At 45.2% G+C, this 288,358-nt stretch overlaps 5 protein-coding genes across 16 annotated transcripts; 3 read left to right on the top strand and 2 right to left on the bottom strand.

The window, feature by feature from the left end:
• Positions 1–27,455: 27,455 nt before the first annotated feature.
• On the top strand, positions 27,456–43,422 carry DUS3L (dihydrouridine synthase 3 like). Of its 2 annotated transcripts, XM_074978258.1 has the most exons (13): positions 27,456–27,586; positions 31,540–31,849; positions 32,273–32,884; positions 33,982–34,023; positions 34,176–34,328; positions 34,525–34,641; positions 37,269–37,334; positions 37,421–37,531; positions 38,182–38,278; positions 39,800–39,875; positions 40,594–40,782; positions 40,908–41,036; positions 43,263–43,422. In XM_074978258.1, the coding sequence occupies exons 1-13, from the start codon at positions 27,546–27,548 to the stop codon at positions 43,333–43,335; spliced, it is 2,016 nt and encodes a 671-aa protein (XP_074834359.1). In that variant the 5' UTR covers positions 27,456–27,545; the 3' UTR covers positions 43,336–43,422. The 2 variants fall into 2 exon arrangements, 1 of the variants encoding a protein (XP_074834359.1); XR_012642640.1 differs by lacking the exons at positions 40,908–41,036; positions 43,263–43,422 and adding an exon at positions 39,101–39,213 and having other exon boundaries at positions 40,594–40,655.
• A 26,101-nt stretch (positions 43,423–69,523) lies between these two features.
• Positions 69,524–72,803, top strand: PRR22 (proline rich 22). The gene is made up of 3 exons (XM_074977971.1): positions 69,524–69,650; positions 69,906–69,968; positions 71,629–72,803. The coding sequence occupies exons 1-3, from the start codon at positions 69,524–69,526 to the stop codon at positions 72,801–72,803; spliced, it is 1,365 nt and encodes a 454-aa protein (XP_074834072.1).
• A 2,575-nt stretch (positions 72,804–75,378) lies between these two features.
• Positions 75,379–82,566, bottom strand: LOC142002488 (la-related protein 6-like). The gene is made up of 3 exons (XM_074978634.1): positions 82,400–82,566; positions 79,609–79,819; positions 75,379–76,440 (listed from the first exon to the last, which is right to left on the bottom strand). Exons 1-3 carry the CDS (start codon positions 82,564–82,566, stop codon positions 75,379–75,381), a joined length of 1,440 nt encoding a protein of 479 aa, XP_074834735.1.
• Positions 82,567–111,191: 28,625 nt separating this feature from the next.
• On the bottom strand, positions 111,192–255,932 carry RFX2 (regulatory factor X2). 9 transcript variants are annotated; one of them, XM_074978397.1, is made up of 19 exons: positions 227,018–227,132; positions 223,849–223,922; positions 169,052–169,161; positions 161,185–161,274; positions 159,688–159,767; positions 157,780–158,044; positions 152,343–152,417; positions 144,071–144,252; positions 138,596–138,715; positions 135,581–135,696; positions 132,286–132,404; positions 131,945–132,057; positions 125,747–125,898; positions 123,514–123,611; positions 122,622–122,771; positions 119,612–119,820; positions 118,536–118,689; positions 113,136–113,178; positions 111,192–112,872 (listed from the first exon to the last, which is right to left on the bottom strand). In XM_074978397.1, the coding sequence occupies exons 3-19, from the start codon at positions 169,154–169,156 to the stop codon at positions 112,763–112,765; spliced, it is 2,181 nt and encodes a 726-aa protein (XP_074834498.1). In that variant the 5' UTR covers positions 169,157–169,161; positions 223,849–223,922; positions 227,018–227,132; the 3' UTR covers positions 111,192–112,762. The 9 variants fall into 9 exon arrangements, with proteins under 9 accessions (XP_074834498.1, XP_074834502.1, XP_074834497.1 ...); XM_074978401.1 differs by lacking the exons at positions 223,849–223,922; positions 227,018–227,132 and adding an exon at positions 255,834–255,932; XM_074978396.1 differs by lacking the exon at positions 223,849–223,922 and having other exon boundaries at positions 227,018–227,107.
• Positions 255,933–256,125: 193 nt separating this feature from the next.
• ACSBG2 (acyl-CoA synthetase bubblegum family member 2) lies at positions 256,126–287,808 on the top strand. Of its 3 annotated transcripts, none has more exons than XM_074978393.1 (15): positions 256,126–256,144; positions 263,734–263,851; positions 267,578–267,657; positions 268,223–268,464; positions 270,422–270,510; positions 271,040–271,160; positions 271,979–272,059; positions 273,167–273,316; positions 277,699–277,875; positions 278,741–278,922; positions 279,152–279,385; positions 280,497–280,714; positions 282,988–283,127; positions 284,506–284,752; positions 285,916–287,808. In XM_074978393.1, exons 2-15 carry the CDS (start codon positions 263,757–263,759, stop codon positions 286,023–286,025), a joined length of 2,166 nt encoding a protein of 721 aa, XP_074834494.1. In that variant the 5' UTR covers positions 256,126–256,144; positions 263,734–263,756; the 3' UTR covers positions 286,026–287,808. The 3 variants fall into 3 exon arrangements, with proteins under 3 accessions (XP_074834494.1, XP_074834495.1, XP_074834493.1); XM_074978394.1 differs by lacking the exon at positions 256,126–256,144 and adding an exon at positions 262,216–262,234; XM_074978392.1 differs by lacking the exon at positions 256,126–256,144 and adding an exon at positions 263,239–263,365.
• The last annotated feature ends 550 nt before the right edge of the window (positions 287,809–288,358 follow it).

The following is a 288,358-nucleotide window of genomic DNA, read 5'->3' as shown; positions in this document are numbered from 1 at the left end:
CTGCCCCTGGATCTAGACCTGCGGTGTCTGTGTTCAACATGATGAGGACGACCATAGCAGCATGGGCAAGGGCCTGGTGATGGAGACCTGGGCCACAATTGGAGAGTGTACCCATGATGTCTGGGAGAGCGGGACCTCCGCGACAACATAGATAGTGGTGAAGCTGGTTTGTGATAGTACTCAAGGGGATCCGTGCCCAGAAATGGTGAAGGTGGCCCAAGCCACGGCGAAATTGGTTGGAGGAACGGAGAGGGAGGTCCTAGATAAGCCGGTGGAGTCACAGCCCGCCGGTGTGGCGTGTGTATCTCAGGGGGAGGGCTAGGTGAGAAGGGCAGCACAGCCCTGTCTGGAGATGGACTGCAGTGCCGAGCTTTTGCTTTTGCCTTGCCCCTCCCCTGTGGGGTGGGCGCCGCCCCTTCCTGTGAGAGGGATCTTGGCCCTGTTGTCAGCACCGCGCTCGGCACAGTCAGCGGCGGTACCATGCGGGTAGCTTCCTCCAGCACCGGTAGGCTCCGTGCCGGGTACCCCTGCACCATCGGCGCTGCCAATTCCGGCACTTGCCTTGCTGGCGCTCGCAGCGCCTTGCGTGCCGTCTGTTGTGTAATCGGAGGCTCAGCCTCTGCCACATGCGCTGCTGCGCTGCTGCTTTCATGAGCTCGCGGCTGGGGACTCTGTGTTCCGCTCGTCCTGCCCGCTGGGCCCGCCAGCAAGGATCGAGCCGGTGAGAGTTTCCTCCTCTTCTGCACCGAGGGGGTCAAAGAGGCTGCCTTCCTTTTATGCAACCCAGAGGCCCTTCTGCGTGAGGCTTCTCCGGCGGTTCCGGCTGGAGAGCCTTATCAAACAAGAGCATTTTGAGCCTCATCTCTCTGTCTTTCCTGGCCCTGGCTGTAAGCTTAGCACAGTGAGAACACTTCTGGGTAATGTGTGATTCCCCCAGGCAGTGAATGCATTCACTATGCCCATCGGAGGCCGGCATAGCCTCGCAGCATGACTCACACTTCTTAAACCCCGATGAGGCCATCGCGGTGAGTCTTTACTGTTAATAGGGTACTTAGCCCGTAACCAGTGCCTTTTTACCCCAAATAACAGTCACCGGCCTGCGGGGCAGCGGACGGCTTAACTAGCCTTCTTGTCCGCCCCTCTCTCCTTCGTTCCTCTTCTTTCTGCTAGCTGATATTCTCTCTCTCTCTCTTTTTTTTTTAGTAACAAAACAAACAAACTACACATAAAAACAACTATCTTATCTGTCTCTGGCTTTAGCCTGAGCGGATTCCGTCTGCAGCCGATGGCGGTTGAGAAGGAACTGGCAGGGACCGGATCACACACATGGCCGGGGGCGCGCAAGGGAGCAGCGCGCGTCGGCACATGCACAATCCAACAGAAACTGCTAGAAGAATTCCGATCTGCGGTGCCAGGCAAGCCCGACACCTATTGTGGAGCACCCACGGGGACCACTTGAAGAAGAACAGGATACTCCATTCCTTTGGTTGCTCCATAGTTCCATTTCCAGGAAAGGGAAGCCTAGATCCTCCTTTAGCCTAGGTCTGTCCCCCTTGAATTTCCACACACTTCACTCTCCCCCTCCTTCTGGATCTCAGCTTCTTCCTTTAGGAAGCTGCCCCAGTTCCTCCCCAGCTCTGGCTGCATAAGGAATGGAGATGTGACTACGTGGGCAAGATTTACACTCCATCACACCATGACAATGCCTGACAATATGGATTTAGATGGTGAACATAAGCACCTAAGCTTGAAAATAATGGGATCCCTTGTTCTGTCTCACTTTACCCATCTGTTTATTTGTGCTGCAGTAGTGCCTTGGGTGCCCCACCAACACCAGGGCCATGCTGTGCTAAGTGCTGTATAAACACATAGTATAGTCATGGCCTCAAAGAGCATGCAATCTAAAAAGATAAGATGGGAGGGCAAACAGATGGGAAGGGAGTTGCCCAAGGTCACAAAGCAGATCAGTGGCACAGCAAGGAATAGTATCCAAGTTACCAGGCTCCCGTATCAACACTGTACCCTGACTGCCAAGGTTCCCTTGATAAGGCCAGAATCACTGTGGTTTCATGGCCCTGGAAAGACATGGGCTTTGCTAATTACTGTGGAGACACTTCACCTTAGGATGTTTGGGGAGAAGCAGAAACCTCAAGAGTTTCCTGCTAACTTCTGAGATAGTTCTGGAGCCAACAGCAGGCACTAATGAAAGGGGTTTTTAATCCTCATCCTTCCTGGACAGCAGGAAGGAACTTGCATTACTCAGATTTCTGTCTCCCTGTCAGCTCCCTTGTGAGCAGTTCCAAGGGATCATTAGGAAACAGATCTAATCATATTTGATTGATTGGTGCTACGGCCTATTACTTGCCCATGGGCTGGAGGCTGATTATTATATCTATTTCACAGAAGAGCTCAAGCTGCTGTCATACATGACATGCTGGATTCTAACCTCACACAGATTTTACACCGTCTTCGGAGGAGAGTTACTCCTGATTTGCACCAGCGCAAATAAGATCACAGTCAAGCCCCTTATGTCCCTCTCCATGTTATTAGCCCTTAAGTTTTGCATCCTCCCAGCCATATTAACCTCTGTGGATTTGTACTATGGTTGTACACATGTAACCCATCCATCCACCAGCAGCTGATAGGAAACAATGCCATCTAAACATGGCTAGAACTAGAGACTCACAGATGGAGCGTGCTGAGGTCAGAGAGACCTCTGCTTACCTATGGCACATCTAGAACAATCCAAAGTGAATGAGGTGCCGGTACAAATATGGAAAAGCAGTTTATCAGCAAAAGTTTTCAGTCTTCCTCCAGAACAGAATGACTAGGGAAAAAAGTCTGCTTATCATTCCTACACTTCTAATTCCATCATATGTATCTCCCTTGAGAGCCCAGGTTTTTGTCTGAAGAAAGGGGAACAAGGTCTTAGCAGAGCAGGAAAGGTGTGTTTAAAATTGGGGTGGGAACCTTTTTGGGTTGGGGCAGGAGCACTGACCTACTGTAGGGTGGGGGAAGTCAGTCAGGGGACACATGAAAGCGAGAAGCAAAATAACAAAACCTCTCTGATGTGGCCCCTGACAGATACCTCAATCCCCTCATGCTCCAGCAACATGAGCGGGGGTAGAGAAAGGGGAACTGAGTTCAGAGCTTACTTCAGGCCAGAGGACATCATCTGGGGGCCTGGGGTGGGAACAGAAGTGTGGGGGGGGTTCAGCATTTAGTATGTGGGAGAGGGCTGCTGGAGAGCAGCGGGGTATCTGGATGGGAAGGAGGGTGCAGGAGCATGATGGTGCAATCGGTCTGGACAGAAGGGGTACAGGAGCAGCATGGGGTACTCGCCTCTATGTGCTGCTATGCTGCCAGCATCCCTTCCTTCTCCTTCTGGGAGAGGCTTTTCTCCTACCACTCATAAGCTCTGCCCAGCCAGAGTGGTAGGGAAGCCTCCCTCCAGACAGTGATATGTTGCAGCTTCCCCAACCAATGGAGGAGGAGTAGCTGCGCCACTGCTTTCTGCACCCACCAGGCCGAGCCCTTGGGCCAGATCCAGCCCTAGCTTGCCTGACTCTCCCCTGCGAGGCCCAGTGCTCCACACTCACCACAGGCTGGATGCTGGGGAGGAGAGCCCAGAGCTTCAGGGGCTGGGACCAGGCACGCTGCAGTCTGGATCTGGACCGTGGACCAGAGGTTCCCCACCCCTGTTTTAAATAGTTAAAATAATAATTGGTATGATGTTAGTCAGACTGGGGCCTCTCTGTGCTCGGTGCTGCATAGATGCACAAGAATGAATACAGATATGCAATTCCTGCTTGGAAACACAAGCAATTTAAAACAGGCAAGCCAGAGAGATGGGTGAAACAGACAGGGACAATGGGACTAGCAGAACCAGAAGTAGAATGGAACAGAGGTGATGTTGTAGTTGGTGTCAGTTATAGGCCGCCAGATCAGGGAGAGGAGATAGATGAGGCTTTCTTCAGGCAGCTCAGTGAAGCTCCCAAATCACAGGCCCTGGTTTTCATGGGAGACTTTAATCATCCAGACATTTGTTGGGAGACCAATACAGCAGCACACAGACAATCCAGGAAGTTTTTGGAAACTATTGGGGATGACTTCTTGGTACAAGTGCTGAAGGAACCGACCAGGGGCCATGCGCAACATGACCTGTTGCTCACAAACAGGGAAGAACTAGTAGAAGAAATAGAAGTGGGGGGGAACCTGGGCTGCAGCGACCATGAGATCGTAGATTTCAGGATCCGGACGAAAGGAAGAAGGGTGAGCAGTAACATAACAGACCCTTGATTTCAGAACAGCGGACTTTGACTCCCTAAGAGACCAGATGAGCAGGATCCCTTGGGAAACAAAGATGAAGGGGAAAAGAGTTGAAGAGAACTGGAAGTATTTTAAAGAAGTCTTACTGAAGGCACAGGAACAAAACAATCCCACTGCATAGTAAGAAATGCAAACATGGTAGGCAACCAGCTTGGCTTAACAGGGAAATCCTTAGTCAGCTTAAATTCAAAAAGGATGCATACAAGAAATGGAAACGAGGACAGTTGACTAAGGAGGAGTATAAACGTATGGCTGGAGAACGCCGGGCAGCAATCAGGAAAGCGAAAGCACAATTGGAACTGCAGCTGGCAAGGGATGTGAAGAGTAACAAGAAGGGTTTCTACAGGCATGTGGACAATAAACGGGTTATCAGAGAAGGTGTGGGGCCATTACTGGATGAGGGAGGTAACCTAGTGACAGATGATGCAGGAAAAGCTGAAGTACTCAATGCTTTTTTTGCCTCAGTCGTCACAGACAAAGTCAACTTCCCAATGACGGTCCTAGATGATGCAGTACAGGAAGGTGGAGGGCAGCCATCTGTGGGGAAGGAACAAGTTCTGAGCTATCTAGAAAAACTAGATGTGCACAAGTCCATGGGTCTGGATTTAATGCACGCCAGGGTACTGAGGGAATTGGCAGAGGTCATTGCTGAACCTTTGGCCATTATCCTTGAAGACTCTTGGAAATCGGGGGACATACCGGATGACTCGAAGAAGGCAAACGTAGTGCCCATCTTTAAAAAAGGAAAGGAGGACAATCCAGGGATCTATAGACTCGTCAGCCTTACCTCAATCCCTGGGGAAAAAATGGAGGGAATCCTCAAGGAATCCATTTTGAAGCACTTGGAAGAGGGGAAAGTGATCAAAAGTAGCCAACATGGATTCACCAGGGGCAAGTCCTGCCTCACCAATCTGATCAGCTTCTATGACGACGTAACAAGCTCTGTGGACATGAGGAAGTCAGTGGATGTGATATACCTTGACTTCAGCAAGGCTTTTGATACGGTATCCCACAACATTCTTGTCCATAAATTAAGAAAATATGGATTGGATCCTTGGACTATAAGATGGATAGAAAGCTGGCTTGATGGTCGGGCCCAATGGGTAGTTGTCAATGGCTCAATATCTGGATGGTGGTCTGTTTCAAGTGGAGTGCCGCAAGGCTCGGTTCTGGGGCTGGTGTTATTCAACATCTTTATTAATGACCTGGATGAGGGACTGGGTTGCACCCTCAGCAAGTTTGCAGATGACACAAAACTAGGGGGAGAGGTAGATATGTTGGAGGGTAAAGAGAGAATCCAGAGGGACCTGGATAAATTGGAGGACTGGGCCAAAAGAAATCAGATGCGGTTCAATAAGGAGAAGTGTAGAGTCCTGCACCTGGGGCAGAAGAATCCCAGATATTGTTACAGGCTGGGGACCAACTGGCTCAGCAGCAGTACGATGGAAAGGGACCTAGGGGTTATGGTGGATGAAAGGCCGGATATGAGTAAACAGTGTGCCCTTGTAGCCAAAAAAGCTAACGGCATACTGGGGTGCATTAGGAGGAGCATTTCAAGCAGATCTAGGGAAGTAGTTATTCCTCTTTATTCGGCACTGGTGAAGCCACATCTGGAATATTGTCAAGTATCAGAGGGGTAGCCGTGTTAGTCTGGATCTGTAGCAGCAATGAAGGGTCCTGTGGCACCTTATAGACTAACAGAGAAGTTTAGAGCATGAGCTTTCGTGAGTTAATATTGTGTCCAGTTTTGGAACCCCCAGCATAAAAAGGATGTGGATTTGCTAGAGCAGGTTCAGTGAAGGGCAACAAAAATGATTAAGGGTCTGAAGCACAAGACCTATGAGGATAGGCTGAGGGATTTGGGCTTCTTTAGTTTACAGAAGAGAAGACTTAGAGGTGATTTAATAGCAGCCTTCAACTTCCTGAAGGGGAGCTCTAAAGAGGAGGGTGAGAAATTGTTCTCAGTGGTGTCAGATGGCAGAACAAGGAGTAATGGTCAGAAGTTGAAGAGGGAAAGGTGTAGGTTAGATATTAGGAAAAACTTCTTCGCCAGGCGGGTGGTGAAGCATTGGAATGCGTTGCCTAGAGAGGTGGTGGATTCTCCATCCCTTGAGGTTTTTAAGTTCCGGCTTGACAAGGTCCTGGCTGGGATGACTTAGTAGGGCTTGATCCTGCTTGAAGCAGTGGGCTGGACTAGATGACGTCCTGAGATCCCTTCCAGCCCTATGATTCTGTGATTCCCCTAGCTCCCCACTGAGAGGCCTTCCTGCCCGATTTAATCCCCAACCCATGAAAGCCAACAATTGTACGGGATCTTCGCTCCCAAGATCCACAGCTTTGTTTTTCCAGCGCCTGATCTTTAATGCACACTAAACTGTCAGGTAGTGGAAAGAGCATCCTAATGCCTGGGTTTTTTGTTTTTTTTTTTTTAATTCAATTCCCATCCTCATAGTAATACTGAAATATCCCCCGCCTTGGGTGGTTTGGCATGGGAACTGTTTGGCTTGCACTGGCAAATTGGAGCCTTGGATTAAAGCGAACTGCAGAACCAAGTCCAAAAGTTCAGTACATGACATATTTCTTCCCCCAGACAAGAAAAACACTGCGTAATTAATGCCAGGTATTTGCTTTCCCACTCTCCAATGCTCCCACAAGGCAGCTCAATGGCACAGAAATGCACCTCTGGTGAACAGAAGGGACATTTAGTCAGAGGAGGAAGTGTCTTGATACTGAACTGGATGGTTGCAAAGCACTGCAGAGGGGGAAATACGAGATTTATACCACAGCAGAGCTATGAAAACACATTTACAAGCAGTTATTTAATATATTGCGAGTGCTTCTGAAGGCCTCAGCAAGGTTAGGTCCCATCATGCTAGGTGCTGTACAAGCCCTAGCTAATAAATGTCTTTGCTTCTAAGAGATGATGCGAAACAAGTAGACTGCAGAAAACAGGGTAACAAACATATGCAGACGTGCCCAGTTTTTTTGCCATTTAGTAGCAGTGATCACATACACTACCTCCCAGCTCTTCAAGAGGATGGCACCAAGCATGGGAGACTTGCAGAGATTTTGGCAGTGCCCAGAACCCAAACCCCTCTCATTCAACACCTCTCCATGCTGCTGTCTAAGGCTCTAGGAGGGAGTTTGTGTGGGGGAGGGGTACAGGCTGTAGGAGTGAGTCTGTTCCTGGCTCTGGGATGTGACAGTGCCAGGAAGGAAGAGTCTGTGGGGTAGACAGGGTGCCCCAGGGCTAGGGCAGAGAGGAAGATTCTCACCAGCCCTCTTCCCCCTGGCCACAGCAAGCTCCAGGACAGGTGCCCTCCTCTTGCCCTGCCAGCAGCATACTCACCTTGTACCACTGTCACTGCGGGTGCTCCTAGGGACCCTCTCTCCGGTCCATGAAGTGGCCTCCCCTGTGCAGGATATTCCTTCCAGGATCACTCCCAAGGTGGGCAGTACAGCCACAGCCCCTCCGCAGAGGATATGCTGGGGCCAGGAACTGCAGCCCACCCCCCACCCCCACCAGGGGAGATGCCAGGGGCAGGGAGCACATCTTTGCCCCCACACCAGACCCAGCACGCTCTTTGCTGCCCCAGGTGGCCCCAGTAAGTCCTATCAGACTTCCAGGACCCTGCCCTGATTGCTGCACCCCCCCAACCCCCTGCACTGAACCCGTCCTCCCCCCACACACACCCAACTGCCTGGTCAGTCATCCATCCCCTCCCCTCTCTCTGGCACCCTCCACCACTTTACCTGAGTCCCTCCAACCCTCCCAGCACTCACTTCTGCTGACAAACACACCCCAGCCTTCCCATTCCCTGTCCTGAGCCTCTCAAGTCCTGCCCTGACTCCTGCACCCACCATCCCCTGCCCTGAGACACACACAACTCACCACCCATCCTGACTCCTGCTCCCCTCCATACCCTGCCTTCTGCACCCACCATACCCTACACTGAGCCCCCACATGGACTCCAACAATACCAGGTAAATCCTCTAGTTCCTGTGTAAGAGACAGATAGTAAACCCTCTCAGCTCTAACAATAACATGTTCTGACATTTGTGGCAGATCACTCAAGGGGCACTGTTAGGGTTCAAATTTTAATATACAGTAAACCCTCAAGTTACGCAGGGGTTGCGCTTCTGCAAATCCTGCATAACTCGGATTTTCATGCAACTCCCCTGGGCTTGCAAGAACTGGGAAACAGACCAGCCCAGCCAGACAGGTCAGTTTCCTGGCTCCCAGAGTGGCAGGGAGCTGGCAACCAGGGGGCAGCCTAGTTCCCCTTTTCCCACTGCTTGTGAGACCCAAGAAATTGACCATCTGGTCCTAGGTCCAGCAAGTGGCAAGGAGCTCAGAACCATGCAGTAGCCTGGCTTCCGGCTCCCCTCTGTTTGCAGAGCCAGGAAACTGAGCAGGGCAGCAGCCTTGGTCAGTTTCCTGACTCCAGCCAGTAGAAGAGGAGCTGTGAAGCAGGGACAGCCTGGCTTCCAGCTCCCCACAACTCCTTGGAACCAGGAAACTAACCAGGGCTGCTGCCCTGCTCAGTTTCCCAGCTCTGCAAGCGGCAGGGAGCCAGGCTGCTGCTTAGTTCCAGTTCGTGGAGCAGTGGGGAACCGGGAAGACTACTCCGGTCGGGGCAGCAGCCTGACTCTCGGCTGCTTCCCCCGACAGGGGCAGTTTCCTGTGAGGGGCAGCAGCTGTGAGTCAGGCTGCTGCCCCTGAAAGGAGCGGTTTCCCACTCCTGTCAGGGGCTACAGTTGCTTTAACCCAAGACATGCACATCTTGATTGTATGTATCTCGAGGGTTTACTGTATATATTCTTACAATGTTATTAACTCTGTGCAGGTAGAGATGCTATTAAAAGTCTATCAGCCACACCATTGTGGGTTCATTCAGCTGCACATCTACCAATATAATTTATGCCATCATGTGCCAGCAATGCCTCTCTGCTATATACATCAGACAAACTAGACAGTCTCTACGTAAAAGAATAAACGCACACAAATCAGATATCAGAAATGGCAATATGCAAAAACCCGTAGGAAAGCACTTCAATCTCCCAGGCCACACAGTAGCAGACTTAAAACTAGCTATCCTACAGCAAAAAAATTTCACGACCAGACTCCAAAGAGAAATTTCTGAGCTACAATTCATCTGCAAATTCGACACCCTCTGGCTCAGGCTTAAACAAAGACTGCGAATGGCTGGCTAAATACAAAAGCAGCTTCCCCTCCCTTGGTGTTCATACCTCCAGATCAAGTGCTGATAATAAGCCCCACCCTTGCTGACTGAGCTAACCTTGTTATCCCCACCCTTGCTCTAGCTTATTTATACCTGGCCCTGCAGATTTCCAAGACCAGCATCTGATGAAGTGAGTCTGTGCTCACGAAAGCTCATGCTCAAAACTTTTCTGTTAGTCTATAAGGTGCTACAGGACCCTTTGTTGCTGTTACAGATCCAGACTAACACAGCTGCCCCTACGATATTAAAAGTCTTGGGTTCTACCTCAGCTCCAGGAGGAGAGTGGGGTGGGCTACACATGGGGCAGATACATTTGGGTTCTATGTAAGAACATCAGAATGGCCACATCAAGTCAGACTAAGGTCCTTCTTGCCATCTTCTGCCAGTAGCAAATGCCAAATGTTCATTCCCTCTGAAATACAAACAGGCTCCATCCTGTTCCAGAATCTGGGCATAGGTATGTCCCTCAACTGTTTGCCAGAGCACAATGTGGGCTCTGTGCCCAGAATGGCTAACAGCCCCTGAAGGACCCGTTCTCCATGGACATAGCTAGTTCTTTCCTGAAGCCTGTCACATTTTCAGCCTTGAGCACATCCTCTAGCACAGAGTTCCACAGGTTGACTGTGAAGAAATACATTTTCACTTGTTTTTGTGGCAGGGTTAGTACCACTGGCAGGCCACAGACCTCTTCTCAGTCCACAGTATGGGGCCTGCTTGCCCTTGCTGGGGTTCAGGCTTTGGTCCCCTGACTTGAATGGCAGCAGGCAGGAGCTCCCCTGATCCAACCTGGCAGAGTACCCAGTCCTTCCCAGCCTCTGAAGGAGCCCAAACGCTGCCTGTGGGAACCCTCCACCCTCCCTGCTGTCTCTGGCATTCTTTTCCTCTACTTCCTCTCAATACAGCTGTCATCACCTTCCCAACTCCTCCTTCCACCCTCCTCCCCTTCCTCCAGCAGAAAAGTGCTTTTAAACAGTCCCATGGCAGCCCCAAGTGAACTCAGCTGGGCCCAATTGACTTATAGCAGCCCCTTCCACAGGCCAACTGCTCCTCCCTGCCCTGCAATAACCATCTGCTAATTAGCCAGGCCATGCTTGTTTTGTGTTGCCTCTCTCTGGTTCTAAGCTAGCCCTCTGGCCTGACCCTGTCACAGCTGTCTATTAATTTCATCAAGCGACTCCTAATTCTTGTGTTATGGGAAGGAGAACTTTTTTCCCCCCTTTCTCCACACCACCCATGATCCTACAGACCTCTGTCACATGCCCCCCAGTCATCTCCTTGCACCTGAGCTCCTCAGAGCTCACCATCGGTGCGTCTACACTAGCCGGCTACTTCGAAGTAGCCAGCACAACGTCAAAATAGCACGCGTCACGTCTACACGCGCTGTGTGCTATTTCAACTTTGAAATCGACGTTAGGTGGTGAGACATCAAAATCACTATTCCCTTGGGAAGATGGGAATAGCGCCCTACTTCGACGTTCAACGTCGAATTAGGGCATGTGTAGACGATCCGCGTCCTGCTACTTCGAAATAGCCGGGTCCTCCATGGCAGCCATCAGCTGAGGGGTTGAGAGATGCTCTGTCCAGCCCCTGTGGGGCTCTATGGTCACCGCTTGCAGCGGCCCTTAGCCCAGGGCTTCTGGCTGCTGCAGCAGCAGCTGGGGGTCCATGCTGCGTGCACAGGGTCTACAACTGGTTGTCAGCTCTGTGGATCTCATGCTGTGCAGGCCGAGTGTGTCTGGGAGGGCCCTTTAAGAGAGCGGCTTGGGGCTTTGCTGGTCCCTTATTTCGACGGGGAGCACTTGTGTGTGTGGACGCTCAGCATTTCCTTCCGGGGCGGCTCCTTTTGACGTTCTCCATCACTACTTTGACGCTGAACGTCGACGGCACCAGCCCTGGAGGACGTGTAGACAATATGCGTCGAAGTAGCCTATTTTGATGTTCTTATGTCAAAATAGGCTACTTCGATGTAGTGTGCTAGTGGAGCCATAGCCCATCTGTGTGGCGCACATCACTGCCACTGTAACCAGGTAAGTCAGCACTGGGCTCGTTAGAGAAAAACGGGCCCTAGAATATCATAGTTACCCTAAGCCCTCACTTGCCCATTTCACTTTATTTACACAGATTGGGGGGGGGATGGGGTGGGAAGGTGCCCAAGCTCAGGGCCCCAGTACCAGTGTCTCCCCTTCTGTCACGCTGTAGTGGGCACCTGCCTCATTATGCCCAGAGGATATGCTGCTCAATGCAAACTACTTTTCCAGGTTCTGTGGGATCTGACCTACCCTCTCCAAGGCACTTTAGCCCTTATTGCCACAGCATATGCATACCCCTCCAATCTTCAGGTGGCAGGGCAGAGCTAGTTGCCCCCGCTTTAACAAAAAAGGGAGAGCTGAGGACCTGGGAGACTAAATGACCCACTCAAGGTCACACTAGAATTCTGTGGCAGAGCTGGGAGTTGACTGTCTCCAAAATTCCAGGCCACCAGTGACCATTCACACACACTGAAGAGTAACCCTGACCCAGTGCCAATCATTAAAGCAGATTGAAACAAAGAGGGGAGCTCTCACTGCCCCAGCCAGGTAGAGCTCCGCTCTTTACACAGGCTAGGGAGCAATGGAGGTTTCAGCTTCTCAAGGTCAGATGGTGGGAAGTGGGAAATCTGCTATCCAGGCCAGGGGGGAGTAGCAGGAGACATCCCCCTGTATAATGAAACAGGGTCACAACCTGCACTTCCCTTCATGCCCCTTTCTTTAACTCCGGGTAAGGGTTTATTAGGAGGAGATGACACCCCCGCCCCCCACACACAGAGCATATTAAAGGCCTGGACCTTCCCTTGCCTTGTCTGCTGTCTCACTGCATTACTCAAGGCAGGTGCCTCTTCTGCCAAATGCCACAGTCGCCCCAGCACATAATCCCCACCCATCTGACACAATCAGGGCACATCCTTCCCTAATCCGCCATCATCCCCTTCTCAGGGAGAATGGGATGAAGCTGCTGCAGGGCAAGATAAGGGAAGGAGGCTCCTGCAACTCATCTCAGCTGCCTTCCACAGCCCCTCTCCGAATGAGAACAGATTCAGCAGCTGAAACCTGGCTACAGGTGAGGCTGCAGGGGACAAGCTGCTCTTACAAAGCGCTGTCAGCACACCACAGTCCTGCCCTGCTGGCAGGTCTCTACTACACTCATAGCTCCTATTTATGGCATTAAGCCACCTGCTACTCACTGAGCCCCCTACCAGCATCTCAGCACCTCGCAGGATCAGGCCTTCCTCTGATCCAGAGCTATTTAGAACCTCTGCAACACATTAATATTGATGATTTGCAGAGACACAGCAGCGGAGGGAGCTCTGGGGAGACAGACTCCCTGGAGCCAGAGTTTAGAAGACGCTGCCCAGTGAAATGTGCCCCTCAAGTGGTTCTCATTTTAGGGAAACCACAGAGTTTCAAAGGCACCTGGGGAGCATGGATACCAATCTAAATCCCCTCAGATTGCTTTGAAAGCAGCCTGCATTTAAAACAAAAAGGCAAATAAAAGGATCTGAAGTGTGTGGCTGGGAAAAAAAATCACAGATTTAAAAAGAACAACAAGAAGTCCTGTGGCACCTCATAGGCTAACAGTTATTTTGGAGCATAAGCTTTCACAGGCAAAGACCCACTTCATCAGATGCATGAGTGGGGAAGGTTTCCAGAGGGGTATTTAAAGAGTGGGGCTCCAGTGAGAGGGAGGGCCAGAGTTGACAAGGTCTATTCAGCAAGGTGGGTATGGCCCATTATCACTAGCATTTATCAAAAGAATTAAAAACAAGCCAGATCAGACAGGACCATTGTCAGAGTCTAATGGGGGGATATTAACACCCAGGGCTAAGAAGCTGCTTTTGTAAGGGGTGAGCCACTCCCAGTCTGTTTAATCCTGTTTAAGGTTTAAAAGCTGATCTCATGGCTTGGGGAGCTGGGTGCTTGATATGTGAATGCTGGGGGTTCAGACCGCTACTGGGAGAGCGCAGCATGGACAGGCGCTGCTGGGTTCATATCTATGCTCCTTTCTCTCTGTGCAGCCCTTAAGCACGCATGCTTAATTTTAAACACATGAACACGCTCTGGGACTTGCTCTGATGCTCAAAATTAAGCACATGCTTAATTGCTTTGCTGAGCTGGGGCCTCAAGTTGGCTGAGCATTAAAAAGTCAATTGCAGCCTGTCCAAGAGGGGGTGGGGGCAAAAGGAGAGAAATAAATGGCTAATGGACCTCTCTGCTCAGCAAAGCCAAGGGAGCCATCCTGAAGTGTTCTGGTGACACAGCTCATGTTCAGATACCAAGACCCCAGCCAAAGCCCTTTTACTTGCTGCTTGACTTCTACATCCCCCAGCTTGCCAAGGCCTAATTGGAAAAAGCTAAGGACTGTTTCCTGCGCTGCCAATTCCTCACCCTCCAGCAGCAGCAGCAAAGCTGCCAGCAGCTTTAAGAGGAGAACAAAAGCCAGAAAGGATAGCTCGCCTCACATAAACACTGGGATCCTAAACCCACCATGTGATATTTATTAGGGCTGCTCTGCCTATGCAATTTCACTGCTCTCTGAAGGCCTGGGTAGGAGGTCAGGTGACATTCTGCTGCCTCAGTAAAAACTAAGTTCACTGCAAAACACTGGCTTTTCATTATTCCTTTTTTGCATTTGCATATAATTGATTTTTGCATTATATGGAATATAGTCCCCACCCAGCAAAGGAATTAACTTAGTATGTGCTGAATTTTAAGCATGTGAAGTCATTGACATCAGCTAGCCATGTGCTTGGGTGCTCTGCTGAACTGGGCCCTTTACATGACATTTCATTTCAAATGCTACAATAAATTGGTGACCACCTAGGACTTCAGAAGTGTTGTTTTGCTGCATTCTGCAACATACCCAATCTCATGGCACAGTGGACAGAGAAATAAGACCCTCAAAACTGAAGTCACTCAAGGTAAGGTGGCATCTCTATTTGCAAAGCAAGCCCCACGCGACACACAAATTCCCACCCTGCAGAAAAGGGCAGTAGGGACAGAAATACAGTTCATCAGAATACATGCAGATGGCAGACCACCACCACAGCCAGGAGTATAGCTGCCACCAGTCAGGTACATGTATACACACTAGCTCTGCTAGAGGTTTGCATGCTAAAATAGCAGCGTGGCTATGGTAACGTGCGGGACTATCCTCCTCAGACTGCACCTAGGATCTCAGAGTTGTACTCGGGTAGCTTGTCTCAAAAGCTGCGTGTGCAGCTACAGCCACATTGCCCTTTTTCCATGGGCAAGCTTAACAAGAGCTGTATGCTGAGCCACACGGGCAATGACTTCTTCCCACAGCAATGTAAACAGCCTGAGTTGGATTTTAAAAGAAAACAAAGATATGGCTAAGTCACCTAGGCTACATCTCCACTACAGCAGTGTGTGACATACTTGGAGTCAACACACCTAAGTTGAGTTACCCTGTGAGGAGAAGGCGGAGGGTGATGAGAGAACCTTCCCTGACTCTTCTTATCCAGGATAGTAACAAGGTTGGCAGGAGAGTAATCTGTGGTCAATTTTGCAGGTCTAAGCTAAACCCACGAAATCACTTGATCTCAGAGTGTGGATCCAGGCTCCCTAGCCCTACTATGTTATTTTGTCCTGGAGGACACAGATATGATAAGAAGTTGTTGCGTCACTGCATTTGGAAAGTGAGACGACAGAGGCAAAACTGGGACCGCCCAGTGGGTGAAGAGTGTACAGCCCAGGGTTCAGATAACTTTGGGTCTATACTTCCACGCTTTTCAGTCCACTAGGAAAAGAGAAGCAACTGGGATTCCATCCATCTGCTGCTCCCACAAAGCCAGAGAGAGGAAGGGGTTCTATAGAACCATCAGGGTTTACCTCACCTCTAGGACTTCTTTTCCAATTTAAATCATATTTTGGAATTTTTAATTGTTAGTTTTGTAAACTCTTACCCCCCGGATCAAGTTGGCCTGCAGTCTGGATGAATGTTTCCATGAGTTACACAAGATAAAAGAAGAGGAAGACAAGAGATGGGATGAGACATCCTGTGACACTGTGCAGATGCCTTGCAGGACAGCTGTTTTGGGCTCAGTTCTCCAAGCTGCACATGGGAGTAGTGGGAACAAGCTCATGCAGTCAGTGCAAAACTCACCTTCCACACTGAATGACTCTAGGAAGGAAGATTGTACATGGGAAACCTAAGGCACCATATGCTCTCAGCTCTATTAAAACTACAAGCAGGAGTAGTAGCAGGAAGAATAGTGCTTTTGGGGGGCGCTGCAGTTTTCCCCTTTATAGCTGGCTGGTGTGGAAGTACAGAAAGGGGACAGTCATGGCCCCATTCTTTCTGGAGAAGTCAGTAGCCATGAGCAGGTCAGGGCATTGCAAGGGCTGGAGTTGTGGCCAGAGACCATCCAGACTTGATCAACCAAAACAGATCTATAACTCTTTGAAATTTGGGCTTGGAGTCCCCATCGCTGGAAATGCCACATCAGTCTGGATGGCCATTTCACCCTCTTTCTTTGATGAAATTAAATCAAACCATGTGCATTTCTTTAAAAAGAAAAAGAAAAAAAAAGAAAATCCTTCAGCTCTGAGTTATGACAGCAATACAGCTGCCTGATGCAGTGTCATAGGCTGTAATGGAGACATGCTCTAACTTCTAGCAAGACAAAGGACACACAATGTCTAATGTGTTGAACACCCAAAGCACTAGGCTGTGCAGTTTGTCTGAACATTGGAGTACCAGGCACTAAAGGTGTCAAAAACAGACAGCCAGGTTTCTGTTTCACTTCTAGAGCCTCTGTGGATGCCCCCAAGTGGCTCATACAGATGTGTGTCTCAGCTGAAGTTTGCATGCAGTTGAACTTGGGGGTAACATGATATGATGTCACAGACATGTTGGTCTCCAAATATTACAAAGGGGTGAGGTCATATCTTTCACTGGACCAACTTCTCCTGAGAGAGACACTAGTTTTCAGGCTTACATAGACCTGAAGAAGAGTTCTGCCAGAATTTGAAAGCTCATCACTTTCACCTACAGAAGTTGGTCTCATAAAAAAGTATGACCGCACCCACCTTGTCTCTCTAACATCTGCCTGCTGCCTGGAAGTTGGCAGAAGGTATATTTTCATTAGTTAGCATGTCTAGTTTAACTTGTCCATTTAAATGGCTGAGCTCTTTCTAACAGGGTTCCCTTTGCACATATCACACGTGCCTGTAACTGACCTTTCCCTTTTCTGACTTGGCATTTCATGCTTTAGTGCTGATGATGTTGGGTTGGGACAGCCCTGAAGAGCCAAGAACCACATTTATCCACAAAACCAATACAGCATAGGTACCAGTACTGGATGCTTCGTACCTCATATGCTCCATCCACCAGCCCCACAAGCCCAGTGGGGCCTGAATAGGGACTAAGCAGGAGTTAACTCTCTAGGGCCCTTTCAACTGTGCATGTGCATGCTCAGACTGCCAGCAAGAAGGGCAACAGAGACCCACCACTGACTCCTCATTTAATTTATGCCACTTGAGCAGCCATTGATAGTTTTGGGCATTTTGGGGGCATGGGCATTAGCAGCTTAAGTTGAACTGAACTGGACATGTGTAGGAGCCTTATTCTGTTCTCAAAGATCCCAGGCCAGAGGCCCTCTGGAAAGTCACTTTAGATTCAGTTTCCTATGCTGCACTGGAGGGGATTATATGTGGAGGTCTGTGACCTCAGCCAACCACAGATGAGTCAAAAGTTGATTGCTCTGACTTTGGGCTTATTGCTCTATAATAACACCAGTGAAATTACTTATAAGTCCCCAGGGCCCCATTTCCTTCCTTCCTTCCTTTCCTCGGTCAAACTGAATCTTAAAAATAATGGTTTGTATTTCTCATATTTCTCTTCAATACTAATTAAGATCTAATCAGCCAAATCCTCTTCCCTGGAAGTCAATTCTAAGCATATGACCTATCCACTCTCAGAGAAGGAAAGCACTTTTCTGCTACGGCAAAAATTCCATCAAAAATGCAGTTCTGATGGAACATTAAGGGCATATCATTAACTACCATTAAATCCTCAGCACTCCAGAAATACCAGGGATAAAGCTGCAGGGGCAAATCTTAACTCTGTCCCTGTGTGCATGTACAACTGGAGCTGCTAGTTCTGGAACCCTCCCTGAGGGGAGAGGTGATTTAGTTCTAACTGAAACACAGGATCTGGTCCAAGACATAACCATAGCTGAAATGCTCAGGAATAGTGGCCATAAAGTAATTAAAACTGAACATCGTTGAAGAGGAGATACTTCCAAAGAAAACCACCAGGGTTACATTTAATTTTATAAAGGGAAATTTCACAAAAACAACATTAGTTAGATGGAAATTAAAAAGGACCTGTAGTAAGGTTTCCATGCCTGACAGCAGCAAAGAGACTATGTAAAGACACTGTAAGAGAGGTTCAGACTAAATGTTTACCCCAAATCAGAGGAGACACTAAGAGGATCACCTAGGCTAACCTGCAGAGTCAAAGTTGTTAGAGTCAAATCTGGAAGCTGTTAGCATCAAAAAGGCAACTTTTAACATTTGGAAGTCAAATCCTTATACTGCAGCAGGCCAAGAGAGAATTTGAAAAGTAACTTGCTAAAGATGTAAAACCTAAAAATACATCCAAAGCAGGAAGGTTGCCAAACAGATAGACAGTGAGGCCACTAGAGGACTAAGGTGTTAAAGAAATACTCAAGGAAGACAAGCCACTGTTAAGAAACTATGTTAATTCTTTGCATTGGTGTTCAGGGCAAAAGATGAGGGTAGAGGGGAAAAGATATCCATGCCATAGCTCTCATTCTTGGCATTTCATAGCTTTAGTGCTGATGAATGACAAATCTGAAATATTGTCCCTACACTGTCAATAGAAGAGGTTTACAACTAACTGATAAATAGTACTAAGTAATCAGGTCCAGATGCTATTCACCCAAAAGTTTGAAGGAAGTCAAATAAGAAACTGCAAGATGACTAGCTACGGTATGCAACCTATCATCACTGAAATCAGCCTCTGTACCAGGTGACTGTAGGGTGGCTTATGTAACAGATTTTTTCTTCTCCCCCACCCCCAAGGTGCAATCCTGGCCATTACATACCAGTAACTCTGACTTCAGTATCAGGAAAATTGGTAGAAAGTATAGTAGAGAGCAGGATTATCTGACACAAACACAACTGGTTAGGGAAAAGTCAGCTCAGTTGATGTAAGGTGCTTGGATTTTCAGAAAGCCTTTGACAAGGTCCTTCATCAAAGGCTTAAGTTAACTAAGTAGTTATGGGATAAAACAGGGAAGGTCCTCCCATAGATCAGTAACTGGTTAACAATATGAAACAAACATAGCAACAAATGATTGTTTTTCACAATGGAGAGAGTTAGACAGTTGGGTCCCCTATGGCTCTGCACTGGCACTTATACTGTTCAACACCCTCAGTGATTTGGAAGCAAGAGGTGAAGAATAAAGTGACAAAATCTGCATATGATACAAAATGAATCAAGATAGGTTAAGTCCAAAGCTGACTCCGAAGACTTTCAGGGGAATTTCACACACTGGCTGACTGAGCAACAAAATAGCAGATGAAATTCTACACTGGTAAGTGCAAATTAATGTAAATTGGAAAAAATAGTTGACTCTACATGTATAGCAATTCTACACTAGCTGTCACCACAAGAGTTCTTGACATCACCACAGTTAGCTCTCTGAAGACTTCAGCTGAATGCACAACAATGATTAAAAAGACTAGAATGCTAGGAACTAGCAAGAAAGGGATTAAAAAAACAAAGAGAAAATATACACCACAATCAGACATGTAGGGCTGGAAGTGACCTCAAGCAGGCCTCAGATCCAGTGCTCACTGCTGAAGCAGGACCAAATAACCCTAGACCAGGAGTCGGCAACCCCCTGCACACCTGCCACTTTTGGAAAAGGAGCCAATTTTAGGCAGCATCAGGCTATATCTCCGTTCCTCCCCTCATGCCACATAGAAGAGGGTGGGAGCATGGCGCTTGGGCCAGACCCCCTGCTGAGAAGGCCACTGTCACAGCACAGGGCTGGGGCCCCCACCAGAGACAGGGTTCTGGAGCCCAGGGCCCTGTCTAGCACAAGACTTTCTGAATTCCACCTCAGTCAAGATAGAGCCTTACTGAGACCTGACACCAAGGAGTGCACTCAAAGACCAGCAAGGGGAGAGATGCAGCCAGCCTGTTATGTTAAGGGCTGTTATAAAGAGACCTTTAGTCAGTTCTTCATGTCCACTGAAGGCAGGACAAGAAGCAATGGGTTGAATCTGCAGCAAGGGAGATTTAGGTTAGACGTTGGAAAAGGATTTCTAGCTATAAGGGTCATTAAGCTCTGGAGCAGGCTTCGAAGGGCATTCATCCTTGGAGTTGTTAAAAAATAGTGTTGGACAAACACCAATCCAGGATGGTGTAGGTCAGAGGTCAGCAACCTTTCTTAAGCAGAGTGCTGAAATTGGACCTTTTGACCTCCATGTATGGCCCAAGTGCCGGTGATACTCCTTAACGTCACCAAAAGTCCTATGTACAAAAGCTTCATTAATAAATAAAGCCCATCCTCTGCAATGTCCCTTACTCAGAGCTAGCCATGCCCAGTGTCTTTTCGCTCTCTCATCACCTCAGGTTTTCAGAACTTTATTTTTTCCATTTTTGGTTCTCCGCTGGACTCTCCAAGTGGTTTGGTATTTTTCCTACAGTGCAGCACCCAAAACTGGACACAGGGCTCCAGCTGAGGCTGGAACAGTTCCATGTGGAGCAGGACAATTACCACTTGTTTTACATACAACACTCTGTGAATACACCCCAGAACGATCTCAGCCTTTTTATGCATCTGTATCACATTATTGACTCGGATTCAGTTTCTGTGATCCATAATAATGCCCACATCTTTTTCAGTGGGACCACTGTGACTGGGGAACAATCCCAATGGGACTTCTGTGACTGCACCCTATGTGCTAATCATGCCACTGGTGCTTGCTTTCATGGACTGTCCACCACCCTGTCCTGCTGGGCCAAATCCTCCAGTCTCCTCCAGACAAGGCACAGAGCTGGGGTTACCAGTACTACCACCGCCCCACACAAAGAGCAATGCAGACACTGAACCACTTCTGCTCTGGGAGAACACAGTTCTAGGGCACAGTGCTCACGAAGCCCAGCCTTGAAGGGATCAAACTCCCAAATAAATCTCTCTTTTGCTGCCTAAAAGTTAACAGTTGTCGGGTAAGTCCCCTTTATCAATGAAAGGGATATATGCATATTGGTGTGTGGGGAGATGTGCTAACCAATCACTGCATCTGATAATAAACAAGTGTATTTTGTTAAGTATGAAAAGTAGGCCTTAAGTGGCTGCAAGTGGAAAAAAAATTAAAGTAAATCACTAAATTTGACCTCCTGAGGTCCCTTCCAGTCCTAGGATTCAATGATTAAATTACGATGAATAGAAAATACTTAGGTAGTTCTAATTCACTAATAAACTTGTTACATGCAAAATCTTACCCTTAGCAGCTGTTACTTCAGGTGCAAGCTTCAAGTCAGAAACAAACTCCTTTACTCCAGACTGAGTTTCCAGCCCATTTCAAAGTTCTTTGTATCCTGTTAGGCTGTGCCAGGCAGTTTTCAAGGCCTGACAAAGACAAACAGCTGACAGCCTCCCATTGCTTAACTAAAATATTCCTGTCCCATAGGACAGTGTTTGACATCCCTTCTGACATGGAAAAATACCAAATTCACAGTGATTTCAATACCAGGTGGTATGGTCAGATGTCTTTCTAGAACCAACCACCTTCTAGACTTATAGGACAAACAAGGAGGTTTACAAGTCATTAGGCTTCCAAGGCACCAGTAATGGCTCTCATTAGCACATTTAAGCCGTGTCTACACGTGCACGCTACTTCGAAGTAGCGGCACTAACTTCGAAATAGCACCCGTCACGGCTACACGTGTTGGGCGCTATTTCGATGTTAACATTGACGTTAAGCGGCAAGATGTCAAAGCCGCTAACCCCATGAGGGGATAGGAATACCGCCCTACTTCAATGTTCAACATTGAAGTAGGGACCATGTAGTCATTGCATGTCCCGCAACATCGAAATTGCGGGGTCCTCCCTGGCAGCCATCAGCTGAGGGGTTGAGAGACACTCTCTCTCCAGCCCCTGCGGGGCTCTATGGTCACCGTGTGCAGCAGCCCTTAGCCCAGGGCTTCTGGCTGCTGCTGCTGCAGCTGGGGATCCATGCTGCAAGCACAGGGTCTGCAACCAGTTGTCGGCTCTGTGGATCTTGTGTTGTTTAGTGCAACTGTGTCTGGGAGGGGCCCTTTAAGGGAGTGGCTTGCTGTTGAGTCCGCCCTGTGACCCTGTCTGCAGCTGTGCCTGGCACCCTTATTTCGATGTGTGCTACTTTGGCGTGTAGACGTTCCCTCACAGCGCCTATTTCGATGTGGTGCTGCGCAACGTCAATGTTGAACGTCGACGTTGCCAGCCCTGGAGGACGTGTAGACGTTATTCATCGAAATAGCCTATTTCGATGTAGCGTTCACGTGTAGACGTAGCTTTAGAATTATAAACAGATTCACACTTTATATTTCTAACATCACATGCAAGAATAATATATGCACAAAATGAAGATCTATGGATTCAGATTGTAACATTAAATTGAGAGGTTACATAAGGCATTTTGTCTAAAGCACCTTTGCATTATGTATATTTATATTCATAGTCTAAGGTGAGGGGACTGTTGCAATGAATACCCACAAATGATTTCCTGCATGACCTATTCTACACTTGTCTTTATTGTATTTCATCTTTTTGAATTCAGACCAATTCTTCAATTGGAGGACAGGATTAGAATGTAAAATGACCTTGGCAAAGTGCATGCTATCCCTCTCAGCTTGGAGTCATGTGCAAGTGTTATAAGCATATTCTCTATTCCATTACTAAAGTGATTAACAAAAAGACTGAATACTAGCAAGCTCAAGACTGACCTCCATAGGATCCCACTAAATAAACCCTCAGTCAGAAAGCAAACCATTGAGAACTACTCCTTGAGTATGGTCTTTCAACCAATTATGAACCCACCTGTGGGCAGGAGCCAGCATCTCATGCCTAGTGGTTAGAGACCAATGTTCATCTTGGGAAGATCACAGGTGGCAACTGAACTTATCAGGCCCTGCCACTTCACCATTTTCAACCTTAGCCCCTGGCAGGGTGGTTCAGCTTCACTCACTGAGCAGCACCTTGCATCAGCCTCAAGTCACCTTCTCTGGGCCACTTCCTACTTCATTCTGAGGCTCACAGTCCACCCATGGTTATCACTGCATGCTAGGCTTCCAGCCCAGCCTCCAGGAACTGTGGCTCTCCCATTCCCAGGCTTAGTGAAGCAATCAGATCACTTCCTAGCCTAGAACTCCCAGAACACACCCTTCCCTCTAGCCTAGCTTGATGACCCCAACTGAGCTGTCTGGTGGCTTTTTAAACCCCACCTGCAACCCAAGCATGCTCAATATGGGCAGAGGGAGAGTGAATCCTGAGCCTGGAGAGACTCCTCTACCCTCACCTGTCCAGTGAGGGATTTACACATCTCCCCACAGTAATTTCACCTAGGCTGCATTTCCCTAGTTTGCTAATGTCACCTAGGATTGTCAGAAGACTAACATATAGGAAATTGTACACCACTGCATTTACTCCTTCCCCCATCTGGCCAACTAGCCTGTCAAAAAAGGAAATTAGGTTGGTTTTTCATGATTTGTTCTTGACAAATCCATGCTAGCTATTCTTCATAACCATATTATCTATCTTCTAGGTGCTTACAAAGTAATAGTTTAATAATTTGTTCCATTTCTCTTTCCAGACACTGAAGTTAGGCTGATAGGTCTCTAGTTTCCAGAGTCCTTATTATTCCCTTTTTTAAAAATATAGGTGCTATATTTGGCCGTCTTCAGTCCTCTGGGACCTTGCCCATCTTTCAAGAGTTCATAAAGATAATTGCTAACAGTTCCCAACATTGCATCAGCAAAGTTTCCTTAAGTACCTCAGGACAAATTTCATCTGGTCCTGCCAACTCGAATATATCCAGGTTACCTAAATATTCTTTAATCTGTTATTTCTCCATTTTGGCTTGCATTCCTTCCGCCAAGTCATTAATATTAATTGTGTTGAGTATTGGTTATCATTAACCTTTTTAGTGAAGAACGAAGCAAAAATAGGCATTAAGCACTTCAGCTGTCTTGACATCATCCATTATTTGCCCTCTTTCCTTCCCTAAGTAGAGGTCCTACTTTTCCCTTTGTCTTTCTTTTACTCCCAGGGCTTGTCTACACCTGCATTCTTTCTATTCTTTTATAATGCTTTCCAATTTGTCCATACTACCACATTTTGTATGATTCCTTTTTTTTAAGTCATTAATGAGTTCCTGAGGGAGCCATATTGGCCTCTACCTATTCTTCCACTCTCTCCTAGGTACTGGGATAACTTGCAGGTGTGCCTGTAACACTGTCTTGCTGAGAAATTGTCCACTCTTCTGAATGTCTGTTTCTCTTAGATTTTCTTCCCATGGAACCTTACTTACCAGTTCTAGGAGTTTGTTAAAGATGCCACTTATTCTGCTGCTCTTACTCCTTTCTTTCCCTAGAATCATGAAATATATCACTACTTTCACCCAAAGTGTCTTCCACCTTCAATGTTGTTACCTCCCTACCAGTCATAATCAAGTCTAAAATTACTCTTCTCTAGTTACTTCATCCATGTTGTGAAACAAAATGCTGTTCCTAATAAAATCCAAGTCTTTAGTGGAAATTTTGTTTTCTATATTATTGCGGGGGCAAGACAGTGGTTTGTGGCCATAACCACTGGGAGGGTAATTGTTTGGGGGATTTTCAGGAGGGCATCAGGGCGCCCCCTGCATGGTGCTGTGGCCAAGTATAACCCTTGGTTTAAATTAGGGCAAGAGGAAGCTGCAAATCAAATTTTGTGGTCATAGCTCTTACAATTTAAGAAGAGTTCTTAAACAAACATACAAGGAGAGGCAGACAGACAGACCCACTATAAAATGTATAGTAGATTAGGTCTCAATTCTCAAAGGTAGGTGCCTAACTCCCACTGATTTCACTGCTTAAATATCCCGAGACTTCTCAACCTATCTTATTATCTAAGCAGTTTGGGCATCACCTCTAAGAGGAAAGCGAAAAGCCAAACAGGTCACTGAAAGGAGCATAGAGAGAGCAGACAATCTCTTCTCATTGGCCATCAGGGACAGAAATACACATTTCCTACTTATTACTTGGGCTGAAATGGAAAAAGTTTTTAAATGGTAATATGGAAAATTCTGTTAGCAGATCAACAGTCAGTAAAACCCTACCTACGGGAACGCTCCAGTTGGATTTACTTTTCTGCTCAGTGTGGAATAGTTCATACCCTCAGTTTAGACAAAAGATTAGCAACTGGACCTTGTCTTGCATTTGCCACATTAAAGAGAATGGTTTATGAATCATAAGCAATTTTAAAGGGAACTAGAAATTTGGGAAATCACCTTTAAAAGGGACAGGGTTAGACAGAGTTCAGCCTACACAAAATGCAGCCTGTGGAGCTTCATAATATAGGCTGAAGCTGCAGTAGTCTTTAATGAGAAGCAGAAAGGAGCCTTGCAGCTCAAGTGTAGTACTGAAAGTCAGAGGATCTATGTGCTATTCTCAACTCTGCCACTTACTATTTGAAATGGGGCAAGTTATTCTCTCTCTCTTTATCTTAAGTGGGGATAAGAGCACTTTTGTACTCCACAAATGCTTTCAGGTCCTTCGAGGGTAAGTTCTTGAGAATTGGGAAATGTCCTTATTATTTAATAAGGAGAAGCAGCCCATGGAGAGAACAGTCCACTCAGAGACTTACCTTGAACATCCCTTCTAAATTAAACATGAAGTTGACTGCATTCTGCTCCACTCTTTGGGACACAGACAACTACTTAACTCCTGACCAACTATCAATACAGCAAAGCATCATCCATATCATACTTGAGCCAAGTTTGGACACTCAATGATTTTATTGAACAATCAAATATTCTTTGTGGTGGTGTTTTAGATGAGTGGGCCCCAGAATAGAGACAAGGTGAGTGAGGTGATATCTCTTATTGCACCAACTTCTGCTGATGAAAGGCAGCAGTCATTGCTGGTTGTGTAAATTGCCCTTGCAGCTCACCTCTACCATCCTGGACCAAGATGTCAGTGGGCATTAGGATGCTGCACAGAGATACACTAAGAGGTGAGGTGTTAGTCTGTATCTTCACATGACAAAATGAAGTATATGGAAATAGACCCATCTCATACAACTAGAGAAGACCTTAGCAGGTCCTTGAGATCAGTCCCCTGCATTTACAGCAGGACCTATCACCATCCCTGACAGTTTTTTTTTTGGCTATGGATCCCTAAGTGACCCCATCAAGGATTGAACTCAAACTCCTAGGTTTAAGAGGGCAACACTCAAACCACTGACCTAACCCCTTCCCCACTGAAAAAAAAAGCACTCCTGTAGCACTTTTAAGACTAACAAAATAATACAAACAGCTAAACACCATGCCTTACATGGTGAGTAGCTGTAGCTATTTTGCTACGGCTTTAACCCGGGCATCCAAAATCATGAGTCAGGTCCCACAAAATCAAGAGATTTCTTTAAAAATCATAAGATTTTTGTTTGTTTGTTTGTTTTAAAGTTGGGGTTTTTCCCCACCTGTCCTGGTTTTCGGATGGGCAGCGGTCATGTTTCCGAGCTGACCCTGTAGCCAAGAAGGCTAATGGTATATCGGGGTGCATTAGAAGCATTTCCAGCAGATGTACAGAAGTTATTATTGCCCCTATTTGGCACTGGTGAGGCCACAAAGAATCATAAGGGTGGAAGGGACCTCAAGAGGTCATCTAATCCAGCCCCCTGCTTCAAGCAGGATCAACCCCAACTAAGTCATCCCAGCCAGGACACATCTGGAGTATTGCGTCCAGTTCCGGGCCCCCCAGTATAAAAAGGATGTGGATGTATGAGAGCAGGTTCAGCAGAGGGCAATGAAAATGACTGAGGGGCTGCAGCACGTGACCTACCAGGAGAGGCTGAGGGATTTCGGCTTATTTAGTTTGCAGAAGAGCAGAGCGAGGGGCCATTTGACAGCAGCCTTCAACTTCCTGAGGGGGCTCTAAAGGGGACGGAGAGAGGCTGTTCCCAGTGGCGACACACGGCAGAACAAGGAGAATGGTCTGAAGTCACAGCGCAGGAGGTGTAGGCTGGATATGAGGAAAAACTCTTTCCCCAGGAGGCGGTGAAGCACTGGGCGGCGTTGCCCAGAGAGACGGTGGAATCTCCATCCCTGGAGGTTTCTAAGTCCCGGCTTGACAACGTCCCGGCTGGGGTGATTTAGTTGGGGTAGGTCCTGCTTTGGCCCAGGGGCTGGACCCGATGACGCCTGAGGTCCCTTCTAGCCCCGGGACTCTGATCTCCCGGACCCAGCAGGGCGAGGCCAGCGGGGAGACGGCCCCGATCACGGGGCTCCACAGGCGGGAGCCGGAGGGGAACCCGGATTCTACCCGCCTCAGAACGTGCTCGCGCCCGCTGGCAACGCCGGGTTCGGCTCCGCGACGAGGAGCCGCGTGCGCCTCGCCGCAGCGCCCCTCCCCCCACCTGCAGGCTCGCAGCACCCCGGGACCCAGCCGCCTCCGCCACCCGCCGGCCCCTCGAGCGCTGAGCCCGCGCCAAGCTGTCACCCCCTACTAGCCAGGCCAAGTGGTATGACCTGCTTCCCAGCACCACCCGCGGCCGCGTGGTACGGTTCCCTCTTCCTTTCCTCTCAAGCCAACCCCGCCCCGTCCCTCCCCTCTCTCCGCGCGCGTGACCCGGTCGGGGCCGCGCATCGGGTGGGTGAGCGAGCGCGGGGCCGGGTTTTCTCTCCCGCTGCGGCACGCGGCATGGAGGCGGCGGGAGCCGGCGTGGCGCCCATCAGAGCCCAGTGAGTACGGGCCGCCCGGCCCCGGCCCCGGCCCCGCCTCCGCCTCCCCGGGAGCTCCCCCCCACCCGCCCAGGCATCCTGCTTCCCTTGGATCCCTCACCCCGTCAGAGACAGCCCCAGGGCCTCCCCAGGAGCCCCTCCCCCTCAGAGACACCCCCCCCCCCCCAATCTCGCTTCCCCACGTGCCCCCGTCCCCGGAGACACCCCCCGCCCTGCTTCTCCAGGATCCCTCCCCACTCCCTCCTTCCTGAGTCCCCCCCTTCGTCCTTCCCAGCACCCTTTTCCTTTGCTCCCCTGCGAGCCCCCCTCTGCAGAGACATCCTGCCCCCCCCCCGCGCATCCCCTTTCTTCCCCGCTACCCCAGAAACTACCTGCTCCCTTCATGGCAAACTGGCTCTGGCCTATGGGTGCCAGATGCGTGGTGGAAGGAGCCCTAGGCCCTGCAGAAGCTGGGCAGGTTTGGGCCGGGTGCTTTGGTTTCCCAGGACAACGGGGTGTGTCGCTTGGAAGAGAGCATCTCTTACTGCTTCTGAAAATCACAGCTGCTTAGCACTAAGGGGAAAAGAAGACTGAGCTGACATAGGACCTGCTGCGCGATTCAAATCCTGCAATGCCTCCTTCCCACCAGCCCCATGGCAGATGACCCCTGAAGTCCACATAGCCTATGACTCTGTAGTGTTGCGATAGTTCAAATAAAGCAGCTGGCCATTCCACACCCAACAAGTATCCAGAGGTGCCTTTTACGAAATGTGTCACTGTTCCCAGGAGGGCTGATCAGAGGCCTTATAAGCTATGGTGAAAGAGAGCAAATGAGGGAGGAAAACTGGAAAATGGCATTTTGGCAGCTGTACAGCTATGGCCCAGGATGAATTGAAAGTTACTGTCATAAGTTTACCAGTAATTTGGTGAAATCTGCGTGAGACGCCTTGGAAGCTTTGCAAAGTTACATGTTTAAAGGTCACTATCATAAATAAAAATGGCTAAATTTTTGGAGTTCATGAGCATGCACCATTACCCTGGGAAGTTAGTGAAAATTACATCAATTTTATTTAGGTGTCTGTGTATGGAGTTTTAGCCCACTCTTCTGTTTGAGGAAACCGACCCAAAATACCTTCCAAAGTTCAGTTTACAGTCTGCTCCACTGTCATTAAGCAGCCACTTTTGTCAGTTCTGTGAGTAAAGATTGGGGCACTGTTCTTTATGCTGTACAGACACGTGTGAAAAGAGTCTCTGCCCCTGCAAGGTCATAATTTAGGATTATAACAAAACAAAGCAGGAGGAAAAATGGACAAAGTGGTAGAAGGATGAGGTATTGATAAACTTGGCCTATCTTGCATGAGTGGTCACTTAAGATGAGTTTACCTATCTCACAGAACTGGAAGGGACCTTGAGGGATCATTGAGTCCTGTCACCTGCATAGCTGATCACCATCCCTGGCAGATTTTTTTTTTTTTAAATAAAATTTATTTACCCTAGATGACCCCCTCAAGGATTGAGCTCACAACCCTAGGTTTAGTAGGCTAATGCACAAACCACTGAGCTATCCCTTCCCCTAAATTTTTAATTGTATTTTGCTATTCTGTGTAGAAGATGCTAGTAATAAAGACTATTCTACTTGTAGAGGTGCCAATGGCACTTCTTCAGTTTTTCCAGCATTAAAGACCTCTTTCCAACCAAAGAGATGAGGAATACACTGTACATCAGGCTTCACCTTTAATATAGAAAGGCTGTTCACAGATGCATCAGCCTACATTGCACTAGCTTTATCCATGTGGCTTTTGAGCCTGTTGTGTTTGTGTGAGGAAGGCAGTTGGGGATTCCCAGGGGAGCTGTTTTCCTTTGCCAGCTATCCCCCTAATCTCTGGTATAAAGTGAAGAATTCAGTGGAAGGGGTCCTGAGCCCTGTTGTGCCTGATCTGCTCCATCATGTGGCATAAGTAGTACAAGTGAAAGTAGAACCTGTATAACTTCCCATTAGCTGTGTCTGCACTTGCATTCCTCTTAAATGATGGATGCAAATGAGGATTGCTTTACAAGACCTTTGGCACGTGCGTTGACAGAATCACATGCCGCTTTGCTGGGTCCCACTTCAGAGAGGACTATAGGAACATCATTAAGAGGATCTTGTAAAGCAGTGGGAAGGGAAATCATTGGTGAAAACCAGCCTCAGCAAATCATAGAATCATAGAGCACTAGGACTGGAAGGGACCTCAAGAGGCTATCGAGTCCAGCCCCCTGCCCCAATGGCAGGACCAAGTACTGTCTAAACCATCCCTGACAGACATCTATCTAACCTGTTCTTAAATATCTCCAGCGATGGAAATTCCACAACCTCCCTTGGCAATTTATTCCACTGTTTGACCGCCCTGACAGTTAGGAACTTTTTCCTAACGTCCAACCTAAACCTCCCTTGCTGCAGTTTACGCCCGTTGCCTCTTGTTCTATCCTCAGAGGCCAAGAACAGGTTTTCTCCTTCCTCCTTAAGACTCCCTTTTAGATACCTGAAAACCACTAGCATGTCTCCCCTCAATCTTCTCTTTTCCAAACTAAACAAGCCCAATTCTTTCAACCTTTTTTCATAGGTCACATTCTCTAGACCTTTAATTATTCTTGTCGCTCTTCTCTGGACCCTCTCTAGTTTCTCCACATCTTTTTTGAACTGCGGTGCCCAGAACTGGACACAATACTCCAGCTGAGGCCTAACCAGCGCAGAGTAGAGCGGAAGAATGACTTCTCGTGTCTTGTTCACAACACACCTGTTAATGCATCCCAGCATCATGTTTGCTTTTTTTTTGCAACAGCATCACACTGTTGACTGATATTTAGCTTGTGGTCCACTATAATCCCTAGATCCCTTTGTGTTGTAGTCGTTCCTAGACAGTCTCTCCCCATTCTGTAGTGCTCTAGCAGTGACTGTGCAAGAAAAAGGTTTGCTTTGACAAATCAAATGAGTACCTTAGTCACTTGGGCAAAGCCAGTGAAGGAAGCAGTGTAGGAAATAAGGCAGAAGGCAACTCAACGGGGGACCAATGGCTGACAAACAGCACAGCATCCAAAGAAAATGCAAATGAGGTGCAGATTTACATATCTGGTGCCTCATTTGCATAATCTTTCAAAAGAAAAAAAGAAGTGTAGATAATCTCTTTTGAAAATAAACCCCATCTTTGAAAGAACCCTTCTTCCTATTTTGTTTCAGGAAGAAGGGTTCTTTTGAAGATGGGGTTTATTTTCAACAGAGCCACATCTACACTTCTTTTTTTCTTTCAAAAGAAGCTCTTTTGAAAGAATATGCAAATGAGATACCAGATATGTAAATCTTCACCTCATTTGTATTTTCAATTTCCCTCCTTTGCATGCCTCTTTCAAAAGAGGAATACAAGTGTAGACACAGCTATCGTGTCTAGGCATAGCCTCAGGGCAGGTCTACACTACAAGGACAGGTGCTATACAATTTGAGTTACATTAGTAGTGTAACTCACATTGGTGTAACTTAGATCAACTTACTGCAGGGGGTCAACAGAAAAAATGCTCCCATCGACTCCCTTTACTCTTCTTATTCTGCTGAAGTACTGGTGGCGACAGGAGAGTGATTGGCAGTCAGTTTTTTGGATCTTCACTACACGTGCTTAATCTACTGAGAGTGGATCAATCACTGCAGCATCAGTGCACCTGATAGTGGAGACAAGCTTTCATCAGAAGTGAGGCCCTGACTTGTTTTCCAAAAACCCTGTGAGCACAGTGTCCATGGAGCAGATTAAAAGAATGAACCTACATAGTATGTTGCTTTGTGGCACACCTGTGGTCAAGAAAGTTAACGTTGTTTTTAATGTCCTTTGTGTAGAATATGCTCCTTTCAGTCTATCTGTTCTCTCATCAGTAAACTTTGCCATCTGACATGGCATATGTTAAATGACCAGTCAGAAGTTTAATGAGAACTTTCTCTTGCTCCATAGGTATCTCACCTCAAAAGAACAGTTCCATGCATATCTCAAGGCAGAAAGGGAATTCAGAAATCAGGAAAACAATCAAGATGATGTGGAGGAAGAAGATTCTACCAGCAATGACCAGACAGAACCTCCAGCAAAACAGATGAAGTTAGATGGTGATGATCAAGTTAGGAAGCAAGGAAGCCAAGAGAATGTTGTGGAAGTGGAGAAGGAGAAACTCCAGGAACGGAAGAGAGCCAGGGGACAGAATAAGAGTCGGCCATGTATGAAGCCAAATCACTATGAAAAGGACAGGCTGTGCCCATCAGTAATCCAGGTAGGTAGCTGGCCTGCTATGGTTGGCAACTTCAGGTTCTTTAGATAAGAATATCTTTAGCTGTAAGGCACCTGATGTACATTTGGATTGCCATTAATATTTCATGAATGAGCCATATATTTACGTATGGAATGGATGATACTTATTCTCAGAAGGGGGTAATTCAGCTATAAAGCCTTAAGGAGCTTGCACCTTATTTAGACCCCCATCTAGTCTTATGGCCTTTGGGCTTGCATATCTCTTATGTCCCCCCGTCACGATGCAATGAAAGAGGGTAATATGGAATTTGCAATAGTGCAGATTATTCCTGTATATAACTGGGGTAAGTTGCAATAGTGCAATTCCCATTTTGCGCTGGTCCAGTGTGTCTACATTCGGAGCTTATAATGGCATAAACATTGAAAGTGTGGCTTTATTTTTAAGGAATGTGCAGAGAAGTGCTACTTTGGCTCACGGTGTCGCTTTCTGCATGATATTGGGGAGTACATGGCTGTGAAGCCCTCAGACCTCGGGGATATCTGTGTGCTGTACAAGACCTTCGGAAAGTGCGTTTACGGAGTCACATGCCGCTTTGCTGGGTCCCACTTGGGCGAGGACTATAGCAACATCATTAATGAGGACCTTGTAAAGCAGTGGGAAGGGAAATCATTGGTGAAAAACAGCCTCAGCAAAGAGCTCCAGCAGCAACTGCGCAAGAAAAAGGTTTGCTTTGAAAAGTCAAGTGAGTACCTTAGTCACTTGGGCAAAGCCAGTGAGGGAAACAGTGTAAGAAATAAAGCAGAAGGCAACTCAATGGGGGACAAATGGCTGACAAACTGCACAGCATCCAAAGAGAATGCAGAGGACATGGATGTCAAACCTCTTGGAGAAGAGGCACCAGAATGTGTGTCAGTGTCAGAGAAGGGAGAAGGTCCTAAATCAATAGCCCAGCAGCATCCCTGCCTAGCAGATGAATCAAAGGATTCCACTCTCAAAACAACAGGTCCAGTGACAGATGAAGATGTTATAAAACTGCGGCCATGTGAGAAAAAGAGAGTAAGTATGAAAGCTGAGGATGGAGCCTTATCCAGTGTGTGTGTTATTGGAACTTGGACTTCTGTTGGGCAGCAATCAGGTGGTTTAAAAGCCTCAGCCAGGATGACAGGCAATCTTGGCTGAGCTGAGTGGGGCTGAGGTGCCTTGTGTGCTGATGAAGAATACTTCGTGTACATGCCCTTTGTCTTTGGGTGACGAAGTAATCTTTCTGGTCCTGTATTTAATAAAAAAAAATCAAGGCGGGGGTACTTGTGAAGTCATCCTGTAGGGGAGATTGATCTCTCAGACCACCCCATTGAGGGGAGAGGCCTCAGTATGCAGCTGTCTAATGGTGTTGTCTGCGATGATTAAAGAACTCCCAGGTGTTACAATATATTGCAGTGATTCTGTCTTTATACACAGAGTAGCTCCAGTTATTCAGCCTGAGTGTCAGAAAACAGGTGCTGCCCCCATTTGCAGCAGTGTACTTCATGCGATTTTTTCTGCTTATCCAAAACCCTTTCTCTAGCACCCCCAAGTTTTGTTCTCAAACCTGGTTAGCCAATTAATTATTTGGATCTTTAAAGATTGGAATGTTAATTGTCATTTTGTAATAAATGCTTTTCAGGTCCACTACTCACAAAAACATTTTGTCTTATCCATGTGGAAAACACCTAGCTGTAGGTAATATTAGCCCTGCCTGATCTGAGTTTATGTGGCACATTACTCAGGAGCTTTACAAAGAAATGTAGTCAGAAAGACTGTCAGACTAAGAAAACAATCATTGCTTTTCAGAAAAACTAGCTCCCATCTGTCTTTTCTGTACCACCACAATTACAAAAATGTTGTTTTCCCCATTCCTATAGCTGTTTTTCCCTTCACTCAGGTTCCAATAGATTAGTCAGTTTAATTTTCTAGTCCATGTGCCCTAGCTCAGTGTGAGATTTCAAATGCTGCAGAAGAATGCTTAAATTTTTAAAAAAATACCATTTTTATGGCAACTAAAAAGAAATGTCATAAATTCTGTAAAAGCCAAACTCTGTGTCTAGCTGAAATTGCCCATTTGGCTTTTGCTACTTCAGCTCTTCTAACATGTTTTTCTGACCTTTGCGTTTCAGTTGGATATCCAAGGCAAACTTTACCTGGCTCCCCTAACAACGGTAGGTAGAGTAGTTCTAACAACATATCTTCTTCCACTTGGGAAAATTGGCTGTAAAACCACTTTGATGGGACAGGATCGTCACATGAGTGGTGCACGTCAAAAACTTTGCCAACATTTCTCCTTACTCTCTCCCGTTGCTCTGGGTTTCAGTGTGGTAACCTCCCTTTTCGGAGAATATGCAAATGTTTTGGAGCAGATGTCACTTGTGGAGAAATGGCTGTGTGCACAAACTTGCTCCAGGGCCAGTCATCTGAATGGGCTCTCCTGAAGCGACACTACACGGAAGATATCTTTGGAGTACAGGTCCAGTATGCTCACATCAGCAGGGAGGGGAACCACAGACAAGTCACGTAGGGGGGAACATGGCCCAGTGGGCATCTGCAGGGAGTATCTTTCCCGGTGGGTGAACTGCCCTTGTGTTTTTGAGCTGAGACGCCTTAGCATTTCCTTGGGAGAGGTCAGCTCATTGTGGCTGATTTTGTCGTGTTTTCTCTTTCAGCTGGAGGGAGCATTTCCAGACACTATGACAAGATGTGCAGAGCTTCTGAACCAGACCATTGAGATGGATTTTGTAGACATCAATGTTGGGTGCCCTATAGACCTGGTATATAAAAAGGTAACATTTAGCAATATGCTCTATCTTTTCTCTGTGTGGGTGTCTTTCCTTTGTTTTACGTCCTACTCCCTGCATTATTCACAACACAGTTTAAATGTTGCCACTGCCTGTTCAGTCTGAGGACCATCATTTCTACGCATGGAATAACCTCTGTTCCAGGGTTTGTATTAATGACTTCATGTCAAATGAGTTCATCTTGTACATAATAAGATGGGTTTTCTAACTGTCAGCACTTCAGATTCAGCCTCAGATCTGAAAGTCAAGCTTAGGGTTATTCTGAATCCTGCAGCACCTCAGCAACAAAGATGCTTCAGATGGAACCTAGGTCATAGAAAATAAGGCCAGAAAGGACTGTTAGATCATCTAGACTACCCTCTTGTTCCTCACATGCCATGGAATTTCAGACAGTTACTATTGTAGGAAGCCCAATTCCTTGTGTTAACAATTAAAGGTTGCACCTCCCAACACTGGTATTCTCTGATCTGGCAACATCGGACCACAGGTGTTACTGGACCAGAGAGCCCCAGCCGGGAGGCTAATGGGAGGAGGGATGGCAGGGCCAGCCAGGTGGGAGCTCAGTTATAAGGAGGCTGGCAGCCCTGTGTAAGGGGAGTATGGCAGGGCCAATGCTTCATTCAGCAGCCCAGCCCAGCCCAGGTCAGAGCTGGGGCCCCTGGGCCAGAGCCAACTGGGGATAGCAGAGCGTGGAACTGCAGCAGGGAGGAGCAGCAGGCTGGGGAGGCAGGGACCTACCTTCATCTGGCAAATTCCTGTGTTCAGGACTCATCAGGACCCAAGGGTGCCAGATGAGGGAGGTATAGCCTGTAGTTAGTTCTGTTGCTGGTATGCAGCTTCTGTTCTGCAGGCCTAACACACTGAGGCTACGTCTACACGTGAACCCTACATCGAAGTAGCCTATTTCGATGTGGCGACATCGAAATAGGCTATTTCGATGAATAACATCTACACGTCCTCCAGGGCTGGCAACGTCGATGTTCAACATCGATGTTGCGCAGCACCGCATCGAAATAGGCACTGCAAGGGAACGTCTACACGCCAAAGTAGCACACATCGAAATAAGGATGCCAGGCACAGCTGCAGACAGGGTCACAGGGCGGACTCAACAGCAAGTCGCTCCCTTAAAGGGCCCCTCCCAGATACACTTTCACTAAACAGCACAAGATACACAGAGCCGACAACTGGTTGCAGACCCTGTGCATGCAGCATGGATCCCCAGCTGAAGCAGCAGCAGCCACAAGCCCTGGCCTACAGGCTGCTGCACACGGTGACCATAGAGCCCCGCAAGGGCTGGAGAGAGAGCGTCTCTCAACCCCCCAGCTGATGGCCACCATGGAGGACCCCGCTATTTAGATGTGGCGGGACGCGGATTGTCTACACGTTCCCTACTTCGACGTTGAACGTCGAAGTAGGGCGCTATTCCCATCCCCTCATGGGGTTAGCAGCTTCGACGTCTCGCTGCCTAACGTTGATTTCAACTTCGAAATAGCTCCCAACACGTGTAGCCGTGACGGGCGCTATTTCGAAGTTGGCGCTGCTACTTCGAAGTAGCGTGCACGTGTAGACACGGCTTGAGTGTTTGTTTTATCAGTGACGTCAGCAGCTGCAGTCCTAAATTTTACACCAGAGCCAGATCTGTTGAAGAGAGAGGTGTAGTTTGTAAAGTAGCTTTTCTAATTGTCACGGTTTTGGGGTTAACTGCACCCTGACACTCTTCCACCCAGTCTTTCTGAAGAAATTTTACTTAAAGGTTTCAGGCTTGCTATGTGTCTCTGCTCTCAGGTGGAAATCTGTGTCTCTCTCCCTCCAGACCAAAGGTTTAGGCTTGAAGTCCCTCTGCACTTCACTGTGATTTCCCAGAGGAGTCTGTTTGGTATCCAGCCCTGTGGTTAGGTTTTCTCCAGGTGTTTCGACAATGTATATCATTTACCAGCCAGCTGTTAAAAAGCAGCCAACCTTCACGGAGCAAAATATGTTTATTCTTAGGGCAAAAGCATTATAGAGAAAACATGTAAAAACAGTAGCTCCCTATCTGCTTTCTAAAAGCTTACTAGTGGTTACCCTTCGGTCTCATGGGGCATGCCAAAGTGTCTCTAGACCTTCCTTAAGGATGGGGATCCTCTGTAGACAGAAGATCTTGTCCATTTGCTGAATCAAAAATAATGTTCTGTGTCAATTTAAATTCAGCTTTTTAGTACCAAACTTTTGTCTGTTCATCTCTGGAAAACACAGTTTGATCCAGTGTATGTGAACCACTTGTAGGGGTGGTCCAACCTCTCTGGAGTTGTTTACCATTCTGATATCTCACCATAATCACACACAACTGGTTTTTGGTCCTGGAGGACTTATGGTAATGCTCCCACCAGAGTTCCATACAGGCCCTGGTTCACAATAATACATACACCATTTCTATACTTTATACCATATGGTTGCCCTGAAGAAACAGCATGCAGTTGTGCTATCTGTCACAATTAGACTGCATTTCCCGATGAAAGTGTAGTCTTCTCCAATTTGTACAAATAAAAGGCAGCAGTCTGGTAAGTTCCAGTAAGGGTCTCAGGTTAGCTGAAAATACAAGGATCTCTGATTCTGCCTATTTTATCCCACAGGGGGGTGGATGTGCCTTAATGAACCGTCCCAACAAGTTTGAACAGATAGTTAGAGGAATGAATTCGGTGAGTACCAAACATCTGGCTGAGAAGGAAGAATATCCAAAGAAAGCTCTTTTGTTTGCTTTAGCTTTACCCCCCCCTCTCTGCAGGTACTCGATGTTCCTCTGACAGTGAAGATACGGACTGGTGTTCATGAAAAAGTCAACCTGGCTCATAAAGTAATCCCCAACATCCGGAAGTGGGGAGCTTCCATGGTCACGGTATGGGCCCCTTTGTGTTTAATGTTAGGAATTTGGCCAGGGTCCATCATGTTCTGCTTGTCTGTCATCCCTTAGGTGCATCTAGTCCAATAATCCTTTTGCTAGTGGCCTGTACGTGTTACTTCAGGGTACAGGCATGAGCCCAGCCATCTGTTCAAAGTTGTATTGTGTGGGGAGGAGGATGGCAATGCTCAGATACTACAGGGAGGGACGCATTATTATTAATACCACTCTGCTCTCTGCCTGCATTGATAATCCCTATAGCTGCTTGCTCTAGCTTGCAAGAACTGACAATGTTGTGTTTGTTCATAATGTCTTTTTGGCTTCTACTAACAGTTCTCCCCACAGTTTACTGCAGCACTGACCTCTGCAGATTGCTCAGGCTCTGCTATCAAAGCATTTCACTCTTAGCCATTTAGCACTTTAAAGACTAACAAAAAGTATGTCAGTTTGTATTGGAAATGAGATTGATCTGAAGAAGTGGCTCTATCCCACGAAAGCTCATCACTGAATAAATCATTTTGTTGGTCTTTAAAGTGCTACATTTCTGCTGCTTTGTTTTGTTGGAGTAAAGACTAACACAGCAACCTCTCTGTTACCATTTAGCACTCGTTGGGTGAGGTACTAATTGTAACTCTTTTTTCTGTTAGCTTCATGGCCGATCTAGAGAACAGCGTTACACAAAAGTTGCAGACTGGGACTACATAGCAGAGTGTGCTAAATTAGCCAGTCCTATGCCTCTGTTTGGTATGTTTCTTTCTGCTGATTTTTTTAGACTCTTTAATGATTAGATTATTTTAAATCAGTCTGTTTCTCTAAAATGTGATGTGTATGGTTAAAATGTTCTTGGTCTAATTAATGTAAAATCCACCCCCCAAACTTGAATCTTTTTTTTTTAAATAGATCTGTTGTTACCAATAGTGGTTGGCCACTTAGCTTAAAGGGCAGTTCTGCTCTGAAAAATTATACAGCTACTTACACAATTATGTCGTTTTACTGCTGAAACCCTAGGGCAAGGTAATGCAGTTGCATAGGTGTAATAGACAAGAATTTCAAAGTTACTGGCAGTGGCTTGCCTTGTAAAATATTCCCTAGTACTCTGTAATCATCTGATTTTTTTAAATAAAATTACTAATTTATAAGAAATTACTCTTTCAGTTTTAAATCTACCACTTTTGCAAAGCATACACCTACACACGGACACATGTATATCAGTCACCTCCATTCAGGTCTGAGAACATGGCAAACAGTGATACAGACATGAGGCATATTGTTCTCTGCCACCCCAGTGGCACGTGCACAAACTGTTTAGTGAGGGTCCAGTAGGAGGTAAGCTGCAGTGATTTTGCATGGCTTGGGACTCAAAGGGATTTCACTGCCAAAGTCACAGGCTGTGTACTGCAATTCAGCTGCCCCATACAGACCTTGCTGGACTATGCTAACACATTCTAGAGCACACCAGCAGGATTAATACTGAGCAGTCAGGGCACAACACATAGCTTGGGCCTTGGGTAATGAATCCAGCACCCCAAATCTTACAGACAATTGGTGTGGATTGCTTCCTATCAGACCCTCACTGCTTGGCCTGTGGAGGAAGAGAAGCCAGAGGGGCTGGAGGCAGCAGTGGCAACAGAGAGGGAGTATAACAGAGGAAGGAGACGATCAGGAGGATCAGACAGGAAGTAAGTCCAGGCCTGGCACTAGCCAAGGTAATTGTGGGCTCAAGGAGCTGTAGGAGGGCAGCTTTCCTAGGGCTGGTCCTTCCCTTCTCCCAATTTGGGGATGGGGCCAAGGGTGTTCTTCCTCTTCTCCCTTAGCCATATACGGTGAGGAGACAAAGAAAAGGACATATTTCTCCAGGAAGGAGAGGAAAGGAGGTCCTGGTTTCTCTGGGGAAGGCAGAGCAGGAAGAGGGGTCTGAATAACCTCCCTAATTTTTTCATTTTTTTCAAACATTCTAAATATGGAACTTGCTTTGAAACATCTGATGCGGCATAGTGAGGCACAAGCAAAAAGAACCTATTGTGATTTTCAGATCCCAGGTTGAATTTTCAAGATGGGCAATTAGAAAAAACATCCTTTTACTCATAAAGGGAATAAGTGTAGCCTGTGGTACTTGTGAGAATATGAACACAGATCCCCCAAGGCCATTTTACAGCATCATTCTTCAAGGAATAGGGGCACCTAATTTTCATCTTATGCCAGTTAATTGTGAGCTAATCTGGTATGCCACTCTGACATCTGGGGACTCTTCGCTTCCCAACACAGGAAATGGAGATATTTTGTCCTATGAAGATGCTAATCGAGCCATGCAGACTGGAGTTTCAGGAATTATGATTGCAAGGTAAATGGCTACCTTCCTACTTAGGCCTTGTCTATAGTACTGCGGGACATCGACTTAAGTTATACAAATTCAGATATGCGAATAACATAGATGAAGTTGACATACTTACGTCTGATTACCATGGAATCTTCACAGTGTTAAGTTGACAGCTGATGCTCTCCTGTCAACTCTGCTTACTCTTCTCATTCTGGCAGAGTGCCAGAGTCGACAGAAAGCACTCTACAGGCATGATAAATCAACCCCCTCTGGATCGATTGCTGCCTCTCAATCCAGCTTGTAGGGAAGACATGCCATCAATTTTTGATGCAAAAATGAAAAAACGAAACAAGCCTGTGAGAGCCATTGTTTCCTCTTGGCAAAGCTACCCTTTGAAACTTATCATCATGTATCTGGTGTAAGAGAGGACCTCCGCTGGAGTTGAAAGCTGCAGCACTATTTGCTATTTCTGATGCAGCCTTTAAAGAAGGTGTCATCAGGTTACAGAGAGCTGGAAAGTCTGCTTGAATTGTATGGAGGTGTTTGTAGGAGCCTTTAACTAGAAAATGAAATGCACTTTTCCTGTGCCCACTGTGTGGTGTCTTTGTAATGCAAATGCTTTGTGACTAGAGTCCCACATCTCACATGTGCAAGTCTGTACATAAACTTCAGTTTTATAGCTGAATAAACTTTCTTTGGTTACAACCATTTTTCCTTCTGGTCTGATCCTATTGAACCACAGAGGGGCTTTGATCAAACCTTGGATCTTCACTGAAGTTAAAGAGCAGCGACATTGGGACATTTCATCCAGTGAAAGATTTGATACTCTCAAAGACTTCACCAATTATGGGCTCGAACACTGGGGTTCAGATACCCAAGGGGTGGAGAAAACCAGGAAGTTCATGCTGGAATGGCTGTCATTTTTGTGCAGGTAACTTGCTTTCTCAAACATCTTTGTTATAAAGGTTTTTCTTTCTGGATTTCTGCCTCTACTGTAGTATTTTGTAGAATAATAATGTCCAAAGTGGTATTTAATATATATATTTGCATTGTGAGGTATATTCCAGTTGGCCTATTGGAGCACCTGCCTCAGAAAATCAATGAACGGCCTCCTTACTACATGGGGCGAGACCATCTGGAGACCTTAATGGCAAGCCAAAACGTGGATGACTGGATTAAAATAAGGTACGTGACAAACACAGTTGTCTTAAAAAACACATTTGGTCATAGTGATTTCATCCTGCAAACTCATATTCAAATCCTAGACAATACACAATCATACTGCCATGGAACGATCATGGAACCCTCATATTTAATAGTTAGTTTGTCCCATGTTCTTTCCCCACCTTAACATGATAATTCTGTAGGGTTGGGTTAGGATCAAGGTCTGCTTTCCCAGCCTAGTTAGTGACTGAGTGATGAAGTGCCCTCACTTTAGTAGGTTTCAGTTCAGTTTCAGCCTTGTATTTCCATATTACAAACAGGGATAAGAGCAAATGCCCTCAAGTGCCTATATTGTGATAAGTCTTATCCGAGATTCTAATGTAAACCTAGAGAAATTTAACTTTTTAGTGATACACACTATGCCTCCCAGCCCAAGATTTGAAGGCTGTTACCAAGGGGCAAAATTAATCTGCTGCTTCAAATTTACTGGTGACACAGTATCTAGTATATTATTTATCTCACTTGCAGGAGCACCAATCATTGTGCTAGGTTCTGTAAAAACAGAACAAAGAGACTTCCCCTGTCCCGAAGGGCTTCCAAGCCAAGTAATTCCACATCTTGTCTTTCCCCTCTCTAGTCCCCTACAGGTTTTCAGAATTAAGCTGACAGACTGCAGGAGACTTTGTTGCATCCAAAAGTCTATAGGCTTTCCTTGGAAAATGACACAGCAGACATTCAGTTCAGCTGAAATGGTATTCTGAGGGTAGGCAGCTGCTACTTCCCACCCCCCAGGAAATAGAAAATATTAGCAGAAGTGGAGCATGGCTGCAGCCTTGTCACCTTCCTCCCTTCCCCCTGCTAATCCGTGTCTCTTTTGTTAGTAATGGAAACAGCTGCCTAACAATCATGGTACTAGAACTTCCAAACATTTCAGTCAAACTTGGTAAATGTCATTTTCTAAGCAGAATCTGCAACTTCAGTGCCAGTTAGTTCTATAATGTTCACTGGGCATTTGAAAACTTTATCACTTTATATTTTAAGTCATTTTCAAATTAATATATTTTTCATGATGAATGTTGAGAAAAAAATTAGACAAGCAATAGCCTGCTTCCAGAAGTGTAGTTATAGCATATACAGAGCTGCTCTGAATTCAGGTAGCTTTACATTCAGGGCGGTGACCTGGAGTCTGCTTGTACCTAGTTTCCCATCCTGCTTGGGTTCACTGGCTACATGGCTCATCTTGTAGAAAATAACAATATGGTATTAGTAAAACATTGGTGTCTTCGTAATTTTGGTTGTAAATCTTTTGTACTTAAAATATGTCATTTAAGTTCTGAAATATGAAATATTGGATACATTAGTATTGATAGGCCAGATCCTCAGCTCAGGAAAGTCAATGGGGATACACAGATTTACAGTAGCTGTAAGAGCAGGGGGTCTTTAATATACCAGCACAAACACTTTGTCTAGCTCTGAGGCTATGTCTAGACTGCAGGGATTTGTCAGCAGACGTTTATTTCAGAAGATATCTTGCAATAAAACTTCTGTCGACAGATTGCATCCAGACTGATCTGCTCTGTTGACAGAGAGCAGCCAAACTGCCTGGCTGTTCTGTCAGCAAAACAGCCTTTGAGAACCACAACAGACACCAGATGCATCTGACAAAGTGGGTCTTTACCCACAGAAGCTTATACACCAATAAATCTGTTAGTCTGTAAGGTGCCGTGGGACTTCTCATTGTTTTTGCAGATACAGACTAACATGGCTACACCTCTGATACAACAGATAGGGTTATATGGCATCATGGAGGCCTTGTCTATCAATAGAAGGACCCCTGGAGCGTCCAGACCAGCATTTTGTTGATAGATCTCTGTCAGCAGCAGTGTTCTTCCAGATGATGAGTGGAGTACGTCTGTCAACAAAAGCACTGCGTTCTGTCGACTTACTGTCAACAGAACACGCTTGGCAGTCTGGAAACTGTGGGTTTCACCAACAAAACCTGTAGTCTGGACATAGCCCAAGCTAGCAGAAAGATAGGTGGTATGGAGAGAGTCGAAGAGACAGATTCAGTGGCCTTATTCTCACTAAGTTGAAAGTCAGTGGGAATTTAGCACCTAAGTTGAAAAATCTACCCCATGACCCCTCTGGAAAGGAAAGCACAGCCAGAGTGTATCTTACATGGTGAGTGTTGATTTGAGGTATTATCTGAATGTGAGTGTATTTGAATACAAATCTGTTTTGTTACAGTGAGATGCTTTTGGGGCCTGTACCTACAAACTTTACCTTCCTGCCTAAACATAAGGCAAATTCTTACAGATAGGACTGACTGGAGAAGTCGATAAACTGGCAGAGCACAAGAAGGCAATAGAGCTGTATTTGGTGAGACGAGTTATCTGCCTGTGGCTGCTGGGAATTAAATAAAATTTTATATTTTTTAAATGTTTATTTAATGTTTGTTTTTAAACAGTCTGATAACTGGACAGTTGTGGAAGAACTCAGCCTGTTATGGCTGGGAAAGCTGCCCATCTTCCATGCAAGGATCTCTCTATACAATACTACCGTGGTCCCCAATACCCACAGTTTCTGAGAATCTCATGATCTTAAGTATCGGAGGGTAGCCGTGTTAGTCTGGATCTGTAACAGCAACGAAGGGTCCTGTGGCACCTTATAGACTAACAGAAAAGTTTTGAGCATGAGCTTTCGTGAGCACAGACCCACTTTATCAGATGCATCTGATGGCATCTGATGAAGTGGGTCTGTGCTCACGAAAGCTCATGCTCAAAACTTTTCTGTTAGTCTGTAAGGTGCCACAGGACCCTTCGTTGCTGTTACATGATCTTAAGTGTGTATGTTCTCAGCACCCAACAGGATAGGCATTATTTACATTTTATATGTGCGAAACTGAGGCAGAGATGCCAAGTGATTTGCCCAGGTTGTCACAGGACGTCCATAGCAGAGCAGGGACTTGCACCTGTATCTGTCAGGCCCTAAGCTAGTACCCAACCACTGGATCATCATTTGTATAACTTACATTTTCTCCAAAGACTTCTTGCAGCCTTTGCTGAAAAAATAGTGTCGTTTGGTCAGTGGCTTGCCTCTTTTCACCACTTGAGGTCTATAAATGTAAAAGAAAAGGTCTCGTAGGTCCTTCTGTACCATGAGCTGATAAAAGCCTTGAGGGTGTGGTCACCAGCACCAAGGCAGTTTTACTTGATCCATCTGCCGTAAATACACAAATGCCCAATTCCCTCTTTCCCTCCCTTCCTTCAACCACTGCACACTTGCTTGCTTTTTTTCTGTAAGCAGGATTAGCACAAACATTAAATAACCCTAAGGGAGCCTTCTCCTTAGTCAATCTTGCCTAGTTTTATTCAGATTTATATTATTTTGATACATTTAGTAGACATTACATAAATTCCCATTGTTGTACAAATAATGTCCCAAATACACTTGATATACTGCAATAAAGATCCTGCACCTGGGTTTTGAACAGCTCTGTCAAGTGTATGGGCTTAGAACAGAATTGAGCTCATACTGCAATATCTTTGTCATTGGGTTTGCAGGGCTAAACATGAGGCAAGGTCATAGAAATTGACTTTAGAAAGTCAGTTTGTTAGATATGATCCCATCAGACCTAGAAGATCTCTGAAATCAGAAGGCACCATTTTTACCTACATCCTAAGTAATGATTGACATCTATGTACAAGGAGTCAGCAAACACTATAGAATCAGCCTTGCGCTAGCTCACTTGCATGGTGATTGGATTGTAGTGGGAGAGGTGGGTACAGTTCCAATCACACACTCTCATCCACACACACATAATGCCGTACTGAAGCAAAAATTGCACTGAATAGGATGAGACATGTGGATGGAGGCATGGTGTTCTTTCTCCTAGCAAGGATTGTTGACCACCCTTCTAGGTTCCTCTTCCTTTCCAGAGTTAGTTGTAAAAGGGTGGTCACGGTCTAGAAGGGTTCTCAAGTAAAACTGCAATTGGACGCATTACTCTTAGAGCATGTTATACAAGCATGGTGTACAAAACAGATTCATTTGGACCTGATAATTTACATTTAAGAAAATCAGTCTCTGCACTGCAGAGTTGGCAATACTTAAAATAAACCTCACAAATAACAAGCAGTTGTATATAGCAACTAACAAATTTACGAGGACATGAGCTTTCATGGGTAAGACCCATTTCTGAAGTACTGAAGATACATTTACAGAGCTGCAATCTATCCAAGCTGGTTGCAGATTAACAAAACAGGTCAGAACTGCTGTCCCAGCTTCTGTGGCATGAGTTGTACTCCATTTTCATCTGAGGAAGCAGGTTTTACCCACAAAAGCTCATGAATATATTTGTTTGTCTCTGAGGTTATGTCTACACTATTATTGCTATTTTGGGATAAAAATGTGTCCTGAAATATCAAACCTGGGGCTTCTCACCACACTTAAAATAGCATGGCTATTTCGAGCCTGGTATTCCATGTTCACTACCCCTCCCCTTGAAAGGAAACATTTTGGATGGCACCAAGTTCAAAACAAGGTAACTTGAAATAATTTATGCAATTTGCATACATTATTCCACGTTAGGGCTACAGCCTAGATGTAGCCTGGGGTTCTACAGGACTGTTTGTTATTTTGAATCTACAGACTAACATGGCTGAAATTAAAATAAACCTGTTACAGCTCCTGTCTGTACAAGCAGCTTCGGATTTTAATGACATCCTTGTGCCCTGCTCACACACAAGATTGTATTTAGGCTCCTAAATCACTTAATTCCTATTATAACTTTCAAGACCTGGGCTCCTAAATGCTTTTGAAAAATCCCAAGACTCCTCACAATATAAAACACTTGCACAATGCCTTGGCTAGCTCCACACACAAAGTAAGAAGTGACTAACAAGTAAGTCTGTGAATTAAAGAGTTGATTTGGTTTTTCCATTATTCTGCATATGTGTCCTGCACCAGGTAAAGTAACAGTGCTCCCAGGGCCAGTTTGGAGTTTTTTTCACTCACTTTGAGTAGGTACAAATGACAACAGATGCAAGCAAACGGAGAGCCAGGCCAAAAGTATTCACTTGCGCATGTTAAACAGCAGTGAGTCTGGTTTGCAGGGAGGCAGTGCACTTACAGCTACCAGTGACTTAAACTGGAGTTGGGGGTACTTAGCACTTCTCACATTATGGCCCTGTGTTCACCTGTAGCGTTGTCTAAATAAATGGTTTCCCTGTTCTCTCTGGTCTTCCAACAGCCCACGAGCTGGCATATTTCCATATTATTTTTTCAGGAAAGGAAATTAAATGTAAATCATTATCCACAGTGACTAGATTGTAGTTCTTCATGGGAAGGGAAAAACAGTAAACTTTGCACATTTCACAGTCACATCGTAAATCTTCCATAAAAGCAACCCAGGCAAGAACAGGGGATGATGCACCATGAAAACTTAATGACATCAATCAAAGGTGTGAGATTTAATGGGGGGGGTTTCCCTTTCCTTTCTTTAAAAAATAATTTCCTTGTGTTTAATATTAAAAGTCAATTTCTCATGCCTTGAAGGCAATGAGTTCATAAAAATGATGCTGAAATTGCAAGTGTGCGGGTGTCATATAATACAGCAAAACTGCTAGCAGTGTTGGTGCTTGTCTGGCAGGGGAGAGAAGCTGGAACAGGAGTTTTGACCTTTTTTATTAATCCACAACCAGCTTGGATAAACTGCAGCTCCACTAATGCACTTTCAGGGATGCTTCTGGAAATGCTCTTGGAGAGGGTGGTTTTAGATCATCTTGTCTAATGTCCTGTATGTCATGGGCCACCTGTGCCACCCAGCACCTACACGCTAAACCCACTGACCAAAATGAACCTGAAGTATGGCAGTCACAGGAGACTAAATTGCCACAGATAGAGAACAGGCAGGGGTGAGAGGCCCAAGACCTCCTGGAATGGCTGGGAAATAAGCATTTACAGCTCAGATATAAAAAACCTCCCTTGAAAGGCCTTGGATTCCAAGTAGATTCAGCTAGAGTGACTGCATTCCCCTTGGCCCCTTTTTTCAAGGGAGGGGGAGACTGAACTCCTTCCTGTCACCCCAGTTCACTTCTGCTTTGCTCTCCTACAACAGGATACTTCCCAGAAAGGAACTTGGCCTGGGGGATTTTTGCAGTGATGTTTATAAGATGCGAACACTGCAATAGGATTATTATTAAAAGGCAGCACCCTGGTCCTCAGAAGAACTTAATTTCTGGTTCTGCCAGATTCAGGTCTCCAATATGAGGATAATAATCCTTCCTGTCTCCCATCTTTGCCTGTCTTCTCTAGATTTTAAACTCATTGGGGCAGGGATTTGTTTTTACTCTGTATTGGTACAGTGCCCAGCACGTGGCCCTCAATAATAGTCAAGGCTTCTAGGCACTACTGTACAGTAAACTCTTCCATATCCAGCATTCTAGTATCCAGAACCCTCAAATTATCAACATTTTAACCATCAATAAATTTTAGTTACCTTTTTCATAAGTACAATATTGTGAAAGTAAATACAAATAAATACAGCAAATTACAGTGTACACTACCATTGGTAAAGTACTCTGCATACATTGTTTGTTTCTTAATATCTAATCTTGTTTTTTGTTAGTGTTATGCATTGCTAGGTTTACCTCTGTGATCCAGAATATTAGAATATCTGGCATGTGCCGGGGCTACCGGATACAAAAATGTCTACTTTAGTATTGTTCTGAGAATTATTTTGCTTGGAGTATGAGTGCAGAGAAAGGGAAAGAATGGGTCTAAGGCCAGCATTTTCCAAAGTGATCACTGCCTCCACATGCCTCCAATTTTGGGTGTCCAGACTGAAGACCCTTTAAGGGGTGCAGTCAGATACTCAAGACCAGTTACAGTAGTGCTTTAACAGGCTGCCTGGCCCCAGTTGTGGGTCACTGACCCGATCCCACCTGAACCAGCTCATTCCCAACACTACAAAAGCACAGAGCATGCAAATGCTTAGATTGCAGTCCCATTGTGTGAGATCAAAGGAGTCCATGGATGAGTAGGTGTTTGCTGGATCAGCCTTTCACGAAATAGAAAGAGGTGATCCTCTCTATCCCAGCGTCTCCTGTTTCTCTGGGCCTGTCCAGAAAAGAACATAATTTCTGACTCACTGCTGGCTACCAAGATCATAAAATCATAAAATCCTAGGGCTGGAAGAGAGCTCAGGAGGGCATCAAGTCCAGCCTCCTACCCAAAGCACAATCAACCCTAACTAAATCATCCCAGCCAGGACTTTGCCAAGCTGGGACTTAAAAACCTCTAGAAATGGAGATTCCACCACCTCTTTAGGTAACTCATTCCAGTGCTTCACCACCCTTTTAGTGCGACAGTTTTTCCTAATATCCAACCTAGACTTCCCCCACTATAACTTGAGAGCATTGCTCCTTGTTCTGCCATCCATCACTACTGAGAACAGCCTCTCTCCATGCTCTTTAGAACTCCCTTACAGGAAGTTGAATGCTACTATCAAATTGAACCTCACTCTTCTCTTCTGCAAAATAAATCACAGAATCACAGGGCTGGAAGGGACCTCAGGAGGTCATCTAGTTCAGCCCCCTGCTTCAAGCTGGATTAACCCCCACTATGTAATCCCAGCCAGGACCTTGTCAAGCCAGGATTTAAAAACCTCGAGGGAAGGAGAATCCACCACCTTTCTAGGCAATGTATTCCAATGCTTCACCACCCTCCTGGTGCAGTAGTTTCCCTAATATCCAACCTACACCTCTCCCTCTTCAGCTTCAGACCATTACTCCTTGTTCCTCCATCTGACACCACTGAGAACAGTTTCTCACCCTCCTCTTTAGAGCTCCCCTCAGGAAGTTGAAGGCTGTTATTAAATCACCCCTAAGTCTTCTCTTCTGTAAACTAAACAAGCCCAAATCCATCAGCCTCTCCTCATAGGTCTTGTGCTCCAGCCCCTTAATCATTTTTGTTGCCCTCCGCTGAACCTGCTCCAGCAAATCCACATCCTTTTTATACTGGGGGGGCCAAAACTGGACACAATATTCCAAATAAGCCCAAATCCCTCAGCCTCTTCTTGTAGGTTATTTGCTCCAGCTCCCTAATAATTTTTGTTACCCTCCACTGGACCATCTCCAACGCATCCACATCCTTTCTTTATTGGGGGGCCCAGAAGTGGACACAATATTCCACATGTGGCCTCACCAGTGTTGAATATAGTGGAATAATAATGCCTCTAGATCTGCTGGAAATGCTCCTAATGCACCCCAATATGCCATTAGTTGGCTACAAGGGAACACTGTTGACTTGTATCCAGCCTCTCATCCACTGTAATCCCCAGGTCCTTTTCTGCTGCATTGCTACTTAGCCAGTCGGTACCCAGCCTGTAATAATGCTTGGGATTCTTTCAACCTAAGTGCAGGACCCCACCTGATTTCTTTTGGCTCAATCCATCAATTTGTCTAGGTCACTCTGGACCGTATCCCTACCCTACAGTGTATCTACTGACATGTCCTCCCAGATTAGTGTCATCCATAAATTTGCTGAGGGTGCAATCCATCCCCACATCCAGGTCATTAATAAATATGTTGAAAGAAACCGGCCTTCGAACTGATTCTTGAGGTCCTCCACTTGAAACCAACCGCTAGCCAGACAGTGAGCTATTGATCACTACTCGTTGGGCCCGACCATCTAGCCAGCTTTCTATCCACCTTACGGTTCATGTATCCAATCCATACTTCCTTAAGTTGCGGGCAAGAATGTTGTGGAAGACTATCAAAAGCTTTGCTAAAGTTAAGGTATAGCACATGCATTGTCCTCCCTATGTCCACAGAGCTTCATCGTAGAAGTTAATCAGTTTAGTCAGACATGACTTGCCCTTGATGAAACCATGTTGACTATTCCTGATCACTTTCCCCTCTTCCAAGTGCTTCGAAATGGATTCCTTGAGGATCCCCTCCATGATTTTTCTGGGGACTGATGGTTCCCTGGATTGTCCTTCTTTCCTTTTTTAAAGATGGCTGCGCTATATGCCTGTTTCCAATAATCCAGAACCTCTCCCAATCTCCATGAGTTTTCAAAGATAATGGCCAAAATCTCTTCAATGACATTTCCCATCTCCCTCAGCATGCTTGGATGCATTAAATCCAGACCTACAAGACATTTGTAGGCCTGCAAGAGCTTTTTCAAGAGCCTACAGAACCAATCTTCTGAGTCTGCCTCAGTAACTGAAGTGTCAGGGCTCCTCTGGACAAGTGGACTCTGCATTTTTAGAAGGACCCTCCCTTGAGTGGGAAGTGGAATAAGTCTGAATTCCCCTCCCCAACATGTCTTAGCAAGAACAGAAGATGAGAATTTGAATAAAAATAAAGACATGTATGGCTTGACAGTCTGTTGTCATGCTCCTTGCATAAAACACTAACAAATCAGCAGAGCAGTGTTTTATGCCAATGTTGTACTGGTGGCCATACAGGCATCAAGAGCACCTAGAACTCTGTGAAGTTCTCTGTGAAGTTTATGCAGAGATATGGAGATCCTGAGGAAACCCTCAACTCCATTCCTTCCTTTTCATAAAAAGCATAACTCATGCAAGCTGGGCTTTGCTTTCAACTAAAAAAGCTTTTGCCCTTCTTCTTCCCAGACATCATTGCATCCGTTCCACTCCTGCACTCAGAGTACAGGAGAAATTGTTCCTCTCGTAGTTGGGCATCCTTTAACTTCGTCTGTCTCCTCTCTTAGGCACATACACCACCTGGTAGCAATTTGCTCATCACATTACATGTGTTTCCATTTGACACATCCCTTTGTGAATCACTCGGGTGGATAGGAACCAGTAAAACATTTCAGTATTACCTGCATTTGAAATGGATTATGCTGCAAATTGGCTTTCCAGCCACACAGAGGGAAAGCAGAAGAGCTCCTTCAAGTTCAACAGTTGTATGCTGGCCCTACATGAGCCAATGCTGGGGGTGGTCAGGTCTTGCTATATCACCGCATACATTGACCCAGCAGGACCATGTCAGTAGCAGTCTCAAGAGGTAGGAGCAGAACATATGAAGAGTTTTCTTAGAGCTTCCCTTCACTGCACACTATCACTTGGCATCCCAAAGCATTGAAAGGATTAGTGCAACTAGGCAGAAGAGGAAAGAGGACCACATTAATGTCTTCATTAGCAGCTTCTGTGCCACAGAAAAGCATATTTGTTGGCAAGTAACAGAGACATATTTATTGGCAGCTGAACTCCACACACTTGTAGGAGGTGACTGCATAGCTCAACATCTGCCAGAGATACTGATTCAGACATGACCCAGAACAGCAGTGGCCAAAAGTAGTTACCACTTGATGATCTAAGTTAAATGTGTTTCAGGGTCTCATTCTGGTTCCCACCATATTGGTGTTCCCATCATTAATTGGCTTCCTTGCTGGCAGGCAGGAAAGCAGCTTTGGAAGCTCCCAGCAAAGACACTTGAACAGAACCGGAAGCTAGAAAGTAGTTCAAGTGCATGTGAGCTATGAAAGAAATGTGAAACAGAGCAGGCCCTGATTGGAGCAAGTAGATCCAGACTGTTGAGGGTACAATTTGAGCTAGGGGAGGGGTTATTTCTAAAACGAGAAAGGTGGTAAAAGAAACCAGCCGCTGGCTGATGCAGTATGTCCTGCAGTGAGGCTGTGCTAACCAGATGACTTTAACAATAATTAATGAACGAATTATAGTTTTTTTTAGACTGCAGTTCTCTGACAGAGTCAGGCTGAGGTGCTGCATGTGTGTTTTACTAAAGCGAGGGCAAATCTACCCGACGGCACTACATCAGTGCAGCTGTGCCTGTAATGCAGCTGGTGAAGGCATGCTGTGCCGATGGGAGAGCACTCTGCCACTGGCGTAATTACGCCAAGTTAGCAAGAAGCTTAAGCTATGTCGCCTGCAGACAGCACAAAACTCGCAATGATCAAAGGGTCAGGGTGGGGGAGGGTCCATTCCTCGGAGCAACCTAAGTTGCAGCTCTTCCCGAGCAGCATATGCACATAGGCAGGCAGCATTGTCTAGGGACTAGACTGGGGGGCTAAGCATGGATTCTGTACCCAGTTCTCACTAATTTACTGCCAGACCTGAACCACTTGCTGCCTTGGCTTCTCGCTGCAGTAAGCGTCACATTGACCCACCTTCAGCTCTGTGGTGGGGAGTAGCTCAACAAATGCAAATTCCAGTGTTGCTTGTTGCTGGCAAAACGTAGCCCATAAAGTTCTACCATGCAGCTTACAGGCACCCTTGCCCTTAATACAGCGCTGCAGCTTGTGGGGACAGTGGGCCTGCTACCTGACTAGCCTGGTTCTGATCTCACATGGGTCTGAACTCCATGTATTTCTTTCGAGTTAGTCCTTTGCACTGCTGTAACCAGGCAGGGAACCAGGGCCATTCATAAATCCCAGCCTGCAGTGTGGCCAATCTAGTTCAAGGAGGACAGGATCTTGGTAACTAAAGGACAGTTGACATTAGGGGCAGCCCCTTAGGTTCTTGGCAAGTCACCAATGCAACCTTTGAAGGGATGAAACTTTTGCGCCCTCCCATGGCAGGACAAAGCTGCTGTAGCACTGAGGATTGCGTAATGATAATTCTCTGACGCAGGCGGCTGCCATGGAAGTTCCAGTGTGTTCCTCGGGTTGGCAGGGAAATTGTTTTCCTCTCACCACTTTATCTCCATGTCACCAAGCAGTGACGCCCAGGAAAACTACCTGCAGATGTGTAGCTGCTCCTGAGCTGCAAGAAGTTGAGCCCATCAAGGAAGTTACGCCATGAGAATTCTTCTGAACCAGGCCAGCAATGTGAGCTGCAATTAGAGGCCGAAGCGGGGAGCCTGACAACACAGAGGAATGAACGGCGAGAACTACTCTAAGCAGGAAGAATGGTTTGCACATGTTCAAGTTAACAATACAATCACCAGGGTCCAGAGGGACAGAGAAACAGTACAGGGAAGAAAGGATCCTATTAGAGATTCAGGGATTGGGGTGCATTAGAAATACTGTCACAGCTAAGACTGCGTTATGGATCCTTGGACAGGCACTGCATCTGTGCATGAGCAGCAGCTACACAAAGCCTGTGCACTGGAAGCAGCCAGCACCAGCAGGGGGTCAAAATCCAGTTCCCAGAGGGTAGGGAAGAGGATGCTCAATATGCGTTTCCTCGAATCCCTACACCAGAAAGCCAATAGTTGGGGCAGCTAGGGCTGTGGGCTGCCCCTGACGCATCTCACTGTCAGTGCCTGCACACTGTGACTGCAGACCGGATTCTTGCTACAGTGTGCCTCATGCAGTCATTTACACTGGTGCAAAGTGGGGTGCAAAATGCAACCACCTCAGAATGGCAGCATTTCACCACCACTTTGCACTAGGATAACCTATTGCATAAGGCACTGGGTAGCAGAGAATTTTGCTGTCAGAAGAGGCTCATGGTGCAATGATGTCTGAGAACCCTGCTCTAGAGGATGTTAGTTCTGACAGCACCATGGGGCTAGAACAAACCCAAGACCACTTGTCTCCATTAGGCCATATATTGTGTCTGCTGCATGCATCCTTCCACTCCCAGAGAACACAGAACCCACTGAGCTGAAGGAGATTCAGCTAGCTCTTAGTGTGGGTTAAGTGTGACACACAGCTGAACAGCTCTGAGTGCAGTCAGGGCAGTGGCTTTAACTCTTTATAATGCTCTCTTGCCAACAGCGCTAGTTCTCCTAGGCTACGTCTACACGTGAAGCCAACATCGAAATAGGCTATTTCGATGAATAACGTCTACACGTCCTCCAGGGCTGGCAACGTCGATGTTCAACATCAACGTTGCACAGCACCACATCGAAATAGGCGTTGCGAGGGAACGTCTACACGCCAAAGTAGAACACATCGAAATAAGGGTGCCAGGCACAGCTGCAGACAGGGTCACAGGGCGGACTCAACAGCAAGCTGCTCCCTTAAAGGGCCCCTCCCAGACACAGTTGCACTAAACAACATGAGATCCACAGAGCCGACAACTGGTTGCAGACCCTGTGCCTGCAGCATGGATCCCCAGCTGCCGCAGCAGCAGCCAGAAGCCCTGAGCTAAGGGCTGCTGCCCACGGTGACCATAGAGCCCTGCAGGGGCTGAAGAGAGAGCATCTCTCAACCCCTCAGCTGATGGCCGCCATGGAGGACCCCGCTATTTCGAAGTTGCGGGACGCGCAACGACTACACGGTCCCTACTTCGACGTTGAACGTCGAAGTAGGGCACTATTCCTATCCCCTCATAGGGTTAGCGACTTCGACGTCTCGCCGCCTAACGTCGAAGTTAACTTCGAAATAGCGCCCAGCGCGTGTAGCCGTGACGGGCGCTATTTCGAAGTTAGTGCCGCTACTTCGAAGTAGCGTGCACGTGTAGACACGGCTCTAGTGTCCTAGCTTAGTAAACTGTCCTATGGGATTTTAGCCCTCTCAGCCCCCATCTCCTACAGTAATGCTGAAAAAAATCAATTCCTCCAACACACCAGAAAGTTTGGCAGGTGAGCTACATGGGTTCTGCGAACCCTGCAGAAATGGCATCCAACTAACATACGTCACTGCAAGCGGATTGTTCCAAACTAGTTATCCATAGGCAGGAGAGCAGTAATACCCTCATCTTGTCACATGACACTTATGCCCGAGGCAGCATGTGAAACCATCCCAGCCTAATGCAATGCCAAGCAGCGCTAAGAAACAGCTATTTGTTTAGCCTCCCAACACTCAACTGTTCCAAAAGGCCAGTACCAAGAGTGTACGTCTGCATGCCTGGGACTCAGCCAGGTTCAGTCACAGCACTGCTGGTAGGAAGGTGCTTTACCAGGTGGAAAACAGTGATTGGGCTGGAGGCTGTTTGTTCATATGAACCATCCCTGAGAGCAACTGGTGGGGCTCAGAGGAATTCAAAAAGAATGACGGCACAGGGTATCCCACGGTCATTTACTTACCCTAAAGGGAACCAAGGATGAAATACCCATCATGGGGACAGAGAAGTACATAAGAACAGCTGCACTGGGTCAGAGCAGTGGTCCATCTAGCCTCATATCCTATCTCTCTACGGTGGCCAATGCCAGGCGCTACCGAGAGAATGACCAGAACAGGGCAATGTGTCAAGTGATCTGTCCCATGTCACCTGGTCCCAGCTTCTGGTAGTCAGCAGTTTAGGAACACACAGACCAAGTGGCCCCATCCCTGATCATCCCCTGATGGACGTATCTGCCAGGAACTTATCCCATTCGTTTTTGAGCCCTGTGCAAGTCCTGGCCTTCACAACACCCTCTGGCAAGGCGTTCCACAGGATCATTGTGAGTTGTGTGAGGAAAAACTTCCTTTTGTTTGTTTTAAACCGATGCCTATTAATTTCATTTGATGATGCTGGTTGTCATGAGAAGGCGTAAAGAGCACTTCATTATTCAAGCACAAACTGGGCTCCAGCCCAGGGAAGCTTATGCTCAATGAAATTGTGCTAGATTTTAAGGTGCTACAGGACTCCTCATTGTTTTTACTGAAACAGACTACCATGACTTCACTGGTCAGGTTCTCCATGCCAGACATGACTGTGTATAGACCTCTATCAAACCCCCTCCTCAGTTGTCTCTTTTTGTCTTTTAATTTCTTGCCATATGGAAACTATTCCAACCCCCTAATCGTTTTATTGCCCTTTCCTGTACCTTTTCCCACTCTAATACCTGCTGCCATGCCCAACCTTCCTCCTCCCCAAATTGACCAAGATTCCCCCTTTTCAGGACTTCACTCCAAAGCACACACATGGCTTGGGCTGCTTCTTGACACAATGACCTGAGCCCCCAACAGACCATGTAAAAAGGACTCCCCTCTCTACCCAGACCTCCAGCTCCAAGACTGGAACCCTCCCTTTCAGGGGAGCCCAGAGTTTTCATGTCAGCTGGAAGGGGAGAAATTGCACAAAAGGACCTGCCCTGTCTGCAAGAGCAACACAAAATCCCTCAGCACAACCTGGCCTTTGCAGGAGGGAGACGTACAATGGTGCTTTGTCACAGTGGCTGCTCATGGCTTTACTGGAGTTTAGTAGTAAATCTCCCAAAAAAGTGGGCTCCTCTTTCAGGAAAGCAAACCAATTGTGCCACCAGCCGGCAGCACGAAAGGCCAACGCTTAGTTTAGTTCCTCATAACATGACCCTTCTTGGCTGCTCGTTCATGCGTTGACAAGTCATGAAACAGAACTGTCATTTAAATATTATCACAGGTATTCAGTTAGCATCTACTGCAATGAATCGGGCAAATCACACACCAGAATGCTAGTTTCAGGTTCTCTGCAAATTCAGGTAGACGTTGCTAACGGCTGATGTTAAGCTCAGGTCGTGTTTTAAAGGTTTTCTTGGTAACCATAACAACTAGAAAGTACCTTTTTCACAAAACAGAGGAAAAGAAATCTGAGGCTCTGATAAGAGCAATTCAGAGGCCTGTCCATGTGCCCTTGGCTATGTCTTGATGCCCCCTAAAGGGAGCACACCCCACAATTTGGAACACATTGGTAATAGGTAAGCTGTTAAGGCCACATTCTCACACATACCTCTGCCAACTCATCCATTCATTATTCTCGGCATCACTGGCTGGAGAATGTGGACCTGAGTGGCAATTCTGAACTACCATACTGAGTACTGATAACGATACTCCACGGATATTACATCCCCCTGCAGTTGCTGAGGGACTGGGGCCCTTCCCACTATTAGAGGCCTACCCACTGCTTGGGGTGTTGAGTGCCAGGGTTGCCCCCACAGGAGCCCACCGGTAGGACAATGGGTGGCCGACCACCAGCCTCCAGCTCCCTCCTCCCTGCCTGAGGGATGCCCCACCTTGCCGCTGACCCTCTCCTTCAGTTTGGCTGGGGACCTTCCTCCTGCTCACCCTGCAGCTCTGACTTCATGCAGGCAGGGCACCCTAGGGGTGGTCTGAGCATCCCGCATGCCTGTATGGGCCCTTATAGAACTGGGAAAGCCACAGTGTCCTGTGTGGGGAGGCGGGGGCTGTGGATGAGCCTGCGTGTGTGAAGAAAGAATTAGGTATATGGCTCCCACATCAGGGGCTCCCAACAGAGCAGTCAGGCCATGGGGGCCTCTCCCCACGTAGAGGCAGCACCCACTACCCCTTGGGCAGGGAGGTCCAGGGACCCCATGGGGCCCTCTGCTCCAGAAGGGTCTGGCTGCATCTCCTCTCATCCCACTCCAAGAGGTGTAGAAATGACACCAGCAGTGAGCTAGCAGCCCCCTCCTTCTCCCAGGGGAGTCGGGAGGAGAGAGCAGCAGAAGGCTGGGGCGGAGGAAGAGCAGCCTTAGCAGGGCAGGGAGGAAGGAGCCCCAAGGCCAGTGACGGGCTTCCTCTCCAGCCTGTCTGGCTCTCAGAGGACAGGGAGAAGGAGCAGCAGGTGTGATATCAGGAGCCTCTTGGCCCAGTCTGCCTATGGCACCAGAGCCCTGAGGCTCCAGCACCCAGGAACACCCCTCCAACCTGCAACAGTGGCGTGGGCCCCCCATGCCCAGGTTGCTAACTCAGCCAAGCCAAACCACACATGGGAACCAGGCCCAGGTCAGCCAGCCATCATCTCCCAGGACAATCAGTCAGTGCCTGTCATGCTCTTAGCCCTCTCCTCCAGCGAGAGACCCAGAGAGGGCTGGGGAAGAGCCCACGACAGAATCACTCGTGGTGCTCAGCCGGGGAAGGAGAAAGGAGGAGAAGCAGCCATGATCTCAGCAGGAAGCACAGCAGAAGCTGAGCGGAGCCCAGCTTAGGTGAGAGGTGCAAGGCACAGAGAATACCGGGAAATGGAGAAACCAGTTGAGGGGGAGACTGCAGGACACTGAGAGGGCCATCCCTGAGGGACCAGGCTGTGTCTCTCCCCCATCTGGGCTGCAGGCAGGGTTGCCAGATGTGTGAGCACCATGCAAGATGCATCCCTCTATGGGTTACCCTACACTGCAGGCAGTGGGCCAATCAGGATCAGAACTCAGGCCTTCCAGCCCCAAAAGGGAAGACCCTGCCCCACCAGCCAAAGGAGAATGTATGTTAACAGTTGGGGACCTACGAAACAGAGCAGTTCCCATCCCGTCCAGTGGAGGGCATGGCTGTTCAAGGCCATCAGAACACATGGCAGGCAATTAATTAAACCTGCCAACCACCCTTATGAGGAAGGTAAATATAATCCCCCCCCATTTACAAATATACAAACTCATGCACAGGGTGGTCACCTTCAACTATCGACAACAATGGGGGTAGGTGGCCATTTTGAAATGGAACGTTTCTTTGTGACATTCTCCACAATAGAACTTTTTATTCAGTCTTTGCTGAAGGAAAAACTTTCGTTAGGAAGATCAGTAACAAATCACAAAGAATGCTAGAACTTATTTGCAAAATCTATCCATTGCACTGCAGTCACATCTCCAGTTTTTGAATGAATAGCCGATAAACAAAGCAGAGGTCATATGGGACAAAAGAAGCTACGAACTTTCTCAAAGCTCCCATTTATAAGTTATTTTTAAACTCAAGCTAATGAAGGGGTTTATTTGGAAATTCATTTAGTGCTCAGAGTAAGTGCTGCAACTTCCTTGAGGACACAGGGTGCTTTTCAGACAAAGCATATGAATCTCTGCTTGAAATGCAAAATTCAACACAGCTGTAACCAACAGTACTGTCTCCCTGTGAGAGGGAAATCTTAGCAGTCCAACGTGTTGTAAATTTGGTGTTATTTTGAGAGCGGGATGAAACTGCAGATCTGATTTTAAGAAATTATCTTGCAAAATTGTTCATTCTTATTTTCACCTAATTCCACATCCTCCAATTTTTCATTTCTGCAGGTGCAAGAGAGAGGTTTGCAGAAATAGTTGATTTGGAAATAAACAGATGAAATGACATATTTCACTTTTTTGTTCCTTTCTTTTGTGCAGTGAAATTGATATCACTCAAGGGTTTCACTTCAGTTTGGAAATTTCACATAAAAGTCATGAAACACACACACATTTAAAATTCATCATGAAATACAAAAGAAAAAGAAAGAAAGTAAAGAAAGAAAAAGAAGAGAGAGAGAGAGAACCATTTTTTAGCATTTCACCAGCTCTAATCTCAATTTCTCCATCTGTAAAATGGGATAGTGATTCTGAACTCTTGTATAAAATGCTTTCAGATCTTGATTAAAAAAAAGTACAATAAAAGCCATATATTATAACAATTAATACCATTTGCCTGAACTGTAAAGCTGATATCCCAATGTGTATTCAAGGAATTATTTTACTTTTCCTCTTAAGTATTTGAAAACATTTGTAAAGAAGGCAAATAGAAGCTGTAATTCTACCCTTCATACAGGAATTTGCAAAAACCATTTACAGTGTTTAAGTCAGCTAGCAAGACTAATTTATGTGAGGACATAGTGCCACCCTCTGGCCCCAATTGGACCAAACAGCAGAGTTTAACACACAAGTGTAGGAGACCACCTGCACTTTGGCTGATCATGCTGAATCATTCCACTGGTCTGATAGTTTTAGGGCAGGTCTACATTGCAGCAGAAGGTTGAATTAAGATACTCATTTCCAACTAGGTTAATTGTGTAGCTGGAGTCAATGAACTCCAATAATTCAGGCTTCTGCACCATCTTCACTCAGGGAGGTCGATTTTACTCCTAATGAGGGGCAGGACATCCTGTAAGTTTGATTTAGCACATCCATACTAGGGCCAAGAAATAGAACTCTAGAAGATTGGCTGCAGCACTGTTGCTGAAGCTCAGGGTACTGAGGGAGGTGGCAAACGTCATTGCAGAGCCTTTGGCCAATATTTTTGAAAACTCCTGAAGATCAGGTGAGATCTCAATGATTGGAAAAAGGCAAATGCAGTGCCCATTTTTAAAAAAGAGAAGGAGGACAATCTAGGGAACTATAGACCAGTCAGCCTTACCCCAGTCCCTGGAAAAATCATGGAGGAATACATTTAGAAGCATCTGGAAGAGGGGAAAGTGATCAGGAATAGTCAACATGGCTTCACAAAGGCCAAGTCATGCTTAACCAATCTAATCATCTGCTATGATGAGGTAACTGGCTCAGAGGACATGGGGCAGTCATGGGATGTGATATACCTTGAATTTAGCAAGGTTTCTTGCCCAGAAGTTAAGGAAGTATGGACTGGATAAATGGATTTTAGGTGGATATAAAGCTGGCTAGATGGTTATGCCCAATGGGTAGTAAACAAAAACTCGATGTCTGGGTGGGAGTCAGGTTCAAGTGGAGTGTCCCAAGGATCAGTTCTAGGCCTGGTATTGTTCAACATGTTTATTAATGACCTGGATGAGGGGATGGATTGCACCCTCAGCAAATTTGCTGATGACACTAAGCTAGCTGGACAGGTAGATATTTTGAAGGACAGGGATACAGTCCAGAGTGACCTAGACAAATTGGAGGATTGCGCCAAAACGAATCTGACGAGGTTGAACAAGGACACATGCAGAGTCCTGCACTCAGGACAGAAGAATCCCAAGCATTGTTACAAGCTGGTGACTGACTAGCTAAGTAGCTGTGTAGCAGAAAAGGACCTAGGGGTTACAGTGGATGAGAGGTTGGATATGAGTCAAGAGTGTACCCTTGTAGCCACGAAGGCTAATGGCACATTGGGGTGCATTAGGAGAAGCATTTCCAGAAGATCTAGAGAAGTTATTATTCCCCTTTATTCAGCACTAGTGAGACCACACCTGGAATATTGTGTCCAGTTGTGGGCCCCCCCGGATAGAAAGGATGTGGGTGCACTGAAGAGGGTCTAGCAGAGGGCAACAAAAATAATGAGGGGGCTGGAGCACATGACTTACAAGGAGAGGCTGAGGGATTTGGGCTTATTTAGTTTGCAGAAGAGAAGCATAAGGGGTAATTTGGAAGCAGACTTCATCTTTCTGAAGAAGGATTCTAAAGAGGCTGTTCTCGGTAGTGATGGATGGCAGAACAAGGAGCAACAGTCTCACATGACAGTGGTGGAGGTCTAGGTTGGATTGTTGGAAAAACTATTTCACTAGGGTGGTGAAGCACTGGAATGAGTTACCCAGAGAGTTGGTGGTGGACTCTCCATCCCTAGAGGTTTTTAAGTCCCAGCTTGACAAACTCCTGGCTGGGATGATTTAGTTAGGGTTGACCCTGCGGTGGCCAGGGGGCTGGATTTGATGACCTACTGAGATCTTTCCCAGGCCTAGGAATTTATGGTTCTATGATCTTTCTTATAGTGAAGATGTACCCCCAGTGGCTAAGCTGGTGGCTAGACTGGTGAACATTTGTGACCAGCTGGAGCTGTTGGATACACGTGTGGGATCTGTGAGAATATGTTGTTTTTATTTCTAACCTTTCCAACTTTGCGTCCCTGAGTTTGCAAGAGACCAGCCTTCTTGCTAGGGAAAGATAGTCAGATTTATTGATGTGTGCCTCCCTCTCTTCTTGTTGTTTTTAGCCACTCTCCAAGCTTTTCCAAGGGCTTGTCTACACTTGGCCTCAGCTTCAAAGGGGGCATGTTAATCAGGGTGATGGGAGATTACGAATGAAGTGCTGCAGTGAATATGCAGCACTTCATTAGGCTAATTCTGCCCCGCGACAACTTCAAAGTGTCAAACTTCAAATTGCCGGCACGTGTGTAGTGACGGGCACTTTGAAGGGCCTTTACTTCTCAAAATTTTGGGGAGGCTGAGGGATTTGGGCTTATTTAATTTGCAGAAGAGAAGAGTGAGGGGTGATTTGGTAGCAGCCTTCATCTTCCTGAAGGATTCTAAAGAGGCTGTTCTCAGTGGTGACGGATGGCAGAACAAGGAGCAACAGTCTCAAGTTACAGTGGTGGAGGTTGTCAAAGTTTGACTCAGACTCACAATTTATCAGACCACTCTGTTTTATTAGCAAAGCCGCTCTGCTAATACATTTAGAAGTGAGCCCCCGAGTGGGGCTTGTGTCTCTTAATTTATACAGTTTTTTGGAGAACAAGTTACAGAGAAGTTACAGACAAAAGAAGAAAAAGATTTTAGTCACCACCCTTCGAGATCCCTGAGACCAGTCAGGTATCTTCAATTACCTGCCACCCTTAACAATCTCCTTTAACAGCTTCCAGTTAACTTAACTAATTGCCCTTCACACCTTCCATTCTGATGCCTGCTTCTTAGACGTGCTGGCTCCATCTTAATTGCTTCTCCATTCAAAAGCTAACTGTCCCTACGTGTGCTCCCTCAGATACTTTGTAACATGTTCTGGCATGCCCTCTCATATACAATGTATCCAGCATGTCCCCTTATACAACGTTATACTTATACAATGTTATACTTCCACAAGGTCTAGGTTGGATTGTTGGAAGCCAGACAGAGCAACACTGAGCACTCGAGAGTCCTGATTCTCCAGCCACTCACACCAGTGCCGCTCCATGGACAGCAGCAGATGCACCAGAGTGACGGAATGGAAAACCAGGCCCCTGATCTTCACACTTTCAACATGTTCCTCAGCCGGTGTTCAGGCTCAGGGCTGCCCGCTCTGTTCTACAGATCAGAAAATGGTGGCAGCGAGAAGGGAATCCATTTGTAGCAGGGTGGCAGTATTAGAACCCAGGAGTTTGGACTCCCAGGCCCGCCCCCTTCCCTCCTTTGATGCCTCCGAGGGAAGGGTCAGGGCATCATTGATCTCACTGGCCCCTTTGCAGAGTAGCCTCAACCAGGGAGGAAGCTCCTGCCTGCTGCCTCAGGCAAAGCAGAGGAGCTGAGAGGGCAGTGACAGAACATTAGTTCAGAAGTGGCTCGTTCGGCCCGTTTTGGGCTCTGCTCCTTCCCAGGCATCAAGGGTGATGATCACCAAATCTTTCATCCTGGGAAGACAGCAAAGGGAGCCATCGCTTTGCACCAGTGGACAAGTAATGTGCCTTTTACCATCCCTGAGACCCCCAAGCATCACATGCCACCCCACAACCATTAGCATGGGGCGGTGCATTCTCTAGCTCCTGCAGAAAGGCTTCCGTCCATTCCCGTTTAGTACACCAAGGTTTCTCTGCTCTTCTCATGGGGTGAGGGAGAGTGGACGGACAAGGCATTGCCTGCCCCTCCCCCCAGCCTTATCTGACAGCCTCCTCAAAGCTCCAGGATGGAAGACTGGCCACCAGCACCCAGTGTCTGAAGACCCCAGGCTACAGATGATGCAGTTCCATCTGGGTTGGGGGTAGATCACTAACAGCTCTCTGTGATGGGGTTTTGGGGTCCCCCAAGCTCTGCACCCTGTCCGCAGGCAGGAGAGTCTCTCACTTAGCAGGAAAACAGCAGGTTTATTAGCCGACAGGACACAGCATTGTACAGAGGAGTCAGTACAGCAGGCAGAGACAGCCAGTCCAATTCATGTTGGGGAGAGGAGGCCCCGAGGGGCCCCCAGAGCCAGGGCCTGGCCCCCTCCTTGGTCTCTTTCTCCCTCAGCCCAGACTTACTGCTTCCAACTCCCAGTTCCAATTCAAACCCCTGAGGCTCCACCTCCTCCTTTGTCTGCAGTACAAAGGTGTTACCTGGTCGTCAGGGTTACCCTCAGCAGGAGCCCCACACCCTCTGTGAGCCACTCACACACACGCAGGTATTCCCCACTCCATCACATTTCTCCCCCCTTCCAGACCAAACTGAGCGGGGTCACTCAGCCAGTGACCTGGGGAAGTTTGGGGCCCTCCCCTCGTGATTGGGCATCGGCTGCACCCTCAGTGCTCCCCTTGATGTGCACCACCTCCATGTCATAATCCTGCTGGGGGAGGCTCCAACTTAGGAGCTTGGTATTGGCCCTTTTCATGTGATGCAGCCGAGCAAGTCCCTTTAGTTTCCTCAGGTTGGTCGGTCTCCCTGCTTCTGTCTCTGGTTCATTAGCCACGTTCTTAAGACAGGCAGGCAGAGCCCATACAGATGCTGCAGCACCAACAGATCAAATAGTTCTTTTCTGGGCTGGGCCCTGCCCTGTTTGCCCACCAGTCCATACAGCTGCTCCAGCCAATGTCTGGAATTTAGTTACAGTCCAGTAAAAGAAGGTACAAATGCTTCCACCCTTGGCATTTAGCCAGACCACCAAAATGGTTGTGTGCCTTAGTTTCCCCTTCCATGCCACACAATAGGTTTGGAATGTTCCTCCTCATGTGAGAGGTTGCAAGACTAGTTACAGGGAACAATGGGGACATTTCAGAGTTACAGACTCCTTTAACATACAACTTATGCTTTTACATTAATGTCATCATGTCACATGGCTCTTTCCAAACCTTCAGTACATGGTACAATTTTACAGCTTTTGGTAGCAGCACCCCTTGGTTACAGCAGTTAGCATGAGTAACAGAACAAACCCATTGCAACTGCACATTTACGTTGCTCTTTGGTAGACCACAACCTTTGTGCAACATCCTTGAGAATCTGGTATTTTGGGGATAAATGGCTGAGGCCTTTTTTAGCACCATTAAGTTTTAATCTTTTCTTTTGCCCCCTGGGGTGGAAATTTGATTTTTCTGGCTGTGCCCTCCCTTCTAACAAGAGCTGGGCCATTGATGATTTCAGGGAGACGGCCCCCTTCCAGCCAGTCTGGAAATTTGCAAACCAAACTGCTTTTTGAGAGTTGTTTTGTGAGTCCCAGACGCAGAATCCACATGAAGGAATTCCTGTTTATCCCTTACTGGCCCACCGGGCCCACAGCTCCTTTGTCCTTTTACCTCCAACTTCTGCCTCCCCGTGGAATCAGAATTGGAGTCCAGTGTGAGAATATAAGTGTTTCTAGCATCTGGAGATGGGGAATTGCTGAACCTCTCCTGCATCCTACAGAGATTGGCTGTGCAGTTGTTTTACTTGGTTTTTACAGGGCTGCTCACATTCCCTGATAGTTTTTACTTTACTTGCACCAGCTTTCAATTCCTGAGAAACTTTTACACTGCCTGCTTTGGACCCTTCCAGAGCACAGCCAGTGGTTTCACACTCAGGCAGGTCCTGGCCATCAGGGGCTGAAACAAACTTCTCCCCAGGCAAAGGGCTGCTCTGGCTCTTACAGACATGCACCTTTCCTGTTCACTTTTCTTTACCTCACTCCCATTTTCTGCAGTCCCCACAGACGGGTTAGGAAAAGTTTCAGGGAAATTCTTTTCCTTAAGAGCTTTCCCAAACAATAACTTACCCTGTCTGCCTCCATGGGGGCACTGCTCCCTTGAGCCACAACCAGCTCCTGGGTTTCACCTACACCCAGGATCACTTCTGGCCCATTAGGCAGATTCTCACGTAATCCCCCTCCAGGCAGACAGCCAGTACCACCGGACAGAAGGTTAGGATCCCTTTCCTCCCTTCTGCTACCAGCTCCTTTATCTTCATCAGTCAGCGTAACTCCATTGCCCGTCTGTTCTTGTGTCCTGGCGAGAGGATGACTCTGGTAGGACAGAGTCCTCTCACCCCCTCCCAATAACACCTCAGCATTAGGCAAAGAACAAGTACCAGAATCGTCTGGTCTCTGGGATTTCCTGATGATACTAACTGGATCAGACCGAGTTAAAGCATCATCCCCCCTGAGAGACACAGAGGTAGGCCCACTTCCCACCTGGGCTTCAGCTGCCCTCAGATCCAGCTCTGGGATCTTGGCTCCATCTTGAGCCCCCACAGGCTCAAGCAAAGGATTCACTTCCCCAGAAGCAGAAGCACTTTTCTTGCACCAAGGACCAGTGTCCTTAGCAGGGATACCACTGCCCCATCCCGGAGCCATTCCCTCTGCTCCAGCCCCCATGGCTGGATTCAGAGACACACCTGGAATGCTCTTTTCTGGTGGATCCTTCTCCAGCCACCCCAGGCTGGGGAAGTTTTCCTTAGACAATGGGCTAGTTTTCTCATTGGCACCTTTTCCAAACGCAGGCTCTGCTCTCTCCCCAGGCTGCTGCTGCTGCTGTTTAACACAGACAGACAATGGGAGACACTCTCTCCTTTGTCCCAGCCCCCGGGCTGGTCTCCACACACACACAGAAGGTGAAGCAGCTTCTCTCACAGACAACTTGCCATTCCCAGTGGACAAGCTGCTTTCCTGCACAGACACACAGGCACCTTCCTCGGCCCAGGCCTGGAAAACTTTTCACAGGTCTGTCTTGGCCACTAGTAGATGATGGGTTGGAATTGCTCCTTCCCTCCTTGAGCTGTGGCAGGCCACTCGGTTCAGAGCTCCATGCAGTCCAGGGTTTCCTGCCCCGATCCGGGCTCACCTCTGCAGGATTCTCCCCAGCCATCAGCTCCGCCACTGCACATCCACGCTGCCTTGTTCAGCTTCTTTAATCTTGATTCGGTTTTCAGGTGCTGCCACTTCACAGCGGAGTTGCTCAGCATGGTTGCAGGCTCTCAGGCTGATGCCCTCTGCACCCCATGATTCCTGGAAGAATCCCTTCAGTGTGCCAGGCTCCTTGCGGGTCACAAGCTGCCCAGGGTTAGGCCGTAGGCCCCTCCGCCCTCTGGGACCGACTCCAACAGATTCCCAGCGGAACCCCTTCTTCAGTGTGACACCCGCTCTCAGGGACCATGAGCACACTGTCTTGGGAAGGACTCATTCAGCGTCAGCCTCCTCAGGGGTCACTTGTTCCTGGGGGTTGGGCTCTTGGCCCCTCCACCTTTTGGGACCGACTTCAACAGATTCCCAGGAGTAACCCCTCCTCGGGTGTGACACCCCCTCTCGAGGACCACAACCGCAGTTGCTTGGGTTCGGCCGCAGGCCCCTCCGCCTTGGGGAACTGCACCTCACTGCCCTTCAGCACACCTGGGTCTCGCAGGCCCCACTTCTTTCAGGGCCCCGGTCACTTACTGCTGGATGCTCCATCCTCGGGGTGCAGAACATCCCACTCCTGACACCAGTGTGATGGGGTTTTGGGGTCCCCCAAGCTCTGCACCCTGTCTGCAGGCAGGAGAGTCTCTCACTTAGCAGGAAAACAGCAGGTTTATTAGCCGACACGACACAGCATTGTACAGAGGAGTCAGTACAGCAGGCAGAGACAGCCAGTCCAATTCATGTTGGGGAGAGGAGGCCCCAAGGGGCCCCCAGAGCCGGGGCCTGGCCCCCTCCTTGGTCTCTTTCTCCCTCAGCCCAGACTTACTGCTTCCAACTCCCAGTTCCAATTCAAACCCCTGAGGCTCCACCTCCTCCTTTGTCTGCAGTACAAAGGTGTTACCTGGTCGTCAGGGTTACCCTCAGCAGGAGCCCCACACTCTCTGTGAGCCACTCACACACACGCAGGTATTCCCCACTCCATCACACTCTCCCACTAATTAAAAGAACACTGGGAGCAGAGGGCTACCCAGGGGAGGAGATGTGGCCGGTAGGGCTGGAGAGCACCAATCCCATGAAAAAACATGTGCAGCTGGACCGATATTCAGAGGTCAGAGCAGAAGCAGAACCTGGCCCCTTCCTGGGGGCAGTAGCTGAATTTGGGAAGGTGAACTTGTTGGTTTCAGTCCAGCTGCAGAGGGTCGATAGGAAGTGCCATATGCTAAATTGGCCCAGGGTCCATCTAACCTGACAACAGCCAGAATCAGATGCATCAAAGGACAGTGCAGGAAACCCTGTAGTAGCCAAACGGAAATGGCCTGAATGGAGGGGATGCTGCCTTCCGACAACACTTCAGCGCAGCCTCCAAACCTCATCGGTTAGATGCCAACGTCTGAGTTAAGATCAGAGTTTATTCTATCCCTTATAAAGTTGCTGTCGTTTCTAATGTAACTGGATGCTCTCAACGTGAATGTCGCATTTTTGTATCAGAGAGGTAGACGAGTTAGGCTGTATCTTCAAATCCAAAGTCCTGTGGCGCCTTATAGACTCACAGATATTTTGGAGCATCAGCTTTCACGGGCAAAAACCCGCTTCATCAGACTTCATCTTTTTGTGACTCGCATTAAGCTCTAGCAATACCCTTGTGGCAGCAAGTGCCACTGGTTAACAATACGGAGTGTAAAAATAGAATTTCTTCTTGTTGGTTTCAAATGGGTTGCTGCTCAGTTTGAATGACTGGTGCCTTGAACTTGCATTATGACCAAGGGGAAAGACGAGTGCCTCATCTACCTTCTCTGTCATACCAAATGAGGAGTGGCTGATACCTAAGAGGTTCTCTCTCATTCTTCTGGTCTTGAACCCAAGTACCTCTTTTCATCACACTAACCTATGGAAACTATTAGAACCGTTTTCGCTTCCTGTCTCTGAGCCATCTCTATTTCGGCTAGATCTTATTGTTCAGATCAGCTGACCAGGCTGTGGTCTGTCACCTCTGCCCACCTCGCAGCATGCCAAAGGAGGAATATCATGGGGCTGCCACAAGCCCTTGTGGCCAAGCACAACATTCCCAGCCCTCCAAGCCAGATTACTCATTGGCTTGCCCCTTCTGGGATAACCACAGAAGTTCAAGGGCACATCTACACTTATGTGAAGATCGATGCTTTGGAGGTCAATCTTCCAGGATTCAATTTAGTGCGTCTAGTAGGGATGGGCTAAATTGAACATTGAGGTTGCCTACATCGACTCTGGTACTCCTGGCGGTCACAAGGAGTAAGGGAGGCCAACAGAAGAGTTTCTCCCACCAACCTCCTGCAGTGGGCCCATGTCAGAAATTTGACTTAAGGTACGAACTCCAGCTGCACTATTCTCATAGTTGGAATTCCGTATCGTAAGTCAAATTTCTCTTGTAGTGTAGACCTGGCCTAATTAGCTTAATTTAGGTGTCCAGCTACAGCCTGGAGCTCAATAGCCCTGCCCTGGCTTTGCTCAGGGGCTTACACCCCTCTAGGGGGTAGACAGGAGCAGATCTACATAGGTTACTCTCCCACCCCCAGGAGATGAGCTCTGAGGAAGCATGGGGGATCATTAGTACCCTCCCACTCCTTTGGGGTCCTGCATTCCCCTCCAGGGAATGCCTACACTGGGGAACATTCCAGTGGAAATGCAAGCTTGTGCTTGATCCAGCTGAGAAGGAAGCTAGAAGAGCACAAGTGGGAGTAGAACATGCAGCTGTGCCTGGGAGAGACTCTGGAGCAGATATGTCCCTGAGGAACTAGTGGAGGTGTTGAAGGATTAAATGGAGAAGCAGCATATTTATTTTATGCTGAGCTGCAAGAGAGAGCACTTTCCATGAGCCGCATTAAAGAGGCAGCCCCAGTTTTCATCATGTAGGAATGCTGTGCCCCATAGATCACACCTCAGTCAGCCCCCATTGAAACATCTCATTGGAACACCACTCATCTCCCCTACAACGACCCTTTCCCCAGACAACCAGGATCACACGTCTACTGCCTGTTTTTTTCTTAAATATCCTACCATAAAATTCAGCCATTACCTTTGGAGTAACCTATCCCAGCACTTTCAAGGGACTTAGAACCTCAGTTGTTACCTGGAATTCTTTGCTGAGTAACCATCAAAACAGAACTTCTCAGCCATGGCAACATGGAGCCAAGTCCCTTAGATACATGGAAAGCTCAGTTGCATAACCTGATTGTCCTTCATATTGACAAAGCAACTATGCAGCAACCAAAACTGTTTTATCAGCACCATGATGCCTATGGTCCCAGACCCTTAGATCAAACAGAGAGCCCATCAAACAGGTCACTTCAAACACTTGTCCTTCCAGACAACCCTGCATCAATAGGTAAGCTCCTTAAACCTCTGTGTCGTCGTCTCTTCCCCTTTCAAATGCATTGCCCCAAAGTGGTGGTGGGGTGGGGATTTACCAGTCCTGGGTATTAGCTGTGTGTGATACACAGCTAGGTTCTTGCCTTTTCATTTTCTTTCCATTTTCTTTAATGCTTTGAAGTTGTTAATTTTACACCCTTTCGAAATGTTCACCCAATAAAACACCAGTGCATAATGGAGACGTTATGACTTTTCTGTGTTACTGTTTCAGGACTGCCCAATCTGTACCATCCCCCAGGTCAAGAGAAAGATGTTTTCACAGTACCCCCTGCAGGTATGCTTAGGACCACTGTTCCCTCGAAGTTTTGCTGTCTGTATGGGTATAAATTTTATTCTGGGCACTGCAGCATGTGGGGATGTGGACCACCTGTGGAAATACATAATGCCGGCTGTGGGTGCAACCCCCACACCTCGGGATGTGGCCTCTGTCCTTGCTATTGGCATGAGGATCAATTAAACAGAGAAAGAGGGAACCCCTCTACAGCCTCAGTGGAGAGCCAGATGGCTTTGAAGCTGCAGAGGCTGCTGCACTGAGGTCCCACGTTTTAGTCGGCATGGAGACAGTTACATGGGCACTCTGCTAGTCAGCTAGGGAGTATCTGACTCTCTCCAGCATGGCCACCTGAGCACTCATCTTGCAGGGAACATTGCGTAACCACACCTTCGAGTTAGGAACAAATATGACTGAAATTTTCCTGAGTTGGACGTTGTCTGGGCTGCTCTACTCCCTGGGCAGCTCCTCCTTGTGACACAGAGAATTTGCTCAGCCACCCCGATGCCTCTCCCAGCAGAGACTCACTTCGACTTTCTCTTGGGACTCGTCTGGTCCCTCGTTGTGACTTGGCCCTCAGGCCAAGTCACTTTAGTCCTCTTCTGCTGGGGGTGTGCGCCAATGTGCCACTCCTTTGCAGGCTGAAGGGAACTCAGGCCCAGGCTTGTCTCTGGGTTCCAGCCTAGGGTCCTATGGCCAGCAGCTGAGGTCTACACAGCCCCAACCCTTGCTGCTGTTTTCCTGGACTGCCTCCTGCAGCGCCTCTGTCTGTCTCCACCATCCTCCTGGCATATCCTTCCTTTCAGGCCTAGCTCCTGTCTCTCCTTAGCCACAGGGAGAATGACTGCAAATCTGCCTGCAGCCCCATTCTGCCTTCAGCTGTCTGACTTGATGCACGCCTGGGGTGCTCTCCTCAGGTGAGCTTCAGCCTCATTGCTCCTTAGCACCTCCTTCAGGTGTACCCTGGGCAGTTAACTGACCCATCCAACCATCTTAACCCCTTCCGGGGCTGGTGTGGTGTGCATAGCCTATCACAGGCACCTAACTCCCTTGCAGATCTTCTCTGTAAAAGATAAAGGGGGGAAAGCAAGCAGCAATCTGGCATCCTGTGAGCTCTGCTTTCGCATGCAGCCCACAGGAGCATCCACCTCCTTATACGCCCTTCTTAGCCGGTAAGTGGCCCTCCTTTTGCACGCGTGCACCCACTCGTGCATGCACACACAGCCCCCAGCTGATGCTAAATCAGTGCAACGTACACTATGACATGGTCAACCATTGCAACATGTAATTTACACCATGCTGGCATCCCTGCTGACTTTTGGCCCAGAGATTCCATGACACCTGCACCCTGACACCAAACCACATTTGCTGCAAATGCCAGCTAAGTGCACATTTTTCCATTTGCACCAGTTTCTGACTGGATGTGTCGTCAGTGTGTCACTCACACTCTTACTTGGGCCATAGCTGACCCAAATCCTTCATTCCAGACCCTGATATGGTGTACACCAACATGATCATCAGAGCTGCCCCACCGATTTATGCCAGCTGAGGATTTGGCCTTTTGTAGGTCTTGCCTGGGGGAGAGTCACACACTCCCAGAGGATTTCTTTGCTTGTTGGTTGTGGGGGTCGCTGCTGATGAAGTTTTTCTCTCTGTTGCCCAGGTTTCCAGATGGCCCCCTGTGGGTGCTTTTTTGATCCCCGGATATATCGCATAGAATGGGCAACCACCAATTTTGTGCAACCATCGGTTTACAAAATCACTAGTGGATCGAGTTCATCAAATGCTTACCTTCTGGACACCCAGAGATACATCAAGAGTCCAATCCAGACAGTTCCCTACTCACCTTACCATCCACTCCCAGGCAACCCCCAGTATATCATGCCTTATTTCAATCAGGAGGGCTCTACCCATGGGACAGAACAAGTTAATTTGGTCCCTAACCCACTCCATGAGACTGCATTTATTGAGATGCCTCAATCCCAGGAAGAAAGACTAGTTCAGAACAATGATAACAAGCTGCCCCAGCTCCTTATAACGCTGCCTAGCCTCAGCCAGAATGAGCCAGCCCTCCAAATGAGCACCTACAGCCACCTTAGGGGAGGGCCAAGTCCCCATCAGCCAGAATTCCAAGGTCTTGATGGTTTCCAGGTGGACCGGAAAGAACTCAAAGAAAATCATGTCACCCAGAACCTCCTAGTAAATCCACTGTTCCCAGACACTTCCACTGAACACTCAAACCCCCTTCCCAGTCCCTGTGTTGCAAACACACAGATGATGGCAGAGGTAGCATCACCTTCTTTGCAAGACAGCATCAGAGCTTACAGCAGCAACGTGCTGAACACAGAGGAGCCCTTTGACCTGCCGGAGAAGGTTTTGCTGGAAGATGCAATGAAGCTGTTTGATTGCTCTCCAGCTAACTCAGACAGTGAGATTTCCAGAGACAACCTGAGCAGCACCCTCATGTGCAGCGAGAGCGAAAAAAAAGACTGCTGCTTCCCATGTGATGACTCCTCCAGTGACATACGTTCCCTCAATCTGCCTGATGAGCTGCTGTCTTTTGACTATAGCGTGCCAGAAATCCTAAACACAGTAGCTAGCCTGGATTATTTCTATGACCTCAAAACTTTCAATGAGGAACCCAAGTGGGATTCAGGACTGCTGCAGTCTCCCCAAAACAGTGTGTCACCCCAGGGCCCCCAGCAAGAGCCCCCAGGGAAAAAGAAGCACAACAGTGCATCAGTTAAGAAAGGAAAGCAGACAGTGAGCAAAAATCAACCTGCTTCAGCACTGGACAGGAGCACGGCAGCCAAGTGGGAATGCCCAGTGCCTGACTAGTGCTTTCCAATTAATTCTGGAAGCAAAATTAGGCTGGAGCAGGGCTAGGCAGTAGCATTTAATAACTGAGCATAAAGAACCACCCTCCTATTATTGTATTAAAAGTGACCTGTCTGGAAACCCCCTCTGTGCCCACATTTCAAGATGGTTCTAAGGATGTCACACATACTGCAATCCATAATTGTAGCCTAGTTATGTCCTTCAGTGACAGATTTTTTTTTTTTTTATTGATGGAGGTAATCCACCTGCTGGGAGTAGCAGTGGATAGAAGAATTCTTCCAAGAGCCTGGTTACATCTACACTAAGGGTGCAGTACTCTAGGGTGTGAATTTTTTCAGAAGTTTGAGCAACCCAGTTCAATCCAGTTATGTGTTACCTAGACCAGGCTAGAGAAAGCATTTGACCAATTGCCAATTTCAACTCTATTGTCTCTCTTGCAGGAGGTTCAGGGCAGGTATTGTTCAACATCTTTTTCACTGATCTGGAGGTGGGGATGGATTGCATCCTCATTAAATTCGCAGATGGCACTAAGGTAGCAGGTCAGGTAAATATTTTGGAGGGGAGAGAAAGAGTCCAGAGTGACCTAGACAAAGAGAGGAGAATTGGGCTGAAAGAAATTTGATGAAGTTCAACAAGGACACATGCCGGGTCCTGCCTTTGGGACTGGAAAATCCCAAGCATCATTACAGGCTTGGGACTGACTGGCTAAGTAGCAGTGCAGCAGAAAAGGACCTGGGGATTATAGTGGATGACAGTCTGGATATGAGGCAGGCTGCCCTTGTAGTCAAGGAGGCTAGGGGCATAGTGGGGTTCATTAGGAGAAACATTTCCAGCAGATCTAGAAAAATTATTCCCCTCTATTCAGCACTAGTGAGGCCACATCTGGAGTATTGCATCCAGTTCTGCCCCCTCACTACAGAAAGCCTGTGGGTGCATGGTAGCAAGTCCAGCAGAGGGCAATGAAAATGCTTAAGGGGCTGGAGCACATGACCTAATAGGAGGCACTGAGGGATTTGGGCTTATTTAATTTGCAGAAGAAAAGATGAGGGGTGATATGATAGCAACCTTCAACTTCCTGAAGGGGAGCTCTAAAGAGGATAGAGAGGCTGTTCTCAGTGGTGAGACCATTGGTCCTTGCTCTGCCATCCCTCAAGTTAGAGTGGGAGGTTGGATATTAGAGAAAAAAAAAAAAATGAAGTGTCACCAGGAAAGTGGTGAAGAACTGGAATGCCTTACCTGGAGTTTTTTTAACCCCTGTATAGGAATGGAGATTGAGTCCCAGCTTTACAAAGTCCTGGCTGGGATGATTTAGTTGGGGTTGATCCTGCTTTACCCAGGGGGCTGGACGTTATGACCTCCTGAGGTCCCTTCCAGCTCTAAGATGCCATGGTAGATAGCTGCTGATCCATCCCTATACAGGGACTCAAACATCCAACAGAAGTCTATTTCCGGCCCCCCACCCCACCTTGCAGATCTCCTGTTCCAATCTCATCAAGACCAGATTCAGAAGCGCTGTCTACAGCCACATAATTGGGTTCTATGGAAAAGAACCAGATGTGTTTTTACCAAACCAAAAAAGCACTACTTTGCAGACCAAGTCTATTTGGGTGGAGAAGGGACTCTCCACCCCAAGTCTGTAAAGGGTCTTACGATATGGCAGTTCACTTTGCCACTAGCTGATACAGCAGTTAAACTGTGCCCCGATCCCATCCTCTAGAAAGCAGCACTGCTAGCTGTGTCATAGGACCCATGCCACATGTGAAGATTCTCTAAGTCCATAGGATACACGTCTGCTCCTTTGGGGCAGGAGGACTTGAGCTTTATCCCTGACGGGAGGTGCAGGATGAAGTGAGCCTCCCTTTGCTTGGAAACTCAAAGTTTCCCAAAGGAGGGAGAGTGTTTTTGCAGCCTGCTCAGGAAGGACATGCAAAGAGAAAGCAACAGGACCACAAGTGCCTGGAATACTCTTTATTGATCATTTTAACATTCCATCAGTATAACCTCGTGTCCACACAGATATTGCTTCATTTAGAAGCCACCTATTTATACAATCTGGACCACCACAACCTGGCACACCATCCCCCACCTGCAGGGTATAAACCCACCCTAGGCAACATACTGCTGCAAGCACCAAAGGCTACGTTACTGGATCGGAAAGAGAAGTCCACAAGTCTTGCTGGTGAGAGGTGCAGGCTGAAACATACACGCAGCTCTTTGGTAACCAGTCGCTTGGGCCATAGTGGAATACAAGCATTAGTTACAACATCTCAACAGCACAGCTCAGCTTAGAACGTCTAGATACTAGACAGCAAACGGACAGCAGCCGCCACCCCAGCAAGGGAAGAAATTGTGGTGGTTTGGTACAGCCTCTTCCTTAGCCTCTCACCTCCCACGCCGACCATAAGTGAACACCCCCTCTTAACCCCTAAGCATCTAGTACTTCGCACTGCAGCTTCCCGCAGGGCTGCGTGTACATCATTCGCTATCCCAGTGATCCTGGAAAGAGGTTAATTTACTTGAAGGAAAAAAAAAAAAACAAAAAACCCACAAACAAAAAGCACCGCAACAAGACACACTAGTGCCTTAGGACCAGCTTTCCTCTCCCGATGCTGTTGTAGAAGCCTTTGGTACCATCTGGCCCATGAGGCAGGCGCATCACCCCAGGCCGAAGGCCCAAGCAATCGGGCATCTTTCTTAATGCCAGAGAGCTGCAGGGTAGAGCTTTGGTTTCTGGTGGCTGGGCAGCCACCCGTTGCCGCTGGACCCACGAGCTGCCAGAGCCAATCCCGCTGTCCCAGCAGGAATCGGACGATCTTCGGAACTCTGGACTTGTGTCTGGGCTGGAGGAAGGGCTGTTTCCCAGCTCAGCAGCCAGGGGCAAAGGGCTGTGGGGTTGAGCCAAGCCTCTCTTGGAGAGGAGAGGGCTGCTGAAGAAGCAGGGTTTGAAGCTCATGCCCAGGCTGCAGAGGCTGCTGGAGGACCATGCTGGAGCAGAGATGCACTTCTGCATGAGGATAGGAGGGGAAGCTGGCATACTGTCAGACTCTGAGGAGCTGCAGAAGAAAGAGTCCCCTGTGGGGCAGGCCAGCCTCTCAGACACCAGCTGCTTCCTGGCTAGCTGGTCCACCAGCTCCCCCTCCTCTGCATCATCCCGCTCAGCTCCACTCTTCTTTTTGGACCCCTTCCCAGACAGACGGACCACCTTGATGGTCTCCCCAGCGGGGGGGCCCTGACCATGGTTCAGCTCCTCGTAAGCCTTCCTGGCGCTTTCCAGGCTTTCGTATTCCACCAAGGCACAGCACTTGGTCAGGAGCTCGGGGTAGCGGGAGGAATACTTCTTCACATCGGAAGGCAGCTTCTTGCCTGGCCGCAGGATGCGGATGGAGGTGATGGCACCGAAAGGGCTGAACATTTTGGTGATGGTCTCAATGAAGCTCTTCTGGTGAGACGGCGATGCGCCCTGCTCCCGAGGAAGGAGATTCCAGGCTAGGAGCAGCTTGCTGGGCGGGAGGCTCAGAAGAGACTCTGGGATGGGGATTTTCCTTCTCACCTTTGTCCCTTCTTCATTCACCTCCAGCAGCTCTGAGAACTGCAAGGCATGGAGAGTGATCCTCCAGTCTCGGGTGAGGTATTTCACCTGGTCACAAGGAGGAAGGGAAACAATAGTCTCTGACCACGAGGCTAATCTAACTGCATCTCTTCTTGGTACATACAGACCAGACCCCACACTCTAGGAGCTCTGGTACAGTCCCTGTGAGACATGCCTTTACCCAGAGCCTCTCCCATATGCCCATGCCCTCAACCAGGAGGTCACTCAGAAGCTTTGTCCCCATCCCAGTCCAGGGCAGGATTTCCCCCACACTGCCTCAGTGCAAGAGAGATAGGCAGTGGCAACATTGAGTAGGGAACAGATCTGGGAGGGAAGGGCAAGCGGAAGGTGCAGATAGAAGGGTCAGTCCAGGGGAAGCTTCTGAAAACTGCCCTAAACTGAATACTCTGGAACATGTTCCTCTGCCCGAAGCTGAAATACATGGTGCAGGAGGAACATGCACTAAACTGTCTAGTCCTTGATCAGAGACTTCTGAGTGCAGGCTGCTCTGAAGACAGGGCCTAAGAATTACTGCCCAGGGGCAGAGGCCAGTCCCCTGCTATTGCAGGCAACTCTCCTAGAATCCCACAAGTTTATCCAGCTCCACCTGAAAAGTAGTCCCCCCCCCCCCCCACACACACACACACACCCCCCCCCAGGAGGCTGTGAAATTCCCTCAGCTGCATCAGCCGTGGAAACAGGGCACATTGGGGGAAAACCACTTCTCAGCTACAAAACACGTTTCACCTTGGGGGCCCCTTGCATACAGTAGGAAAGCAAATCGCCCACTGAGGGAGTCATTCTGTACACCAATGCCTCCCACTGGTTACTTTCCTAGTAACCAATGGCCAGCAAATGCCAACAGGCCAAGTGTGTGTGTTTTAATACCATTATTTCCTCCTCCTAAGCTCTCCTTGTTAACTTCTACTGCTGCCCTCAGGCACCAAAGCCCATCTCTTCACCTCTTTCCCTTAGTATGCTTCAGTGACCCCCCCTAAGAAAGGGGCTTCTCTTTGCCCTCAGCTGCCCTCACAGAAGTGTAGGCTAGCATTCAAATCTCCCTCACCCCCCAGCAGGGCCAGAAGTGAGAAGAGCTCACCTATGCCTCAGCCTTGGTTCTCACTTATTTTCACAGGCAGGTGCAGGGAGGGGAAGGGAGAAGAGGTTTCCTAGAGGGCGTGGCCAGAAGGAAACCATTAGATCACTAGGTCTGACCTCCTGCAGCACACAGCTTGGAAGCTTCTGTTCGGCTACACCTGCACCAAGCCTAGTAATGGGCCTGGGACCCCCACCTCTTATCTAGTTTTGATTTGAAGACTACCAAGGGAAGTGCTGGTTTCCCATACACTCCCCACCATAAAGTGCCTTTGCGTGGTTTGAATACCCAACAGCTGGTGTGATCAGGGCCAAGGTGAAGACTTGCTTTCCAGTAGGTCTCCACCCTTAAGAGCAAGGTCCTGCCTGCGTCCCATGAGGGGTGCTGTGTGGCCAGCAGAGGATGGTTCAAACCAATGTGAAGCCATTTGGATGCTCAAGTGGCCTGATAGTATACACTCACATCTCACACAATATTTTCACGCTAGCCAAGAACAGCTAAACCTAGGTTGCCCAAACCCGTTGGGAAGCAGTAGCTACTATAGTAGAGAACTAGCCACATTATTTGACAAGGTACTTATTGTTCAAGCCAAAACCACATGTGGCCAGTGGCTAAGGCATTGGACACCATGGAGCTAAACTCAACTCAGAGCTTGAATAAATCAAAAATTCCAGAAGTGGCAGCCAACACTTGGCCAAGATTGCTCAACATTGGAACTTAAGGTTACTCTCCCAAGTAAAGTGACCAAGTTTCTACGAGCCCCGAGTAACCACTGCTTCCTGGAGCAGTCTATGAACGGTGCTTCTTTTTGAAAGTGGTCTGCTTTTCTCTGCCCAGCTCCGTCACAGGATTTACAAACCTGAGCAGAGGCTCCTACTGTTGAAAACCTTCACGAAAGTTAAATTTTTTTCACCCTGAGAGCCCTTATGTGACTGTTAAGTGCTCTGCCAGGTTTTTTTTTTTTTTTTTTAAAAAAGCCACCACACAAGCCACCATCCATCTTCAAGAATTTCAGCCACCTCTGAACTTATGCACAGCCAACAACAGAACAAGGCTGCACAGCAATTTTGGATGAGGACTGGCAAGAAACCTGCATGCCTTTGAGATGGCCAGGGAGCAGAATGAGACCCAGAAGGGCCAGGGATCAAGCTGTACATTAGCAACCAATGTCATCAGGCTGTTAGCTTAGGCCTTCATCCTAGCAGGGCTCTCTAACCTTTTTATGCCAGAGGTCATGTTTTGAGTTTAAGGGCATCACAGGAGCTACCTCACCCCTCCCATGCTCTCCCCTACCCTCACTTTCATCTAGCTGGGGCAGAAGGGGAGGGGTGCAGGCTGCAGCCAGAAGCACTTACTACAGGTGGCCCCATGCTGCTCCTGGGGATGCTGGTTCTCCAAGTTCAGGCACCTTCTGCATTCAGGGAGAGAGGGACGGGTCTCCATGGGCTGTGCTGCTGCCCATCACCTGCAAGTGCTACCGCTGTTTGCTGGTTTCCGGCCAATGAAAGCTGCTTCACAATGTTGGAGGTGGAGGCAGCACCACTCCCAGGGCTACAGAGACCAAGCCTCCCTACCTGAGGCTCGTGATCCACTGGCAATCACAATTAACATGCTGCTGATCAGCATCCTAAAGGCTACAGCACTTGGACCCAGGCATGGCTTTCCCACTAGTGCTGTGGTGGGTAACCCACAGGCAGTTCATGGCCCATTGGGGTTCTGTGGACAGCCCACGAGATACATGGTTGACTGTTGCCCACACAGGGTTGCCAGATTCTGCTGGGTTTCCATCGGTGTCTTTTTTTCCTACTGGCATTATAAAAGCAACACGTCAAGTGAGGGCATGTAACAGAGATGCACTGCCAGTTGGACACAACACTGGCTGCAAGGGAGAGTATAGCTCAGAGGCAAAGTGCTGTTATGGTTCTGTCAACACAGCCTGCAAGTTTTTGGTACCCAAATGCAGTTAGGAAAACCACCCTATCCCAGGACAAAGTTACCAAAAATCTTGCAGCCCCTGAGATGAAGGAAGGCCACTCACCCAGCCCACTCACTAGCCCAGGTTACCCATCACTGCTGTAGTCTCAGAACCATGAGGTTAGCAGCAAGAAAGAGCCACCCACCTTCTTGAAAGAGGTCAGCAGTTTGATGCTGACAAAGCCCAGTTTGTTCTTCTGCACATGCTTCAGGAGGAAGGCGTCCTTGGCCAGGTTTTCGTCAGACAAGTAGAACTCCACTTGAGAAACAATCCTCTGGATCAACTGTGCGTCAGGCACCGAGGAGTCACACTCAAACGAGTCGGACCCAAGGACATCATTCGGGTCATAGAAGCTCCTACAAGCAAGACAGCCAGGAACCTGCCCAACGTCAACGCACGTGCCGTTGGCATGAACAAGCACATGGGCTCTTTACTAATGGTTGTGCAGCTGCAGCTCGAGGCTAGGGTCACTGCCACTCACAACTTGTCTGTAAGTGGGTGACCCACCTACAACCCCCAGGTACCATCCCACAGGCCAGCCTGGTGCAGCTGCCATGGAGGAGGTCATTGGGTTCATTCATACAAGGCAGTCCCAGGTAGGGCTTCCAGCCTTCAAGGCAGATACACAGTACTCCGTCCACCCCACCATTGCAGATTGGGTCAGCACCACTCAGCCATGGAGAGGGAGGTGACTCAGTGAGAGGTCAGCTCTGGATTGAAGTACTAGCACCACACAAGTGTGGAGAGGTGCCCATGTGCCCTACCTATCTGGGTTACAAAGCTGGTGAAGGGAGTACCGTGTGATGGGTACAGGAACACCAAAAAGCAGGGCTCTGTTCCAATTATCAGCACTTGCATGGACTGGCTTTCCAGGCACTCATCTTGCAAAAGCAGGTCAAAGGCAACACACAAGGGGTGGTTGGGGCGGGGGGGGAAAAAAAAACAAGAGATACTTCGGATTTGTTTCAAGAGGATGGGGAACAGTCTTTGGAATTACTGTGATGCTGCTAGATGTAACCAGATGGCAGTATTGAAGTTTAACCCAAGAACATGGGTGTTTAACCAGACACTGAGCATTCAGATCTAAAACGAAATGCACCACAGCTATCAGCAAGTCCCATTCCTACCCCGACTCCATTGCTGTTCAGCAATCATACCTATGCCAGCAGGGTTACATCTACACTAGCCCCTTCTTTTCCAAAGAGGCATGATAATGAGTGAGGTCAAAAGATGCTAATGAGGCACTACCATGAATATTTAGCATCTTATTAGCATAACAGCAGCTGCAGCAATTCAAAAGTGCAGCTTTCGAAAGGACCCACCAGTCTTCAAAAGTCCCTTATTCCAATATTCAAAGACTGGAGGGTCCTGTCGACATGGGCGGCTTGCAATTCGAAAGGGGGCACTTTTGAATGGCCTCTGCTGCCTTTTGCTAATGAGGTGCTGCATATTCATTGCACCTTATTATCATATTCTGACCTCACTCATTGCCATGTTCCTTTCGAAAAGAAGGGGCTGGCATAGACATAACCCAAGACAGTCATGTGATGCCAGAGAACTACAGTGCTAGAGGGAAGCCCAGGTACGGCACATTTGGGAGGGACATCATGTTGGGTCAGCCAGGGATCCCTCCCACAATCTCTGAAAGAGCAGATTTCCTGATTAACTCTCCCTCTTGATCCCTCTGCCGCCATCATCTCCTAACTAGGATGAGGTCATCTCCCGGGTGATGAAGACAAACCCTCACCAACCAACAAAAGTGAATTTTAGCAAATGCCTTTTTGGAGGCTCACATGAAGCGAGCTGGGGTATTTTGGCATTGCAAAAGGTTCAGAAAAGGGCCACTAGAACAATTAAGGATGTGGAACATGTCCCATATGAGGAGAGGTTAAAGAGACTGGGACCTTTCAGTTTAGAAACGAGGAGACTGAGGGGGTTATGATAGAGGTGTATAAAATCAGGAGTGGCACGGAGAGGGTGAATATAGAAAAGTTATTTACTTGTTCCCGTAATATAAGAACTAGAGGCCACCAAATGAAATTAACAGGTAGCAGGTTTAAAACTAATAAAAGAAAGTTTTTCCACACAGCTCACAGTCAACCTGTGGAACTCCTTGCAGTAGGACTGTAAGAGCATTCAAAGAGCTAGATAAACTCATGGTGGTTAGGGCCATAAAAGGCTGTTAGCCATGGGGTAGGAATGGTGTCCCTGGACTCTGTTTGTCAGAGGCTGAAGATGGATGGCAGGAGACAAGTCACTTGATCATTGTCTTCAGTCCACCCCCTCTGGGGCATCTGGCACTGGCCACTGTCAGCCAACAGGATGCTGGGCTGGATGGACCTTTGGGCTGACCCAGTAATGGTCATTCTTGTGTTATGTTTGGCCTAGCCCCCAGCAGGTCACTGTGGGCACAGCTTGACCTCTCGGTTCAGTGTCTCAGCAGAGACAGGGAACTGGAAGCTTGTCTCTGGGAGCCCGCACATAGGCCTGGTGCCTGTAGGACGGGGGTGGGCAAGATACAGCCCACAGGCCAAATCCAGATCACTAAGTCCCTTGGCCAGCCCCTACCACTGTGGCAGGTGGGAGATCTTGGGCTGCACCGCCCCTGCAAGATCTCTTAGCATCTATTGGCTGGAAATCAAAGCCTCTTGGTGCCTAGGAAACTGACCAATAGAAGTAGAGATTTTGCTAGCAGTACAATCTCTCAGCTACCATTGGCCAGCTTCCCAGGAGCTGAGAGATTCTGCTGAGGCAGGGGCTGTGGGCAACCCCTCCCCTGCCAGCACAGGGAGCCACATGCTGCCTGAATGCACAGCTGGCGAGAGCCTGCCTCTGGCACCCCAACCTGTACCAGGCCACAGCCCCCTTCCTTCAAATTCCTGCTCAGCCCTCACACCCTAATATGCACCACCAGTAAATAGATAACAGACACCTACCCGTCACAGTGCTCAAAGAAGTCTTCCTGGCTGAGCGAGGAGAAAGACTGGCCTTTGCATGGAAGGAAATGCAGAGCAGAGAAGGGGCTGGATTGCATTTGCAGGGGGGTACTGCACCTGGGCAGGGAACCAAGCCCCAGGGCCACCAAGGAGCCATGGGAGGACATAGTGCTGCATCTAGCAAGGTATTAAAAGAGAGAACTGTCACAAGCAACTTCAAATGCCACTTATCAAAGGAGAAGCTGCTTAATGACCACTAGGACTAAGCCCCAGAGCCTCTGGTCTTTGCACAGCTGTTACAAACATAGGATAGTTGCCTGAGCCCCAGCACCTCATCTTATTGATTCAGCCCTGCTAGGAGCTTATGACTAGGAAACAGCAGCACATACACTTTCCCCCCCAGCCCCAACACCAGGGATCACAGAATCCCAGGGCTGGAAGGGATCTCAGGAGGTCATCTAGTCCAGCCCCCTGCCCAAAGCAGGATCAACCCCAACTCAATCATCCTAGCCAGGACTTTGTCCAGGCAGGACTTAAAAGCCTCTAGGGACAGAGGTTCCACCACCTTCCTAGTGAAATAGTTTCCCCCTAATATCCAACCTACACCTCTCCCTCTGTAACTTGTGACCATTGCTCCTTGTTCTGCCATCTGACACTACCAAGAACAGCCTCTCTCCATCCTCTTTAGAATCCCCCTTCAAGGAGTTGAAGGCTGCTATCACATCACCCCTCAGTCTTCTCTTCTGCAAGCTTAACAGCAAATACCTTCAGCCTCTACTCATAGGTCATGTGCTCTAGGCCCCTAGTCATTTTCATTGCTGTATCCCCAGAAATGCACAACAGGCTCTAGGAAAAATCTGGGCCCCTAGGCAAAATAAAACATATAAAAACACCTGCTGCTTACCAGGTTCACCATGTGAAGGCACAGTAAGAGCCCACCAGCTCCTTCTGCTACATTATGAAGGATCCTAAATTATTTCTTTTCCTTCCACCTACACAAACTAACCCTGAAAACAATGCAGAGGAACTCCCATGGGTCCTGGGGGCACTGGTTTATAACAAAAGCCAGAGCCACCCAGCAAACCACACCTCAGAGCTTTGGGGGTGAGAGGAGGCAAACTAGCAGGCAGGTGAAATGTGTCCTTGGGTTAAATAGCTTCACCTGCTCTGTATGAGACATGCAGGAAACAGGGCAGAGCCCCAGGAGAGGCTGGTTATGCAGAGGCTTTTGGCTTTCCAGCACACAGCTGAGCCCTGCCTAGGGCTTGTTATGCATCTCACCATACTATACTGCGAGGAGCTGGAACAGAGGCATGAAATGCAGTCGTAACCCACCCTGTGCGGGCCTGTTGTGCAGCCTGAGCTCCGTACAGGGAGAAGCTGGTTGGCTCTGGCTGTAACTCTGTTGGGACAGGGAACTTTTTGGGAATGGCCCTTTTGCAGCTGCAGCACCCATGTAAACAACTAATGCATCAGCTGCTGAACTAGCTTCTCTGCAAAGGCTGGAGAGGGTCCCATTGAAGCAGAACCATGAGCTCCCAGGCTCCTTCTTTGTCACTAGACTGGGGGTGATGCTGAGGGTAGCCCAGTCCAGGCACAGGGCCCCTGTGCTCCCAGAGGACAGGCTTTAATGGGGCAGGCTAGGACACTGCAGGGGAGGAGCTAGAGTGGAGCTCCAACACTGTCTCCCACCCAAATGAAACCAGGTGCTGCTGGTTTCTGCCCAAACCCTACAAAGGCCCCAGGCTGGCATGCAGCTCCCAGAGCAGCCATGAGACTGTTATCACAGAGGGAAGTCCCCACTGTGACCACAAGGAGCTGCTCCTTAGCAAATACCCATGGGTGCTGCCTGGCACCATGAGCACAGGGCTGGGGGTGGTGTGAAGTGATGTGCGACCCAGGTGTCTTTTCCTGCCCTGTGGGGGTGGGGGAGGAACACGGGCTGGCAGGAAACAGCAGGTGGCATCAATAAGGAAAAGGGAGGGGGAAGAAAAAAACAGACACCCCTGTACCTCCCCCCAAAGGTGGGCCCAGGCTGACCGGTGCCGGGGGGTGGGGGGGGTGCACACACTTTCTTCCCTTTCCCATCTCTCTTGCACCTCTGCATGGGCTGTAAGAACCCGTCTGTTTCTCTCTCAGCTGCTTATGCCGGGGCTGAGGCGTGCATAGTGTGAATCAGGGAGGTGGCACAAATGTGCTCCCTGGGTCCTTGGCCCGAGGCTGGTCTCCCAGTGTAAAGGGATTCAGGGGTCCCCAAGCACTGCACCCCGTCCACAGCCAGAAGTGACCTTCGCTCAGCAGGTAGAATAGAAAGTGTGTTAGTCAACAGAGACACAGGGCAGTGCAGAGGTGTCAGTCCAACAGGCAGAGACAGTCAGTCCAATTCATCTTGGGGAGAGGAGGCCCGAAGGGCGCCCCCATCTGGGGTCTAGCCCCCTTCTTTTTCCCTCTCCCCTCAGCACAGGCTAACCACCTTCCCTCACCTTCTAACTGCCACACACACACCATTCAAACCAGCTGGGCTCCTCCCCGCTCTTTGTTCAGGGACAGAGGTGTTACCTGCCAGCTTGGGTTACAAACAGGAGGCGGTTGTCCTTAGCCTGTTGTTCACACACATCCACCCTCCACTACATCACCACCCCCAGCGCCAAGCAGCTCCCAGGCTGACCTAAATTTCACCATCTTTCCTTCCCCCTCTGCACGCTAAAGGACTTCCCAACCAGCCAGCTCTACCCTCTTGTGAAATACCAGTGCACATGTCTGCCTGGATTCCAGCTCACGTTTAGTAGTGTATTGACAGAACAATAACACAATGAGCTGTGGATCTGTAAGCACATCTGGGACAGGGCGTGTGAATTTTCTGCCGGAAGCAAGGACCAGGACAGATCCTAGGTGGAGTAATAGAAGGGGCTCGGACAAAGAAGGGCTGAAATTCAGACGGAGAATGCAGAGGCTGTGCCACAAGAAAACATTCTATGTGCTGAGCTCTGCCAGGATGCAGAGCAAGTGCCGGGGGGCCGATCCTAGGGACAGGAACCATCCACACTGCTCTGATGGGAAGGCTGGTGAATGGACCTGCTGTGTAACCCTTTTGGTCTCTGGGGACTCTGTGCTTGTTTGCCAGAGCGCCGGGCTGTCTCACAGATCTAGTTATTCAAGAGTTTTCCCACATCAGCTCTAGCCTTCTAAAAGAGGAAGCCAAATTAAAAAACAAGAACTCTGGCTTTCTGTGTCTCTCCGCAGTGCTTTGGTGGCGGCCGGTGGAGATGCTGCATCGCAAGGAGTTGGAGGGCTTGTGCTGCAGCCCTGCGGTGCTCCTCTGCCCGAGCAACTGAGTACCACTCAGCACAGCTCCTATAACAACTGAAGACACAAGGACTCCACAGCCAGGTAAGTGCTGGGGCTCGACAGACATAGTGGGAAGAGCTCTTCCCCATGAGGCGCCAGCTGTCATGTGCATTTTAGCAACAGTTAAAAAATAGAGCTGGAGCCAAGCCAGGCAGGTCCTGGTTTGAACTCTGCCATAGGAAAGGCAACTTTGCTCTGGGATTTTGTGTTGGGCACATCCGAGAGGCCTGGGTCACACTGGGCTGCAGAACCAACCAGCATCAGCAGCTTTACACATGCTACGACCCTAGACAAAACTCCTCTAAAAGAACTGGGAAGAGGACCAGTGAGTCCTGCATCCCAGCCCTCTGCTCTAATCACTAGACAATACTGCCTCCACCAAATCACCTCTCCCTTTGCTACAGGTGTTAAATGGTTACCAGTAAGCTTCCTGGTAAGCAGAAGGCCTTTGCCAGTTAACATCGGTGCTGGCCAGCTGCATTAGGCTGGAGCAGCCCCACCTGCGGAGGGCCGATCAGGCCAGGCAGTGGGTCCCACAGCTGTGGCAGGACCTCACAGTCATGGCAGGGCCAAGGGTGGGACCTAGGTTAAAACAGTTAACTGGTTTGTATTATCGTTTAACGGGTCACCCACTTTAACATCCCTGCCCCTTATGTCCCCCTCCACCCCAACTTGTTCCCTTTTTTAAACCCTCTCATAGCTTCATATGGTTCATGGGCAAGCTTAAAGCTGAGTTGATTCTGTGGTAGCAGCCGGCAGACAGGGACAGTTGCTGTCTTCCCAGCATTGTGCATTTGGCTCCGGAGGGCAGCCTGTGGGCCACATGTGGCGAGAGGTGGGTCCGGTGTTGGACCACAGCAGCAGTTGATGTGAGTTAACTCATGCATCTGTGGCCCAGCCTACCCAGCTTGAGATGAAGCTGGATCATGGGTGGGAGGGGCAGATACACAGCCCAAGTTCAGTAGAAACTGAGAGAGAGCCGTGCTAGTTTATATACTATCAAAAAAAAGAGCAGTCCAGTAGCACTTTAAAGACTAACAAAATAATTTATTAGGTGATGAGCTTTTGTGGGACAGACCCACTTCTTCAGATCATAGCCAGACCAGAACAGACTCAATATTTAAGGCACAGAGAACCAAAAATAGTAATCAAGGTTGACAAATCAGGAAAATATTATCAAGGAGAGCAAATCAGAGAGCAGAGGGGTGGGGGACAGGGGGAGTCAAGAATTGACAAGGCCAAGTATGCATAAGAGCCCCTATAATGACCTATAACAGCAACGAAGGGTCCTGTGGCACCTTACAGACTAACAGAAAAGTTTTGAGCATGAGCTTTCGTGAGCACAGACTCACTTCATCAGATGCTGGCCATGGAAATCTGCAGGGCCAGGTACAAGTAAGCCAGAACAAGGCTAGGGATAGCAAGGTTAGCTCAGTCAGGAGGGGTGAGGCTTACTACCAGCAGTTGATCTGGAGGCATGAACACCAAGGGAGGGGAAGCTGCTTTTGTATTAAGTCAGCCATTCACAGTCTTTGTTTAAGCCTGAGCTGAGGGTGTCGAATTTGCAGATGAATTGTAGCACAGCAATTTCTCTTTGGAGTCTGGTCTTGAAATTTTTTTGCTGTAGGATAGCTACTTTTAAGTCTGCTATTGTGTGGCCTGGGAGATTAAAGTGCTTTCCTACGGGTTTTTGCATATTGCCATTTCTGATATCTGATTTGTGTGTGTTTATTCTTTTACGTAGAGACTGTCCAGTTTGTCTGATGTATATAGCCAAGGGGCATTGCTGGCACATGATGACATAACTTATATTGGTAGATGTGCAGCTCAATGAACCCACGATGTTGTGGCTGATCTGGTTAGGTCCTGTAATGGTGTTGCTGGTGTAGATATGTGGGCAGAGCTGGCAACGAGGTTTTTGCATGGATGGGTCCCTGAGTTAGAGTGACTGTGGTGCGGTGTATAGTTGCTGATTAGGATTTGCTTCAGGTTGGCAGGTTGTCTGTGGGCAAGGACTGGTCTGCCTCCCAATAATGACCTAGAAAATTCCCATCCTGGTTCAAACCATGTGTTAATGTGTCAAATTTGAATATAAAAGGGAGTTCATCAGCCTCTCTTTCCAAACTGTTGTGAAACTTTCTCTTCAGTAAGATGCAAACTTTCAGGTTGTTAACAGAATGGCCTACTCCATTAAAGTGCTGACTGACAGGTTTGTGAATCAGGAATATTTTTTTGTCTGTTTTATGCCCATTAATTCTTTGCCTAAGAGAGTTTGAAGTCTGTCCAATATACAAAGCATCTGCCCCTTCTGCCCCGCTACTCTTTGATTTGCTCTCCTTGAGAATATTTTCCTGATTTGTCAACCTTGATGACTATTTTTGGTTCTCTGTGCCTTAAATATTGAGTCTGTTCTGGTATGGCTATGGTCTGAAGAAGTGGGTCTGTCCCATGAAAGCTCATCACCTAATAAATTATTTTGTTAGTCTTTAAAGTGCTACTGGACAGCTTGTTTTTGTTTTGGTAGTCCATGTTAAGATTACTGAGGGAACCTGGCTTTCAATGGTCCATCTTCATAACTGTTCAATGGTCCTTTATAACCATTCCCATAATGCTGTTGAGTGAATAGACACTCCCCCCATTGTGGTAAGCATTGTTGGGGAGTGGTATCTCGGGGTCGGGGGGGATTGCAGTTTTACTGACAGCTTGGCAGAGACAGGGTCCCAGGAGCCCAGTCAGCTGCCAGCGTGAGGATCCACAGCTGGGCTTTGGTCTGGGGCAGGAAAAAACAAACCAACAGATACCCTGTGAACGAGAGATGCATATTTAACTCAACACTTTTCACTTCCCCATACGGGTGGGTGGAAACCAAAGGTCTGACTGCACTAATTAAAACCTGCCTAATGCCCATCCTGGCAAGATAATGGAAAGGGCAGGGGAGTTTTCCTGGGGTTCAGGGCAGGATCACAGCATTGCCACTAATTCAATAAAAGCCACAGTCCTCATTCCTGCCTCTTGTGTAAAAAAAACCTGTGACCGAGGATTCTTTGTGAGGACAGAGATTCTTTCACCTTAAGCTGTCGGGAGGATTTACCCCCCATAGTCCAAAAAAACCTGTTCTAAAATTTATGCTGTCACTTTAAATTTCAGAGAGTTTGTCTGGTCCTGCTTGCAGCTTTTAGGGGGCTCTGTAGCAAGCCATGTGTTCTGGGCTAGCATCAGGAAGTCTGAAGACAGCCAAGCGACAGTAAGGTGGAGGGAGTTAAGCCTCTCTGTTTAGGGGAGCAGCCTGTTTTCTTGCTCTCTGTTTTGGCGTTCTTGTCTATTCTGCTTCTTTATTCCTAGGAGCAGTGTTATGTTGCAACTGGGCAGCACAAATAGTTACGTATTTGATTTCCCTGTAAGTATGTGATAAACATAACGGTATTCCACACTCAGCGTGTGTGCACCCCACTTGGTAGTGTCCCCAGCATCCATGTGATGCCATGGCCAGGTACCACAAGCCATGGGCCCTTTCAGCAGCTCTGGCCCCTGATGTCCGATTCTTCCCTGGTAGGGTGGGTCAGGATTGAGGTGCTGTTGCAGAACATTCAAGGCTGTAATAGCAAAGGGCTCCAAGTCAGGTATGAAGTGCGTTGGCAGAGCTGTACAGGGGTCCAGAAGAGTAATGCAGGCCTGAGGTGCCTGGGCTGAGCTGTCTGTAGGTGGGGAGCCCAGGGCTGGAAGAGCAGAGTGAGGTGCTGCAGAAGAGGATGGGGGGCACCACAAGGGTCTGTGTGAGATGCTCCTGGACCAGCTGACCACACTGGGCACATGTGGGGCTGGAGCAATGCCACATTTGAACTCCCAAGGAGCAACATGTACAAACCTGGCGCAAAAACTTCCAACCAAGCCAGCTGTAAGATGGGGCTTGGGCGAAGGGAGATTTCAGTCTTCTGAGACTTGAAAACACTCTGCCTTTCCCTCTGGAAGGGCCTGTAGGAACCAGCCCAACAGCTCTGTTGTGAGAGAAATTTGCCCTGCCTTTCATGTGGAGACTGTGTGAGGGGAATCCACAATGTGACCCGTTGTTACTGCAACTTCCACTCTCAGCTGACCCTGGGTGGCATGTGGTTTCCGATGCTGAGGGAAATTGACAAAGCTTTCCTTCCTTTCTCGCCTTGCCTGACTCAGTCACTGAACTGCCTCCCTCCCTGGCTGACGCTGCCTACCTCCACCTGGAAGCGACCTCGCACAGTCATCTAGTTCAGGCCCGTGATGAGGGAGGCCCAAGTCCACTTATGCCCTCCCTGGCAGGACTTTGTCTAACTTGTTCTTCAAAAGCGCCTGGGATAGGGATTCCACTGCCTCGCTAGTAACCTGTTCCATGGCTTATCTAACTTTCTAGATTTACCTAGAGTCAACCAAGGCCTTCCTTGCTGCAAAGTTGATTCTTTCTTCTCCAGCCCTCACAGATATGGAGAACAAAGGATCCATGTCCTCTTTGATGTCAGACTTTTACATATTCGGTTCACAAACATGCTGGAAGGGCATAACAAGTGGGGTTCCACAGGGGTCTGTTTTGGGACTGGGTTCTGTTCAACGTCTTCATCAACAGTTTAGATATTGGCATAGAGAGTACACCTAGTAAGTTTGCAGATGATACCAAGCTGGGAAGTATTGCAGGTGCTTTGAAGGATAGGGTCATAATTCAAAATGAACTGGACAAACTGGAGAAATGGTCTGAGGTAAATAGGATGAAGTTTAATAAGGACAAATGCAAAATACTCCACTTTGGAAGGAATAATCAGTGTCACACATACAGAATGGGAAGTGACTGTCTAGCAAGGAGTACAGCAGAAAGGGATCTAGGGGTCATAGTGGACCACAAGCTAAATATGAGTCAACAGTGTGACTATGTTGCAAAAAAAGCAAACATGATTCTGGGATGCATTAACAGGTGTGTTGTGAGCAAGACACAAGAAGTCATTCTACTGCTCTACTCTGCGCTGATTAGCCTCAGTTGGAATATTGTGTCCAGTTTTGGGCACCATATTTCAAGAAAGATGTGGAGAAATTGGAGAAGATCCAGAGAAGAACAACAAGAATGGTTAAAGGAATAGAGAACATGAGCTCTGAGGGCAGACTGAAATAACTGAGCTTGTTTAGTTTGGAAAAGGGAAGACTCAGAAGGGACACGATAGCGGTTTACAAGTACCTAAGGGTGTTACAAAGAGGAGGGATAAAAATTGTTCTTCTTGGCCTCTGAGGATAGGGCAAGACACAATGGGCTTAAACTGCAGCAAGGGAAATTTAGGTTGGACATTTTCCTAACTGTTGGAGTGGTTAAATACTGGAATAAATTGCCTAGGGAGGTTGTGGAATCTCCATCACTGGAGATATTTCAGAGAAGGTTAGATAAACATCTGTCAGGGATGGTCTTCAGTACTTGGTCCTGCTGTGAGGGTCGGAGACTGGACTTGATGACCTCTCGAGGTGCCTTCCAGTTCTAGTGTTCCATGATTCTGCATTATATATTGAAGTCTGTTGTCATGTATCTGCTTATCTGCAACCTTCTCATCTCTAGACCAGAGAATACTTCTTACTGAAGTATTTCTTTTCTGGTCTACTTTTTTATTTTAAAAAAATCACCCTGGTTCCTGTCTGGAATTCTTTATCCTGCGATCTCAAAGCTTTTATAAATACCATGCTGCCTGTTTTTCAAATGGAGAAACTGAGGCACAGCAAGGTAATGTGACTTGGCTCAGGTCCCGCAGAAGGCCAGTGCCAGAGGCAGGACAGAACTCAGAGCTCTGAAATCCTCATCGAGTGCCATATGAACCAGGTCACTTGATCTACTATCAGCCTAGAGTACGGCAAGTGTGACCTTGAGGAGAAATCGTTAGACTTGCACTTGGAAAACCTGGCTTCTAGTCCTTTCTCTGCTGCCGGGTGATCTGGGGCAAGTCATGACACCATTACGTACCTCAGTTTTCCCATCTGTAAAATGAGAATATATCACAGGCCTCCTTTGCAAAGTGTTTTTAGATGGACTGAGGAAGTGCACTAATTAAGAGGTAGCATTGTTATTAAAGCAAGTTCTGTGAGATGTGCTGGCTTTTCTCCTAGCAAGATGTGCAGGGTAAGGGTTGGCCTGGGTTGCTTGAATTGATGTATTGGACAGGTGTTGAAATGAGCAATTGGGAGGATGATCTAAATTTGCTTCTACTGTCTCCCACACTCAAGCATCCTGGGGCTTTGTCATCTTTGTCCACCAGCTGGATTGTTCCACTCTCTCCTGACTTAGGAAACCCTTCCAAGCCCAAGTATCACCCCATAGCCTGGAGTTCCGTGGGTTGTGTGGATGATCTTATTAGTCAGTAACCAACCCTGGCTCTTTAATAGCATCTCTTACCTCAAGCCCCACACGACAGGAAGGATGTGGATGCATTGGAGAGAGTCCAACAGAGGGCAAAAAAATGATGAGAGGGCTGGAGCATATGACTTATGAGGCCAGGCTGAGGGATTTAGGTTTATATTCAGTCTACAGAAGAGAAAAGTGAGGGGAGATTTGCTAGCAGACCTTCAACAACCTGAAGGGGGATTTCAGAGCATGGAGAGAGGCTATTTTCAGTGGTGACAGATGGCAGGACAAGGAGCAATGGTCTGAAGTTACAGAGGGGGAGGTCTAGGTTGGATATGAGGAAGAACGATTTCCCTAGGAGGCTGGTGAAGCTCTGGAGTGTGTTACCTAGAAAGGTGGTGGAATCTCCATCCCTAGAGGTGTTTAAGTCCCTGCTTGACAAAGGCCTGGCTGGGATGATTTAGTTGGCATTGGTCCTGCTTTGAGCAGGGGGATAGGCTTGATGACCTCCTGAGGTGTCTTCCAACCCTAGGGTTCTATAATTCTAAGGAACAATGGATCTGGAGGCTGATGTCACCTACGCAGAGCTGAAATTTCCTCCCAGATCTCAGCAAACCAATGTGAAGAAAGCAGGTAAGACTCAGCTGCAGAAAGACTCTGATGGGAGCTTCTCAGCTGGGAGCCCTATTGCAGGGCTGGACATATCAACATCTCTGTGTGTGACATGTTGCAGAGAGAGACGGTGTGGCCCAAGGGATGGGTCACTGGTTTGGAACACAAGAAACTGGGCTCGGTTCCCGGCTCTGCCACTGTCCTGCGGGATGACCTTGGGCCTTTGCCTCCCTCTGCCTCAGTTTTCCCTACCGCCCTCCATCCATTTTGGCTCTTTAGATTGGATGCTCCTCAGGCCAAAGACTGCTTCTCAAAAGGTGCTTGTTTATCACTGAGCATATGGTGCCAAAGCTGGGGTGGGATGGGGCAGGACAGGGGGTGGGGAGAGAGAAGGGCTGTGCATGGCACCCTAACGCAGATAATAAGGAGAGCTGAGACACTCTCTTGGGGCCTCCAAAGCACAGCCTATCGCCCCTGGACACTGTCGCTATTTATGAATGCTACAGACCAGCAGGTGTAAATTAAAGTAGCTCCGCTGACACTGCTGGAAGGACCGTGCTGAGTTGCATTAGCTGAGGAGCTGGCTCATGACTGTCTTCCTGCTGCTGCAGAGTCCTGTACGTTAGGTACCACGTGCACTCAGGTGTTTTCGCGTTCTCATTGTACACCCAGAATCAAAGCCCCCTGCCCGGAAGATCTTGCTGTGGCCGTGGCTGTCAATAGTGGTGGTTCTCTGCGTGCTGTTACTGGTGGCACTCATTTCCCTGAGCGTGCTGTGTAAGTACCTTTAATGGAAAGGATGACGGTTTGGTTTTTTTCCCCCGTGCTCTGTCAAATGTAGAGGAAGATGCATTTCCCTGCTGAAGTGTGCTCAGAAGCCTTCAGCTCACTGCGCTCCCTGCCTGCCAGAAACACTTCTCCTTAGTGTGGTTGGTTCAATACGTCACAAATAAACTCTTGGTGTCAGAGAGGGAGCCGTGTTAGCCTGTTTCAGCAAAAACAAGGAGGCCAATGACACTGTAAAGACTAACACATTTGTTAGGCCATGAGTTAGAGCTCAGTCCCTTAGATGCATGCAGTGAAACAGAGGGGTGTCAGCGGGAAGCCTAACATATGTGCTAATTCAGTCAATGTGGATGTGGCTCACCTCCAGCCCTGATGAGAAGGTGAGAGTACTGGAAGGGGAAATCCCACATTGTAATGAGAGACAAGTATCAGAGAGGGAGCCGTGTTAGTCTTTATCTTCGAGAACAACAAGAAGTCCTGTGGCACCTTATAGACTAACAAAGCGGGTCTTTGCCCACAAAAGCTGATGCTCCAAAACATCTGTCAGTCTATAAGGTGCCACAGGACTTCTTGTTGCTCTGTAATGACAGCATCATTCCATGTCTGTCTTCAAACCCATGCTGAGGGTGCCAGATTGGAAAAAGGATTCTAGCTCTGCAGTTTCATGCTGCAATCGACCAGACTGTAAGGGTTTGAGCAGTGGCCTGCTAAACCCAGGGTCATGAGTTCAATCCTTGAGGAGGCCATTTAGGGATCAGGGCAAATAGATGTCAGGGATGGTTCTTGGCCCTGCCAAGAGGGCAGGGGGCTGAACTAGATGACCTCCTAAGGTCCCTTCCAGTTCTGTAAGATGTGTATCTCCATATATTGTCTACACTAGCCCCATTCTTCAAAGGGGGCATGGCAATCAGCCTGAGCAGGAAATAGCAATGAGGTGCTGTGATGCATATAAAGTATAATAAGGACAAATGCAAAGTGTGCTCCACTTGGGAAGGAACAATCTGTTTCACACATACAGAATGGGGAGAGACTGTCTAGGAATCACTACAGCAGAAAGGGATCTAGGGGTTATAGTGGACCACAAGCTAAATATGAGTCAGCAGTGTGATGCTGTTGCAAAAAAAGCAAACATGATTCTGGGATGCATTAACAGGTGTGTTGTGAACAAGATGTTAGGAGTTGTTCTTCCACTCTACTCTGCACTGGTTAGGGCCTCAGCTGGAGTATTGTGTCCAGTTCTCGGCACTGCAGTTCAAGAAAGGTGGAGAAATTAGAGAGGGTCCAGAAAAGAGCAACAAGAATGATTAAAGGTCTAGAGAATGTGACCTATGAAGACAAGGCTGAAAGAATTGGGCTTGTTTAGTTTGGAAAAGAGAAGATTGAGAGGAGTCATGATAGCGGTTTTCAGGTATCTAAAAGGGTGCCATAAGGAGGAAGGAGAAAACTTGTACTTTTTGGCCTCTGAGGACAGAACAAGAGACAATGGACTTAAACTGCAGCAAGGGAGGTTTAGGTTGGACATTAGGAAAAAGTTCCTGACTGTCAGGGCGGTCAAACAGTAGAATAAATTGCCAAGGGAGGTTGTGGAATCTCCATCGCTGGAGATATTTAAGAACAGGTTAGATAGCTGTCTATCAGGGATGGTTTAGACAGTACTTGGTCCTGCCATTAGGACAGGGGGCTGGACTCGATGGCCTCTCGAGGTCCCTTCCAGTCCTCATATTCTATGATTCTATGATATGCGGCACCTCATTAGGCTAATTCTCGCTACAGGAACTTTTTGGGAGTAAGGGCACTTCAAAGTACAGGCAGCTCCATGGCTTGCTGGTGCTTCCAAGCTGCGAACTTTGAAGTTCCCGCAGTGAGAATTAGAACCTCATTGCTATTCCATACTCAGGCTGATTACCGGGGGCTAAGGTAGACAAGCCCTGTCTTTAGTCTTTAAGGTGTCTCTGGACTCTCTGTTGTCATTGCCAACAATCAGTGAGTGGGTGGCAGGATGGATCTGGCCTTTGAGTAGTGTGCTCAGGAAGCTACTGTGTTGAAAGCTGGCAGCGTGACCTAATGTGTGTCATGCAATGGCAACATTTCAGTGGTGAAAAAGTTGTACAATACTTTTTGACTTGGAAAGTAAGGCTGCTCTTTTCCACATGAACCTCCTTCTCTGTCCCAAGGGAGGGATAGCTCATTGGCCTGGTGATCCCAGGGTTATGAGTTCAATCCTTGAAGGGGCCTTTCAAGGTTCCAGGCTAGGTTAGATTTAAGAAAAAAGAACTCTGTCAGGGATGGTGAATAGGTCCTTCTGGGAGTGCAGGGGACTGGACTTGATGACTTCTTGAGATCCCTTCCAGTTCTGTGGGATGCGTATGTCTCCTTGTTTCCAGGCAAACCTCTGCCCCCAGGCATCTATCTCTGAGACCTTAAACCTTCAGCAAATGGACCCTTTCCCCTTAGCATCTCATCCCCTCCCCTCATTTTATCCCTAATTACTCTCCTCAGGCTTAACTGGCTTGTAGTTTGGGTTGCCAATCTGCACCTAGACTGATGGGCACCTCCAGTTCCCAAGGCTGGGTGGGTCAGTTAGATCACCAGACAGAACATAATTTAATGCAACATTAAAAACAGAAGCCTGATGCAGCTTCCACAGTGTCCACTCTTGCAGCCTAACTCCCCCACACTGCTCACACAGACCTTAGTAGCCTCCTGATGAATGGCCAGGAGAGACCATAGATGGATGCCATTATTGGCCTAACTCTCCTATAACTGGTGAAAGGGACACTGAAGTCAACTGCTCCAGTCCAACCTGGAGATATACATACATACATACTTACCTCATGGAGCTGGAAGGAACCTCAAGAGGTCATCAAGCCCAGTCCCCTGCCCTCTCGGCAGGACCACGCACTGTCCCTGGAAGATTATTTGTTTAATCTATTCACCCCAGACCCCTAAATGGCCTCCTCAAGGATTGAATTCACAGCCCTGGGTTTACAAGGCCGATGCTCACACCGCTGAGCTCCCACACGCGTGGCATCTCCTCCCTCTTTTAGATTCCCGGCTCGTAGCTGGCAACATGCAGCTTTCAGAGGAATCCAAGCGAGCCAAGAGCAAAACAGAAGAAAGAGAAGGGAAATACTCCCAGTTACTGCAGTGGGTGTTACGCGTGAAACTCTGCACCCTGGAGTTGCCGCTCTCCAATACCTCAGAGCCCCGCAGTGAGTATGCTACCAGTGTCCCCATTTCACACCCAGGGGAAGAAATGCAGGGAAGTGACTCTTCAGACGGCAGCGCTGGCAGTAGAACAGAGGCCTTCTAGTCTCCGGCTTGGAACGCGCACCAGTTCCGAGGTGGGCAGAATAAATTTTGGTCTGTGACCCCCAGGCATGTGCAGATGTGCACCACCCAGAGAAACACAGGCAGTCCGCTGGGGGTGCTCTGCTAATCAGCTGAATCTCTCGTGGGCAGCTGCCCAAGCGCTCAGCTTACAGGGACCACTGGCTGCTGCGCCTGCTTTCAACTTCAGCTGTGAAAGCCGCTTGCTCCTGCAGTCTGGCCAAAGGCCTAGAGCTGAGGTGGCAGCTACCCAGCCAATGGGAAGGGCAGGAGTACAGGTGCTGGCTGTTCTTAAGTGATCCCCTGTTATGAGCACAACTTGGCTGAGTTTCCCTCTCCTCCCTTCTCAGACATCAGCTGTTCCTGGTGCCCCAAGCAATGGATTTCAAACAGAGGAAGATGCTACTTCTTTTCTCAAAACTTGTCAACATGGGAGAGGAGCAGACACAGCTGCTGGCAGGTGCAGGCCGACCTAGTGATCATTACTGATCGGGAGGAGCAGGTAACTTGAGTCGCTTACCAGCACGGAGACAACTAGGACCATTGGGGTGGCTTTTTCATGCCTGTTTTTGCAAGCCCAGCCTGGGGGTGGGGCTTGAGAAAGTGCCAAGGAGCCCAAGTCAATGGTTTTGACCCCAGGCATTTCCACCACCCTTAGGACAGGGCCAGGTGTTCCTCAGCTCCTGCCTTGGGGCTTAGAAGCACATGCTGAAGCCACTGCTGTGCAGGAGGTGCTGTAGCTGGGGCAGGATTGTGCTCCCCCCCTGCCCTATGGGGGAGGCAAGAGTTAAACCTCTTCCAGCCTCATGCCATTGCAGGCCCACCCCTGGAAGGCATTGAATGGCTCCAAAGGTCAGGGGTAGAGTGAGGGCTGCCTGGAGAACAGGAGCCTGGGGCCCATCAGCCCGTGGACCCAAGCTGATAGTCATGGGGAGGAGCTTTACCTACGTGCCCCAGATCCTAGCTGAGTTGCTCGCATTGGCCCCAGTGCTGAAGGAAGGGACTAGGCTGGACTCCCCTGGTTCTGCTTCGTGGGGCCCTATTGGGTCTGAGCCACTCAGGGAGGGATGGAGGGGCAGCTCAGTGGCCTCAGACCTGAGACCACTGAGGACTTTGCTGGTGGACAGCTTGGCCTTGTCCAGACCAAGAATCCCCACAAGCCCACCTTTTCCCACGCTGACAGACATGGGAAGCAGAGGGCGTGTGTGATCCCTGACACCTGTTCATGACCCGCCCCAGGTTAGAGCCTCTATTACAGAGGAGCCAGTTCTGTCTTCCACAATCCTGGGTGCCTGGGAAGAAACAACTAACTAAAATGGGGTTCAGATCTCTGGGAATGAGAAGTAAGGAGCTCACTCACCCCATCGGAGGACCCCTTCTCCCCCCCCATCACCAGGGCCAGCTGGGAGCTCTTCCCCCAGCTGCCAGTGGGCACTTTGGGGAAAGGGCCTGGCGTCATTTGGGGTTGGGAGCTGAGCAGAGCTTCTCCATGGAACACTGAAGACTCTTTGCGTGGGTTGCAGTGTCTCTGATCTTCCCCAGGAGTTCCTCACCAAGCAGCAAAAGCAGACAGAGTACTGGATTGGCTTGACGGACGGTGAACACGAAGGATCCTGGAAGTGGGTGGATGGTACTGATCTAAACCAAACGGAGGTGTAAGTATGACACCGACAGGGGCCTCCTCTGGCGGATGAACCCCGGGCTCTCTGTGGCTGAAGGACACTCGCTAAAACTCTGCTCACTCAGTTGGGCAGTGCTGGGTGAGAAAGGCTGGAAGGGAGCAGGAGGGGAAAAAAAATGTGGAGGGACACCTGTCTCATAGAACTGGATGGGACCTTCTGAGGTCATTGAGTCCAGTCCCCTGGCCTCAGAGCAGGACCTATCACCATCCCTGACAGATTTTTTTTTTAAACTATTTGCCCCAGATCCCTAAATGGCCCCCTCAAGGACTGAACTCACAAACCTGGACCAATGCTGAAACCACTGAGCTATGCCTGCCCCCCTAGCATGCTCAAGGGCCACACTGAAGGGGGCAAATGGGATCATGAGTCTCCCTCCTCCCCACCCCTCAGAAGGGACCATTATGAGCATCCACTCTGAGTTCCTGCATAACGCCAGCCAGAGAACTGCCCCAGGACAATCCCACTTTGCACGAGAGCCGAGCTTTTGGAAAAACTTCCTGACTGGAGTTGAAAAACGGGCAGTGACGGAGAATCTGCCGCAGCCTTTTCTAAACTGCCCTGGGTTCATGACCATCTCTGACAAGAGTGGGACTTATTTCCAGTCTGCACTTGGGTAGTTTCCGTTTCCAGGCATCTGATCACATTCTACCTCTGCTTTCTACACCAAAGAGCCCATTATCAAATATGTGTTGCCCATCAGGGTCCTCATCGACTGGTCAAGTCACCTCTTGGTAGAGTAACCATCTGTCCCATTCTGGGTGGGACAGCCCCATATTTCAGGCACCAGGAAGATGTCCCGTTTTATTTTAGCAAGGCGGCTGATTGCCCTGTATTTGCATGGCTGCTGAGAGCCAGGAGCATAGGGGCCCAGAAGTTGCCTGGTCAAGCCTCACCAGCAAGGCTGCCACTTGGCTCCCTGCTGCTCACAGGAGCCAGAAAACTGCAGCTGCAGGGAGCCTAAAGGACCACTGGCAAGGGCGTGTTCCCAGTGGGACCACAGCCATATTCCCAGCACCCCAAGGCATGCAGCAGCTGGGAGCCACAGCTGCCCCCCACAGCCAGGGAGTACCCCTACCCACCCACAGGGTGGCAGCCCCCACAGGGCAGTCACTGCTTGACTCAGGGTGATTATCTGTCCTGTTTTGGCTGGGATACCCCACTGCGCAGGGTTTTTCTTTAGGCTCCTACTTTGGGCTTTTTCTTTGTTCAGTTCTAGGAGCACAGGCTATTAGCTGTTCACAATACAGCAAGTTTGCTAATCCATTCCTCCTTCGGGGCTCTTTTCTGATCCTCCTCTGGTCTATCAATCTCCTTCCTCCACTGTGGAAACCAGACCTGGACACAGCCGCTCCCAAGCCAAACGCAGCCTGGACTGACGCTAGGGCTCGCTGCAAAACCCAGCATTATTTCCATTAAAAATGTCAAGCAAAATCATTTCATTTGATTATTTTTACAGAAAACTGAGTGCGTTTTTTTCAAATGGAAATGTGCTCATTTGGAACTTAAAGGTGCCTCCCTTGATTTTGGGCTTCGGTTTTTTTTCCTGTGGAAAAATACAAAATGTGGCCAAAATTGAAAAGGGTTTGTCTCAAAAAACTGTTCTTTGGTGGGGGATCAGGGTGAAGGATTTCAGCAGGCCAGATTATGTTCAGTTACGGTGCTGTCAATGTGGGGGAATCCCAGTGAAACTGGCAAAACAGGAATATGAGCATAGAAATGTGTGGCTGGAAGGGAACTCAAGAAGTCAGCTAGTCCACGCTCCCCCACACATGCACCTTCTGAACCAGGATGAAGTTCCATCATTCCTGTTAGATGTTTGTCTAACCCAGTGGTTCCCAAACTTTTCAATATCACGCCCCCCCGGCTTTTGATTTTTGAGAAACCCGCATGCCCCCCACCTCTTCTTTACTATCATCCAATCCCCCTTTCAACAAAAAATTCAATTTGTAATTTAAAATAAACACAAAAATTTGCTATAAAAACATTATTTAAAATTAAAAAGAAGCCAAAGTAGTTTTTCTTGGTCCCTTGTGGGTGCCTGGTGCAGCCCCAGCTGGCTGGGTGCCTGAGCCCCGTGTCAGCCACCAGGGCTGCCCATACAAGGTATCTACCCACCTGAGATCTGCACTGCCAGAGCTGCCCGCGCAAGCCGCCCGCCTGCCTCCCGCAGTGCCGGGATCAGCTGCCTGCACACCAGCCACTCACTCCAGCCATGTGCCAGCCCCCTGAGCCCCACGCTGCTGGGGCCATCTGCCTTCCCACCAGCTCAAGCCGCCCCGTGCTGCCAGGACCAGCCACCTACTTGCCAGCCTGAGCTGCCCGAGCCCCACAAGCCCTGCAAGCCACCCATCTGAGCCCCTCCCCACCCACAAAGCCAGGCACCACTAGCCTCCTGCTCTTACCCAGCCCCAGCCCCCATCTAACCCCATCTTCATCCCCCTCCTGCTCCAACCCACATTCAGTCACCTTTGCAGGAAGCAGCTAGCTCCACGTGGGTCTTTGCCGACTGCCTGGTTCTTACGGCAGCTGTGCCGGGTCATCCACGTAAAATGGCAGGGGCTGAGAGGTGCAAGCAAAGGCCGGCGCTTTCTTCTGGTGGGGAGAATGCTGGGGCGGGGGGCTGGCTCGCCTCGTGCCCCACTCCAGAATTTCTTCCCACCCCCTCTAGCAGGGCACACCCCGCAGTTTGAGAAACCATAACCGATTATTGGAAACCTCCAACAGTGACAATTCCACAACATTCCCAAGTGACCTGCTCTGGTACTAACTCTGCTGTTTGAAAGCTTTTCCTGACATCTAGCCTAAATCCATGTGAGCTAGACCCAGAAAACTGGGATTGTTTGCCAGGAACCAGTGTGCATCAGCATTCCTTGGGCAAGCGGCTGTATCGGCAGATTCTCCTGAGTTCACCTTACAGAGGATTCTTGAGCCAATGCAACACCAATGCTGTAGGATGGGCCAGGGTTTGGTTTCCCTTGGGTGCTGCAGCTGGGGAAGCCCATCAGGATAGGACAGCTGAGCTGCAGAGAAGTCTGCATCGTTAGTTTCTAAAATGCAAATCCTGATGGTTCATGGTTTGTTTTTCCCCTCTCTAGATTTTGGTCCTCATCCAATCCGGATAACTATTTGAACGAGGACTGTGCATCTCTGGTACGGGAACAAAGGAACAAAGAACAAACCCTGAGTAACTGGAATGATGCATCGTGCACGCGATATTACTCCTACATCTGCGAAAAGGCAGCAGACACTCTCGCCCTCAACTTCCTCTGATTCGGACTCCATTGTGCCATGGACAGAATCTCCTGGACTTCACCTAAACCTGTTAGTCTCCTGCTGAATGAGTCCCCAGGAGAAGGTGCTGAGGACTCACCTTTCAGCTGGCTTGGCAGAAGTCACACGCTGTCCAGCTGCTGTTGTCCAAAGGATGTTTTAGCCCAAATCCACACAAGGACTTAGGTGCTTAGCCCCTAGTTCTAGACGCCACTGTGATCCAAACCCCACGCTCAGCTGCAGCCTAACCTTGTAGGCACCTAAATTCACATGATGCCAGTGTTCCCTGCAAGCTGTGGGATTGTGCAGGAGAGATTCAGATGCCATTCAGTTGATTAGCAGAAAACCCAGAGTCAGGTTTGTGTTTCTATGGGTGGTGCACATAAAAATGTATTCTGCAGATGGATGGGAAAAATTAGAGTATGGGTGGGCAACCATTTTCGATGGGGACCACCCCAAGAATTTGCTAAGTGATCATGGGCCGCATTCTTCCATGATTATTAATTGAGGTGCAGAGTCTGGGGTGGAGGTGAATCATATGGAATCCTAGGGCTGGAAGGGACCTCAGGAGGTCATCTAGTCCAGCCCCCTGCTTCAAGCAGGATCAACCCCAACTAATTCATCCCAGCCAGGACCTTGTCAAGCTGGGATTTAAAAACCTCTAAGGATGGAGAATCCACCACCTCTCTAGGCAACGCATTCCAGTGCTTCACAACCCCTTTGGTGAAATAGTTTTTCCTAATCTCCAACCTACACCTCTTCTTCTGTAACTTCAGACCATTGGCTCCTTGTTCTGCCATCTGACACCACTGAGAACAGCTTCTCACCATCCTCTTTAGCACTCCCCTTCGAAGGCTGCTATTAAATCACCCCTCATTATTCTCTTCTGTAAACTAAACAAGCCCAGATCCCTCAGTCTCTCCTCAAAAGTCATGTGCTCCAGATCCTTAATCATTTTTGTTGCCCTCAGCTGAACCTGCTCCAACACATCCACATCCTTTTTATACTCGGGTGGGGGGGGCCCAAAACTGGACACAATATTCCAGATGTGGCCTCACCAGTGCCAAACAGAGGGGAATAACTACTTCTCTAGATCTGCTCGAAATGCTCCTCCTAATGCATCCCCAATATGCCATTTGCCTTCTTGGCTACAAGGGCACACTGTTTACTCATATCCAGCCTTTCATCCACCATAACCCCTAGAGCCTTTTCTGCCGCATTGCTGCTTAGCCAGTCAGTTCCAGCCTATAACAATGCTTGGGATTTTTCCGCCTCCCCCCCCAGGTGCAGGACTCTACACTTCTCCTTGTTGAACCACATCAGAGTTCTTTTGACCCAAATCTTCCAATTTATCCTGGTGGGTGTAGAAGGGAGCGTGGAGTAGGGGACTGGATACAGGAGGGAGTGTGGGGTTTGGGTGAAGGAGAAGGTTGTGGCCTGGGGCAGGAAATTAGGGTGCAGGAGGGGGTGCAGGGTCTGGGATGGGCTTGTGACCTGGGGCAGGCATGGGGGGGGGGGGGTTGGGTTGTGACCTGGGGTGTGGGATTGTGTGGGGCTCTTTGAGGGGGTGGGGGTGTAGGAGAGGATTCTGACCTGGAGGAGGGGGTGCAGGGCCTGGGAGGTGGTTGTAACGTGTGGCAGCTGTGCAGGAGGGGATGCAGGCCCGTGGGGGGAGGGGGGGCAGGCAGGCTGTAGTCGGGGGCGGGGAGGGGGGGGGGGTTACCTGGCTAGCGCCCAGCCACCAGCCCCACCCAACCATTCCCCAGCCAGCGTCCCTGCCTTCCATGCCTCCACAGGCAGCTCAGAGCAGCCGGCAGGGCCCACGTGCTGCTCTGAGCACTGTGAGCGCTGGGGGGGGGGGGGGGAGAGGAGGCGGGGGTGCTTTAAGTGAGCCGCCTGTCCTGCAAACTGGCCAATGGAAGCTGCAAGATTGTGCTGGGGGGGGGCGGGGTGGAAGCAGCGTGCAAAGCTTCTCTCTCTCTCTCTCTCTCTCTCTCGCTCTCCCCCGCCCCCGGGCTCACAGCCACACATGGCCAGTCTCAGCTGGCCTCTCTGAGCAGCAGCTGGGGGGGCAGGAAGCAGCAGCCAGCACACCCCTGTGGCCTGTGCCACTTCCTGTAGCTCCCACTGGCCAAGAACGGCGACCCGTGGCCGCCAGAAGGCGGGGTGGGAGGGGGAGGCTGTGGACTTGCAACGTAAATAACCCTGTGGCCCACTAACATTACCCTGAGGGGGCCACAGCTAAGCTGCATTATACAGTGTGGCCACAAGGCAGTGTTACGTGTAACCCTGGCTGACACTAATGTCTGCAGCACGTTAACGGTGGCGTGAGCCGTCTGCGGAGGAAGCCCTGCACCTGGGCCATATGTGGTTCGGGAGCCTGACCGTCCAGCAGCAGCCCCGAAACCTAGTGCGTGCAAGGGGCACCTGCCATGGGGTCAGGTGTAAAACTAGTGCCCGAGGAGGAGAAAAACTGGTGGGGTGCACTGAGCCCCCTCCCCGCCCAACGCTGCACAAAAGGACAGATGCCGGCAGAAGACGCCCAGCCAGCTCTTAAACCACAGGTCTGGCCTCTCACCCCATGTGCTGAGTAGGCGGTCTGAGCACCTAACCCAGCATCTGGGGATTCCACTGGTGCTTAAGTTAGGTGTTACACCACCAAGCCCCTTTATGTCTCCAGGCCCTGCTGTACACCTGGGATTGTATCCCCCAAGCCTGCCTTTTACTGCTACATTTTGTTTTGGTTTCAAATAAGGCACAAAGGGCGTCTAATAAAGAAGAGAAGGTGAATTGGAGGAGGGGAATGCTAGAAATTGCTCAGGCAAATCTCTTCAGCTTTTCCCGCGTCCTGCTGGAATCAGCGTCACCAGTTTGCTATGTGTTTTCCACGTGTGTCGGTGATGATCCCCCGGCTCCTACCAATAAAGTGATTTACACAGGAAGTCGGTATCGCAATTTTGCAGAAGGGGAAAACTAAGGCAAAGTGACTGATCAGTGCAGAGGTGGGACTAGAACTCACCTGTAGTGCAGCCAGTCCCCAGCTCTCACCACTAAATTGGAGACCTGAGTTCTGTTCTCAACCTGACCATGCACTGGAGCAATTTGCCTTGCTCTCTGACTCAGTTTCCCCAGGTGTAGAAGAATGGGAGAATGACGCTGTGAGGCTACAGCCATTTACATACAGCTTGTTTGAGCTTGGCAGCCCAGATTGCACCCTGCTGGCACACACAAACTAGTTTCAAAGACTGCAAAGGTTTCAAAATGAAGCATGTGACAGTAGGAAAATGGCAGACTAGACGCTGCTTGTTGCGCAGGGCTAGAGCCAACCAGGAACAAGTGATGACAATCGAACAGAGATAGGCTTTGATGACTTGACAGCTGCTACACTGGACAAATTGAGAAGAGCGGAAGGAGGAAGCAGTGATACAAACCACTTCCCTGGCTTCGTGTCCAAGATTTGCATGCCACTTTGCAGGCTTGTAAACAGAACTGTCCCAGGAACCAGGGTCTGCTGGTCTGCGGTAGGAAGCATCTGCAGCAAATAGGCTCACACCCTGGTCCCTGAAGGTCAGTTTTCTCCTCACCATACACTAACAGGGCTGCAGGATGCCGACTGCTGCACACGGCCTCAGCTCCCTCCCCGCCACCTGTAACTCATTTGTTCGTCAAAAACACCCAGGAGTCCTGTGGTACCCTAAAGACCAACAGATGGATGTAGCATAAGCCTTTTGGGGGCACTCAGTAAGAGACAGACAAGTAGCCATCCGTTTACCAACCACTTCATCACCAGACTCCAAAGAGCAATTCATTTGCAAATTTAACGCAATCAAATTAGGACAGAAGAAGGCCATAGACTGGTTCTCTCACTACCAAGGTGCAGTTTCCCTCTCTTGGCATTCACACCTCGCCATCAACTGATGGGCTTGATCCACAGTTGCCAGGACAGAATTGGCCTCATGAACACTGGTCCTACACTTGATAAGTCACTCCCTCATAGGGGAATACATCCCTAGCACTGTGACTTCCACTCTCTGCAGCTGATGGTGTGTTTTTCGCCCACAAAAGATTATGGCCAAATAAGTCTTTCAGTCATCAGTGGGCCATAGGAGCCCTTGCTGTTTTTAAAGATACATACTAGTGGGCTACCCTGAGACTTGTCAGTTGCTCTTGAGACGCTGGAATTTGGAAGGCAAGCGAAATATAATGGCTTGGGCCCGGGGGTGGGGGGTGGGGGTCTTGTCTGGTGGCGTGTTTCACAGCCAGATGTGCCAGTTGAAAAATGGCCTTTGGCATGGCTGCAAGGCACAGTGCTGGCAGCTATGGGCCTGAACGATCAATAAACAGTCACGCAGTCATTAAAATCCGGCGCAACTTCCTAACCAACAGCTTGAGGAGAGCTGGTTATGAGGGCAGCTACAGCTCTAAAAGAAGTCAGTGTTGCCGAGGGGGGGGGGGCGGGGAATTACCCTCCCCATACTTGTAACCTCAGGCCTGGGGCTTCAGGCAATACCCCCTGCACAGCAGCCCCTGCCCCTTTCCCTACTCTGCCGCCCACCCTGACCCCTGGCTCCCTCCCTGACCAGTCTGGCTGGGGATTACTGGGGTTGGGACCAGATGGTGGACAGCAGTGGCAGCTGCAGGTTGCCTCCTGCTCCCCACCCAGCCTCCTTCCCACCTTTCCCCACACTCACCATGCAGTGCGCCACTCTGCCCTCCTGGCCTGCTGAGCCCCAGCCTGGAGGACCTCCCAGCTGCCCACAGAGAAGGAGGACCCAGCAGGCCAGGAAGGCACAGCAGAGCTCTGCCTGGTGAGTGCTGGGGAGGCCCTATGGCTGCTGCTGCTGCCTGTCCCAGGTAATCCTCCCACTCCTGTCCATAGGGCCGGTGAGGTGACTGTTGTGGGAAGTGGGGCACCCACCTCCACCTCGTCCTGTGGACAGGCCAGCTCAGCACCCCCAGGCCATTAGCACGCACGGATGCTGCACGCTAGGGAAGGCCCCGTGAGGCGTGGCGTAGCGCCAGCTGCAGTGCCAGTGGGGCCACAGCCAGTTTGCTGCATGGTAACACACCACTGGAAATGGGTCCGGACTCCTCCCACGCTGCTTGTTGGCTGGGACATGGCCGGCCGCCCCACGGCGCTGCATTCTGGCTGGCGTGTCCACCTGTTTCGGGACCCAGAACAAACGGGTCAGGGCGGGCTCACGCTGTATGTGAGAATGCAGTGCACAACGCTGGGGAGGAGGTGGGGGAGTGAGATGGGAGGGGGGGTCCCCCTACACCTGCCTCAGGAAGGGTAGTTGCCTGCTGCTGTCTGACCTTACCAAGCTGCATGTGGGATGGGTTCAGGGGGCCCCCAAGCTCTGCACCCCGTCTGCAGGCAGGAGTGACTCTCACTCAGCAGGAGAATAGCGGGTTTATTAGCCGACAGGACACAGCATTGTACAGAGGAGTCAGTGCAGCTGGCAGAGACAGCCAGTCCCATCCACATTGGGGAGAGGAGGCCCCGAGGGGCCCCCAGAGCCGGGGCCTTGCCCCCTCCTTGGTCTCGCTCTCTCTCCTCCCAGACTAACTGCTTCCCAACCCCCAGTTCCAATTCAAACCCCTCAGGCTCCACCTCCTCCTTTGTCTCCAGTACAAAGGTACCACCTGGTCATCAAGGTTACCCTCAGCAGGAGACCCACACCCTCTGTGAGCCACTCACACACAGGTATCCCCCACTCCATCACAGCATGCTTGTGCTCCCCCCCATCCCCAGCCAGCACATAAGTTGGAAAGCAGCTGGCCATGCCAGTGATAACTGGTGCAGAGTTTGTGTCCCTGCCCTGCCCTGCCCCACACTCAGCGCCCCCCCCCCCCCAGCCTCCTCTTCTGTTCCCCTGCCCAGGTCTTCCTCTGGCAGCATTGTGCCATCTCTGTGCATGCAAGGGGGGGCGAGGGGGTTCCCCTCCCCTCCCCCAGTGGTGCAGTCTGAGAACAGCGTGGGGGGGGGTTGGTACTTGGGGGGTGGAGGGTGCATGTGACCACCCCTTGCCTGGGCCAACATAGTACGATGCCGCTGGTGCAATGGGATTGAGAAACCTACAGCATGATGGCACCTGCCCCATGGGGCATTGCAAACCCGTCCCAAAGCCCCCTGCAGTGGGACGGCTGCCGCGGGGTCCTGCTCGCTCTGGCCTGGCAAGAGCTGCTCCTGTGGTTGTGCTTCACCATCACCAGGAGCCCAGCGTGGGGACATAACAACCGGTTCCTCCAGTGCTCGGTGAGCTGCACTGTAAGGGCCAGTACGCCACAGTTGCCAGGGCCGACATTGCCTACAGCAGTGCTGGCTGACAAGGTCCACGCCTCTCTAGAGCAAGCCTGCGACTGGAGGGCAGAGCCGCTGCTGACTCGGTGCTTTTAAAGTCAGAGCACTTCCATGATGTCATTGTGATGGAATTTCAGTGGCCTGAAGAGGCCGGTGGGTGAGCAGGGCTCTGAAAATACTAGTCATCAGGACAAGCCAAGCCGTTGGGCTGGGTGAACAAGGCATTTGCCTTGGGCCCTGCATCTTCAGGGCCTCATGCTTCAACTGAGCAGCCAGTGGAGCTAGAGAAGTTATTATTCCCCTCTGTTCGGCACTGGTGAGGCCATATCTGGCATATTGCATCTGGATATGGGCCCCCCAGTATCGAAAGGATGTGGATGCATTTGAAAGGGTCCAGCAGAGGGTAACAAAAATAATTAGGGGCCTGGAGCACATGACATGTGAGGAGAGGCTGAGGGATTTGGGCTTATTTAGTGTGCAGAAGAGATGAGGGAGGGGCCATTTGATAGCAGCCTTCCACTTCCTGAAAGGGGGTTCTAATAAGGGTGGAGAGAGGCTGTTCTCAGTAGTGATGGATGGCAGAACAAGTTACAGAGGGGGAGGCCTAGGCTGGATATGAGAAAAAACTATTTCCCCAGGAGGGTGGTGAAGCACTGGAATGTTACCTAGCGAAGTGGTGGAACCTCCATCCCTAGAGGTTTTTAAGTCCCAGCTTGACAAGGTCCTGGCTGGGATGACTTAGTGGGGGTTGATCCTGCTTTGGGCAGGGGGCTGGACTCAATGACCTTCTGAGGGCTCTGCCAGCCCTAGGATTCTATGATCCACTGCCCACTGGCCAGCCCCCAGCGTCGATGTGCAGCTAGAAGTTCTAAGCAAGTGTGTGACCTCGGCGTGCTGAGCTGAGCAGGGCGCATTGGTGCAACAACAAGTCCCTCCCACACAAGCCGGCAATCCAACCAGCCAAAACCTGGGTGGAGAAAGAGAAGCAGAGCGAAAGTCACTGAGCTGGTGAGTAACAAGAGCCAAGGAGAGAAGCTGTGATTCTCTGGCTAACCTGCCCCTTTTCCCTGGGCCATTCCTGAGAGTTACTTGTGCGTATTGTCAGTGTAGCTCTGCCATTGTTTCTGATGGAGTCAAGTTTTAGGCATTTTTGCTCTCAATTTTCACCTTTTTTCCTTGCGGGATGAAAAGTTAAGACCCTGCCATATTTGGCCTTTCCTGACACTTTAATCATTAATAATGACTTATCTACACATTTGAGCAGCTGCCTAATAAAAGCGAGAGGCTTGTCACAGCCAGCAAGAACATGCTCTGTAGAAACTACTGGAAGGGTGTAAATCAGCGTACACGGTGCAGGGGATTTACACAAAAGGCTTAGACACAAATGTCTCAGCATCCCCACCCAGCATCAGGAGACTGGGCTGTGTCCCTGCCAAAGGGCAGGCTGAGGGTGATGGGACAGAACAGGAGAGGCCTAGGCAGCCAGTCCCCTCTGCCCTGTCTCCAGAGGCCATGGATGACTGTGGAGTTACACTCAGTGGGAGTTTCTGAGTCAAACCCTGCACTCATCCCCACCCCGAGAAGCTCCAGCAGTTACAGTGTATGTGAAAGGAAGCAGCGGTCTCACACACAGGCCATTTCGCCGAGAGCATTCAGTACGCAGCCAGCACAATAACAAAGGGGAATATGGCTGGAGTCCTGGACCTGAGCATTCAGTGTCTCCTGGGTGTCTGCCAGCACAGCATCACTGGCTTTTTACCATCTGTTCTCTGTGAGTCTGAAAGCCAACATGGACGGCAAGCTTCCCTGGGCAGGTGGAAACACCTGCAGCTGTAGCTATGTCACATGAGGGGCTATAAAAGAAAGTTTGATATAGGTACAAAGGCCCCTCCCGTCCTTCTACCAGCTGCCCCGTGACCTGTGTTTATCCGGCATTTGGAGGCGAACGCATTTCAGGAAGCAGGCAGTGAAAAATCTTGAGCGTCTCTCCCCCACCCCTCTCCCACCCTGTGACAATGATTAAAAGCCAGTGGGCACAATAAGATTTTCTCTGTAATTAAGGCCTTGTTCGGAGGTTCCAGCTCACTGTTTGGTTTTAGCCTCTTCCGTCCCAGCAGGTACCACAGCACAGAACCAGGCAATTAACTCCAGCTGCAAATCAGCAACTGCGTCATGCCAAAACTCACACCCAAAAGGCTAAGCCCTTTAATCTGACAGCATGCTAGAACAGCATCCGTAGATCCCACGCTTGCCCTCAGGCCAGCTTCCACAGCAGCCAGCTGCAGTAGAGTTTGGTTGGGAAAAAGAGGGAATTGGGGTCCTAAGAATTTGTTCTTGCATAGAGTGCTCAGTACGCATTTATTGCTGTTCCTTTTTGGTAGGGATTTTTATGCATGCCCATCTTAGGTAGCTGGAATACCTCAACTGCAGTCTCACCTGCACTTACACAGCAAGCAGAAGACTGAGGTATTGAACAACATGCAACGAATAGCAAGGAGAGGCAATTAACATCAAATTCTTCAGGAGCAAGGCAGTGTGAGGCTTAGTTGGACGTCAGCTTTTTTTACTCAACAGCTGAGTTCCAGACACCGGCTGGGATGCTAGACTGGGTTGGTTGTTCTTCACAAATTTAGCTTTGCAAAGGTCTCAACTTTCCCATGTCTCTCCCTGCATTTGTGACATGAGCAGATGGGAATAAGGGGACTTCGAAGCAGGCACGGTCCTTTTGAAAAGGAGCCGCGCGGCAGCGAGCCGCATCAATTTCGAAGCGCCGCGGCTGCCCACATGCTAATGAAGCGCTGAATATGCATTTCAGCACTGCATTAGTAAACTTCGAAATGGCCATTTGCGTGGCCATTTCAAAGTTTGGGGGTAGTGTAGACATGGCCAATTATAGACACAACCACCTTGCATACACAACCGCACTGTCCTGCAGCGCACTCAACTTTTCCTTACACTTAGCTCTCACACTTTTAAAAAATACTGCTAGTGAAGTGCCAGTACCTTGTGGAATTAATAAGTTTTATGTGGTGGATAGGTTCTACTTTGAGATGCAAATATACACAAGAGTTGGGTAAAGCTCACAGCCAATACCTGTACAAATCAGAAATAATCATGAAATCTAGTTATGACACAGCATTTATTCACAAAGATTTGCATTTTTTTTTCTTTTGCAGTTTGGTTTGATGCTAGAATTTTGTCCCTTCTCACACCATGTAGTTAATGACAAAAAATGAACCTCCAGAACATAGCAGTGCACATAAACACGTTGGGACAAAGTTCTCTAAGCCACACACATTCAGTGTTCGGTCACAGCAATGAGAATGATCTGAAGTGGTAAATGATACAATGCAGGAAGCTGACACTGTAGCGTCGAGCACAAAAATGGCCAAAGTGCCCCATGAGGAGCCCACAAATGCTACAAGGAAAACTGGTTACGTTACTGTTTCCAAATCTCATATTCCGAGCGACAGGCACTACTGTGTCGGTTTCAATGGAACGGCAGAGGAAAGCAGGCGCACTGGCCCTCTCTAAGGCACTGCAGTGTAACCCCAGCATCCATGCTCTTGCCACAGGCTTGTGTCCTGGGTTAGCTGCCCCTCAGGCCCTACATCCACCCTTTGGGCAGCACGGCAGCTTTCATCTCAAAATTATGAACAGGTGCTGTGGATCCTGGCCCAAATCCGCCTTGTGCTGGACTATCCCAGTGGGGACGTACGTGACTTGTGCCTTGTGTTGTCTCCCTACAGATACTGTTTGCATTAGAGCATGGAGGATTAAGAACATTGTGGCCAACTGCTGCTTCCTCTGAGTCCTTTGGTATCTCCAATCAGATGGAAAGGATCCCAGACACTCCCATGAGAGTCAGAGTTCTGAACCATTTACTGGGCAGTCACAGAATTATCCAGGGGCCAAAAGCAACAATACACAGCAGGTAACACAGGATTGGGTAGAAAGCTGTGTCATGCGAAGCCCAAACTACACACTACTCACCACCCTGCATGGGTCAGACAGACACATAGCACGGGACCAGTCTCTCCAGGTAGGCGGAAGGGAAGGTTGTATTGTAATCCCACAGTGCGAACGATTTGTCAAAGGCAAAGCCAGGCTGGAGGTCCCACCCCTAAAGGGCACAGGAGATGAGGCAGGAGGGCAGGCGTTTTCTTCTCGGGCACTGAATGGTGCAAGTTCCTTATCACAGTGAAGTCTGAAAAAGTGCAGAAGAAACCCAACCCCCTTCCCCTGAAAGAGAAGCCCCCCCTTACCCTCTAATCTAACCAAAGCAACAAGATCAGCTGCACTGAACTCAAGCCACCTGCCCTGTGAGCATCCCAAAGCCGGGGAGATCAAGTCATTGTTACTAACAGGGCCACTGTCCTTCATGGATTTTTATTTTAGGAACCGTCACCCTCACCCACCAATTGTGCACCTTCTAAAGGGAAAAAAGATGGAAAAAGCAGGCTTCTAATCTGCTCTATCTGTAAGGACAAAAGCTACCCCTTTCACACACCGTTGCATCCTTTCCACATGCTCACATCGCTTTAGACTCTTCCTCAAACAGAAGTAAACATTAAGATAAACTAAGAGGCACTAAAATCGCCGAGTAGTAGGAAACTCAGGCTTGACTTTCAAACTCAGGTCCAAAGGTCTTCAGACCCTTCATCTGGCTGGAGGAGACCCACAGCCCTGTTCTAGATTTCTTGCAGCGAGTGGCCAGGGTCGCTACGTTCTCGCTTCACGAGTGGTTCTCCAACACTTCGGGAATCTGCGTCTGCCTCGCTTCCAAGGTCACTAATGTCATCTGTGGAGGACAATTCTCAGCATCAGCATTTACACGGGATAGAAAGGTGCAATTCTGTTAAACCAGAGGAGGCTTGTGCCAAGTTTTCCTTTACTCTTCCTTTTAGAATTTTTGAGTAAATTTTCTTCACCTGAAATGGCACTCTGGAAAGCAATCATGTCCCTAGACCACAAGCTCCCCCTCCCCACAACAAATGACCTGAATATTGCTTCAAAGGGTCTTCCTCTGGAGGGGAAAGAGAGAAAAATAGAGCTAGAAACTACCTTTATCCAGCAGTGTTGAGGACATGGATGCCAGATCACTGAACTGTAAGAGAAAATAGCTTGGATGAATGAGGTTTAAAGAGAGTTCTGGATGTACAGACACTGCTCATCTGTCAACTGTGTCAAAACCATTAATTACTAGCTGATTTTAGGCACTTAACGGGAGTTAAAAGCTCCACACCAGGTGTCATCACCTCAGAGGTGGTGCTCAGCCATCAGAGGTTTCAGCTGCCCAAGGCCATTCAGGCCAGATATTGCCTCAGAAGAGAAAGTGTCTAGAGGTCGCATTTATGTCAATGAGCAAACCTGCATCCATCACACACAAAGCCCATACACAGCTCTCAGGGTAGAACTGACTCTATTATTGTAAGAAGATAAACTTGCTTATCCATTTCTGAAATCACAAGCAGACCATCACCATTAATGACTTGGACCTGAATTATTTTTTTTAAAGCGCTTTTAATACCCAGCGTATATTTGTACTATTACGGCTCCCATGAGTTCTGGTAATAGCTAATAATAGCTAGCATGCTTTTGGCACTCTTCCTTAGTAGATCTCAGTCAGTAAATTGCTCTGTCACAAATAAGTGAAGCATATTTCTCTCTTTTGAATATTTATTGCCGCACTCCATCTGCAGATCAGACACTCTGAGCCCTGCAACTCTCAGCGGCTTGAATGGCCACAGTGCCACCTACTGAACAAAGAGGGCTGCTGAGAGTCCGTGTTGGTCAAAGGCACCACGCCGAAGGCTGAAGTTCTTTATTATGCACAGAACAGGCAGCTGTAGCACAAGCTCCTCAGCCTCCCACGCTGTCCGAGTGCCTCACTGCTGAGCTAGAGCAGTGACCAGGACAGAGAAGAGGTTCGGTGTCCATAGCTCATTCATTGCTTGGCTTCTCTCTGGATGTGCCTATTGGGGAGCAGATTAGTGCCAGTGGAGGTGCTTGAGATGTGGACATCTTTCTGCAAGGAACACTGTACCCTCTGCACAGCTTGGAGATGGCCAGGACCAATGAACTGGGCTAGATTCAGAGCAGTGCTTTCAGAAATGAAAAGCTCCATCTCATACTGCCACTCATCTAGGCCACTAAGACATTAGCTACAATAGTTTTTAAACCCAGTTAACTTGCTCGCACAGGACAACAAGAAGTCCTGTGGCACCTTATTGACTAACCGATATTTTGGAGCACAAACTTTCGTGGGCAAAGATGCATGACAAAGCGGGTCTTTGCCCACGAAAGCCGATGCTCCAAAATATCGGTTAGTCTATAAGGTGCCACAGGACTTCTTGTTGTTCTCGAAGATACAGACTAACACAGCCACCTCTCTGATACTTCCCACAGGATAGTGTATCCTGGATTGGATAACCACTTGGACCTGTTCAGTGGCGGCATCCCTTTCAAAGAATGTGCCTAGCTGTGAGGTCCAGATTTCTACCTCATAGGACCTTAAACTCAATCTGCAAATCAGTGAGCTTCTTGTGTAATTAGGCCTAGAGCACTACACAAGAACAAACCTGTCAGCATCAAATGGCAGGATGTTGGATTTCTCTATGCTTTTAGGAACGCACATGACTAAACATGCACTGCACCCTTCCTCTCTGAGGAAGGAGCACTTAATAGAGTGCAATCAATAAGATTCACATTGCATGTGCGTATCCAGCAACTGAAAGAGGCAGCAGAGCTACCTGGCGACCTGTCAACACACTACTGACACTTCACCTGTACAGAACAACTTTCAGTCATCTGCTTTACGTTATAACTCATGTCATCAGATGCACTAAGTGAAAGAAAAAGAAATAGCTAGTAGGGATACCGAGATAGGAGTGTTACACCACAGCTAATTCAATCAGGGTGGATGTGGATAAAAAGGTGACAATATATAAAGTGGAAAATTACTTAATGTAATGAGAGAGTCATTCCCCGTCCCTCTTCAGACCCAGTCTGATGGTCTCAAATTTGCATAAGAACTCCAGCTCAGCAGTTTCACACTGCAGCCTGTTTTTTAAGGGTTTTTTTTTCCTTTGCTTGAGGGTGGCAATTTCCAAGTCTGTAACTGTGTGTCCAAGGAAATTAAAATGTTCCCCCATTGGTTTTTGTATGTTACCGTTCTTGATGTCTGATTTGTATCCATTTATTCTGTTGTGTAGAGAAAGTCCAGTTTGTTCAATGTACATGGCAGAGAGGCACTGCTGGCACATGATGGCATATTTCATGTATATATTAGTACAGGAGGCAGCAGCTCCTGGCACAGGTGCCAATTTTCAGCCCCTTCCCCATGCAGCCGGGAACTTGCTGAAAGTCTGTGGCTTCACAAAAGACCAGCTAATGCCACCAACCCCCACCTAAATGGTAAAGCTCTGCATCTTCATTTACTTATTAATGAAGCTGTTGTGGCTATTAATGACTTTAAAAATATTACCAGCGCTCAGACCATACACAGAGGTCAAAAGGTCAAATTTCGGCACTCAGAAAGGTTGCCCACCACTGTATTAGTAGACGTGTGGGTGAAAGAACCCTTGATGGATTAGGTCCTATGATGGTATAAATAGGATATACGTATGGACAGAGTTGGAAATTGGGGTTCTGGCCCGGATTGACTTCAGGGTTTGTGTTTCTGTTGTGGGGTGTGTGGTTAGTGATGAGTATGTTTCTCCTTCTTATCCACATCCGCCCTGACTGAATTAGCTCTGATGTAACAGTTCCATCTCTGTATCGGTACTAACACTTTCTTTGTCACTTCAGGCATATAGGGAAGAGAATTGCAACTCATAAAAGCTTATGCCATAATAAAATTGTTTGTCTTTAAGATGCCACTGGACTGCTTGTTGTTTTTGCTGAAACCGACTATCTCCAAAACCTGCCTCAAGTTAGTTACTTTGTTTGCCTCTATTATTTTAGTAAGTCACCTGGAATGATAAATACTTCTCTCTGACTTTTCTTACTTCATAATAATGAATCATCAGTTGAACTGCTGAGTAAAACCATGAAAAACAAAGCTGCAGAAAGAACATAATTAGCAAGAGCAATAAAATACTCAGGAGACATACATGAAAATATGGGACTAGTTCTCTTATGCTGTGAAGAATCCAGTTCCTTCCAGAGTTTATGGCACAGACAAATACTTACAAGAGTCTAATGAAGGAAAAATCAAACTGTCAAACAGTTAAAGCTCACAGTTAGGATATGTTAGCTGTATAAACAGAAATAATTCCACACCCTTTTAAAATTCTTCTTTAATTAAAACTAGTTTTTGCGTATTTAAACAATCCACTGCAGTGTTGGGGACCCAACCAAATTAGCAGGGGACTAATAAGTCAACCTCAGAAAGTGAAACTAACTAAACAGATAGCAAAATTTGACTTGTTTAGTTTCACTGTGCCAGTTGCAGGTAGGGTGACCAGACACCAAGTGGGGAAAATCATAGAATCATAGAACACTAGGACTGGAAGGGACCTCGAGAGGCCATCGAGTCCAGCCCCCTGCCCCAATGGCAGGACCAAGTACTATCTAAACCATCCCTGATAGACATCTATCTAACCTCTTCTTAAATATCTCCGGTGACGGAGATTCCATAACCTCCCTTGGCAATTTATTCCACTGTTTGACCACCCTGACAGTTAGGAACTTTTTCCTAATGTCCAACCTAAACCTCCCTTGCTGCAGTTTAAGTCCATTGTCTCTTGTTCTATCCTCAGAGGCCAAGAAGAACAAGTTCTCTCCTTCCTCCTTATGACTCCCTTTTAGATACCTGAAAACCGCTATCATGTCTTCCCTCAATCTTCTCTTTTCCAAACTAAACAAGCCCAATTCTTTCAGCCTTTCTTCATAGGTCACATTCTCTAGACCTTTAATCATTCTTGTTGCTCTTTTCTGGACCCTCTCTAGTTTCTCCACATCTTTTTTGAACTGCGGTGCCCAGAACTGGACACAATACTCCAGCTGAGGCCTAACCAGCGCAGAGTAGAGTGGAAGAATGACTTCTCGTGTCTTGTTCACAACACACCTGTTAATGCATCCCAGAATTGTTTGCTTTTTTTGCAGCAGCATCACACCGTTGACTCATATTTAGCTTGCGGTCCACTATAACCCCTAGATCCCTTTCTGCTGTAGTTGCTCCTAGACAGTCTCTCCCCTTTCTGTATGTGTGAAACAGATTGTTCCTTCCCAAGTGGAGCACTTTGCATTTGTCCTTATTAAACTTCATCCCATTTACCTCAGACCATTTCTCCAATTTATCCAGATCATTTTGAATTATGACCCTATCCTCCAAAGCAGTCGCAACCCCTCCCAACTTGGTATCATCTGCAAACTTAATAAGCGTGCTTTCTATGCTAATATCTAAATCATTGATGAAGACATTGAACAGAACCGGTCCTAACACAGAAGGCTGCAGAACCCCACTTGTTATACTTTTCCAGCAGGATTGAGAACCATTAAGAACTACTCTGTGGGTACAAGTATCGGAGGGGTAGCCGTGTTAATCTGGATCTGTAACAGCAACGAAGGGTCCTGTGGCACCTTATAGACTAACAGAAAAGTTCTGAGCATGAGCTTTCGTGAGCACAGACTCACTTCACCTCTGGGTAGAGTTATCCAACCAGTTATGCACCCAATCAGGACATGGTAATAAGTAATAGGTGCCTACATAAGACAATGCCCCAAATATCAGGACTGTCCTTATAAAATCAGGACATCTGGTCACCCTAGTTGTGTTTGAAACGGAAAGAAAAAGAGCATCTACTCCACAGAATAGATTAGATTTTAAATCTCTTTGTTTTAATCCAGCATGTTAACACTAACAAGGAAACTTTCTTACTAAATAATTTTATATGCGGACAGCTTTAAAGGGACACTAGCAACCAGAGATCCAGTTAAAAAATGGTTTGGAAGAGGCTTTAGCTATAGCCACCTGTGTCAGAAGCCCACTGCCAAATCTTTGGGGCGCTTTAACTAAATATGTGATTTGTGAAAACGCTTTTCCTTGAAAAACCCAAAGAGGGGAAGAAGTTGCCTATGAACAAGGTCTGAGGTTTCTGAGGGGCTGACAGAGCTAAGTGGCCCAGCCCTTTAAAAGTCACTCGAAATCGAGTATGTGGCTGACATGGATGCTGGACACCAAAGTGCCACCAAATGCATAAATGGGGGCTTCCATCAATGGCACCCAACTTGAGGTGCTCATCACCTCTGAGCATCTCAACTCCTAATAATTCCAGAGGAAGAAACTGAAAAGTCAGGCCCAGGGCATCTCTGCCAAAAAAGAGGCACCAAAAATTAGCAAATCCTTTGAAAAACGCAGCTAGTTCATGTTCAGAGCACAATGTAGTTTGGCTGGTGGTGTCCTTTGAACCCCTGCTCAGTTTGGTTAAACTCCACTACGAGGGCATAAATAGTGCTCACCTCGCCCATTACAGCAATTGGTGTCTCCCCTGTTGCCTGGGCAACACGATGCTCTACCAGATAAAACATGTATTCATCGTAGAGCAGGCGAATCAGGTGAAAGGAACCAAAGCTGGCAGCGCTGCGCAAAGTTAGGTCACGGATCACCATGGAGCTAGAGGACAGTTAGGAAACAAAATATTTTAGACATATTTTAGAACCAGACGTTGGCTGGTGGAAATTCTAGAGCAGGGAGAATCGTGGCAACTGCTGAGTCATTCTGAGCTGTAACAACTGTAATCCTTGGGGGTGCCTGTTCAATTCTTCCTTTCACCCAAAATCTCCAAGCACTTTAAGAATATTAGTTCGTTTAACCTCACAAGCCCCCCTACTACAGGAGATGTGCAATAGTGTCCCCACTTCACAGAGGGGGGGACTAAGGGTAGGTCGACACAGCAGAGTTATTTCGAAATAACTATGCTCGCGTCTACACAACTGCTATTTCAACATAGTTTTGAACTAGTGGTTGGCTTATTTTGAAATCAGTAAACCTCATTCTATAAGGTACAGTGCCGATTTCGAAATAGCCACTTCAAAACAGGGGCTGTTTAGACAGGGAATTCAAAAGACGACATAGTGTACCCAAGGGCTCTATTTCTTAATAGGCTCTGTGTGTGTAGACACTGTATTTCGAAATAGCTAAGGGCCTAATTCACCACTGCCCTAAATCCTGTACACAAGGTAGAGTGATCTAGAAACCTAACTTTAGGCACCCAAGGTTTAGGAAATTGACCTTGGACAGCCTTTCTTTTGGAAGTCTGGCCTGTGGAGTGGGGAAATACAATTTAGCAGCAAGTTATTCAGATGCTCCATGCAGGTACATATTTGGCCAGGCTAAATGCAGGGTTGTGAGGTCAATCCTGAAGGGGGCCATTAAGGATCTGGGGCAAATAGATCAAAAAAAAAAAAAAAAGGATGGTGCTTGGTCCTGCCAAGAGGGCAGGGGACTGGACTCAATGACCTCCCAAGGTCCCCTCCAGCTCTATGAGATGTGTATGTAACTCCATATACACTCCCGTGACAAAGGAGGGCTGTACCTATAGAAGGACCACTTCAGTAGGAACTGCCTCGCTGCCTTGGGGAAGCTGGGGCTGCCCTCATGGTGCTTGAGAACTTGGGTGACGACATTATCCAGCCAACTAGCCCACTGATCAAGGGAGCTTTGCTGCTGTAGTGTGAGTTTGAAATCCTGCTCCAGCTTCTGCACCATGCCTTCTTCACACTGGCACACCCACGAGGCTTGCTCCTGCCAAGGGCAGAAGAGGAAGTTAGAAATCGGTATCTACAGCCGCGTCTACACTAGCAAGTTCTTTTGGAAAATCAAGCCCTTTTTTGAAAGAACATGCGGATCATCCACACACAGAATGCACTCTTTCGATCTCAAAGTGAAAGAATGTGGCTTTTCCTCTGGAAGCCCTCTTCTGCTCCCAGATCAGGAAGAGCACCTCCTTTCAAAAGCTTCTTTCGAAAAAAGCATGTGTAGATGTTCCACAGGCCCTTTCTTCGGAAGAGCAGTCCTCATGGCGCTGGATTTTTCAGTCCTGGGCGTGTTGTTTCGAAAGGGCAGGAGCTGCATAGTGCTCTCTATCGAAAGAGCAGATTGTTCTTTCGAGCTTCTCTTTTGTGTGTGGACACGCCCTTTCGAAAGAAGATCTCCCAGAAGAGCCTCTTTTGAAAGGTTGCTGTAGTGTAAACGCAGCCTACGTGTCTGCAGAGAAGTGCTGTTCATTCTATCTCATGGCCTTCAGTGCTTCCTGACTCCCTTCTCTGGCAAAGGAAAAGACTCCACATCGTTGGCAGGGGATAGCTCAGTAATTAGAGCCGTGACCTTGTCAACCCAGGGACGTGAGCTCAATCCTTGAGGGGGCCTTCCAAGAATCTGGGGCAAGTTAGATTTAAAAAAAAAATCTGCTATAGAGGGTGATGGGTCCTGCTGTGAGTGTAGGGTACTGGACTCGATAACCTCTTGAGGTCCCTTCCAGGTCTATGAGAGATGTATACATGGCCATGTTACAGGGTAACATTCTGGCTCTAAGTACTCTATGACTATAACTGCTGAGTGTAGCATCAATGTCTGGGATTCTCAAAAGAGGCCTTATTTGGTACAATAGGCATCGGGTTTCAAACAAAAAGAAGTATTTCTTCACACAACACCCTGCCCCCCAGAGTCTGTTTGCCAGAAGCTGGGAATGGGCGACAGACAATGGATCACTTGGGCTACGTCTACACAGAAAGTTTGGTAGACAACGTGGGGTTTTGTAGACAAAAAATTGCAGAGTGTCTACACACAAAATGCATTTTGTTGACATTTTGATGTTCCAGGGGGCCCTTTTGTGGACAAGTTGGATTAAAAGATCAATCTGCTTTGATAGGTAGACGTGATCTGTTTTGATAGGTAGATGTCATCTGTTGACTGAAATTTTGTCGGAACATCTCTTCCTATAGTAACTTCTGTAGACAGACACTTCTAATGTAGACGTAGCCTTGATGATTCCCTGTTCTGCTCACTCCCTCTGGGGCATTTGGCATTAGCTAGTAACAGAAGACAGGATACTGGGTTAGATGGACCTTTGGTCTGACACAGTATGGCTGTTCTTACGTTCTAAACTGCACTGAGATCAGTGGGATTTAGACACCTAACTCTTTACTCCTGGGTAAGATTTTCAAGAGCTCTTATGAAACTCAGGAGCACAAGTCCTGTAGGTTTTCAAAGACACGTACGCTTCTAAATCACATAGGCCAGCATTTCCCAAACTAACTTGGCCACGCAACACTTTTGGACTTGGAAAATTGATGTACGTGATATTAAGTTGATTTAAGAGTTATTTTTAGATGCCTTTTATTTTACAAAGAACAAAAAATAACAAGAGAAAATCATCTGAATGAACAACTAATGTCCTTCTGATAGGCAGATAGGAAAACAAATTAGGTATGGAAAATATTTTTACATTTTGTGTTTTTATAAATTTGTTATTTTTACAGAAAACTACTGGAAAATAAAAATAAGTAACATTTGACAGCTTTTTTAATGGGAAGAGTGTGTTTCCATCTCTGTTTCAGCATGAGTCGCAAAATAACAACTACACTATTATGAATGTGTTATAAATATGAATATACCTACAATCTAAATACTATTGGAATACCTTAGTATTTTTGGTACACACATACAGTAAGCTCTTTCATATCCAGCATTCTCTTATCCAAAACTCTCAAACAACCAGCATTTTAACCATAAGTAAATTTTAGTTATGTTTTCCATAAGTCCAATACAGTGAAAGTAAATACAGCAAATACAGTATTTATTTACGGTGTACAATACTAATGTTGCTGGTAAATAAATTACTCTGCCTACTTTTTAGTTTGTTTCTTAATATCTAATCTTGTTTTTCTTTAGAGTTATGCCAGGTATACCTCTCTATTATCCGACTATTTGAATATCCAGCAACCTCCTAGTTCTGGGGCTGCCGGATATGAAAGAGTTTACTGTAATTTCTTATGTAATATGTTAGAATAAGAAATATGGCTAGCACCAAATATTTTTCACAGAACACAGTTTGGGAAACACTGACATGGGCACTTCCAAAAAATCTCACCCATCAAAACTTTCACCAACCAATATCAGAGTGATGTTTAAATGATAAACCTTTCAACCCACCTTAGGCTGGTCTGTACTAGTGTATCTGTTTCATTGGGTGGGAAATTGAAATACAGAAGAGTTGTGATCTGCTAAAAGTCAGGACTGGGACTTAGGTGTCATGATTCCCAGTTCCATACCCAAAGCACTAAAATCAGGACTTCTCAAACTTATCCACAGCATGAGCTCTGCTGCATAAAGTGATTGTCTTGGGGACACCTCCTGTTCTATTCACAACTGCATGTCACCTCTCTGGCATCTATAGCAACTGCTTACCTAGGAAAGTGATACTGGGAAAGCATTTAATTGTCTTGTTGTGCAACGCGGTAGCTGGTGAATTCTGCAGGGGGCTGTAGTTTAAGAATTCCTGCACAAGAATCACATTGGCCTCAACTGGAACATCAAAACCTCACCTGCACATTGGCAAAGTCCACTCGATTGAGGTCGCTGAGCATCTGGTTTATCTGGGAGGTGTTCTGGAGCACAGCACGAGCTGCCTGAGCCAGATGGTTCAGGGACGTGTATCTTCGTAAGGTCTGCGCAAAGGCACTTACTACTCCAACCTGTAATGGGAATACCCACCGCAGGGCCATACAGATCTGGGACACAGTTCGGAGGTTCTCAAATTTTATTCAACTCTGAGCCCTTCTAACAAAGAAAATTACTACATTATTCCCAGGAGGGGAACCAAAGCTTCAGCCTGCCCGAGTCCCACTGCCCTGGCCATGGGATCCAAAGATCAAGGACTTCAGCCCTCCCAACCAGGGCTTTAGCTCTTAAGCTTACCCCTCAGGCAGTGGGGCTTAGGCTTCAGCGGGACTGAGCAAGTCTAATGCCAGGCCTGGTAACCCCATTAAAATGGGGTTCCAAGCTATTGTGGAGTCCCAACCTCAGTTTAAGAGCCATTGATATAGCTGATGGTGCCTCAGCACAGGAGCTGGGCACTGTGACTTCTCAAGATCACTTTCAGTCCTACATTGCTGTGACCCTCCCAAGGCAAACCTGTCACTTCATGTGGTATCAGCACATCCATGTGTCCATGGACCTCTCTCCCCCACAACAACTTGCTAGTCTGGCTCAATATTGCCTCAACACTTTCTGTTTGTTATGCCTAGCTGAGCATGGAGTACGTGCAATGGGCCAAGAAGTGAGCAGTGATCGTATAACAAGTGCCAGCAGAGATATGTGCTGAAGGTGAGCCCAGAGTGCAAATCACCGAAGCCTGAAATAGCCGTGCCTCAGAATCACCAGACAAAACCATAACAAAACCCCTCCCACTGTTTGCAATAAACTCCCGCTGTTTACCTTTGTCTGGACTACCTGTGGGGGGAAATCACTCATTGCATTCATCAGCCATCCTTCCAAACTCTTTGCAAAATTGCGGATGGCTTGCGTCAAGGTGCCTGCAAGAGAGAAGTCGGAACAGCTCAAAAGACTTTTCTAAATCACTTTAACGAGACCTGTCAGCCTAGAGCCACTTTGGGATGTACTAAATCAAGATAATAGTCGCTGGATCAGAAACTGTCCCATGGGTGCCTACTGCAGTACAGATTAATCAGCTGAATTCAGTCCACTGGGGTCTTGCAAAAAAAATGGAGACTGAAATGAATTAATCAGGCTGAAATTTTTAGCCAATAAATTAAATAGTCCCTCATTTTTTGAGGCTTATGCAAAACTTTTCTACGACTCTTGGCTTCAGCAATATTAATAATGTTTAAGCACATGTGTGGTCCAGGCTATGTAAATCACAGATGAGTAAAGGTTCCCAGCACTGAAGCTATCAATTACCTTTTTGAAACAAGGTGGGATACTTTTTTAAAAGATCTGCTCTAATTCAAACAGGAAGTATTTTGGGGCAGTTCTTGGCCTGAGTGATACAGGAGGTCAGACTCCATGACGGTCATAATGGTCCCTTCTGGCCTTGGAATCTGTGACTCTGTGTGGTTTGACTTGCACATGTAGGCCATCTCTACACTTCAAAAAGAACTTCGAAGTTGCTTACTTCAAAGTTGAGAGTCTACATTCACCCTACTTCAAAGTTATACTTCGAAGTATGGCTCTACTCCATTCCCAGGAATGAAGTAAGGACTTTGAAGTTAGGGAGCCCAACTTCAAAGTAAGGGAAAATGTATGCAGACTCTCTGGTGGCTACTTCCAAGTAGTGCCTAACTTTGAAGTTAACGTTGAAGTTTGTTCCTACTGTAGATGCACCTGTAGAGTAATTAGCAATGAGCTAATCAGACTCCTTTCTCTGGTCAGCAAGAAAAATTAAGCTTCCACAGTACAGATATACGTGGAGCCAGACTTTTACTGTTAAATCCATAGTTAGGCAAGTAAATGAAAGTAGCCCAGTGTTCAGGGATGGAATGAAGTAAATGGAAGCTGCAGAGTCTCAGCATGTCTGAACACTAAGTTGCTTTTATTTATTGCCTTGCTGTACCCAGGTTTACAAATGTTTAGCCCATTATGATAGTATTTGAGCATTTCACAATGATTTGTGTATTCATGCATGTGCGTGCACGCACACACACACACCCCTATGCTCACAGCTAGGGAAACGCTATCACCCCCATTTTACAGAAGGAGGACCAAAGGAAAGAAAGACAAAAGATTCAGCTTTTTAAAAATATTTCAGGGCCTAACTCATGCTGATTTCAATGGCAGTTATTCACCTCAGTACCACCGAAAATCTGCCCCCCACCCAGTGACTTTCCAAACTCACACAGAGAGTCTGTGGCAAAGCTGGGAACTGAATTCGTGTTTTACGATTCCAGTTTAGTGCACAAGCCTCCAGATCAGGCTTCCTGCCCTGCTAACACAAGGGCAGACAGTGCTGGTTTTCTGCCTCTAGTGACTGCCCAGAGGCCACTAGCTCACCAAAGAGACGCCAGCTGGTAGTACCTTTGGGTCACTCTTGACCTGGATAGAGTCTGAGCTAGTGAATGAGAGACTGATCCAGCAAAACACATAAATGCACAGCAGTGTCATTGCTTTCAGTGACTGCTGAATCAGGCCCTTGGAGGTAAAAGCTTCTGCAGCCCATGCTAACCTCCTAACCACTACCAATATATAAAAAGAAAAAAAACAAAGTGCAGGATGGGCTGGAAAGATGTAACAGAACAGAAAGACACACATCTCTAAGGAAGCATTCAACAGGGATTAATTATGCTTAAATACAGCTTGGTTCCTGGCCAAAGCCTGAAGCTGTGATAATGTGATTCACTTAATTTTTAAAGAAGGAAAAAACATCTAGGCACCCAGGAGCCAGGACATGATGCCCAGACAGGAATCATTCCATATATAGGAGACTGCGGTTGCCATAACATACAAGCTCTAATTTTAAACAAAACCCTTCTACGCCAGCCTTTATAATGGAAGCCTTTGGGGCAAGTGGTAGTCAACTTTTCAAACTCATTGATTTCAATCACACAATATGCAGCAACTGGGGCGGGAGGGCTGACACAGTATAAAACATGAAAGAAGACAGTTAGGCAACAGGGCTCCCTGTACCATTCTGATCACTTCACAACAAACTTACCAGGCACTGGCCTTAGCACGTCAGGGATGAGGATCTCCACCAGGGCCTGATACAAAATGTGATCACAGCTCCTCATCCATTTCAGAATAGGGTCGTATTTACATAGGGTGATCAGCTTGTCCTTTGGGATGATTCCTTCGTGTTCTTCTTCACTGCATGGCAAGGAGGAATGTCGTGTTAACAGCGTGATTCATTTTATGCATGTGCAACTCTTGCATATTTCTCATTAGAATAACATAGTTCAGGATAGTAACAGAGAAGTAACCATGGTAGTGTGTATTCTAACAAAGCAGAACAGCAGAAATGTAGCACTTTATAGACCAAAAAAATGATTTATTCAGTGATGAGCTTTCATGGGACAGGCCCACTTAATCAGATCAATTTCATTTCCAGTACATACCGACATCTATAAGTACAGAGGTCCCCAAAAAATTACAGTAAAAACCGACAAATCAGGTACATAGGACTGAAGGAATGGAGTGAGGTGTTGGGGGATGTTAATTTTCTTGCCTGAGATAATTACAAGTATCAAAGGAAGGGAATGTAATGTCCTTGTAATGCATGAGGTAATTGTTGTCTTTGTTCACACCAACGTTAATGTGTCAAATTTGAATATGAACTCCAATTCACAACTTTCTCTATGCAATCTGTTTTTAAAGTCCCGTTGTTGTAAAACACAAATTCTCAGGTCTTTAACAGAATGGCGCACTCCACTGAAGTGTTCACTGACCATCTTATGTGCATTGAGATTCCTGATGTCTGCTCTGTGTCCATGCATTCTTTGCTGAAAAGTTTGCCTGGTTTGTCCACTCCAGAAGGCCCTAGGTGACAGACCTGTCCCCACCTACAGACAACCTCCTAACCTAAGAAAGATTCTCACCAGCAATCACAGGCTAAACCACAGTAATACTAATCCTGGAACTTTTCCTTGCAACAAACCCCGCTGACAACTTTGTCCACATATTTATTCTGGGGATACCATCACTGGACCTAACCATGTTAGTTACAAGATTAAGGGCTTATTCTCTCATACCTCAACCAATATTATATACGCCATTATGTGCCAACAATGCCCTGCCACTAAGAACATTGGGCAAAGAGACTTTAAAAACAGATTGCATAGAGAAAGTTTTGAATTGGAGTTCATTTCAAATTTGACACATTAACAATAGGTTTAAACCAATTAAATTGAGTCTTATTTCAGCACAGCAGGGCACTGGGAGCCCCTACCGGAAGGCTGGGTGGAGCTGCGCAGATGTGGTGAAGAGGAGACAGCCCAGTAAAAGATCAGTGTGTGGAGCTCTGAGTCCTGGTTAAGGTGAGTGAATCCTGGGTTTGCAGGGGAGGCAGTTTGGGGCTGTGGAGGGGAGGGGTGTGGTTAAGCTGCCTAGGGCAGGAGGGGGGTGGTTTGGGGATGTGGGGGGGTATTAAGCAAACTGGGGGGGCAGTGTGGGGCTGTGGGGGGCACTAAGCCACCTGGGGAAAGGAGGGGACAGTTTAGGGCTGCAGGGGACGTTAAGCCCTCTGAGGGTAGGAGGGAGCAGTTTTGGGCTTGAGCGCTGGTTGTGGGGTGGTTCGGGGCTGCAGAGGTGGGAGTTAACCTGGGGGAGGGGCAGTTTGAGGCTTGATTTCCAGCACCATTTTTTTCTAGAAAAAAAGCACTGCTTAACCATCTCTGTGAGCTCAACTCTCGCCAGTTCTGGCCAGGATCTCACCCCCTGTCTGCACATATCATTTGATTAACCCTGATCTTCTCGCATTCCTCACATCCTTACTCAGAAGCTGGCCCTTCATTAACACCGACAAACATCCACATCAGTTGCCTGCCTCCTTCTTATTCGGTAATCCCCCATTCCCTTCTTTCTAAAACAAATGCAGCTCAATCCCCAATTTTTCTCATTATACTGCTAGAGCCTCTACCTTTGTGTATTGGCAAATAAAATACGCAAAACTTTGCAGAGTTTTAAAATATTACATGTAGAATTTATAACTTTTGTGCAGAATTCCCCAAGAAGTAAAAATCTTATTAGACTGTAGCCTCCATGAATCACACAGATGTTTGTATCTTCCCTGATTGTGCAGCCCACCTGTCAGAATTTTCTCAGTGTTCTAAAACTTTTAACAATACCTCTACAGAAGAAAAAGAACTGTCAGCTATCTAAACTCGTACTTTCCACATGGGGCTACAATAGTTGTACCCTTACCTCACCCAGCAATACTGTCAATCTATCCAACTACACACTCAGCCTGGCAGAAGATCTGCCCATTCTCGGGGACTCTCTTTCTGCACCCCCCACCCCACAAACTTGATACAGTTCTGTGGTGATCTGGAAGCCTACTTTTGCCATCTCTGACTCAAGGAATACTTCCAACATGACACAGAACAGTGCACTGACCCACAGGTACCCTCCCACCTACAGTACAAGACCTCGGGGACTCCCCCGGCGGTTGAAATGACAAAATGGACCTATACATAGAATGCTTCCACCGACGTGCACAGGCACATATTGTTGAAAAGCGGCATCACTTACCGCATAACCTCAGCCGTGCAGAACGCAACGCCATCAACAGCCTCAGAACCAACTTTAACATTGTCACCCAAGAGGCCGACAAAGGGGGTGCTGTTGTCATCATGAACGGGACATACTACCACATTCTACAGGCCTCTGTCCCATGATCCCACTGAGGAATACACAAAGAAACTACAGCATCTACTTAAGACCCTCCCTATAAAAATACAGGAACAAATCTACACAGACACACCCCTTGAATCCAAACCAGGTTTATACTATCTGCTACCCAAGATCCATAAACCTGGGAATCCCGGATGCCCTGTCATCTCAGGCATTGGCACCCTCACCAGAGGATTGTCTGGATATATGGACTCTCTACTTAGACCCTATGCTATCAGCACTCCCAGTTTTCTTCAAGATACCACCGACTTCCTCAGGAAACTACAATCCATTGGTGATCTTCTTGAAAACACCATCCTGGCCACCATGGATGTAGAGACCCTTTACACCAATATCCCACATAAAGACGGACTCCAAGCTGTTAGGAACATTATCCCTGATGAGACCGCGGCACAAATAGTGGCGGAGCTTTGTGACTTTGTCCTCACCCACAACTATTTCAGATTTGAGGACAAATTGTACCTTCAAACCAGTGGCACTGCTATGGGCACCTGCATGGCTCCACAGTACGCCAGTATTTTTATGGCTCACCCGGAAAAATGCTTTCCCAGTTCTCATCCCCTTGTGCCCCTCCTCTACCTGTGCTAAATTGATGACATCTTCATCATCTGGACCCATGGGAAGGAGGCTCTTGAAGAGTTCCACCATGATTTCAGCAGTTTCCACCCCACCATCAACCTTAGCCTGGACCAGTCCATGCAAGAGATCTACTTCCTGAACACTACTGTGCAGATAAGCAATGGTCACATAAATACCACCCTATACCAAAAACCCATGGACCGCTATGCTTATCTACACACCTCCAGCTTCCATCCAGGGCACACTACACAGTCATAGAATCATAGAAGAGTAGGAGTGGAAGGGACCTCGAGAGGCTATCGAGTCCAGCCCCCTGCCCTCATGGCAGGACCAAGCACATCCATTGTATACAGCCAGGCATTAAGGTACAACCGTATTTCTTTGTGTATTCCTCAGTGGGATCATGGGACAGAGGCCTGTAGAATGTGGTATTGGAGAGTTGCCTGGCATCCTCCTTTTGGTAGTATGTCCCATTCATGATGACAACAGCACCCCCTTTGTTGGCCTCTTGGGTGACAGTGTCAGAGCTGGTTCTGAGGCTGTTGATGGCATTGCATTCTGCATGGCTGAGGTTATGCAGTAAGTGATGCCGCTTTTCAACAATTTGTGCCTGTGCACGTCAGCTGGAGCATTCTATGTATAGGTCCATTTTGTCATTTTGACCATCGGGGGAGTCCCCGAGGTCTTGTACCGTAGGTGGGAGGGTACCTGTGGGTCAGTGTGCTGTTCCGTGTCACGTTGGAAGTATTCCTTGAGTCGGACAGAGACAAACATCTACAAGACTTTTACCAAGCTTTCCTCAAACTACAATACCCATGTAAGGAAGCGAGGAAACAGATTGATAGAGCCAGAAGGGTACCCAGAGGCCACCTGCTACAAGACAGGCCTCACAAGGAAAACAGTAGACCACCACTGGCCATCACATACAGCCCCTACCTAAGGCCTCTCCAACGCATCATCAGTGATCTGCAACCCATCCTGGACAATGATCCTTCACTCTCACCAACCTTGGAAGGCAGGCCTGTCCTCACCTACAGACAGCCTGCCAACCTTAAAGAAATTCTCAGCAGCAACTATATATCACAACACAGAAAACTCTAAATCTGGAACCAATCCCTGCAACAAACCTCGCTGCCAACTCTGCTCACATATCTACCCCAGTGATATCATCACAGGACCTAACATCAACCATACCATCACGGGCTGCTTTACCTGCACATCTACTAATATAATATATGCCATCATATGCCAGCAATGCCCCACTGCAATTTACATTGGCCAAACTGGACAGTCTCTACGTAAAAGAATAAATGGACATAAATCAGACATCAGGAACGGTAACGCACAGAAACCTGTGGGAGACCACTTCAATCTCCCTGTAAAAGTAGCAGTCCTAAAACAAAGAAATTTCAAATATCAAATGGAGAGAGAATCTCTGAATTGCAATTTATTTGCAAATTTGACTCCATCAACTAAGGATTAAACAGAGACTGGGAGTGGCTCACCCCTTACAAAAGCAGCTTCTCAGCCCTGGGTGTTAATATCTCCCCATTAGACTCTGACAATGTGCCTGTCTGATCTGACTTGTTTTTCCCTCCTTTGATACATACTACTGATAATGGGCCATCACCTTGCTGAATAGATCTTGTCAGCTCTGTCACTCCCTTTTACTGGAACCCCAATCTTTAAATAACCCTCTGGAAACACTCCCACTCCACCTCATGCATCTGATGAAGCAGGTCTTTGCCCACGAAAGCTTATGCTCCAAAATATCTTAGTCTATAAGGTGCCACAGGACTTCTTGTTGTTCTCAACAATACCTGTGTTCCATGACTGTATCCTTATTACTATGCACTATTTTTTCTGTTTCCTATTTGTGACTCTCTAAACTAAGCATCTAAAAATAAATCTGCAGTTACAGTGTTTCTTTACCACAATCCATTCATTGAGTACTGTCAGAGGAAGATAATTGGGTTAGAATTTTAAGACTTTTAGAAGCACGAGGGGATTTTTTCCCCATTTCCCATTATTTACAGTCCATGATCTGAACATAAAACATTAGGACTGGAAATCTCTATATACAGTGGCTCCTATTTAGACTTTCATCATAACGCCACTCATTTCTGTTTCCTCTGTTTTCACTCACTCACTGTTCATTTCCCTGTCTCTTGGCAGAAGGTTACTAACACATAAACAGGAAATAATAGGAAACAACAGAGAACAACGCAAGAATAAATTAAAAGATCAAAGCAGCACAATTTGTCACTACATTCTTAGACTGTGATCTTATTGGCTTCCTGAGATGCCATTCTGTAACAATGTGCAATGGTATGCAGTTCTAAATGTCTGCTTATATTGGGCTTCTACAGAAGCAGTGACCTATTCCTACCTGCCAAAATAGCACATTTTCGATTAGTATCTATCATCAAAGGTCAAATAAACAGATCACAAAATCCTCTGCTTCGCTATTTGATTACGATAGTGTACTATTAGTACTGCTAAAACAGGGTCTTCTCCAGGTAGGTCGTTAATGTCCCTAACACGTACAGAGCAATAAAACTGCATCGCTCTAAGGTAAAACACTAGCAAAACTAAGGGCAGGTCTACACTACAGCAGAAGGTCAAATAAAGACACGCAATTCCAGCTATGTTAATTATGTAGCTGGAGTCGACATACCTTAATTTGGGCCTCTGTGCTGTCTCCACTAACAGAGGTTTTACAGGGGCATTCCCTCCCATCAACTTCCCTTACTCCTAATGAGAGACAGGAGTAACTGGCATCAATGCATGTTCAATTCGGTGTGTTCCCCCAGGCACACTAAATCAAACCCCAGAAGATTGACTGTGGCAGGGTCGATCTTTCCTGTAGTGAAGACATATCCTTAGGCCATCCAAAGGTGAGCTAGGTGAGTGTGTAACCACTTACCTGGAAGGCACGGTGGTGGAGCTATCACTAGATGGTATTTTGGAACTCCAGAAGGACTGCCACAGCTTCTCAATGTAATGAAACTGAAGGTTCATTACAACATCCAAGGTTGCCTAAGAATAAAAGATGACAGCTCACAAGATGGTCTGAGAACACACACTGTGTAAATGGAATATCCTACCAGCTGATCACACAGGGAGAAAATATCTTGAACAATGCTCTCAAGCCCAACCAGAAACATCTCTCTTCAGAACCCGCTCTGCAGGAGAGCGGGACTGGAGCAAGAGGGCCTCACTACAGAGCCAGGTCCTACATCAAGGAAAGAGGGCCTACTTGCTTACCTCACAGTGCCGTCTGTAAAGAAGCTGTAGAGTCTTGACATCATTCATGGTGATCCCCTCTTGTAGGAGGACATTTCCTATATCAGGTGCCGGGAAGTCAGGAAAGACATGAGACACATCTAGGAGAAAATTTGGGAAAGATGGCAGACTTTAACACAAATTCATCATTATGTATGAATGCCATCAGGCAGTTTTGCAGACGTCAATTGCTTCATTTCATATTTCAGATAAAAACAAAAAAAGCAGTCATGTAGTACTTTAAAGACTGGTAAAATAATTTATTAGGTGATGAGCTTTCATGGGACAGACCCACTTCTTCAAACCATAGCCATACCAGAACAAACTTTGTTCATACCAATTTAATGTGTCAAATTTGCCAACCTTCGTAACAATTCTTCTCATTTGTCAACCTTGATAACAATTTTTGGACCTCTGTGCTTAATATATTGAGTCTGTTCTGGTAAGCCTATGACCTGAAGAAGTGAGTCCGTCCCTCAAAAAGCTCATCACCTAATACATTATTTTGTTAGCCTTTAAAGTGCTACATGACTGCTTTTTTGTTTTGATAGAATACAGCTGAACACAGATCTCTCTGTCATATTTCAGGTAACTAACAATGAGATTAGTGAATTGAGACTGATTATCCAATACCTCAACATCTCAATTCCAAAGAAGAACATCGCTGTCCAATTATCCTTTGTAGAAAAGAGAATGCTTTTATTGCAACTAGGAAGAAAGAAACATGAATGCTTTGTATCATTATAATGTGCATTCCCATTAGATTTTCTCTGAAGTCTGAATAACATCCCCTTGGTATTTTGGGACAATGGAAAATTTAATTGGATGGCAGACATAACAGGTACAACTGCATTTTAAGGAATGCCCAGAGATGGCCATGTTCTTGTGTGTCATTAATCAGAAACACAGGGGATACAGTTACACTAATGAGTTTTGCTGACAAAACCCCAGTTTTATCGATAAAACCGGTGGAACGTCCACCCACAAAATGCAATTTGTCAGCAGTTTGTTCACAAAACTCTGCATTCATGCTGGCAGCGTTCTGCATCTCAGTTTTGAAGCATAATGCTACTGTTGACAGATTCTGACAACAAAATAGCTGTGTGGACACTCTGGGGGGCCTTCTCTCGACATACAGAGCATCCAGAACCATGGGCAGTCCTGTCTGCTCTGCTTCTGGGTACCTGTTTTGTCGAGAGAGAGGCTGAGCAGTCCGGTGCGCTCTTCTGATAGGCTTACGTGTGTGGCCACATACTGTCAACAGAACTTTTGTCAGGAAGGGTCTTCCCACAGTGTCGTCTGTTGACAGATCGTTGTAGTGTAACTGTCACCAGGGAAAAAAGCCCCACACCTACAGTTTGCACTGGGAACTAATTGGGTAAATTTTTGGTCCCACTTGTCTTGGACCCGCTTTCATTCATCTTAGTGGCTGTGTCTGCACCTGTATTTCTCTTGCGAAAGAGATATGCAAATGAGGTGAATAGAAATGCAAATGAGGTGCAGATTTGCATATCTGACACCTCATTTGCATATTCTTATTTTAAAATAGCTTCTTTCGAAAGAAGAAAACCAGTGTAGACATTACTCTTTCGAAAGTAAACCCTATCTTTGAAAGAATCCTCTTCACACAAAAAAAGGAAGAAGATGGGCTTTACTTTTGAAAGAGCAGTGTCTACACCGGTTTTCTGCTTTAGAAAGAAGCTATTTTGAAATAAGAATATGCAAATGAGGTGTCAGATATGCAAATTTGCACCTCGTTTGCATTTTCAATTTACCTCACTTGCATGCCTCTTTTGAAAGAAGAATGCAAGTGTAGACACAGCCAATACGTTCCTTTAAAAGAGGAACAAGTATGCTTAACACTGTTGTTCTTAACTGGAGGAAGTGGTGTGAACTGCGGCAATTATTAGGCAGCATATCTTGCATCCAGTCCTCCTCCCACATATGCAGAAGTCTGTATAGGAAGCCGCCTTATTAGGCAATCTCCTCTCTGAAGATTTCCCAAAGTTTACAGAGTACAGTTTTGATTCATCATTATTAGAAGGGCACCTCTATTAAGCAGTAAATATTTGCTGATTTCTTGAATGGTTACTTAAGGTCTCAGCATATTTTAGACGCACCCACTGCTGGACATGAGCTTCATTCGGAAAAGCTGAGCTCGAATGTTATGTCTTTGTTGTAGGAAACGTTAGTTTCCCCAAGATTTGAAAGGGATTGTGCAAGGTGCAGGCTTCTATCATGTGGACACGCATTGCAATTGCAATAGATCTACTATCGTGGTGTCTCTCTTATTTGAATCATCCCCACAGAAACGCTATTACTAAGGATGCATCTACACTAGGAACTGACTTTGAAGTTAATTTCAAAGGTAGGTGCTACTTCGAAGTAGCCTGCAGAGTCTACACACATTCTCCCTTACTTTGGAGTTAACTTTGAAGTCTTACTCCCTTCCCTGGAATGTAGGAGTGCCTTACTTCAAATTTTAACTTCAAAGTAGGGTGTGTATAGATGCTCCACTTCTAAGTCGTTTCCTTCAAAGTTGTACTTTGAAGTAAGCAACTTCCAAGTTATTTTTGTACTATAGCCACAGACTAAGACTTTTGTTAACTTTGTACTGGGGAGTTGCTAGTTTCTCCATCATCATGAGGAAAGGAAGCAGCTCCAGATGAGAAAGTGGAGCTTACGGATTTGACTGTCATCAACACTAGGAACAGGAGAAAGATTTCCAATTAAAAATTTGCTCTTAAACTTTGCCCTCAACTCCACATAAACCAGAGCCTTTCTGGAGCTCAGCAAAGTGCAATGAATGGGAAACTAAGTGCAAGCAAATACAATTTGAAAATTTTACTAATTAAGGGCTCTGCCCTTCTGATTGTCATGCTTCCTACCCTGGGAAGCCACACAGAAGTCAGCAGAGGTAGATGCTGAAGAATGCAGGGGGAATTTGAAAGAAAAGACGGCTCTTTCTAAGTAATGTATGTAAATAAATGCTATTTTTAGAATTGAAGCATGCACGCTACATGCAGCACGACAGAGGAAAGACTGTGCAGACTATGGGAGTAACAGGATTTGTGGGAGGTTATAAATGTAAAAATGTATAACAAGCATCTATTAGGTTATCTTTGGTGAACATTGAAAATAAACAGACACGTAGAATGGCAATAGAATGAGCTGGCTAAGCAGGGTTGGGATGCCTTTTTGGAGTTAGAAATCAGAAGCATCTCCTAGAACTGAGAACAATGAAAGTAAGCATGGAACTGGAACTGACGTTCCTAACCTATAAATTGCTGATGATGTTGACTTTGAGCTGCAACTGACTGTTCTGGAGTAGTGTGCAGGTTACTGTTGGATCCACTGTCTGCTATGCCATCCATCTTCTGGGTAGGCCTATACCTAAAAATATAAAACACCCTCAAAATACAGCTGGGCAGGATGCAAATTTACATGCACACGCTGAAAGAGGTATTGGGCAAAGTGGTACACCAGGATAACACTTCTGCACTGAACAAACAAACAATTTCATATGTCAGCATACATTTATAACGTGTTAGTAGATTCTAAACAATTGTTTTAACAAATGGCTAATCGATTGTGAGATCAACAGTTGGCTTATAACTAAGGAATTTGTAACCACCTGTAAAACCTTCTGTTGATGTGTTTGTAACCATAACACATACTATAAGCAGATCACTGACATGAATAAGATCACTAATCATTTATTAAGCCTTTATAAATGTACAAGATAAAATATGGCTAAATTATCTATCTCAAATAATCCCAACATTGTGAAGGTGTTGTGTAAGTCATATGAAATGAAGCTTGTTTCTAAACAGAGTTAATAAGAGGAAAGCAGCAGTGATACACAATTCTATGGTACCTAGCACAGTGGGGCTCCTAGGTTCCTCTCCAACACAAATTAACAGTAACACTATTAGATAACAGGAGTGGCCATGACAAATCTCAGACGAACACTCTATCTGCTTATTTTAACTGTTAGATGTTGATGAAAAATTAGTGCAGGTGGACGGCTCCAGCTTGACTGCCCCTGGGGATTGAAGTCTTCTTACCCATGGAGCACAAGCGGAAAAGTTGCTGTTCCCAACTCAACCCTGTTCCAGAGGAACAGCCACTAGGTGGCTCTGGGGATAAGTCAGTTCTTATGCTGTATTTGATTCTTGGCTTGTCTGCTGCTATTGCTAGTGAGGGACAGGTGCAATCAAAACAAGCTGTGTTTGGGGGATTTGTGACGATGACAGCTCCAACTAGGAATGGCCTGTGACCAACCAATTTCACGCTGGGATGGGGAAGCCAACCTTGTTTGGTGGCCTCACATTTTATCACTACACTTGGCTGACATGTAACGGATGCCGCAGTTTATGTAGTGTACGTTCATACTTGGCGTACATTTAAGTGGGTGGGAGGATGCTAAAATGCATAAAATCATTTGGTTCCAGTACAGGAATTGGGACTCCAATACATCTTTTTTTTTCATTACTGCACAAGTAGCTTTTACTGTACTTCTCAGGGTCAACAACCAGAAAACTATGTTAAGTGTCTGGGATGCCATTTACAATATAGAATATGAAGCACATTAACTTTTGCTTCATATAACACAAAGGCTGTGTAAACTAACAGCTGGCCCTCCCTACTGCTCCTAACATATCAGACAAGCAACAAATGTTAGAATGATCCTTTAAAAAAGTAAGGCAGTACCAGCATCAATCTAAATGTCTGCCTGCATTAGAGCTTCACCACTTACTTATAACTGTACTTTAAACAGCATTTAAACACAGTTTCACAAGCATCTCTATAACAGAAATCCAAACACTGGTAGGTTAATGTTTTCTAAAAAGTTCTAGAGAAATAACACTGTTTTACACACCAATTTTTTTAAAAGTGGAGTAAAAACACTGTTCTCCAGTAGCAGCAAGGTTGCACTGAGGCCTGATACCAAGCAATCACAAAAATACTACGGAAACTTAAGGCAAAAATAGGATGGAAACAATGATAAACATTAAGGCTACATCCACACTAGCATTTCTGTTTTGAAAGAGTCATGCAAATGAAGGAAATTGAAAATGCAAACGAGGCACAGATTTACGCATGTGGCACCTCATTTGCATATTCTTCTTTCAAAAGAGCCTCTTTTGAAAGAAGAAAAGCAGTGTAGATGTGGCTCTTTTGAAAGTAATCCCCATGCTCAAAAGAACCCTTCTTCCTATTTTTTTTTGAGGAAGAAGGTTTCTTTCGAAGATGGGGATTACTTTCAAAACAGCCGTGTCCACACTGCTTTTCTTCTTTCAAAAGAAGCTCTTTCGCAAGAAGAATATGCAAATGAGGTGCCAGATATTGTAAATCTGTGCTTCATTTGCATTTTCAATTTCCATCATTTGCATGACGCTTTCAAAAGAGGAATGCTAGTGTAGATGAAGCCTTAATGTCTCTACAGTGCCTTCTTCAAATGTTTTATACATATATGTTCATGAACCCCCCCCATATCATCCATCTGAGATATGTAACATTCTCTCCATTTTATAGGCAAAGAAACAGAGGCTGAGAGAAAGGTTAAGTGAGTTGATCAAGGCCAGATAGTGAAAAAGCAGCATAGCATTTTTTTTTTTTTTTTTTTGCTGGTTGGGAATTATAGATGGTAAGACTTTTTTTCCATGCCTCCACTCCTGCCAGAAGGAAGAGTGCTGACGCTCCCAGAGGCAATTCAAGAGCTGCTTTGCATCAAGGCCTGAATTTCACCCAGAAGTAGCAGAGGTAAGACTGACTGGGTACTCACTATCTGTTCTATGAAAAGAAAAACAAGCCCCCTTCCACTGGTTAAACACAAATAACTGCCAGTTGAGGCCTTAAAACTCTTGTATCATGGGGACGCAATGAAAAGGATATTCTGTAAGTGTTCACCATAGCAACGGGCAGGCCAAGTACAAGCCTCTGCCACACAGAAAAGCCTGAGAGGCACAGTTGGTGGAATCAGAATTTCTAATTTCCCCTTCTTTATCCTCGTTCAGTATCAGTCATTTCAAGCTCTGTTAAATGCAATGCCTTCCTCTTGCCCTACAGCAGGTACTTTATCTTCTTGTTAAGTTACGCTAGGTGTGAATTTATGCCGTGCGATATTCCCAAACATCTGGTCCCGCTGCAGATGTCCAACGCTACAAGTCTCAAATTCCTGCTGCTGCTGCTGTCTGAGGCGGTACCCAGTGTTCTGCTCTTTTGAGCAGACCACTCCTCAGAGCTTCCATCGCACACCTGGTAGGTCTGCGACACAGTGGTTGCATACCTTTGTTTCTGGTGTATGGGCTGTTGCCTCATCGCCATATACTGGGTATCTTCCTGCAAGCGATTCAGTGGAGATTCTGGCTTTAGCCGGATCCCATAATAATGATATTTGGAGTTTCCCCTGCAAGCATAATATTAAAATATACACGTCAGATATTTAATGGAGATGACGCATGAATGTTTACTTTTAGGTTTTACTGAAACATCTGATGGTGCTAAGGGTTTGTGGATCATAAATGTGTGTTAGAACTTCAGTCTATTCCCTGATGCCAATTTAGCATGGATTTGCTTTCCTGGATGAGCATCCTGAGAACCTATTTCATATTCAGAGGTATAGATGTCATTTTCAAATCTTGCTATAACTAACATCCTGGAGTTAAGGGTTTATAGCCCGAATTTTGAAAACTACCAGACTCCTGGATCCCTTTTACTAGAGTTGTTTGAATATGTCACTTATGTCAGGAAATATATGGTACTCTGGCCATATCTACACTACCCCTCCCTTTCAGAAGAGGCATTTAAATGACGAGGATCGGAACTGGTTAATGAGGCGCTGATATGAATATTCACTGCCATGTTAGCATAATAGTGGCCAGTCACACTTCAAAAGTGCTGCTTTCGAAATGCAAACTGGACATGAAGATGCAGGCACTTCAAAATAGACTCCAGACTTCGAAATTTCCTTATTCCCCCAATGACATCCAGAAATATGCCCTATTATAAAACGCCAGCAGGGGAAGTCCTAATAGTAAAGCTCCAGCTGACTTCAACGAAGCCAGGCTAGCACTCCAAGAGTTGAATGTTGCGGTGAAAAATGCTCTTGGCTGGTGGTCCTCCATCATCCCCCATCTATGGCTTTCCCCTTGCGCTTTGGAGCCACAGAGATGCTGAAATGCACCTTTGCACTCAGAGGAGGCTGGGGCTGCCAGCTCAAAAGGGAGCAGTCCTGATCTTCTCAGCTCCTGCCTCAACTGGGGACTGGAAGTGTCACATTTGTTATCAGTGTAATTACTTTTTTAAAATTGCAATTGAGGTTTCAGGTCACAGGCTCCTACATTTTAATTACAGGGGGGTTTCCAAGGAGACCTGCCCTCTAAGTGATGAATGGCAATTGGAGAATACAAGCAAAACAAAGTAAGCAGTCCTGTAGCACTTTAAAGACTAACACTATTATATAAATTCATTATCTAATAAATAATATTGTTAGCCTTTAAGGTACTACAGAACTGCTTACTTTGTTTTGTGAAGATGCAAACTAATGTGGCTACCTCTCAGAGAATACAAGGTAAATGTCAAACTGCAGTTTACACAGTAACAGAGAGATAGCCATGCTAGTCTATATACCATAAAAACAAAAAAACGGTCTAGTAGCAATTTAAAGACTAACAAAATAATTTATTAGGTGATGAGCGTTCACGGGACAGACCCACTTCTTCAGACCATAGCCATACCAGAACAGACTCAATATTTAAGGCACAGAGAACCAAAAATAGTAATCAAGGTTGACAAATCAGAAAAATATTAAGGTGATCATATTATAAAACATGTGGTTTGAACTGGGGTGGGAATTTTCTAGGTCATTATAGGGGCTCTTATGCATACTTGGCTTTATCTAATTCTTGACTCCCCCACACCTTCTGCCCCTCTGCTCTCTGATTTGCTCACCTTGATAATAGTTTTCTGATTTCTCAACCTTGGTTTGAGAACCAATTTTTGGTTCTCTGTGCCTTAAATATTGAGTCTGTTCTGGTCTGGCTATGATCTGAAGAAGTGGGTCTGTCCCACGAAGGCTCATCACCTAATAAATTATTTTATTAGTCTTTAAAGTGCTACTGGACTGCTTTTTTGTTTTGCAGTTTATACAGAATGCCACAAAAACTTTGGAGTCATTCTAGCCTGTAGACTGGATTGGCATGACAGCAATAGAACCTTATGGAGGAGTTAGAGTTCTGTAAAACCTAATAAAATAAAAATTAGCTAAAACCATCTTAATTGACTGGGGGTGAGAAAAATCTGATTCCCCAAATTCTTATGGCATGTCCTCGCCCTCAGTTATCTTCAGTCACCATGGCAGAAGGCAGATTGTTTTACCTAGCTAGTTTTCATTTTCAGGATTATTTTGCAAGGCTGAATTAAACTTACACAAGATTTCCAAACAGGAGGAATGGCTGGGTGTTCATTGCTGGCTAAACCGTGCAGGTCATAGGGGCTCCTAAGCTTTCAATGTTGTACACAGATGCCTCAATCAGCATCCCCATTAAGCTAAGAGTTCTTTCTAGACCTACCCAGTGTTTGATTGTAGACACATGAATGATAATTACAGTCTGGATGTTAGAAAATAGTGGTTCTGCTAGATCAGACTGCAACAAAAGTTGTCAATTTGTACCTAATGACGGCCAAGCAGCTCCTGGCTGGGAGAGAATAAATGGCTGGGGAAGCATTTGTTACACTCTGAGAGACACCTGCTTCTGTGCTTTTTGGAGCTGTTATGATTTAAAGTGTATTGTACAGCCTGAATGCACCTTGAATTTAATGATGTTTCACATCCCAGCTCCAGACAGAGAACTTACAGAAGTTGTCTGACAACTGTTTTTTCTATATGGAACCCTTCTCTTCCTGGGGGCAGCAGTGATTCTCTGCTGGTTTGTAAAAGGAAGACTTGGGCATGTTTGGCCCTCTTGGTTGCTGCAATGAAGGATTTTGCAAGCTTTGTGTTATCTTCATAGCAACTGTAATCTTTTAAACGGCTATTGTCTTTACTCATTAAAAAGAGATTTGAGTCATTTCAGTGGAACTAACCTTTTGACTCACAGTTAAATAACTACTAGGTTTGTTTAGTTTAAAAGTTTGGTATTTCTGCATTTGCTTGGCTACACTCTTCAGGGTCCACACATCTTTAATTTCATATGTTTGTATTAAGGGCTAAGTTTTTAAGGACCAAATGTTGGAACAGGTCAGCTCTATTTAGGCACCTAAGTAAGGGCCAGCTTTCCCCAACAGCTCAGCATCTAGGGTGCACCCAACATGCTGAGCTCTAAGGAAAATCTGGCTCCTTCTTTCCTATCCCTTTTAGGCACCAAACTCATCAACGTCTGGCTTGGATGTGGGTGCTGAGCTTTTTGTGGACAAATAGCCCAAAAGCACATGTTCTCTTTGGGTATAGCTGGCTGCAGTTTTCCAGCTGAACACATTTCCCTCAACAAACTCTGTTTCAACTAACCGGAACCATTTCGTGCGAAAGCACTGTCACAGCAATCTGAAAGAACTTTGACTGAGAGTAACATTTGTACAAGACTCTGTTTCATCTCAACGTTTATACTTTTATGTGTGTGTGTGTAGATGTTCTTTCACACCCACACACTTTAATTATTCATGCCCTTACCAAAACGTGACTTATTTTCCTTTTCCTTATAAAGACATATTGCAATGTCTTTAATAGTAAAGACACATCCTTCACGTGCATATGTGGGGTTTTAGCTACCGTCCAAAACACAAATATTCAAGTTAGCCTACTTTTTTTAGCAAGGGCCTCCCAAATGTTCAAAAGAACACTCCACACAAGAGACTCAGCCCAGCGCCCTGAACATTTTATAGTTAAGAAGCCTAGGTCTGCGTTAGAAAACTCTGAGCACTGTTTCTGTATCTAAAGATTTGAAGCCAGACTCTGATCTTAGTTACATGGGAGCAAAAACCTAGAGTAATGCTGCTGCAAATCAACAGAATTCTTTTGATGTAATCTTTTACACAAATCTAAATATAACTATTTAATTGCAATATGATTCTCTAAGTCTGCAATTCCTGGTGGCAATATTGATGGAAAGGGACCTCACTGGTGACATTGATTGGTATGGAGAGAACACAGTGCAAGGCTGGAAACCAGTCTCCCTATCTGCTGCAATACTGATACGTGAAGTCAGGTTTAAACTTGACTGTTTAGTTTTTTAAAATAACGAGATTTATTATCATTATATTTAAGACAAAATTCAAAATAGAATAAAGACTGCTTAAGAAACTGACATGCAAACTCTGTTCAACTGCATGTGGTCCAATATCCCAGGCAAGATCTCGCCACATCCTTGAGCAGATTCAGGAATACCACTGTAATTAAACTGTGTCCTCAAGTACGTGACTCAGCTGATTCCTGCAGGGAGAGGACTCAGACCTTATGACTTGTTAGAATTATTTATTTTGCTTAGAATAGCGATTTTCCATTTGAGATGTTTGTTTGTTACTGTATAGGCCTAGGCTGTTACCAGAGGATAATGTTGGGTGCATCTGTCTCACCAGTGACAGGAGGGGAGGAGCATTTTGTGATATAAATTGTGGCCAAACAGGGCAGTAATTCTCCCTCCAGCCAAATGTAAAGTCAAGAGCCACAGTTCTTAAGGGTAATATGCAACCACTGAAAACACTTACTACTTCAGGTTGAATAGTAGCAGAGAGGTCGCCGTGTTAGGCCGTACTCCAACAAAACAAAGCAGCAGAAATGTAGCACTTTAAAGACTAACAAAATGATTTATTTGGTGATGAGCTTCTGGTGAAGTGGGTCTGTCCCATGAAAGCTCATCACCGAACAAATCACTTTGTTAGTATTAAAGTCTACATTTCTTCTGCTTTGTTTTACTACATGTTGGAGCTTTCTAATGCGGCTCTCAGGACCTGTCTGATGCTCAACCAGAGCATTTGCCGGTCGAGGGAAGTCAATCTTTTCTAGTGCATTACCAACACTTCCACCGCTTACTGGGCTCTTAGAAGACATTTAGGGATAAGTTATAGCTAAATAACATCACAGAACACTGAGAGCCAGAACTCGTGTCTGTAAACAAACTTTTTGGGAACACAGAAAATCTGGCCGCCCCCATGATAAGTGGTTGCCCTGCTCACCAAAATCATGCCAGATTATGGATGTTGATGGATGAGAGAGTGCTGGACTAGAGAGGTTCAACCTGTACCACTATTTGCATTATTGTAACATCATTTATGAGGCGCTCTTTGGCTTTACAAACTTCAGTTAAGCCTCACACATTCCACTGAAGGGAGTATTAAACCCATTTTACAGGTAGAAAAAAATCACATAGAGGCAGGGGAAACAGCTCTTCCAAACCTTCCACCCCACTCACCCAAAAAATCTAAGTCTAAGGCAGAATTGGGATTTATCAATGACTTCTACTAATCAGATCACTTAACAACAAAGCCTTTCGAGTAATCCACACCACATCATTAAAGTGGTGATAACAATAAAAAAGATGGCACGTCATTGCCCGTCCATCCATTACTCATTGCAACAGTCACTGAATGTAGCGAGTGTATTACTGGTACAACAGTATTTAGTGTTTAATGAAGTGGCATTTCAGATTATTGGCCTTTCCATAACCTTTCAGAAATGTTTGTAAAATGAAACAGGTAGGGGCTACAGAAAGGTGGAAATGTGCCTCATCTGTCCTTTGGCCCTGATGTTAAATCCCTTTACACCAACCTTGTGCCCAAGCGCCGAGTTCTCAGCCCCATAAACACAGAACGAATCAGTTTTCCAAAGGAAGCAGCATTCACTGGATCCAGTTTGTGCTCTTGGCAGTGCCGCAGATAATGGTTATACAGAGAGCTCCTGGGAAGACTCACACCTTCAGCCGTCTCATAGTTGTCCAACAGCCACTGGAGCTTTATGTATAAAAACATATTTTTTTTTAAAACCCACACACGTGAAAGACTAAAGATGTTGAAATGGCTTGCTTTAAACGATGACAGCATTTTAAAGGGAGGAGAACCTTCATGATGTGGTCACCACTCAAGAGGATTCAGTGGCTGGTAATTGGTACATATAACTGAAGCCAACTCTTGTATGTTTCAATCTGATATTTACATCTTCCATGATGCCCAAACAGCATGAAATCAAAAAAGGCTGTCACATAAGAATCCAAGTATACGTTGCTATTTAATACTGGTGTCTGCCCTTCATTTCATTACATGAATGCAAGGGGAATACAACTGATAGAAGCCTTCCCCTACCCAAAAAAAAAAACCAGGATCTCATGAGCTCGCTGTTAAGGAGAAGAAAGGTGCTGCTTACTAGGAAAGAAAGCTCTCAGAGGAGTCTGAATACATTGCTACTCGCTCTCCTATCCCTTTTTCCAGCTGCTAGTTCATCAGGCAAAGCTTGTTTGAGTGAATGTCTTAATTTCAAGCTTGAAATATTTACAACTGTTCCCTAACAACAAAATTAAATGGCTGCCAACCCTACCTTAAAATCTGACATGTAACCAGCTTTTTTTTCAGAATTATTACCTGAAACTTTACTTCTCTTGACATTTATCTTGATCAGAGTTTGCAATTAGATATAAATTATGTGCAGCCAGTTTGTAAGGGCAAGTCAGTCACACAACTGCAGTTCACAAATTAGAAGGTAAAACCTCTCTGGCTAACTGCCAAATTATGGAGAATTAAAAAGAGTACAATTTTAAGCAAGTACTGACTAATATAATAAAAAGCAAGAGAAAAGCTAGAAGTACAACTGCGAGTAAATATTGGTAAGTTACTCTCTTTAATAAAAACTTAGGAGAACCCTAATGATAGGTTGAGCCAATGTTTTCAAAACTGGGGCTTGATTCTGATCTCCCTTTACACTGGTGTAAATCAGGAGTAACTCAATTGAAGCGAGTCTCAGAAGAGTAGCCATGTTAGTCTGTATCTGCAAAAACAAAGTGGAGTCCTGTGGCACCTTATAGACTAAAAGATTTATTTAAGCATAAGCTTTCATGGGTAAAAACACTTTGTCAGCTGAAGCAGATGGAGTTACAGTGATGTAAATCTAAAAGGAGAGAAGAATCAAGCCTTGTGTGCCACAATAGCTGTGTCTACACGTGCACGCTACTTCGAAGTAGCGGCACTAACTTCGAAATAGCGCCCGTCGCGGCTACACGCGTCGGGCGCTATTTCGAAGTTAACTTCGACGTTAGGCGGCGAGACGTCGAAGTCGCTAACCTCATGAGGGGATCGCAATAGCGCCCTACTTCGACGTTCAACGTCGAAGTAGGGACTGTGTAGACGATCCGCGTCCCACAACGTCGAAATTGCCGGGTCCTCCATGGCGGCCATCAGCTGGGGGGTTGAGAGATGCTCTCTCTCCAGCCCCTGCGGGGCTATATATGTCACCGTGGGCAGCAGCCCTTAGCCCAGGGCTTCTGGCTGCTGCTGCGGCAGCTGGGGATCCATGCTGCAGGCACAGGGTCTGCAACCAGTTGTAGGCTCTGTGTATCTTGTGTTGTATAGTGCAACTGTGTCTGGGAGGGGCCCTTTAAGGGAGCGGCTTGCTGTTGAGTCCGCCCTGTGACCCTGTCTGCAGCTGTGCCTGGCACCCTTATTTCGATGTGTGCTACTTTGGCGTGTAGACGTTCCCTCGCAGCGCCTATTTCGATGTGGTGCCGCGCAACGTCGAACATCGAAATAAGCTATTTCGATGTAGGCTTCACGTGTAGACGTAGCCAATCAGAGCTGCAATCTATGACCCTGATAGAACAGAGCAGTCAACTATGCGTTTAATCTTAAATGGTGCTTTATCCCTGAAGTCAGTGGGATTAAAGCACATGCCAAGTGCTTTCTATGCTTGCGCACCCGGGACCTGTTCGGTAAACATATACCTGCTCACACACCAAAAGGCTTGTATCTTCCTGACATCAGATTTATAGAGTGCACCTCTCACAGCCATTCACTGCTCAGTTACTCAAGTTTTACCCAGTAACTCCACTGAAATCAGAACTCCAGTGTGCTGTGATTAACCGGGCCCATTCATTTCAACTGAGGTATTTCCAGTTCCTGCTTCTAACGGAGTAGAGTCAGACCTGACGTATGCACCACGCTCCTTTTGTGCGCAGGATGAGCTAACTGCATCTCTACATGTTTTGTAGCTGCAAGCTGAGCACCTAAAATTTCAAACTTCAGCCTGCTATGAACTATTTCATACAAGAAAAATTAAGAGCTACACGTTAGACTTTTTTTCTTTATCTTAACAGGAAATCTTAGGATCTGATCGAAAGGAGACTGAAATTCAGCAAACTATATCCCTTTATTACAGTGAGCTTTGGATCAGATCAGTAGGTACCAGGGCAGAACAGATGACTTAGGTCATTTGCTCTGAATCCTGTATTTAGGAGATTTGCTTGGAGCTTGGTTCCCATTAACATCTTATCTAAACCTTCAGTCCCACAGCTTGATTTTATCAGGAATTGCACCTGGAGAGGAAAGGGAAGGCAGTGCCAAGGTTTGGCAGAGATACAATGTGCTCCCAGTGCTTCCACTCACTCCGGAGTTTAGTTGCCAACGACTTGCCTTGGGAAGTAGGTGTTACGAAATTTTTTTATACATTAGCCCCTTAAAATGCCCTTGCATTAATTTCATATGTCAGCACTACACAAAATGAACCAGTGTCAGTCTGCAATTACACAATCAATTACACAATCAGTCAATCGGTTGCTGGAACATTGTGGCAAGTACTCAATCTACTGACTTTGTAGTCAAAAAAGTGAAGATTCACTCTTCTCTAGCTCATTGCATTCCTCCCACTCCATCCATGGAGAATTTCCCCTTTAATAATGCTTTGTCCAGCCTAATTTTGAGAGGAATTTGGGGATGAAACCCTGGCCCTACTGATGTCAACAGCAAAACATCAGTTTCCACAATTTTCCACTGCCAGGAAACATTTCCTGATATTCACTGTGCGTTTTCCATTGCTCAACTTTATCATAGAGTCATAGGGCTGGAAGGGACTTCAGGAGGTCATTGAGTCCAGCTCCCTGCTTCAGGCAGGATCAACTCCAACTGTCATCCCAGCCATGACTTTGTCAAGCCAGGACTTAAAAACCTCTAGGGATGGAGATTCCACCACCTCTCTAGGCAACACATTCCAGTGCTTCACCACCCTCCTGGTGAAGCAGTTTTTCCTAATATCCAAACTACTCCTCTCATTCTGTAACTTTGACCATTGCTCCTTGTTCTGCCATCTGACACCATTGAGGACAGTTTCTCATCATCCTCTTTAGAGCCCCCTTTCAGGAAGATGAAGGCTGCTATTAAATCAGCTCTCAGTCTTCTCTTCTGCAAACTAAATAAACCCAAATCCCTCAGCCTCTCCTCACAGGTCTTGTGCTCCAGACCCTTAATCATTTTTGTTGCCCTCTGCTGAACCTGCTCCAGCACATCCACATCTTTGCTATACTGAGGGGGCCCAAAACTGGACACAATACTCCAGATGTAGCCTCACCAGTGCTGAATAGAGGGGAACAACAACTTCTCTAGATCTGCTCAAAATGCTCCTCCTAATGTATCCCAATATGATGTTAGCTTTCTTGGCTACAAGGGCACACTGTTTACTCATATCCAGCCTTTCATCCACCATAATCCCTGGGTCCCCTTCCACTGTACTGCTGCTTAGCCAGTTGGTCCCCAGCCTACACCAGTGCTTGGGATTCCTCCACCCCAAATGCAGGACTCTACACTTCTCCTTGTTGAACCGCATCCGATTTCCTTTGGCTCAATCCTCCAAATTATCCAGGTCAGTCCCATGATATTTGTAGCCAGTTCTGATTCCTCTGTGATTCCTCTCCTTAAATATTTCAGCAGGAAGATTTTTCAAATAAAATTGTTGACATTAATCAAGCAAATCCATATCTGGGCGTCTTAAGAAATGGCCTGATTTCCAGAGATCGAGCAAACTAACAGACCCTGTTGACTTCCTGGAAGTCTGTGGTTGTTCAGAACCTGTAGCTGCTCAGAACCTCTGAAAATCAGTCCTCTTGGTAGGTGGCTAAACACAGATTTAGGTGTCCAACTTCAGACACTCAGAGTTGAAAAGTGTAGCCTCTTCTAAGTCTCTTCTCAGCACCTGAAAACTCATGTAAGTGACACACACAGACAGGCCTGCCAACAGGGAAGGAGGCAGTTTCCCCCAGGCCCAGCGCTCCAAAGGGTCACAGAGCTCTAGCCACCACCACTGCTAGGGTGCCAGCTAGAGCCCTGGGTCCCTTTAAAATGCTGCAGCAACATTGCTCCAGATGTGTGGCTCTGAGGGAGTGCAAGGGGCCCAGCGCCATGGTTCGGGCGGTGCTAAGGGCTAACTGCGCTTGGCCCCACCTCTTCTGCTCTTGGCCCCGCCCTTTCCGGGGCACAGAGCCAGGCCCCTCTCCCACTTTGTCCCGGGACCCGCAGCAGCCGTTGGCGCTGCTGTTCAAAAAGCCCTCCTTCTGGCCTAATTGCTCGGTGTTATGCGTGTGATTAGTGGTATCTCAGCAAAAGTTGCAGCTTACTTAGTTACATAAAACACAATTTCATTAAGGATTTCACGTCACTGCAGCTATAAATTTACCCTCAGTTTCTAATTTCTGATTTATCAAGTCCACATGACCATAGGGCACAAGAACATTTTGGAGGGCTAGCACATGATGCCACAAAGACTTATTATCAAAAGTAGCTCTTATGCATGTGTCAAGTGCCCTTGACTTCAACAGCATAAATTGCGTGAAAGGTTTTTACAGGAATAGGTCCGGGGAAGTAGATAAAATGATTAACTCGTAGATAAAACTTACTGGTTTTTGAAATCTTGAGATGACACTGCCACTGCTACTAATCTTTATGGCAGGAATTACAAATGTGTAGAACATGAAGAATGAAGGAAAAACAAACAGACTCAGCAGACCACTCAGTGAAAACCTCTTCAGAATTCTCTGACTTTAAGGAAATTGCCCAAAAAACAAAGAAAGCAACTACTGTAATTGTCTCTAGCTAACAACTTCCCTGGGGAACTAGCTTCCTTTTTAGAGAGACACTCAGGGCCATACAGAGATTTTGGGGTGCCCAGGACAAAGTCTGAAGCTGAGGCTCCTTTAGTCCCTCCATAAAAACTACTACCAGGGAGGGTAGGATGGAGAGTGAGCTCATGCCACCTTGACAGCTCCTGTTCTATGGAGTGGGCACAACTTCCCACCATGTTGCAACATGGTGCAGGGTGCTGCTGTACTACTCAGGATTGGCCCCACTGCCCCTCCATCATGACAGAAGAGCGACCAGGTCAAATTTGAGTGGTCCTGTAACTCTGTGCACCAGATTACAATACTGTTTGGTTTGAGATACTTCTCCAATAAAACCCTAAAGTGAACTGCACCCGCCTACTCCCCCACCACCACCACCACAAGGTGACCCTGGCGACACTGCCAAGAGAAAAATCCAATTTTGTTTCCTATCCTTGCTCATGACACTTACAGTGCTTGGACTAATCAAACAAAGAGTTTTTAAAATCTATTTATATCTGCATGATTTATGCCAAGTTAATTTTTCCCAATCCATGCAGACTGGCCAGATCACTGCCTCCTTTTGCCTTTCACTTTCTGATTCTCTTGCACAAGCCCAATGCAGTTGTATCTCGGTTTCTAACAGAAGGGTAATGAACGCAAACCCTCAGCTGTGTCACACATTTTCATGAAAACACTTACACATATTAGGTTTTGTAAAAACTTAGTTATAACAGAACCTAAATCTGAGGTATAAAACTACAGACAATTTAAAGAAATCTTTTCTTTACTTCTACACTGTAAATCAATTGCATTTAACGTAGTCTCTGCAGAAACAGCACCTGTTTGTTCATGAGAAGGAAAAAGGAAACTGAACCCAGCCAGTTGCTTTATCTACTCAAAGTGACATTTAAAAAAAAACATGCTTGCAGCAGGACATGCTTTCAAGGAAGCTATCAAAGGGTATTTGATTCAGAGATTTATTTTACTTCATTTTTAATGATGGAAGTCAGAAACTTTTTTGATTCCACAGAAGAAAAGAACATGCCTGTTGTAATGGACATTTAAATCATTACCAGACACTGCCTACGATTCTGACCCTTCAACCTTCTGTACTCCTACAGCACTTCGTAAAATCAAAATTATGATATCAGAGCTCTTAAGAAATTCCCAGAAATACTAGAAGAGATTCAGTGCTGCCTACTCCCATGATGTCACTACAAGTCTTACAGTTTTAAAGCCCCAGTTCCTGGAATTATGTGATTATAGGAGGATAATCTCAGCTCGTTTCTAGCCCTTGTGATTGCAGAGATAAGCTTAAAAATGTGACCCTGAAAGGCTCAAACTGAGAATTCCAATAAAAGCAATCAGAACTTTTGCTTAAAATATCTAATGATTGATTAAAGCAGTTGCATAATTTTTGAACTCCAAGAGAAGGCAATACTGGAGATTTCTTCCCAAACCTCACCAAACTGAACACTTCTAGTATCGGATCCAACAGAACACTAACTACATAAACTCAAAAATAAAGTCTATATACATGAAAAAAACTAGTAGATTTCCTTTCTTTTTTTTTATTTTGGGGAGAAATTCACTTCAGTGCAGAACAGCCGGGCCTGGCCCCAGGTACCAGAATGGATGCTGTTCTACTTGAAGATATGACTATTTTAAAAATTGGCCCGAGTCAGATTCTACATTTATTGCAATATTTTTTTCATATCCAAACGTTCTCAGGTTTACAAGTGTGTGTTTTTCCTATTGCCAACCAAATCACGTAAACCAACCTGGGCTCTGAGAGATGGGTTATTTCTGGCTTATGCAGCATCATCAATAAGGCTGACTCTGTACACCAAATGTTGGCTGCAGCCTCATCTGTGCCTCTTTTCAATGGAGTTGCACAGGAGTGACCATGAATATAACCTGATGACACAAAAATTTGAAGGCCTGATCCTGCAAAGAGCTAACCATGCCCAACTTCCACTGACTCAAATAAGAGTTGAATGCACTTAGGGCAGAAAGGGACAATCCCTCAGTACCTTAAAAGATTGGTCCATTAAATTAACAGATTTGTTGACATGTGAACCAGAAAGAAGTCCAGTTAACTATAGCATTGCTGTGCGAGCTCTCCAGAGCTGATGAGGGGTAAAGTTATCCTTTTGTTTCTCCAAGACAGTCAAGCAATCTGATTTTGAATGCACAAAGACCAGGAATGTGGGAAAAGGGGCCATTTTTATTCCATGACTTTTCAATGTAGACCCACACTTGGGGCCTGATCCAAAAACCCCCTGAACTGACTGGGAATCTTCCTACTGACTTCAGCATGGTTTGGATTAGAACCTTTTACCCCACATAACTATGTGCTTAAAATTTAGGTTTTGCTGGATCAGGGCCGTAAGCCATAACACAGGTGGTCTTGTAGAAGCCCAGTAGACTGGGGTGAATTTCACACAAAGCAAAGGAATGGCTGATACCAGCAAGAAACAGAAAGGCCCAGCAAGTGGGTTTAGCATAGCCTTGCAACAGCCAAGACCTTACCTGGCTATAGGAAGAAGAAATACACTCACACACTGCCAGACACACGCATACAGTCAGTGCTTGTTATTATATGGGGATAAAGAACGTCTGTTATGAGTCACTACAGAGTGTTGCTGTAAAGCAAATCTCCAGTGAAGGGAGACCAACTTCTCAATGCACTTACCTAAGTGCCTACAGTTTCCATTTCAAGGCAGTTTAAATAAACAAATACAGGGCAGAGACAGATAACAGAATCCAGAGCACCTTGACAAACAAACATAAAAATCATTGCAAGCTCTTGCATACTATTTTTTATATAGACATAGCTGCCATGGGAAGTGCAGCCAAGCAAACCTTAGGGGGACTTTGATTTGCCCAGATTAGCTGGTGTACAAACCATCTATACATAATGTTCCTAACAAAGCAGAAAAGAGGTTGTAAAGTCCAACAGTAACTTACATGGCTGTTGAGCAAACTGCTTTTGTGTGATGTAATCCCTTCATTTTTTTGTAGGTTTTCAATCGCCATTTCAAGCTACAGAAAAATGTGCACGAGAAACAAGAAAAGAAAGGAAATCAGATAGTTAGCAACAGCCAAGATTTGTTTTTATTAATAACTGAATAATGATTAATGCTTTCTGTAAAAAGGCTCATGATAAAGATGCAAGGTAGATGAAGTACAGCCCTTATGGGCTGAAGGTGCAGCAAAGAAATGTTATTGTAAACATGCAAACTAACTGCGCAGCAAGGACGCATATTGAAGATGAAAGAACAGAGCTAGAATTTGCATTTTAAACATGTTTTCATCAGACCCATCTCTGTGAAACCCAAATTTGATGATTAGCATTTCCTAAATTACTAATAGAATCAACACACCAACTAATAGTAGTTGAATGCAATACTGAATCCAACAGAACTAATACTGATAATGCAGTAACGTGCATATGGTGTCACTCTAAAATCAGATAGCATTATGGAATCAGATGTTGTATCTTGCTGGCTAAGCAGAAGTGGGCCACGCCAGTGGCTGGATGCAAGAAACTCTGTATGCTGAAAGTCGTTGACTATGGTGCTCTTTTCCTTCTGAATCAGAGTTGCAGAATGGGGTCAGTGCTCAGGTGAGAGTTTAAACCAATGTCTCAGCCATTCATGGTCATGATCCCATGGCACTCTACCTAACAGAGGGCACATTAGCCCATATTCAACCTTGGGTATTTACAACCTGTCTCTCTTTGTGTCCTTGTACATTCCAGAAAAGAAGTTAACCTTCATTTTGTCATTTTAACATACTGCTGTGTAGTGTTGCTGGCTTCAAACCAATTGTGGAGGACCCCTAAAGATGGCCTCTAGAAAAGCCTTAGGGATCCTTCGAGACGAAAACTGCTATGTAATTATAGGTGACTCGTTAAGCTCAAGAACAGGCAGAATCCCAGCAGCTGACGTAAAGGCCAATGCAATTTTGACGGAGATGCCTCTTTTGGGTCTGACAACATATCTAGAAACAGACCAGCATACATAGGTTCATCATCTGTACAGAGGTTCTGTAGTTTCGCTTTGTTTTTGTTATTTACAGGTGCATTTTGTGTAATAATTAACACCACATGTTTCTTGGTAATTAATGGCAAACATCCAGGTCAGAGGCATCACTAACAAATTCTCTCTCTCAAAGGTGGCTAGGCCAAGATGGCTCACATTCTGCACCTGAATTCTATAGGATCGCACATGGGCAGAGAGCATCACTGGTTTGAAACTGCAGGTGAAAATGTTACCATGTGGCCAACAGTCCACTAGCACCATTTGTCGCCTTGCATATGTCATCAGAATGGAGATCACCCTACTTACGGCCTACTTTATATATGTTAGCTTACTTCCTATTGCTGCAAGGTGGGCATAAGTTAAAACAGAATACCCATTATCAAAGTGAAAATCTGCCAGTCTAAAATGAGCACAATGGATGTGATTACTTCAGTAGCCGAAGAAGTGGTTTCAGCAATGTCTGTGCCGAGGTGGTCTCCCCACCTTCCTGTTCACTGTCCTGCAGAACAAAGTCTTTTGTTTTCACTAAGAAATACAGCCAATGTCACACTGTACAAGGTATGCAGACTCTGATGTTCTTTAGCTTACCAAGATACCATCAAGCTCAAATAAGGGACAATTTCAAGGACTCAGTAGGCTTCAATGATTTCTAAAGGAACATTTCCAGCATCGTGTGATAACTCGGAGGAAGCAAAACTCATCAGCACAGGCAGATTGCTGATGTAGCCTAGAGGAAATGAGTCAAAATGTCACAGAGACACACTGTTTCCTTCCCACATTCAAGACAAGGAAACAGCTCAGTATCTGCATTGTATATGCACCCTTTGTGGCTTAAGGTAACTGTGGCTCAGCAGCACACCTTAAGAAAATCAGCTGCTATATCTTTCCCTCCCTCCATCTCAGGTTTGGCCCAGGACAGAGAGGAACTACATCGCTGTTATCTAAGGTTATGTCTACATAACAGCAGTCCTTCAAAAAAAGTTCTTTCAGAAGATCTCTTCCAAAACGCTTCTTTTAAAAGATCGCAACCACACACAAAAAAAGTGGATTGAAAAATCGATACACTCTTTTGATAGAGAGCAGCCATGCCCCGGCCGTTCTTTCAAAAGAATGGCCAGGAAACACCATGGATTGAAAAAAATCTGGCACCATGGAGGACTGCTCTTTCGAAAAAGGGCCTTTGGGGTGTCTACACACCTTTTGTTCTGAAAGAATCTTTTGGAAAAAGGCACTCTTCCTAATCTGGGAGAGGAAGAGGGCTGCTGGAAAAAGTGCTGCGTTCTTCTGATTTAATATTGAAAGAACACATTTTGTGTGTAGGCATTCCATGGGATTTTTGAAAAGGGACCTTATCAAAGGCTTTCTGGAAATCTAAGTAAACTATATCCACCTGATCCCTTTTATTCACTTCCTTATTGACCATCTCAAAGAACTCTAGTAGATTAGTAAGGCATGATTTCCCTTTACAGAAACCATATTGACTTTTCCCCCACAAGATATGTTTGTCTATGTGTCTGACAATTTTATTCTTTATTCTTTATAATAGTTTTGTATTGTCCCTATATATTGTCTCTGTACTATACCCTCATCTTGAATACTGAATACAGATCTGGTTGCCCCATTTCAAAACATATATTGGAATAGGTACAGAAAAGGATAACAAAAATTTTAGGGGTACGGAACAATTTCTATATAAGAGGAGATGAATAAGACTGTGACTTTTCAGGTTGGAAGCAATGAGTAAGGAGAGATATGATAGAGGTTTATAAAATCACAACAAGTGAAGAAAGTAGGTAAGGAATTGTTTTTTACTCTATATAAACGCAAGAACTAGTGGCCACCAATATAGGCAGCAGGTTTAAAGCAAACAAAAGGAAATGCTACTTCACACATCAACCTTTGCTAGAGAATGTTATTAAGGCCACAACTATAACATGGTTCAAAACAGAACTAGATAAGTTCATGGAGGATAGGTCCATCAATGGTGATTAACCAGAATGGGCAGAGATGCAAAAACATGCCCTCAAGTGTTCCTGTCCTCTGTGTGACAAAGGCTGAGAATGGGTGACAGGGGATGGATCACTCGATCCTGTTTTATTTGTTGTCTCTGAAGCACCTGGCATTGGCTGGTGCCAGAAAACAGGGCTAGATAGACTAGTGCCCTGTCTCTACACATGCCCCTTCCTTTCAAAAGGGGCATGTTAATGAGCAGGTTCGAAAGATGCTAATGAGGTGCTGCAATGAATATGCAGCACTTCATTGGCATAATGGCGGCAGCAGCAATTCGAAAGTGCGGCTTTTCAAATCACGCACCGCCTGTGGAGACGGGACCTTCCGAAAGTACCCCCCGCAGCTTTCGAAAGCCCTTCTTCCTATCTGGTGATTGGAAGAAGGGCTTTCGAAAACTGGCGGGGGGGGGTCCTCACTAGCATCTTTCGAACCCGCTTATTAACATGCCCCTTTTGAAAGGAAGGGGCACATGTAGACCCAGCCCTGGTGTTTTCCAGTATAGCCAGTTTTATGAGGATGATGGGTATTTTTTTTCACGTGCTTATTTATTTTTTCAATTCACACAGATCTTTACCAGTGAACCCTTTGCCAGGATTTCAGTAGGCTTTACCAGCAAAGATCAGATTGAGACCAGCAACACTTCTTATGTTGCCACCAATTTGGGACTGCTAGCTCTTGACTGCAGACACTTCATATGAAGATATAACTCTTCCTCTCCTCTTAGATGTCTCACTGTTGGCTCCTTTCATCTCCCTTCCCAAACACTTATGGTTGACAGCATCAGACCCTCTTGGTCTTCTCCCGTTCACCCAGGTCACATCCACATTCTGCTGGTTCCTCCTCTTCAATATCATCATGAGCTGGCTTTTTCTTTCCTTCCCCATACCTGAATCTCTTATTCAGGGCCTCATTATATCCTGTCTCGATTAAGTTATCCTATCTTCCTCTTTGGTCTCCTTAACAGCCATGCTACCTTCTCTTCAGTCCATACAATATGTTGCAACTAAAGTCATGTTCCTTGACAATCAGGCTGATCAGGTCTCTCCCTTCTCTGAATACTTTTGCTGCCTCCTCACCTTCCTTCTCTTGCAGAAGATTCAAACTTCTTGTCATAAGTTTCAAAGCTCTAGGTAACTATCGTCTCCATCTATTTTCACTCATCTCATTTTATTTTGTTCAGACCTACCCTCTAATCTCATATTTGTACCTTCAATCAATCATGTGAACATCTCTAAACTCTCTTCTTTGCTGCCCCATAGGCAGTGCTCAGCATTCCGGAGTCCATTTGCAAGGCTCCTATCCTGTCCACATTTACATCCCGTTTGAAGACCCACACCTGCTGTGCTACTTACAGCGAATCTGTATTTGCTCTTTTATAAAAAGTATATGTTGTTTCTTGTTCCTAGTAATCTGTCATCTTGTCTATCAGTCCTTCAACTGTGATCTATTTACGGTAAGAAATGTTCCTGCTGCTCTGTTTCAACAATAAGGGACCTAAATCTGGACTGAAGCCAAAGGTGAGAGAAAAGCAAGAAAAATCCCATAAGATAAAATGGCTTCAGCAATTAGATCTGTCAGTGAGATGATGCTATAAACATTTCATTCTATTAAGGCTCTTGCATTGTACCCATCACAATGGTATCAGAACACCCGACACGAATAAGCCCACATTGCTCTGCAGACTAACATAGATCCCAAGGCAGGTGACGAGATCAGCACTTATTTTACGCAATGTAGCAAGAACAGACATGATCAAAATAAGCAGAAAGCCCTGTATTTTGTTTTTCAAATGCACTTGAAATTAAATCTATTTACATGTAGGTACAAGCCACATAAACGGAGGTAATACCCATGTGCTAAATGAATTCCTTCAACTCCTGGCGCACTTGGCATTCACTCTAACAGCTTCCAACAATGACTTTTCCCTCCTCCTCTCAAGAACAACCTTCCAGAGAAAAGTTTCCACCCTCTTTCTCCAGAAATGTAGAATTTCTCTCTCTCTCTCTCTCTCTCTCTCTCTCTCTCTCTCTCACACACACACACACACACACACACAGAGCCCATGGTCCAGGACAGATGTGGATCAGCAACTGGAAAACCCTGGAGAGCTGGAAATGAGAACTTTATTGGTCAAATTTTCAAGAGCCAATTATTAAATATCTGTTATCCATGACAATACTTACATGATGTAAGTAATAATATAAACACCTGCACTACACCATTAATTTTATATTACACACACACACACACACACACACACACACACACAACTTATTTATTTTCTGCAGTCTTTCCAGTTCCCCTTGAACAATTCCTGGCCCTGTAGGAGCAATACCTGCAGGGCTACATACCGTTGCTGGAGAGGAGCGTGAAGTATGTGACAGAGAGTGTCTAGAGTTTTCCATCCCCCCATGAATGAGATAGGCTCCTGAGCCGGAGAGGATCTGACTTCCCCCAATGTCCATGGTGATGCCCACCATGCTGTGAGAGGGAACGGCTGTAGGAGAAGATGCTGCTGTAGTCACCTGTGCTCCACCTCCCTGTGGTTCGAAATAGGAAGCTGCACTGCTGGGGGCATATATCTGGGCTTCAGTGTTGTAGGAGTATGCAGCTCGGCTGTCAAAGGAACAATACAGTTAGGGTGTGATGCACACACAAATGACGAGGAGCTTAAATATCGACTCTAACAAACAATGTTTTTTAAGAAGCCTCAGCTCCATTGCAGATGGGATTTGATCTCCTGAAATTTAGCTCAGATACATAAGTCAGCTGACAACACTAATTTCTCGGACGATGACAGCCCTAGAGCAAACCCCAAGCCACAGTGCTTTGCAGTGTTTGCTGTCAGAGATGGAATGTGGGGCACAGTGTTATAGAGCTCAGGGCCGAAAAAGAAGCCCAAATTCTGAGAACTGGTCCTTGAGAAATTAGGGGCAAATTTTCAAAGGCCTAAATGGGACTGAGGCCTAGTTGACCATGGAAAATATTTGCTACCACCAAACCCTCAATGCAGACACAAAGGCAAAAGAGAGTTTTTCCAGTATTAATTCCCCAAATGAAATAAGCTAAACTGGCAAAAATCACGTCTACAACAGGGCTTTTTCCAGTACAAACAACGAGAAGTCCTGTAGCACCACAGACTAACATATTTATTGGAGTATAAACTTTTGTGGGCAAAGACCCACTTCATCAGATGCATCAAAGTGGGTCTTTGCCCATGAAAGTTTATGCTCCAATAAATCTGTTCGTCTATAAAGTGCCACAGGGCTTCTTGCTGCTTCTGCAGATATAGACTAACACGGCTCCCGCCCCCCGATACTTTTCTGCTACAGAAATTTTTTTTTAAAGCCAAAAAATAAATCTTCACGACCCTAACAACATAACTTTCCTGGGGCAAATTTCTGTTGTAGAATGGACCTAAAGCTCCTAAGAGCCTATGTCTTTTTGAAAACGAGACTTGGGTTTTTAAGCAATTTAGGTGCTTTTGAAAATTTACTTTTACCACTCAGGAAGCTTTATCCTTACAAGTCTGTCCAATGGGGGAGCCCTTATGTGACAATATGCTGCTGTGATGTGGAACAAATACAATCTGAAGGTACTCCATAAAGACATGTCCAGGCCCACAAGAGTTATTTCAGGCCTTGGTGAGGTCTAGCAAGACATCTGGGACATGGGGATTATCCCAACAAAGCACCACAGAAAGACGGAGTAGGCAGCAAACCTTCAATTTCTGGGGGAAGAGCACAAAGAAGGTTTCAAGAGGAGAAATGAGAAGAGAAAACCCTGGAAAGGACTGATAAGTATTTTTAAAACCCCAGCTTCTGGGCAGACAGAAAAGAAGTTTTTGGAAAAGGAATATAGGATCCACTTCCACAGAGTCAGCGTCATGTGATTTAAGGTGGGATCTCCTGGAGGGATTGTGTTACAAGTGCACAGTGCTTCCAGCATCAAAGGATTAGCATGGCCACTGCCACCCCCATTAAACAGTGCAGTGCGTGCTGCCCTTCCTCTTCCTCCCGCTGCCCTTTACCTGAGCTGACGCCTGCAGAAGCAGGAGAATGGACAAGTCCCTGGTACAGGAGAGAGTGTAAGGACTGACACTGCCAGATGGGTGTACGAAGTGGAGAATAAGGTTTTTTGGGTGCTCGCTCTCCACCTTGCAGGACCGATACAACTGCACTCTGACTCCCAAAGACAGGGTTACTTTTGTCAGGGTGGCATTCATTGGCCTCACTAATGTGAATGACAAAGTCTCTTACATGGTTCCATTGGTGTAGACAGCCTCTCCACCTTCCACATACTGGACCTGAGAGGGGTATACGTGCTGCACAGTTTGTACCTGAAACAAATGTGACCGTCCTGGGTTTATAAATTAATTCTTGTCAGGCAGCAATGCAAGACATGACACAAATTCACACGCAAGCAATTAGCATTTAAAAAGTACTCAAAGCTGTTTAATAATGAATATTAACCTTTACCTTTACCTTTGTCCTATTTTGGGACTGTATCTTTTAAAGGCCTCATTTTTTAAAAATTTCACATCAAAGCTCACATAGGGTAAAAAACACGCGGGGAACTGTTTGCAGAGAACACCATTTTTCTCACACCCATCTATTGTGTACCTGCATACACACGCTTTGCCAGTACAACCACTTGTTTGGGCTTAATATGTACATACAAATCAGGACTTTCTGAAAAACCAAACAATTTGGCTCTAGACAGTAATATGTACAGAAGAGTGAAATAATTATTCATATTTCTAAAGATATTTTTAAAATAAATCTCTCCCTAGACTCTATACAGTGAAACCTGTAGAAGACACCTGCTGAGGGGAATTTAATTTTAAACCTCATAGACTCATAGAATCCTAGGCCTGGAAGAGACCTCAGGAGGCAATCAAGTCCAGCCCTCTGCTGCAAGCAGGATCAACCCCCACTATATCATCCCAGCCAGGGCTTTGTCAAGCTGGAACTTAAAAACCTCTAGGGATGGAGAATCCACCACCTCCCTAGGCAACGCATTCCAGTGCTTCACCACCCTCCTGGGGAAATAATACCTTGAGAGATTTTCCCTTACTGTCTGTCTTAAATAAGGAGTAATTGCATGGAAGGACAGAGGAAATGGATCTCCCTGCCCTCTCCAGTTTTCTGGTCAGACACATTTTAACATCAGCAACAGGAAACCCTTAAACTCAGTCCACTGGGATTCCACCTGCAGCTCCACGATCCTCTTATTTGCCCCCCCACCTTCCCAATCTTCTCATGCCTCTCACACACTAAGGCACCAGAGCCCCACATTTCCTACTCCTCCCTCTCCCTCCCAGCACTTTAGGAGCACTACAAACCCATGGATTCGCACTTGTCCCTGCTCCTCCCCTGCCCTCCTAGAGCTGGAATGACGGTAACAGAATTCCTCAAGGAGCTTTTTCAAATCGTGGCTGTTCCAGCTCTGGGAGGGAGGGGAAGGAGGGTGATGAGCACAAATCCGTGCATTCATGGCACTCTGAAAGTGCTGGGAGAGAGGGGGAGGAGCAGAATGTGCAGGACTCTGTGTGCCCCAGTGCATGAGAGGCATGTGAGGGTGGGGGGCAGACAAAGTCCATGGGCCACAGGTGGGGGCCCACACATGGGCTGCAGGTTGCGCAACGCTGGCCTATATAATTTCAAGCAGCACACACTAAACGTGGGTAAGGGAAAGGGCTACAGGTTCTGTTTTGCTTTCGGATGCCACTTGTTCCTTCACCCCATCGACCTTACCTGTTGTGGGACTTGCTGAACTCTGGGAATGGAGATTTGCTGCATCTGTGCTCCTTTTGGAGCCGAGCCTGTTGTCTGAACCAAAACCCTCTGAAAGAATAAAGCCGAGAAACGTGCAATTAGACTCAGAGTTACAATTAGACACAGAACACCAGAAGTCCTGTGACACCTTATAGACTAACAGATATTTTGGAGCATAAGCTTTCGTGGGCAAAGACCCGCTTCATCACATGCATGAGACTATAGATGAATGAGTGCATCTGATGGAGCAGGTCTTTGCCCATGAAAGCTTATGCTCCAAAATATCTGTTAGTCCATAAGATGCCACAGGACTTCTTGTTGTTCTCGAAGATACAGACTAACATGGCTACTTCTCTGATAATTAGACCCAGAGCACCCCGTGCTGGCTAGGCAATAGGTGTATTAGAGAACAACAAGAAGTCTTGTGGCACCTTGTAGACTAACAGACATTTTGGAGCATAAGCTTTCATGGGCAAAGACCTGCTTCATCAGATGCATGAGTGGGTGGGGGGTGGGGGTTTCAGAGGGGTATTTAAAGAGTGGGGTCCCAGTAAGAGGGAGGGCCAGAGCTGACAAGGTGTATTCAGCAAGGTGGAAATGATAAGTACTGTTGATACTGGGCCATTTCCACCTTGCTGAATAGACCTTGTCAGCTCTGGCCCTCCCTCTTACTGGGACCCCACTCTTTAAATACCCCTCCGAAACCGCCCCCCCAACTCATGCATCTGATGAAGCAGGTCTTTGTCCACGAAAGCTTATGCTCCAAAACATCTGTTAGTCTATAAGGTGCCACAAGACTTCTTGTTTGTCTCGAAGCTACAGACTAACATAGCTCCCTCTCCGATACATGTCACCATGCAAGGTGTATTAGAGGCACTTACTTAGGATTTGTCTCAAATCCTCAAATAAAGGCAGCAGTCCCATCATACTCTATGACTACCCACATGCATCCCTTTTCCTAAAGCCTCCCTGTGTTTTCCATTTAGTCTAAACTACATTTAATCTGGACACTGGCCCAAACCCAATACCCTGAGAGCTCAGATGGGCCGTGTCTACACTAGCCAAAAACTTCGAAATGGCCATGCAAATGGCCATTTTGAAGTTTACTAATGAAGCGCTGGAATACATATTCAGCGCCTCACTAGCATGGGGGCGGCCGCGGCACTTCGAAATTGACGCGGCTCACTGCTCGTCCAGATGGGGCTCCTGCTCCTATGAGCAGATGGGAATGAGGGGACTTTGATGTAGTCGGGGTCCTTTCAAAAAGGAGCCCCATCTGGACGAGACACACGGTGGCGAGCCGCGTCAATTTCAAAGTGCTGCAGCTGCCCACATGCTAATGAGGCGCTGAATATGTATTTCAGCCCTTCATTAGTAAACTTCGAAACGGCCATTTGCATGGCAATTTTGAAGTTTTTGGCTAGTGTAGATGTAGCCATGAGGAGCTAAACGATTTGGTTGTGTCCATCTCTAAATGAAACTTAAATTAAGTGTCCACCCCAGGAAACAACATAAAGTGATTACTTAACAAAAGAAGGTCTTGAAACAAAAGGTCCACAGCGACTATTATGAAAAATCTCTGCGCTGTTCCTGGGGCCTGCAATTTTTCTCTTCAGGGAAAACTTTTCAGAAGCTGCTGCCCTCCCCACTACTCTTTTTCAAAGGTTCACTTCTGCCATGATCCCAACAAGTCACACAGCAGAACACAGTTGTGTCTCTGTTCAGTGCTGTAATGAGCAATGCCCCCTTCTGAGAGGTTTCTTTTCAGATGCAGAACCAACAACATAAAGCTGAAACATTGTTCATTCTGGATCCTTGAGGGCATTATTGCATAATTTCCAAAATTTAAATACCCACCCTACACTAGCATCAGAGAGGGAGCTGTCTTAGTCTGTAGCCACAAAGACAGCAAGGAATCCTGCGGCACCTTAGGGATTCACATTTATTCAGGGAGAGGGATGCTTCAGTGGTTTGAGCATTGGCCTGCTAAACTCAAGGGTTGTAAGTTCAATCCTTAAAGAGGCTACTTAGGGGTCTGGGGCAAATGGATTTTTTAAAAAAACAGTCAGGGATGGTGCTTGGTATTGCTAAAAGGGCAGGGGGCTGGACTTGATGACCTCCCAAGGTCCCTTCCAGATCTACAAGATGGGTATCTCTATTTGTTATTATTGGACGTAAGCCCTTCAAGCTCTGGAAGGAAGGGGAAAGTGAGAGGGCAAAACACATCTTCATCAGATGCATGTGATGAAGCAGATTTTTCTCCCACAAAAGCTTATGCCTAAATAAATCTGTTAGTCTCTAAGCATCCTACACTAAAGTCAAAATTGATTTTCCTACTGCTTCCTTTAACTTTTTTCTCTCATTGTTCTTTGCAGAATCTAGTAGTCAGTCTGGGAGTTTAAGATTGCCTGGAGATTGTCCAGAGCAAATTGCTTCAATCACTTCTTCAAATTGCTCTTTTTGTGCAACATTAAAAATGATGTTAGCATAAAAGAATTTGATAAGAAGTTGAAATCTTTAAGTATTTGCCTTTAGTTGTTCTTAATGGCATAATCAGAGTTTGACCTATGACATATTTGGAGTGTTGAGATTGCTTCAGAATGAAACTAAGGCTGAAGAGCTGCTGTAATGCCTAGAAGATTAATTTAAATTTTTAGTATGGATATCTTTTGATGACATCTGTGGCATTCAAAATTGATTTTCTAGGCTCAAACTCAATATTCTGCTCTTCCCAAGCAATATTCTGCTGCTCCCTTAATAAGCAATGTTTCTTCAGGGTCAAATGTGCCACTAAATGTATCTGAATAAACTGATTTACTAGACTTTTTCGAGAGAAGCATGATTCTGTTCTGTCTTGGTGCTTGACTCTTGACAAAGTTTTCGTTTTACTTAAGAAAAGCCATCTGTTTTCATTACTTCACTCCATACAATCATTTGTTTCATGCATCCACAGACTAAGGCAGTGGCAGTCCACCGGGGCTCCACCTGTGGTCCACGAACCCCCTGGTTGCCACCCTCCTCCAAGCACCTCTTGGGCACCACTAGAGTCTTACAATTCCTTGCTCCTCCCCCACTCTCCCAGCACTTACGGAGCATGTGAATCACCTGATTCACGCTGTTTCTCTTGCTTTCCCCTTCCTCCCAGGGCCAGAAGAGGTTATTTGTGTGCTGGGAAAGTGCTGTGAGGGTCGGGGAGAAGCAGGTATGTCAGGGGCTCCAGTGCCCTGGTGTGCGAGAGGAGTGGAGAGGGTGCAGGTGACACCCCAGTAGGCCACAGACTTGTGCTGCCCATTGGGGTGAAGGAGGGCCACTCTTCCTTGCCTCTGAGGATAGAGCAAGAGGCAATGGACTTAAATTGCAGCAGGGGAGGTTCAGGTTGGACATTAGGAAAACGTCCCTAACTGTCAGGGTGATCAAACACTGGAACGAATTGCCAAGGGAGGTGATAGAATCTCCATCACTGGAGATATTTAAGAAGAGGTTAGATAGATGGCTTTCAGGGATGGTCTAGAAAGTGCTTGGTCCTGCCATGAGGGCAGGGGGCTGGACTTGATGGCCTCTCGAGGTCCCTTCCAGTCCTACTCTTCTATGATTCTATGATTCTATGTAGCCCACTCATGATTGGTGGTTGCCCATCATTGCTTCAAGGGGAAAAAAAAAAATCACTAAATCATCTAATCTGACATCCAGCTTATCATGGGCCATTAAATTTCACCCAGTTACAGACCCACTGATGGGGGGAGATGAAGGGAGGACAAAGGGTACAATTGCCCCAGGGCCCAGCTTTGCAAAGAGGCTTGGAGCTCTGGCCACTGCCACTGCCAAAGTAGCAGAGATAGCAGCCAGAGCTCTGGGCCCCTTTAAATGGCCATGGCGGCACTGCTGTGTGCAGATGGGTGGAGCCAGGGACAATGCCATGGTCCAGGCAGCACTGAGGCCTGAATGCCCTAGACCCCACCCATTTCACCCTGCCTCTTCTGCCATTGATCCCACGCCCGGACCCTCTCCACCTTGCCCTGCAGCCCCCAGTTACTTTCAGTCCTGCTGTCCACTTATGTACTGTACTGAGCCCAATACACTTGTGTTTGGCTAAAGCATGACCTATGTCTGGTGAAAATAGACCTTCCAGAAAAGCATTCAGTCTTGATCTTAAGACATTAAGGCTGTATCTACACGAGCAAGCCCCTTGAGAAAATCAGGCCCTCAGCACTTCTTCCAGAGGCCCTCTTCCTCTCCCAGATGAGGAAGATTCCTCTGGAAAAAAGTGTGCGTAGACACTCTGGGGGCCCTTTGTTCGAAAGAGCAGTCCTCATGGGGTCAGATTTTTCCATTCCTGGCTCATTCTTTTGAAAGAGCCGGGGCTGTGTGGAAGCTCGCTTTCAAAAGAGCAGATTGCTCTTTTGACCCACTTTTTTAGGTGTGGATGTGCTCTTTCGAAAGATCACTTTAGAGTAGACGCGGCCTAAGAGATGGAGAATCCACCACTTTCCCTGGTAGGTTGTTCCAAAGGTTAAGAACCCTCATCAATTTCTATCTTATTAATAATTTGAATTTGTCTGGCTTCATCTTCCAGCTATTGGTTCATGTTCTGCCTCCTTTTTTGCTTGATTAAAGAGCCCATTAGTACCCAGTGTTCTTTTTCCTGGCAAAGGCATTTATACACGAATCTTCTCACTTCATTTTTTATATATAAAGAGACCGAAATCTGTTGTTTCTCACTCTCAAACCTTCTCTCTGGCCCCCATATTAGTTTGTGGCTCTTTTCCCCAATCCTGTCCAATTTTTCAAAGTCCTTTCTAAAATTTGGACAGCAAAAGCGAAAATAGTATTGGTCTCACCCACTGCCATATACAGAGGTAAAATCACCTCCCCACTCCTACTCACTATTCTCCTGTTAATTCAGCGAAGGACCACGCTAGCCCTTCTGCATCACAGCACCACACAGGGAGCTCACATTCAGCTGTTTGTCCACTGAGGCCCCTAAATTCTTTTCAGAGTCAGTGCTTTGTGGGATACACTTCCCCATTCTGTAGGTGTGGCCTATATTGCTTGTTCCTTTGCCTTGGCTATATTAAAATGCATTTTGTTTGACTGGGCCCACAAGTGATCCTGGTAGCTCTGTAAGACTGCCCCATATTCATCATTCTTTACTACTCCCTCTGTATTTGTGTCATCCACAAATTTTATCAGCCTGCATTTCATATTTATTTCCATAAACGATGAAAATGTTAAACAGAGGTAAGCCTGGCACAATTCCTATGCAACAACTCTACTTTTCTTTCCAGTCACCCACGGTGTTCAGGCACTCCACATTCTAGTTGATAGCGTATGTGTTACTTGTAATTTTCTTTTGGTAGCCAATTTATCGACTGCGCTGAGCATTGAGAGCGAGACCAATATTTCGAAAGAGGAAGTAGAAAGAGCAGTGAAATGACTAAAGAACAGCAAGAGCCCTGGAAATGATAAGATCATGGGAGAGATGATCAAATATGGCAGAGAAAGTATGATTCAGGAAATACACCAATTATGTAATATAGTGTGGAAAGAAGGGAAGGCACCTAAGGAATGGACAAGATCTGTGCTAATGCGAATACACAAGAAAGGAAGTGCGTTGGAGTTCCAGAACTACAGAACGATTGCCCTAACAAGTCATCTAGGCAAGGTGCTGATGACGATACCGATGGAGAGACTGAGATTGCAGATAGAACATCCAGCAAATGAGTAAGAGGGATTTGTCAGCTAGCCAGTTCTTAATTTATTTAACATGTGCTTCATTAACATTCCTCTGTATTAATTTTTAAATCAGAATTTTGTCCTGCAGTATGTCAAATGCCTTATAAAACTTTATTGTATTTACACACTTATATTTATCAGCCAAACCTGTAATCTTAAAGAATGAAGTCAGGTTTGCTCAACAAGAGCAGTTTTCCATTGGATCACGTTGATGGCATTAATCATATTCCTAACCTTTGCTAACAAAGCAAAAAGCAGTCAAGTAGCACTTTAAAGACTAGCAAAATGGTTTATTAGGTGAGCTTTCGTGGGACAGACCCACTTCTTCAGACCATAGCCAGACCACAACAGACTCAATATTTAAGACACAGAGAACCAAAAACAGTAAGCAAGGAGGACAAATCCGAAAAAGATAATCAAGGTGAGCAAATCAGAGAGTGGAGGGGTGGGGGGGAAGGTCAAGAATTAAAATGAGCCAACTATGCAGACAAGCCCCTATAGTGACTCAGAAAGTTCCCATCACGATTTAAACCAAGTGTTAATGTGCCAAATTTACAGCCGTGCTGGCTTTTATATTCAAATTCGGCACATTAACACATGGTTTAAATCGTGATGGGAACTTTCTGAGTCACTATAGGGGCTTGTCTGCATACTTGGCTCAATCTAATTCTTGACCTTCCCCCCCACACCCCTCCACTCTCTGATTTGCTCACCTTGATTATCTTTTTCTGATTTGTCCTCCTTGCTTACTGTTTTTGGTTCTCTGTGCCTTAAATATTGAGTCTGTTCTAGTCTGGCTATGGTCTGAAGAAGTGGGTCTGTCCCATGAAAGCTCACCTAATAAACCGTTTTGCTAGTCTTTAAAGTGCTACTTGACTGCTTTTTGTTTTGATAGTGTATAGACTAGCACAACTTCCTCTCCGTTACTATCCTTTGCTAGAATGTGAAACTACCTCCTGGTGAAATCAACACAGACCAAACAGTGTGACTGGCCAACTATATAACAGGACCACATATTCTCTGCAAGGCAAGCAGAGCAATTTCAAGATTCTAGCAAGTCCAACTCCTTGTACTCCCCTCTTCAACATGCAATGATATTTGATTCTACCCAATAGCAACACCTTTCTCTTCAGTCAATCACTCCATCCTTCCACATGTTTCCCATATCTTTTAAACAGTTACCTCATAACTTTCTCAGAGTTCCCTAAATGGCATATGCAATTTTCACATTACTTCCAAAATCTTTTTCAATAAAAGTTTCATTCACAGATTGAAATTAGAACCTAATTTTTCTCCTGTCAAAAAACTTTTAAAAATGTTATATTTATGTCAGTGTCAAAGCAATACACACTCCAAAAGTAAAGGAAATACCCCACCAACCCACTCCCCAAAACCATCACTATGGCTGTGTCTACACAACAAAAATAACTTTGAAGTTGCTTACTTCAAAGTAACCAACTTCAAAGTTAAGCATCTACACACACCCTACTTCAAAGTTAAACTTTGAAGTAGGGCTCTACTCCAGGCTTGAGAATGGAATAAGAAGTTGGAGTCCCTATTTTGAAGTTAATTTCAAAGTAAGGGAAAATGTGTGTAGACTCTGCTGGCTACTTCAAAGTAATGCCTAACTTCAAAGTTAACTTGGAAGTTATTTCCTAGTGTAGACACACCTATGTAAGAGTATTTTTTTTATTTTTCACTGCACACAATTCTGCTGATTTTCATACATCTTTGAACTCCAGGAGATTCTTTTTAAACATGTTTATTGCTTTTATTGACTTGTCAAATAATGACATCGGGACACTGTAGTGGAGCCAACACCAAATTAATAGAAAAAGGTTTTCTTGGCAACATGGCTAAGTTAAAAATCCATGTTTTGTGCCTTAAATCAAAGCATTTGTTTTTATTACAAATGTTTTTACGGCATTTGTCAGTACAATATCTAGGTAGACTTCATCACCACTTACACACACACGGGTGTGCATAAGCTTCAGGTTGATTTTTTTAAACAAACTCCTTTGACCAAGAGTTAAAGCACATTCATCACTAAAATTAGAGATTTTTTTTTCCCATGGAGACAGCAGTAATAGCTATGCAGCTGTAGCAATGTTACCTGCTGGGAGGCTGGCACTGGCTGCACTACTGGAGCCTGAACAGATGCAGAAGTACGAAGTGCTACAGAAGTCGCTGAATCTGATCCGCCCTCTGAATTCTGCATGCTCACTGCAAAAGAGGACAAAGGAGACCAAATAGAAAAGAGGCAACTTCACTGACTTACGGTTCTTTCAAAATAAAGGAGCTCACGTAATCAGAGTCAAAAAGACAAAAATCCCAGTGGGATCTCTAGCCTGTCAGAGAAAGATAACGATCTTCCCCCTTGAAGGATTCTTTTCAGTTTGAGTTCTAATACTACTGAGGCATTAAATTAAGAGAAATTTACACAATTGTTCCACAGAAGGAGAAGGAAAGGGAAGGAGCTGAAAATGTGCTTCTAAATATAAATATTCAACAACAAGTGGCATTGAGAAATTACTCTGTCTTAACAAAGTGCATCTACTATTCACTGGAACAGAGGCATACTCGAACATCAAAAATTACAATTCCTTTCCTACCCAGTTGTAACAGAGTTAGCTACCCTCCAATTGTTCCAACAAAGCCCAGTGTCAGACAAGCTGATAGGTACCCAGCAATGAAACAACGAAACAGTGTGTTAGAACACTGGTTCTCAACCTTTCCAGACAGCTCCCTTTCAGGAATCTAATGTCTTCATACCCCAAGTTTCTTCTTACTTAAAAATCTACTTGTTTACAAAATCAGGCATAAACACACAAAAGTGTCACCACACACTATTACTGACAAATTTCTGAGTTTCTTATTTTTACTGTATAATTATAAAATAAATCATTTGTAATATAAATACTGCACTTAAATTTCAGTGTATTGTATATAGAGCAGCATAAACAAGTCAGTGCACAAAAGTTTAGTTTGTACTGACTTTGTTAGTGCTTTTAATGTACCCACTTGTAAAACTAGGCAAATATCTATGGCTATGGCTGCACTATAGTTGCTATTTTGGGATATATTTGCATTATGCAAATTGCGTAAGTTATTTCGAGTTATGAGTACAGTCGAGCTGTAGCCTAGATGACCTGATGCACTTCCGGGAAGACTTTTCACTGCGCACACTCAAGGGTATGTGCACCCCTGGTTGAGATCCACTGTCTTAGAGCCATGCCCCCACTGACAGTAATATGCTCCTGCAACAGTGAGGACACTCCTGACAGATTTTATTTTATATATAAAGTGACCTTATATTTCTAAACTGAAAGCTTAAAAAAACTAAATAAACTCCAATCCTTTATCAAAACCTAGGGCTACGTCTACACTAGAGAATTTTGTATACAAAACTGGGGGGGTTTCCACAAAACCCCTGGAGCATCTGCACACAAAATGTGTTTTGTTAACAGAAACTGTTGACAAAAAAAGTCATGCTGACACTCGGGGGGGGGCCTTTTGTCAACAGAGCCCATCGAAAGATCTATCCCCATTTTTGTGTAGATTCGATCTGTTGATAGAAATTTTGTCAGAACATCTCTTCTGACACACACTTCTGTCGACGGATGCTTCTAGTGTAGATGTGGCCTAAGAGTTAAAAATCCCAGTTATGAAGTTTTGTTTTTTATCTTTTCTTCCCTTTTTGCTGCTGAATGCAACAGAATGAAAACTTCTAGTCTCTATCATCACATATTCTCTTCTGGTTTTTTTCTTTATCTAGCTCTTTCTAGCTGACACTAACTTTTTAGAACTTCCTCAACTTAGGCTACATCTACATTACTGTGATCTGTCGACAGAAATTACTGTCAGAAGATATCTTCTGACAAAACTTCAGTCAACAGATTGCGTTAACAGACTAAAGTGGATCGCTCTGTCGATCTGCTCTGTCAACAGCAAAAAGCCACACTGCCCAGCTGCTCTCGCAACAAAATGGCCAAATGGAAGTACAGCAGACAGGGCTGCCTGGAGTCCTGGAAGCCCTGTCTGTCAACATAGGACCCTCTGCAGCATCAACACTGCCAGACTCTGTCAGGAAAGGCGTTCTGCCTCCTGTGGGGAACAGGAGAATGCTGACGACAGAAGTGCCACATCTGTTGATTTACTGTTGACAGAACGCATATGTAACGTGGGTACGCTGCCAGTTTTGTCAACAAAACTGTCTAGTGTAGACCTTGCCATTGGGAAAAAAGATTGAAGCAAAAAGGAAAAAATACAAATGAAGGGGGAACAAAAAGACAAATTCTGCCTATTATTCATTTTATTGCACTTCCTGGTGAAGAGGGGAAAAGGAAAGCAAGGAGAGGGGAACAAAATACTAAAATTTACATGATAAATTTTGTTTCAAAAATTTCACAGCCAAGTTGGGAAGGTGGGGGAGCTGAACAAAAGATAGCTCTGTTTTGACCATGCAAAATGGAAACAACTTCAATAATCTTCACATTATTTTTCCAACCAGCTCTGACCCTGGACAAATCATGTTTTGTCTCTCTCAACTTCACCCTGCCCCAAAAAGCTGATGAGTCATTTTCTCTTCTATGTTTTTCCCGGACAGGGACAGGTCAAGACAGTAGATCTGGGACTAATATACTCTCAGATCACTGCTCAAAAACCAGCTAAACGATCAGGAAATAATCAACAAGAGAAAGCCCTGCCATATTCTTTACCATAGTTCATATCCTCCTTTCTCCTTGGTAACTGCGCAGAATAGGGTTGCATACAATTCCATTATATCACATATCTGCTTCTTTGCCTCATTGCCTGAACGTATTCTTGAAAGGCTATCTGAACATTCTTATTTATAAGAGTTCAACTGCAGCAGTACAAGGTGGCAATTTTATATATAACAGGGTAATTCTTTCCCTGATGTTAAGAAATAGTATTACATCTGTACCAGTTCCAGGGCCTACATTACTTGCAAGTGGACAGTTGGCCATCACGAGACCTTTGGTGAAGATGATAAGCCTATACATCTATTGGAATAACTGCCTTCGGGAGAAGAAAGGGATAGTTTTAGTATGTATGTTCCCAACCCTATAGCTAACTGATGAGTACGATTTTATACCTTGCTACTCACAGCTGTAGGATTAGGTTATATAAAAAGGTGGTAACCGATTCAATATGAACAAAGATTTTGGTTTAAGTTTGAGGCACGCTGAAAGGCAACAGGAAAGTATCCTGAACTTTTGGCTCCCTTAACATATCCAACACCAAGAATTCTAACCCCTGATTCAGGGAAGCGTTTAAGCATATTCTTAAATCCCACTGAAGTCTTTGTTAAGTGCCTGGCTGAATAGGGTCCTTCAAGCAGGTACAACATCGCCAAGCAGGCATTTTTCTATTGAAAAGATCATGGAGTTTGGTTGATTTCACCAGATATCAATACACTTTTTAGATTCCAAGACCAAAAGGAACCACTGTGATTATATACTCTTACCTAGCCCTATGTAACACAGGCCATAGAACTTCCTCAAAATAAGGTCTTTTGAAATAGGGCATGTCTTTAAAAATATCCAGTGTGAACATAAAAATTGCCAGTGATGGAGAATCAACCATAAGCCTGGGTAAATTGTTCCAGTGGTTAATTATCCTCATTCTTAAAAGCTCACGCCTATTTCCATGACCGATCCTGGTATGGATGCCCCACTGATGCCACTTCCAGCTCTATACCCATCACAAATGAAAGTGATAACACTAATCAAAGTCTCACATTTGTTTCAGGTTAAGATTTAGAGCCAAACTTCTTGGAACTCCTGATTAAAATACAAATCTCAACATACTCAACAATCTCATCTGTGACCTTTATAACACAGGAGGTTCAGCTACTGATTAATACAAATGCATATTGGAAAACATAATCCCGGCTATACATGTAAAATGATATGGTCTAAATTAGCTTTTACCACTCAACAGAGATATCTTGGAGTCACTGTGGATAGCTCTCTGAACACATCCACTCAATGTAAAGCTGCAGTCAAAAAAGCAGACAGAATGTTGGCAATCAGCTCGTGTGACACTATGGGCACCCAGGGGTTGCTGACCCCTAGGGTATATGATAGAAGTCTATAAAGTCATAACTGGTGTGGAGAAAGTAAATAAAAAGAAGTAATCTGATGACATTCAACAAGGAGAAGTGTAGACTCCTGCACTTGGGAAGGAAGAATCCCAAGCATTTTTATAGGCTGGAGACCGACTGCGTAAGCAGCAGTATAGCGGAAAGGGACCTAGAGATTACAGTGGATGAAAGGCTGGATGTGAGTAAACAGTGTGCCCTTGTGGCCAAGAAGGCTAAAGGCATATTTGGGTGCATTAGGAAGGAGCATTGCAAGCAGGCCTAGAGAATTGGTTAATCCCCTTTATTCAGCACTGGTGAGGCCACATCAGGAATATTGTGTCCAGTTTTGGGCTCCCCAGTATCAAAAGGATGTGAATTTGCTGGAGCAGGTTCAGCGGAGGGCAACAAAAATGACTAAAGGGCTGGAGCACATGACCTATGAGGAGAGGCTGAAGGATTTGGGCTTATTTAGTTGACAGAAGAGAAGACTGAGGGGTGATTTTAAGCAGCCTTCAACTCCCTCAAGGGGTGCTCTAAAGAGGATGGAGAGAAATCGTTCTCAGTGGTGACAGACGGCAGAACAAGGAGCAATGGTCTGAAATTACAGAAGAAGAGGAGTAGGTTGGATATCAGGAAAAACTACTTCACCAGGAGGGTGCTGAAGCACTAGAATGCATTGCCTAGAGAGGTGGTGAAATCTCCATCCCTAGAGGTTAAGTCCCAACTTGACAAGGTCCTGGCTGGCATGACTTAGATGGGGTTGATCCTGCTTGAAGCAGGGGGCTGGACTAGATGACCTCTTGAGGTCCCTTCCAGCCAAAAATTAAAACAAAAAAAAATCCTCCTTCCCTTAACAAGAGAACTAGGGTCACCAGATTGACCTTTGGTCTAATCCACTATGGCATTTCTTATGTTCAGAAACACATCTTTTCTTCATTTGCAATTTTCCAAGGGGCTTTTCACAGTGCTGTATGAGACTACATCTCAAGTGTAATAGTAGTATGTTGCTCCCAGTTGCCCTCTATGAGCCTAGTGCTTGCAAGGGATGCTCTATACCTTAGGATCAGACCCTGAAGCACCTGGTTTACAAGAGATATCTGTGAATTGCAGATATAGTTGTAAGAGGAACTATGTGAAAGTGGCACCATCTCAAGTATCTTCCACTACGTTTGTTTTCAAATCCTGTCTACTCACCTTTACTGACAAGCTTTTATTTCCCAGGGACTCTGAACATCCAAAAGGGCTAGGAAGGAAGATAGGAGCAGGACCTTAGTTTCTCACACTTGCGTTATCAACACAGTCATCGACAGAGAGAATCCAGCCAGATTTTCAGATCCGAAATGAAGCTGGCACCACGAGCCATTAGAAAAGCTGAGTAAATATGAACTGGATCCCCAGAAAACCTCATTGAATAATGTCCACCTTCCTTCAAAGTTGTTCCATGCTTCTTGGGAAAGGAAGAGGAAATATGTTCTTGCTTTCTGCTCAGATTCACTTGTGCAGCTCATGAGCCTACAACATAAACAGAACTCCTACACTCAAAATGACAACTCCTTCTCTCTGAAGGTCTGTAGACAGGGCCCTGGTTTTTGGGAGGACATTTGCTTTCACAGGAGCTGAATGTTGCAGGGAAATAGCAAGGAGCACAGCCGAAGAAATTTTTATTGGCATAAATAGGAGTCAAGGATCCAATTTCCACTGAAAATCAAGAGAGCTGGATGCATAACTCCCATCCCGGGAGTCTCCCACTACTGTGTCAGTTAGAATTAATGCTATGTCTCCACTACAGCATCTTACTGGCATAGGTTTGTGCTGGCATACCTTTGCTAGCACACCCTGCTATTATAGATACAGCCTATCCCAACAGAAAAAATATTTCTGTCCGTGTAGGAACACCATCTCCCTAAATGATTATAGCTGGGGGGAGGGGTAGCATTACCTACATCAGACCAATGTCTCTATGCCAACATAACTTTTTAAGTGGAGACCAAAGTGAATAGCCACAGCTTAGATGACAGCCCTGATTTATGTCAACAGGACAACAGCTGCTAACTTCTTATATAGCACTGTAGAAATTCTGCTCACATCCATGAAACTGAGGCCTGCTACAAATTGTAAAGGGACTCCTTTTTTCCCTCTGGTTTCTGACCTGTCCTGGGGGCATCAATTTCCTGGCAGTCTAGATCAATTGCTTCTAATGCAGGCGCAGTTGCCTAAAGTTAACTTCTGATATATTTCACTGATGCAAATTTTGCAACTATCCATATTAGAATTGGCATAAAGAATAGAAAGATGCTCACAGCCAAGCCACATGTGCCCCATGATCCTGACACCAGGAGGGCACTGAAGCTACTCATTAGCAATAAAGAGTAACAGAAATATTAAAAGTGGTAGACGGAGCCTAGCAGCCAACTAATAAGCTGACACCTGAGCAATACCATTTGTCTTAATAGACTTGTATAGATGAAAATAACTTGTTAACAACTGTCATTCCACTCAGCTCATGAAGCACAAGCTAAGAAGAGTAAAAAGAAGTCAGTTATTTTGGTCTGTAAAGTCAGCGGGACAGATTCCCAAAGGGCCGAGCTCTGTAGTAAGAAGCGGCATTTTAAAAAAATAAATTCATTTTGCAGATTAAGGCAAGCTTTAAAACTCTGCTTGTCCAATTCACCTAGAGATGCAGCAGTCAGTGCTTGTGACGTCACAGTTCTCCCCCCGCCCACGCCAGATGTAATTGGAAATGTCTAAACTCTGGATTGCATCATCATTAAATGAATAAGGCAAATGCTGGAGGCTGCTGTACTCTGGAAACCTTCTGTTTACACACAGCTATCTTCGTATCCAAGCAAACAGCAGTGACAGGAAAGGAAATACAGAAAAAGTGTGTAACTTCTGGGTTCTATTTCTGGGTCTATCAGCAACTTGCATTATGACCTTGAGCTAGTCATTTCCCTTCCCCTGTGTTTCAGTTTTCCCATTTGTAAAGAAAAACCTGATAATCTTTCCTATATAAGGTATTTCTAAGATACCCACCTCAGACTGTTAACCCTCAAAGGAATTCTAAAAAGACTAAATACAACTTAGAAAACATTGAAGATTGCTGACACCAGGCAATTTTCACATATTCCAGTTTTTTCTGCTTAATTCATAAACCACACTGTCTGAGTGTGATTGTCTTGTCCACTTTAATCCATTCCCTCTGGACTTGCCTTAAAAAGCTGGGGAAAATAAAGATCAGTGATTCATAAGTCTTTCCATCATCGGCATTGCAGTGAGGAAAAAATAAAAATAGAGTGTTCAGGAGTAAATATTACACAGCTTTCCTCATGAATGTCTGTTTTAACTTTGTAACAAGGAAAACTCCTTTCAGTACCAATTCCTGGACTTAAACAATCAGAAAATGTAAGTTTATCCCTGATCCTGTATGTGATTGTACAAGGGTCCTGATTCTCAAGGGGTTCTGTTGACAGTGAGTTGACAGAACACAGCACTTTTGTTGACAGCCGTCTCTTGCTCCCCATGAGGAATAACGCCTCTGTCAACAGTGATCTGTCGACAGAAAGACAGTCTGGATGTTCCTGGGGGCTCTGTGTCAACAAACAAGGCTTCTGGGACACTGGGCGGCCCTCTCCGCCGTGCTTCTGGGTGGCCGAGCAGGTCGCTCTTGCAATACACTTACCAGTTTGGCCACGATCTGTCAACAGAAGTTTTGTCGGAAGATATCTTCCAAAGACAACCTGCTGTTAACAAATCCCTGTAATCTAGACATACCAGAGACTGTGGGTGAGAGCACCCAAATGCAGACTTGTGGCCTAAAGAGAAAAACAGCCAGTCTACAGAATGTTTTAAGAGAGCATCACCCTTCAAACTACAGTGCTGAGGCCCTGAACATATAATATTGCAGCTGATCCAAGTCAGAGCAGGGAGTCTGCCTGTGAAACAATATTTCATTAACTTAACTCTAGTATTCTGGCCCTGTCTCAGCAACATATGCAAGCACATGGCTAACTTCAGAGCAAGAGAGTATCTCCATGAACTTACGCTCCTTTAGCAACCAGGCCATAAGTGAATCCTTTATGGTACTTCCTTAAAGGTGAAGCTCTTTACACGTTATTTTTATACAAAGCAATATATGTAAAAATTGTGGTGTTGCCATTTGTGATGAACACACAAATATTTAAAAAGATCAAGGATTATATAACTCAGGAAGCATGCTGCTGAGTGACACTAACACCGATGCACACGGAACAGGGTTGCCAGGAAGCATGCTGCTGAGTGACACTAACACCGATGCACATGGAACAGGGTTGCCCACCCATCAGCATTGGCCTAGAGTCTCAAGGAATTAAAGACTAGTCTTTTTAATTAAAAAGACTATGCTGTGTGATTAAATCTACAGGAAAACATCCAATCAAAATTGGTGACCCTACCATGGAAACTAGCGCACAGATCATAGATTTTAAATACGCCACAGCACCAATATTAATTTATTCTCTCTTCTTTTTTAACCTGAAGTAAAAAGTACACCAAAAAAAAAAAAAAAAATCAAGCAGTAGACAAAGTCTCTCCCAATCTGAAACAATCAATGGAGATATCACATTATGAGGTACAAGAATTAATACTGCTAGTTGAGCATTTTGAGAGACAAAATTTATGTTAAATCTATTTTGCGTCGGAAAAAAATCAGTTCATCTTTATGATAAAGTTTATTTGGCCACCATATTTTTTAAACATCTAAGATCTTTTTATCATCTTTTTGACAAATGTTTAAAGAGAAGTTTGTAAAGTAGAACATCATATAAGGGACAAGTCAGTAGTGTAGAGGATGATCTGGGGTGAAATCTTTGTGGAATAGTAGAAAAAACCTACTACTTTACACTTCACGCTTTCTTCCTAAGGATTTTAAAGCACCTCATAATTATTAATTAAGCTTCACAATATCTCCTTGAAGACAAGCTATTACACCTAGATAGTAAACTAAAGCATAAAATGCATTTGGTTAAGCAACTTGTCCAATGAAAAACAGTGACTCAACAGCAAAGCTAAATATTTGGAATATTGAAAGATACTAAGTCTTCACTTCACTTCATGTCTCCCATCTGAGGATTTCAAATTAAAATAGTACAATGTCCCAAATACAATAAAGTGCTGAATTCCACATGTAGCTGAGACTAAAAGCTCTCCGATACACACTTGTGCTTATTCTAACATCATTACACAAAGAATTCCAGGGGAAAATATTAAGCCATATTAAATAACAAATAGAGGAATGAAAGTGGGACAGATTGACATGACAAAGAAACAAAAAGGTATCGCAATTCAGCAGCATCCATAATATCAGATCAAGGCCAGCATTTACTAACACCTTCTCATGATACATTTCTCTTTACAGCAATACTACATTATATCTTTGTATTTATCACTATCATTAATTATGAATAATATTTCCTTAAGATTTTCAGCTGTTCAGCATTTGTGCTGTTTCACCGATACTGAGCCATGAAGAGGGCAAATTGGCCTCAGGGTAATTTAATGGAATATAGTTAAATTTCTAGTCCAGTATACTCACTGCATGCAAAGTTGTATAAAGAATTTCCAGTTTTATTATAGTGACAGAGAGATACCTGTGTTAGTCTGTATTCTATCAGAACAAAAAAGCAGTCCTGTAGCACTTTAAAGACTACAAATTATTTTGTCAGTCTTTAAAGTGCTACAGGACTGCTTTTTTCTTTTGATCAGTTTTATTATGAGTCTCACAATATGTGGCAGTGTACTTAAAGCTTCAGTTCTTGGAAACAAGTGGTTATGTCAGAAGCTCAGCTGTTGTTTAAAAGTTATATATATATTAAGGATGTCTAGCCTTTAGGGTTGCAAAGAACAGCTTGAAAATGTGATCCAAGTTCATGCTAAAAAGCTAATAACCCCAAAAGTATTGTTTGTTTATCTCAGTATTTAAGCCAATTTAATGACTTTTAGGGGGCCTGAAATATGGATTTGGAATTCTTGAGAGCTGACAATGCTGAGTTTGTATTATCCATATCATTTGACAAATACCATAAAAGAGTGTAAAAGGTCATATTTTAAAAGTATATCCAGAAAGATGTAAAGTGCAGCCTTAACTTTTAGAATTACTTGACCTGAATGATTTCTCAACCTTAACTGTGGTTGCTGAAATCAAAACAAACACCTAAGTTTGCTTTGCATGGAACTTTTAAGGAAGAGTAAAATTTTAAACAACAAAATAAACAAACAAACCAACCATCCTATGTTGTTCAGCTTCTGGAGCTTCTACCCAGGGTTAGTTTGCATACAGATTATTTTTTTAAAAAAATCTGAAGTGAAGAAACCCATAACTGCTGAAATCAGAAGAAATAATTTCAATTATCAGGCCATGATGTTCTTCACATGCACTAAGAGGGTATATACTTTCCCCAAAGTGTGTGTCTGCAGCCATGTACATATAAATATGAAGAGTATTAAGAGAGTTTTAGTATAAACACACCACTGAAGATCTTAGTTCTCTGTACCTTCCACAGTAATTGAAAATACTCAGTCAGAAGGAGGCAGAGGGCTGCAGCTTTTCCATTCCTTGATCAATAAGTGCTTACTCTGCATCAGATTTATCCAATAGCAAGTATGCCACACTTATTTAAGAAAGTATCATGTAGTTAAATATTTTCCACTTCACTTTCCACTTTTGGACTGCCTTCTATTTTAAAAAACTACCTTGAAATGGAATAAATTGTATTTTAACTGAAGCATATAAAGCGTAGGACAGGAGTTAGCAACCCCTGGCATGGGTGCCAAGAATGGCACTTGAGCCGATTTACATTGGCCCGTGAAGTGAGAACTCAGCCCCTCCCCTTCTGCCCCATGCAGCCTGGAGCTTGCTCAAAGCCATGCTGCCTGTGGATTAACAAAAAGCCAGTTAATACTACCAACCCCCACCCAAACAGTAAAGCTTTGCAGCTTAGTTTATTTATTAATGAAGCTGTCATAAGTAGGACTGTTAGTGATTTTAGAAAGTATCACTGGCACTTGGACTGTGCATAGAGGTCAACAGGTCAAATTTCATCACTCTACCTCAGAAAGGTTGCTGACCCCTGGTTTAGGAGATAAACCTTTTTTAACCAGACATTGAGCCATTGACCACTACCCATTGGGCCCGTCCATCAAGCCAGCTTTCTATCCATCTCACAGTCCATTTATCCAATCTATACTTCCTTTAATTATGGGCAAGAATGTTGTAGGAGACTGTATCAAAACTTTGCTAAAGTCAAGGTATATCACATCCATTGACTTCCCCATGTCCACAGAGCCGGTTACCTCATCATAGAATCTAATCAGATTGGTCAAGCACGACTTGCCATGGGTGAATCCATGTTGATTGCTCTTGATCACTTTCCCCTCTTCCAAGTGCTTCCAAATGGATTCCTTGAGGACCCCACCCCATCCATGATTTTTCCAGGAACTGAGGTAAGGCTGACTGGTCTATAGTTCCCTGGATTGTCCTTCTTTCCTTTTTTAAGCATGGGCACTACATTTGCCTTTTTCCAACCATCCAGGACTTCTCCCAATCTCCACAAGTTTTCAAAGATAATAGTCAATGACTTCTGCCAACTTCCTCAGTACCCTAGAAGCATTAAATCCAGACCCATGGATTTGTGTGCATCTAGCTTTTCTAAATAGCTCTTAACCCATTCTTTCCCCACCAAGGGTTGCCACCTCTAGCCCATAGTCGGGGAGCTGACCTTGCCCATGAGGACTGAGGCAAAAAAACAATTGAGCATTTCAGCCTTTCCCACATCAACTGTCACCAGTCACTTCCCTCGTCCAGTAATGGCCCCACACCTTCCCTGATAACACTCTTATTGTTGACATGCCTGTAGAAATCCTTTTTGTTACCCTTCACATTCCTTGCTAGCTGAGATTCCAATTGTGCTTTTGCCTCCCTGATTACCGCCCCCACCCCTGCCCTGGCATTCTCCAGCCATATATTTATACTCCTCTTTAATCATCTGTCCAAGTTTTCACTTCTTATGTGCATCCTTTTTGAATTTAAGCTCACCAAGGATTGCCCTGTTAAGCCAAGCTGGTTGTCTACCATATTTGCTTTTCTTACTATGCATAGGGATGGTTTGTTCCTGTGTCTTCTATAACACTTCTTTAAAATACTGCCAGTTCTTCTGAACTCCTTTCTCCTTCATTTTAGCTTCCCAGGGGATCCTACCCATCAGTTCTCTCAGGCAGTGCAAGTCTGCTCTTCTGAAATCAAGGGTCTGTATTTTACTGTTCACCTTTCTTCCTTTTGTCAGAATCCTGAAACCTACCATCTCATGATCAGTGGAGCCCAGTTTGTCAACTACTTCTATTTCTCCTACTATTTCTTCCCTGTTTGTGAGCAGCAGCTCAAGCTGTGCATGGCCTCTGGTCGGTTCCTTCAGCACTTGTACCAGGAAGTTACACCCAACGTCCTCAAAAAACTTCCTGGACTGTCTGTGTGCTGCTGTATTGGTCTCCCAACAAATGTCCACGTGGCTAAAGTCTCCCATGAGAACCAGGGCCTATGATTTGGAAGCTTCTCTTAGTTGTCTGAAGAAATCCTCGTCTACCTCATCTACCTGATCTGGTGGCCTATAGCAGACACCATACACAACATCACTTCTGCTGATTCCACTTCTAAGCTTAACCCAAAGACACTCAACTGGCTTTTCTCCCTCCATAAACTGGAGCTCTGAGCAATCGTATTGCTCTCTCATATAAATCGCAACTCCTCCTACTTTTCTCCCCTGCCTGTCCTTCCTGAATAGTTTATACCCTTCCATGACAGTGCTCCATTTATGTAAGTTGTCCCGCCAAGCCTCCGTTATTCCAATCAACTCATACTTCTGTGACTGTGCAAGGGCCTCTAATTCTTCCTGTTTGTTTCCCAGGCTTCTTGCATTTGTGTACAAACACCTTAGATAATAAGCTGTTTGGCCTACTTTCTCATTTTGAATGAGTGGTTCTCCTTTGTTGTACCTTCTTCTTTCCCCACTTACCTCAGGGCTTATCTCACCGTCCCCCGACAAACCTAGTTTAAATCCCTCCTCACTAGGTTTCTAAGCCTGCCCACAAAGATGCTCTTTCCTCTCTTCATTAGGTGGATCCTGTCACTTCCTAGCAACCCTTTTTCTTAAAATAGAATCCCATGGTTGAAGAAACCAAATTGCTCTCTCTGACACCACCTGCGCAACCACACATTTACTTCCATGATTCAACAAAGTAAATGCGTGGTTGCGCAGGTGGTGTCAGAGAGAGGGATTTGGTTTCTACCATAAGGTTTGCTGGTGGCTGGGGCCAGTTATAAGCTCCGTGTGGTTTAACATGCCCCTTGTTACGGTATCCAAGCACATTGTTATGTTGATTGAAATAATACATTCAGTTGTAGTTGATCTTTCTGCTACTCAAACTCAGAAGTTCGGTGGAATTATCCTGGCATGCAAAACAGGCTCATAGGGCTCTTGTGAATTATGAGTTATAGAGTGTACCTTTTCAACAGCCTGAGGTAAGTGGAGGGTGAAAATGGCGAGGAACCTGATAATGAGCTGATTCTGGAATTGCTGCTTTTTACTTGATTAAATTGCTTCAGAATGTTATAAAGACAGAAGGCACCAGAACCGTCCACTGATTAAGCTAAATTAAATTAAAACAAAGGCAAAACACTGCTTCTGTAAGAGCTCTGGTTACCTGGAAACACAGATGAACCCAAAACATTGGTTTCAAGGCTTTCAAGGACACCAAGCAGTGTATCAGTAATGTGGTCCTTGTGGAAAAATACAAACTTGGAATTGACTTTTAGTAACAATTGTTAATAATACAAATACACTCTCAGGTTGGATGTCATGGAACTGAATCATGTTACATTCAGGGAAGCATAATGGTCTTAATATGTTTTCCATTAACTTTTCCATTTTCCCTTAGTCTCTTTTCTAAAACTGATTGTTGTTTATAAATTGTATTTGCTTTGAACAATATGTAAATCAGCAGTGGTTCACAGAAGTGCTCAATGTGAAGGAGGCCCCTGGAGTAGAGACCCTAGGGGACTACCTTATGCGATCACAACAAGGCTGGGGTTTGATTTCCCTGTGTCCCCCAGGAATTCTGAGCCTGGCCTTGTTGGGGTCACACGAACTCTGCCACACAGGAGAGTGGAAGGTGAACTCTGGGGTTTGCGGAGGCCTCTGGGTAAACGAAGTGGAAGCAGGGACTCAGATCCTTCCACTAGCCCATTTCACCTGGAGTAGTGTACAAACCGGGAAAGTTTCCCACAATAGCGGGACCATTTTCCGGCTTACCTTAGGAACACACACAAAGTTACAGTGATATTTCAAGTAACAAAAACTTAAGAGTTCTAATTTTAAAGAGAAAATTAGCTTTTTAAAGATAGACAAAGAAACAGTTCACAAACTGTTAACACATGTGCAGACTTGAGCATGATTAATAGATGAAAACATGACGAAATCTGTTCCTTTTCTATAGGCCTGCCAAGTCTTGACTACAGAGAAGTTTCTTTTGCTACAGTTTAAGGCAACTAATGCAGTATGAGAAGTTCAGTTTCTTGGGCTGTACTGGGTATTGTTGGGGTTATCAGCTATAGCTGAGGAAATCAGAACCATACACTCACATTTACTGTACGCCTAGGCCTTTCAGCCGGTCATAAGAAAGTCAGCAGAAGGATAACGTGTTGCAGTTTCAAACATTTTGTTTTGTATGGTTTCCAAACATCTTTATTTAACACATAGCTTTCAGGATAGTTTCTTTACCCTGTTTCTATGATAATGACACAGCTACTAAGTAGTTTCTAAATCAACATATTACTCTTCAAATACTGACAGAAAGGTCGCTGTGTTAGTCTGTTTTATCAAAACAAAAAAGCAGTCAAGTAGCACTTTAAAGACTAACAAAATCATTTACTAGGTGATGAGCTTTCATGGGACACACCCACTTCTTCAGATCATAGCCTTACCAGAACAGACAGTTCAATACATTTTTATACATCTTTAAGACAGATTATCAGGATAAAAGTATACTTGTTGTTTTAAAAATTACTTACAGGGGTTACAAGAAACACTTTAAGGGTAAGGCTACACTAAAATTTCTATTTTGTGATAAATTCATATCCCAAAAGAGAAACCTCATGGCCAAACACCACACTTGAACTAGCAGGGATATTTCAGCGCGATATTTCGTGCCTGCTATCCCACATTGTGAGAGGGATAGCGGGAATTCAAAATAGGCACTTATTTGGAACTTCAGTGCCATGTAGCCAGCACCAAGTTCGAAATAACTTATTTCAAGGTAGCTTATCTCGTTGCACAAATTGTTATTGCTAGTTATTGTAAGTTATTTTGAGATAGGACTACAGTGTAGCCCAAGCCTGAAAGTATTCAGATTGGAAGATTTTTAAAGATCTAAGGCTAGAGCCACATGACTACAGAAGATCAGCCCACTCTGCATTGATCTTCCGGGGTTTTGTTTCACGCGTGGGTCAAAGTCAAACCCAGAACTCCTCAATAGAGGTGAGGAATAAGGAAGGTCCCCAGGACAAACTCTCTTGTTGACTTTTCTCTGTGCAGACAGACATGCAAGCCGACCACCAATAAGTTGATTTTAGTGATGCAATTGGCATAGCTAAAATTGCAAATTGGTGTTCAACTTCTATGTGTAATGTAGACATAGCATTTTTCACCATTCATACCCTTCATTCTTTGAAGATCTCTTATCTTGGACAAATCAAAATAAGCTAGCCAGTCTCAGTTTCTAACTTTTTCTCTACTGGAACAATTTCAATTGCAAATAATGCAGAAGAATGTCTACATACGAAAAATGGATTTATTGATTATACAATTTCAAACATTTCTAATAATGATTAGCTTTTGGAGAAGCACTTTGGGCCCAGCTGCCCAATAGTGTCCCGTAACCACACATATTGCATTGAAATTAAATAGATAAGGATGAAAGTTTACAGAAATAGTGAATCTCTAAGTAAATCGTCTGTTCTTCCCCTTTTCCAAGTCTCCAAAATGTCTCCCAAAGAAATCAGGACACACTGTTTTGCCCTTCTACTCTTCTGAATCATAGTACCAACATTAAGCAATTTAAACCGGGTTGCCTTTCACATTTCTAACCACCCCCCACTTCAGAGAGGACAATTAGACTGTGTTGTGACTTGCCTTTCTTCAGTCATTAAAATCCCATAGGGAACCCCTAATTTTGTATATACTGTATTTCCGGAAGGCCCCCTGGCTAGAAGTAAATAGGTGCCAATTAGTAGGTTGCAGATCTTCATGCTGATAACATATTTAACTTCACTATAAATGACACAGGAGCTGTTATCAGAAGGAGGCAAGAGAGGAGAGAAGCACAGCACTGTACACGTAAGAAGAGAGATATTTACAGGACAGGAACACAGGATCAGGTCCTTCAAGTCTAGTATCCTGCTTTAAACAATGAAGAGTCGGACACTTCACTTGTTGAGCAGAGAAAGATGAAGTTCTTTTCTGAGCCAAGTGGTGGTCAACTTATCCTCACATGAAATTTGTCTACCTTCATTTTAGGGGACATAACTACAAATAGTGGCCATAAAACCTGAGCCCCTTTCAAAACCCTGCTGGTCTAGGTTCTCCTGTGGCAGAGAACTCTAAGGATGTTTACCCATTGTGAGAAATGGAATTTCGCTCTATTCATTTTTACTCCAAAAGATCAGCTTCATCTAAACCTATCTGGTCGCTAATCCATGGTTTATGCTCACAGACCAGCAGCCATGTTAGTCTGTATCTTCACAAAACAAAAAAGCAGTCATGTAGCACTTTAAAGACTAACAAAATAATTGATCCGGCGATGAGATTTCGTGGGGCAGACCCACTTCTTTGGATCTGGAAATAGTCATGCTTATGCCTGCTTATGCTTGTATAGGTTGATCTTTCTTTAAGGAAGCAGGAAAGCTGGTCAGCCCTGGTGAAGTTAATTGTGAAGCGGAAGGATCAGTTCTGTATTTGAATTTAGATGTGGGGAAGTAGCAGCTGTCCCTGTCATGTGTATCTGGTAAACAAACAAATATAGAAGAATCTCCTGCCAGCACATTATTGTTATTTATATTTATGGAGCCCCCTTCATGAGCACTCAGAGAGTTTGGGCAAACAAACCATAAACAAACTGTGGTCGTTCATAAAAAAAAAAATCTTCAAATTAGATTTTAAAATAGCAACTGGTCTGGCAAACTGCAGCACCCTGGGGAGAGCTTCTACCACAGGGACAGCAGCAAAGGCTTGATAAACGTGGTATTTAGGATGGGAAAATGGCAGCAGTATTATTATGACATAAACTATGGGCCCATGCTGGACGGCTTTGAAAGTCACTCAGGGCAGAGGAAGCAAGAATAGAATAAAAAAGGAACTGCTCTGTTTATGGGGAAAGTTCCTAAAGTCCATTTTACAGGCAGGGCTGGAATTCTTGTTTACTATCTGACACTGTGAACAAGGTTCTTTCTTTTGTCCATTTAAATGGTCTGCGAGTATGTCTACTCTGCAGTGCTATTTCAAAATAAGCTATTCCTGAAGAGATTTTCCAGCCTAGCTTATTTTGAAATAATGCTGCTACTTACAAAATGCATTTCAAAATAGCCCTCAGCTATTTGAAATAGAGAGTCTGTGCACTATAGAACCTATTTCAAAATAGAACCATTGGATGCATGATGGCTTATTTTAAAATAGGCGCTATCCCCTGTCAACACAGCCCTCACTTCGAAACAGGCTCTGTTCCTCATGGAATGAGGCTTACCTATTTCAAAGTAAGCCAACTGTTATTTTGAAATTATTTTGAAATAGCGGCTGTGTTGGGTTGACGCTAGCAGGGTTATTTCAAAATAATGGATTATTTCAAAATAACTTTGCTGTGTATATACGCCATGGGTGCATCTACACTTGCATTCCTGTTTCAAAAGAGGTATGCAAATGAAGTAAATCAAAAATGCAAATGAGGTATAAATTTGCGATTTGACACCTCATTTGCATATTCTAATTTCAAAAGAGCTTCTTTCAAAAGAAGAAAGCGAGTGTAGACACTGCTCTTTCGAAAGTAAACCCCATCTTTGAAAGAATCCTTCTTCTCTTTGGCCATTTCTACACAGGCCACTTTCTTCTAAAGTGGCGTGGTAATACACGGCCCGAAATATGCTAATGAGGCATGGATGCAAATTCCCCACACCTAATTAGCATATGGGAAGAAGAGGCCTCTGGAAGAAGGAGTTCCTTCTGGAAGCTCCCCTGGGGTTGCGCTTCAAAATGGCATTTTGGAGTCCAGACGAATGGTCTTCTGGACTCCAAATCATGTGACATTATGCTAATTAGGTGTGGGGAATTTGCATCTGTGCCTTATTAGCATATTTCAGGCCATGTATTACCAGGCCACTTTCGAAGAAAGTGGCCTGTGTAGAAACGGCCTTTGGGAAGAAGGATTCTTTCAAAGATGGGGTTTACTTCCGAAACAGCAGTGTCTACACTGGCTTTCTTCCTTCAAAAGAAGCTCTTTTGAAATTATAATACGCAAATGAGAAGTCAAATATGCAAATTTATACTTCATTTGTATTTTTATTTACCTCATTTGCATACCTCTTTCGAAAGAGAAATGCAAGTGTAGACGCACCCCATGGGTGATCTCTCTGTCCCTTTTCTCTCAACCTATCCACTTGCACAGAAGGCACAGATGTGCTTTCTCTGAAAGCCAGAACTAAGCTTAGGACTCATTAGTCAGGTCCTGGCTCTGGCGAAGGGCCCAAACCAAGTGCAGTAGGAACAGTTCCATTATGGGAGTGGAACGGGGAAGGACTGAGCCAGTTCAATGAAACATATTCAACCAGTTAAAAGAATTTCAGAGCACATGGTAAAGTCTGCCCTAGGAACTGGGCTGAGATCACACCAGACCAATGAGATGCTAAGGAGAAACTCTTCCCGAAACTATTTGTTTTAAATGTGTAAATGAATGAATAATAATTCTGCAATGAATGCAGCAGGAGAAAGGACAGATGATCACTTTTTAAAATGAGGTTATCTCAGAGTCATAGGTTGTATGTTGTAGTCCCAGCAGTACCAGTCATAACTGGCTGCTAATTACTTCATCTGTTTCCTTGCAGGACCGAATGCAACAGGAGAAATCATTTTCCAGCCTGTTGCTTCACTGGAAGTGGAGGGAAATTAAAGACTGGTCAGATCCTTGGAGCTGTTCATGAGGCTATTGGGAATTAGGCATGTGCTGCAATGCTCAGAACTAAAACAACGCCCATCCAAGTAAAGGAAAATATAAGGCTATTCACTGTATCGGACATAAACAGAGATACGATTCTTCATGTAAAGAAGACAGAATGGAAGAGGAGCTTTCACTATACTAGAGACGTAATCCTGGGAGGCACAAACTAATGCTCTTCGGTTAGAAAAAAAATGGTAGACTTTGCAGTTAAGATGGTGGTAAGCCTGGCTGCATTCCAGATGAGTAAGAAAATGGTCTCACAAGCCTCCTTTAACAGTTGTGTCATCTACATAAAGGAAAAAGAGGATGAACTTTGTCACCGAGTTTGAAGTAAATACTAAATGAGCAGCAGTTGTATCACTTGCCCCCGCAAAAAGTTCTTCTAGCCAATATTTTGGCTCGGAGGCAGGAATGTGTGAGAGAAGTCTTGACCTGTTCATTTCTCTGGTGCCAGCATGTGAAGGGGAAGAGGGATTCAGATAACCTGAAACCCCTGCCATTTTATATATCCAATAAAGGGCAATATCAAAGTGGCATTAAAAAAGAAAAGTTTTGTATGTCACAATGTTCATATATCCAGACTGTGCTTATAGTTTATCAAACTGTTGGAGAGATCTTAAGTAATTATGAAATATGTACCCAGCCAGGAGGAAAACTGAGACTTTCCTTAGTAGAACTATATAATGGCTCTTATTTTGAGAATGTTTTAATGGATTACAGGAGAGGGGAGGAGGAGTGCCATCTCAGCTTCACATAAGAATAAACAAAAGGTATTAATTTGGACAAGCTAATCGTGCACCTTGTAAATAGCCACACAGAACTGGCCAAAGCAAATCTGTCACAGACAAATCAAACTCAAACACCATTTAATCAGAGAAAAACACATGCAGATGTTCAATTAAAACTAGGAGCCTACAGTCTTGGCTCTATTTGCACTGGCCCACATTGTTTGTCAAGTAACAACGGTTGCTACGGGTGACACAGTCCACTCCCGTTTCCAAGGGCTGGTTGCTCAGCGACGGAGAGAATACTTCCCAAACCAAACAATACTATCCCCCAGCCTATCCTCCCCCCTTCCCCTGCCATCACACATTAACCAGATTGAAAACACACTTAATATGTCAGTGATTATTTTCAGAAGCCCTGGGATGGCTGATAAATAATTTCTTCTCTATAGTAACTAAAGAGGTGGGGTTGAGGTAAGGTTTATTCTATTTTTTCTGAAATAATAAAACAGTCCAGGCAGGCAGTGTTCTTAAAAGCAAATGTCCAGGAAAGGAGAACTTATAAATCCCTCTTTTATTTTAAAAATATCAACAAATTAAACACTCATTCAGGTGATAATAACTAGTCATTCTGCAAGCAATTGTCTCCTTTTCTAGCTCCTGCAGGAATACAACACAGCAAGTGTACTGCAAAAACTCACTACTACACAAACAAACTGTCAGAGAAGAAGTTTTAAGCTGTTTTTATGTCCTGTAATTGAAAAGCTTAGGAGAAGAAATGTGCATACAGAATTTTTCAGAATTCTGTGAATATGTGAAACTAGTTTGAACTCTACATTCTGCATTATTGTGGTGAGATTTGAAGCTGGGATTAACTAATAAAGTCTCCAAGAGTATTTTAGGAAAGAGCTAAGGTGTCTGTTATGTAAATACAGGAAGTTTTTAAGTATTTCGCTAGTTCAGTAGATATGGAAGATGATCCTAGGTACAATGGCATGAACTGAAAAACAAAAGTTCTGCTGTACTTGCTAATTATTATTAAAGCCACATGCTGCCTTAGATGCTCCCAAAGTCAGTGGAAATTGCATCTGGCAGAATTTGTCTCATTGCTCAGACTTTGAAATCACAGTTCATTCACTTATAAGGTCATCATGACATTGGCTCATCTTCATACTGACTAAAGACTAAGTTTTTAAAGAAAGTTGCTAATTCTAACTCTGAGATTTTTAGGTGTTTTAAAACTAATATGTAATGGAAATGGAAAAGACTTTTTTCAGGTATTAATCCAATGATAGCTCAGCCTTCTAACATAACAAAGTATTCTCTCTTCCACAACAGTAAACTGTAAGTAACAGGAATGAAATCCACAGCACTGGAAATCAGTGCATTACACTCCCTGCAGAAACCTGCGCTTTAATCCTTTGAACTAAGACTTGGTGCTTAAACTGTACAGGCTTTTTTTAATGCCATCACTGACATAAATGTCCTCAGCAATCTTCTGCCATCTAGTTATGTTCACTCCCATGTGACATGGAATCTGTTTTCAGTTGGATGACTTGGTCCAATGGCTCTGTAGAGCATGTGACCACTTTCTGGCGGATGTTCTGAGTGGCATTAGCAGAAACTGGAGGTAATTTCACTCTGTATCTGTAAGCCACACAGGACTTCAGCAAAGCTCAGGGCCAATGAAATTACAAGAGAGAAATATCAGAGGGGTAAGAAGTGAGTTAACTCACGAAAGCTCACGAAAGCTCATGCTCTAAACTTTTCTGTTAGTCTGTAAGGTGCCACAGGACCCTTCGTTGCTCAAGAGAGAAATAAGAGCTGAGAAAACTGAAGGACACATCCCAAAAGCATAAAACCAGCAATGGGACAAAATGCATATTGGGTCCAGTTATCAATATACCTTCTACACACGCTTTGCAAAAATGTAAGCGAATCCACAAGGTGCAGGTAATGGAGAATCAGGCTGGCTGTGTTATCATCATGAACTGATCTCTAACACTCACCTTCCATTGTTTAGGACGTCATTTCATTGTGTGTCACATTTTTCTGAATAAAAAAAAAACAAGCAGCCCTGTGACACCTTAAAGATTAACAATTTTATTTATTAGGTAATGACCTTTCTCAGGTAAGCCCCACTTCATTGGATCTGGAGCAAATGATGAAGCAGGTCTTATCCATGAATGTTTATTACCTGACAAATAAAATTGTTAGTCTTTAAGGTGCTACAAGACTGCTTGTTGATTATTTTGTTTTGTTTTGTGAATCTACAGACTAACGAGGCACTCTGCTGAGACATTTTTTCTGAGTTACGTTACATGCTCTATATCTATTTAAGGCTAAGCTTGGCAGAGACAATAAACTCTTATTCCTTTAATTATTGTCCTAATAAATCAGTGATTGGCAATATCTGATCTTTTTTTTTTCATTAGAATTGAACAATTAATTTTGGACCAGTCAAATACCCAGTCCTATAAAACACTAAAAAGTGTTTTAAGTGGGCTAGGAATCTTTACTGCCAAAGTCTACAGTCCTCATAGGTGATCTTTGTAAGAGAAGAAGTGGGCATTGATCTTTGGTGAAAGGTGCCAGACTATTTGATAACTCTAATCAGTGGTTAGAGCCTCCCAAAGCAAGTAAGGCCCTTTCTATCAGGTGAAGGAGGAGCCACAATTTAAGTAATTTAGTATGAAGGATGCCAGTCTGAAAACTGAAGAACAGAGACCTGTGTTTAACCCTGAGGGTGATACAGAGAATGCAGAAGTGCCTCACCAACATGCCTTAACCTCAGGGGGGCTGACAGACTTGCTGGGCCCCTGGGCAAGGTGGTGAGAAAAGGGAGGGGGGCAGGCTCCATGCTGCTGGAAGGGGCAAGACCTCAGGTGGAAGGGGCAGGCTGAAGCAGCCAGCCCTCAGCACTGCCTGAAATGTGCTACACTGGGCTCCAGCGGCAACTTAAAGGGCCCAGGTCTCTGGCCATTGCCACTGCTGTGGTAGTGGCAGTGGCAACTGGGAATCCATGGTCCTTTTGACTCACTGGACCCTGGGACAGTTGCCTCTTTTTTCCCACCTCACAGCCTGTCAGCAGGCCTGCTTAATGCAGGAAGAGCCAGTTCAGAGAGAGAGAGGGAGGGAGTTTGCTCCCTACATCCAGCTAATTCTTAGTCTCTCAACTAAGGCTGCCATCGAACAGGGTAATGAGTGTCAGACAAACAGCTCTGCTGGAAACTAAACTGAGACCCACCAGCTCATTTTCTAGATGTCCGTGTGAAATGATAACTGCTCGTAATCGCTACTGACCTGGGCTGGATCAAAGATTCACTCCTTCGAGTCAGCCAGCCCCATTCGAGCCTTAAAAACACTAAAAAGTCATAATGCCAAGCCAAGGACATTAAAATAGCAGCGTTTTGAACTCCTGCAATTTTAGTGTGAGTGTGGTGAAATCTGGCATTACTCTTAAAGTCCTGCTTGCTGGAGTCATGTTATTACCAGAGAATCTGAGCTTCCGTTAAAACCAAGCCAAACACACAAAAGTTTCTACCGCTCAGGACTGTGTACAAAAGGCTTGAAAATTTGACTTTCAAGGGCTCCAATATGAGATAGCAAACCAACAGAACCAAAATAGTGTATTTTTTAAAAAAAGTTCATTATTTTTAAAACAGTTGCATGCTTTTTGGGGGAACTGACTCATGATTTTTAAAGGCTAGGGGTTGGCAATGCTGAAATAAGTCTATGCATGTACCATGTCAGCCCAACTCTTTGAAGGTATAAAAAGAGGAAAAATGTTCTTAGTTTCTAAAAATACAGATGAAAATAAAAATCTCAGTTTTCTTTATTTCTTTTTTATGTGTGAATTGCTTAGGTCAATGCAGCCACTTCCCAGTACACATGGAGTTTGCTGCACATGCTGCCTTGCATCCTGAAATAAACATGAAATAAAAATAAGCTCCGGGCTGTACAAGGAAGGAAGAGAGACCTCAGCTTTTGCATGCACCAAATCTGAAGATTTTTTTCCTCAATTCCTTTTCTAAAGCACAAAAAACTGAAGAGGAAAAACGGGCGGGGGGGGGGGGGGGGGCACAGAGACTGATGATCATGCTAGAACTAAAATACCCATTAGTAGCAAATTCCACCCACCTCCTCCCGCTCCTTAAAATATGAGCTCCCTGGGTCAGGTTCCACCCACAAACCTAAAAAACTAGCTCCAACCACATTGCTTAGTCAGACAGGCTTTTTTTATCCTCCAGTGTGTCTAGCTGGCTGCTAGGCAACCAGAACAGCTTTGTTGCTCACATGCATTAAGTAGTAACTATTATTTCATTCCAGTTTTTTAAAGGGTGACAACATGGATTTACAACAGAATGTGCTGTCTCCTGAAATGGAGTGAAATTCTAGGCTAATTTGGAAAGATCCAAACTAAAGGCTACTCAGAGTTTGCTGACATTCCCACAGATGGATCTGGTAAATTATCGGATAATTTAAGCCCACGTGTCACCTTTGGTGTGGGCACACTGCTACCAGTGGGCACTGCTCATGTGGATTGCCTCCAACGGCTACTATACAGCAGCCATTTGATGGAAGCATCCATTAACGATTTCTACCTGTTTTCAATAAGAAGTCCTGTGGCTCCTTGTAGACTAACAGATATTTTGGAGCATAAACTTTGGTGGGCAAAGACCCGCTTTGTCAGACGCATCTGATGAAGCGGGGCTTTGCCCACAAAAGCTTATGCTCCAAAATATCTGTTAGTCTATAAGGTGCCACAGGACTTCCAGATGTTTTTGAAGACTCAGACTAACTCGGCTCGCCCTCCGATACCCGTTTTCAGTTTTTGTTTCTAAGTTTTGATGTTTGTACCGTCTCATTTCTGGTATTATGTGCCCCCCCACCCTCACAGAGGTGGCCCAGGCCACATGGTGCAGTTCAGCACAAAGCATTTGAGGAGTTATAGAAAGAGCACAAGCAGGTGGAGATTGGGACAATCAGATCCTTCCTTCTTTCAGTGAAACAGATCTGCTGTCCAGATGGGTGGAGAGTTACTTCCCTTTCTTCCTCCCCTGGGATTCTACTCTGGCATGGCTCCAGAAGCTTGGGTTTGCCCCTTCATATCTTGGTAGATTATGCTTTTTAGAGACACCTTCAAGCCTGCAAACTGAGAGGGAGAGCTAAAAAGAGCAACTGTGCATCTAAGAATATGGACATAAGCATTATACAGAATAAATTCAAACTTAGCATGCAGTAGTCTAGTTCCCTCTCAAGCTAGACTGCTACTGACATCAGGGGAAGTTTTGATTGAATAAGTATCAAAGTATTGGAATGTAAAGTTTCTTCTAGTTTTAGGGCTGCACATGTTTGGAAATACTTCTGCCATTTTATACAGAGCAAAGATAAATTCCTAGATATCACTGTCAAGATTTATCATGGAATTAGGAAATTAAACTGGGTTAAAAGACAGAAATAGCTATCATACCCTCCAAGAACAGTAGTTCACATGGTAATCAAAAGGGTTGCCAGGCATCTCAGTCAAAAAGGGACTCTGGGTGGCACAGTAGACCAAGACATTAATATTCCAGTCACCAATGCAGCATGAGCCCATGGCTAAGGCACGTTCCCTACCTGCCCTGACTCTGCGCATCTCCAGGAAGTCACTCCACAATCTCTGCAGTCCCTAGGTTCCGGGAGGCTCCACACAATTCCTCCATCCTGAGTGCCAGTGCTGCAACTCCCATTGGCTGGAGACCACAACCAATGGGAGCTGCTGGGCCTCCCTGGCTGCCCATGCACTTAGGGACCATAGGGACTTTGCTGACACTTCCTGGGATCCATAGTAAGGGCCACTGGGACCCTACACCCTAAATCCTCCCCTGCCCCACAAGCTCCTGCCCCAGCCTGGTGTCCCTTCCTAATCCCAACTCTCTCATCTCTGGTCCAAAGTCAGAGCCCACCCCCAGCTGGAACCCACACCCTTTGGAACAACGACTCCATCTTCCAGCCCAGAGCTCTCTCCTGTACCCAAACTTCTCATCCCCTGCCACCCAGCTGAGAGCTCACACCCCCAGCTGGAGCCCTCCCCCACTTGCACACCCAACCCTGCCCCAGCCAGTGAGAGTGGGATAAAGCAAGTGAGAGAGCGAGGGTGGATGGGAGCAGGGCCTTGGAGAAGGGAAGTGGGTGAGGCCTCAGGAAAGGGGCAGGCGTTCGGTTTTGTGTGATTAGAAAGTTGGTAACCCTAGAAATCAGTCTTTGAATTATTTGACAGTTTAAGATACAAATTACTGACAGAAATGTTAAATGGTGTCCTACTGGAAACAAATGGTTAATGAGGTGTTTCTGCATACCATTTATGGCAAAGATCTTACGTGGTACTATACGAAATAGAAAATAAAGACAACATTAAACATTTTTGTTTTCATTGTTCACCTTTCCTTCATCTCTCTCTAGTGTCTTTCCAGTTCTTTATGCACTTTAATATATTGACCCAGCTGCATTTCTGAGATCACACATCAACTGATCACACATCAAATCTATCAGCTCTTCCCTTGCTCATCTTCTCTCCACAGGGAAGAATAAACAAGAATAAATGAACAAACAAACAAACTCCAATTCTTTAGCCCGCAACAAAATCAAATAGCTTTTTGGAAAGTGAAACGGCTGCTACCTCTGAAGCAGAAAGGAAATGGACTTTTCCGGCTGTTAAGCAACAACCTCTGTGCTAAATATTTTTTATAACAGGGTAACAGGGGAAGCAGCCATAGAGTCAGAGAGCCTCATACAGGATCTACCAGTCTGTCATTTGGATAGAGTGAACACAACAGCAAGGATTTTTATTTACAAACACTTTGCAGGATAGTACCCTGTAGAAGTAAACACCCCAAGATTTACACGTTAATAACTTCACTGGTGAGTGTAAGTCTAAATTTTAGTGGGGCTATTCATATGTGCGAAGTCATTACAGGATCATATCCAATCGCCACACAACTAAATACAATGTACTAGTAGATCAATAGTAACTGCAATAAATTCACATAGAAAATAGTTGCAAGTAAATTTTCCCCAAGCAGAAACTCTCCAAAGTGTCCAGAAAACTTTGAATGAATGCTACTCCTCCAAAGAGAAAGGACCTGCAGAACCATCCTTTGGAGTTCATATTTGAGTAACTGCAAAACCTTATGGCCATTATAATGTTAATTCTTAGCTTTACTGCCTAGTTGTTGTCAAGAAATATAATTACTTGTTGTGTAGCTACGATACAAACTGGAAGGAATGCTAACAATGCCCTTGCTTACAAATAAAGGAACAAGATTAAGAGACCACAAGTTCAAGCATGTATTCTGGGAGTTGTAAAGAATGTACATACATGCCCCTCTACAGAGACTGAAAGGAAATCAGATTAAAGATCTGTTAATAGTAGGCACATATCCCCCCACACATACACCTCACCACACACCCAACTCCCCCGTGTTCAAAATACAAACCAATAAGAAAAAGCAATTCAAGGGCAAACCTCAAACTCTGTCCTTAACTCATAAGAGCATAACAGCAATAATGGGTCAGACCAATCATCCATCTAGCTCAGTATCCCATCTTACAATAGCAGACAATGCCAGATGCTGTTTAGAGGCAGTAAGAAAAGGATCTGGGCATTACAGTTGATGAGAAGCTGGACATGAGTCAACAATGTGCCCTTGTAGCCAAGAAGTCTAATGGCATAATGGGCTGCAGGAGTAGGAGCATTGCCAGAAGATCTAGGGACGTGATTGTTCCCCTTTATTTGACACTGGTGAGGCCACATCTCGAATAGCCTGTTCAATTTTGGGCCACCCCCCCCATTACAAAAAGGATATAGACACAACGGAGTGAGTCCAGTAGAGGGCAAGAAAAATGATTAGGGGGCTGAGGCACATGACATAAGGAAGGGCTGAGGGATTTAGGCTTATTTAGTCTACAGGAGAGAAGAGTGTGGCGGGGGTTGATAGCAACCTTCAACTACCTGAAGGGGGATTACAAAGACAGTGGAGAAAGAACGTTAGCAATAGACTCAAGTTGCAGTGGGAGAGGTCTAGGTTGGATATTAGGAAATACTATTTCACCAGGAAGGTGGTGAAACACTGCAACAGGCTACCTAGAGAGATTACAGAATCTCCTTCCCTATAGGTTTGTATTCTCCCGTAGTTAACACCTCCACTGATAATGATCTATCACTGGGATGATTTAGTTGGGATTGGTCCTGCTTTGAGAAGGGGGTTGGACCTGAACTCCTGAGGTTTCTTCCAGCCCTATAATTCTATGAATGAACAGAAGATGACATTTGTTGAGTCGTCCATCCCTTGTCATCCGATTCGAGCTTCTGGCAGTCAAAGATTTGGGGACACCCAGATCATAGGGTTTCCACCCTGGCCATCTTGCTTTATATCCATCAAAGGAGCTAATTCTTTTTGAACCATTATACTTTTGGCCTTCACGATATCCCCTGGCAATGAGTTCCACCAGATGATTGTGCATACATAGTGTGAAGTACTTCCTTATGTTAGTTTTAAGCCTGCTGCCTCTTAGTTTCATCCAGTGACCTGATTCTTGTGTTATTTGAATGATTAAAAAACACTTCCTTATTCACTTTCTGCAGATCATTCATGATTTTATAGATCTCTAACACACCACCATCCCATTAGTCATCTTTTTTCAGCTGAACAGTCAGTCTTTTTAATTTGTCCTATATATAAGCTGTTCCATGCCCCTAATCATTTTTGTTCCCTTCGCTGTGCTTTCTCTAATTTTAATATATCTTTTCTGATATGGAGTGACCAGAACTGCATTCTGTGTTCAAAGGCAATGTCTAGACTACAGGATTTTGTCAACAGAACAGTCATTTTTGTTGACAAAACCCCTGGTGCATACAGATTCCCAAGGGTGTTCCATCAAAAGTAAGTCGACAGAATGCCGTGCTTTCCTCGACAGCTGTATCTTGCTCGCCCTGAGGAAGAACACCACTGTCAACAGAAATCTGCCAACAACATGCCAGTCTGGATGTTCCAGGGGCCTTTTGTTCACAGAAGAAGCTTCTGGGATGTCTGCTGTGGTTCTGGGTGGCTGGTTTGCCAAAAGAGAGGCCAGACAGTCCCACTGCTCTCTGTTAACAGAACCGATCACTCTTTCAATCCACCCTACAGTCTGGACATGATCTGTCAACAGAAGCTGAGTCACAAGATATCTTCTGACGCAAACTTTTGCTGACAAATCCCTGTAATCCAGACACAGCCACAGTGTGGCCATACTATGGTTTTCCTAATGATTCCTAACATTCTGTTACCTCACCCAGCCGGGACTTAAAAATCTGTAAGGATGGAGATTCCATCACCTGTCTAGGTAACACATTCCAGTGCTTCACCGTTCTACTGGTGAAGTAGTTTTTCCTAATATTCAGCCTACACCTCTCACCCTGTAACTTTAGGCCATTGCTCCTTGTTCTGCCATCAGTCACTACTGAGAACAGCCTCTTTCCATCCTCTTTAGAAGCCCCCTTCAGGAAGTTGAAGGCTGCTATCAAATCTCCCCTACTCTTCTCTTCTGCAAACCAAATAAACCCAGATCCAGCCTCTCATCCACTGTAATCCCCAAGTCCTTTTCTGCTGTACTTCTACTTAACCAATCAGTCCCCAGCCTGTAACCATGCTTGGAATTCTTCCGTCCCAGGTGCAGGACTCTGCATGTGTCCTTGTTGAACCTCATCAGATTCCTTTTGGTCCAATCTGCCAATTTATCTAAGTCACTCTGGACCCTATCTACCTGTCCCCCTACCTTAGTGTCATCTGCAATTTGCTGAGGGTGCAATCCATCCTTCATCCAGGTAACTAATAAAGATGTTGAACAATACTGGCCCCAGAACAGATCCCTGGGGAACTCCGCTTGAAACAGACCGCTAATCAGACATTGAGCCATTGATCACAACCCGTTAGGCCTGATCATCTAGCCAGCTTTTTATCCACCTTATCATCCATTTATCCAATCTATACTTCCTTAACTTATGCGCAAGAATATTGTGGGAAACTGTATCAAAAGCTTTGCTTAAGTCAAAGTATATCACATACATGATTTCCCTGTGTCCACAGAGCTAATCAGATTGGTCAAGTATGACTTGCCCTTCATGAATCCATGTTGACTACTCTTGATCACTTTCCCCTCTTCACAGTGCTTTAATAAAAGGTGGCAGGCTATAATAAACCAAAAAAAGGTTTTTATTTTTTAAAAGAAAAGGAGATTTTTCCTGGCTTATGTTTCTGAGTTAATAAGCAATTACAATATCTTGAACCAATTTGCAGCTGTATATCACAAATTACCAATTAAAGAAGTTTCATAACAAGTGAAAATCATTTTATAGCTGGGAAAATAGAGGCCACCATTAATAAAACACCACAGTGACACATTTTAAACCAGAACAGTCCGTCATTTTTATTTGTTTGTTTATTTATGAAATGCTCCTGTCAACAAACCTCTAGAATGAGGTGGGCAGCCTGTAGCTCTGGAGCTGCATATGGTTCTTCAGAAATTGATATGCAGCTCCTTGCATAGGAGCCAACTCCAGGTCTGGAGCCACAGGCACCAACTTTCCAATGCTAGCAAGTGCTCACTGCTCAATTCCCAGTTCTGCCCCAGGCCTGACCTCTGCTTCTCCCTTTCCCCTGCCAACGCCTCCACCCTTCTACTGAGCCTGCTCTGCCCTTGCTCATCTCTCCACCCTCTAGAACCTCCTGCATGATTTGGGGTGGGGGCTGATAGAGGGTGGGAAACTCTGGGGACAGGGAGAGGGAGCAGCTGGGAGTCTGCTGGGTAACTATTCAATCACTTATGTGAACTCCATGTAGAGATGGCATTGGAAGAGGATGTTCATGTGCAGTCTGTCAAAGTACTTACAGTTACTCTCCACAGAATGCATTTTTGATGACTATACAGTATGTAGTAACTGAGTTTTACAAGGGAGTGAAAGCAAACCAATCTTCCCAATAGCCTTACACTGCTGAATTACTATACTAATCAGTGGAGCCAACAACCACAGGAAAGTAAAACTTTGAGGAAAAGAAGACTCCTTGAACCACACAGCCTGTAACAACAAAAACACTGATAGTGCATTTTAATCAGACATTAATAACTACTCTCTGAGTGCGGTTATCCAGCCAGTTTTGAATCTACCTTATAGTAGCCCCATCTAAGTTGTATTTTCCTAGTTTATTGATAAGAATATCATGTGAGACCATATCAAATGCCTTACTGAAGTCTAGGTGTACCACATCCACCGCTTCTCCCTTATCCACACGGCTCATTATTCTATCAAAGAAAGCTATTAGATTGGTTTGACATGATTTGTTCTTTGCAAATCCATGCTGGCTGTTCCCTATCAGCTTATCACCTTCCAAGTGTTTGCAGATGATTTCCTTAATTACTTGTTCCATTATGTTTCCTGGCACAGAAGTTAAACTGACTGGTCTGTAGTTTCCTGCGTTGATCTTAATCCCCTTTTTATAGATGGGCACAATATTTGCCTTTTTCAAGTCTTCTGGAATCTCTCATGTCTCCCATGATTTTCCAAAGATGATAGCTAGTGGCTCAGATACCTCGTCCATCAGCTTCTTGAGTATTCTAGGATACATTTCATCAGGCCCTGGTGACTTGCAGACATCTAACTCTCCTAAGTGATTTTTAACTTGTTCTTTTTTTATTTTATCTTGTAAACCTACCCCTTTCCCACTAGCATTCCCTATGCTGAGCATTCCTTCTTCAGACTTCTCAGTGAAGACCAAAACAAAGAAGTCATTAAGCATCTCTGCCATTTCCAAGTTTCCCGTTACTGTTTCTCCCTCCTCACTGAGAAATGGGCCTACCCTATCCTTGGTCTTCCTCCTGCTTTTAATGTATTTATAAAAAGTCTTCTTTTTTTCCCTTTATGCCCATAGCTAATTTGAGCTATTACATGATTGCTTCTTTATGTAACTGTGACACCAGCATACATATGGTGAACAGGCCAAGCAGACAGTTCTTTCAACAACTCGGCTCCAATTCTGAGTATCTAAATGGAGCAGCCACAGACTGAGTGCTTGAAAGGGATGGGAACTCTCCAAGAAGTCCAGCCAAGGGGTAGCAAGCTTACAACAGAAACAGAATCCACAGTGCAAAGGTCAGTAAAGCTGATTATTGTTGTATTCCCTGCAGAAGGAAGATCAGTATTATTCAAAGAAATGAAGGTAAGGTAGACACATTGGAGGGTAGAGATAGGGTCCAGAGTGACCCGGATAAATTGGAAGATTGGGCCAAAAGAAATCTGATGTAGCTAATGGCACATGGGGGTGCATTAGGAGGAGCATTTCGAGCAGATCTAGAGAAGTTGTTTTTCCCCTCTCTTCGGCACTCGTGAGGTTACCTCTGGAATATTGTGTCCAAATTTGGGCCCTCCAGTATAGAAAGGATGTGTATGTGCCAGAGCAGGTTCAGCAGAGGGCAACAAAAATGATTGGGGGGCTGGAGCACATGACCTATCAGGAAAGGCTGAGAGATTTGGGCTTATTAGGACTTGGACTCTATTAGGGTTTAAAAAAGAGCTTGATAAATTTTTGCAGGTCAGGTCCATAAATGGCTATTAGCCAGGGATAAAGTATGGTGCCCTAGCCTTCATAACAAGGGCAGGAGATGGATGGCAGGAGATAAATCACTTGTCTTCTGTTCTCCTTCTCTGGGGCACCTGGCATTGGCCACCGTCGGCAGATGGGATGCTGGGCTTGATGGACCTTTGGTCTGACCCAGTATGGCCATTCTTATGTTCTTATGTTCTTATTTAGATTGCAGAAGAGAAGACTGAGGGGTGATTTAATAGCAGCCTTCAACTTCTTGAAAGGCAGCTCTAAAGAGGATGGAGAAACTGTTCTCAGTGGTGTCAGATAGTAGAACAAGGAGCAACGGTCTGAAGTTACAGAAGGAGAGAAGAAGGTTAGATATTTGGAAAAACTGCTTCAACAGGAGGGTGGTGAAGCGCTGGAATGTGTTGCCTAGAAATGTGGTGGAATCTCCATTCTTAGGGTATTTTAAGTCCTAGCTTGGCAAAATCCTCGCTGCGATGACTTAGTTGGGATTGATCCTGCTTTAGGCAGGGGTTGGACTCGATGACCTCCTGAGGTCCCATCCAGCCCTAGGATTCTATGATGACACCAGCATTGGCTTAAAAGGAGTCACAACATCTTTATCAATTTTGTATCAAAGCTGGATGAATCTCTGATAGGTACTTTCATGCCTTGAAGAGGAAGCAATGTAGGAGGATGTTTATCTGAGCTGTGGCAGCAACTGGAGACTGGTAGTATCAGAAGCAGCACTGAAAGTCATCCTCCACATCCGTATTAAGTGCCACCCAGTTCAGTTCCTCCTGCTGTGCAAGCATTGGGCTAGAAATACTTGGGCTTCCTTGAACAAGCATTTTTCTGTTCTGATAAAGTGAGTCCCGTGATGTTTAGTTGCTGTGTGAGAAAGGAGGTCCTTTCAGAGGAGCTTTGAAAAAACAAACGTCCGTCTTTTCAGTCTGGAATATTAAGACTGCCTGGGCATTGTTTGCTGGGAGAATTTACCCCAGTCATAAGGTCACCAACTTTCTGATTGTGAAAAACTGCCCCTCCTGAGTCCCCAGAAAGCCCTGCCCTTCCTGAGTCCCCAGCCCCTCCTCCCTCCATCCCCCTCTCTCCTCCACTTGCTGTCTTTCACTCGCACTCATTTTCACTGCCTAGGGGAAGGACCTGGAGTGCAGGAGTGGCAGAGCGTTCCAACGGCGGGGGTGTGCTTTAGGGTGGGTTTGGAATGCAGGAGCTCAGGGCTCCAGGGTGCAGGCCTGGAGGAGATGGTTGTGGAGTGGAGAGGGTGCAGGCTCCAGCTGGGTGTGTGGGCGCTGGGTGGGAGCAGGAATGAGAGGGTTTGAGTGCATAAGGTGGCTCAGGGCTAGGGGAGAGGGCGGGGGAACAGGACCGGGTCAGGGGTACAAACTCTGGCTGGGTGGTGCTTACCATGGGCAGCTCCTGAAAGCAGCCACTATGTCCCCCCAGCCCCTAGGCACAAAGGTGCCCAGGAGACTCTGCACACTGCCATTATCTGCAGGTACTGCCCCCACAGCTCCAACTGGCTGCAATTAAACACTAACGGCAGCTGCGGTGCCAGCACTCAGCCCGAGGGCAGCACATGGACACACGCACTCTCCCGCCACGGCTGTTCTTGCACTAACGGGCTGCAGCAGTGGCAACTGGTGAGGAGGATTCCCAGGGGGAAACCAGCCACATGCCCCTACTCTACCCCCTCTCTGACCCCTCCTCTGCTCCACCTTCGCCCGCCTCTTCCTCTGGAATGCAGTGCCACTTCCTGTGAGTGATGGGACAGTTCCACCCAGTGTTCCCTGTAAGCTGAGCACTTGGCCAGCCATTCAGGAGAGATTTGGGTGCCATCCAGCAGATAAGCAGAGTGCCCACAGCCAGCAGCACGTGTTTCTACTGGTGGTGAATATTTGCATATGTCCTGGTGCACATAACACAATTTATTCTGCCCACAGATGGAGAAAAGTTAGGAGGAAACACTGGTCTCGCCCTTACCCCAGGCTGCTCCAGGGGAAGAGGCAGGACTGCTCCTGCGCTCACTGGGGCAGGGCGAATGCTGGGGATGCACGTGACCCCCATACACTCCCCTATGCATCATGCCAGGGCTGCAGGGGCATGATGGCCTTTTCTGGAAAGCAGGGCAGGCAGAGAGCCTGCTTTACCTCATTGTGCCACCAGCCAGACTTTTGGCAAGACAGTCAACTCTGCCAGGGTCTGTTCTGGACCAGGCATTCCAGTCCAAAACCTGGGTCACCTGGCTAATTCCCCTTTCCAATCAGTTTGAACTAGCTGTCGTTCCTCTGCTCCCTCTGTGCTGCGCAGTTGGTAAAGCATCTTAGGAGGAAAGCTGTTATTATATCTCTCTATCTTCAGAGCTGCCTTTTAAGGGCATTCTCTCATTAAATAAACCTGGGTTTTTTTAGGAAATTTGAAAGAGAAATTCTATTTCATTAACACATTAATTCCCCCTAATCAACAAGGGTGACCAGTAGGAGTCAAACCTTTACGATCTGCACCTACGTCCTAGGACAAGGAGGGGAAGAAAAGAAGTATTAAATTAGAACAACTAAAGGAAATATTAGTTCAGTGTATTTATGAAAATATTACTCTCCCTATCAACTGTATATTTGTCCCTTTTCTATTCTTGTTGCCTCAAAAGTCGCTTATGGATTGTGACCTTATAACTCACATCCAATATGGTGTTTTTCAACTTCACTGGGCTCAGACCCATTTGTAAATATTCCTGACCTGTCATGACCCAGCGACTTCCTGATATGGCCCCAGAGCCGATACCTCTCATGCTCGGATCCTTTGGTGGGGAGAGGGGCTCAGAGCTAAAATTCCAGATGCTCCAGCCAGATGTGAACAGTAGGAGAATCCACTGACTGAGGGGAAAGCCAGCAAGCTAAAGCACCCCTAAAAACACACAGCTCTGCTGCATAGTCCCGTAGAGACAAAGAGCAAAGTGGCAGGAGGACTTTGGATCCTAGGGTTAAAGTGGGTAGGCTAGAGGAAGGTGTTAGGAGGACTGGAGGGGCTGAGGGTGCAGTGACAGGGAGATCTGGGTCTAGAATAGATGGACTGACAGAGGGGAAGAAGCCTACCCATGGGGGAGAGGCACATTTGAGGTGGGGGTTGAAAGGACAGGACAGGGGGTGTATAAAATGGGATGTCAGCCATCTGAAGGGCAGGTGTATGGACTGAGGGGCTGGTACTTACCATAGAATAAGGCACAAACTGTTCCCTCCTGGCCCCTTTCCCACAGAGTTTGCTGGGCTCATCTCCCCCCTCCAAGCATTGTAACATCTGGGACTGAAGCACTGTGCACAGCCAGCACCACAATCCTTTGACTGATTCTAGTGATTTAGTTTTGGGCTGAAACCCACAAACTCAGAAACCCTGTTCTAATACAAGCTAATTTGAGTGCTTCAAGAGTTGGAGAATATTTGAACTATATTAGAAGTAACCCGTCCCTCTCATTTGTCTATCTTGACGGGTAGTAAGGCAACACCTACTTCATTATCAATTTTAGAACAAAATTATTAGTTTGCTTTTATATATTAATTCCCACGTGCCATTATGGAGTACGAGATGAAGATTCAAGGCATTTCACACTGAGAACCCAGGGGAGGAGGTGGGAAAAGGGGGATGAGAATTACTGCATGCAGCCACTTACAAACAAACAATTCCAAATCTGAGATGAGTTAGTCACTAAGCCGCAGGAAAAATGAAAGCATGCTTCACATTAATGTGATAGCAGGAAACAACTGACTTAAAATACTATGCACAAATAATTGTGGTTAACAATTAACACATAAATAGAACTCATGCCAATAAGAATGAGATTACATATAGCCATTGTTAATACAAGCTAAGTATAATTTGAGAGATATAAATCCACATTATGGTAATTTCTTTTTGAAATGTTTGTTTGGGATGCTACTTGATATCAGACTTTTGCCAAAATAAACGTTAGTAGGACACATGTCAGATTATGCCATCTGCCTTTACCATTTCTGGTAGGCAAATCCTTTTTCAGCTCTTTTTCAAACCAAGAGGACCAGATTCTGTTCTTTTTAACATGATGTAAAATCTGGTGTAAATTCATTGAAGTCTAATTATTTACTCTATTTGTACAAGTGTAATTAAAATAAGAATAGAGACAAAATACTTTCCAGAAGCAGCTTTAGTTTTTGACAAACTAAACCTGTACAAATATTGTTTGAAATTAAAGGAACACTATGGTGATTATTTCTTACAGCTGAAATAGTAAATAAACTTTGGCTAACATGAAAAGAAAGAAAAATAGGTGCATTTTCACACTTCCTGAAAATCCTTTTTACTGCATTAGTGTCTTCAATCATTCCATAGTGGGGGAAGTCCACTGAGAGAGTGGGACAGAAGAACTGACTTTACCATTTAAAGGCACTAGAAATTAACATATTTCATCGTCATAATAATAAAACTATCTAGCTCTCATGTTGTACATTTTCATCAGTGTATTTCAGAAAGCTTTGTAAAGGAGGTCTTGCTATTGGGATGACCCCTATTTAGACATGAGTTTAATGGGGAATCTCAGGCATGGGATGTAGAAGTAACTTGCCCAAGGTCAACCAGCAAACCGGTGGCAGAGATGAGAATAAATTCAAGGTTTGTTCATTCCCAATCTAATGGTCTGTCCACTAAGCTACATGACTTTTAAGGTAGTTTGTCTTTTTTTAATAACGAAAGTCCTGTTAGACTAACTCCCTGATTCCAAATGGCAGTATTTACTATATCACACTCATGATTCTTTAGTTTCAATTTCCTTTGCCATGAATGGAGAAGTCATATCTTTCAATGTTCTTCTGCAACCTCTCAAAGTGGTGGCTTCCACATGATTATTAATTGTTCTCTTTATACAGTGTTTAAAACATCAACACCACAAGGGAGAGCAGATCACACAACAAGCCCATCCTGGACCCTTGTGCATCTATATAATGGAGATGAGTGGGTGAGGATACTTAATTCCTCTTGGGCTTCTGTCCTGCTACTAAGGTGGACATAATCCCAGAACTGTTCCCATTCTACTCATGCAGAGATGGAGCCTCCCGTGTTCCATATCTTGCTTAGCATTTCTGTGCTGAATTTACACGTGTAGCACCTTGCACCTGGACTGAGCAGGATCAAAGCCCAAGAATACCTGTTGCGTTAGGTTGAAGTGCACAGTATGTAGAAGTACTTTACAAGGTCACACCTAAAGAATTGTGATGTGAGAAGCAGCATTATATGAATGGTCTGATGAGATTTTAGACAGGTTCACCAATGCTAATTTGTCTAAGAATAAAGTCTACAACTTTTCATGTGAAGAACAATCTACAAACAATTCAGACTCATAACATCCTACGAGGGAGGTATCCCCATTCTCTGGAGAATGGGAGCACACAGAAGAACAGTACAGCAGACAGCCAGGCGCTGTGCCAACAACCACTGGCTCCAGTTATGCAGCAGCATCCAGACCTGTGCCGACTTTGGTAATCTCAGAGGAATGTACAAGGGTATGAAGAAGGCATTAGGACCCACCCAGAACAAGATGGCACCTCTGAAATCCAAATCTGGTGAAGTCATCGCTGACAAAGCCAAACAGATGGAGCGCTGGGTCAAGCACTACTCCGAGCTGTACTCACGCGAGAATGTTGTGGTTGACGCAGCCCTCGATGCCGTCGAGCTCCTACCAGTAATGGACGAACTGGATCAAGAACCGACTGTGGATGAACTGAAGGCAGCCATCGACAGCATTGCAGCAGGAAAGGCCCCTGGTCAGGATGGTATACCACCAGAGGTAATCAAATGTGCCGCGGACACACTCCTAGAACCCCTGCATGAGCTGCTGTGCCTGTGCTGGAAAGAGGGTGAGGTTCCACGGGATATGCGTGACGCTAACATTGTAACGTTGTATAAGAACAAAGGAGACAGAAGCGACTGCAACAACTACCGTGGAATCTCCCTCCTAAGCGTCACTGGTAAACTGTTCGCTCGCATCATCCTTGGCAGACTCCAGAAGATTGCTGAGAGGGTGTACCCCGAATCGCAGTGCGGATTCCGTGCAGAGAGGTCTACCGTTGACATGGTCTTCTCTCTAAGGCAGCTGCAGGAGAAGTGCAGGGAGCAGAGAAAGCCACTCTACATAGCCTTCATCGACTTGACCAAGGCTTTTGACTTGGTCAGCAGGGATGGTCTGTTCAAACTGCTCCACAAGATAGGCTGTCCTCCACGGTTACTCAAGATGATCCAGTCGTTCCACGAAAACATGAGAGGAACCATCCAATATGACGGCGCATTATCGGATGCTTTCAGAATCAGGAGCGGCGTCAAACAAGGATGCGTGCTTGCTCCGACATTGTTCGGGATCTTCTTCGCACTCCTCCTGAAGCATGCCTTTGGATCTTCAACAAAGGGCATCTTGCTGCACACAAGATCTGATGGGAAACTGTTTAACCGTGCAAGGCTGAGAGCTAAGACTAAGGTGTGAGAAGTCCTCATCAGAGACATGCTGTTCGCAGACGATGCTGCTGTAGTGTCTCACACAGAAGACCAGCTTCAAAAACTGCTGGATCGGTTCTCCAAAGCGTGCAAGGACTTTGGGCTTACCATCAGCCTAAAGAAGACAAATGTACTTGGTCAAGATGTTGCTGAATCCCCATCAATCAGCATTGACAACTATACGTTAGAGGTTGTCCACGAGTTCGTTTACCTCGGGTCCACCATCACTGACACCCTGTTGTTGGACACTGAGCTAAATAGGAGGATCGGAAAAGTGGCCACAACTCTGTCCAGACTCAGCAAGAGAGTGTGGAATAACAACAAGCTGTACACTCACACCAAAATGCAAGTCTACAGAGCCTGCATCCTCAGCACCCTCCTTTATGGCAGCGAGACTTGGACCCTGTATGCTCACCAGGAAAAGAGGCTGAACGTCTTCCACTTGCACTGCCTCAGGCGCATCCTTGGAATATCATGGAAGGACAGAGTTACCAAGACAGCCGTCCTCGAGCAAGCTGGAATCCCAACCATGCACACCCTCCTCGGGCAGCGTCGGCTCCTCTGGCTTGGCCACGTCCACAGGATGAACGATGGAAGGATTCCAAAAGACATCATATATGGTGAGCTAGCCTCTGGCAAAAGACCCCCCGGACGCCCCCAGTTGCGTTACAAAGATGTCTGCAAGAGAGACCTCAGAGAGGTAGACATTGAGCTGGACAACTGGGAAGAACTAGCAGACGACCGCGGCAGATGGAGGCAGGGGTTACACAAGGGCCTTCAGAAGGGCGAGTTGAAGATCAGACAGCTAGCAGAGGAGAAGCGAGCACACAGAAAGCACAATAAGGACTTGCCAGACACCCACTACATCTGCAAGAGATGCAGCAAGGACTGTCACTCTCGTGTGGGTCTTTATAGTCACAATAGACACTGTAAATGAAGTCTTAAATTGAAACTTTAAAGGGCGCGATCCATAGTCTGTGCAGACTGAAGGATGCCTACTACTACTGGGAGCACACAGCAGGCAAGCAGACAAAGGGAAGGTAAGGGTGGGGCAAATGCACAGCATTTCAGTGGGGCCTGGAGCTCCTGGCTGCCACTGTTGCTACTGCAGCAGCAGTGGAAGCTGGCACCTCAGACCCCTTTGAAATGCCACAGGAGCTTCACTCTGCTGCTCTAAAGGCTGAGGGGGATGACCCAGCACTGTATTCCAGGCAGTGCTAAAGGCTGACTGCCCTGAGCCCCTGCTTCTTCCACCTGAGTCTCTGCCCCTTCTGGGGCATGGAGCAGAACCCCCCAGACACTTTGCCCCCGGTGGCTGTTGGTCCTGCTGGCACAGAGAAAGTAATACCCTAAAATCCAAACAACAGGTCAGGAACAGAACCTGTTATTGCCAACCTAAAGCATTCAAACATCATGACTGAAAAAAAAGTTATAACATTTTGGTTTCTTTCAAATTTGCCTTTTGGCTTATGAGCCTTTTAGGATGCTCAGGACATGTTTTCAAGCTTTTCTCTACAACCACATAAGTTAGAATCCTGCATTTTTATACAATCACATAGTAGAAGAAGCTAAGGAATTACAAAAATCAAAAGATAGCGTAAGTTTCAAAATTAAATAATTAAATTTGATACATTTGTGTATAGCGTAGGTACACAGACTCTCTGCCTCTCTACACACATGTACAGTAGCTTAACCTTAAAGTTTGTATGGGTTGTGAAGGAGTCCCAAGCTAGTATTTTTAAGAAAAGGCAAAGTTATTATCCAATAATGTGACAAACTTCTCTGTACTAGCCTGTGAGAAACTATGTTCTTGCTTTGCTTCTTTGACAGTTTGCACCATGTGTATATTTAAAACTGACAAGATCATTAAATCAAATTAAAAGCTCACTTTCAAATTGTGTTATTCATTTATAATTAATGAGAGGCTTTTTTAAAAAAAATCATAACTCAGGTAATATTGAAGAAGTTAATATGACTTTAGACTGCAAATACATTGATGTAAGCTGCTAGCTAACAAAAAAAAGTGAACTCAAAGACCGGATCTGCAATTATTAAAGACATAATGAGTTAAGCACAGAATCCTAGAAATTACCCATTCCATCCTACAATGCTTAAGACATAAGCAAGATTAAATTTTCCATCAACACATATTTCAAGGATGAATTTAGTCACCAGAAGCCTTTTCTTCAGACTATGTCTCACATACTAAATCACCTGAGACACAGATCCACACAGTTAAATATAAACTGCAGCACAGGGACAGAAATGGGGGTTAGGGAATGTCAGTCATTCATCACACATATAGTGTTGATGTGAACTTTAGAAGCACCTATATATATATATATATAGGTCGTATATATATATATATAGGTCAACCAAAAATAGACACAAAACTATCAGACATCTTTACCTTGTACTCTCACAGTTCTGTTGCCCATGCAATGAATACTCCAGTAGGACTAGACAAATAATTGGGGAAAAGTATTAATATAAGATGTATTTTTAATGTATATTATGTGCCACAAAGCCAGCTAGTCTCAACATCTGACACATTTTGAGAAAGCTATGGAGAGAGTTCTCAAAGTTGCTACTTAAGAAGAGGATGCATGGAAACATTCTAAGTTATTTATTATAAAAGACTTTCTTGGCTTGCATTCTTAAAGCAAATCATTGCAGTAATGCTTGAAGCAGTTTCTGAAGAACAGAAAAGTGTGGCCCACGGCCTTGATCTCCAGTTCTGTAATTCCCTCTAAGTGTGCACACTCTGGCTGGGTCTACACGTGCCCTTCTGTTCGAAAGGGGCATGTTAATGAGCAGGTTTGAAAGATGCTAATGAGGCACTGAAATGAATATGCAGCGCCTCATTAGCATAATGACGGCCGCACTTTCGAATCGCCACGGCCGCCATTATGCTAATGAGGCACTGCATATTCATTTCAGCGCCTCATTAGCATCTTTCAAACCTGCTCATTAACATGCCCCTTTCGAAAGGAAGGGGCACGTGTAGACCCAGCCTCTATGTTTCTACAGGAGAAAAAAATCAATAAAATATTCATATAAACTCATAAAACAGGATTAATATTGAGAATTCCTTACTTTCCAAAATTTGTTTTCAATTCACTGTTGGCTTTAAATAAACTGATTGTACCCTACTAGGCTCAGGTTTCTGCAAAAGAACTTCCAATGAATATACAATGTTTATTACACCAGTTGATCCTATTATTTCTTACATTCCTCTCGTAGTGAGACATGAGCTTTATAACCCATCAGCACATCTGAGTGCTGATTTGGAGGGACCATCTCCCAGTGCAAGAGGATAACTCAAACTCCATATCGCTTCATGCTTTCTTGAGGGCACTAACAATGGTTCTCTACACATGGATTTATGATGTGAGTAGGTGGCACTTCAGAAGGTGGGTAAAAATCAGGTGGGAGCTCAATGGTTTGAGTATTGCCCTGCTAAACCTAGGGTTGTGAGCTCATCCCTTGAGGAAGCCATTGAGGGATTGGGGCAAATAAGTATCAGGGATAGTATTTGGTCCTGCCAAGAGAGCAGGAGACTGGACCAGATGACCTACAGAGGTCCCTTCCAGTTCTAGGAGATGCAGATCTCCAGTTATTACTTTTCTTATTATTATTATCATCATCAACTCATTGCACACAGGCCCCAGAACAGTCATTAATCCGTGAATGATTTGAAGCAGAGACTTAGTAGGAGATGGGTCCATATTCATAACCTGTGACATACAAAAAACCAAAAATGCTATCAGTTTTAGAATGGAATTCTGACTGCATATGACATTCTGTAGGTTTATACAATGGTGGAAGAGAATTTGAAAAGGGATTCACGGAACATATAACATGAACAATGTTCTGCATGTCTGAGAGCAGAACATAAGTTCAACAGCTGCCAAAATGAAAACTATGAGAACAAATTCCAGAACAATAGACTAATAGGAGACTTATCACAAGTCAAAGCATTAGATAATTCTTCAGGGAATATGAATAAGGACTACAGTGTGTATTATATCTGAACACAGTTATTTGGTGGCATTTAGGAAAAGAAATCTTGTTGTTTTAAGGCAGGAATCTAAAATAATGTTATACTGAAAATAATTGTTTCTATTAAAGACTGAACTGTTTCATGTATCAGCCTTTTCTCTTCCTCTTTTAAAACACTAGCCAATACAATGTCATGTTCTGTAAGCTTTACTATAACTTTTCTCATAGCAATATAATATTCATACTCACTTATACCCTCACTTCTATTATGTAGCTGGAATGCTTTATCCAAAAATGTAAGTGTTTGTAAAATCTACAAACGTGTAAAAGGGGACTGGACATTGAAATTGTTTGGGGCTTTGTTAGATGCTACAAGGCACTAGCAACAACAGATACTTTGCATGTGACCTGGGTGACCTGGATAAATTGGAGGATACAGACAAAAGAAATCTGATGCAGTTCAACAAGGAGAAGTGTAGAGTCTTGCACTTGGGATGGAAGTATCCCAAGCATTGTTATAGGCTGGGAACCAACTGGCTAAGCAGCAGTACAGCAGAAAGAGACCTATGGGGTATGGTGGATGAAAGGCTGGATATGAGTAAACAGTGTGCCCTTGTAGCCAAGAAGGCTAACGGCATATTAGGGTGCATTAGAAAGAGCATTTTGAGCAGATCTAGAGAGGTGGTTTTTCCCCTCTATTCGGCACTGGTGAGGACACATCAGGAATATTGTGTCCAGTTTTGGGGCCCCAGTATAAAAGGGATGTGGATGTGCTGGAGCAGGTTCAGTGGAGGGCAACAAAAATGATCAAGGGTCTGGAGCATGTGATTTATGAGGATAGGCTGAGGGAATTGGGCTTGTTCAGGTTACAGAAGAGAAGACTGAGGGGTGATTTAATAGCAGTCTTCAACTTCCTGAAAGGGAGCTCTGAAGAGGATGGAGAGAAACTGTTCTCAGTGGTGTCAGCAGAACAAGGAGCAATGGTCTGAAGTTATAGGAGAGGAGTAGGTTGGATATTAGGAAAAACTACTTCACCAGGAGGGTTGTGAAGCACTGGAATGTGCTGCCTAGAGAAATGGTGGATACATGCCAATTCACTTTCATCATCATTTCCAATACAGCACTATCTCCAGATCTGAAGGAGTGGGTGTCCCCCACCAAAGCTCATCACCTAATAAACTATTTTATTAGTCTATAAAGTGCTGCATGACTGTTTTGGTTTTTTTTTTGTTAGGATACTGGCTAACATGGCTACCTCTCTGTTACTATAAAGTAGGGGAAGAGTAGCAGCACTTCAGAGGGAACTCTGGTGAGGGCTGGGCCTTAAGGCTGCCTCATACACAGCTCAGGGATGTTCCACAAACCCAATTATCCTTTAAGATCATGAAGCCTGCTCTCTGTGGTGCAACATACATTCCCAGGAACAAGTGCTTAGATCAGCAATGCACAAACTATGCTGGTGAGTTGGCCCCATGAATGGCCCACCTTCATCTCAGTGGGCTGCAAGGTAACTGTAATCAAGACCATCACCAAAGATATGGTAGTTTTGCTAACTGAATTTGTCTACCGAGAATTTGGCGGGGGGCCTACTGAACCATAAGAGTGCTTCGATTGGATGCAGAGGGCTGTGTGCAACCAGCAGACACCTCATTTCACATGCCATGTCACGAGGATGCTTCAGCAACACAAGTAATAGGTAATAATGACAGATACATTTTATATGTATAAACGTTTCCATGACACTGATCACCAGAGTGTTCACACAACTTGTCTATATCAATGAATGTGTCATAAGAATACCCTATGAGGAAGGGACCAACAATTAGCCAAGTTTTACAGATCAAGGGACACAGAACTCAAATAGGGAGCCAAAGTGCAGTTGTGCATAGGGAACAGTGACAATTTTATAAAACTGAGCATTACGACACGGTTTCTTCCATAGTATATATACAAAAGACTGTTAACCAGAAATCTCCTACTCAGCTCATCCCTACTGCAATCCAGTCTTGCAACAGATCAGAACAAATAAACAGACATAAGCGTGGCCATCACTCTAGTGTGCTGGGTGCTTATAAAAGATTAAGTAGCAGAATCTTAGATATCTAATGTACTGGTTTAATTTGAATTTCTAATTTGCAGTTTGCCTATTTCTGGAGGGAGCTTTTTTTAAAGCTGTAACAATTCTATTATGAAGAACTTTTAACACACCAGTTCTCCTAAAACCCAATAGCTTATATAAATATCTAGTAGATGTAGTGTGCAATAATTTTACAATACTTTTACAATATATAATTTATAATAATTTCATGTCACCTGCAAACTTTGTCACCTCACTGTTCATCCCCTTTCAGATCATGAATAAATATGTTGAAAAGTACAGATCCTAATCAGTGTTCCCTTTAACTTTGTCCATTTAGGTGCTGAATAAATTTTGTTATGTGCAATGAAGCACATGCAAATGTGCACCACCAGTGGAAACATGATGCCAGCTGTAGGCACTTGGCTTATCAGCTAAAGGCCATTTGAATCTCCCCTGTGTGACCACCCAAGGGCTCAGCTTACAGGGAACACTGGTCCAAGTGCAAATCCTTGGCAGATCCTGCAGTCCAACCTCTCTCCATCGTGAAAACTGACCTTATTCCTCACCTTTGTGGAAACTATGCAGTCAGCAGGCAGGCTACTACTTCTGTAAAGGTTTCAAAACTGAGCAAAAGCAAAAGAATTTTTATTTCCCTCATTGGTGCTGATCTTGAGAACAATGCAATGTGTCTATTATATTATAAAGCATATGTATTTACCAGGCAGAAGACAACTCTGTAGAAGTCACTTGGTGGCCAAAAGCCATTATTGCCTCCTATTATCTCTACTTGTTAAAGAAATACCATGGTTGTTCAATCCTGAACGTCATGCATATTTGATAAGATCTGCATTTCATGTGCCAGTTGGGAATTTGATTTGAAACCAAATGGGAAATATGTTGAGATTGAAAAAGAGATGAGTAGAATCAGTATGTGTACATATTCACACAAGCACAGAGACAACTTCAGGTTTTGTTAGTTTATTTTCAGTACATCCCAAAACAATTCAGAAGGGAGAAGTTTGAAAGAGAAGGACATTCTCACACAGGACTTTCAGAAATGCAACATCGAAGCACAATGCAGCTGAGATAAGGAGTGATGAGTTATCTCATAATTTCCCAGCTTTGAGATTTTCTTGAGCTTCACCTTATCAGAGGCTAGAGTAGAATTCTGTTTTCTCGCCAAAGAACATTACCTGAATAAATGAAATATATTAACTTATTGCCTGCCTGACAGGTTCCTGAATCCAAATGGAGTCTGTCACAAAGGGGTGTGGTTTTCCGCAAAAAGTATAGAAGGGCCCAGCACCCAGGAACCAGAAAAGCCTCTGCCATGATGCTGGAAGCCGAAGGGCAGCACCGCCACTAGAACAGGAAATATAAGAGGTGGGCCCTGCAGCTTAGTTGGGACCCAGCCACTGCAGAGGGTAGACACCTCCCAGCCATACTAGGGCAGGGACGCTGCCGGCAATCCTCAGGAAATGGAGAGCTGTCTGAATGCCTCCAGTCTTCTGTGAGGGCAGGCTGCAATGAAAGACCTTGACCATGCAGAGGTGGACATCAGGGATCTCAGACTGCCAGATGCACCAGAAGCTGAGGAGTTGCAAGGAATACTGTTCCCTTATTACCCTGAGGACCTTGAGAATGACCAGTGGGTGCAGGTACAAATGACGGGGGAGTTTAGCAAGGAGCCCAGAGGAGTCAGATGATTATCTGACTGTAGATCCCTGGAGTTGAGAGCTACATGCTGCGGTGTTATCCCTGCCAAGCCAGCAATGAACATCTCTGCAGCTGATAGGACCGTGGGCCACCTATCCGTGGGTCAACAGTACTTCCTCTTGACTTTGAAGGATGCCATAAGCCTTCCCTGCTCATCCCTTGACTCTTGAGGATGCCTGAACACTGTTTTACTACATCCCTTGATTGCTAATTCCCCATTCTGAATAATTTACAGAGCAGGTGTAGCAGAAGGGTGTGGCCTTTCACAGAGAGTGTCAGTGCAGAAGGGCTGGCTGCCCTCTGGCAACAAAGCCTGGAATGGCCTCTCTCAGCTACAACACGGAAGAGTCATTGACCGTTACATTTGGCCTGAGAGAAAAATGAAATCTGGCTGTCTGCCTATTTCTCTGTGAATAACATTGTACAGCAGAGGGGTGGAAAGGTATGATTTGCACACTTGCCACTTTTGGCTAAATTGGTCTTCCTGCTTCTCTCAGTAAGTTGTTGGTAACTATGATAATCAGGAGAACAGCAAGACAAACAAACTCCATTCCTTCTGTGCTTTCTTCACCTTATCAACATTATCCAGTATTATCTGGGGCTGAGCCTCAACCAGCTAGCTTTTAACCTCTAATACACCTAGACTGTGTCTACACTACAAAAATAACTTCGAAGTTGCTTACTTCAAAGTGCAACTTTGAAGTTGAGCATCTACACACACCCTACTTTGAAGTTAAACTTTGAAGTAAGGCATCACTCCATTCCTGGGAATGGAGTAAGGACTTAAAAGTTGGGCTCCCTACTTCGAAGTTGACTTCAAAGTAAGGGAAAATGTGTATAGACTCCCTGATGGCTACTTCAAAGTAGTGCCTAACTTCTAAGTTAACTCTGAAGTTAGTTCCTAGTGTAGACGCACCTCTACAAAACCAGTTATTGTGGCAACAGGTGGGCCACAGAGTTTATAGCATGTTGGAGTGGCCTCAGAAAGAAAAAGGTTGAGAACTTTTGCTCTAATAGATAGCAGCTAAGTTTCTCTGTCAAATGACAGATCAGAGACTACAGAGCTGAATGTCACCTGCATAGTGAAAACAATGCAGCCCACACTTTCTTGCTAACCTTCTTAAATCCCTCAGATATAGACTGAGCAGAACAAGAAGAAGAAAAGATACCTAGTATTATTGTGAGATCTCCCACAAAGAGGAGAAAGGAGCCATGCAATTCCATTTTCTTTTTGGTTATACAAATTCATCATATATTCTTCATGGTCACTGACATTAGAAATTTCTGATAGACCTAAAAGAATTGGCAGAAATATCTGATTTGTCACCAGTAGAAGATTATGTGTAGGTACACAGCCAAGCACTGGGGTGGGGGGATGGGTCCTAATCCATGAGTAGGGGTCCTAGGTGCTGCAGTATACCATTTAATAATAATAAAATCAACAGATTACAATGTTATTTTGATGATCTGTAGCTGATGAAACAGGAGGAAATAATGATATAGAACTAGGGACAGAAGTCCTTCTCATTATGACCAATGGTATCACAAAAAGGTGTTGGAAAGATTATTCAATGGTTTCGAAGAAGAGCAACTTACTTTTACTACAGAATAACGTTTGTTCGGCAGAGTCGTACTGGGTGACTAACTAATGGTGATGGAACATCTCTCACTCAGGAATTTTCCTATTATTTTGCAGGTAAGGTTTCATGGAATCTGCTAAACTATGTGCCAACAACATAGCAGAGCCTTGGTTGGGTAGCATAAAAGCTAAGGGTTTTTGTGAGGTTTCAGCAATACCTCTCACTGAGGTTCTTCAGATGGTGGAAGATGTGTTGGCTGAAAGTTAACTCCCTATCCCTCCTGGCTGGGATAAACCAGAATGGAGGTTCCAGGGCTTTTACTGGAGTTGATTTTCAATTATTCCTCAAGACAAGAAAAGAGCTAGCTTCTCTTAAGGAAACAATTTTAGATCTTCAGTTAATTTCTTGAAGTCGAGAATCTGTCTATTTGTCTTGTCTCCAAGCTACCTTATCTGGTTGAAAAGGTGAGTGTGAAGAAAGTACAGAGTTCTTGAATTTCCCTAGCCCTGTTCAATGTCACCTTAAGACTGAGGGGGGCATAGTGCAGTGTTTCTCAACCTTTATTTATAAAATACCCCCATTTAAAAAAAATTATAAGTACCCCCAGACTTCTCTTGCATATCCCAAGTTACATGTGCCACTAGTCAAGGCAAACATGACAAACATGCGGCCCAGAGACCACATGCAGCCTGATCGATTTTTTTTGAGGCCCGCAACTACCTGTTGATAAAGTATATAAGTGCATCCTGCATGCCTGCCCTGGACATGCGTCAGGGGAGCCCAGCTGCCCCACCCTTTGCCTGCGCAGGGAGCCACAAGTAACTGGTTGGAGGCAACAGCAGCTCCTCCTCCTCTTGTTGCCATTGGTGAGGGCAGCGGCAAGCTGAGGAGCTGGCCGGGAGCCACTTCTAGGAGAGAGGAGCCATGAACGGCCAACCCCAAAGCCATGTACTCCTGGAATGGCAATGGCCCCAGCCTGGGGCAGCAGGAGCAGTGCAGGGACCTGCCCTCTTCAGCGCCAGCACCTACAAGCTTCTGCTGCTGCTCATCAGCATGCCGGGCTTGTGCCACAACATGCTGGTGCTGTACACCCACTTCTGGGATCTGTGCACCCCCACCCACCTCTTCCTGCTCAACATCAGCCTCTGCTACTGCTGGGCCTGGGGCGTGGCCAGCTGCCTCTAAGATGGCTTCAGCAACAGCCTCTTCAATAAGGCAGGTAGCCCCTCTGCCCCTTCCTCACTGTGTCCCCCGCTACTGCTCTCTTCCCCCCATTCTCCACTTTCCCTTCTATTGCCACCCACCTACCATCAGAGGTGGATTAGTGGGTTATAGGGCCCTGGGCCAGAGCATGTGCCCTACCCTTTTTTCCTCCTGCCAGGGAGATGGGGTCAGGGCTTGGGGGCATGCCCCACTCTCCAGCAGGAGTGCCAGGCAGGCAAAGCAGGTTAGGCACAGGCCTGCTTATTTTTATGGGGGCTCCACACAGGCTGGGACCCCTGTTTATAGGAGGTTGGCTCAGTGGCTAATCCACCACTGGCCCCATCATCACCCATCTCATCATAAACTCACTTCATTTCCCAAAAGCACTTCTCACTTTCTCTTTCCTCAACCTCATCTTCCCACAGCCCAGCTGCCCATTTATTGTACAATCATCTTTTCTCTCATTTCACTGTCTAGCTCAAACCTGCATCCACACTTTACCCTCTGCCTTCCACCACGACCTTACCCCAACTCCATCTCCATGCCCACAACATACTCTACCTTATCTTCCCCCACCCTCTCCAACCCCACCATCTGAACAACCATTTCTCCAGACCATCAGTGTATTTTCCCCAATATCCCTACTGATTCTATTCCATTTTACCTGCCCACCTACATATTCCACCAGTTTCATTCTCTTATTGATAGTTTCCCCACCACCTCTTCCTTCCCGTTTTTCTCCAGCACCTTAATTTTTTATATAAATTAAAAATTGTTGTATATGAGCAAACATTTTACACATCATTTTATGAAGTATTAATAAAATTAATATGAGTATTACATTCTCAATTAAAATTATTGTATTATATTCAAACAACCCCTAAAAAATTATAAAATATACCTAAAACAATCTATAATAATAAATAATTTTGACTTTCCAAACGAAATATTTTCTTTGGTGGACCAGAAATCTATCAGTTTTCGTTTATGCAGTCCTCAGTAGGCATTGAGTTAGATATGCATGTTCTAAGGTAATCTGAGGTCTTGAAACAACTGCCATCCTAACTTTCCAGATTCCTGGCCCCTTTTCAGAGGTCAATTTTGTTTTACATACCACCAAGTTACACCTCACTTAAAAACTTCTTACTTGCAAAAACATGCAAAAATATCATAGAAGACTACTACTGAAAACTTGCTTTCTGCCATTTTATTATCAAATAAATTAATTGGAATAGAAATATTGTACTCACAATTCAGCGTAAGGCATATGAAGCAGTAGAAATAAGTCATTGTCTGAATGAACTTTTAGATTGTACTGACTTTACTAGTGTTTTTATGTAGCCTGTTGTGAAATTAGGCAAGTATCTTGATGAGTTGATGTACCCCCGGAAGATCTCAGTGTATTCCCAAAGGTACACGTACCCCTGGTTGAGAAACACTTTCATGTCCAGAATTCTATCACTTGGATCTCTCAAAAAACTGGCATTTTAACCATAGGAAAATGTCTGTTTTCCATACGTACAGTATAGTGAAAGTAAATGTAAACAAATACAGTATAAGTTTCCAGTGTACAATTACTACTTGGTTGGTAAATAAAGTACTCTGCACACATTGTTTGTTTGTTTCTTAGTATCTAATTTTGTTTTATTTAGTGTTACGCATTGCTAGGTATACCTCTCCATTATCCAGACTATTTGAATATCTGGCAACCTAGTGGTCCCAGGGCTCTCAGATATGAAAGAGTATTTTTTATTACCTTAGAGGTTGTTTCCAGTAAAAAGACATAAAATTTCATAAACTCAATACTGTATCCCACCCATGCCTTTTCTGTAACCAAGCTTCACTTTACAGTTCAAGAGTCTGTATTTACTAGCCATTCTGGATATTTCATATATAAGTGAGCTGGCTAAGAAGTGTGCAGTTGTTCCAGCCTAAATTTACTAGTACTTGATCTTCTCCTCTAAAACGCCCATTTCAGCATATTAAGCCATTTTCAGAAAATATTAAAAGAAACACAGGCCTTCCAAAGGAACCGGGCATCCCTTCAAAAATCAGAGTTTCCCAGACTTTTGTATATCATAAGAGACCTAATAAATCCATCAGATGATTTAGTTGTAACAGAAAGAGCTGTGACAGTAATAAAACCCAGCTTCACCAGTCGCATTCTTTGAATCTGAATGGATAACATACCAATTCTGACACAGAGATTGTGACTACATTCCATTTTGGTGTAGGATACATCTGTATGAATTCTCCCTCACACAGGGCAAAATTTTGGACGCTAACACCCATGTATTTGTTAAAAAGAGTGAGGCTAAGAACATCACTGATTCATACCAGAAATGAATCCGAGCAAGTCTGTCCATCCTCATCACAAGTGTGTACGGTGCGGGTGAGGATACATGTGCCCTATCATACATATACAGGCTCTCCCAATCCCAAAAACTATTCCTTGTTTAAGTCATTATTCAAATGTCACAAATAGAATAAGAAGAATGTGCAAATACCAGTTTTGCCTGCTGTTACCTTGTGAATATCCACACAGGGTATGTAGTCACATGAGATTTTATTATCAAAACAAAAAGCGGTCAAGTAGCACTTTAAAGACTCGCAAAATAGTTTATTAGGTGAGCTTTCGTGGGACAGACCCAAAGAAGTGGGTCTGTCCCACGAAAGCTCACCTAATAAACTATTTTGCGAGTCTTTAAAGTGCTACTTGACCACTTTTTGTTTTGATAGTGTATAGACGAGCATGGCTTCCTCTCTGAGATTGTATTATGTATCTATAGCGGATTCATTACACTCTTTGCATGACTCCCACTTACTTAGTCATCCTCACCATAATGCTTTGTGGCACCAGTGCTTCTGAAAGTGCAAACTGCAATGCCCAGTTATTAAGAAGGCTAAATTTCTAGCACAGATTAACACAAGTGTAGGAGGAAATCAACTATGCTAGGAAATCTTCCTGCACGTACATTAGATGACATGATGATAAGAATAAACTTTATTTCTTCTAAATAACAACAAAAGATTTTAGACCCAATGGTGATATGTAAGTTACTTTACAACTGCCTTTATTTGGTACTGGGACAGATCTTCAAACCCTACCCAGCAGCAGTGCTTTTTTGTGCCGGTACTTGCCGGTACTGAGCCCTGGCACCTTGACAGCCCCAGCCATGGGATTGGCTGAGTCGGGGGCAGGGAGCTGGTTGAGTACCAGCACCTCTTTTTTTTAAATTAAAAAAGGCACTGTCCAGCACCAAATCAAGAGAACACAGACATCGTGAAGGGCATAGTTTGGCAGGAGTCCCACCACTCTTACAATGCACAGAAATCTGAAATATTTCCCCCATCTTCATCAGCACACGGCAAAAGTGTCCCTCACTCTTCACCTTCATACAGAATAAAATAGAGTACCTCTCCTCACAAGTAAATATGAGCATTATTTAAACAAGGGGAAGTAACAGCACTCCTTTACTGATAGGAGAGATGTAATCATATCTAAACACAACGCAACAAACTTAAAAAGCAGCTTAATGGTGGCTGCAGAATTTCTGCATTTTCTATTTATTCTTTAATAGTTAGATGAGACAAAAGTACAGCAGTTCTTCACCGAACAAGTTCACTCAAACCTGAGGGTTCATGTTTTCCATTCTTTATTATGAACAGAAATCTTCTGTTAAGTGGATTCCCTGTACATTAGGATTCTCAGTTACCTACTGTATTGAGACGCATATGGCTCATCATGAGAAGACATTATGTTGCCCATTTACAGATTGGCATCATAATTAGTTCACATGCTACATAGACACTAGGACAGTTTCGCTGGAGAAAGCCAGTACATTCTCAGACTGTAAAGTGGACTTGCGAGTTTTGAACACAGGAATAAAGAAATGCCAGTGCAAATAAGACAAAATACCTAGTCTCAAAGCACAGACAGAAGAAAGAAAATATCCATATGTTTCATGTATCAGAAATATAATCTCAGATCAGAGGATTGCTCTTAGACTGTCTGCTCAGCACCCTACTTCAAGTCCTGGCATGCTGGTCAGGGCAGTACTTTACTCCAGCTGGCATGCTTCCAGACTTTAACTGTGCTGGCATTTGTTTCTAGAGAAACAGAGAGGGGAAAATTGGTTTAAATATATCTCAGTAGTCTTCAGCAGAAACTTTTGCTGAAGAGTGTTGTATTAATATTAAATCAGGAATGCCCTCACCATTACACACGCCTTTGTACTCCATAACTTACTGAGGCATTCAGGGACATTTTCAGTAATAAATGTGGACAAGTGGGAAAAACACAAATTCAGTCACCTATGTTTTCAGTCTGCATTTAAAAAAGGAACCAGCAATATTAAATTTAAGATCTGTCAGTATTCTGGAGTTTTACAAATATCAAGTTATCTAAAAACTATCAAAGTTTGTGTTTTCATCCAGTTATTAATTTTGAGCTACCAAGAAAAGAAACCATTCTTAACCATTGAGATTAGGCAGTTTCATATCAGTCCTGAACATGGTCACCTTAGAAATCATACAGGTAGCTGTGATTTATTTCGTTTTACCACTAAATTATAAATTTGCAATTTAAGATTCTGATCCTGAGAGACACCAAGTACCCACAACATCCTTTGATTTCACTGGAAGTTGTGGATGCTCAGAACTTTCTCCTTGTTTGGTCCTATATGATTGTGATAAAGCAGAAATTTAAGAGGTATAAAGAACTGGCACAAAACTTCATAGAAAGCAAGTTTCAAAGTCACAAACTCAAGATTAAACAGAAAATTTATTTCATATCTGTACATATAAATAGCCAAGCCAGAAGGGCTTGGGCAGGCCTTCCAAGAAGAGCAACAATACCATCCATGTAACCTCTACTTCTATGCCTCTCCCTCGATCCTTCATAGTATTGGAAGTATCCATTTATATATCTTTTCAGCACCAGTCTCATTCCCATTTTACAGACCGAGAACATAGGCACAGAGAAATCATGAGCCATATGTTGCCAACTCTCATTTATATTTGTTGTTCTTTTAAAGCACGCGGCTTCTGGGGTCAAATAATTACATGAGGTGCTTACCTTTCTTTTAAAAAAAGTCCATTTCTAGCCCTCATGGTTTCAGAGAAGAGCTTGAAAACATGAATTCTAGAGGTCTAAAAACAGAAGGCAAATTTTAAATAATATGATTTGGTGTCTTTTTAAATCAGTCTCATGATTTTTGCATGATGGTAGCAATACCAAGATTTTCAAAAGACCTCAGCAGCAGATTTTCCATAGGTATTACACTCCCCCGAGTGTTCCTACTGAGTGCTAGATACTTTTAAAAGTCTGGTTCCAAATGTGGATACTGAAACCCTGCCCCTATGGGACTACAAGAGCAAAGTCACATAGAAAGTAATTGGCAGAGACAGGAACCCAACTCAAGTCTTTGGAGACCAAGTCTAAAACTGTAAGCACAGGATTATCTTTCCTTCTGACTAATTACCAATAATCAAGGTTTTCTGAGTAGCAATTATTGTACAGTCACAGGAAACTATTCTTAGTCCAGCCACAGAATTCTTATTTTTTCAAACAAATTGCACAAAAACATGTTATATCATCTTGAACAATGAAACTGAAGAAGTTAATCATCTGCTTGTGGATATTGCAAGTGCAGAGAAAGAAAATATATCATTTGTTGCAAAGTATTTACTCAGCTCTGCTCTCTAGTGCTATGAAAAAACAAGATTTTATGTCATTCAGAAATAACATGAGAACACAGGCAGTTTTAAATTAAAGAATAGAAAGATTTAGTCAGTCTGTAGGAACTCAGTTTTAAATAGATTCAAGGTGGGTCTTCTCTTAAACTGAGATTTGGTGTATCACAAATGTGTTAGTCAAAAGGAACAGGAGCAATAAAATGAAGAATAGCCTGAATGTGCTTCACAAAGTTCCCATTTAGATTTTCTCATATACCTCTAACTGCAGGGAAAACAGAGTGAGACTTGCTAGCTCCAGAGAACTGAATCAAATAAATGACAGTTGGAAACCATAGATGTGAAGTTATTTGAAAAGCCCAGAAGAAAAAGGGGAGGAGGAAAAAGTGAGTAACACTTACGCAAGTTCCTTTAAAAAAAAGCTACTTGAGTCACCTACCATATTTCCTTCTTTTTAATTTATATTCATGCCATGCATCCAGAAACTTACAATGTGAAAAGGAGTTAGAAGGAGTGGGGTACTTTGATCAGTGCTATGTACCAACTCATTGTTTTTTCAGGGAATAGTTTTGTTTAAAAAGAAAACAAAAGTGGCATTCAGGACACAAAAAATAGGTACTGAACTCCGTAGCATATGCATCAATTCTCCTAACTTGAAGATAACCAGAGGGTAAGGAAACATGACTCATTGCCACATCTGATTCCCAATGCTGATTTTTATTTGATTTTTTAATAAGGTAAATACATTTAAAAGAAACCTATTTAAATCACATAGCATGATGGTGTTTTCTAACAGAAAGAAAGAAAAAGGAAGTCCAAAACCTTAAAAAATGTGAAAAAATTTTTCAGAAACGTGGCTCCATTTTGTCCAACCCTTTGTCTCTCACAGTGGCCAGAACCAGATGTTTCCAAGAAGAACAGTGCAAGAATCTACAGAAGTTGACAGTTCAGAAATAATTGACACACAAAGGAAGTTTCTTGCTAACCTATACCAGAAGAGGTTTGTTTATGGCCAGAAGCACAACAGTTTAGAGACTTTTATACAATCTTATACTAGCCAATAAAAACATCAGATGCTCTCAGTATGTATTAATATCCAATCCCTTGTAAATATTGCTAAACTCTTGTGGCAGTGAGTTCCACAGGTCACATATGTATTGGGTGAAAAAAGCATTTAATCAATATTATATTTGTTGCCTTTCCATTTCACAGAATGCCTCATTGATTTTGTATAATGAGAAAGAGTAAGAGCACCTCAATCACTTTTCCTATGCAACTGGTTACAGGCAATATTTCACTGAAAGGAAAAGACAGAAGAGAGCATTGGGAGAAGACAGATGTTGTGGCTTGCTCTCTCCAATACAGATGCACACATCTCCTGATAATTAGCCTCTTCACCCCAAAAAATACCTCAGTCAGGGGATGGGCAGAGAAATGCCTCAGCAGCAGCTCCCAACAGCCACAGGAAAAAGTTTGCAAATAGGTAGCATGAAAATAAGTTACACTGATAGTAAATAACAGGTAGTCAAACAGCAAGGGAGGAAGCCATGGCACAAACCAGATTAACTCCAAGCAGTCCCACCTCCTCTGAAAATCAGATAAACTCCACAACGAAAGACAAACAACATTCACTCCAGTCCCACTCTCCTTCAGATCAGTTAGTTCGATCCTTGCCCACGTAAAGCAGAGTCTCTCCAGTCCCCCCATCCCTCCACAGACTCTTCTGCTCCATCTCCACTCCCTCACTGCAGCCCCAGCCCCTCGAACCGAGTTACAGGAGACTTTCTCCATCCAGAGACTCCTCCCCTCCTTTCCCCAAATCACTCCCTCCCGCCCCCTTCTCCCCCCTCAAAAAAAATCAGAGTCACTCCCGCACCTTCCTTACCTCACAGCAGAGTCACACCAGGCTCCAGCCCCTTCCCTCCCCAAATCTGAGTCCACCCCGCAACTGGCATCACTGCAGCCACCTCCCACCAGTTAGGGTCCCACTAGCCTACTTCAGTCTAGTCACTCCTCCATCCCCCCAACTGGACTCGCTCCCGCTCCCTCCCACGAGCTAAAGTTACACTCGTCTTCCTCCATCCAGAGACTGCCACCCCTCCCTCCCCTGCAGCAGTCACTCCCGCCCCTCCTTACCCCCAAAGTAGAGTGAACTCAGGCTCCAGCCCCCTTGATCTGGGGGTGGGGGGGCGGAAGGGCTCTGGAGCCTGGAGTGACTCTGCTTTCGGGGAGGAGAGTCACTTCTGCTTCCTCCATCCCCACTGAAGTCACTCCTGGGCGCTTCCACGAGTTAGAGTCACACTACTCTGCCTCCGTCCCGTCACTCCACCCCCACTCCGAAGTCACTCCAGCCCCGCAGCACAACCCGGAGCCACTCCTGCCCCATCCATCACCACCTGCCCCACACCCGCACAAACCAGAGCCGCTCCTGCCCTTCGTTCGCTCCCAGGACAGTTTCACTCCAGCCCGCACACTGGGTCCCGCCAGCCCCTGGGCCAGAGTGGGTGGGAGCATCTCCCCTCGTGGACCCCATCCCATCCCTGCCCTCTCACCTGCCCTCCCCGCCGGGTTCCCCTGGCTGCGCTGGGCTTCGGCCGCCGGGACTGCGTGTTGCTCCCGTTGGCAAGTAACAGTCTCCAGGGCTACGGTCACTATGGCGCCTCGCGCGGAGTCTCGAGGCAACTGTTGCTAACCTCTCATCTTACGTCACGGACAGAGCCGACCCCCTTCTCGAGGAAGGGCGGGGGGCCTGGGTTTTGTGGCCGCTGGTTAGCCCTAGGGCTGTCGCTCACGTAGGGGGCGGGGCGGACTTCAGCCAATCATGAGAGGGAAAGGGCGGGGCCGCGAGTTGGCGCGCGCTTTGGCGCTTCAACGGGAAGGAGGAAAGAACGTTCAGCAGCGGGCGAAGGTAGGAGGCGAGGGGCGGAGTCACCTCAGCCGTCACTCCGGGGCATGACCCCTCCCCCTGCCTTCCCTCAGCCCGGCCGCAGCGGCAGTGCAGTGAGCGCGGAAGGGGGCGCGGGAAATGAGGAGCCATGGCGGGAGCGGGGGGCGGCGAGCGGGCTGGGGCTGATGGAGGAGGGGAGAGCGAGGGGGTTGGGAATGGCGAGATCGAGGGGGTGGTAAAAGCAGTCGGCGGGGCCGGTGAGGAGGGCGGAGGTCATGGGGGAGCGAGGGGGTTGGGGGCCATGGGGCCCGTGAGGGTGACGAGGGCTGGGAGAGCAGTGATTGGGGAGGTGAAGGTGGTGGGGGCTGAGGCTAAGGGGGGGCAGGGGGCGGCAAAGACGCTGGCGAGAACAGCGGAAGGGGGCGAGAGCTGGAGGTAACGGGGGGCAGTGAGGGGGTTGGGGAGTAAACGGGGGGGCAAGGTTGTTGGGCGGGGACAGGGCTAGGGTAAAGGGAGTGGGGCTTTGAGAGTGTTGGGGGTAAAGTGTGGGGGCGAATGGGGGGCAGAGGCTGTGGGTAATGGGGCAGAGCCTGAGGGGGGCAAGGGCAGTGAATAAAAGGGGGCTGATGTGGAGACCAGGGCTGAGGATAACGGGATAGGGGTTGGTGGGGGCCAGTGGGGACTAGTGGGGAGGACTAATAAGGGGCATGAGGCAAGGCTGAGGCTGTGAGGGCCAAAGCGGGTACTGGCTAACTGTGGGGGCTGAAGAGGAAACAAATTGGGGCTGGCACTAAAGTGGAAGGTGATAGAATGGGGGATAGAGAAACAATTCCCTTCTCTAGAACACAGGTTCATGTGTTCATATGCTTGTGAATGGAACTGTGAAATGTTTAATGAAGTAAGTGGTGAGGACTTCAGTTTCCTTTGTCTTCCAAACCAAAGCCTGCTCCACAGCCTTCCATCAACCATGCTGTTACGTTAGCTTCAGCGCTGTCCTAGGGACAGGCATCACCTACGTGTTCCTTTATCCACACACTGACTAGAACTGACCCTGCTTACTTTGTGAGAGCTGCAGAGTTTTCAGCCTGGATCTGTGGGTCATATTTAGAATTTCCCCTACTTATTGGATGTGATTTACCCCCCGCCCCTTTATTGACTGTTGACTTTCTCCCTACAAATTCATCTGTTTTGTTACAGTTTGTAACATCCAGAAGCCATAGCCAAAATCTTGTACTAGGCACAATGCATTAACAAAATAAAAGATGGTCTCTGTATTGAAGACAACAAGAAGTCTTGTGGCAGCTGATAGACTAACAGATATTTTGGACCATAAGCTTTCATGGGCAAAGACCCGCTTCATCAGATGCATGAGTGGGGGGAGGGGTTTCAGAGGGGTATTTAAAGAGTGGGGTCCCAGTAAGAGGGATGGCCAGAGCTGACAAGGTCTATTCAGCAAGGTGGAAATGGCCCTGTATCAACAGTACTTATCAAAAGAGGAAAAAACAAATTAGATCAGATAGAGGATGTGAGCCTTTGTCAGTCTAATGGGGAGATATTAGCACCCAGAGCAGAGAAACTGCCTTTGTAAGGTGCGAGCCACTCCCAGTCTCTGTTTAATCCATGGTTAATGGAGTCAAATTTGCAAATAAATTGCAGCTCAGAGATTTCTCTCTCCATCTGATTTTTGAAATTTTTTTGTTTCAGGACTGTCACCCTTAAATCTGCCACTGAGTGTCCAGGGAGATTGAAGTGTTCCCCCACAGGCTTCTGTACATTACCATTCCTGATGTCTGATTTATGTCCATTTATTCTTTTACGGAGAGACTGTCCAGTTTGGCCAATGTAAATTATAGTGGGGCATTGCTGGCACTTGATGGCATATATTATATTAGTAGATGTGCAGGTAAAGGAGCCCCTGATGGTATAGTTGGTGTTAGGTCCTGTGATGATGTTACTGGTGGAGATAGATAAGCAGAGTTGGCAGCGAGCACTGTTCTGAAAAGTTTACCTTATAAATAGGTGAGACAGATAATGCATTGGAACAAAAAGTAGAAGCACAGAAAAGATAAGAAACTTGCCAAAAGTCACCCATAAGCTTGTTGGATTTGCCTAGATACTTGAATCTCCACCTTTCAGTTTGCTAGCATTTTTACAAGAGAAATTCTTAGTAGTTAAATAGTAAGAGCTGCTATTGCCTCACGGGTAACTTCCAAATCTCTCTGGAAACAGTCTGCTTATAGATTAGCTGCATTTCTGTTCCCCCATGCCTTTACCACACATGGTCATTTGCATGTAAACAGGGTCTTTGTTTCTTAAGAACTTACTTGCTCTTGCTGATTATTTCTTCCTACCTGAACTAATAATTCTCCATGACATCAAAATCGTTTCCATAGCAATCAATTGTGAAGTCACAAACAACAGAGGATTACCGTTTGAGTTGAGGCCAAGGACCACAGTAGAATGGGAACACAGATCCTGTATTAATGCAGATGTCCTCAGAAATAACATTTAAACAAATACAGTTGTGTAGAGTTGCAGAATGCTGTGAAGTAGCTGCCATTTCTCATCCCAGATGAGGCAGCATTTCAGCAGTTAGTGAGGCACTTGTAATTTGATTTCACGACTTCAGTATAAAATGTGTAAACTGTTGTTTGATATAAATCTATGGGCTGAATTGTTTCTTAATTGAATGTGTTACAGGTTTTCATCAGCCAGCCAGGAAACATTGTACAGAATGTATGACTATAAAATTGAACGGCTTTAATGGAAAGTCCATTTCCATGTTAAGCTGTGTATGTGAATTACCTAGAAAGTGTATTAAGGAGACATCTGCTGGCTGAAATGACTTCTGTGGCACACTTAAAAAGGGCTTGCCTGGAGTTAGGAAAACTTACATAATGATACTGATAAAACCATCTAATGTAAATATACTGCCCCGTTGCAAAATTAGGATGGCACCCTGGGACTCTATTATATGTCTGTACAGTGCCTAGGAGAGTGAGGCTGAAAAACAGATGCACAAACACCAAATTGTGGAGACACTACCCAGATCTACAATTTTGAACAAAGATTCTCAAAGGCTGATGTTATGCTTATAAGAAGCACAGGATCTTTTCAGAGGGATAAGGCAAGAACATTGCTTTTATTAAGAATACAGCACCATGATATTATATGCATATAATATACTCAGTTTACACACACACACCCATCTTGTTGGTGTGTATGGCTATCCAAAGTTGCTCACTCTAGTCCATTGGCCAGATGGATTAGATATGAGTGTGGAGCCAGACTGTGTTCATCCAGATCAATTCTCTGAAGCTGACAAAATGAGAAGAACCCAACCCCGTAGTGGTGCATACATCTTTTTTATGGTTTAGTCCATAACTTTGGTTCTGTCCCACTGCCCCAGACACTGCAACTCACCAGTTAATGGCAAATGGGTTAGATTTTTTTTCAACTTCTCTAGATTTGTGTGACTCATCACTTACATATGGGATTTAATCCTCCTTTTCATGTGGGTCGTTGCTGCAGAATATGCTTTCCATTGTTCTTATCCACCAAGTCTTTGCTGTCCAGACACGCTGGCTCCAGAGAGTAACTCTCTAAGCATCCACATTTATATTTCCAGGTGGATCTCACACATGCCCATTTTCACACAGACAGCACAAGGTTTACAGGTTAATACAGCAGAATATATTTCTCAAAATGAAGTTTGAGATACAATATGGAGTCAGGTACAAAGTGTTCATCTATTCCTTATATTTGTTATGTTATATTCATAGAAAGTAGTGCAAAGCTTCTATTAAAAGATACAGGGTAATACAGAGTGATACAAAGATACATTCTTAATCAAAATATAAATTTCTGTCCATGGTTGCTACACTGGAGTCATCTTGGTTCTTACTTTTTTCAATTGACAAATTTCTCTGCACTGAGAATAAATGTACCAGGTGCTTAAAAAGAGGGTAGCCCATACTCTCCTTGAAGAGGTTGGAAACTCAGCAGTCAATGGGATAACAGAGGAACCTGCTCTTTGGATCTAAGGAATTCCCCCTTCCTTTTCCTCTGTCCCCTTTTCTCTCGAGGCAGGCTGTCTTCATCTGTGCAAATCTCTCTTTGAAGGTGATCACAAGCTTAGCTATTACTGCTTCAAGCAAGAGTGCCCCAAACCATACAGGTGCCCCATGTCCATGATGGGGCTGCTGCAGAGGAAAGGAGAGCCTGTGACTGATACTGTGCTCCCTGTAATTCCTGAGGATCTTCTGGGATCCTTTAGCCTCTATGGAGACTGGAGACTTTGTGAAATAGGAAACGGGTTGTTTGAAGACTCATTCTAATACCTTAAGGTACAGTGTTGCAATCAGTGCACATCCAGAAATCCCATTGACACCCATGGAAGTTTTGAGTGCATGGAGACCAGAAGAGCTGGTGCAAAATGATAGGCTCTTCCTTGCGTGGGGGGTGTTGAGGGGAGGAAGGAAATATTGTTGCAATAAGACAGAAAACAAATCCTGTTCCTTTTTGGAACACGTGCACCCGTCGCAGCATCCTGTAAGCAGGATATAAATTAGTATTCTGTTTCATATAAAAAAGAATCAGCAAGCATAGACATCTCCATAACTCCTATTGCTAATATTGACTAGCTGCAGGCAGGGGAGCTGACAGCCATAGAGGGCCTCTGAGTAAGGTGGAGGGAGCAGCTCCATGCTCTCAGAAGGGAAGGGGCCAAGGGTAGCCATCCCTCAGTGTCTTCTGAACCATGGCACTCTATCTCCACCTACTGCAGCTCACTATGCAGTGCCCCCTCCTCTCCAGGGCTGTGTCTACACATGCCCCAAACTTCGAAATGGCCATGCAAATGGCCATTTCGAAGTTTACTAATGAAGCGCTGAAATGCATATTCAGCGCTTCATTAGCATGCGGGCGGCAGCCGCGCTTCAAAATTGATGAACAGGAAAGGTGCATGTCTGTAAGGGCCAGAGCAACCCTTTGCCTGGGGAGAAGTTTGTTTCAGCTCCTGATGGCCAGGACCTGCCTGAGTGTGAAACCACTGGCTGTGCTCTGCAAGGGTCCAAAGCAGGCAGTGTAAAAGTTTCTCAGGAATTGGAAGCTGGTGCAAGTAAAGTAAAAACTATCAGGGAATGTGAGCAGCCCTGTGAGAACCAAGTAAAACAGCTGCACAGCCAATCTCTGTAGGATGCAGGAGAGCGCCAGCAATTCCCCATCTCCAGATGGTGGAAACACTTATATTCTCATACTGGATTCGACTTCTGATTCCATGGGAGGCAGTAGTTGGAGGTGGAAGGATGAAGGAGCTGTGGGCCTGGTGGGCCAGTAAGGGATAAACAGGGATTCCTCCATGTGGATTCTGCGTCTGGGACTCACAAAACAACTCTCAGAAAGCAGTTTGGTTTGCAAATTTCCAGACTGGCAGGAAGGGGGCCGTCTCCCTGAGATCATCAATGGCCCAGCTCTTGTTAGAAGGGAGGGCACAGCCAGAGAGATCAAATTTCCACCCCAGGGGGCAAGGGAGAAGATTAGAACTTGATGGTGCTAAGAAAGGCCTCAGCCATTTATCCCCAAAATACCAGATTCTCAAGGGGGTTACACAAAAGTTGTGGTCTACCAAAGAGCAACGTAAATGTACAGTTGCAATGGGTTTGTTCTGTTACTCACGCTGACTGCTGTAACCAAGGGGTGCTGCTACCAAAAGCTGGCGTCCAAACGGGGCTCCTTTTCGAAAGGACGCCGCCTACTTCGAAGTCCCCTTATTCCCATGAGCTGATGGGAATAAGGGGACTTCGAAGTAGGCGGGGTCCTTTCGAAAAGGAGCCCCGTCTGGACGCGCCGCGCAGCGGCAAGGAGCGTCAATTTCGAAGCGCGGCTGCCGCCCGCATGCTAATGAAGTGCTGAATATGCATTTCAGCGCTTCATTAGTAAACTTCGAAATGGCCATTTGCATGGCCATTTCGAAGTTTGGGGCACGTGTAGACACAGCCCAGGCAACCCTAAAACATGCACAGAGCACCATGGGAACACTCCAGTGAAGATTGTTGGGTCTCTGGGTGCCACCACTGCTGCAGCAGCAGTCAGAGCCATGGGCCCCTTTAAAGCACCAGGTTCTGGGTCAACTTCCCCTTTGCCTGCTCCTGTTGGCAGGCCTGGCTGCAGCACTCCCAACTTATGCTGGCTTAGAGAGAAAGGAGCTGGAACTGAGACTCACCCCCAACTTCTAAGATACATCTACACTAGCCGGCTATTTCAAAGTAGCTGGCACAACGTCGAACTAGTACGCGTTGCGTCTATACATGCTGTGCGCTATTTCAACGTTGAAATCTATGTTAGGTGGCGAGATGTCGAAATCGCTGTTCCTATCCGGAGATGGGAATAGTGCCCTACTTAGATGTTCAACGTCGAAGTAGGGCTTGTGTAGACAATCCACGTCCCGCTAAATCAAAATAGCGGGGTCCTCCATGGCGGCCATCAGCTGAGGGGTTGAGAGACGCTCTGTCCAGCCTCTGCAGGGCTTTATGGTCGCCACGTGCAGCAGCCCTTAGCCCAGGGCTTCTGGCTGCTGCTGCTGCTGCTGCTGCTGCTGCAGCTGGGGGTCCATGCTGTGAGCACAGGGTCTGCAACCAGTTGTTGGCTGTGTGGACCTCATGCTGTACAGGCCAAGTGTGTCTGGGAGGGGCCCTTTAAGGGAGTGGCTTGCTCTTGCCCCAGAAGGGCTAGTCCAGCCTGTGACCCTGTCTGCAGGCTTTGCTGGCCCCTTATTTCGACGGAGAGCACTTGTGTGTGTGGACGCTCTGCATTTCCTTCTGGGGCGGCTCCTTTCGACGTTTCCCATCGCTACTTCAATGTTAAACGTTGATGGCACCAGCCCTGGAGGACGTGTAGACGATATGCGTCAAAGTAGCCTATTTCAATGTTCTTACTTCAAAATAGGCTACTTCGACGTAGTGTGCTAATGTAGATGTAGCCCTAATGTAGTTTGGATCTCTGAACCATTTTGTTGATTTCTTTAGATGCTATAGTCACACAGAATAATGGTAAAGATCAACCTGTAACCTATTTATAGACCACCCTACACAGCATACAAATGGACCTTAACAATGTTCTGGGGACATTCTCTGTGACTTTCTACTAAAAATGGCCAAAGTTCTTATTTTCTGTTATTTCACCAGAGCTGCAGTGTCGGGAACCTGGCCTGGGGAGCAACACTTAGCTATGCAGCTCTCACCCAAGACCAGCCGTGGCTGAAACACAAGCCCCATAAGAACGGCCAAGGTGTAGCTCCCACAGCCAGGGAGAGGGTCCCAAGAACGAGCGTGGGGTCCAGCTCACTGAGGAACATGCAGGCAGTTCTCAGAAAGTGCAGCAAAAACTGCAGCATGGCTGCGTGGGGCTATGGCATGCCCAGGGGCAGGTTCAGCTCTATGGCACCCAGAGAACAGCTTTGGCTCCAAAAACACAGGGCAACCACAGCAGGCACTGCAAGAGCTTTGCTGTCCCTGAAAGAAATAGGCAAGCGTGCAGGAGCAGAGGAATGGCTGTCCAGAGGGATCCTTTTAGGCCTGGTGCTGTAGGGATGGCCTTGCAGGGGGAAGCTCCCAGAGGGTCCAGGAGACCATGAGGGGGCAGCGGTCCTCCTTTACACACTCACAAGTGTGCTTAATCTCCATCCCCTGCAGGTCATGACAGTGATAAACCAGGTGCTGCTCCAGAGGTTCGTACACATCTGGGACCTGGACATGGTCATTGTGGGATTTGCCAACCTCAGCTTACCCCCCTGCTTTGGCATGACTGCTGGCACCCACATCACCATCTGAGCCCTGGACCACAGTGCCGGCTGACATATGAACCGCAAGGGCTACCATTCAGTGGACCATCCATGGACATTTACTCAGGCTGTGCGCACAACATGCAGGTCTTTGGCAATTCAAGCCTTTGCTGGAGGATGGAGGCAGGAACCTACATCCCCCAATGGGAGCTCACATTCAGGATCATCACCATGCCCCCCTGAGTGGTGGGTGACCTGGCCTACCCCCTGCAGCCCTGGCTCATGTGGTCATATATAGGCTACCCCAACCCCTCCCACGAGCAACATGTTCAACAGCCATCTCACCCTGTGGCCTCCTGAAGGCACAGTTCAGGTGCTTCCTAACATGCTGTGATGTGGGGTGCAAAATATCCCCCAGGTCGTGGGGGCATGCCGCATCCTCCACAATCTCCTCATGGCCAAGGAGGCGACCTTCCTTGTGGATGGACATCCAAGGCTGGCCCCAGGTACAAGAAGCCCACCGTGGCCCCCAACCATCAGGCCCACAGCGATGGGCTCCACATCTGGAAATCCTGCCAGGAGGCTTTTACCCATGAGCCCCAGTGACCTGCCCTATGGCACCCCCTGCAGGTTCCTCTGGCCAACAGCCGCACCCTGTCCTCACCATGACCCCTCATAACAAGGGACATGGGGGTGCAGAAAAATAAACCATTTACCTGAACAAAATAAATTGCTTGGAAAATTTAAACAACTAACTAGTTATAGGGGCAAACGGGGAACTATATACATTGGGGAGGATGGGGCACCAGAACTTGGGTGGGGGGCTGGGACAGGGGATGTGGGGCTTCAGTCCTCTGCATGGGTGTGGGGGCTGTGACCCATGGTGACCGCAACCCACAATGGCTGCGGGAGCCCCTACTGCCCCAGGTGCAGGGTCCCCATTGGGGCTAGGATGGGGCCAGGACCATGAGGAAGTAGAGGTGGGGGGGGCAGCAGGCTTGGTCTTGGTGGGAGGGGCAAGGGGGGCAGGGGAAAGTTGAGAGGGCAGATATTCAGTGTAACGCCCATGTGTAATTAGACATACATTTCTAGATTATTATCCTTACCTCCCCACGTGCTCCCCACAAAGTCAGCTTATTGCTGCCACCTTCAATCGATGAACATTGACTGTTGCAGCAGCGCACTGTCAGAACCTATCTTACAGTTTCTTCCTCCCCGTAGCATCTGGGTATTTTTGCTGGTGCAGCGTGGAAAAAAAAATGTCCCACAAGTGGTTGTGGGTATTTGACATCATCTTCCCACATTGCATTGTCCTCATTTCCCTCGCATGGTAAGCAAACTTCCATTTTTCCAGGCGGAAGGAAGAAAAAGTAGGGCAACAACAAAGATCACTAAATCAACAGAAATCTCTTGCTTCTATAACTGAATGGCTTTTATAACTGTAGCTGTAACTGAATTATCAAAGATTTTATAAAAAGCAGCAGGTGTATGTCTTCTCAGCTGGCCCTCCACCCGCTGTCCCCCTTCCCTTTATTACACGCAATCCCTGACAATAATACAGGGACAATGCAAAGCTTGAAGAAAGAGTAGGTACTAAGAGTTTCAAAACAAGATTTGGTGAGGGGGTTGGCTTCCCAGTTTATTATACAGCTTTTGTGTCCTGGGATCTCCCACCAGTCTGTGTCTTCCCAACTGGCCCTCCACCCACACTTCCCTGTATGAAAGGCTCCAAAGTTAGAAGAAAGACGATAGAAAAGGCTAGAAAGAAATGGTTTTTGGCTTCCCTCTTCACTACACAGACACTGCACGCATGGGGGACGGGGCTTGCCAAATTTCATTGCCATCATGCGGGGGGTTGGTATTTGGGAGGTTGAATGATCAGTTGACACCGAAAATCTTTTTGGGCAGTGGGGTGTAGGGTCTGTGGCTTGAGGGCCACTTGAAGCGTTCTCCCCAGGCAGCGGCCTGGCCCTGCAATTCATAGGCACTGGGCAAGACTTCCCCCCAGCAACAGCTAGCCCCCCGTTTCCTTGTTGTGGTGAGGTGTGTGAGGGGGAGGTTGGGTGGAAGGCTAGTTGGGGCATTCCCCCAGGGTGATAGTCAGGCCCCACAAGTCTTAGCAGTCACAGGGAGACTTCCCCTGGGTGGCAGCAAGCCCCCAAAAATATTGGGGAGGGGGCAGTTGAAGTAGTCCTCTCCCCAGCAGCAGCAAGTCCCCAAAAATACTTGTGGTGGAGGTGGGGGACCAGTTGAAGCAGCACTCCCCGCCCCCAGCAGCAACAAGCACCTGAAAATCATAGCCACTGGGGGAGACTTCCTCTGGGTGGCTGCAAGACCCCAAAAATCTTTCCTGCCCTTGGAGCCCTCTCTGTGCAAGCTAGGACATGGTACTGCCTGGCGGCATGGTCAGCGCTGAACAGCAGGCAGATCCTTTTACTGGGTCGGGGGCTAGCTACGTGACATGGTTGGGCATGGGAAAGACCCCATCCGTATGGTGCCTTTGGGAGAGGGGGTCGAGCCTACACAAATGTAAACCACTGAGAAGAAGTTTCTTGGCCTCTCATACAAGCATGAGCCCTTCAGGAACCTAGCTGTCACGTGGTGCTGCCAGGCAGTGTCTGGCACCAGGCAATACAGAAAAAAATACCAAGTGCTCAGCTAGCTGAGGTAGAGACAGAACCACGAACTTCATGTTGGGGCTATTTGTAATGCGTAGATGCACTCACAGGATTAATAGCAAAGGAAAAAAGACATTTCGCAGTCTCTCATATAAGCATGACCCCACAGCCACAGGCTTCCTGGTCCTGAATTGATATTCATGGTTTTCCTGTTACCTAATTCCTGCACACCTGGAGGTCAGCGGAGATGGAAGTGGCCACAGCGGAGCACTGTGGGGCATTGTGGGGTACATACAGGGCACCTCAGGAAGCTAATAAATTCGATTCAAAGACATGGTGTTTCCACACTAGCTTTTATTCAAACTTTTAGATTCAAACTTGATGCTACACCCAGCTGATTTCAGCAATGTTATGATATTGATATTAGTGTTCCCTAAATCGAACTAGTTGTATTTATAGTGAAGACAGTTACGTTGTAATATTGAGCTAACTGCCTTAAATTCGAATTTATCTTGTAGTGTCGACATAGCCTGAGACTAGACTGTATTTTAATGGGTATACCTGCAGTTATACTAGTCAGACACAAGAGGGCACACTCTTCTCTTAAAGACTTGTAACCTGACTAAAAGCTAGCCTCTTGGTAATATGTGCTCAATAGAACTAGTTGATATATTTCAAATTAAAAACAAATTTTGACCTAAAAAAATCAATAAAGGTGTTTTAAAGACATGAAAACGTTTTGTGGAATCCTTTGAAATTTCAGAATTAAAAAGACCTGAAGAAGAGCTCTGTGTAGCTCAAAAGCTTGTCCCTTTCACCAGCAGACATCGGTCCAATAGAAGTTACTACCTCACGCACCTTTTCTCACTAATATTAAAAAAGCATCCACTTTCACTTTTTTACCCCTCACCTCCTTTGTCTTCCAATGTGAAAAAAGAACAAAAGTGACAAATGGATAACATTAATTTTGAAAGGTTTTGAATTTTTTGTAAAAAAAAAAAAAATTCAGATTAAACAAAAATATTTCATTGATTTCAACTCTTTTCTCAAAAGAAAACCTTTCTTTAACCAGCTCCAATGCTAAAGGCCTCACTAGCCGTAAGAAGGGTACATCTACACAGAAAAGGCTACAGTGTTTTGGCTGCACTGTTGCTCCTACACTGGTGTAGCCTTCATTATAGACACTGCCTGTGATGTTCTCCCATTACTGCAGGTAATCCACCTTCTCAGAAGATGGAATAATTCTTCCCTCAACCTAGCTACCATTAATCTAGCATTTCTATCCTGTGAGTTAGGTCAGTATGTCTACATTTATGTCCCGCACACAGCTGCAGCCTTGTCTACATTACAAAATTAAGTTGATGTATGTTAGGTTGACATACATAGTAATTATTGCAGTTTTTCATGTCCACACTTGCTTTTTCTGTAGACAGTATGCATCTTACCAGCAGCTCTTCCACCACTGTAAGTGACAGTGTGGGGCAATGACAGCTGGAACCTCACCTGCTGCCAGCTGGGAGCTTCACAGTGAGGGATTTGAGGAGTAAGGTGAAGCACTTCAATTCACCTTCCATTCCCTCAAAGGCAACAGCAGCATTCCAGGCTATCAGCTCCAGCAGCAGGTCTCTTGGCTGTCAAGTGATGTAAGTAATGGAGTGTCTACACAAACACTGCATTGCCCTAACTGTATCAAACTAACCACTATGCCTAGGGCCCTGTCAAATTCATGGTCATGAAATCTGGTCTCCTGATGGGAAATGGAGTCTTCTGTGTGCTTACTCTCTACTCTACAGATTTAATGGGGGAGTCCATCCTTTCTCAATGACCCAAAAGGAAGTTGCAGGCAGTGTTCCCTCTCATTTTTTCCATCCATGGGCAGAATAAATTTTGTTATGTGTCCCAATGCGTGTGTGGATGTGCACCACCAATAGAAAACACATTCTGCCCACTGAGGGTAGCTGTGGGCCTTCTGCTAACCAGCTGGGAGGCATCTGAATCTCTCCTCGGCAGCCACACAAGCACTCAGCTTACAGGGAACACTGGTTCCAGGGTGGGGTTACAAGGTTATTTTAGAGGATTGGGGGATTGCCACCCTTACTTCTGTGCTGCTTTCAGAGCTGGATGACTGGAGAGTAGCAACTGTGCTCCCAGCTCTGGAGACAGCTCCCCACCAACAGCAGCATAGAAGAAAGGGTGGCAGTACCGTACCATGCCATCATTACTTCTGTGCTCCTGCTGGAGGCAGCTATGCCTTCAGAACTGGGCTCCCTCACAAAAGCTACCACTTTCCATCTGCCCTGCTTCACAGGCAGCATTACTGCCAGCAGCAGTGCAGAAGTAAGGGTAGCAGTACCACCTTCTCCTTCCCCTCCCCCCAGCTCCTCCCACTCCCATCTCCTTTCTGGATTAGGAGACCTACAATCACAACACTATGAAATTTCAGATTTAAATAGCCAAAATGATGAAATATATTATTTTAAAAATCCTCCTGACTATGTAATTGACCAAAATGGACTGTGAATTTGGTAAGGCCCTAGCGATGTGTCTCACAGAGGTAGAGTTATTAAATTGACATAGTGGGCAATTTAGACCTAGTCTACACTACCACAGGCTGTCAATCTAAGTTACACAACTTCAGTTATGTAAATAACATGGCTTCATGTAAATAACGTGAAGTTGATGTACTCAGATCTACTTACCATGGTATCTTCACTGTGGTAAGTCAACTGCAGACACTCTCCTGTTGACTCCACTTACTCTTCTAGTTCTGGTGGAGTACCAGAGTTGATGGGAGAGTGCTCAGTGGTTGATTTATCATGCATCCTAGATCGACTGCAGAGTTAGGTCAATGTAAGCTGTCTTGTGTCAACATAAATATGCAGCACGGACCAAGCCTGAGTGCTGTAGCTATGCCAATGTAAATGCCCTGTGTACATCAGCCCTAACAGAGTCATCCTAAGTGCACTGTACTACTTAAGACCTTTCTGTGCATGATTCATATCTGTTCTTTCACATGTGCTAATCATTTTCAAGTGTGCAAAATGCATGAAGAGGGGGTGTAAAATGTCACAGGGCCTAAACTGTTAGCATTTTACACCCATTTTGCAGTGACGGAAGTAACACCCAGTGCAAGGAAGAGTATGTCTAGATTAGGATAACAAGGGTATTTTTGTCAGAGAGGTAGCCATGTTAGTCTGTATCTTCAAAAACAGGAAGTCCTGAGGCACCTTATAGACTAACAGATATTTTGCAGGATAAGCTTTCATGGGCAAAGATCCACTTTGTCAGATGCATGAGTGCGAGGGTGGGGGGGGTCAGAGGAGGATTTAAAGAAGGGGGGGGTCTCAGTAAAGAGGAGGGCCAGAGTCAGGGTGGAAATGGCCCATCATCGGCAGTTAATGTGGAGTTGTGAACATCAAGAGTCAGTTCACTGAGGGGGTGGGACGTGGTCCATTGTCAGATGCTAATGTGGAGGTGTGAACCTCAAGAGCAGAGAAGCCACTTTTGTCATTAAACAAAAAAGCAGTCATGTAGCACTTCAAAGACTAACAAAATAATTTATTAGGTGACGAGCTTTTGTGGGACAGACCCACTTCTTCAGATCATAGCCATACCAGAAGTCTTTGTTTAATCCTTGGTTGATGGAGTCAACTTTGCAAATGAATTTCAGCTCAGAAATTTCTCTTTCCCTTTTATTTCTGATTTTTTTCTTTTTTGTAGGACGGCTACTTTTAAATCTGTTAGTGTCCAGGGACATTGAAATGTTCTCCTACAGGTTTTTCTATGTTACCACTCCTGATGTCTGATTTATGTCCATTTATTCTTTTACATAGAGACTGTCCAGTTTGGCCAATGTAAATCACAGCGGGGCATTGCTGGCACATGATGGCAGGCATTGTATTAGTAGATGTGCAGGTGAAAGAGTCCCTGATCTTTGGTTGATGTCAGGTCCTGTGATAATATCACTGTTATAGATATGTGAGCGGAGTTTGCAGCAAGATTTGTTGCAGGAATTGGTTCCAGGTTTAGTTACTGTGTTGTGGTCTATAGTCGCTGGGTATTTTTAAACATGTCAAATGTTTTAACAAACAAGTTTTAAGACTCTAATGTAGACAGAGCAAATTGTATTTGAAAATGTTTTGGTTTGTCAAAGTGAAACAAAGGAGGCAAATAGCCTTGTAAAGCTCCACTGCAACTGTGACACTGATTCCCCAGGACTGAGAATAATCTGGGTGACAAGTTTTCGTAGTGGGATTGCCACTTGCATCTCCACACAGAGGGATATTCTCATTCTGGTGTTCTTGTGCTCCAGCACTGCGGCAAGTTCAACCCACAGTTCCAGGAATGTGGCCCCCATTAGCTCCAAGAATGATCCAATTCCACTATTCAGTGTTCATTAGCCAGCCCACACCAAATACAGCTACTTCAAAGCTAGATCTTACAGGAAAGCCTGAGCAACATCAATGGAAGAGCACTTTCAAAAGAAGTACTGCATTCTTTTGATTTACTTTTGAAAGAACATTTTTTGTGTGTAGACGCTCCACGGGATCTTTCGAAAGAGCCCCCTTCTTTCAAAAAAAAAGTTTTTGAAAGAACTTGCTAGTGTAGACACGGCCCTCATGACCTCGTGAATGAGGTTTACCAATTTTGAAATAAGACTCCCACTACTTTGAATTTATGTAGAAATATTGGTTGCATCGTGTAGATATTAGGTTAATTATTTTGAAATAACAGCTGTTACTTTGAAATAACTGTGCTGTGTAGACCTACCCTCAGATAGCCATAGGTATTCCAGTGCCTCTCTGTAACTATTCCACAGCAAAAGTTTACCAAAATGCAGTGGGCATGGAGGCAATACAATGGACTTTGTGGGTTTTTTTTCTTGTCTGAGGAAGTGGGTTTTACCCATGAAAGCTCATTTGTTAGTCTCCAAGGTGCCACAGGACTGCTTATTATTTGTGAAGCTACAGACTAATGTGGCTATCCCTTTGAGACTATTTACCAGTCAGAGTGTTAAACCAGTGCTGTGTGATGATGTATGAACACAAACCTTGAAATGCAATGTCACTTGTGGGGCTGTAAGTCTAGCTGGGTGCATGTCTCAGCTGAAAGAGTTGTGTTGATTTAACTAAACCAACATACTGTAACTTTTGTGTATAGGCAGCCCTTGAATAGGCAAGCCCTCAGCGCGAATAGCACTGGGCTGACAACTAGTTTTTAAGATTTCAATGGCATATTTATACATCATTCTGGACAAGACAAGAATTTCTTTCTAATGTAATTGCTTGAACTGATTATCTGTTTGTTTGCAAGATAACCACAGGCACACTGGCACAGGCTAAACAGCTGGGCAAGCCACTTGTGCAACATCCTGAATGAAGGGCTGCGGTTACAGGAGAGGAGCTGTTTCTGGGGGAAAAGCCAACTAGTATTTCTTATAATAGAACTGGCTTTGTGACAAGCCTGTCCTGGCACTGAACTTTTTTGAAATATTACTGTAAGAACAGGGCTGGAAACAAAACAGTTTTTCCCCAACTGACCAAAAAAAATCACGATTTTGAAAAAATTTCTTCTTCCTAACTTTGGATGGGAATAGAAAACTCAAAAGACGTCATGAACCAAAAAATCATAATCAGGTTAGACAATCAAAATATTTCATTTCTGTATTTTCAACTGTTTTGTCTCAATGTTGTCTTTTAAATATAACACTGGTTTAAATTTAAAAACAAAGCCGCTGCGAAGTAGAAAACAGCGTCTGTATTTTGGAAGCGGAACCATCTTGACAATTTCAAAACTTTTATAATTTTTCAAGTTGAAAAATTATCAAAACTGAGACTTTCCTATGGAAAGTGGCTATTTATACAGATTGGTGTTTTCCAACAAATAAATATTGCAGCAAAAGTATTTCAATCAGCTCTAGGGGTCATCTACATTTCAGCTTTAACCTAGTAAGGAGACCCACTTATAAGCATTGCAGTTCCCTAGCCACATTACATGATTGTCCTTTGATCTAGTTACAACACAAGTCAGAAGCTGAGCACAGACAGGCCTTGTCCTCATAACTGAGATAAAGTCTTGGCCAGTCCTTACTGCAACATTTTAATCTTGTTGCAGCTGAGTCAGGAACCACTTGTGAAGTAACTGGATCCTCTGACTTAGGACATTGTTATTAAGATTGGCAAATCAGAAGAGCAGAGGGAAGGTGGGTAGGCATGGGGTGGGGAAGTTGAGAGTTAGGTCAAATCTCAAAGTATGTAAAAGAGTCCTTATAATGCATACATCTGATGAAGTGGGTCTTTGCCCACAAAAGCTTATGCTCCCAAATATGTTAGTCTATAAGGTGCCACAGTATTTTTTTTGAAGATACAGACTAACTTCGCTACCTCTCTGATTCTTGAAATGAATGAATGGACATAGAACAGACATCAGAAAACTCCAAATACACAAAACTGTCAGCCAGCACTTGAATGGAGTGGGCCATTCTGTTAAAGACCTGAAAGTCTGTGTTCTACTGAAAAGGGACTTTAACAACCATCCAGAGTGGGAATGCTGAGAACCAACATTCATATTCAAATTCAACACATTAACACATAGTTTGAACCGGGACAGCAATGACCTGACCCATTATAAGGACTCTTTTACATAGTTTGAAGTTTTATCTAACTTTTAACTTGCCCCACCCCCCACACCTCCCCCGCATCCCTTTGCTCTTCTGATTTGCCAACCTTGATAAAAAATTTTCTGATTTGTCAACCTGGATAACAATTTTTGGACCTCTGTTCTTTATATATTGAGTCTGTTAAGGCTATGATTTGAAGAAGTGGGTCTGTCCCACGAAAGCTCATCACCTAATAAATTATTTTGTTAGTCTTTAAAGTGCTACATGACTGCTTTTTTGTTTTGATAAAAAGAATATGTTTATTTGGGGGGCAGAGGGTTAAGTGTCAGGGAAAAGGAGGAGGGTCAAGGGAGGTGGAATAACTTTTTGCAATGGATCTTGGGGGTGGAGTGGCAGACCGTCCATGCCCTCTCTCCTCACATTTGGGAACTGCAATGGGGGGTGGGGTGTGACCTGGATTCTGCGAAGTCTGGGCAGCAGGGAGCAGAGACGGAAAACTTAATGCTGCATAGGGAGTCCCTCTGCAGCTCCAGCATGGAGCACAGGATCTCAGTTTGGTCTGTCACAGCTGTGATGAGCTGTGCCGCGTTCTCTCTCAGGTGCATCAGCTGCTCTCTCTTGAACTCCAGGACAGTCTGGAGCCACTGTGTTGTGTCCCTCTGGCTGGGAGCAGATGCTGTTTCTGCCTGCTCCAGATGCTGCAGGTGTGTTTGCCTCTGAGCCCTGCCTGACAGCATCACCAGCTGGCCACAGCCTGCCCAGCATTCTTCTGCCAGCCACAGACAGAAGACTGCTGCAGCTGTACTGACCACAGCTGCCCAGCAGGGAGAACTGGAGCTGAAAATGCTGGACAATCGGGTTTTTTTTTTGTTTTTTGTTTTTTTAAAAAAAAAGCTCTCTGAACAGGGGCCTTAAATACGGGAGTGTCCCAGCCAAAACAGGATGGATGGATGGTCACCCTATTCTGTGGGGCATAGCTCCACAGAAAACCTAAAACTATACCCTGCAACCTGCACACTATACCCTGTAAACTGCAACCTGCTTGTAGCATTCAGACAAAAATACTCACCAGAATAGCTGGGGCCTGGTGTTTCAGGGATACAAGTAGAGGGGCTGGCTCAAGGTCAAGGGTGAAGAGCTCCAGGCTGGTGGGAACAGCTTCCTTGGGCCCCTAATGGTTGCCCCGATCCTTTTCTCCATGGCCTCCTCCTCCTGCCTTCCCCCCACCCCCCGACCCCCTTTCTCAGCTCCTCTTGGCCCACCCTGAACTCTGGAACAGGGCCTCCTGAAGAGTCCCAATTAAGAATGGGCAATGTGGTCAGGTCCCTACCAAGAACTGTGTTCAGCTGTTCATAATACCGGCATGTCTTTGGAGATGATCCAGACTGCCAATTAACAGACATGGAGTTTCCACACTAGCTTTAATTCAAAATTTTTAATTCAAATTTGACACGAGATTGAGCCGCTTCTCATGGTGTTATAATATTGACTTTAGCACTCCCTAAAATTGACCTAATGGTATTTACAGTGAAGACAGTGACACTTTAAAATTGAACTAACTGCCCTACATTCAACTTTATCTTGTAAGGTACATCTACACTACAGAAATCCTTTGAAAGAAGTCCTTCTGGAAGATATCTTCTGAAAAAACTCCTTTAGAAAAAGCTTGTCCACGCATGACAAAGCGGATCAAAAGAGCAATATGCTCTTTTGATAGAGAGCATCCATGTAGGCCCTGTTCTTTCAAAAGAACAGGCCAGGGATTGAAAAATCCAGTGCCATGAGGACTCTTCTTTTGAAAGAAGAGCCCCATGGAGCATCTACACGCACTTTCTTTCAAAAGAAACTTTCTAAAGAAGCCATTCTTCCTGAAATGGGAGTGGAAAAGCACTTTCAAAAGGAGTGCCACATTCTTTTGATTTACTTTCAAAAGAATGCTTTTTGTGTATAGATGTTCTACGGGAACTTTCAAAAGAGCCCCCTTCTTTCGAAAAGTCTTTTGAAAGAACTTGCTACTGTGCATGCGGCCATAGCGTAGACATAGCCTCAAACTGCAAAAGAGCCATTATTTCAGCGTGACCTGAATTTGACTTAATAAGGTCAGATTCTCAGCTGGAATATACAGGGCTTGCTGAGAATCTGTTCCAATTCTAGGACTTAAAGTTCTTTTTACTCTACATATGGTGTAGAGTCCTTGCTGTGAATGATAGAGCCAGTCAGGCCTGCTTATGTTTAGAAACTTTCTTACTATTGGAAGATCCTGTCTCTAAAAACCTATTCCTGACTCCCACGGGTTTACTGTCTTGTTTCCTGAGTTTGTGTACTCCCTCATGTTGCAATTAACTTTTCATTTGTCAGCTTCCATGTTTACATTTTTCAGCTATGTTGCAGGTCACTGGCCAGGAGTGCGATTTGTATCATTATGGCAGTGTAGCTGGAACATTAATTAACAACTCTGTTGCTGGCACATGACTCCAGTTCATGGTTTGCATCGTCTCTTCAAGACTCACATGAGAAAAAAGCCTGATCTAAGTCACTCAAGGCACCCAGTGTGACTCACCCTATATGGGCTAAATAAGAAAGTGCTATGTTCGCTGACATTTTAATCTGCACGTTCCAACTTGTATTTAGAGAACCTCCTAAATGCAGCAAGCGATAGCTAAGTGACTTGCATTAGGTTTGCACAGGAGGTTTGTGGGAAGAGAAGAGCCGCTTTCTGAAACAACAGGCCACAACATCATCCACAGAACCGTATCACCAGTGGCAAATCTATCGTGATTATGTTATCTCTAAAAGACTCTTAGCAGGGTCAGGCGCTTTGAGATCTACAGATACCTACACAAAAGGGTTTAATTTTATTACCCCCCACCGTCTCCAGGCTTTTATATTAGCACAAGTTATGTGTTAAAATAAGCATTGTTATCCTGATTTCACTCTATTTTGCCATCCAATAAGTGACTGCGCAAGGTTCAGAACATGGAGAACCATGCCCTAGGACTTGTGCTTACACCAGAAACAAAGCTGGCTTTTTATAGTAAGGTAGCTGACATGCTGCAAAATCCTGGTGAAAACAAGCCAAATTGTCATTTTACCTTGATGTGGATGATAAGTTATGGAGAGAGGAACGTCCCTCAATGAACCACATCAATCTTACAGTTTTACCCTGCCATTTACCACCTTCCACATCAAATCAATAGTAAAGTCTAATTCCTGAGTGGACTTCTCTGACTTTTCTTCATCTTTCCAGTCAAAACTCTGGGGGAAGGTTTGGCATTTTAGCTAGCTGGGGTAGGGGTTAGGGACAGATATCTGTGGTCAGTACTGTGAAAGTCTGTCTTGCAGTGGAAAAGATTTTGCAAAGAGGAACATTTTAGAATATTTCATCACTATGGTCAAGTTATGTATTCACCTTATCACCAGAAGTGTGTTCCACAGCCAGATTCCCTTGACTAAGAATGCCATGTTGTTGGCTCTCAAGTGCTTATGCCTGGATTTTGTGAACTGTATTGGCTTGGAGGAGTGCAGGTGATGTGGTGGAGCTAAGCTACATTGAGGTAAAAAACTCACATTGCTTTCTCTGACATTTCACATGTCAGATACCTCATTTTAAAAACACCCCCTCAAATTACATTGTGTAGACAAGGCCAAGTACAAGCACAGTGATTTTATTATTAGGCAAGATCTGCAGATGGGAACACTGAGACGGAAAGCTGACTCACCTGAGTGTTACTCTTGGAGTTAAATCACAGCAGATTAAGTCTTGATTTGAATGTTTTCCTGGGCAGGGACAGTGTTGTAGCATCTGTTAGTGTACCCTCAATTAAACTATGTTGAGTCACACCAGCTGAAAACTTGGCCCTACTTCTGTTACAACTCTAGAAACCAACCTCCTCTTTGTACAGAATAAAGATATGAGGCAGCCCAACCTATATGCCTCTCCTGTGATCTGGAGGGACCAATTCTAGACACAAGATTCTTTGGCTTCTCTGCTGCCACCGCCAATTAAACCACATGTGGCAGAGACTTTCATGATGTGAACTTTTGTTTACATTGGAATTGGACTGAGACCAAACCCTGCCTTCTTCAAGCTCATTTCACAAAGGCAACTGTACAGCCAGCACCTGGCAAGAACTTTCAGTCTCCACTGACCTGGGCTGAATATGAAACAATAACCTGGAGTGAATGGTTCTGTATTCCATTAATAATCCTCAAGGTCAAACAGGGCATCCAATGGATGCTGTCCAATAACATGAGAACCCTCGGACACTCAGTGAAGTTAACTCCCCACTAATTCAGAATCAACAGAGATCCAGGGGACCAGAGCTACTCACCGTGGCTAGCTTTTAAAAAGGCTGGGTCATTTTACGGTCAATTGGTAATAACTTTTGTCAATGTGCCAGTTCAGGCTAATCCCCTCTCTCACTGCAGAATGTAAACTCATCCACTGCAGACGTTAGGAAAGAATCCTCCTCCTGTCCTGGGCACAGGCGTCCCAGTGGGCAACTCCATCGCAGGAGAGTGTACTTTGTGATAGTCTGAAGCATTGTCAATAGTGCTTACATCTTCCAGCCAACAATCATGGGAGTTTTACACTGTGAATTTATCCTGTTTCCCAGGGCAAAACAGACCAGTATTGCAGTCTCCATCTGACATATAGTATAAGGTGAGACACAGAGAAGCAATTCACACAGGGTCACATACTGTCAGGGACCAGGACATGGGCAGTTGTATCTAATGGCTGAAGCAGGAACTGGTAGCCAGGAACAGAAGCTGAGTATCAGATGCCAAACGCAAAGTCAGAAGTCAAGAATCGGAACTGAGGGTTACAGCCAGACAGATTACCTGGAGCCAGGCAAGGCTGGAAGAAGTAGGGCTGTCACAGCCAAGGGAAAATGACTCTTCCCATCAGCCAGGCAGCTTACTATGAGCCAGCTGTGCTCATTAGGCTGCTTAGAGACTAGCTCTGCTGTGTGATTCCTGAAGCACAAAGTCAGACTCAGGGATATAGCCAGGAATAGCCCTCACATCTGTTACTCCCCAGCCCTGTGCCACCAGGTCACCTTCCTTTCTCAAGCATTCCATATTCTTACCCTAGACCTGGGGTGAACAACCCTTCCAAGGAGGAGAGCAGAAATTTGACCTTTTGAACTCTCTGTGTAGTCCAAGTGCCAGTGATACTTTATAAAGTCACTAATAGTCCTAATTACAACAGCTACATTAATAAATCAATTAAGATGCAGAGCTTTACCATTAGGTGGTGGTTGGTAGCATTAGCTGGTCTTTTGTTAATCCAGACATGGCCTGGCTTTCAGCAAGCTCCCAGTTTGCGTGTTGGTGAAAATAATCTCATGTGTCACTCTTGGCACCCGTGCCAAGGGTTGCTAACCCCTGCTGTAAACAGCTAAGTATTGGCTAAGGACACAGATGGATGCAGGAGCAAATGGATTACAAGCTTTATGTTCCTGATTTCATAAAGGCCTCTTTACATGCTCCACTGTAATAGTAACCAGGAGCATAGATCATATGCAGTAAACCTAAACTTGACAGCCCACAGGAGTCAGTCTCTAACACGATACCCAGGCAATACATATGGTAATGAAAAAAGTGATCTTGATGTTCTGTTCAAGGTTCAGATAAGTAGGAAAGTGCCATCATGTTCTTTGGCAGCTAAAATCTCTTTGAGGAACAGGCTCTCCTACTACAAAGTTACCACTCTTAGGCCGTGCCTACACTATCAAGTTTTGTCACCAAAAACTGCCTTTTGGTGACATAACAGCGAGAGCATTTATACTTCAGTGTGACTTTTGTTGGGAGAAACACCTATTTTTGGCGACAAAAGCTTTCCACCCTTACAAGAGACTCTTTTCTTTTCCCTTTCCTTTCTTGTCAACAAAGAGCGAGTGTAAAAAGTGCTGTTTGTTTTGTGAACAGAAATGGCCTCCACCAGTATCCCACAATGCCTGCCCTGATGGCTCTGCTGAGTAAGTTGATCTCTGGTGCCAGGCAGGCATGCATCCCTCCCATTTCAAAGTTCTGGGGAGTATCCGACAGCTGAGTGAGCTGCTTTGTTTGGAGAACAAACAAAGAAAAAGTCATTGAAATGCTCCTCAGCCCAGATAGACTGCTGCTGCAGGGGAAAGAGGAGAGATTGCTGTTCTTACATTCTTAAGCATGAGAGTTCACACAGCTACTCCCAGCAGCTGAGGATGCTGTGGCAGAACTCAGAGGGAATCCCAAAATGCACAGGAATCAGCTCTACCTTCCCATAACTATGTACTGTGGAATATACACCCAAAAGGCATTGCTCACACTGTCATGATGCTCCCAGCGTGGATAGGACCTCTCAACAGAGGGAGCTAGCGTAAATACTTTCAGGCAATTTTAGTTTTGTGGGACTTTTGGGTATCAACATAAATTTTGTCAAAAAAACTTGGCAATGTAGGCATACCCTTAGAATGAGGAAGATGGTGTTGGCTAGAGTCCCTCCTCTGTAGGCAGAAAACAGGAGGAATGACATGTGTCTATGGCATACCTTTCTACTTCCCAGAGACTGAAGAATTATAGCAAAAAGCACGCAGGGACATACTTTACTTCACTGGTGATAGTAAAATCTTTTATGCTGGACCTGGCCTTGTCTGTCTTAGCAAACTTTCTAGCCTTAATCTCACTTGACATCTCTCCACCACTAGCAACAATGATAGAAGTTATACTGTAGAAAGGTCTCAGATACTTTTGCTACCATATCAGCTAGCCATAAATGGGAGAAGAGTTAATGAAGTCCATTTTCTTATCCAGGCAGCCACACCACCCTTTTGCTGCTCATTCCTCCTGCTGTCAGAGCTTGACATTGTTTACAGCTGCAATGTTAAATAGTATAGATGCAATCTATGAGCTTTGTTTTGCAGTGATCTGAAAGCAACAGTACATCGTTATTTAGGCCAGGTCTATAGGGGAAAAATCAATTTAAAATAAGCAACTCTAGCTGCATGAATTGCACAGCTGGAGGCAATGTATCCTAAATTGATTTTTCCTACCATCCGCACAGTGTGAGGTTGATGGGAGAAACTCTCCTGTCCACTTCCCTGACTATTTGCAAGGAACACTGTTGGAGCCCCGATCATTCGATTTATTGTGGCCCCACTAGGTGCGCTAAAACAAACTCCAGAAGATCGACCGCCACCGTGTCAATCTTCCTTTAAGTATAGATGTTCCCTTAGTTCTTAGCTGTATTGTGGAAACCTCTGCTCTACTCTCTGTTGCAACATTTGAGATGCATATTAGGATTTGAAGGCTACAATTTTTATTGTTAGAGTCACTATATATTTGGTATTCTTGTTGTTCTCGAAGATACAGAATAAACAGCTACCTCTCTGATACTTATATTTTTGGTAGAAACTTGGAAGAGTACTGTGCTGTACACAGGTGTATTTAATGCACCTTTAAGAAGAAAATAAACACTAATTTGTATCAGAAGTTCAAAACAGCTGTCACAGAATGAGATACACACATTATGCTCTCTCCCTTTGTGAAGCTATTACATTTCTTTGCTACTGCCTTTCAGCTACAGTAAAAGCCATCCAAGCGGAAAGTACATTTGCCCTTTGTTTAGGGAAAAACCATCACAATTGCCAACAGAGGGCACAGTCAAGGATGCCAAGAGGATGACAGTTCTGTTTCCAAAAAGTTTTAAAATAAAATTTCGTTCCCCATTTGGATGAAAACAAATCTTCAAATGTTTTTGTGAAAATGGAAAAGTTTATAGCTTGGTGCATTTCCTGATTCAGAGTAGTTATTCTATTATAGATCACTCTAAATCAGGCGGAGCCATGACTTGAATATGGACATGTCGTAGCACAGGTCAGCACCTTAATGACTTGACTGTAGAATCTCTCCCTCTCTCTCTCATGCACTTTACAAAAATGTCATTTCAACTAAAGTGTCTTCACTAACTCCAGTAGGACCCAATTCCACAAATATCTCCTTAAACACAACTTCTGTGAGATTACCCACATTGCATAAAATCAAGCACGTGAGAGTCTTTGCAGGCAGAACTGTCATAGGGTTGGATTTCTTTTTGCAAGGAGTCCTTTCATACTCTTCTCAAGGTTCATCACAGTTCTTTATTTATAATGTTTTAGGCAGCTTCCTCTTCCAATCCTGTCACCACAAAGCTTTCTCCAAATTGCAACATGCTTCTCTGGCCTGGGGGGAGGGCAGGGAGGAACAGTGGGTGCTGTTTGTAGTTCTCTGCTCAGAGTTCCATTCTGGTTCCCTCATTTTGACCTTATGACCTGCACCCATGAACTTGTTAGTTTTCTCTGTATTTACTTGGAAACTGGATCCAGTGGTCCCTTCTCCAATAAGGATCAGGGCCCTTCCTCTCTTTCCTCAAGCTCTGCCTTTCTATTGCAGACTACGTCAAGCATCATTTCTTTAAACTGAATCTCTAAAATCTCTTTTGGAGCCTTCTCCATCCTCCACACACAAAATACGTATTAATGGACAAGTTAACCCTGTTTCTGCCTAGTCCGTCCTTTTCTAGGTCCTTCTTTGTCTAGCACCCACTTTGGTTTATTGGCATCTCACCTGCCCTGGTCCCTTACTGTCTAGCCATTTGGTTCTCCAGGCATTTCTTCCCTTCCTTAAAAAGAAAGGGGCTCTGATCTGTCAGATAACAGATAACATAACAGATTGGGGCAATGCTTTGAGCAGTGCTTTTTTGTGCTGGTACTTGCTGGTACTGAGTACTGGCACCTTGGCAGCCTGAGCCACAAAAGTCAGGAGGCAGCTGAGTACCAGAGCCCCTTTCTTCACAGAATAAGCACTGGTCTTGACTACCCCAGCCTGCTTCCACCAAAATGTTTCCCCAATTTCCACAAGCACCTGTGCCCCTGGTATTCATTTTCACTTGGATACAAATGGGCCACAAATCTTTCACCCAGTCTCCTAGCTAACATGCATCTCTCAGCAGGATCTGCAAGGCCTATCTCTCGTCACCATCCAGTCGTCACAGAGACTGGGTGTTTGCTTTAACTACTTCCTGGAAAGAAGGATGCACACATGCACCCACTCATGCATGTTGGCAAGATTTTGGTCCACGTAGGGGCAGTCCCTTTTCAGATGTCCTGAGCTGACAGTTTGACAGTTTTGTGGGTAAGGTCTCCTTCCTCCCCTCCTTTCTTTTTCCATGATATTGTAGTCAGTAGTTCCCCATCTTTTTTCCATAGGTTATGTCCTTTAAATGAACATGTTGTTTTACTAAGGACATCAGCTTCTGAGAACTCCTCAGTGAATTTAACAGTGGCTTCCAGAATAGTGGGTTGATTTGCCCACATCCAAGCCTAATAGCAATCTTGAGGAGGCACTGCAAACGCTGTTCCAAAATAACCGAGTCTCACAAACCCCCAGTCGGCCAGCCTGAGGTATCCAGTGGCCCAATCCCATAACTTTTGTGCAAATTCCCTAGGTCTTGTCCCTCATAATCACCTTACAGCCCCAAGCTTCTGACTGTATCCATCTGTTGACAGCCCCTTTCAATTTAAAAAAGCTGGCTTTATGGTATGATAATCTGAGGCTTTTTCATTGCACTATGCCACATAAACAGCTCAAGTTTCTCCCTAAAGGTAGGAAGGGAGCTAGTTATCACTATCCCACACAAGGTAGGACAGCTAGTTGGGAACCCCACACCCTCTTTGGTCTGCTCCTGGATCCATTCTGTCAAACACAACAGCTGTTTCTACACAGGCCACTTCCTTCGGAAGTGGCATGCTAATACATGGAGCAAAAGATGCTAATGAGGTGTGGATGCAAATTCCCTGTGCCTCATTAGCATAACGTCATGTGATTTGGAGTCCGGAAGACCGTTCTTCCGGACTCCAAAATGCCATGTAAAAGCGCGGTCCTGGGGGGGCTTCCAGAAGGAAGTCCTTCTTCCCAAGGCCGAGGCCTCTGGAAGAAGCATGTCCTTCCGGAAGCCCCCTCGGGGCTGCACTTCTACATGGCATTTTGGAGTCCAGAAGATCGTTCTTCCAGACTCCAAATCACATGACATTATGCTTTTGCTCCGTGTATTAGCATGCCACTTCCAAAGGAAGTGGCCTGCATAGAAACGACCAGCAAGAAGTCCTGTGGCACTTTATAGACTAACAGATATTTAGGAGCATAAGGTTTCATGGGGTTCGTCAGATGCATGAGTGGGGGCATTTCAGAGGAGGATTTAAAGAGGGAGTCTCAGTCAAGGGGAAGGCCAGAGTTGACAAGGTCTATTCAGTCAGGGGGGATGTAGCCCATGATCAGCAGTTAATGGGGAGTTGTGAACATCAAGAGAGGAGAAATCAAGTCAGTTCAGTCAGGGGCCACATTTCCCCGACTGAACTGACTTGATTTCTCCTCTCTTGATGTCCACATCCCCCTGACTGAAAATGGGCTAAATCCCCCTTGACTAAACTTACTTGATTTCTCCTTTCTTAATGTTCACAATTCCACATTAACTGCTGATAATGGCCACATCCATCCTGGCTGAATAGACCTTGTCAACTCTGGCCCTCCCCTTGACTGAGTCTTCCTCTTTAAATCCTCCTTTGAGCGCCCCTCCCCCCCACACTCTCACATCTGACCAAGCAGGGCTTTGCCCATGAAAGCTTATGCTCCAAAATATCAAGTATCTCATTCATTACAAAGACTGCTGCCCTTTCTCTGGTGCTCATAATGATCTCAGACAGGACAATTAACATCCCCCCCAGCCTCTCACTCTCTTCCTTCTATCTTATTTCCTTTGGCAGTTTTTCTTGCAATGTTTTTTTTTTTTGGTCCTCTGTACTTATATATATCAGCCTGTATTGGAACTGAAATTGATCTGAAGAAGTGGGTCTGACCCAGGAAAGCTCATCACGGAATAAATCATTCTGTTAGTCTTTGAAGTGCTACATTTCTGCTGCTAAGTTTTGCTGGAGTACAGACTAACTCGGCGACCCCTCTGATTTTGTCAAAAATTACCCAGGCAGCAGGGGCAGGCCAGGGCCCATTCTGCACAGCTCGGAGCAGAGGACTCCTGCAGCCGTTGCTGCACCTGCGTCTGGCCTGCAATATATCACTGCGGGCTCTCTGGCAGTTCTGCTTTGTTTGTTTTCCCCCCGGGGCCCATTGTCTCCACGCCTGCCACCCTGCCCGCGATTAATCAGCAACAGGTCACGATCCGCTATGAACAACGCACGCCGCCACCCCGCATCAGCGAGCCCTGCCTATAAGGAGCATTGTGTAGAAAAGCTGCCAGCTGCGCCCGCTCCCCGCTTGTGGGACGAGCTAATCGGGCCCCAGCGCCCCCGAGGGAAGCTCCACGTTTCCCGCCATCTCCCCTCAGGCGGCTCACAGGCCCCGAGCTCTGACGGGGTCAATGACCGAGAGTTGCAGCACGAGGGAATGGGGAGCGCCGGGGCAGGTGGGGGAGAGACTGGCGAACACTCACCTCATTGGCTGCGGCGCTGTGCCCTTACAGTTGCCCCTCTCTAAGATGGCGGCGCTCGCGCCAGGCCGGCCCCCTCACGAGAGGCTCTTCACCCAGTAGGGCTCGCGCTCGCGGGGGAGGGGAGTGCACGCGGGCCTTTCAAGCGCATGAGGCGCGGACGGGGCGGGGGGGGGAGGAAAGGCGGGGGCGGCATCCGCCCTGGCCGCTCCCGTTCGCCCCTCCCCCTGCCCCGGGAGCGCTCAAAAGACACCTGGTGCCGCCCAAGGCAGCCCTGCTTGGCTGAGAGCTGGAGGCTCAGCGCCCGCTTCCAGGTACAGGCGCGTGCGCGGTTGCCTCTCCCCTCAGGTACTGGCGTAGGTGCGGGGAGTTGGGGCTTCGCCGCTCGCCCGCGCTTCAGGCAGGTTCCACTGCACACGGGGTTGATGGTTCGGTTCAATCACTCTCAGCTCCTCCGCGTACGGAGCTCCCCTTCAGGCTGGGGGTAACGGCTGGAGGGGGAGTGTTTCCCCTCCCCCTCAGGGCGCTGGGTGGGCGCTTTAGCGCTTCCTGCTCCCTCTGCGTGGGCGGGCACTGGCGGCAGTTGCCTGCGCCCCTCTTCCCGTCATGCAGTGGGGAGCCGGGGGGCTCTGGTGATATGCCCGCCGCCTTTGGGGTGACGCGCCCCGCCTCGCCGGGGTCTGCGGGGGACACTGAGCTGTCGTTACAGCGGTTCCGGTCGCCGGGCGGGTGCCGCCCTTCTCCATGGGGGTCAGGCAGTGGCAGGGTGATACTGCACAGACGCTTCCGTCCTGAGCTCATGGCCTCTTCCCGCCCCCACCCCAGCGGCTGCGAATGCTCGCGCGTTTCTCGGCAGGCAGCGTGACAGCGCCGGGGACTGCGGGGCTTTGTGTCAGAGGAACCTCTCGCTGCCCCCGTGCTGCAAGCGGGGAACGTGTTTCTGATGCGCACACAGTACACGTCCAAAATACCTTCCTGACTGTACGAACATTGGTCAGTATATGAAGTCTAGTATCAGAGGCGTAGCCGTGTTAGTCTGGATCTGTAGTAGCAACGAAGGGTCCTGTGGCACCTTATAGACTAACAGAAAAGTTTAGAGCATGAGCTTTCGTGAGTTCACTCACTGAAGAAGTGAGTTAACTCACGAAAGCTCATGCTCTAAACTTTTCTGTTAGTCTATAAGGTGCCACAGGACCCTTCGTTGCTACTATATGAAGTCTGTCTGGGATTGTCGCAGCTTTTCTCTCTAGTTTCTAGACCCTTGGTTTGTTTTTTTATGATGCTTCCTTATGGGAATGTTCAGACAAAGCTATGGCTGGGTAAGCGCTAATAACTTATGAGGTGCAGATGTGACCAGTTTTTTTTAATCAGCAGTTGCAGAGATATACTTTTAAAATCTTAATGTAACCAAGGTTTTTTTTAAGTGGGACTGACCCAATTTGATGAGGTATTGGATTAGCTTTGGAAAACTCCTACTCTGTTAACCCTCCCTTTTTAAAAAGAAAAGTCGCAGAGAGGTAGTGCTTTGTGTAGATGATATACTTTCTTGTATAGTTGTCTGTCAAAACTGTTGCCTGTATAATTCAGAAATTGGTGCAATGAAAAAAACTGCCTCTCCAGTTCTAGATGTGATCTAGTCTATAGGGAGACTTGCATCTGCGTATGCTGAAATGATAGTAAGACTGTATAGGTGTTTGAAAGTATCACTTGTAGATTCTTCTGCCACTCACACGTGGCTTTTTTTGGGGGGGGGGGCAGGGGGAAGCTGTTGGCTATAAATTGTACGCAGCACTCCATGCTTGCATCTCCAGTATTAAGCAAGCCAAATTATCTGCACGTTGTCACGTGAGTGGTTTTTTTTGTTATACCTCTGCTGTTGGCCACAGCAGAAAAATACACTGAGGTTAATGTTCTCTGGTAACCCCTAAGCTTCTTCATTCAGTGTCTGGAAAATATCATGTGACAAAAGATGACGCCTAAAGTGACTATTGGCTGAAATCATCAGCTTACACTTGCATGATGCTGCAGATGGCTTGCAGTGTTAGTTATTTATACAGTTTTTCCTAACACTAGCACAAGACTTCACAACCACCAAAAAAAGAGGGGTCATTCCCCTATTTACCGTGACTTTTAAAACTTCCTCTGTGTATTTAGGAAAAAAAAGGGAAGCTCGTTATTGAACTACTATCTGACAGCCAAATTCAGGTTGTCAAATAGGATTGCTACAGAGAACATTCAGTGATATTAACTCAAAGTTCTGAGGCTTTCATGATAGCATCATAAGTGTGCCTTACAGACCACCATCTCTCAGTAACTCATATAAAACAAATGTTACCTGTACAGAAGTTATTTTAACACTGATCTTTGTAAAGAAGGTATCTTAGCGGATGGCTATAAGGGAAATTATAAACCTGTGACTAGCTCTGCTAGATTCTCAGTGTTCCATGGATTACAACTGTTGCTCTAGATCGAGTGATCAGACTTCTTTCAACTAAAGCTAAAAGCAAAGTTAAACAGGAAAAGGAATCTTATCTTAATAAACTTCCTACTGATTTATAACTCCAGTTCATTAGGAAAGGATGCACAAGAATTACAACTCTTGCTGTGATGGCTCACTGGTAGAGAATTCAGGTTATGTATGTAGCCTGTTCACTTGTTTTGGATACATATAATAACTTGTCCTTTTTCAACATTTATTGTACAGGAGTATTGCATGCATTTTACAGTACAGTATCTCCCTTTTGTTAGGGTGAACAAAAGCTGGGGGGGAGGGGGTGTGTAGTACCCAGCAAATAAAATAAAATTTTGTAGGGGTGGGGAGAGAAGGAAAGATTGACCTCTGTTACTTTTGCTTAAGCAGTAACTAGCTGCCTACCTATATTTCTTCATCTGGTAATATGCTGCAATGAAGTAAATAGCTTTTTAGTAGAGAAATAGTTTAAAATTCCAATACTCATGGGCACCACTGACTGGAAATTCAGTTTTAAAAATCAGGTGAAAGGGCTATTCTTAAACTACACCAATGGGCTGTGATGGTCCTTCTCTTCTCTTCTCTCCCCCCCCAGCCATGCAGCTTAATCTAAGAAGCAATGAGGCTGACTTTTTTCAAAAAAAAAAAAAAAAAAAAAAAGGGGGGGGGACTCCATTCAAATAAGGGAAACTGACTGTTCCCCTGTTTTTAATATGCTGTCAAATGTACAAACTGAACTTTTCTACTGGTAAAGCTGCACTTCTGGGGAACATCTAGCAGTGCTGTCTGTAACCCAAAGCTTAGTTTCTGAAGCATAATTATGTTAGTAAAACAATCTCTCTTCACCCTGCTGTAAATGAACAAAGGGCTTCTTGATATACAATGAGGAACTTGTAGTGTCTCCCTATTTCCTATATATAAACCACTCTCCAGTGCAGGAGAAGAAATGGCAGAAAGTTCTCTGAAATCTATGCCTTCCTTCCCCTGCTTATTAGGGTCATATACAAGAAAATAAAGGCTTACTTAACTTCCTCTAATCCAGTGCTTTTTCCACAAGATTTAAGAGTAAAAACCATAAACTTTAAAGTACTCCTTCACCAGTAACCCTGTAATCTGAAATCTAGTTCCTGCATTTTGTAAAGGTACAAGCCTACTCTAAACATTAAGGCCAAATTAATTTTAAATACAATCAATCTTGTTCAAATAGAACACACTGAAAGTGTTAATGAAATAATCTGTCAGATTCAATACTTTGTCAGACTAAGGGACACCAGTTAACTTTTCTTGGCCAAAACTGAAGTGACTTGCTGAAGTTATCCTGTTTGGTGCAGCTAGGGTGATCAGTACCTTCAACTGTTTAACTTGCCCTGGAAATATCATACCTGACAACTAGGTTTTCTTCTCCAGCATCCAGTGTTGCAGTGGTCAATCCCAGAATATTAGCAAGAGTAGGTGGGTGAGGTATCTTATTGGATCAGCTTCTGTTGATGTGAGACAAGCTGTCTAGATCTATGCTACCCCTTGTGCCTGTATAATTTAGGGTGCTCATGGATGTGAATAAACTGCTCTCTGAACATAAGGCTGTGTCTTCGTTATGGGGAAGAGCAATGCTGCCATGGTCAATCTTCTGGAGTTTAATTTAGTACATATCATAGGGGATGCACAAAATAAAACTTGCAGGGTACCCCATCAGTGCTAGTACTCCTGCTCCTCATGAGGTGCGAGGGAATTTGACAGGAGTAATTGTTCCTGTTGCCCAAAGTCCTGGCTGGGATGATTTAGTTAGCGTCGATCCTGCTTTCAGCAGGGGGCTGGACTAGATGACCTCCTAAGGTGCCTTCCAGCCCTATGAGTCTATAACCACCTGCTAATGGAGATCCAGCAGAAGCTGGAATTAAGGTACAGGCATCCCTTTCTAATTCATATCCCAATTTGACCTTTCCTTATAGTAGAGATCTGGCCTAAGATGCTGCCTACATTGATGCTTAGATTAGTGCACTATATCAGCAGGAGAGCTGCTTGTGCCAACTTCTCTACTTCCTCTGGTGGAGGTGGAGTTGTTACGCCAATTGGAATAATCTCTTGGTCATTGATAAGGCTGTGATTCTAGTTTATTCTAGTAAAAGTTATGGACTGGTCATTAAGCAATAAACAAAAATTCATGGCCTCTGACTTGTCCATAAGTTTTATAAATTACCCCGGCTAAATCTGGGAGGGAGGACTGAGTAGAACCAGGTGCTTGGGGTCACCTAGGAGGGGCTGTTCTAGTGGCCCCTGGAATGCTGCTTCGGAGTGTCTCAGCAGCAGCCATTGTGCCTGAGCAGCTGCTTGGGCAGTCCTGCAGTCAGCCACACTGGTCGCTGCAGAAGTTATGGCTGTTGGAGAAAGTCACAGAATCCATGTCTGAAGACTGCAGAACCCTACTTGACTATGTAGATATTCTTCACCAGGTGCACTACAGTAGTGCTACTGATGCTTCAAATAAGCTTCCTAGGGCTAGTCTACATTGGAAGTGCTGCATCACAAATTGTTTAAGTAGTTAGGCCATTTCAGGGTACCACTGGAAGTGAGGTAACCCACTAAACCTTTCAGTCACAGGAAGGAAAGAGGAGGGTGAAAGGGAAGTGTTTGTAGATTGTTTGTTTGTAATAAATCCATTAATCCAGCCTTGACAACCTGACTAGGTGATTATACTTTAGTTATGATTACACTACAGATCTTACAGTAGTGTTGCTAGGGCTGTGCCACTAAAGGTCTCCCCTGTAGCCTCTGCTGACAGAGCGGTCTCCTGTCAGCATAGTTAAATCACATCACACCCCCCACCCCATGGTAACATTAGCAACCTCAGTAGGAAAGCCATTTCAGGTGACATAGCACTAACCAAATCAGCACCTTTTATTAGTGAAAGTTGGTGGTGGTGAAAGTGTAGAAAGTCTCTGTTCAGTTTACTGATCCAACAGCTACATCTGCATAGAAACTTTTTTTTCTTCAATGTTTAAATACTTAGGCAGAGAAACACCAGTTTTTCCATAAATAATTTCATTCAAGAGAATTTGTACTAGGGCAGCAAAATTATTTACAAACCAGTTGGGCTACAACTAGCAAAACTGGTGAACTTTTAAAACTCTAACTTATCTAGCTTAGTAAAAATAAACATATCAGATTTGTGGGTAATTTAATACCTAAGTAGACTTGTTACTAGTATGTGAACAAGTAGATATTCTAAATGGTACCATGTATGGGGAAAGTATAGTTCAGTATAATGGCAACTATTGCTTGGGTTTCTTAAGGAAGCTAAGGGCTCAAAAGCCCACAGGATTACAATGGGCTTGGAGGACCTAACGGTCTGAGTGCCTTGGTAGTCCCAATACATGTGTAACTTGTATATTAAGTCAGATTCTAGCTAATAGAAAACAGTTCAAATACTGAGAACTTTTTCCAAAAATCCCAGTACAAGCCCACGTTAGCTGTGGATTGGCTGTGATGGAGCAGCCCCATATACAGGTTGAACCTGTCTCATCTGGCACCATTAGGGCCTGTCTAGTGCTAAATGAGAGAATTTGCTAGACTGTGGGAGGTCAGTATTTTCTCGCACATTATCAAGACTTTCACTGCTTATTGGGCTCCTAAGACATTTAGGGGTAAGCAACAGCTGTATAATAGCACAAGAACATTGAGAACCAGGACTGACTGTAAACAAACTTTATGGGACCACAGGAATAAGTGGTTGTCTGGCTAACAAATCCTGCTGGATTATGGGTGTTTAAGGGTGAGAGACTAGAGAGGTTCAACCTATAGGATGTTTGCAGAGTAGCTCTGATGCTGCAAAATGTTTCAGACGTGTTAATATCCTCTCCTCTCAACCCCACAGTTCACCAGACTGTGTGTCATGAATATCTAGAGGAAAGCATCCATCTCCTAACCTAAAATTCAGGTAATGGGATTTTTATGATTTCAAATTATTGTAACTTGACTTTTTTTTTAATAAAAAAGTCAACTATCCCTCTAAAGTATTTAAAAGGACTAATCCTTTTAAGATTTTTTTCCTAGGCAGATAAAGCCCAACTCATCTAGTCTAAGGCCTGTGCAATGACTAAAAGTTTTGAAGAAATGATAACTTTAGGGTTAATTTAGACAAAAACAAGCACTCAACCTTTAAGACAGGAAAAAAAAACCTAAAAATTTACTTAGTGCTGGCTATGCAATCCACCCTGGAACAAAGCAGGTTATAAACTGTCATTACTACAAAAATAATTCTGCACACATTGGCTTTGTCTAGACTAGAGGGATTTAAACTCATGCAACATTCAGGTTCCTAAAGGTGTCTTGCTGACAGTAAGGCAACAGAATGCAGCACTTTTGTTGACAGCCATACCCCTCTCTCCACAAGGAAGACCACCACTGTTGATGGATATTGCAACAAAATGCTGGTGTGGATGTTTGTGGGGAGGGGGCACTTCTGTTGACCAGAAAAGGCTTCTGGGATGCCGCATAACCCAGTCCAATGTGCTTCCGGGTGGCTGTTTTTGCCAACAGAGTAGCAGGGCAGTCCAGCTGCTCTCTGACACAGCAATCCACTCTGTCCAATCTGCCTTTGTGGTCTGGCATGAATCTGACAGAGGTTTTGTTTCAAGATTTCTTCTGATAGATCCCTGTAATCTAGACATAGTCTTTGTGCTGAAATGCAAAGCAACTGTTAAATGAAATTGGTTGCTTGACTACCTTTGGTACAGTGACCCTGCTTCTGTGACTGTGTCACAGCTGTTGGGGATGTATTTCCTTTCCCTGCCTGGGACTATTGACTGTACAGCATCCTCTAAGAAAGTAACTGCATGTACTCATTTTGCAAGGCGTGAAGAACAGCCATGTGATCATAGCCTTTCCATATAAGGATAAAAGTGTGGGGTGATGGGCTACTTCCAATTGAAATGCAGAGAACACATGACATAAGATGCTATAGCTCTTCCTTGTGGGCGCTAGTTTAAAAATAAAGGATGTTACACGTCTGTGCTCAGGCTCACAGACTGCAGAGGAGCAGGACTAGGACTAGACAAGACTATGCACTGTATGACTCCAAACTGTTGATGCTGGGGATCTGGGGGGAGGTTAAGATCCTAACTTGTTTTTACCTAAACTGTGTAGGATATAAATGAGAATTTTTATTTAAATATTCAAATAAACTATCCTCAAAATGAAAGGGGTGAAGGGTGGCAATAGCTGTGGAGAGAAGTCTCTAACAAATCTCATAACATACATTTTGTCTCTATGCTAGCACTGAACAAGATGATGAATCTTTTTTTATCCTTGCTAATACAAATATTGCTTCCTACTGTGACAATTGTTTGAAATGGCTTGTTCAGATAACCAGTTCTCTTCAATTTTAGTTTCCTTGAAGCTCTTTTTAAACTGTTCTATCATTTTAATCTTTTTCAGGGACAATACTGTCTGAATTGGATATGGCTACTATTTTGGCAGATTCGGCTCCTAACTTGGATGTTCCAGTGCCATGTTCAGTGTCCCTTGATGATGTCTTGATGGATGCTCCATCTAGGTTTGTCCAGATTTCTAAGATTTTATTTTCTACTTAATTGGATGGGAAGTCAAATGTAGACTATTGTGGCAACTAATGTGGGCTTGTAGTGGGATTTTTTGGAAGAAGCCTTCAGTATTTGAAGTACTGTTTTTGTATTAACTATAAAATCCTGTGAGGAAGGGGGGAAAAAAGGCAAGTTCTATTCTGTTTACATAGTGTAGTGACTAGCTTCTGAAATGTCCTGCATTTGACTTAAGTTCAGTCTGCCTGTACTAAGTGACCATATCTGGAAGAGTATGCATTTAATGTTAACTGTAGGGCAGAATTTGACTCTAGAAATACTTCTGTATGACCTTATTGTATCAACAAATTTTTTGTGTATATCTAGGGAAATCATCAAATGTAGGAAAGTACATTCTGTTTGATATGAGGAAAGTGAGACTTTTATTGCAGTAGACTATGTGTAGCCATGTATCTCAAAGCTTGTGGGACAGCTAAAGTAGAAATCTGGATTTTTTTCCCAAAAGATCCAAATGTGGAAAAATAATGGGAGGGTGAGAGAGACAGGAGGGAGGCTGCTCTTTTGTGTAAGTTAGCTGAGCACCCCCCACTCTCCCAGTCTAATGTCCTTACCAACAAATTTTTTGTTAGTAAAGAAACTTATGTCCTGTGTAAGAAGTATGGAGAATGTAAAAGCTTTATTAATTGGTGTATAAATGTGAATACACATACATAATAGTAATTTATTTCAACACTTAATGGGATAGATGAGTCTCTGATACCTGGCAGCTGATCATGCTGTGCCTCCCACCCGCACTTTACACACCCCTGATATAAGCAATTGCTCTACAGCCATTGCTCTAGAAAGTAAGTGGGAGTATCCCAAAGATAATGGGATGTATTCTAAAACAATTATCAGAAGTAATTAAGGAGGTAGCTCATTGATTGTTACCTACATCGATCTGGAACAATATCCTGGGATGGTTCTGAAACATGTGCACCAGTGTAGCTCCAGGAGAGTTGTATCTCCAACAACAGTGTGGTTCCACCATGCTAAGCTCCTCTCCCCCAATACCGTAAACTCCCCTCTTAACACATGTCAAAAATAATGTAAATTGTATTATCACAAATATCAATCCCAGGTTCCAGCAGCCTGCTTCCTCCTAGCTTGGGGCACAGCTTCCCCTTGGCTTCTCCTAGAAGCCCAGGGGACATCCCTGCTATGGGGAGGGGGAAGCCCCTCAGCTGCTGTTCCTGGCTCCCTGGGCTGTGGGGGTTCCCCCATTTCATCCTTCCTTGAACCTGTGGGGAACCAGGCATGGTAGTGTCTTGTCAGTTTCCCAGCTCCTGAGAGGGGAGCTGGGAAACTGACCAGGTTCCCAGGGGCTTAAAGCAGGGAAGGGTCCCCCTTCTCTGACTTATGCAAAGTTTGAGTTATGTGGGGTTGCAGAGAACTGTAATGTAATTCAGTGTATTGTTCCAACAGCATAAACACTTCTTGACAACCCATTTGGCCCTTATGCTGAAGATACGTTAGATATGCAAAAAAAGTTTGAGGAGAGTACTCTGTAGAGTCACCTGACCAGTTGCAGTCTATTATGACTGCATGGCCCATTAAACAGCCTTGGCCAGGCCTGGAACAAAGATTTGTGTATAGTCTTGAACCCTAGACAATGGAGAAGAAGCTCCATGCAAAATTCTCTGCCTTCAGTTAAAGCTGATTATATTTCATTCACATTTGTCCCTGCATAACTTAATTGTAGCAAAAGGGCCTTACCAAATGAACTGCTTTAGTGGGATTTAGGTGCCAATCTCCCCTGGGACTCCAAGGCGCATGAAGAAAACAACTTCTGACCTGTAGCAGGAAAATGGGCTGAGATTTTCAGGCTAAAAGCAAAAAGAGAGCTTGTGGTGGTTTCTGGATGTGTGGGTACTCAAGTGCTACAACTTTCTAGTTTAATCATCTTAAAAAGCTAGTACTACTTGTTGTACTGCTAATAGAGTAAATTATACTACTTGCAAATATTGGAACACAGCCCTATTCCTATTTTCTTACTGCCATGGCCCTTATTGCTGTTTTGTTTCATTAGGATTCAGTAAGAATGATCGGGTCTTGAGAGCAACTGAAAAACAATAGTTATTTCAGGACCAGTTATGCAAATAGCTTGAGACTCAGGTGATAAGTTTGACTATATTGTTAATTCAGTTATGAACACTTGAATGTGTGTAGTACCTTAAATGCCAGTATGTTTGAGACACTACATTTTAAGCCGAACAGGTCAAGTTCTCTTTCAAAAGGAACAGACAAGAAGTTTGGGGTAGGGATAGAAACATGGAAAGGACCAGCATTCCCTGGTACCAGAGCCACCAGCTGAAACTGGCTGCAGACAGGTCTGTAATCATTTGCCAAGACACTTGTATGTCACAATGATCTAACCAAGATTTGGTATTTGTATGGCAACAGTGTCCTAGCCAAGTGCTGCTCTACCTGCATGTAGAGTAAAATTTTCTAACTTGTCTTATGAGCAACATAGAATTTAGAAGTCTGTGATGTCATAAGAACCTGATGTGTTCTAGAAGACTTGGCATTTGGTCAGAAATTTCTCTGGAAGTGACCATTGTGGGAAATGATACCCTCCCTCTTGGCAAAACAAAAGGTGGTACTCCTGTACCTGAGTTCTGATGGAGAAGAATGAAGGTTCAGCAATGACAATAAGAAATGCTCACCTTCCAACCAATCCAGAGGTGTCAGTGAGAGACTTCAGGGAATCAAGAAAACAACTTAAGCAGGCAAGATGGGAATAGTCAACTTTCTGGGGAGGCAAATAGCCAAATCTCTTGGAGGTTGACTAATATGAGTGAAGGTGACTATGGATAGCACTCTGTACAGGTTGAACCTTTCTAGTCTGGCACTCACATCCATTATCCAGCATGATTTTAGTTAGCCAGACCACCACTTATTATGTGTGCCCAATTTTCCAGTGGTCCCAGTGAAGTTTGTTTATAGCCACCAGTCCTGGCCCTCAGTGTTCTGTGCTGTTTAGCTGTAATTTACCCCAGTGTCTTTGAAGAGCCCTGTGAGCAGGGGAGGTGTTTGGCACTGCTGCTAGATAATATTGACCTCCTGTGGTTTGGCAAATTGTCTCCTTCGGCACTGGTTCTCCCTAGTCCATCATCCCCAGGATTGGATCAATCTGTAGAGTGAAGGGTGAGCAAGTACCATATATATGAATACAAAGAACAGGATAGTTACACAAGGAATCTCATTCTGGTGAATGGTGCATGGGTTCCCAAAGACCAGGCTTGCATCCAGCTTCCAATTACCTTGTCTGAAAGAAATAAAAGCAGTTGTGTAGCTCTGTAAAGATTATAAAAAATTATTAGGTGATGAGCTTTCATGGGGCAGACCCACATCAAGGCTGGTATCCACTGCAAGATCTGAACATTCAGACACTGTTTGCCTGTAAATGCAAGTAATCTGGTTCTGATCCTGGCACTGTTAATGAGGTTGAACATCATTCTTGATTTAGATTGTAAAATTTGAGACACACTCTTGTTGTGTTAGCCCATGTAGGTTAGCTGACTATTGGGGATAGCATAGTAGGAAAATCCTCCTGAAATCAAGGGATTAGCTAACTAAATTATGAAACTTTTAAATGACTGAGGGGATCTATTATGCTGTGCACTTAGATTGGTGTACTAAAATAACATGACCAATACATAATGCTTGCTATTGCTTTGCAGAGCTGTTGAGGACCATACTACTGAGACAGCTGGAGAGATTAAGACTGAGGAATCTCAGTTAGATATGTTTAGATCCAAAGGTAAGCAAAAGGAATTTCAGATAATTTTTTTTCTATTATAGACTATTAAATAAGTTGCTCTAAACATCTTCTAAATTGATTTTTTTTTTTCCAAAATTTTATCCTATAAAACAAAAGTAGAAACATAACTGCAGGATAGTCTCCAGAGAAACCATGCTGAATTTAGTTTGGGTTGCCATGGTGGCCCTCTGGGAGGGTAAATATGTACAGTCAAAATGTAATAACCCACGCTTCTGGGGTTGGGGAAGAAGCATTGAATAAGTCTGGCCTCTAGAGAAGGGTGACCGTTATTCCCATACAAGCACATTTGGCAGAATAGCATTTGCCTTATAACAAGGCACATAGGGGAAGGCTGAGTGAACAAAATGGGGAACCTGAATACTGCTTGAATATAGTTCTGGTTCTGGCAAAACTCCAGTCTTCTAGAATCTGAGCTACCTGCCACCTTGCCTAAAGTACAGAACAAGTGACTTTGATGCATTTTAAGCTGCCCCCTTCAGAGTAGAAAAAGGAAAAATCTAAATGGAATGCATTGCGCCTGTAACATCTTTATTTTAAATCCTAGCTCCTTCATCCCCTGCCTCGGGCTTATGGACAACACGACGGGATGGAGAAGTTAAACTAAGGCTAGAGCAACATGGTATTGGTAGTGAGAAGCCAAAGACTGTTCATGAACTATTCCAGGAATCCCTTAGAAAATATGGTGACTATTTTGCCCTTGCATCAAAGAAGGGTGACACATGGGTCAAGCAAACTTATAAACAATACTATGAGGAATGTCGGAAGGCAGCAAAAAGCTTTATAAAGGTATGACTTGTAGCACTTTTACCTATCCACTGTCACTCTGATTGTAGTTATGCCCACGTTAAGTTATTGAAACTTAAGTATTGTCTAGGTATGCCCTTCTCTTAAGAGAAGAGGCATGGCATACAGTGGAAGGAGGGTCAGTATCATGGAGGCTTGAGTTTTATGCTTTGCTTCAATTTGCTACAGCTATTGAGATATATAACTTTGCAAAGTGAATTGTGTGAAACTTATGTGGTCATGTCAGAGGATTCTTCAGGAGGCATATGAAGTGGCTGGTTTTTCATCTTGGATCAAAATAAAACCATTCCTCAAATGTGTTAATTCCAAAATCCAAATCTGGCTTATTCTGTTTTAGCTTTTTAATGCTAAAAATGTGTCTGTCTTCAGGACATGATTTCCCTCCCCACCCACTTCTAGTAGTTCAAGACAGCCTTACAAAACTGTCTCAGATTGGAGATTTTTTTGGCTGGTAATCTTTTGTGAATACCCCCTGCTGAAATAGCTACTGAGACAATAATGTGATTTATTTTGGAGAGTTCTTTCACATCAGGCTCAGTCTTAAACTTCTCACCAACTAGCAGAGGCTGCTGCATATAGTAACAGCAGTGTCAATACAAGTGTCTCTTACTGTCCATAAAAAGGTTTTGTTTATAACCTCTCAAACCTCCAGAAATGGCCAAACGGGAAAAGTGACTTCTGTAGAAGAGCCTGAAGCTTCAGAACTTCTTTGCTTGGCTTTTTACTAGCATATCTTGTCTGCTACCCTCCTCCAGAAACCAAATGACTAAGCATATATGGCTGAATATGTTAGACCTCTTGTCAGGGAAACCCTGACAACTAGAGATAAGATTTGTCAAACTAAAATTGCATGTTCTCTGTTTGAGCAAAATCTCAATTTAAAGAAGCTCTGAAATCCCAGACTCTTGATCTTTTAACTGTGCACTGAGTTTCTTTAAATACTTCTGACTTCAGGATAGACTTGCTGATGTGAAGTTCACTGCATACCAGCCTACTGGAGTCAGGATGGTATCTTGTTATCAGTGATAGTTCAACTTAGTTTTGCCAGCATAAGTGACAGTGTTGATATGACCTTAGTTTGTTTGGTATCTCTTCTACATGGCTGCTAGCAGCAGGCGTAACGAATATCAAGGGGAAGAAAAAAATCTTGCTCAGAAGTATGAAAACATGCACAAGCAACATAAATTTCACTGGCATGTAACTGATAGTGCTGTGTTGGTGGGGAAAGCTTTCCCCACCCATGTACCTACTACAGCTTGTTGAGGTAGGTCTTGTCAAAGCAAGAGCTTTGTCCTGTCAGTATAGCCTGTCTACAAAAGTGATCCTACTGTGGTATGCTTGTAGTGTAAGCTTGCTAGCGTAGACATGACCTAACTCCTTTAAAGCATTTAATTTTCTAAAAGTAAGGCCTATCTCCTTTTTTGTCTTTTGGACAGACTTCTAACTCCCTTAGACAAAGGGTTAATGGGCACAAACACATCAAAGCACTCCAGATCCACAAACCAGTTAGTCAACATTTTAATGGAATGGGGCATTCTGTTAATGACTTAAGAGTATGCGTGTTACTGAAGAAAAAACTTTGCACTGCTATTCAAAGAGAAGCAGCCAAGCTGTCTTTTATATTCAAATTTGGCACATTAACATGCAGTTTGAACCAGGATGGGAATTTTCTGAGTCACGATAGGGGCTCATGTGCATACTTGACTTAATATAATTCTTGACCCTTCTCTTCCCACCGCCGCCCCCCAACTCTGTGGCTTGCTCACCTTGATCTTTTTGTCCTCCTGGCTTACTGTTTTTGGTTCTCTGACTCAAATATTGAATCTGTTCTGGTATGGCTATGGTCTGAAGTGGGTCTGTCCCACGAAATCTCACCTAATTATGTTGCTAGTCTTTTTTAAAGTGCTACTTGACTGCTTTTTTTTTTTTTGTTTTACAGTTGGGACTGGAGCGCTTCCATGGAGTAGGCATTTTGGGATTTAATTCTTCAGAGTGGTTTATTGCTGACATTGGAGCTATTCTTGCAGGGTAAGAAACCTAATTTAGTCTTGAATACCAGTGCAAGCTATTACATTCCCCGTGGGGGCAAGGGTCAGTATTTGTTAAAAACATGATGGAAACAATTGATGCCAAAGGTTCTGTGTTTTTGCTGTTATCGAAGTTGTTCACTAGTACCTCCTAACAAATGAACAAGACTAGAGAGACCTTGTTTGAGGGTGTTCTGCTTCTGTAATACTGTGCTGAAGCAATAATATGGATGGGGTGGGGGGTGGCTACCAGGCTTACAGATGAGCAGAGATTCTGCAAAGACAACCTGATATATTGTGGCTCCTGGAAATCGCAAATTAGAAATGGTTATTTCATTCATGAATACTTATATCCTAAGAGATCCTCATTAAACTACACTCCCTTTTTTGTAACCTCTTTACATCATGGAACACTTCTGCCCTACCACAAGGAGCTGGGGGGGGGGGGGGGGTGCAGGGGAAGGGTCTTCTGTAAAGAGGCCACCTTCTGAGACTCCTTTACTAGGTTACCTTCTAATTCTTTCTTATAGTGGTTTTGCTGTTGGAATCTACACCACAAATTCTCCTGAAGCCTGCCAGTATGTAGCAGAGAACTGTGGTGCCAATATCCTCGTTGTGGAGAATGACAAACAGCTGCAGAAAATCCTAGAAGTAAATCTTATTTTAACAAAAATATATAGAGTTGTGTAGAGGTATATGGAAAGTGTGTGTTTGGTTGGATTATGTAGTTGAGCAAGCATTTAAATTACACCCTCGGATAAAGATGGGGATGGATCTCCCTCTCTCAATTTGTCAAACCAAGAAATGCCCATTCCTTATGGGCTGGGGATGAAAGGAGACTCAATGCAGCAAAAGTCATGCATTCCTGTGCTACACCAGACTGCATTGGGTGTGTGCATAGCACTCTAAAGGGATAAGATGGCGTTCATAAATTCTCAGTAATGCTTGCAAGCCTTCCTGTGACTGGACCGGAAAGCCAAATTAGGACCAGAATGAAAAGATGACTTCAATGTTAAATATGAAAATCTCATTAAAACAGGAACTGACAACCCATCCTATGCTTCTGCTTATCAGAGGTGGATGGGTGAGGGTTGTAGCCAAACCAACTTTGAAAGGAAAGTTAAATACCTTCCTATGAATGTGAACCAAGGCTCTGAAACATCACGGCATAATACAAGCAAAATGTAAGCATTACTAAAAATACCACAATACTTCCTGTAAGACTTCAGTCTGGGTAACTTAACTGCCTGCAGTTCTTCTCGTTCAAATAGTCATGAATACTTTTGGATTTGGTCATTAAATAATTTCCACTCCAAAGGCGGCTGCGACTTCAGTTGTGGGTGAAGCTATTGTCGGAACTTGCATGTAGTCTGAATGTTTGTTTAAAGTTCTGTTTTCATAGCTCAGGCTGAAAAGCAGCTGTAAGAAATACTAGTTTACTTTGATCCTGACTTTTTTTTAAACTGTAGGTTCAACACAAGCTCCCTCTTCTGAAAGCAATCATTCAGTACAATGAAGAACTTAAGGAGAAAAGACCAAATCTCTACACTGTAAGTGGTGATTCTTAAGTAACATTTGAGGTGTTGCCTGCATCTTGCAAATGCCCCTAAATAATTAGCTTTGATACTAAGTACACATTTGACCCATGGCTGTATTCAGTAATACTGTCATAGTGCCCCACATCTGTAGGATAATGACAAATTGTTAGTACTACCTAAAGTGCTAGGTATAACTGACACTTGGTAAGGATTCTGGGTTCAAATCCTACTTTCCTCCCCCCGTACAGTAAGGGAGGAATGTTTTGTAAATTAGCAGCAGTTATACAACTTCAGGAAAGTATCGCACTATAGAGATTGCAAACTTTACATGTTCCTTTTGCTTCCCAGGATTAGAAAAATGAGGGAAGTAACAGTCTTTTCTGGAAACAGTCTGGCCCTCCCATCAAGAACCTCTCTGAAATGAGGTGATGTGGAGCAACGTGTATTGGTGTGAAATATCTTTAGGGCAATGTCTTTGCCACTTCTCATGGCCCACCCTGTAGAGGGATGTTTCTAAATTTTGCTGCTTAGGGAGTAGTGTTTTATATGGTGTTGTTTCATAAATGGGTTCAACTCACCCAATACATGGGAATAAGACTTCACTCTCACAATGATAACTTCACAGCAGGACAGAGTATGTGTAATGACTATACAAGGTAAAAACCATGGAGAAGTAGATCCCTTTTTCCTCCAGAAGAGTTAGTGAGATCCTTTCCAATAAAGCATAGAAATGGCTTATTTTAGGAAGGTGCTTCTGTCCTATCTAAAAGGCAACACTTAATGAAAGCATTATTACCAGCTGAGGAAGCTTCCTTAAAATGTTCTCCTCCACTCCAACAAGTCCTCCTATTCTACCTGTCAGCAAAATAAACTCTCAGTACTGGTGCCATTTCCCCCCTGCTCCACTCTGTACATGCTCTTGTAATTAAGTCCTTTCTTGATGGAAAGGCCTCCATGTAATAAGAGAGGATCTAAATTGCTGCCTAAATCTATGAAATATGACTGAAAAAACAATAGTAGCCTTCACCAATTTGACTCCCCCCTCCTCAACCAGGTTAGCTGACAGCTCATGTGAAAGATGATGTAAAACCTGACTAAGCTCTTTGCTTTTGAATGCAGTGGAGTGAATTTATGGGCCTTGGCAGTGATGTTCCAGATTCCCAGCTAGATAAGATCATTGATTCCCAGAAGCCTAACCAATGCTGTACACTGATATATACCTCAGGAACAACTGGACAACCAAAGGGAGTTATGCTCAGTCATGATAATGTAAGTATACTTGCCTACAACAAAATTAGCTATTCGATTTCAGATTTCTTTGAAGTGTACTACTTTAAATCATGTTGAAGCTAGAAAAATCAAAATATTAACCAAAATATTTTAACACTTGGAAAAACTATATATTTAACTCAAGGACCACCTTTTTTTTTTTTTTTAAAAAAAAAAAAAAAAAGCAATAGTTGGCAAAATTCATTTACTTCTGGCTCTGAGGCCAAGGATGTCTCAGCACCCACAGCTTGGCCAGAAGACTTTTCTACAAAAAGTATATAGACCTAGTTTGTATAAATAGTGATCTACTTACTTCAAGAGCAGTACTCCTCCATAACCAGTTCAGGGGACACACTGTTGCTGGGGCAATGGGAGTGCAGCGGGGAAGGAAAGGCAGGGCTTGCATATACAGCATCGCCTGCTCACCTCCCCCCCACATGCTTTGACAATGCCACTTCATCCCTCCAGGCCCACCCGTCCCCTGGAGCACCCTAGCCCCTGCACAAGCTTCCTAGCAAATCAGTTATACAGATTGCAATCTCTATTCTGGAGATAGGGAAAGCTTAACCTCTTTCTTCTTCTCCCCCCTGCCAATAAGGAGGCTGTTTAATGAAAGAAGACTAAAATTCTCAAGTTCCATTAAATGGGATGGCCTTGGGATAAAGGTGATGGAAGTAGCTTTGGGTAGCTTGTTTTCCTAGTATTGCACTGTTTAATATACCTTCTGTTTACGACTCCTGCTAGCAAAGATGTCAAATGGTTGAGATGCTCTTGTTAAACTAGTGAATGTGTTAAGACAGCTTCTGAAAAGCTGAATGCTGGGACTCCAGGACTATACCTAATGTGTGTAAGGAAAGGATAAATATAGGTCAGACCCAAACAAAGGCTTCTGCCTAACTCCAAAAGCATTGGACACGTTTTGTAGTCGTGATTCCATCTTCTGTGGATGCAAGTTCATACTACTTAAGGTCTGTGTACAAAAGCTCGGACTATAGCAACTTCCCAGATGGTGACTTTTAGACTGGCCATTAGTACTATGCTTTCAGACACTAAGGCAATCATGGAGAATGACAGCTGCCATGGCAGCTGTCATTCTTTCTTTTGGTGTATACAGAAACTATTTACTATCCGCTATTTTTCCCCAATTCTCTTGATCAAAACAGAGTACTGGATCTGGTCTTCTGAAACAGATCTACACCAGACTGGGATATCTTAAATACACAGGTCTAGCTATGACAATTGCATAGCTGGAATTGACATATTGAAGACTTTCTCTTTTTTGGCTATCCATACAAGTCAAGTCTTATTCATCACAAGAATGAGTACCAGGGTTAACTAAGCCCTGATGGCTGCACTTAGTTTGCCTAGTTGGAATGCACTAAGTTGAACTCTAACCAGTTAATCTTTCAGATGTATCCTTAGACTACCTGAGCAGGCTCAGCAATAAACATAAGCATTTCCAGCCAGAGTGCGCTCATCTTGTCATAGCATATATGAAGGTGGCCACAGGACAAGACTGCCCTCCTGTGAGCAAAAATATCTTCCTACAAGTGGAGGAAAAACTCATCACTTCCTGGGAGTATAAAGGGGAGAGGCCTGTGGCCTTTCCAGTACCAAGGGACTGAGCATCTACTTGAAGCCTATGTTTAGGAACAAAACAAACCAGCAGAAATGTAGTGCTTTACAGATGAACAAAATGATTATTTGGTGATGAGCTTTTGTGGGACAGGCCCACTGCATCAATTCTGATGTCTCATGAAAGTTCATAACAAAATAATCACTTTGTTCATCTGTAAAGCACTACATTTCTGCTGGTTTCTGTTGGAGTACAGATTAACATGGCTACCTCTGTTACTATTTAGGAATAAAGTAGGCCTTAAATACAGGATGGGAGATTTTAGTCACCATGATTCACTGCTCTCCAGATAATCAGCTGAACATTTAGGATGCAGTGTGACATGTGACCAAAAAGGCTAGTGCAATCCTTGGATGCATAGGAGACTCCTGAGTAGGACTAAAGGGGGGGTTTTATTTTTAGTTGGTCATTGCTGTGACTGTGGTTGGGCTAACATGTCCACAACTCAAAAATGAGAAACTGAGGAGGGTTTGGAGGAGAGTCCAGAAAATGACTGATGGAATTGTAAAACATGCTTTACAGGGATGGGGTAGTAAGACCCACAAAATTACTCAGATGTTTAAGTCCCAGTTGTTGCTCCAATGTAATGTCAACAGCTGTTGAATCCTGTAGGTGTTAAAACTCACTTAGCCCCTGAGCTTTTTTTTCCAGGGTAAAAGTTCCTTCTACCTCAGTTTGTGCTCTGGAGAGGTACACTACTGGCTCCATCTGGATGCCCTTTCTCCTGCCTGTGCCCTAGACCAGCAGTGGGCAAGATAACACCTGGGGAGTGGATCCAGCTGGCCAAGCCCTTTAACCCAGCCCTCAGCTGGCTCTACCACTGCAGAGAGGGAAAGCTTCCAGAGTTGTCTCCATGTCCCAGCAAAACCAGCCCATAGGATCTGAGGCTTTGGTGATGGTGGCAACTCCCAGTGGCTGGTTTGTTAACAGGAGCTGAGACACTTTGGGGTGGCGGGGGGAGGGGGGCAGCATGGGAAGTTCTTCTTCCCTTCCCCTCCCCTCCATTGTCCCTGCACCTGCAGAAAGCCACATGGAACAGCCAGTGTGTTGACACTGCTAGCAGACAGAAGCTTGCTTGAGTGCTGGTGGCCAGAAGTTGTAGGTAAGCACCTGCCTCTGACACAGGGCTCCAACTCCCTCCCAGATCCTGCATCTCTCTCCCAGGCCAGAATCTTCTCCTGCATCCATACCTCTTCCCAGATGATCCCTCCCAGGTCTCAACACCCTCCTCACCCATCTCCATCTTAAACCCAACACCCTTGACCACTTTCCAAAATCTTGGCATAGCCACCCAACAAAAATTACTGCCCACCCCTGCCCTTGACAGTGAATCAGAACTAAGGAAAGACCTTCAGCCACTAAAGCTGCATACGGATCCAAATCTCATAGATGACCTCCAAGCAAAGCCAATGGACAGTTCTCACTTAATCTGGCTAGAGGAGTGGGGAGTGGTGGTGATTCTAGCTTTTTAGACACCTGGCTTGTGGGAGACTCAGGTGCAGTTCACACCACTGAGTTGGGCTCAGACCATGGAGCCATAGGACATTCTGGTATGGGGTGGTAAATGGACAAGATTGGGAATGACTGTAGCCCAGTGGTTAGGGTATTCCCCTTGAATCCAGTTAGTCACTATTCACACAAAGTGGAACAGCTTCAGGAGAAACTGGGATATTTTGATGGGGGGGGGGCGTCCCCTCAAACCTCAGTGACTAGAACACACTTCTGGGTGGTAGCATGTGAACAGGGGTCTCCACCCTCCCCCATCTTTGCAAGATGGGGAGAATTGAACTTGGGCTCCTATTTCCCAACTGTATGGTCTAACTGCTGAGTTAGAAATGCTGAGACTGGCACCACCCCCTCTTGCCACTTTGCATGGAGCTTGTGATACCTAAGCAGCCTGATTCCAGGTGGCAAGTTCTCGTTCATGGATTCGTAAGCAGAGAGCCACCTTGGGACCACCTCTCTGGTTAGCATCTCCCACTGACTATCAGGTATCTTGCCTAACTTTTTTTTTGTCTCAAGTGCTTATCGGTCTCCATTTGCGTCAGAAAGCTTAGTGCCTGATCTGGCATTCTGGATCGCCATATTTTTTCTGCAACTTTCTAGATCCCTAAAAGTTAGATACTCTAATGCTCAGCATTGCAACACCTTAATCCCTTCATGGAGCCCATCCAAGGAGTGCAATCTCGTCAGCATCACAAAGACCATTAAGGGGTGGCTTAAAGTGGCTGGATCTTGTTTCTCAGCCTAGTAAACTGAGGAGCTGTTCTAAAAAGTTTAGTTCCATCTCCCAACTAGAAAGCAGCTTGAAATGTAAGAGGGCAAATAAACCCTGGAACAATTTCAAGGAGTCATAGTAGAGTCTTAATCATTGACAACTATTAAAATAAAATTTACTTTGAACTAAGTTTTGTTCCTAAAAGGAATTTTGGAAGTTCCATGGCTTGTTTATACTGGAGGTAGACTAGATGATTGGTGGTTCCTTATGGCCTTTGGAATCTATTAATTGAACTCAAGTGGATAACTTTAACTGGTAGGGCTCACTGATTTAATCCCAAATTTCAAACTTCTCAAAGGGACGAGAAGAGGCAAAACTCAGTGAAATGTTAAGTTGATCTTAAAACCTAAGGTATACTTGTCTAGTTACTTTGTGGTTTACAACATAGCAATGCACAAAACTAATGGTTTGTAAAATTCTTCAGAATCACTTGTGTAAATGGTAACCATAAGGTGCTACTTGTTTCAGATTACTTGGACTGCATTATCAGCTGGGCACTATGTACAACTAACAGAAGCTACAGAACAACAGGAGCTGGTGATCAGTTACCTACCTCTCAGTCATATTGCTGCTCAAATGATTGATATCTGGCTGCCAATATTATTTGGTGCACAAGTTTTCTTTGCTCAGCCAGATGCACTAAAGGTAAAAAAATCATGCTTCTTAATCTTTGTTTATAGACTGTAATAGCTGCAAAACCCCTTTGCAGATTTGTCACAAGGCAAATGGTCATCTGGCCACAAACAGGGCTGACAGTCTTGAGAAACTCAGATGATGCTTGTCCAAGTAAATAACCTTTTTTTTTTTTGGGGGGGGGGGGGGGGGTGTAACATAAAACAGACCTTAAACTACAGGTGCTAGCCAAGTAAGTTGGGGGGGGGGGGGGGGTGACATTTCACTAGTTGGTGACACTACACCAACTTTTTAATAGCTGAGTTATGCAGTTGGCTTACTGGCTGGACTCCAAAATGTCACCCGGGGGTCGGGGGGAATCTGTCCTGACATTTAAAGAGCCTGGCTTTTCCTCTTGATTCATAGCTGGTACCTTTTGACTGCAGATTAATAGCAAGAGGCATTAGCATCTGCTGGCCTGTGATTGTCAGTTTGACTAACTGTCCAAAAGCCAACTTTGTTTCACGCTGTCAGCAGTGCAAAAAGATTAGGCAGCTGGTATGACCTATTTCAGGGCTAGACCACTTGAACACACAGGTAGTTTCTGGGAGCACCTAGCTTTTGCTGGGGAGTGACATGTGACTCTGATCTGGCGTTCCCAATGTAGTGGTGCTATGGCATATTGAGTGGTGATTCATGAAAGTTCAAAATGGGCACTGATTCTGGGTCTGGACCCCTTTTTGAAGATGAGTGTACTGTAGGAATGGCATATGCTAATCATTAGTGATTTTTGTCATGACTCACTCCATCAGTGTCTTTTGGAAGGAAATTTTAAATGCTAACTAGAAACAAAATCTGAACAAAAGTGGCTTTAAATTGAAATTTCTACATTACTTAGGGCAGCTTGATTGACACCTTACGGGAGGTAAGACCAACTGCTTTTATGGGAGTCCCTCGTGTCTGGGAGAAAATAGAAGAAAGAATGAAATCTGTAGGCACAAAATTCTCTGCACTCAGAAGAAAAGTGGCAGCATGGGCTAAGGATGTAGGATTACAAACTAATCTGAAACGGATGAACGGGTAAACTTTTTTTTTTAAAACCACTTAAATGCAGCCTGTAAATCCTAGTAGCATATGATCTGATCTTCTAGGGGGCTATCAAATGCAATATGTGGGATTCCATCTTTCACAAACATTTTTTAATAAAAAGTTGAGTACTTTCCTCTAAAACAAAAGTTTGACCATCTAGAATGACAGGATTCCATTCTTTATAGACCAACCTGAGCTGCTTTCAATCCTTCTCTTAAAGGTCTTCTGAACTCCCCATCAACTTTCGTATAGCGAAGCAGTTGGTATATAAAAAAGTTCGGAAGGGTCTTGGACTGGATCGCTGTACAAAATGCTACACTGGGGCTGCCCCAATTACTAAAGAGACTCTGGAGTATTTCCTAAGTCTTGATATTCCTGTGTATGAGTTGTATGGCATGAGTGAGAGCTGTGGACCTCATACCATTTCTCTTCCAGACTCATTCAGGATCAGTAGGTATGTATCTTCATTGTGAAGGGGAACTAGATAGCAGGCTCTCTTACAGACTGTTAAGCTGTGTCTACATGGGCACAAATCTTCAAAATAGCCATATTTTGAAGATTACTAATGAGGCTCTGAATTGAATATTCTGCACCTCAGCATTAGGACACTTACGGCCACGGCACTTCAAAAGCTCTGCTTTTGAAAGCACGTGGCTCGGCTCAGCACGGCTACGTGGGGGCCCGATGGGGATAAGGGGACTTTGAAAGGTGCGGGGTCCTTTTGAAAAGGACCCCCATGTAACTGCATGCTTTCAAAGCACCACAGCTGGAAGTGTCCTAATGAGACCGATCACTTGTTTCTCTTGACTTCTATGCCAAGCACACCATGGCCATTCCTAGATACTCCAAAACACACAGCCATGTGGAGTATCAAATTTTCCTCCAGTGTTCATGGTGTCCTTTGCTGCAGCTGGGTGTTGCATGTGAACTCCAGCAACCTGCCCCATACCCCATCTAGGGCCCCCCTACAGGCTGTACTTGGCCCCTGCTCACCAGGTGGCAGCAAGTGGCCCAAGGGCAGGCCAGAGGACTCGGGCAGAGCAAGGCTTGGCTGCATTGCTGGCAGCTGGAGAGAAGTAGCAGAAAACAAAGGCAGATCACCACTCAAACTGTTACAGCCTGGCTGCTGTGGCATGTGAGGTGAAGACCCTACCTGAGCCAATGAAAGAACAAGGTGGACTACCTACACTGGGAGAAGCCAAGAGGTGGTAGCTAGGTCAACAGGAGAATTCCCTTGACAACCTACACCAGGAGCTAGGTCTTTTTCTAATTGGTATCAGGGTTTTTTCATACACTGAGTGACATACTTATAGTGACTAATTTCTTAAATTGCTAATAAGCAGAGAGATTAGTACCTACTAGACATTTAATACCTGATCCTTTTGTAGAGCTCACTACACTGACAGACAACTTATAAACTAATCTTTCCTTGAAAGATTACTTCAACTGGAGTATTTATCACAGATTTGTGGAAATGCTTCATTTTAAAACCAGTACTGATTGCTAAAATGCTATGACTTGTTAAATTCCTTACTGAGTTAAGGCATGTGTGTCCCTGTTTATAGCTGTGGTAAGGAGATTACAGGCTGCCAGACAATGATTTACAAGCCAGACAGTGATGGAAATGGAGAGATCTGCTTCGCAGGAAGACACATCTTTATGGGTTATTTGAACATGGAAGATAAAACCAGAGAAGCAATTGATGAAGAAGGCTGGCTACATTCAGGTGATCTTGGCAAGCATGATAAGCATGGGTTCCTTTACATCACTGGAAGAATCAAAGGTAATGCCTAGTCCTTGGTTTGTAGTGTCTCTGGTTAAACCACTTTGTGCTATGAATGATTAAATCTTGCAAGCGAAGTAGGCTTATGTCTTTAGTAATAGGGATGTAACTGGTAAACTCCATCCTACATGGGTGAGGCTTACTGGTTATGGTTAACTGGTAGGGGCTGGAGCAGCTCCCTTCCCATAATGGGCCCAGGGAGTGCTAGCCTTGCTGGGCTGGAGTGCCTGCCTGCCTGCTTTATGCCCCTGCAAGCAAAAGAAAATCTGTTTTAAACTCATCATTTAACCCCTTAACTGTTAACACGTAGTGCGTAGTAAATGGTATAACTCCTGAGGTACTTTTTGACCCAGCGTGGCATCAAGGTGATGTGGTATAGTACTCTAAACGTGGTGTAAAAATGCTGCTAAAAGAACTAATTGTAAAGGGAAAGACCCCAAAGATGGGGGCGGGGGGCAGGGTTAAACAGCCAGTGGCCTCATCTGTCAAATACCACTACAAGAACTTGCTTTAGACAAATTCCTCTGCTTTAGACAGATGCACTCAAAGTGCATGTAATAAACAAAAATTAAAATGGGTTCTGGGAGCAGGCCATATATACAACTCCCCCTTGCCGTGAAGGGCACTACTTAAATCGGTTACTACAAGACTGATATAAAAGCAGATCATGGGTTTATTTGACCTAGTGTCCTGGTCAGAGATGAAAAGAACTAAAACATCACAACTGTACTTGCACCTTGGGAGGTAACAAGATTTTTATTTATCTTATGAGGATTGTAGGGGAGCTCTGACAGTTACACTGCAAAAATAGCATAGCTATGGGAGGCACTCTTTGGCCATATAGCAAGTCCCTGTGTGTGTACACTCTCCTGTGCTGCTATTTATAACCATGATAGTTGAGTATGTACTATCAAAGTGTAGAACTACCCTCTCCCAGTCCCTTATGCTTTCCAAAAGGTCTGAAATGACCTGGTTTTGAGCCACTGTAGGAATGTTGCTCCTCCTGGGCTTATTCCATATCCATAGGGGCAATCTTGCAAATCTGTACCCATAAGAAGCAAGTCCTCTGCACTAGCGCAGACTGGGAAGAAATCTGCTCTTCTCCTCTTTCCCCCCCCCCCCCCCCCCCCCGAGTCTGACTGGCAACCAGCACTAGAGCTCTAATTGGGTTAAATAGGATCCTTCCCTGCCTGGAGTGTAGAATAGATGGCCCAAGACCCTTTAAAGGCACCAACAGCTTTGCGGCTCCAAGTGGCCCTGCCAACAACAGCTCAAACTCATATCTCAAAAGGGTCTTCTCCCTCTTCCACCACAACCACCCCAGATCTGAGCACAAATAAGACCAAGAGGGGATGGGAAAGAACTGCAAATGGCAGAGGGGACTGAAGACTGTCCTTAACTTGTGTACCAAGAATTTTCACACTGCTTTGGAAAGAGACTGCTGAACTCTTTCATTGTCAAATTTGACACATTAACACTTGGTTTGAACTGGGATGCAAATTTTTTGGGACACTATAGGGGATCCTTTGCATACTTAATATAATTCTTGACTCCCCTGCCCCTCTGCTCTGATTTGCTCACCTTGATTTTTTTTTTTTTTTTTCCTGTGTTTTTGTTTGGCTTTTTTTTTTCCAACTTTGATTACTGTTTTTGGTTCTCTGTCTTAAATATTGAGTCTGTTCTGGTATGGCTATGGTCTGAAGAAGTGGGTCTGTCCCATGTAAGCTCACATAAATTATTTTGGTAATCTTTAAAGTGCTCCTTTTTCTGCTTTTGTTTTAAGAAACAACTAGTTTCCTTTTGAAGGGGTGGCTTCCTCTGGGCTTTCCTGGTATGCAGATCCAACTAGGTTGGGGAGAATCTTCTCCCATCGTAATGAAATTTTGTTTCAGGGAGTTTTAAAGTACTAAGCTGTAAAAAGGTTCATAGACACATCCTGATGGAGGCCCCAGAGACTACATAATTGGACCTACAATTTCTGCAGTACTGGTCTCACCAGTGCTTTGGTAGAAAAATTCCCCCAGAACAGTTTCAGATGTATTTTTGCCTATATATTTTTAGTACCATGGTAGCCCATGCATGCTTTTATTAAATTCCCTTTTCAGACACCTCAGTCTTTGTTTTGATAGTCCAGTAACTTCTGTCCTGGTAGCTAACATGTACAGGTACTGTAATCTGTACATGTCAGCTTTGTCTGAAATTACACCGAAAGCACAAAGCTGAAATGAAAGTGAAAGATGCCACTTGCATTGTTGTGCCTACTTATCTTCTAGAGCTCATCATTACTGCTGGAGGTGAGAATATCCCTCCTGTTCCAATTGAAGATGCTGTAAAGGAAGCTGTTCCCATAATTAGTAATGCGATGTTAGTTGGAGACAAGGCCAAGTTTCTTTCTATGCTTCTAACACTGAAGGTATGATTCTTTGACTTTCTGGCTACTTATCAGGAAGTATAAGAGTGATTGCCTTAGCCAGAATGACTAGTCTCTAGAATTTAGGAGGGCTTGTCACTGAGGCTTGAAATGATATCCAACACCTACAAAGGAATATTTCACAAGCATGACTTTCTGTGAACTCTAGGCAACGCAAGGCATGTCATACTGAAACCTTAAATTACAGGGACATAACGAGCCATATTGGGTCAGACAAAATGTCCGTCTAGCCACGTATCTGATCTTCTGACAGTGGCCAACACCAGGTGCCCCAGAGGGAGTGAACAGAACAAGTGATCCCTCTCTCTCTCTCTCGTTCAGTTTCCAGCCTCTGACAGAGCCTTGGGACACCATTCCTACCCATTCTGCCTAATTAACCATTGATGGACCCAACCTACGTGAATTTATCTAGTGGTGTGTGGTTTTTTGAAGTCCTGGTCTTAACACTATCCTATAGGAGTTCCACAGGCCTGCTGCAGGGGGGTGGGTGAGGTGTAGATTTCCTCTTGTGTTAAACTTCCTGACCATAAGAAATGCACAGGAGCACCCCTGACTTCAGGTTTGGTGTCTGTGGCTATAGTTTTGGCTATGGAGAGGTGCAGTTCATCCCACTTGAATACATATTTGGCAAAATAGCAGGGAAATGGAAAAGATGAGCACACAGTGAGAACATGAGTGGAAAACATGGTTCTCACTTACTGCTTCTCCCAAGCCTCTCCCTCCATAGCAGTAGTAAGCTGTAGCTCCTTTGCTTAAAACTGATTTTTTTTTTTTTTTTTCTTCAGGTTCCCCAAAATAGTAATGATAAACTCAACAACCATGCAAAATACCCTTTTAATGTTTATGCACTTACCAAGGAAGATTGAGCTCTGTTGGTTTTTTTCCAAAGGCCAGCTCCACTCATAATGGGAGGTGCTGAGCTGTACTGACTGATGATAAAGCAGTAGTGAAGCCTAGCTACATTTTGTATGTCACTACTTAATGTTTGCCTCTCCCAGCTCTAAAAAGTCTCTCAAAGTCCCCAGTAACTTTAATGTGGAAAAGAGCAGTAGCTATAACAAAAGTAATGGAAATAACCCTAGTTACTTCTAGAGTGGTCTAGGTGCCGAAAAGTTTTTCGGCATGCGGATAAGAGGTTTCACTTGAACATAATCTTCAATTTACCAGGCTTCAGTGAATTGGCAAACTTCCATGCAAAGGTGATTTATGGCTGTATGCTTAGGATCAGCCAAGGAAATAGAAAATAATATTGATGGGTTAAATAACTGACTAGAAAAGGCTTTATATTTATTTCACTGCTCAACAGCTCCCCCTACCCCTGCAAAAGTGTAGTTATGTTGCTGTTCTGTTCCTGTTACAGTGCAATGTAGATGGAGAAACAGGGGAACCAGAGGATGACCTTACTCCCGAAGCCATAGCATACTGTCTCAAACTAGGCAGCAAAGCTACTAAAGTCTCGGACATTGTAGGTGGCAAAGACAAAGCTGTCTATGCAGCTATCCAGAAGGGAATTGCATTAGTCAATGAGAAAGCAACTTCAAATGCACAGAAAATACAGAAGTGGGTCCTTCTAGAAAAGGACTTCTCCATTGCTGGTGGACAGCTAGGTAAGTAGGTGAGAAATGCAGGACTCCTGGTGTCAAATAAGTGATACAGCTTCTTATTGCCCTAAAGTCCTATCTGGTGCAACCTCCTGAATATACTAAGATACGGAAGGGGGCGGGGGGGGGGGGTGTGTTAAACTGCCATGTACAATCATTCCACTCAAGCAAATGAACTGCAGGAGCTGGTTATCTGGGTAGGCTGGACAATAGCCACTTTTGGCACTCAGCAAGTCTATTGGTATGCAGAAACCAGAATTTAGTTGAGATCTGACAGGATGGTGGCGGGGGGAGACATTGTCTTGTGAGTGGGACCTTCACCTTGAAGAATGGGATGGGTTGAGTGTTGGACTTTAAAGTAAAAACAAACCTTGCTGGTAACTAACTGCTGCAGATGCAACAGTAACAGGCTGCAGGTGCTGTCCAAATCTTCTGGTGTAACTTCCAAATGAGAACCCCCTCTTCTATCCCCATCCACCCAGTAGCAAAGAAGTGATACACACTTCTTGGAGCCAATTTATTTCTGGTGCCTGCTCCCACTTGGTAAGCAACCCTTGAGTTTCTTTCTCTGAGGGGTACAAGTAGGTGGGCATCTGTATGGCTGCTTAACTGCACCATGAGGGGACTTCATTACAGTATTAATACATTAATGCAATTTGACCATCTTTCTCTGAAGGTACCATGGCCTAGCCCCTTCTTTGAGAAGGATTGCAGTAAGCTGCTTCATGTTGCTGTGCACCTCGTCTTGGTGCCCACCCACCACCAAAAGTTGTTCAACTCCTGGCCTGTTGAATGATTGGTGTCTGGATAGGCTAGATCCCAAGCCTAAGCATTTCCCAGATGGCGCTGATAATATAGATTGGTGTAGGAAGCTTAAAGCTTTCTTGCTTCATCTCTGAAGCTGGCAGTCGTGTTGCTTCCTTTCTGCTGTGCAGACTATCTCGTGCAGCAATTTTTTTTTCCCACCCTGTATATGAACTTGCTAAATGACTGCGCCCATCCAAAAAGGGAAAGTCTCCCTTAGTGACTATATAGTGTCCAAGTTGGCTCAAAAGGCAGTTGGGCATTCTCCCTCCAGGAGCAACCAGCAGCCTTGCTTCAAAAGATTAAACTTTTTGGAACTGCTCGTCTTAAAATACTATGTTTCTCCTGTTTGACTCTTTTTACAGGTCCAACAATGAAATTGAAGAGGCCCGTTGTAACAAAAATGTATAAAGACCAAATAGACCAGTTCTATGCTGATGTGGACAATACATCAAGAAATCCTCTTTCAAAGTAACCTTGGAACATGTCAGGTCTCTACATATGGTTCTCTGATTTGTCCTCTGCTGTATAAATGTGCTGTTTCAACACCCAAATGAAGGACTAAATGCATCTCAATAAACCAGGTTTAATAACATAGCCCTGCAATCACGGAATAACTGTGTACATTCTTGACCTAGTCATTGGTGATGCTGCACTAACATTGTCTTCTTTTTTTTGGATGAACTCTTCTAATGTCCGTTGTCATAAATTGTGAATCCTATACAGGCAAATAGAATCTCAGTAAATTAAGATATTTAATGTAGCACCATGACACTTTTTTTATTGGAAAAATCATGCTCTAACTCTTCCACCAAAGCTTTGAGTCCTCAAATGAATGTAAAAACCCTACAAAGAAATCAATGTTCCTGCTTTTGTTTTTATATTTAAGGGCTGGGCTAATTTAATGGCAATGACTTTTTGTATGTGTCTGTCTACACAGAGAGAGCCTCTAAAATGCAATAGGAAAATTTTCAAAGGTGTCAAACTAAGGTGAAAGATGCTTTCTGTATAATACACATACTGCTATAGAGGAATCTTTACCTGCTGTATGTGTACAAAAAGTAGTTTTACTTGGTTCATGATGTGTGCAATACTGGCTTTTAGACCTTCTTTGGTTGGGACATCATAGCCATAAACTTTGATGCTATACCCTGCATGTCTGATGTAAAACATTGCAGCAAAGGGGGTTAGAGCTGTTTTTTAAAATCTGGTTCCTTCTGACTTGTCCTACAATTGCAAAGTCTTACACTTAGTGTTTAGGGTTGGGTGAAAAAAGTCTTAGCCACTTCTTGAATATGCTTTTAGGATAGTAATGGATTAGAAGCCTTTAAAACAGGTCTCTTCAAAAGACCACTTAATGCATGTATTAGACTAGGAACTGCTCCAGCAACTGACATTCCCTTTTTGACAAAAGGATTAATTTATTATGGGGAGAAGTAGCTGGGTGCATGTGGGTGAAGAAGGAACTAGGTATTTAAGGTCTGCTACATTTCTAAAACATCATGCTGTAGGCCCTCTATAGAAGCACACAACTGCTACTAAACTCATGGCTGCTTATCATAAACCCTTGCCTGATGTGAACTGGCTGCTCATGAGCTGACCACTTATTTTTCTACTATATGTTTGGAGTAAACTAGTGCTGATTATCCATGCCTGTTGGCCAGTTGATAAGTAGTCCATGCAGAAATCTACCATTGTATAAAGGCCTACCTCCAATGAAGTTTCAGGGAGCTTAAATGTTTTTGAAGTCTTTGTTTTTCTTTCATGATTAGATGGCAACAGTGTATACAATTATGAACTGCAATCACTTTAGTTTCAAACTTTTCTTGATGTTTGTTAGTGCCTGGAGTGTATGTCCTGTCATGCAGAAGAACTTGTACACGACTAAATTTACTGTAAGGCATCTCAAAAGGCTGAATAGTACTTCAGGAAACATAAATGGCAATTACAATTTGTATATGGGACTTTGCTATGACTTGTGAGCCACTGTTGTGTATATTCAACTTGTAATATCTAAGATGCCTAGGAAAAGGGAGTAGAAGGGGATTAAGCACTTGCACAACAATGGAAGACTTGTAACAAGGGTGGGGCATGAAGTAATTAGAATTCTCAGAAGATTCTATGAATGTGTACATAGCACTTGTATCAAAGCTTATGAACTGTTACAACTTCCTAGTCTTGCCAGTGTTCGTCAATGGGAGAAATGTGAAATGTCTGAACTGTTCAAGAACACTTAATAAAACATCAACTTCACTTTCTTTCTTTGAGTATTTCATTGACTGGACAAAAGCTTGTGTGTGCAAACAGTGGAAGGAAAGTTGATCACATAACAGTAACAAATGCTACAGAACAGCAGGTCTGCATTGAGCAAGCTTTCATACAACCTGAGGTGAGATGCCTCAGCCCCTGTACAACCCTGACCATAGGCACTGGTGGTGGTTGACATAATGCCAAGAACCTTCAGTTTGACTTGTATAACCTTCACTGCCTCTAAAATAGTGTATCTACTTAAGCCACGAAGATTGTCCCTAAAGTCCTTCTAGCTTTGCATGCAACTTCTGCACCTGACTTTTTTTTTTTTTTTTTTTAAAAAACACCCCCTCTGCTCTACCTCATCCCACAGCAAGCAGCAACTGACAAGTGCAGACTAATCAGGTCCTGTAGCTTACTCAGCAGTAAAAACAGAATAAATCCAAAGGATTAGAGAACTGAGTAATAGACTACAGCATGTGACAGATGCCTCTTCCTGCCCCCCTGCCAAAACCATCCTTAGCAGGTCCTGTACTTCTAGGTGGCTCCTTGTGGGCC

Source organism: Carettochelys insculpta, chromosome 27 (assembly GCF_033958435.1).
Source record: "Carettochelys insculpta isolate YL-2023 chromosome 27, ASM3395843v1, whole genome shotgun sequence".
Taxonomy (NCBI): domain Eukaryota; kingdom Metazoa; phylum Chordata; order Testudines; family Carettochelyidae; genus Carettochelys; species Carettochelys insculpta.
Note: the sequence above shows the minus strand (reverse complement) of the source record. Positions and strands in the feature narration are given on the sequence as shown.

Excerpts from the sequence above, each read along its gene's own strand:
- ACSBG2 (XM_074978392.1), top strand. Across the intron at positions 268,465-270,421 it reads CAGCAAAAAGCTTTATAAAG|TTGGGACTGGAGCGCTTCCA; the intron begins GTATGACTTGTA and ends TTTGTTTTACAG. Across the intron at positions 284,753-285,915 it reads CATTGCTGGTGGACAGCTAG|GTCCAACAATGAAATTGAAG; the intron begins GTAAGTAGGTGA and ends CTCTTTTTACAG.
- DUS3L (XM_074978258.1), top strand. The coding sequence starts at position 27,546 with ATGGAGGCGGCGGGAGCCGGCGTGGCGCCCATCAGAGCCCA. Across the intron at positions 32,885-33,981 it reads GGCCATGTGAGAAAAAGAGA|TTGGATATCCAAGGCAAACT; the intron begins GTAAGTATGAAA and ends TTTGCGTTTCAG. Across the intron at positions 37,335-37,420 it reads TAGTTAGAGGAATGAATTCG|GTACTCGATGTTCCTCTGAC; the intron begins GTGAGTACCAAA and ends CCCTCTCTGCAG.
- PRR22 (XM_074977971.1), top strand. The coding sequence starts at position 69,524 with ATGCAGCAACCAAAACTGTTTTATCAGCACCATGATGCCTATGGTCCC. Across the intron at positions 69,651-69,905 it reads AGACAACCCTGCATCAATAG|GACTGCCCAATCTGTACCAT; the intron begins GTAAGCTCCTTA and ends TTACTGTTTCAG. Across the intron at positions 69,969-71,628 it reads TTTCACAGTACCCCCTGCAG|GTTTCCAGATGGCCCCCTGT; the intron begins GTATGCTTAGGA and ends TCTGTTGCCCAG.
- RFX2 (XM_074978395.1), bottom strand. The coding sequence starts at position 226,093 with ATGTTGTTTGTCTTTCGTTGTGGAGTTTATCTGATTTTCAGAGGAG. Across the intron at positions 159,768-161,184 it reads TTCAGCAAGTCCCACAACAG|GTACAAACTGTGCAGCACGT; the intron begins GTAAGGTCGATG and ends CATTTGTTTCAG. Across the intron at positions 125,899-131,944 it reads TCCACCACCGTGCCTTCCAG|TGAAGAAGAACACGAAGGAA; the intron begins GTAAGTGGTTAC and ends CTTGCCATGCAG.
- LOC142002488 (XM_074978634.1), bottom strand. The coding sequence starts at position 82,566 with ATGTCCTCCCATGGCTCCTTGGTGGCCCTGGGGCTTGGTTCCCTGCCC. Across the intron at positions 79,820-82,399 it reads TTCTTTGAGCACTGTGACGG|GAGCTTCTATGACCCGAATG; the intron begins GTAGGTGTCTGT and ends TCTTGCTTGTAG. Across the intron at positions 76,441-79,608 it reads TGCTGACCTCTTTCAAGAAG|GTGAAATACCTCACCCGAGA; the intron begins GTGGGTGGCTCT and ends CCTTGTGACCAG.